The 263,650-nt window shown below is 36.9% G+C and overlaps 1 protein-coding gene and 2 non-coding genes across 13 annotated transcripts; all 3 read right to left on the bottom strand.

Annotated features, from left to right (window-relative positions):
- Nucleotides 1-17,824: 17,824 nt before the first annotated feature.
- On the bottom strand, nt 17,825-17,895 carry TRNAR-UCU (transfer RNA arginine (anticodon UCU)). Its single transcript has one exon. It is a non-coding gene; the product is annotated as a tRNA-Arg (tRNA).
- Nucleotides 17,896-35,576: 17,681 nt separating this feature from the next.
- Nucleotides 35,577-257,166, bottom strand: SPEF2 (sperm flagellar 2). Of its 11 annotated transcripts, none has more exons than XM_077116961.1 (42): nt 256,857-257,166; nt 243,349-243,451; nt 225,134-225,386; nt 222,119-222,289; nt 219,896-220,036; nt 218,271-218,335; nt 214,189-214,375; nt 208,498-208,686; nt 200,598-200,785; nt 193,401-193,569; nt 165,074-165,293; nt 163,325-163,482; nt 161,221-161,281; nt 158,488-158,549; nt 156,060-156,163; nt 153,173-153,429; nt 146,875-146,971; nt 145,705-145,862; nt 140,895-141,044; nt 137,515-137,589; nt 131,774-131,922; nt 113,635-113,762; nt 113,416-113,554; nt 104,146-104,283; nt 93,145-93,296; nt 89,955-90,135; nt 80,760-80,898; nt 78,521-78,649; nt 77,508-77,646; nt 74,528-74,757; nt 65,977-67,142; nt 65,633-65,850; nt 65,309-65,517; nt 65,088-65,211; nt 64,800-64,984; nt 62,663-62,769; nt 61,302-61,484; nt 54,698-54,790; nt 48,765-48,944; nt 42,964-43,020; nt 42,452-42,574; nt 35,577-36,308 (listed from the first exon to the last, which is right to left on the bottom strand). In XM_077116961.1, exons 1-42 carry the CDS (start codon nt 257,041-257,043, stop codon nt 36,219-36,221), a joined length of 7,254 nt encoding a protein of 2,417 aa, XP_076973076.1. In that variant the 5' UTR covers nt 257,044-257,166; the 3' UTR covers nt 35,577-36,218. The 11 variants fall into 11 exon arrangements, 10 of the variants coding, with proteins under 10 accessions (XP_076973076.1, XP_076973073.1, XP_076973075.1 ...); XM_077116958.1 differs by having other exon boundaries at nt 35,578-36,308; nt 42,784-43,020; XM_077116959.1 differs by having other exon boundaries at nt 35,580-36,308; nt 42,784-43,020; nt 256,853-257,020.
- LOC143647420 (U6 spliceosomal RNA) lies at nt 131,033-131,139 on the bottom strand. Its single transcript, XR_013158047.1, has one exon. It is a non-coding gene; the product is annotated as a U6 spliceosomal RNA (small nuclear RNA).
- Nucleotides 257,167-263,650: the final 6,484 nt, after the last annotated feature.

The raw sequence follows: 263,650 nt of genomic DNA, 5'->3' as shown, positions 1-263,650 counted from the left end.
TTGGGTATCTGCTTTTCTCTGAAATGAAAATCTAGGGCTGCTCAGTGGGTGACTAGGGACCTCAAGAGCTATAGAAGAGAAATGAAAAACTCAAGGGTGAAAAATAAGTGAAGGGAACTGTAGGGAAGCCTAATCTTGCTCTTCTAAATGAATTGGCTTTAACATTTTATCAGTCTGCTGAGTCAGTCCCTAGGGTTATAAGGGGGAGTCCCAATATCATGAAGTTTCATTTCCAGGAGCATGACATTTTCCTTTTTGTGGCTCTTCGTTCATTTCCCTTTCCTCCTTACCCCACATTTTCAGCCCCATTTCTTGCTGTCATTCATGCTCTTTCTGGGCAGTGTTCTAAATGTCAATGCTGTTTTGGGTTTACTAGATTTTAGTCTCTGCCTTTGGATGCAACAAAAACAAAATCTTTGAGCATCTTTCAAATTTTTTTTTTTTTTTTTTTTTAAAGGAAAGACAGAGAGAAGGAAGGAAGGATAGAAGGAAGGAAGGAAGGAAGAAAGGGAAACATCTTTAAACATTTTCTTGTTTTATTGTATTTTGTTTTTCCGTTTTTTGTTACATGGGCTGGGGCCGGGAATCGAACCGAGGTCCTCCGGCATAGCAGGCAAGCACTTTGCCCGCTGAGCCACCGCGGCCCGCCCATCTTTCAAATTTTTAAAAAACTCTTTGCTGAAGACATTTCTGCCAGGAGATGGGCATTTGAGCATTTTGATTTCAGGACAAGTTCAAATTTTGATAAAATTGTGAACACGGGGACTGATCCTAAGAAAGCAGTATCATAGGACTTCTGTGGCAGCTGGAGCAGGCTGCTGGCATCTCTGCAGCTTGCAGTCTCCCTCTCAGGCCTTCCCCAGCGACAGTTCACAGCTGGCTCCCTGACTGCTCCTGTATCAGCCATCCCATCCCATTGTTTTTTTTTTGAGGTTAGTCTGAATTAAGTAGCACTCACCTGGGTCCTGGCCTATGCCTCTCCCCAGAGTCCCTGGCCTAAGAATGAGCTCCTGTCCTCTCACGGAACTCTTTCTGAGGGACTTAAGTGCGGCCACACCCTGCCAGCCATATCCAAGCTCCAATAACCGAGAGACTTGGCAGGAGACTTTTGTTTTACTTCATATACTTTCCCTACCTTCTTAGAACCTAGCATTTTTGTGCAAATTGAGTCCCAAGAACAGCTCTGGTATCCCATATTCTCCCAAGCTAAATATGCAAAGTCAATGTTCAAAAGTGACCCTGAGTGATACAATTCATGGAATTACCACAGAGAATCAGCAGGGCTTCTAAAGAAGGAACAAGGGTTTGTCTATTGGTTACCAGACCAGGTGAACCTGGACTGTTTTTAAGAAACAATTTTCACTTTCAGCAACTTTCCAAGAAAATGATAAAGTACTATCTATGTTAATTTCTCCATGTGTAAATGTTTTTGCTTTCACTTTATGATTAGTCTCGGGAGACTTTGCAATTTAATAAAGGATGTTTTTGGTGTATACATTAATTGACCTATGCTGCTGAAACTAAGGGGACCCAGCAGTGGCTCCAATAAATACACAAATTTATTGCTCTCTCACAGGACAGGTAGGAAGATCCATGAGTTTATTCAACTAGGGACTCAGTCTACCTTTTCATTTTCTATGAGGCTGCTCTTGTCTGCATGTTTGAGATTAGTTTACGAGCACCATGATTCCATTCCAACCCTTGGGAAGCTGATAAAAGCAGAAAGTGGAGAGAAACCAGCTTCCTTGTTAAGACTTTGACCTGGAATTTGCACCTATCATTTCCAGAAAGTAGTCTGTAGGGGATGAAGGGAAATGGTTCTAATGCTCAAAGGAGAAGGGGACGATTGATGGTGGGAAAATGAGGAGCCTTCTGAAATGTTGTGTACTCAGAGCTCATGCAGCAGTGTGCATCCTCAGGAAAGTAGGCAGTAGTGACCATCTCCCTCTGTGGCAGGAGAGAGTAGGCATTTGACTTACAGCTTTAAGGGTGGAAAACGAACTAGCAGGTGCATGGACCCAATTTGGTACAGAATGGACTTTGCACTTGGCCAATGAGTAGTAAGGCTTTACATATTTTCATGAGGGCCTTTTTCTATGATCTCAGATTTCTGATTTCAGGAGGCTTAAAGATAATTCTCTAAAAACAGAATTCCAAATCTGGGTACAACAAGAACCTCCCGAAATTCCAAGCAGAAGATGAGGATTTCTTACATCAGATTCACAAAAGGGTCCATGATCCCAAAATTAAAATTCCCATGTATTGATCCACGGATGACATGCTGCTAAAGCAGTTGAATTGTCACGTGGGAATCACTTATTGTAAAGGCCTGTGTAACTGTGTCTGGGGCTCCTGATTTAAGTTTATTTTGGGAAACTGCAGATCTTATCCATTTTTCTCTTCTAGTCTTAGCAGGTAAGGGAAGGGATATTGAATAATGCAACTCCAACATTTGTGTATTTGCGTTGTTCTCTACCGTCCTGATCTAGGAGCAGAGGGGAGAAGGATGTCCTTTCTTGTTCCAGTCTAAGTGACTGGAGGAGGTAGAACTTGCTTCTGGGGAGAATTTCCCACCTTTTTTTTCTCTCCAAGCATTGTCTTTCCCTTTTCCAGAGCACCTCTACTCATCTCTATAAATAGCATAGTCTGTCTCCTACCCCCACCAAGTCTTATGTTTTTCTTAACCAAATTGTCTTCCACTTCTGCAAGCAGAAAAGAGAGGATTGTTTTTGCTAAATGCAAAATATTAAAGGGAAATAGGGAATAGGCAGGGGACCTTGGACTTTGTACCAGTGTTCATCTTTACTTGTTTTTTTAACTCTTAGTTTTTCCAATTCTTATGAGAAACTGAATTTTGTTTTCATTGTTCATTTTACAACGTCCCCCACAAAGGCAAAGTCATATTTTGAAATTGGCCAATGTGTTTTTGAGCAATGTTCATACTGGGTGGTGTTTTTATATATATATATATAATGTATACATATACATATACATAAATATATTCTTTTAAGATATTTTTGTTGTTAAGCCTTAACAAACAAATTTTTTAATTAAAAAAATTTTTAAAACATAGCATTCTTACCATATGATCATTCCATTGTTGGTATATAAACAATAACTCACATTATCATCACATAGCTGTATATTCGTCACCACAATCCCCTCTCAGAACATTTGCATCAATCCAGAAAAAGAAATAAAAAGAAAAAAGAAAAATATTCGTGTATACCATACCTCTCCCCTTCCCCCTCACCGATCAGCAGCATTTCAATCTACTACATTTATTTTAACATTTGTTCCCCTATTATTTATTTATTTTTAATCCATATGTTTTACTCATCTGTTGATAAGGCGGATAAAAGGAGCATCAGATACAAAGTTTTCACAATCACAGTCCCATTGCGAAAGTTATATCGTTATATAATTATCTTCAAGAAACATGGCTACTGGAACACAGCTCTACATTTTTAGGCAGTTCCCTCCAGCCTCTCCATTACACCTTAACTAACAAGGTGATATCTATATAATGTGTAAGAATAACCTCCAGGGTAACCTCTTGTCTCTGTTTGAAATCTCTCAGCTATTGACACTTTATTTTGTCTCATTTCGCTCTTCTCCCTTTTGGTCAAGAAGGTTTTCTCAATGCTGAGTCCCAGCTCATTGTAAGATTTCTGTCCCATGTTGCCAGGAAGGTCCACACCCCTGGGAGTCATGTCCCATGCAGAGAGGGGGAGGGCAGTGAGTTTTCTTGTCATATTGGCTGAGAGAGAGAGAGGCCACATCTGAACAACAAAAGAGTTTCTCTGGGGGTGACTGTTAGGCCTAATTTTAAGTAGGCTTAGCCTCTCCTTTGTTAAGTTTCACATGAACAAATCCCAAGATTGAGGGTTCAGTCTATTGCTTTGGTTGTCCTCACTGCTTGTGAGAATATCAGGAATTCTCCACTTTGGGAAGTTGAATTTTCCCCCTTTCTTGCCATTCCCCAAGGGGACTTTGCAAATTTTTTTTATTCACTGTTCAAATCACTCTGGGTTTTATCGGGACATCACTCTGGACAAACCTACAAAATCTCATGCCCTATCAAGTTTCCATGAACCTATGGTGTGCAATTAAGCTGTCCACATAAGTTATAATAGGAAATGCACGAGTCAAAATAAAAATTTTGTACCAAATAAACATTTTTTGCTTTAGTCTCACACATAAGTTAAAGTTTAAAATGTGAATTACCATATATTTTCAAACATTCTTGACATACAAACATTCTATACATGGTATACAATCCATGGCTCACAATATCATCACATAGTTGTGTATTCATCACTGTGCTGGTTTGAAAGGATATATGGACCCTAGAAAAGCCATGTTTTAATCAAAATCCCATTTTGTAAAGGCAGAGTAATCCCTATTCAATACTGTATGTTTGAAACTGCAATCAGATCATCTCCCTGGAGATGTGATTTAATCAAGAGTGGTTGTTAAACTGGATTAGGTGATGACATGTCTCCACCCATTTGGGTGAGTCTTAATAAGTTTCTGGAGTCCTATAAAAGAGGAAACATTTTGGAGAATGAAGGAGATTCACAGAGAACAGAGCAGAATGACATAGCCATGAGAAGCAGAGTCTGCCAGCCAGTGATCTTTGGCGATGAAGAAGGAAAATGCCTCCCGGGGAGCTTCATGAAACAGAAAGCCAGGAGGGAAGACACTAGCAGATGACGCCATGTTCACCATGTGCCCTTCCAGCTGAGAGAGAAGCCCTGACTGTGTTCGCCATGTACCTTCTCACTTGAGAGAGAAACCCTGAACTTCATCGGCCTTCTTGAACCAAGGTATCTTTCCCTGGATGCCTGTGATTGGACATCTCTATAGACTTGTTGTAATTGAGACATTTTCTTGGCCTTAGAACTGTAAACTAGCAACTTAATAAATTCCCCTTTTTAAAAGCCATTCCGTTTCTGGTATATTGCATTCCAGCAGCTAGCAAACTAGAACAATCACCATGATCATTTTTTTGAACGTTTGCTTTTCTCCAGCAAAAGTAATAAAAAAGAAAGAAGTAAAAACTCATACATATGGTACCCCTCACCCCTCCCTCTCATTGACCACTAGTATTTCAATCTCCTCAATTTATTTTAACTTTTGTTCCCCCATTATTTGTTTATTTCTTTTCCATATTTTTTTTTACTCATCTGTCCATACCTAGATAAAAGGAGCATGAGACACAAGGTTTTCACAATCACACACATTGCAAAAGCTATATCATTATACAATCATCTTCAAGAAAAATGGCTACTGGAACACAGCTCTGCAGCTTCAGAAACTTCTCTCTAGCTACTCCAATGCACTATAAACTGAAAAGGGGATATCTATATAATGCATATGAATAACCTCCGGGATAACCTCTCAACTCTGTCTGAAACCTCTCAGAGACTGACACTTTATTTTGTCTCATTTTTCTCTTCCCCTTTTTGTTTGAGAAGATTATTTCAATCCCTTGATGCTGAGTCTAAGCTCATCCCAGGATTTCTGTCCCACATTGTCAAGGAGGTTTATACCCTTGTGAGTCATGTCCCACATAGAGGGGGAGGGCAGTGAGTTTGCTTACTGTGTTGGCTTAGAGAGAGGCCACATCTGAGCAACAAAAGAGGTTCTTTTGGGGATGACTCTTAGGCCTAATTTAAAGTAGGCTTAGGCTACCCTTTGCAGGGGTAAATTTCATAAGGGCAAACCCCAAGATCAAGGACTCAACCTATTGATTTGGCCTACCCCACTGCTTATAAGAATGTTAGGAATTCTCCAAATGGGGAAGATGAATATTTCCTCCTTTCTCCCCATTTCCACAAAGAAACTTTGTACATACTTCTTTATTCACTGTCCAGACCCCTTTGGGATTTGTCAAGGCATCACGTTAACCTGGATAAATGAACAGAATCTCATGCCCTATTCAAGATTCCATGTACTTATGGTGTTCAATTAAACAGTTAAATTAGGAAATGCAGTAGTCAAAATATAAATTTTGCACCACATAATCATTTCTCCTTTTATTCTCACACAGAAGTTGAAGTTTTAAAATATGGATGACATCTATTTTCAACACCCTGCAATACTGACATTCCTTTATTCTTCCTCATACAAGAACATTTTTAAATTTGTACATTTAATCATCATCATTGTACATTCTGGACATTACTAAATTATACCATCAGTCTTCATCTTCTACCTTTCCTTCTGGTTTCATATGTGCCCCCAGCCCTTCTCCCTCTATCATTCTCATATTCAGCTTCATTCAGTGTACTTACATTATGTGCTACAATCAGGTAGTATTGTGCTATTCATTTCTGAATTTTTACAGTCAGTTCTATTGCACAATCTGTATCCCTCCAACACCAATTACCCAATCTCTACCCTATTTCTATCTCTTGATAACTTGTGTTCTTAACTGAAATTCTCCAAGTTCACTCATTAATGTTAGTTCTTATCAGTGAGGCCATAAAGTATTTATCTTTTTGTTTCTGGCTAATTTCACTCAGCATAATGTCCTCAATCCATCCATGTTGTTACATGCTTCATGACTTTATTCTACCTTACAGCTGCATGATATTCCATTGCATGTACAAACTGCAGCTTGTTTAGCCACTCATCTGTTGATGGACATTTGGACTGTTTCTATCTCTTGGTTGCTGTAAACATTGGTGTGCAAATGTTTGTTTGCTTCCTTGCCCTCATGTCCTTTGAATAGATACCTAGCAATGGAATTGCTGAAGCATATGGCAATTCTATACTTAGCTTCCTGAGGAACCCCAAACTACTTTCCACAGTGGTTATACCATTTTACATTCCCACCAACAGTGGATAAGTGTGCCTCTTTCTCCACATCCTCTCCAGCACTTATCGTTTTTTGTTTTTTCAATAATGGCCACTCTGGTGGGTGTGAGATGGCATCTCATTGTAGTTTTGACTTGCATTTCCCTAATAGCCAGTGAAATTGAGCATCTTTTCATGTGCCTTTTATCCATTTGTACTTCCTCTACTGAGAAGTGTCTGTGCATGTCTTATGCCCATTTTTAAATTGAGTTGTTTGTCTTTTTGTTTTTGAATTGAAGAATCTCTTTATATATTCTGGATACTAAAAGCTTATCTGATATGTGGTTTCCAAATATTGTCTCCCATTGAGTAGGCTGTCTTTTTACTTTATTGTCAAAGTTCTTTGATGTCCAAAAGTGTTTAATTTTGAGGAGCTCCCATTTATCTATTCCTTTCTTTAATGCTCATGCTTTGGATGGAAGATCTGGGAAACTGCCTCCTATTAAAAGTTTTATAAGATATTTTTCAACATTTGCATCTAAAATTTTTATGGTCTTAGCTCTAATGTTTAGGTCTATGATCCATTTGTAGTTCACTTTTGTATAACATGTGAGATATGAATCATTTTTCATTCTTTTGCATATGAATATCCAGTTCTCAAAGCACCATTTAATGAAGAGGTTGTTCTGTCCCAGGTGAATTGGCTTTACCACCTTATCAAAGATCAATTTTCCACAGGTGAGAGAGTCTATATCTGATCAACTTTATTCGATTCCATTGGCCAATATATCTATCTTTACGCCAGTACCATGTTGTTTGGACCCCTGTAGCTTAATAACATGCCTTAAAGTCAGGGAATGTGAGACCTCCCACTTCATTATTCTTTCTCAAGATATTTTTAGCTATTTTGGGGCACACTGCTCTTCCAAATAGATTTGGCTATTGGTTTTTCTATTTCTGCAAACTACATTTTTGGGATTTTAATTAGTATTCCATTGATCCTATAAGTCAATTTTTGTAGAATTGACATCTTAGCTATATTTAGTCTTCTAATATATGAACATGGTATGCCCTTCCATTTATTTAGGTCTTCCATGATTTCTTTTTAGCAATTTCTTGTAGTTTTCTATGTAAAGGTCTTTTGTATCCTTCATTAAATTTATTCCTAAATATTTTATTCTTTTGGTTGCATTTGTAAATAGAATTTTTTTCTTGATTTCCCCCTCAGATTGCTCATTACTAGTGTATAGAAACACTACTGATTTTTGAGTATTGATCTTGTGCCTTGCAATTTTGCTGTATTCATTTATTAGCTCTAGTAGCTTTGCTATGATTCTTGGGGGTTGTCAACATATAGTATCATAATCACCTGCAAACAGTGAGAGTTTCACTTCTTCTTTTTGAATTTGGATGCCTTTTATTTCTTTTTCGTGTCTAATTGCTCTGGATTGAACTTCCAACACAATGTTGAATAACAATGGTGACAGTGGACATCCTTGTCTTGTTCCTGATCTTAGGGAGAAAGCTTTCAGTCTTTTCGTATTGAGGATGATGTTAGTTGTGTGTTTTTCATATATTCCCTTCATCATGTTCAGGAAGTTCCCTTCTCTTCCTATCCTTTGAAGTGTTTTCAGCAAGAAAGGATGTTGAATTTTGTCAAATGCCCTTTTCTGCCTCAATTAAGATGATCATGTGGTGTTTTTGCTTTGATTTGTTGATATGGTGTATTACATTAACTGATTTTCTTATGTTGAACCATCCTTGCATTATCTGGAATCAATCCCACTTTGTCATGGTGTATAATTCTTTTAACGTGCTGCTGGATTTGATTTGCAAGAATTTTGTTGAGGATTTTTGCATCTATATTCATTAGAGAGCTTGGTCTGTAATTTTCTTTTCTTGTAGTATCTTTGCTGGCTTTGGTATGAGAGTGATGTTGGCTTCATAGAATAAGTGAGGTAGCCTTTCCTTCTCTTCAAACTTTTGAAGAGTTTGGCAGGATTGATACTAATTCTTTCTTGAATACTTGATAAAATTCACATGTGAAGCCATCTGGTCCTGGACTTTTCTTTTTGGGAAACTTCTTGATGATTGATTCAATCTCTTTACTCATGATTGGCTTGTTGAAGTGGTCTGTTTCTTTTTGAGTCAATGTTGGTTGTTCATGCCTTTCTAGGAAATTGTACATTTCATTTACATTGTCTAGTTTATTAATATATAGTAACTCATCATATTGTCTCATTACTTCCTTTATTTCTGTGGGGTCAGTGGATATGTCTCCTGTTCCATTTCTGATTTTATTTTCATCCTGTATCTTTTTCTTTTTGTCAACCTTGCTAAGGGTCCATCAATTTTATTGATTTTTCTCAAAGAACCAACTTCCAGTTTTGTTGATTTTCTTGATTGTTTTCATGTTCTCAATTTCATTTATTTGTTCTCTAATCTTCATTACTTCTTTCCTTTTGTTTGCTTTGGGGTTAGTTTGCTGTTCCTTCTCTAGTTCTTTCAAGTGAACTGTAAATTCCTTGATTTTTGCTCTTTTATCTTTTTTGATATAGGCATTTAAAGCAATAAATTTCCTTATTAGCACTGCCTTTGCTGCAGTCCATAAATTTTGATATGTTGTGCTTTCATTTTCATTTGCCTTAAGATATTTACTGATTTCTCTTATAAAGTCATCCTTGACCCACTGGTTGCTTAAGAGTGTGTTATTTAGCCTCCATATGTTTGTAAATTTTCTAGCCCTCTGCCTGTTATTGATCTCCAACTTCATTCCTTTATGATCTGAGAAAGTGTTTTGAATGATTTCAATCTTTTTAAATTTATTGAGGCTTATTTTGTGACCTAGCATATGGTCTACCTTGAGGATGATCCATGAGCACTTGAAGAAAAGGTGCATCTTGCTGTTGTGGGGTGTAACGTTCTTGGCTAAACATTACCATTTCAATAGGGAGCAACTGTAAGGAAAGTAGAGGTCAAAGGTCCAAACAACTCTGAAAACCTTCAGGGCAAATTCCATTAGATTTCAAGTTTTGAGAGACATCTATATATTTATCTTTGGGGCTTGAGAGAATGGTAGTCCCTCTCTTTCCAAGAGATTACCAGTGGCTCTGTTCTCTGCAAATACTGGGGTGAGGATGGCAACTTTGGGGAGCATTGGAGAGACCACTTTGTTCTCAGCCCACCCTTTTCAAGCAACTGGGTGGCACCTGAACTCTCTGCCATCTCTGTGGGACATGCTCAACCCCTACAGGACATTGAGGGTGGTGTATTGTTCCCAATCCCTAAGGAATGTACTCAACTTTCTTTGAGGTCTAAGGTGGCAACACTCTTCCAGAACAATGAGATAGAAGGCCCACCCTCTGCCTCCAGGGCAAATTCATCCTCTCCACATGCATGGGTGGGTCTGTTCTCCTGGCCTGAGAATTCCTGGGTCCAGACTTTAGCTTCCATGGTTGTGCCTTTGAAGTCATTTTTCTTTCAATCTGTCCCTTTTCTGTTCCTTTTAGTCCAGACTGGCAGTGGTTCTGTTCATATAGACCTTGCAAAAAATTTGTTGGTTTGGCATGCAGCATACAGTGGTCACAACCTTCAGACAATAGGACTTTCCACAAACACTTCCTGCATAACTGCATCTCCGATCCTGGCTTTTTCTGAAATGGCTGACTGGTTCCATGTTTGGTTAAATCCTCACCTGGGACACCATTCTCTGGGGTCTCACTTTCTGGAAGCCCATAATTTTCCAGACTATCAATTTCTGGTTTATTTGTGCCCAAGAGTTCAGTTCTCAGCTTATCTCTTTCCTGTCACATTGCTCTATAAGCTGCAAGGAGAAGCCAGACTGCATTTTCCACATTTAGTTTGAATGTGGAACTATCCATATTCATTGCTTTCAAACTACCTTTCATCTAAAACCAGGACTCAATTTTGCCAAATTCTCTGCCACTTTAAAACAAGGATTGCCTTTATTCCAGTTTGCAATAACATACTCTTCATTTCTATCTAAGGCCTCATAAGAGGTATCTTTAGAGTCCATATTTCTACCAATATTCTCTTGAAAGCATTCTAGGCTTTCTCTATCAAGCATCTTCCAATTCTTCCAAAATCCTCTCCTTATCCATTTAAAAAGCCAATCCAACATGTTCGGTATTTGCAAACTCAGCCACACCCCATTTCTCTGGTATCAAAATTTATTCTTGATTGCTAAGGCTGCTGTAATGCTATATAGCAGAAATGGATTGGTTTTTACAAAGGGGGTCTATTAGGTTACAAATTTATAGTTCTAAGGCCATGAAAATCTCTGAATTAAGGCATCAATAAGATGATACTGGACTCTGAAGAAAGGCCACTGGCATCTGGAATACCTCTGTCAGCTGGAAAGGCATGTAGCTGGTATCTGCTGGTCTTTGCTCCCAGTTCATTGCTTTCTGTTTCTGATTCCAGGGTCCTCTCTTAATTTCTATGGGCCAAATTCTGGATTCCATCTCTTAGCTTAGCTTCTCCTGGGGTGTTTTCTGTCTCCAAGTGTCTATGCTTTCTCCAACATGTCTCCCTTTAAAGGACTTCCATAAATTGATTAAGACCCACCTTGAATGGGCAGGGTCACATCTCCACGGAAACAACCTAATCAAAAGTTCTCACCCAACAATAGGCCTGCCCCCACAAGATTGGATTAAAAGAACCTGGCTTTTCTGGAATACGTCACAGTTTCAAACAAACATTCTAAGTACAATATTTATAAAGTTTTAGATAGAGGCCAGGATAGAATTTTGTTCTTAATGTACTCCAATTTATGCTGTTTATTCTTCTGTTGTTTGTGCTTTTGGCATGTATCTAAGAAACCATTGCCTAATTCACAGTTATGAATTTTACTTGTATGTTTATTTCTAAGAATTTAATGGTTTTAGTTCTTACATTTAGATCTAAAAATAATCTTGAATCAATTTTTGTAATGGTTTGAAGCAGAGGTCCAACTTCATCTTTTTTGCATCGTCATGTGGACATCCAGTTATCAAAAAGTCTGTTTGTTGAAAAGATTATCGTTTATCCTTTGAATTGTCTCCTTTGAATGTACTTTTTAGTAGCATTCTCTTTTTTTACATGGGTAGGCACCAGGAGTCAAACCTGGGTCTCTGGCACGGCAGGCGAGAACTTGCTGAGCCACCGTGGGCCGCCTTGTCTTGTACTTTTGACTAAAATCAAGTAACCATATTGTTTTTTTTGGACTCTCAATTCTATTCCATTGATCTATATATCTATTTTTGAGCAGGAATACTGTCTGGATCACTTTTCAATAAGTTTTGAAGTCAGGAAATGTGAATCTTCCATTTTTTTTTCTCATGATTGTTTTGGCAATCTTTGGCTCCTTGTATTTACGTGAATTTCAGGATCATCTTGTCAATTTCTGCCAAAAATGCCAGCTGGGATTTTGATAAGGATTATATTGAATTTATAGACCAGTTTGGGAAGTACTGCTCTCTTAAAGTTGTTCTTCCAATCCATGTAATAGGATTTTTCCCATTTCTTTAGATTTTCTTCAATTTCCTTCAATAATATTTTGTAGTTTTCAGTGTACAATTCTTGCAGTTTTTTTGTTAGATTTATCCTAGCTTTTTCCTTTTTTTAGGTTATTTTAAAAGGAATTGTTTCCTTAAATCCATTTTCATAATTGAACGTGTATAAATTATATACATATACATATATTTTGGCATGGGCAGGCTCTGGGAATTGAACCCATGATCTTTGGCATGGCAGGAGAGAATTCTGTCACTGAGCCACCATTGCACTTAATTCTTCTTCAAATGTTTGGCAGAATTTATCAGTGAAACCATCTGGTTATGGGCTTTTCATTGTGGGAAGTTTTAAAATTAATATTTGAATCTCTTATTATAGGACTATTTGGATTTTTTATTATTTTCTGAGTCGATTTTGGTAGTCAGTGTCTTCCTAGGAATTTTTTCATTTATCTAGGGTTATTTAATTTGTGGCATGCAATTATTCATAGATTTCCCTTATAATCTTTTTTTATTTCTGTAAGGTCAGTAGTAATGTATCTTCTTTCATTCCTGATTTTAATAAGGTGAGTTTCTCTTTTTTTCTTGGTCAGCCTAACCAAAGGCTTGTGTCGATTTTGTTGATCTTTTCATTAGTATCTATGTCTAATTTACTGAAGATATATATATTTTAAAAAATCATAGAGAGAAGAGAAGAGAAGAAGGGAGGGCAATACCTTGGTTAGAAGATCCCTTAAAATCCCATTCTGATATCTGATTAGAGAAATCATTACTAACAAAGGAGGCAAAATTTAGTATTTTATTATGAGTAGCTAGAGTCATGGCACAAATACAGGAAGGAATGAATCACAGTTCAGACAATGTGATTTGAGAAATTATACGTTTCTCATGGGGTTTTAGTGAGATTGCTAGAAATGTCTTATTTCTCATTAAATGATAAGCTCATAGTGGGCACAAGGGACATAGATCAGTGTTCTTTGAATTTGCTCTTATTTCATGGTAGCTAAAGCATGGGTGAAAACATATTTGATTAATAGGATATGGAGGCGTTCTTCTTGGGTCTGAGGGGCTGGACAAAATCAGTATGTGATTGAATGAACGATGGCTCTTCAAGGGCATGGCTAGAGGCAAAGAGTGGTCATGTGAGACTAAAAATCAGATTTTAGTATGGTATTCAGTTGGCTTGCTTTGTTTTATATAAAAAAGGAAGGACTGAAGTGTGTATGCATGTGTAGGGCGGGATATGAACATGGATGCAGAGAGCTTGAGTGGCCAGTAAAAAGAAGGGGTGAGACTTTGAGGAATAGAGAGTCAACACAGATGTGGCATCTGCCATATGGCACAGAATTTGGGAGAAATAATGATTTTAAGAGAGAAAGGAGTGTTAGACTATGTTATTGTGTGTGGTTTGAGATATTAGTTCTATTCCAAATTCCCAAGAAACTTCAGTAAAATATATAGAGTATTAGTTTTCAGTTCCAAAAGAGAGTGAGCATGTGTGTGTGTGTGTGTGTGTGTATGTGTGTGTGTGGGGGTGCACGTGTGTGTGTGTGCACGTGTGTGTGTGTGGTTAAGTGACTAGTTCTAGACTGGCTGTACAGCACAAAGATTATGAAAGTTATTGCTGATTTTTGTAGAGTTTTAGGCCTCTGAAGGAGCCTTAGAGAAAACTGGGAGGGATGGCAAGGGCACAAAGTCCTGCTTTCTCTGCAATTAAAGCAGGTTTTTGTTAATCTTTTAGCATACTGAAACTCCTTTTAAAATTTCACTTTAAAAAGTTCACTCTTAAGAGCTTTTGTCTGAAAAGCATGAACTAGATGATTTCTAAGGTCATTCCTGCAGGACTGTGGAGTAAATGCATAGATGGAATAAACCTGTCAAAAGATATATCTGTCTTTTTGCATTTTCTAAGAGTATTTTGTTATTAGTAAGGAGGAAACAGATGGGGGCAGTGCAAACTCAAGAAGTGACAATGCAGAGTCTTAAAGAGGTAAAGTTTACTTCTGAAATGTATTAAACCTAACCCTCAATTCCTTGGACTTTCTATTCCTTGTCCAACAGAAGCTTGGTACTCCCTTTCTCTTCCTGTTTGCCCTCCTGTGCATTTTCTCTTGTTCTACTAAGTGAAGCTCCAGGAAGGTAAAGCTCAGTGGTCTTATCTTCTTTTGGTTGTGGTATTTAATGTAGTCTGTTTGGCTGTGTGCTAAGTGAGAGAACAAACAATAACAACAGTGCATAGTTGAAGCTCTTTTATCTGATCTTGACATAACTGACTCTTTAAATTGACCAATGGTCTCCTTGTTTCCTCTGTAAACACACTGATATTCAAGGCAGGCTGACAACCCAGACAAATGCCTATACTTCTGCTCTGAATAATGGAGTTATTTATTTACCAAAGACAAATTGTGTTCGTTTGTAAATTATTTTTATACTGGATGTACTGGTTATTTTAGCTATCTCAGTTAAATATTAGATGACCTGATAAACTATCAATACAAAATAAAAAAATTTATTTCTATGGAAAGATAAAGTTGGTTTATTCATTGCACTGAAATGTTGCAGTCAAGTAATATGTGAGGCAATTGTTGAAGATTGTTAAAAAACTAATAAACATCTAAGTGCTTTCTTTATGCAATTTCACAAGTATCCTTGATTTATTACTCCATTTAAAAGAAATAGAAAGTGGAAATTGTTGGAAGAAGCCTTGCAACTGCACACAGAAAACATCACTCCAATAAGAGGTCATATGTTCAAAGAAAAGTCCTTTGTCTTATAATCAAAATACTGATGAATGAACGGACATTAATATGTCTAATGTTAAAATTTTTAGCTTGTAATTTTAAATAATCTACTCTTTATTCTATTATTTTCAGTTAATTGACTAACTCTCATTCTTGATCAGATAGGAAACCTTCTGCAGTAATACTTTCGTCAACTCTTGCTTTGTGCAGACATTTGTTGTTTATTCATGTCTTACCACAACTCTTTAAAATGGTGGCATTATCTCCAGTTTACAGTCAAGTATCTAAAGCTTTGAAGGATTAAATAACCTACTCAAAGGCACACAGCTAGAAAGTGCATGGTAAGAAATAAAACAAGAAATTCAAGGAAAAAACAACTCTCTTCGGGCAAAATTTCTTAAAAGTTCATATTCATTCATTTAAAAAAATCAAGTGAGCAACGTTTAGGAACTAGATCTCAAGGATATGCAAAGAATTTTAAAATATATCTGATGTCATCCTGGGTGGATAAGACAATTAAACAGATAACCAAAATGCAAGATGGAAAAAACTAAGTGCCATTAGAGAGTTACAGACCACATCAGAGAGAAGGTATAGGGTTGTGGAGAGAAACTTGCTGAGCAAATCACTCCTCTGAGTCTCAGTTTTCAAATTTTTAAAATGCATGTAATAGTGTCTTTTGCAAAGGGCAGTACGGACCTTAAAGCACTTAGCAGAAACCTGGTATATAATAGCTATTTAGCAAAGGCTGTTATTGCCGCATCTTTTTTCCCCCTTGTTGTTGCTCTCCGCATTGAAGGATAATTTGCTACATATCTACCTTTGGTTTATTCCTTGCAAACTTGGGTTCTTCTGATTCAACCCCCAAAGTCAGTTACTTCAGTGGAGAAATAAAAGCAGTCAAATTAATCATTGGAGGTCATGCAGTCATCCACTGAAACATTCCTCTTTCAGTCCTTGCTCTGGTACTATATACATCTATATGCAGCCCTTGAACATTGTCCCCCAAGTTACCTGATCCTAGGTGGTTGCAGGCGATGGGCAGCCAAGGAAGAAGGAGCAAAGCTGTCCACTTGTAACTACTCATTGATGGAAAGAGAGTATGAGACAGTCTTCACTGGCGTTTGTATTTATTTTATTGCTCTATGGTAAACAAATGCTCCTTATGTTTTTCCTTCCAATTTTACTTTACATGAGTTTTCATTTGCCTCTGACATGGCAAAGAATGGATGTTTTTCTCTGCTGAATTTCCCGTACACAGATGTGATTTTCCCCCTCTGTTCCCATCAAGTTTTGTTCACTTTGCTCAGAACTTTTTTCACCTTTTTGATCATCAACATGATAATGCTTTTCACATTCACAAATGAATTGACTTATGGGATTCAAAAGCATACTTTCAAGTCATAGTTATTTGGAAATGTAAAATCTCGACACTTGGAAAATTAAATTAAGACAATTCAGTTGATATAATAAAAAAAGGTGCTGGAAGTGCTAACCACTGGCTTCAGATAAAGACTTCATCAACTTGAATAGTCTCATTTCTTCAAAAGTTTAGTCATAAAGCATCACTTTCAGTCTTTCTTCGATTAACACTGAGAACAGAAACCAGTGCCACTAACCTTTTCCCTCAACTTTCTAGGTAGATTTTTTTGCAATTACAAGAAATGTTTGTTTATGAAGCAATTGAAGGAATGACTATTATGTGAACTTAAGAAATGATTACATTTGCCAGCAAACAATCAGGAATTGCTTTGCCCAGAATTGAGGGACAGTCATGAAAACTGATATCAAAAGAAAAATATGCAAGGGCTGAATGATGAATGGAAAGAACCCCAGGCAAGAGAGAGAAATGCAGCTCATGGTGGGAAAGTTATCAGTTATCAGTGAGAAAGCAATCTCCGGAAGAACTCATAATAGGCCTGAAATTGATGCCAGCTCCTAGAAGAGCCAAGTGAGTAAAAGCATATGCGTGTGGCTCACTATCCTTCATCACTGTTTTCTTCATCTTGCTATCATTGCCATCATCATCATCACCCTCCTCCTCATCAGTACCATTGTTGCCACATGTTGAGCATACTGTGTTACTAGTTTACGACCTGCCGGAATGCAATATACCAGAAACGGAATGGCTTTTAAAAAGGGGAATGTATTAAGTTGCTAGTTTACAGTTCTTAGGCTGAGAAAATGTCCCAATTAAAGCAAGTCTATAGAAATGTCCAATCTAAAGCATCCGGGGAAAGACACCTTGGTTCAAGAAGCCGATGACTTTCAACATTTCAACATTTCTCTCTTAGCTGGAAGGGCACATGGTGCACCTGGCGATGTGCTGGCTTTCTCGTGGCTCTACAGAAAGGGACTCTCTCCAAAATGTTTCTTCTTCTAAAGGGTTAATGGGTGGAGTCACACCCCCATCAAAGCTATCTGATCAAAATTACCACCCACGATTGGGTGGGTCACATCTCCATGGGAACAATCAAAATGCTCCCAACCAGCAATATTGAATGAGGATTAAAGGACATGGCTTTTCTGGGGTCCACCACAGATTCAAACTGGCACATACTGCATCCCTCATATTTTCTCATTTAATTATTACAGCAACTCTATTTCACAGGAAAGGAAACCACTGCTTTGAGAGGTTAACAACCTCCCCAAGACCACATGGCTGTTTTAACCAGGGCTGTATGATTCCAATCCCATGCTCTCTCTTTTTTTTAATGCATTTTTTTTTTAATGTAATTTTACTTTTTCTTTGGGAGTGGGGTGGGGTGCATGGTCCAGGAATCGAACCTGGGTATCCCACATAGAAAGTGAACATTCTACCACTGAACCACCCATGCATAAATAAAATGCAATTTTATTGAGATATATAATCACATAATCATCCAAATTTTACAGTGGTTCACAGTATCATCATATACCTGTGCATTCATCATCATAACTGACTTTTGAAAATTTTCATTCTCCAAAAAAAATAAAAATATGAATAAAATTAAAATAAAAGTGAAAAAGAACACCCATAACATCCCATACCCCCTTCCCCCTTCATTTTTTATTTATTAATTTTGTCTTTTTTCCCCTTACTTTTCAGCCCTTACACTGGATAAAAGGAATGCCTGTTATAAGGTTTTCGCAATCACACAATCACACCACAAAAACTACATAGTTATTCAATCATCTTCAAGAATAAAGGCTCTTGGATTACAGTTCAACAGTTTTAGGTATTTCCTTCTAGCTACTTCAATTCACAAAAAACTGAAAAGGAATATCTATGCACTGCACAAGAATAACCTCCAGAATGACTTTCCAACTCTATTTGAAATCTCTCAGCCACTGAAACTTTATTTTATTTCTCTTCCCCCCTTTTGGTCAAGTCGTCTTTCTCAATCCTGTTATGCCTGGGCCAGGCTCATCCCGAGACTCATGTCCCACACTGCCAGGGAGATTTACACCTGGGAGCCACGTTCTATGTAGGGGGGAGGAAAGTGAGCTCACCTGCAGAGTTGGTTTAGGCTGGCCCATCAAAATCAGCAGTCCCCAGTGATGGGTAAGTTTAAAATGTCCACCTTTTCCCCCAGTTCCTCAAGGGGACTTTGCAAATACTTTTTCATCTTCTGTTCCTTTCCCCTTTTTCGTTGCAGATGACACACAGTTGGCTCTGTTCTGGCTAGTTCCAATTATTCCCTTCTTTGTTATTTTGCGGTAGGTTGCTATGTCAATGATGCAGTATTCTAACTTTGCAAGCAACATATTGATGTTTCCTGATGATTGCTGAATAGCCACAACATAAAAAGGTATTCAGGTTGGGAACTTTAGAGAGAACAGGTTTGGCTGGTTACATAGTTTAGATAACAGTTCTAGCTCAACGTACTGACTTTTATTTTTGTAATAAACCAGAAGTCAGTTTTGTTCTTAGCCTCTTTGTAGGAGTGGTGAGCTATGAGATTGAGTTTTCAAGTGTGTAGGCTTTAGTCTTGTTTTCCAGGCAATAAAAACACAGTAAAATCTTGAATCAATTGTGAATTGAAATGAAAAGGAGCCCCTTTTCTCCCATGTCTGCTTTGTTTCCGAAGTCCAGTTAACTTAAGCCCTTTCTTTCTATGCCCCTGTTACTTTTGAATTGTTAGCCAACATAAAGCCTAAGTCAGCACTTTGGCCTAGAAGAGTGTTTGATATCAATTTTTGCTTACGGGCACAAATCTTCTTGAACAAATTGTGGGAGCAAAGAGCTTTGTTTAATGTGACACTCTACGTGTGGTTTATAGGTGTTAAAATATTTTCCCCAAGAAGGGAACACCCAAAATACGTGTCATTAACACTTGGGCAATTGTATAATAAGAACAAATGGATCAGTAGTTTATTTCTGTGATTTTAAAACTTGGAACACTAAGATCTTCTAAAAGCTTAAGTTAATGCCATTTTAGATTTTATTTCCTTATAACCTAGAGAATATCTTATTTGCCACAGTGTTCAGTGTCAAAAACATGATACCAAGGCAATAAATTCTTATGATGAATATCTGAAAAAAAACAAAACAAAACACTGATGATTTGATCAAATCATGCAACCAGCCTTTTAATTCACAGATTAAAAAACATTCATTCAGATATGAGTCATCATTTTAATAAAAATTAAACTGGCCACTTAAAGTTGAATAAAGGAGTAGTTTTGTTCTTAAGGTCAGTAACGAATCATTAAGAACGGTGGAGACCTTGAGGATTAAAAAAAGAGGAACAAGGGAAAGGATGTTGCTGTTTGAATGGCTGTAGTAGCATTTTCTGTTATTTTGCTCCTATTTGATTGAAGTGGCAATTCCATCAAAATTTTCATTCATTTTCCTTCTTGACACATATTTCAGAGAAGACGTATATGATTGAAAATAGGTCAGCTGGTGTTACGTGACTTGCAATTGGGAACCACATTCCCATCAAATTAGGTCGGGTCAGGGTCCTGCTCAGTATAATTTTACTTGCATAAGAAGGAGCGCGGTTCTCACAATAAGAAATCTATGTAACATTCGTAAACAAGAAGGAAAAAATAGAATAGCACAATCCTACCCCCAAAATGATGAAATACAAGTTGCAATCCATTCAAACGGAATTGGGCAAGAATGGCAAGAACAGACTGTCAGGCTTCAAGGGCTGGAAAAGAACAGACAACCACAGAAACAGTAAAAATTTTGCTGTTAGCACCATAATTCAGAAATTCTGTTAAATTGGATAATCTGGAGGGAGATTAATTAGGTAATATCAATAAATGAAGTACTTCCTAGGCCAAGTCTATAGTTAAAAAATGAAACAAAACCAAGTCATAATTGAAAGCAATTTATTTTGCAAGCATCTCCAATAGTTTTGGTACCTCCAGCATTGATATATGAATTTGAGATTATTCTTATTTCCTGCAATTTGCCACACCTAAGATAACATTAATTTTAAGGTTCATTCCAATTTCGGAAATGTTGACTTGTAATAAAAAATTTCCTTTAATGAAAGATGTCCTATGCAAGAAGTACTTTTGTCACCTTTGTTCCTTTAAATGTATGTGACTGCTGTTTCAAAATTATAGAATTGTACTCCTCGAAGAATATTGCATTGCTGATGTTTGCCCTTAATTTGGAAAGCTTCTCTATAAAATCATATGAATTAGTATGTAAGGGTTATAGTATGCCAGATAGACTGTGTTATGAAGTTATGGGAATGGGGACACTCAAGTTGCAAAGCAAATGACTTGTGTATGCCAAGTCTTACGCCTTACCCTGAGGTATCCCTCCCAATCCATGTATCACCTTGCTATCTCCCAACCCTGCAGTACTGTTTGGTTGCATTTCTAGGAACCAGCAATAGATCCAGAACTCTGAGTTTCCACTTGAACTTAATAGTCTTGAAGTAATGGGAAAAAGGCAGAGTGGGACTTAATTTCCCTAGTGCCTTCTTAACCTATAGAAGTTAATGCCTGGGATGTTGGGTTTGGACACTTACTACACATGGCCGGGTCAACATTTAGCTTGGAGGGGACATTATGATAGGCCAGAGGCTCTGGTTTTCCAAAATGCTTTTCATGATGTCCCTCACCAGCTGATCCATACAGGCTTGGGAACTCCCGTCTCCTTGCTGGGTGAACTTTAGTGCCCACAAGATGAAGGTGAAAGGAGCACCAACTTGTTTCCCAAGGGATACTAAATGCTTACACCTGTTTGGCACCAGAAACCCTTAGAATACCGACTTTTGCAGAATATCCTTGTCAAACCATAAGCAACCAGTAAACTATTCATCAACATTTCTATAAGAAAAGTTAATGCAGGTGACAAGACAAATGAGATAAAGATTGTCTTTGTTCTAATCCATGGTTAGACCTGTTCTTTGGGAAGGAAACTTCTCAGATATTTTGACTGTCTGGATGTCTAGCTGCCTTAGTAACTTTCAATTTTCTATGAAAATTAAAATTATGAATGACAGTTTCTGAGCTTATTAGATTATATATTTATTTAGGTCTAGTAGCTTTGCCATTGAAGTCAAGCAAAATCTGTTCTGGATGTTATAAGAAAATAAAACTAGAAACCTATATTCTGATCCATTACTGAAATGGTTCAAGCCTTGCCCTGGTCTGTAAAACCAGGAACGTGGCTTGGAAAGAATCTTTGATACCATTTGAACATCTTCAAAACAAAATGCTAGTTTGACCTTATTTTTTCTAGCTGATCTACGCTATATGTATTTTAAGTGTCTGTCTGATTGTGCTTAGATGTGGGTAAGTGGTGGGGAGGAAAAAAATGTTTCTTAACTCTAAGGGTGAAAAGATTTCAAATCATGTGCATTGCACATACTTTGGTAGCCTTACCATGTTTTGCACCACGGCGTGGAATAGATGCTGCCAAGTTGGTGTTTATTCCTTTGGGGGAAAGCAAGCACTGACGATAAAGGCATCATAGATAGATGGCAATTTCTGAGCAATATGAAGAAGTTAGGCTAGTATCTCCAAACCTAGACCTCAAGGGGATTTACTTAGAGTTATGGTGGCTATTCTTAAGAATAACTGATTTGGGGGGATCCCAAATCATATCCTTCTGGACCATTACTGAGTAATCAGTCTTCATGGTCATTTTTTTTTTTCTGCCAAAAGCCACCCAGTCAGGAGGTACCATGCAGGAAATAATGACCTAAGTGTGTGTTCTCAAACATTCATAATGAAGTCCTTTTAAGAAGTTGCAAAGAAGACTCTGCTCTAAGACTATTGAAATATTATGTTTTAATTTAAGATGTATAAATACTTTATTCTTGGTGTTATCCTTGGTTGTTTGCTTCATTTAAATTAAGGTTTTATGACTTATTTATGCATAGATAAACTCACATCTATCTATCTATATGTATAACTTTACTTGAATGAGAATATCATACATGTTATTTTAATGTGATTTTCCTTTTATCTTTTTTGTTTGTCCTTTTCACCCTCCATCACTTCCTACCTCCTAAATCCAGGCTAGCAACCTAGTGACTACTGTGACTATTCCCAGCAGACCTACCGAATCAAAGTCTGCATTCTAATAAGATACTTGGGTGATTCATACGCACTTTATAGTTTGAAAATCACTGTTCTAAATCACTTGCAATAGGTGTTAAGTTATGCAGGGGTCATGTTTTTGAAACATCTTCTCTGGAAGGGTTTTTATGAAATAGTAACAATGGTTAACTCTTAGGTAGAGTATTGTGGTGTTGCTGGAAAGGGATGGGTTGAAAATTGGTCTTCTAATTTTTCCACGTAAATGGATTCTCTACTTAATGTTTTTTAAAGTAACTCCTTGCAAATACAATTGTTACCTTCTGCCCTCAGATCTTCAGGAAGATGGTAAACCTGTGGCTGCATGTGTACCCCTCCAGTGCTACTGCTGACCTATGTTAAGGTGCTAGGTGATAAGGGACAAGCTCTCCCAGCCACACAGCTTGTTTTTGAGGATATGAAAGTACAGTGATGTCAGTAGGGATTTGTGTGACTGGGAACCTTTGACAGGGCTGACAGAGTGAGTCAGTGTCATGGGGAACCTTCAGATTTTTCTCCACATCAGGCCCACAGTGTGAACTGTGAGCACCACCCCAGGGAAAATAAAATTGTGGTACATAAAATTACCCAACACCAGAAACTGCGTTATAAAATTACAACAGATCCCACTTCTCGAAAGACGAGGATGCTCAGGTTCCCTGTGAATCAGAGACCTGGCAAGCATGTATGGATGTCTCTGGTTGCAGAGTTCGCAACTAGTTTTACTGGTGCCAAGATGGGGTGAGGCTTCAGGGAGTGGGGTCGCAGCCCTGAGGCTCAAGATCAGAAACCGAGCATCCTCACCACCCCTTTGGCTCCTGGAAATCTTTCTAGGAAAAGTTTCCATCTTCTGCCTCAATAATATATTATATGCAACTCATTCTTTTTTATTTTCTATTTTTATTTATTTATTCTTTTGCATGGGCAGGCACTGGGAATCAAACCTTGGTCTCCAGCATGGCAGGTAAGAACCCTGCCACTGGGCCACCATTGCACTGCCCCAACTTATTCTTAAGAAGCATTCCATACTGGTTAAATTGAAAATATGTGAGTTTAGAATGGACTCTGAAGGGTAAAGTATGTGAATCTTTGAAATCTAGTTTTTCTAAGTGTCTTCATTTGACAGGTCTAATGATTATGGTCCATTTGTTAAGAGCAACAACTCAGACTCCTCTGGCCCTTGAACCCATCTATGCTCTTAGGACCATTAGCATCCTGAAAAATGTTGCCTAAGTTTTTGTTTGTTTGTTTGTTTGTTTTTAATATCTTGGCAGGGGCTTCTCATGTGTGCTCACAAACAAATCTGGCTGGGCTGACCACCCAGAAATCTACCATTTCTTACTTTTCACTGACTTTGCCCATTTCCTCTGGTCACTGCCATGGCTTCTAGGACTTTTTTGCTTAAAAAACTTTTTTCTTCTAGTAGGCATCTGTCTCCAGCTGCAGCTGGGAGCCTGGAGTTCTAGTGTATTGAGAAGTGGGTGGAAGTGGGGCAAAGCTGCCTGGCATTCTTCTGGACAGAGGGAAGAACTTTGTCTCCCTTCTTTTGGTGCCACTCCCTTTTAGAGGCACCCTGTCCCAGGGTTTCAGTGACATAGCCCCTTCGGTATGTACGTATATCCTCTTCTCTCCTGAGGCTTTGCGCATGAGATAGCTTTGCTTAGAAGACAAATCTTGTGGCTATTACATATTTACTGAATCTAGGTGTTCATCTCAAGGTTATGCTTTGTATCAGGATTTAACTTCCTGCCTATGGGCTTCTGATTCCTAGCTTAAGCTTTTGCTTGGGTCTCTGCTACACCCCAGCAGAAACTCTAGGTTCATGAGAAATAATGGATTATTGTGTGGCTATCTCTGAGCCCTGGTACTTAAGAGGGTTCTCCAGTTAAGCAGATGTCATCTGCAAAACTATCGTGATGCTTCCAGAAACAGGTGGCTAGCCAGTCATTTTCTCTTTGGCTCTGTGGCAAATTCGGTCCTTTCCAGGCTTCAACCACTTCCTCTTGCTCTATCTAGAGTAGAAATGGAGATCAGTTCCATCCTTTGTGGGAAAGAGCAGCATTCATTGCCTCACAAGGAGGTTGAGGGTGGAGGAGATTGCTCTCCATTCTTAGACCCTGTGAGGATGTTTCATGTTGGTGGTTGAGTGTTGGCACAGAGGTGGGGACTGGAGGATGGCAGGTAAACAAGGGAGGGCCGTCCCCCCAGTGCGCTCCTAAAATTAGTCATTGCATTTACGGGAGACATATTTCATTTTCACAAGGGGATGGGATGGTGGCAGTGAAAGAGGACATGATGATGAGGTGGGCGTGGGGTATGCATCTGCTGACTACGCTCTCCAGTCCCTGGGAATTTCTGCTAGAGGAAGGGAATGACTTATGAAGTGAGTCTGCTGCTGGTTTGGAAATCCATTCACCAGTTAAGGTTTCTAGATCAGCACCTGATCGCAACTGACACATGTAGTTACTAACCATCATTTAGTAGTTAGTAACCACCCTCTCAGTGGTCTTGCTCATTGTTGGAAGAGAAGGAGCAATGGGAAACTCTACTGGCTTTTCCATTTCAATGCAGATTTCAGTGCTGACCTCCTGGTGCAAAGGAACATATGGGCAAATGCATTGAAAGATTGTGCAATGTGTTTGGGTGCTTACTTTTAGGGCCTGTCCTAGTTAACCACTTCCAGGTTTCTTCAAGGTTCAACCTTGTCCCACTCACATGCGCAGTATCTGCTTTCTGCAGTTTATGAGAAAACAGGCCGTAGAGAGGGTTACAGCTCTGATCTTGATCCATGATCTTGCCTCTCAGGGGTCAAATGTCTGGCAGGACGTGAATTAGGGAGCAACAGTTGGAGAACACTGGCCACTGATTGCCTTCCCTCCTCAGATAATTTTATTTCATGACCCCCATGGCTCGAGTATCTGGATATGATGGGTGCAACCTCAAGGCTGCTGTGCGTGGTTGAGCAGTTGGTGCACTGCACAAACGCAGCAAGCTGAGAGGAAGATGGGGGCTGAAATCTGTTAGCCAATCCATTGTATCCTGCTTTGGTGCTTTATCAGTCCAGAGGAAGGGGAGTGTTACATACTTCATCAGCCCACAAGGCTCCTTAGGAAGATTCACACGAAGGCACTGTATGAGTGAGTGGTGACTCTGGGCACATGGCTTTCAATTGTGAAGCCTTGAGTATGTGAGACTCTACTTTCACTACCAAGACCAGCCCTTCTCCTCACTTGTCTGAAGTGGTACCTTTTGAGAAACCTGTCACTTGAAAGTTGATAGAGGACAACACAAGGCCCATGGGATGGATTTGTTTGGCTTAAACAGAGTTGGCCTAGACAGTGTTTCACAGTATTTAAATTAGTTGCCAGTATTACAAATTTAAGACAATTCACATCAAAATCTGAATTTCCCATTTCTCATGATGCTGTCAAGTAACATTTGGAAGCAGCCGATTAGTGGGAGACAGTCCTCCCCATGTACTGCTGCCTCTCTGGCACTGAGGAGGGAGGGGAATTAAATTGCCATTTATCGTTTATGCTCTGTTTTCTCCTAACAGAATTAAGAGAAAAGTAAAACCTTTTTCTGCGTTCTCTTTCAAGAGTAGGAAATTTAAATATAGACTGAGAAGCTATCACTTTTTAAAAAATATGGCCAGCTACATATTTTTGAATTAACTTCCAAGTTTTCCTAGCATTTGTGTTTACAGGTGATGTCAAATAGTCACATAATTGAGTTGAGGAAACCTGAGAAATTCATCTCCAGCACAGGCTTCTTCAGGTAGTTTCTAGATAACATTAAATGAAGCTACCCAGGCTTATAGAAAAATCAGAAAAATCTTAATTTATTATGCTTTCTCTGTGTTAGAGGACTTAGTTTAGGAAATGTGTCATTGGGGCTCGTCAGATGAGCGTGTTTCTGCCAGGGCGAAGGGTTCAGATCTTTCTCTGAGCTGACAGCACCTGGTGCTGCCTCTACCTGGCCGGTAGGTAGTAGAGAAGTAGGCTCATCTAATGGTTAAAGGCAAAGACTCCAGAGGCAGACTTCTTCCTGGGTTCAAATCCTAGCTTCTGACTAGCTGTGGGAGCTAGTATGAGCTCCTTAACCTTCTCATGCCTTAGCTCACATTACTTTATAATGAGGATAGTAACATACTACCTTACAGGGTTACCTATAAATTGGTATTGAATGAGTTAATATTTATAAAGAGGCTGCACAGGTCAAGGACCCAATAAAAGTATTTACTATTACCTCCCTCTGCTTCTCCTACATCCCTCAGGAGATTACAATGGACAGAAACATGATTATCAGCTGAGCACTCTGGAGGAAATAGCAGTGTGTTTTTTACAAGCGGCACCTTTGCATTTTAAAGAAACTTTCCAAACGATGCCCCTGGCACAAAGGGTAAGCCTAATGAAGTGAATACAATTTAGGAAAAAAAACATGGCATGAGAAAGCCTAAGGGGTATCTTCCAGTCAAGGGCTCTGTTCCTTCAGCCACTTTTGGAAGCAGCATGGTGCATGAGGCTCTCCTTGTTTTACAGGGACTTTACAGTGAAATGGCTCAAGCAGTGAACTGGTGGGAGAGGAGTAAGCTCTCATCCTTCGGAGTGCGTAGTGAAGACTTGCCGTAATGTGAGAAGGATGTTGCGGTTTCAGCCTGGTTTGTGGGGGAACAGCAAGGTGAGCTGCTGGAGAGATAGTGCTGTCGCTGTCTCCATGTGGTTAGTGCAAAGTGAGCAAAGACACAACAGCGTTTGTTTGGAGCTCAAGTGCTCAAGGTGCTGCTTTGAGCCCAAAGCGGCCTTTGGGGGCTTTGAACTGCAGCCACAAGACTCCGGTAGCATCTCTTTCCAGATTTGTTTTGAAACAAGCTTGAAAACATAATTTCACTTTGTCCTATGCTAAGAATCTGAGAGTGAATGTGTTTGTAGATTTGCTTGTCACTGGTTCAATAGGTTCGTCGGTAATGCCTCTGGTAACAGAGCATGCCCTGATAGGTCTCAGAGAACATGACAGAAAAGCTATTGGAGACAAAAAGAGCTATCCCAATGGGAATGAATTTGTCATTAAGTCAAATACGCCAGAAAGACATGAGCGGATTAGGAGTTAATTGTAAAGTGTGTTGTAGGCAGACTTAGGTACTTTTTGTTTAGGTAAGAAATGGGTACGATGTTTTGGAGGGGTCTAGAGTGCATAGAGAACCCAGATGGTGGGACTGCTGGGCTGGTTGACTTGTGCAAGGTAAGATTAGGCTCCAGGCCCTAAAAGGGTCTGATTTTAATAGACTTCTTAGTTCTCATTACATTCCATGAATTAATCTGCCTCTAGAAGAGGCTTCTGATTTTTTCCTGCCCCTCCAGAGCTGCAGGGAGCAATTTGGAGAGGAGTAAAATGACTCTTTCATGCCCCCCCCCCCACTCCTTTCCCTCCTTCTCTTCCTTAGGAAAGTATTTAACCAGTTTTCTCTATAGATCTAGCATAAGGGATGCTTAAGATTACAGGAACAACCTTGTTCTAAAAAGTTATTCTCCACACTCTAGAATTTCTGTTCATAGGACAAACCCTTATTAGTTAATTAATTCATTACATATTTATTGAATAACTGAGAAGTGCCAGAAGTTGTATTGGGCAAAGTTGTGTTGGGTTTTGTGCATCCAAAAAAGATCAGTAAGCACAGAAAGATAGAGTCAGATTCTCAATAACATGCTAAGGAATTTGGAATTTATCTTGTAGGTGAAGGGTCAGAGGGAAGGTTTTTAAGCAAAAGTGTGATATGCTTAAAGCAGAGTGCCAAGCAGATTATTTGGGGGAGGAGTGTAGAGGCTGGACCGGAATAGAAAAATGGAGGATTGGGGACGAGATACAAAAAGTAAGTGGGTCATTTGAGGGCTATTGCAAAAGTCTAGATGAGAGCTTTGAGAGCTTTTGAAATGGGTAGTGACTATGGGAATTAAAAGGAAAGGACAAATGTGAGGGACATTCAAAAGGAGTCATCAATAGGACTTGGGTGTGAGGAGAGAGAGAACAACAGACAGAGATGACTCTGAAGTTTGAAGGTGGGAGACCAAGAGATCCAAGGATGTTGCCATTAAAAGAGAGGGAAATTAGCAGGAGGAGCTCTTCCCAGAGAATGTTAATGACGCAAGAGGCCATAAAGCCATGCAGCTGAATGCCCCAACCAATCTGTATCCCATCTGTTCTTATTGTAATCCTCCTTCAGAAAAACACTGAGGCTGGACAGGACAGGGAATGGTTCAGTGTCTGGAGTATTGGGATTCCAATGCAAAGAAATATGGGGTGCAAGGAAATATGTGGAGTGAACCCTGTAAGTATTCTAGAGAAAGGTGAGATCAAAGATGAAGACCAGATTGAGAGGGCCCATTGTGGAGATGGTAGCTGTGATAGTATAGCACAGAGACTAATTCAGTTGAGATGGAATTGCAGCTAGAGAAGGACAAAGGAGTAAAGTACTGGGCTCTTCTCATGGCCAACAACTTCTCTACCACATAGAACTCTGTCTATGTCCGAACACTCTGACAACAAGGAGTTTGTAGTTTCTAACAGTCAGTTAAAACCTGTTAGGGTGCATTTTTCACCAACAGTGTTGGTTCATGCCCGGGACCACAGAAAAGTTGCTTCACCTGGACAGCCTTTCAAATGGTTGACAAAGTCTCCATTGTTCTCTAAGTTGGAAGCCTCTTTACTCAAGGTGAACCATTTATTTGATGGTCCTCACTTCTGAATTTATACATCAGTTCCTTTGCATATATCAAGTGTGCATATATTAAAGTGCATGGCCATGAACTGCACACAACATTGCAGTTGAGGTCTGACCACCATAGGTCAGAGGAAAATCAACATTTCCCTTTTCTGAGCTATTATACTACCCCTAATGCTTCTAAAGGCATTGACTTTTTTATGGACCACATCATAAGCTCATTAGATTTAGTTTACTTTGCACAAAACCTTTTGTTTTTATTTTTAAACACTGCTAAACCATACTTCCTCCATCATATGCTTGTCTGATTATTTATTTGTACCCAAGTTTAGCAAACAGGGGTTTTGGGTTAGCATTGGATTCACAGTCTGCAGCTATAATTCACCAGTTGTGTGACTTTGGGCAAGTTATACAACTTCTCTAAACCTCATTTTTATTACGTAAAATGACAATCTTAATAGCATTTACTTCACAGAGTTGTGAGTAATGCATGTAAACCTCATATCACAGAATCTGCTTCATAGTGAGCTCTCAATAAATATTAGCTACTATTCTCTATTCCTACCTATTATTAGCCTCTTAACCTTATTAAGTGAAATTCATTCTTCAAAGCATTGTAGGGCCCTTTTTCTTTTATTAAACATACTTTAATTCAAATCTCTCCTAACAGTGTCACCCATAATTATAAGTAGTATGGATTCTATACTTCCCTTTGGCTTTCTTTATTGCTATGCTTTTTCACAGTGGAAAATAAGACTGATCTGGTCAGTACCCCCTGAAGCTAACAGTATATTGAGGAAGAAAGATAATGAATAACTTATGTGATGAAACCTTTGTGTTTGTTAAAGTCTACCAGTTACAAATTCACTTTCCTTTTCATCTAGCCCATATTTGTTTATCTTGTTTCCAATGATATCATGAGTATACCATGAATAATCCTGTGAAATGCCTCATATATGCCCAAACGCACTGTAACTGGCAAGGGATGGGAATGACAAATATCCAGGTTTGGAGATATCAGTTGAGGAGCCCATCAGGACTCTCATGTCAGCAGGCAAACAGGTATGAGTTTTTGAGGTCACAGAAATATGAGATGAAGACAAACATTTAAGAATTATCTGCATACCAATGAGAGCAGAGGCTAAGTAGGTAGATGAAATAGCCAAGAAAGAGTGGGCTGAGACAGAGGAAGAGGAAAATAAAACTAAATAAATATATTAGTGAAGGAGTAATCAGTAAGATAAGAGGAAATTTAGTAGAGTTCATTGTCATGGAAGCCAAGGGAGGCAAGAATTTCAAGATCAAGAAATGAGTAATAGTTGCTCCATTTAATTATTGAGATGTTAATTGAGACCTTTGAGTGTCAGTTTCAGTGGAGTAGTAAGAAGAAGGCCAAACATTTTAAGAGGTTTAAAATGATTGGATTCAGACAAGAGAAACAACAGAGAAAAATCAATGAAACCAAAACTGGATCTTTGAAAAGGTAAATAAAGTTGTTAACTCTCCAGCCAGACTAGCCAAGGAAAAAGAGAAAAGACACAAATTGCCAATATCAGGAAAGAATAAGGGATCATCACTACAGATCCTACCAATATTAAAAGGATAATAAAGGAACGTCATAAATTATTTTTTTGCCAATAGACTTATGAACTTAGATGAAACAAAAATTTCTTGAAAAACACCTAAGTTCATTCAAGAAGAAAGAGATAACCTGGATAACCCTGTATCTATTTAAGAACTTGAATTTGTAACTAAAAATCTTCCCCCAAAGAAAACTCCAGGCCCAGGTGGCTTTAAATGCTACCAACTATATAAAGAAGAAATAATGCTATTTCTACACAAACTCTTCCATAAAATAAAAAGAGGAAGGAATACTTACTAAATTATTTATGAGACTACAATTAAGGTGATAAAGTGGAAGTTGAGTGATGGGTCACTATAGACTATTCTTTTGAGAAGTCTGACAGTAAAAAGAAACAGAGGGAGAGAGAGAGAAAGAAGATAGTAACTCCATGACTAAGTAGAGTTGAGTTAAGGGAAGGATTTTTTTTCCCCTTATACCTGAGTCTTGAACAAATCTGTAGGCTGAAGAGAAGTGGTTGGAGGAGAGAGATGGAAAAATTACAAGAAATAATGATGGACTACATTCTCAGAGGTTGAATAGGGAATAGGACCCTACATGCAGTAGAAGCAAATGATTAGATTTCAAAAGTTTCACTACTTTTTGGATTGAAAGGAAGGAGGAGAGAATAATTATGTGTAGAGGTTACATGAGACAGTGAAGAGGGTACACTGTGGGGGGAAAGGGGAAAGAAGAAAAGCCTCACATTGGATAGAGTTCTCAGAGAGCCCTTCTCAAAGGGAGGCAATGTGCCATGAAGGAAAGAGCCTGGGCCTTAGCATCAGTCAGAAACTGGGTTTGAATGATAACTCTGCCACTCTAGAGTTGAGCAACCTGGAGAAAGTCACTTTAACTTCCATGATACTCAGTGCTCTGACATGTAAATTAATACCAGTTCTACAGCATTATTACAATGATGAAGTGAAAATTATGCATAAATTCTATAGTGGTTCATGGCACATACAAGTGCTCAGTACATGCTATTCTCATTCGTTGTGCTCTTTTTTCCTGATTATAAAGAAGAGAAGGGCAGTACCACAGTTTCATGGAATGAAAAAGAGGTAAGCCTAAGGGAAATGCAATGAGAAGTTGATCAAAGATGTGTAAAAATAATAAAGAGTAGTAACAAGGTTAGATAAGACTGAGGTTATGTGTTAAATGGGTCATGCTATAACAACCAAATACTTTGGCAGGAGACAGATATGTAAAGAGTGGACAATGCTGAAGAAGGTAACAGTTTAGTGGTTGAGTTTGATGAGGATGGAGAGAGGTTAGCCATAGGGAGATGGCAGAGACTTTCAATGAGGCCAGTGTTAGGTTGGCAGGAAATGATCATTACCTATTTCAAGCAGATGATGTTGACACTTCCTTGACCTATGCTTTAGGAGAAATAGTGACCTCCCTTGGAGGGATTTCCAAGGAATTGATCCCAAATATGTCTTTACTAAAAAGGAAGTAATGGCTCTTGGAAACAAGTGGACACTGGGAGTTAGGTATGTGAGAGGAAAAGACATGTTCAGGGAAGAAAGGGAAAGAAAGAAAAATCCATGTGTAACAAAAGTGATCCTTGTCAGCTTTACATCTCTATTACTTCTTTTCAAAGCATGCAAGAATCACTGAAAATGGTAGACAAGGCATTTTTGCATGTACCTCACATTTATGGATATTCAGTTATTCTTTATCATCTTTTCCCCAGATAACCCCTTTTATTGAAGCATCATTAGTGCTATATTTATTTTAATAGAAAATAGCATTACTTTTATTTTTATAGAAAATAGTTTAATATTTGTAGGACAGTTTAAAAATGAGTCCTTGGTGATCTCAAAACTCTGTTATCTAACGTAAATATAAATACCATAATGTACGCCAGAACCACTGCCTGTTTGATTGGTTGGCCCAGTTGTTTATGACCCTGTGACATGATGAACTCATGAGGGTGGACTTTTCAAAATTGGCACATGGGCTGAGTGCACAGTCTTGAAATGTACAACCTTCTTTGGGAGACTTAAAATCTGATCATATCTTTAGTTTTAAATCCGGAAACTCCCCAAATTTCCCAAACTGATTTGACTAAACATAGATTGAATGTTACTACAAAAATCCCAGATAGGCCAGGAAACACATCTTTACCTACTGACATGCTCTAAGTTGTAAATTGAGAATAGGTGGCCCCTTCCAGCAGTCTAAGACCATCAATATCCCTCTGTCATGACAGTCACATAGCAAAGGAGATGCAGGAGGTTGAAACAGGAACAAACATCTGCTTCCATTTTCGGATGAGAAGTCATGAAGCAACTGGACTTCAGTGAGATGCTGCCCTTTGGCTTTACCATCCCTGTGGAGTTCAGGTACTGCCTGACATCTGTAGGTGAAGGAGTTCAGCTTTCCTCGTGGTAAGGAGAATAGAGATAAAGAATTGGGGCCAGATCAAACTGGCAAAATGCTGCTACAGGAAAGTGCAAGACAGTCTGAAACCTGCAGTAGGATGGTTGGCTTTCCATCTCTGGGTGGTGCCCAGGTCTGCTGAATTATGATAATGGTTAAGAGACTGTGGCATAGCAAATACCATCCAGCAAGTTTCCTTGCATGGTTGCTTTCCTATACCTTAAAAGAGTTAATGGTCCTCAAGAGGGAGACTCTGAAATTTTCCTATTTAACAACTTTATGCAAGAAAATTATTACAGTGTGGAAAGTTGTTTGCTCTGCTTTTAGCTCTTTTTTTTGTTGTTGTTATAATGTAGAGTGCCTTCATGTGTTTAATTCTCAATAAAATAGATATTAGCTTACTGCCTGTGCCATTATCATGCTGTTTCATTTATCTGAAATCTATTTTAGGATATTTCTTTTCTCCTTTTTCTAGAATAAATACAATTACCCTGTTTGTCCACATGTGAATCAGTTAAAATGAAATCTTGAACTCTGACAGAGAACAAGCTTTGAGACCACACTACACCATTATCTTAGAGACATAGGCTATGGGAAGGAAGCCTCAGGCAAGTCTTAGCTCACAAAAAGCAAAATTAGGAAATCTGTCGCTGTCTAGATATAGAATATAATTTCCACTGACAATAGAAATTGTCTTTTGTCATTGTAGTGAATAATCTAAATGTGATATTTCCATATATTTTGCTCAAATGTTTTCACACAACTGAAAGCTGGATGTGATTTATTCTTTTTACATAGGTCCTGATCTGATGTAGGTACTGACTGCATGTAGTTGTTTCAATTCAGGGCCCTCTGAAAATCCAGGTGCCATAGCAGAAGCAGTGCTATAGTAAGAACAAGTCCTTCTCCTGCTCTCAAAATATTTTTAGAAATTTTATTATTGAATGCAGTAAGGAAAATAAGTAAGTGTTTTCTATATATCTCTCTGAGAGGTCAGTGAAAACTGTCACTAAGGAGAATGCTGTCATCTAAATTCAAAGTTGACACATAAAGAACAGGAGATGAACAAGGCTGCTAAAACCTTATCAAATGAGATTAACCATGGTGAGCGATACCAATAAAGGAGTTTTTCCTCGGTAAAGGTCATTCACTCATTCAACAAATATTTACTAACTAACTACCATATGCCAGTTTTTGCCTTAGTTTCTGGGGCATGACAACAAAAAATATATACTGACTCCATGGAACTTACACTCCAGTGAAATGACAGGCCATAAGCAACTAAAAGTATAAACATGCACTTGTCATTTGTTGATAAGTGTCATGGAGAGAAATGAGAGTTTTGGAGGTTGCTCTGTTTTGTTTCAGGTGGTGAGGGAGGTCCTTATTGATACAGAGAAGTTTGAACATGAGAACAAAAAGCATTCCAGGCAAAAGGTACAGCAAGTGCAAAGGCTCTGAGACCAAGTGTACCTGGTGTGTCTGAGGATCAACAAGGTGGATTTGTGGCTTAAGCAGAGTGGGCCAATAGGGAGAAGAGCAGGTGAGATCAGAGAGGTAGCAGGAGGCTACATCTAGGTGAAGACTTGGGCTGGATTCTGGATGCCACAGGGTACCAAGAAAGGGTTGGAGCAGGTGGGTGGGATGACCTGACCTGCATTATAAAAGTCTCCCTCTGGCTGCTGCGGCAGGAAGAGCCTTAGCGGAAGCAAGAACAGAAGCAGAATGACTGGTTTGGGGTCTACTGCAATAATTGAGGCGAGAGATGGGGGTGGCTTGGACCAGATTCTTGTGGCAGAGGCATGAGGAATAGTGCATTCTGGATACCTTCTGAAGGTACAGCCTACCTGATTTGCTGATGGACTGGGGGTAGGGCATGAGAGAAAGAGGGAAGTCCAAGATGACTCTAACGTCTTTGGCCTGAACAACAGGAAGAATGGAGTTGCCTAAAATGGGGAAGGGTATGGAAGAAGCAGTCTTGGTGGAAAGGAATTAAGAAATTCAGCCTTGGACATGTTGGGTTTTAGGTGACTATTTAGCAATCCACATGGAAATGCAAGCAGGCAGTAAGATAGGCAAGTTTGGAGTTCCGGGGAGGATGGGAAATGGAAATTTCAATGTTGTCAGCATCTATAAAACCTATAAAGCCACAGAAATGGATAAGATCATCCAAGATCGACTGTGGATAGGGAAGGATTGAGACCTGGGCTCTCCAAAATGAGTAGAAGAGGAAGAGCCAGCAAGGGATCCTCGGAAGGAACAGCCAGTTCAGTAGATCTAGAGAGAGGCGTCATGGAAACCAAGCCACTGAGAACAAGTTATTGCTCACATTTTTAAAAAACATTTTCTTGAGGTAAGCATTTGAGTCACTACTTTATGCAAGTAAACAGATACAATTATACAAGCACACCTATATCTAAAGGAAGCATTAGATTCTATTAAGAAGGAATTATGAATGGATGATGGAAGAATTTCAGTACTTCAGGCCTCTTGCTGCTACTGGGGTGAAACTTGGAATTTTACCACATGTGGAACAAAACTATAAAATGTGTCCTGCAGTACTGCCCTGACCTGAAGTTTTTGGGAATTTTCACTTATATTAATCTACTGTGAATACTTCTCCTATGGAATATTCGTGATTTATCTGTATGTTTATTTTTGCATATATTGTTCTGGTCCCTTTTATTTTCAGAGCCACATCAAAATCCATTCCTTCTTACTTTGGATTTTTGCTCTTTTCTTTCATGGTTATAGAATATTCCCTAAGTTATGGAAGATCTTCTTTTCAGTACCCCTCATAACCTGGTAGGTGTGATTTCTACATTTATAACACATATGACAAGCACCATGCCACATTTGATATTTGGAAGATTCATTTCTAAATGTAAAATTACAGTCTTTTGGCTTCATTTCTTTTCCTCTGTAAGTCTTGAAGGTGATCTCTCTCCATCACTTCCTTGTACATGCTCATTCCTTTGGAGAACTACTTTAATATCCTAAGAGAAAAGATTCAAAGAGAAGTTACAAACATTGATAAATGATTTAGGATTAATTTTCACTAATGTATGGCAGTGATTAAACACTCAGTAGTGTGGTCTTTTTTCCTTTCCTTTGAAAGAAAGTGCTTCCCAATTAATTTGCATCCTGTCTTGCAACGTACTAGTTGTACCCTTAGAGCTTCAGTTTCTTCATCTGATTATGGAGTTATTGTCACATTAGATGAAATAAAATTTGTGAAGGCAACTACATAGAGTCTAGCACATAATGGCAAGCTAAAGATTAATTATTATCTTACTGATGAATAAAAACAGCATTCACCTTCTGTTAAAGGAAAATTCTAATGCTAAATTTATCACTTCCATAGGTTTATAGAATTTTAGAACAGCAGTTTATTTTTCTGAGATGTGTATTTCTTCATGTTTAAAAAATATCAGGATAGCATGGTCTGCTTTTCATCTGTTTAAAATACCCAGATAGCTAACATTCTAAATCACAGATACCTTTCAAAATCAATTTTCAAATGATCACAATGTAGAAAGGGAACAAACATGCACAAAAATGTAGAATTACATGTATATGGCATTTACTTCTTTTTTATTTCACAAATTTAGGGGTGCACTTTAAGAATATAAGCTTTTTTTTCCTTCTCTTCAGAGCTGAGTTCAACGGTTTTAATTTGATTGTGATTATTTCACTCATGAAGACATGAGTGAATTTAATCTCTAAAGCAAGTGTTATGTCTATTTCTTATATCAGTCACTGTCAGGAATTAGAGTGAATCATTTTCCAGAAGGACCTTGAGTGAACCAAGCAGAAAAGAGTAGCTGGGAGTGGGCCACAGTGGCTCAGCAGGCAGAGTTCTTGCCTGCCATGCTGGAGACCCGGGTTTGATCCCGTGCCTGCCCATGTGAAAAAAAAAATAGCTGGTCACCACTGATTTTTCTTGCCCCACCCATTACAATTCTTAATAGCATGTCTACTTTGGATACTATAGTCTGATTTTCTTTTTCTTTTTTTTTTTTTGCAAGGGCAGTCACCAGGAATCAAACCCTGGGTTCTATAATTATAATAACATATAATCGAAGCCCTGGATACTATATTTATAATAACAAGTGCTGATCATAGAAAGTTAACTTAGTGATTACAGGATGAATTGACATATGATTATCTAACATTCCATTGCATGGGAAAAATTATTAAGTTCCAGATATAACTAAACTAGCCTTGGCTAAGTCTATAGTTGAAATCAGGGGCCATAATTTTCAGAAACAGTTATTGAAAAAAAGCCTGAGAGAGTGAGAAAGTGTTTGACAAGCTGCTTTGATTTCAAAGCACGGAAGCAACCACCATATTTTGTTATAAAGATAAAGGAGAATGTCAAAGAATATTTATCAGTCAGATGCCCTGAAGACAAAATGAGCTGAGGATCCCTTCAGGCCATATTTAAAACCGTGAGGTATTTTGTCCTTATGTAACTGGGTCCTGGCTCATTTGTTTATAAGAAATTCTCCTATGACATTCTGATTTTAACACTAAAAGATTTATTGCTACTTCTGATTGAATGTAAACCTTAATCCTAAGGATATGTTTGGTTTACAGGTATGCTTAAAGAAATTGACATTTACTCAGCACGTTTATCTTAAGAAACTACATCGGTTAAATTGTTATAGAAAATTGTTTGATCACCTAAAACTGTAAAAACATTTGCCATAGGAAATTGACTACTCACCAACAGCCTACTTGCAATGCCTTGCTAGGTATCACTACATTTAACAAAATGATGTTCTTAATTATTTAGGAACTCAACTTGAAAATAACCTCCCTGTATGAGGTTTATGAAAGTAAAATTTAAATCATTTCATCGTTTTAAGATTTTATGGATTTTATAGTTAACTGAGTAACTATAAAATACAACATAAAATCTGGCTCTTCTGTTTAGATAGTGGCCACATGGGCTTCTCAGAATCCTGGTTTGAACCCAACCAGAGCAGCAGGTTGGAGATTTGTCATCATGGCACATACCAGTAAAAGCCTCTTTCCCTTCCCAAGAGCAGGAGATGAAATGTCAGCCCAGTGATCCATCCACAGAGAACTTCACATGGCTCCGAAGTATTTTTTGCACACTGTAAATACCTATCGCTCAGTAATAACAATGACAATGCCTCACATGTATTGAGTGTTTTCTACCTGCCTAACATTAGGCTAAGCACTTTACATATATTAAGCCTGGTAATCTGCCCCAGAACCCTATAAGGTAGGTATAATCATTATCCCTATTTCACAGATCAGGAAACTGAGGCACAGTGAGGTCGCACAGTTCATAAGTGTGAGCCTAATCAGTGTGACTCCAGAGCCCACTTTTGTGTAACCGCAGAGCCAGGCAGTAGGAGCAGAGCTAAAATATATCATAACATTATGCATATTCATAATTATATTCACTTTCTTCAATATGTATTTTAAAAGGTTGCCTCTTCTAAATACGAATCTTGTAAACATAGAGCTGTTAGGCAACAACCTTCACTTCTCACTGTTTATAATAGCAAACAACATCTTAACCTGAAAAACCACACTCTAGCTTTTGCTCTACTTATCTCGAAAGATCTTCAAATAACATCACTGTGGTTAAAGTTCATTTTGAAATATAGATATATTTACTTGTACATGGATATCTGGAAAAAAAAACTGATGACAGGACGAGTATGGTATTTCCTGAGTCTTCAGGGATTTTTTTTCTTTTTTGGTTAACGAAAATGAGAATAGAGCACTTTACTGGAAAGAGAACCGCTTTCTTTGTAGAATACCAGAATTCAAGCTTTTCAGGTCATAGACACAACTCTCCTTGTATCACAAACAACTAAGTCATGATTGTGATAGTCCACTGTCCTCTCATAGGTTTCTCCGTGGAGAGACAGGGAGGAGAGATGGTCGAGGAGAGCAAGAGTTGGAGCAGCTGACCCGGACATATTTTAAAGAAGCATTGTGGCAAATCAACGCACTCACCCGCTCATTCAGCTGCCCACTCCTCACTCTTTCTACTACAAGAGCATCAAATGATCCTAGCGCTGCGGTGACTGTTTCACTGGTGGCCGGATACCCTCCAGCTTGCAGGGTCTCAGTCAGAGGGGTACTGCCCGCCAGGGCAGATTTGGGAAATGTGCACAGATATATTTCGGTGGGCAAAATGTCAAGGTGCTCCTAGGATGTAATGGGTAATGTAGTGCAATGTTAGAGCTCCTGTCAGATTCGGGATGGTCCTACACAGGAGGCACTGTGCTGCCCCAAATGCCAGGATATCTTGGTTGAAATGCACTGCAAGTTGATAAAACTCCTCCCAAAGGAGGGAAGTTCATAAATTAACAAGAGCCCTGTGGCCTCCAGGTTTCCCTGGGGGTTAGAATATCTTGCAAAGGGTAGGTTCTCAAAGGCAGTCATCTGTTGGCCAAGAGCTTAACAGAATTTTCTCTGTAAACCAATCATATTTAGTTACCCTGGCCAGAGTGATGATAGTACCCAATCATTAGGACTTTGCAGGGATCTTCTCTCTCATTATGTGCTATAATTGTGACATTGTTTTAGGTTCCTACTTGTTGCTAATATAAGAGAAATTGTATAATGCATAACTCCAAGTGATTCAGCAACGTATTTTACTGGTTCAAATTCAGAGAGTTGTTTTCTGGAATGTGGAACAGAGTGTGTAGAAGGAAGTGTAGTGAATGAGATCAGCCTGTGGAATCCACTTTGTAAAAATGGCATTTGCTGAAAGGAAAGCAAAAGGGGAGCAGATCTCTGTAAGTTCCCCATTCCTCATTGTGACTCTGACTCACCCTGCCTCTCTCCAGCCCCTTGTCTAGTTCTGATGTTCTTTGTCCCTACTAACTCTAGGGTCCTATTGACTTACACCTTCCTCATCCTAAATGGGGAAGAAAGTCATCTTTATTATTGAAAGTATGACATACAGGAGACAGAAGGGACATGCAATGTATTCATTTCAATGCAAACAGTAAATGTTTGTTGAATGTATGAAATAATAACTTGGAATAGCTGCCAACAATGTTTTCAAATATATGTGCCTGTTTAAATAAAGAGATGAAAATGATGTTCTTTAAAGTGCCCTGTTAAATGGTAGAGGCATAATGATACGAGACAAAGAAACAGAGATGAAGAAGTCAATATCGTATCTCATTCTTGTGCAGAAGCCTATAAATTATCCATCACTTTTCAAATCAAGCCCACCATTTCCCCACGTGACATCTGGGTTGTCATCTGGCCTGTCGTACTTATTGAAAGGGATGGCTCTGCAAAGACGCTGCTCTTCAACAAGATCCAGCTCAGGTTCTTCCCAAGAAGTCCTGCCTCCAGGCCTCTGCCACACCTCTCTTAGGATCCTGCTGCCAACCCACCCCAACAGCAAAATCAGTGTCAATTTCCTCGCCCTTCCCTTCTCTTTCTAAAACACTGGCCATCCTTCAAGACCCAACTTATTTCTTCTTGGGCAGAATCCCCTCCACACTTTGAGCCCAAAATTGTCATTTATTTTAAATTCCTATAAGCAGTTATAATTTTGCACTTGTTTGGTTTATCTTATATCATACTGTTGTACTTTCTGTGTGTAGGAATTGTCTTGCTAATGGGAATGGCATTTGCTTGAGAATGGTAATTGAGTTTGATATTCCTTTTTTTTTCTCCCACAGAACCTTATATTATTGGTCTCAGTACCAGGTGGTTAGTATTGATTAGTAATCATAAAAGCTACCGTTGCTTAAGTGCTTCCCAGGTACCAGGTACCATGCCAAGTACTTAACATGCACGATCTCATTTAACCCTTAATACAACCCTTTGTATAGGAATGACTTATCCTCATTTCACAGATGGAGGAAGCCAGGATGAGGAGGTAGGTAGTGAGTAGTAGACTTGAGATTCAGCCCATGACTTTCTGATCCCAAAGCCTGCTTCTTAGACACTAGTGTTGCACTTGACTGCTGGAGGTGTCTAGAATACTGACAGCTCTAGCTTGTTAGAAGTGAATTTCCATTATTATTAACACAAATGATGAAATTTATATAAAAATAGATTAGCCATTTAGAACAATAGATTTCAGGCATATAGATAACGTAAGTCTGGATAGCCTCATTACTGGGCATAGGGAGAAATCTGCAAAAGGTAACCACTGGGAAGTCATGAGTAATTGCATCTTCAATCACTTGCTTTTTTTTTGGCGGGGGATGGGGGGGTGCTTGGTCCAGGAATCAAACCCAGTAGGTGAGCATTCTACCACTTATGCACCTCCTGATCACTTGCATTTTATGAAAGCTTTTCTTTTAAATCAGAAATCCTTTGTAGTTCAATAAACAACCGGCAGGAGTCAATTAGGGGGACTCCATGCTATTAAATGGGTACCTGAAGGGTAGCAGCAATTTGCCACTCTCTGAAAGGAGGGTGGAGTCAGCCTCTGCCTTTCTTAGCCCTTCCTGTTGAAGACCTGGGACCTGCCTCTGTGGATGTGCATTAAGCCTGTACAGATAAGGTTTGTAGTGTTCCAGGTGATTTCTGAATTGCAGTTCTTCCTTTCTTCTGATGGATTGGCCCAGCCTCTATGGGTTTCATCTTCAGCTTTCTCATCTTGCACATTGTTTCCCTGATGGAATTGGCACCTAACCTTTTGTGTGCACTGTCACTTTCACTGCATAGACAACGTGTTTCATAATTAGAGCACACTGTCTATGTTAGTACTTGGCTGGGTATCATGGTCTGGGCCTAGCCCTCTTTGGCCAGAGGGACAGACACTATTTTCTATGCTTTTAAACCATAAGCTAGGGTCAGTGGCTGACTGGAATGATCTAGCGCCTCAGTACTGCTACTCACCCAGGTTAATTATCAATTACCTCCAGCCTTCTGATGTAAACTCAATGGATAGTCCCTTAGCAGTCATGGGGCAGGCCCTGACTGTGCCTGAGCTTGCTGCCTTTTAGGTTTTGCAGGCTGTCCTTCCCCATCTGATGTTATGAACAGTTTAGCTTCCCAGATCTTGTTCTGGCCAAGTCCAGCTTCTTTCTCCTTCCTATTAGCCCTTGTTAGAAATGTCCCAGGTTGCCCTGAACCTGAGGCCAGCTGAATTATGACACCTTTGGGTAATACTCACAGGAATTTTATAGTCTGGATAATTTGAAATCAGGTCTTGAATAAAAGGATGCTTCAAGAGAATAGTGACTTCAATTGGCTCCAGATTCTTGGCACCGAGGTCTTGAAATATTTTTATGAAGTACTTTAAAGAAGAAAAAATAAAGTTAACTAATTTTACAAATCCTGCAGACATTAAAAAAAGGTTCTACTTATGTTCCTTAAGTTAAAGGAACTTGCCATAATTTCTATATAATGATAGATTTGAGAGAGATTCCATGAAAATATGCTCAAGATTGAGGGCAATTTTTCTTATGTACAGGATGCCCCTTTTACAAAGATAATCTAACCAACCTCTGAATAAATGTTCTCTATCTTTAGGTAGCTGGCAAATCTGTTAGAGTCCTGGGCTTCGCTTCCTCCTCGGAACACTCTGAGGAGTGTTTCCATGGAAATCTTTTCAGTGTTTGCAAATTCAAGGATTTCTTCTTCCTTTTCCTCCCTTTCCTCTTTTAACTCCCTGTCCTCGCTTACATTTTCTTCAAGTTCAGGAGATTCCCCAATTGGACATGCTTCAGTAGAGGAAGAGGTCTGCAAAATCAAGTACAGAGAAGTTGAAGTCAAGCTGAAATCTTTCCAACATTAGAGAATTGGAAAACACCAGTTTTGTTACACAATTTTCACGCAATGGAATGACAGCACCTACCAAAAACTAGCTAAATGAAGTTTAGAAGAGAATATGCTAGCTGCACTAGAAATTATAATGTCAAAATCATAGGCCAATTCTTCTTGGGTGTACAAAAGACCTCAGTCTTGGTAGTGCCCTATCACTCCTGTGCTTACTCCACTGCCAGGTACATCGTATTCCTAAATAAATGGACCCTATAATGAAGCAGTATAACTGTTGTCAGACTTCTCAGCACGAATGTAGATTTTAATAGGATTTGCTTTTGGAAACTGATTTCAGCCTAGAGGTTATAGCAAATTAATTTTTCAAGCTTGACTGATTCTAAGAGCTTTGGGAACGTTCATTTGGTTATGAGCAGTTAAACCTATGAAAAATCCAGAAGGAAAAATAGAAAACAAATTGAATACAGAAAATTAGATTCAGATTCTTACTGCTACTCTTTGGAGCTTGGCTGCAGAGCCACGAATGCAAAGCATTCACATTTTGAGTATGGTAAAGAGTAAATTCCTTCAAAAACAATTTTCTATGTATTGAAAGCCTGAAAAAATAGGAATAACTGGATGGTTATTTGGTGCTATACAGCAAAATAGAAAACCTATGCTTCTAAAATGGGGAAATGGTGGCAATAAAATATAGTACACTTCTGTGATGGAATAGTATGCAGTCACGAAAATTATGATTTAGAAAAATACCTATTGACATGAGAAAACTGTCACCATATACAAAGTGCAAATAGAAAACAGAACACAAAATAATAATTATAGTAAGTTCCTCATTTTCTTTATATGTGTAAAATAATTCATGTAAACAAAGGAAATAGTTACATTAAAGAGTTAACAGTGGATACCTCTGGATAGTGGAACAGGTGATTTCCTTTTACCCTTTGTTTTGTACTCTCCAAATTCTCTGCAGTAAATTTGTATGTATGTGTGTTGTTTCTGATGAGGTAATCAACATTTGATAATTTGACATAAAAGAATATACATTTTATAATATTGGCTGGCGAAGTGACAGGGAACCCCTGAATGCTGATTTTCCTTTATCCCAAGGGGAGGAAATTCAGTTTTGTTGATGCTAATTAGGCTTAAAACAAGGGGAGGAAAAAGCACAAAACAAACAAACAAAAAAGGAGGGGAGGATTCCAATGGCTGTAGGTATTCAATTAAGTAGAAGCATTAAGCAAATTGGTTGTGTAAACTTCTCCCAGTCATGTAAGTCCCCAAAATGGATTATAGCCCAGCATAAAATCAAGCCTCTGGTAGTTGTGTGTCCTTATTAGGCATTTTGGAGGGGCCAAGGGCATTGGAATGAAGGCAGGTTACATTTGCTCTAGATCTGTGTAGTCACCTTGCTTTACTTGAATTTCTCTATCTTTTGCTAAATTGAGAATTTAATCTAATCTAAAAGGAGAGAGAGTGGGAGCAGGTGCTCTGCTATTTGAAAATTTGTGAACTAAGCATTGATATGTGTGCCTATATTGGTGTGTGTGTATATATATATATATATAGAGAGAGTTATTTGTGTTGCTTCATTTCAATTCTAAAAAATAAGGAAATGCTAAATGGCAGAAATGTGAAACAGGCCTTTTTGTGTATCCTCCCAAGATGCTTGGGGATCACTGCAATTGCTACCTACCAATAATTTCAGGAGCAAAGGGACATTTAGTATAGTGAAATGAACAAAATTAGGATGTAAAACAACTTGATGACTGAATGGAGAATGAATTAATTTCTATTCAGAATGCAACATAGGTGTTGCATGGACAAGATATAGATAGAAACCATGGCCATATGAATGGCTAGTCAATTTAGATGAGCAAGAGATGACAAAATTAAACAAAGAAACCTGATTTCTTTTTTCTGCACTGTTTCCATAATCAGGGAGGAGCTAATTTTTAAAAGGTCTGATATACTCATCATGGGATAATGAAATTTTAAAGCCAAATGGTAACAAATTAAAATGTGAGCAAATAATTCTTAAATTACTAGTGTCATAGGATGTTTTTAAAATTCCTCCTTTTTTTTTTTTTTTTTTACATCTGTAGCTCTCCAGAGTTTTGAGAAAGGGTAGAATTAGTGTCTCAGTAGGGAGAGGAGGATGCCTGAGATTATGACCAAAGGAGCCTGGCTCAGCATCCTAGGTGGACTGCAGAGTGTACCAAAGAAACGGGCTCTTGCCAACAGAAATCCCTGAAAGATGGTGATTCTGAATGTGGATGTACAAACAAAATCAATAAAGCCTATGTGGAGTAAAGCCAGTTCTTCTGGATGAGCAATTATTAGTAGCATCAAAACGGTGTAAGCCACATTATCATCTAAGCAGTACAACAGATTGTGATGCTGTCAAACACTATGTCACATTCAGTAACTCTCAGAGGCAGCTCTCAAGGGCTTCCAACAAATGTTTGCACAGTGATCCCTGTTTGTCTACCTGACTCGGCATTTCTATCATTCAATCAATTCTGTCCCAAATCTCAGAAGGAAGAACAGAAGGTCAGTGTTTGAAATTAGTGTAAGCAAAGCTGTCAACATACAAGAAATGTATGTGTTTTGAATCCCAGTACCTTGAAGACTCCTGCCAAAATGCTTTTCGAAGTCCTGTAAATGGTGAGATTTAAACTCACATTTTATGAATTCCAACTTTGCAGCGCCATACCACACAGAGCGCAGAATGAACCATTTTCCCAAATGTCACTCATGCAAAGATGCACCAGGACTAACATGTTATTGATGAATGCTTTGCTCTTGTTGTCCTCTTAAATTACCCAAGAAGCTATGGATTTAGACAGAAGTTCTACACCACATTGAATGGAACAGGCACGAGTAACAGCAAGCAGTAAGGAAGAATGGAATATTGGGGAGAGTTCCAGTTGACGCAGGAAACAAAAACAAAGATGTGATTGAATATTGTGGGAGTGAAAATGGATCCATAGGAGGTGCTATTTCTGAGCAGGCTCATTATGGTTTCCTGGGATGAGGTTACCCAGGAAACTAGAACACAGTTGGAAAGGGCACAGAATTGGAGCGATGTAATTGGTGGCCAGATGGGGAGGGGAAGGGGTCAGTGAGAATGTAGGAGGTGGGTGGATCCTGTGTTTCAAAAACTACTGAGTTAATGTTGAAACCATACACCGGCCTGAAGTGGGATAGACATGAGGTTCCATTCTCTGTCCCCTGTTGAATTTCTGAGTGCAATGTGCTTGTTTCAGTTTCTGTACAGTGTGCTTGGATTTTAAAGGGACTCTTGAGAGGGGCACTCTAGGGGAGCTGCTTCCTAGATGGGAACACTAGCAGCAAGTGGAGGAGTGGCTCAGGGATGGAAGAGACCCAGAGCCTTCCTCTACTAGCTCCCCTGCTGCTACCCACCCAGACAGCTGTCTGTTGCTCTGGCAACTGCTCTAGCAAATGCTTCCTCTTTCTCGGGCTTTCCAGCTCACTGCAGCCACCTGGGTCCTGCTATTGCTTCTGCCCGGAATACCTGCTTCCTCCTCTCCCTTGGCGACTGGAATCTCTCCTTCCCTTTCTTCCTTCTTCCTTTACCTCTTGGCCATATTCACAAACATCAGTTGAGCACTTGATACGTGGCAGCTACTTTTGGGGTCATGAAGATAGTTAATATGTTGTTCCCAGATTCAAACTATGAACAACTAAGCAGTAGGATTCAATAGATGAACAAAAGCCCTACCTCAATTATTATGTGTCTCCTCAATTATTACATGAGAACAGTCCGTTCTCAACATAGCAGCTAGCGAGATCTGATGACCCCCCTCCTCCGTGACTTCTACATCTCATCAGAGTTAAAGCCAAGGTCTCTGCAGTGGCCCTTGAAACTCCCTTCCCTTCTATCCCTTTCTTTATCACTCTCATCAGCTGGGTCCTTGTCAGGCTACTCTGGCCTACTTGCTGTTCCTGGGAGCACAGGAGGCCAGCTCCATGCCAGAGCCTGTGCACTCAGTGTCCTCCCTTTACGAGCTCTTCCCCCAGACAACTGTATGGCTCCCTCATCACCTTCTCCAGGCCTCTGCTTATGTGTCTCTTCACAGAGGGACCTTCTCTGATCACCCTGTTAAATCACAACCCCTCCACCCCAACTCCTGTATTTTTCCCAGCATGTGCTGTAGTATATATTTTACTGGTTTGTTCATGGTTTGTCTCCCCCAACTAGAATCAATCTATATGATGGCATGGATTTTTATGTTTGTTCACGGCTGTGTTCACAGGTCAGGAGCGGTTCCTAGGCCCCAGAGATGGTCAATAAATATTTGTTGAGTAAGTGACTGTGTGAATAAGTGACTGAGAACCACGGTGCTCAGCCCCGATGGAGAGATTCTGAGTATAAAAAGAGGTGCAGTTGAGGAAGTGCTCAGGGCTGCTCTTGGATGTCAGGGGAAGCTTCAGAAATCACCTGGCAGCTGAAGCAGGCCATGCACCATAGGTCTTGGACATGTGGAGGTGAGATGAAGGGTGTTCCAGGTGGAGGGTTTAGCAAGAGCAAAAGCAATGGGGAGAAAAAAAAGGAGGCATGGATAGCTCTTTTGACTATCAAGGTCCCAGGTTAACCTGCCCTTTATTTCATGTTTCTTCCATGTTTAGTATATAATTCTCTCACTGTTTTGTGCATGGGTGGGGCAATTAGGCACAGTCCCTTTGGAAGAGCTAATTTTGTTTCTTCTGTATCGCCCACAGATTATATAGGACTATGCACAAGGCCTGATTTGCAAAGTCAATCAATTAATTGATTGATCCACTAAACAAAATATTTGTTGAACTCTGTGCCAAGCCCGGCGGTAATTCTGGGATGCAGAACAACTCAGATGTCCCCCTGCCGCATGGTGCTTAGAGTCCAGAGAGGAAGCTGACCCTGAAGAAGTAATTACAAGCATGAGGAGTATCCAGAAGGAACATATAGCAGAGGGTGCCTGGCCTCATTCACAGTCAGGAAAGGCCTCTCTGAGGACAGACATTTAACTGGGCAGACATTTAATTGAGATACAATCACGGCAGGATACAATCCAGGCCAGAGTTAGGTTAAGAATCTAAAGGGAGCTGCAGAAACATCCCTGGGAAAGGAACACATGCAGTCCAGTCTGTACAGACCACACCTAACTCCTTACCAAGCTGGGATAATTTAACTGGTCTTTGACCTTCTAAGAAGGCAGTATATTTGAGTGAAAATAAACATTCCTTGATATACTTTCCACTACTGTGTAAGTGTTGAATCAATTACAACATATTGGCTTGCAGAACCCCACATTGTTAGTTTAGTAGGGAGGAATCTGAGGCCTGAATTTATGTAGAAATTCCACACAGTAAGAAAAATAGATTGGGTTGATACTCAGTTCTTTTTCATTTACCAGAGTCAGGATTTCACGCAAAATAAAGGCTGTCCACTTCAGAGCCAACTTTTATTCTGCTAAGAAACTTTGAGAAAATTGCGAATTTACTACAAAAGTGTTTGTTGGGCAGTGGGTCACCAGTTCTTAACCCAATCCAGAGAGTGTTTATTGAAGTCCTACCACACGCAAAACATTGCGTTAGGCACTTAGGGAAATACAGGGATGGAAAACGCCAGAGGGCTGTTAGAATTTAGGATCTTCTGGCATTGGCCCCCAGCCCCCAGTGCTGGTCCTTTTCTAGAAGGCAGTTACCTTTCCCACATTTAGAGTAGCAGTTTCAGCTCGCCGGAAGACATGAGTCCCAGTGGCCACACTGAGGGCCCTGTACACTCCTTCCACAGCGTCTGGGTGGCAAGCAAAATACAGCAGCATCTGTGTATAGTCAAGCTGGGGTGGGTCCTTTCCATAGTCAGCAAATAGCCTAAAGAAAAACTGCCAGACAAAAAGAATTTCAACTAAAGGTAAAAATCATACACTTTAGTAGTCAGTAAGTAGATTCGGAAATGATGAATCTCTCCAAAAGGTTTGGAATGTGGATTTCCTCCTGAGAATTAAATTTGAAAAACTAGCATAAAATGGATGTTATTAACAGAAGGGTTTGCCCAGTTAAAGCACAAAACACACACACAAAGTAGGGTTTGAAGTTCTTATGTAACAGATTGTGTATTAATCAATGGTATGAACATCTTTGAGGAAGGAATGTGATAATGAAAGGTAGACAGAACTATATGTTAAGTACAAAAAAGAGAACCACATTAGCAGGGACCTGTTTTCCTGTCTTCAGTGCTAACCTGATAAAATTGAGCCCTGAGCCCCAAATGTGATTAGCTGGTATTATCCCTCTCTGCAGGGAAGGGGGAATAGAAAGGAAATGATGCCTGAAGCCATTGGAACTCTACCCATTATGTAATAAACTAACATAAATTTAGTGACACCTCTTGCTCTTAACTTCACACTTAACCTACTGATAGTAATGTGACTTCTTCAAAAGTGGATTCACACCGAGGAAGAGAATGCAGTAACTACAGAGCATGAGTTTCTTTGGCAATTGTATCTCTCGTTCTGAATGAATAAACTGACATTTAGATTTATGCACAGTGTCTTGTGCATTTGGCCAACATGGAGAGCTGGTGCTTGGGAACCTTATATTCTTTGGGGCCCTGCAAAGCTGAGGCCCAAACCCTGGGACAAAAAAGCTGTGTCTAAAACATAATTGCCCATGGCCTTGTTTGGCAAACCAACTAGTGTCATTGACCAGCTCGTCTAAAAAATGTGCACTCAATCACTAGGGGAATCTTTTTAAAATGTGGATTCTGATGCAGTAAATGGTTCCGGTTGTGTCTGAGCTTCCTGCATGTCTAACAATCTCCCAGAAGATTCTAATATTGCTGGTCCTGGACCACATTTTGAGTAGCAGGTTCTTAGATCCAGAAGAATTTCCATTTAGTTAGCCTCTATTACCTATACCTATGAACACGTTTAAGTAGAGACACATGAAGTTGGAAAAATAATTTTTGACATCTGACAAAGTCAGTATATATTTAAACAAAAATAAATTCACAGGAGAATGCATAAAATCTGTTATGCTACAAAGGACATCTCCAATCTCCTAGAGATCATTGGGATCTACAAATGCAATCATTTAGCCAACCTTTTATTAAAGGTTATTTGAGTGTCTGCTGTGAGCCAGGCATAGAACTAGGTTGAGATGCTTAAAAACACTTTCTGACACAAAGATATCCCTTGATTTTTCAGCACTCTTGATCCAGTTGGTGGGTTCCTTAGGGACTTCGTTTTGTCTTCACCTTCCCAGTTGTCTTAGAGCTATTTTGAGGATCCTCAGCAGGACTAAGGATAGCAGGGGGCCTGACACTAACAGATAACCATGATGCTGTCCATGGGCATTTATCCTGTATTTCTGTCACATGAAAATCTCCCCTTAGTATTATTTCCATTGGGTAGCCTCAAGGAATTGAGGACCTCAATCCTGCAACAGCTGAGCATCTGACTTCTGCTAACAGCAAGTGATCTTGAAAGAAAAGTCTGAGTCCCAGATGAGATCACAGCCTCAGCCAACCCCTTAATTTCAGTCTTGTGAGACCCTGAGCAGGGGAGCCATCTAAGCCATGCATGCCCAGAATTTTGACTCACAGAAACTGTGAGATAATAAGTGGGCATTATTCTAAGCCACTGAATTTATGTTAATTTGTTGCATATCATCAAAATGAATGTAGGCTTCCAGGGAAGATGGCAGAGTAGGGAGCTCCAGGACTCACTCTTTCCTCCAAAACAGCAAGTAAACAGTCAGGAACTGCTTGAAACAAGTGTTTTGGGGGCTCTGGAGGCCAGAAGAACACCGGATGGCATCCAGGGAAGAGCAGGAAGAGCCTGATGAGCTGTGATGAAGAACTGTGAATAGCTCTCTCCACGTGGTGGCTGCCACGCCCACCCCCGATTCTCTTAGGGCTGCCTCAGGGACTGGATCCTGCTCTCAGAAAGGGACATAAACATCCTCTTCCCCAAGAACAGAGTGGGTCATGGCTGAGGGCTGGTCGTGGCTTTCTCTTCACAGAATTGGGGAGTAGAATATGGGTTACCGGGGCTGTGTGGGGGGTGGGGGGTGGGGGGTAAGTTTTGGGGAAATAGTGATTAATTGCTACATAGTTTTTGTTCAGGGTGATGGAAAAGTTTTGGTAATGGATAGGGTGATGGTAGCATAAAATTGTGAATATAATTAACACTGCTGAATTGCATGTTTGAATATGATTAAAAGGGGAAATTTTAGGTTGTATATATGTTACGAGAATAAAAAGTTTAAAAATCCCATAGGACGACACAACACAGAGTGAACTCAAATATAAACTATAGAGTATAGCTAATAGTATAATTATAACAATATTATTTCATCAGTTGTAACAAAGATATCACGCTAGGGAAAACTCTGTGTGTGTGTGTAGGGAGGTGGTATGCGTGTACTCTGTGATTTTTCTGTAAAACTGCAATTTGTCTAATAAGAATAAATTAGTTAAAGAATGAAAGCAATAAATAGGTAAAATTTGTAGTGATTAGGGAAACAGAAAAAAAAAAGTAGGTCAATAGCAGGGATACTGGGAATGAAGGGAGGAGGCCAGATTTCAGTACTGAGAAGGTGAAATTTAAACAAAAAGATTTGCTGGAGGGCAGGGAGTTAGCCACACAGGACATCTGGTGTAAGAGCCTTATTGGTAAAAGGAGCTGCTGAGGCAAAACTCCTATGGTGAGCACTTGCCTTGCATGCTTGATGAACAATGAAGAGGCTTGTGTGGCTGAAGCAGAGTCCGCAAGCAGGGAAATGACAGGAGACAAGGTGAGAGAGGTAACATTGTCAGAAAAAGCAAGGCTGGACAGGTGGCTTCAAGACACTGTTTTTTCTTTTGAATAAAACGCAGAGTCATGGGTGGGCCTTAGCAGAGGCTGACATAATCTGACTTAAGGTCTGAACAAAGACAAGCAGTAATCAAGGTGAAGTTGATTGTGGCTTGTTCAACATGGCAGCAATTGGGTTGGAGACTAGTGGTTTGATCCTGGATATATTTTGTAGGTAGGACTAAAAGGATTTCCTAAGTGATTGGATTTGAGATTCGGTAAAAACAGAAGAACTGGGACTGACTCCTAGGTTTTGGCCTAGGAAGGATGGAGTGGCTACTGGCTGAGATGGAGGGGGCTTTAGGCAAAGAGATGTGGGGTGGCCAGCAGGGGGATCATGTGCCCAGTTTTGGACCTGGCAAGTTTCGGATGTCTATTAGATAATTCAGGTAGAGATGTCAAGTTGTATCTAAGAATCTAGAATTTGGGAGAGAAGTCTGGGGTGGAAATAAACATTTGTGATTCATCAGAAAATAGAAAATATTAAAAAAAAAATAGGAGCCAGGCTTTAACAAATACAAACTAGCCTGAGGAAATGGAAGAATGCTCTTTGCTTTCCCCTGGACAGAAACTGTAGAGAAGTGATTAAAACACCTGAGATTATGAGTATGGTCAAATTGAAATCCCTCTTTTTCAGGAAAAAAATTCTTAGGATCTTTAAACACTGGATAAGTTGCTTCTTGGTGCTGTGTAGAACTGGGAAGCCAGGAAAGAGCCTGCGGATCTCCATTAGTCGAAAGGAAGTGTATCATCACCGTCAGGGGAAAATGATGTGATTGCAACACACAGATGTCTCGGGGTTCCTTTTTTGGTTCAGTTGGACTTTTCATCTAGTTCCGCGAACTCTGAAATCATGCAAGCTCTAAGGGCAGTGGTCTTGCTGCCTCTAGGGGCTCATGCAGGGTGTGGTTTAGAGGCAGCATCTGGATCCCAGAAAGTACAGATGACAAAGGAAGGGAGCTGGGGTCCCTACACTATGGCCCAGGCCCCCACTTTAAGAGAGGATGGAGGCTCTGGGAGATGAAGGACCTTCCCAAAGCACGGCAGAACTGGAAGCCAAGCCTTCATCGTGCTGGTGTCATTTTTTCCTGATTAAGTGTTTCTCATCCTAATAATAACAAGAAGAGTGTGCCTTTATTATTTCATATTTTCTCTTTGCACACCTTGCTTTAGCTTGTTTATTCAAATTTCGCTAACATGGTTAGCATCTGTTTGGCTAACATTTACAAAAAGGGCTTACTATGCGCCAGTCACTGTTCTGAAAGTGCCACTCATATGAACTCCTCCTCCAAACTCTGTTAAGGTCTTACAGCTTGTAAGCAGTGGAATCAGGAGGCAGACACTGTGCTTTTAACCCCAATTCAAGAGGATTGAGATTTATGTACTGCTGAGTAGCCAGTCATTGAGGCAGTGAGGGAATGGAAAACACTTCTTTGCTGTCCTCTGTGCATCACGATCATCATTACACATGCACACACACATAAACCTGTTCCCCAATCTTTGCCTCCTAGTGTGCTCCTTTCTTAGGCTCCACAGTTCTGCCTCTGCTCTTTGTTCCTTTCCTTCCACATCATTTCCCAGCTGCTTGGGAAGCAGCAGGTGGAAACCACTCCCTCCTGTTCTAACAAAAGGTCCTTGCTTGTTTTCCAGTCTTCGTGGATGACCAGCACAGTCTGCTTTCTGGCTTTACTGGCCAGGTGGGCAGCTATAAGGTTTTGCCTTCGATGGACATTTCTGAAAACTTCTGGCTGCTAAGGAAAGTACTTTTCGCTTCCCAAATAATGAAGAATCTGTTTATGTTGTTGGAAGATTTGTTCACCAAATCATATAGAGATGGTCTTCCAAGAGTTTTAAAGGACAATTGATTTCAGTCTTCCAGTTTCACATAAAAAATTTAAACAAACAAAAAATGCCACTGCAACTGTCAGCCTCATATTTTGGACTTTTTTTTTGATAACTCCCTGCATCCTTTCTTTGCCCCTCTGATCTGCTAGCATCTAGCTCAAAAATATATGCCCAATTGCACAGAACTGCTCTCTTAAAGGTTAAAATTGGAGTCATGCTCAAGTTTTTACCACAATTTTGAACAGCTGGCTGGAAACTGAACAATCGATACAGTATTATACATAGGTGGTTATGATGTCTAAATCTATGACTCAATTTTCCTAACGTCTTACTGAATTTGGCTGTGCTAGATATATTTTTATGTTTTAAACATTCACATTGAAGTCAGAGTCATTTTAATATTTTAAGGTCATGTTGTTCACGGAAGCCTCAGGGATAGAGGCTATAATAATATTGCCGATAAGAATAATATTGAGAGCAGTAAACGCTAATGGGCCATGAGCAATACTGTATATAAACTCTTGGCATGTTGCACAGTATAGTCAAAATCAAAAGAAATGGAAAAAATATAAATTGGTAAAACGACAAATCTTATCCTAAGCTTTTAGAATCAGAAGGACTATTAGATACAATGAGTTGAAAACTATCTTCTTTGAAAGATGGGAAAAATTATGGAAATTATACAAGCTCACATAGACATCCAACAGTGGGACGCTAAGATTTGAGCCTTGGCTGCTCACCCAGGGCTTCTCTGTTCCCTCCGTAGTGACTACTAAATCTGAGCTTTGGGAATACAGCAAAGGAACTAAGGGTGGGGAGGGGGAGGGGGAGAGATTCCAAAACCAATTACATAAGTAGACATAAAGAGAAGAAAAGTCAAAGAAAATGATCAGGAATATTATAATTCTAAAATTTTTAAAGTTCTCAGTAATTACCTCTATAAGATGCTCCTGTCTATTAAATGGCAAGGGTTCCAGGGGATTTTCTGGAATTTTTATATCTTCATCTCCTGTAAACCACAGACCAGCCTATGCAAAAAGTAAAAATGCAAAACAGTTAAAATATTAAGATGAAAAGCAATTTTTTCTGGTTCAAGCCATAGAAGTTGAACCAATCTTTTTCAATTCTGTAGAGCAGTGGCCCCAAAGAAGGGCAACTAAACCATGGAGATGTAGAAGAAAAATTAAAACACCCATTTACATTTGTTTCTGTCCCATGAAAATTTATTTAAAATGCTAAATATATTGCATATTTTATATAATGTATTAATACAGTAGTAAGCATATATAATTTATAAATGAAAATCCATGTATTAGGGGTGCTAGCTAGGTTTTAACTGTTGGAGCCTGTGATGTAGCTTGGAGAGCAGTACCCTAGATTATGCCTACATACTGATACTTTGGAGGGGTCTGTGCCCCCATAACAATAGCCAACATTCTCCATGTCTTCTTCAAGTAGCTATCTGTTCTCGGAGCCTCACATAATACAATGGGTGTTGCTGGTATTAGAAAATCCTTGTTGAATGACAGACTGACTCTAGATTGTTGTGACCTCTTTTTCATGACATCTTTCTCTCTAAGCCCATATTTATACCAGTTACTAAAACCTCCAGATGTTCATTTGTCAATGCTTCTCTCATCTCTTCTTACCGTCCATTCCTACTGCTAGCAACCAAAAAGCTTCATTACCTCCATCCTGGGCTACTCCGGTAACCAAAGAGCTGTTTAAGCTTCCAGTCCTCCTATTTGTTTCAGCTTGAACCAGGAAGTCATATCAATTTTAGCAAAACTTCTAATGCTGCCATATCATTCCTTGCTTAGAACCATTTCCTACTCTTCCTCCCTCTTTTGCTCATATCATCCCTCCTTTTAGAGGTACCCTCCATTCTCCTTTCCACCCAGGGCAAGCCTACACATTCTACCAGATCTGGCTCATCTCACATCTGTTCAGTGAGGCCCTCCCTGATCGCTCCTCTGAGTTCCAATTTTACCTCTTATTTGTACTATACATTGGCATTTAGTCCACTCCCTTGGGTGTTGTCATTATGTCTGCTGCTGAACATATAATGTTTGGGTTAAAAAATGTTTGCATACAAAGAATATATTTTGCCAAGCTTATTTTTCTACACATGGCAAGCAGTTCATTTACATGAGCATATTTCCCTACATCTTGCTCCCTTTACTCCCTTCCTCAGTCCTGCCTACTGCCAAGAGCTTGCCTATGCTCTCTGTCTTACTTCCATTCTAGCCAAGAATTACGTGTGCTTTGGGAAAGGCTGGAAAGGCATTGGGTAACTGGTAAGGGAATGCAGCCCCAAGAGGTGAGGGCTGGGTTTTCTTTCATTTGGAACAAAGGAGTCTCAAAATGGGAAATGCTACCTATGTGGAAGCCTGTGAGAGAGAAGAGCGAGAAAGAACTAACAGCTCCAGCTGTGAAGGCTAGTGATTCTGCATTGACTAGGAGGAGAACCCTGCCCAATGGCTAATCTGTGGAAGGTAAGATTCTTATGACTCACTGAATGGGAGAATAGAAACATGAGGAACAGAGATAAGAGTCCTGTTTCTGGTCATGATGGAGTAACAAGGTTCATATGTGCCCTCTTGTCTTGAACAATTAGAAAATTGGAAAAAAAAATGAAATAATGGTTTTTTTAGACATCGAACAACACAATGCTGGACAGTGAGAATTTCTCGGCGAATTTGCCTGGGGAGAGTTTCCTGCAGTGCTAGGAGGATAATCTGTATAGGGCCTGGCAATCATGCTGAGTTAGGGAGGCAGATTTGGAATTGATTGAGGCCAAGATGGCTAGAATTTGAAGGGAACACTACCAGATAGGTGAGAGTTGTACGGGGAAGGCTCTGTAGATCAGCAGAGAAGTCTCCTTGAAATCTGACCGAGAGTCAGTCTGTGGATGTGTGGATGTACGTGTGGGAAACACCAGAAGCTGCAGAAAGAACCAGTGGAGAGTAGCAAGCTGAAAACTTTCTATGACTCATCCAGGGCTGGGAATAGTTTGCCAGAGTGGAAGGACCTCATACACGGGTCATTGGGTAGAGATTCTAGGATATTGTTTTAATGGGAGGCCAAATGAGCCCTAAACTAAAGGCTGGTCTGGACTTGCTCTTCTGAAGCTTAATGTAAGCCTTGACAGGATCAATCTGATTCCAAGTGATGTCACAGGTTTCCAAGAAATGTCACAGGCAATGCCCAACAATCTTTAAATGTATACAACAAAAGCCAGCACCCAGCAATATAAAATTCATAATGTCTTGCATCTAATATAAAATTATTAGAAGTGCAAAAAAGCCAGATAACGTGACTTGCCACCAGGAGAAAATTCAATCAATAGAAACAAACACAGAAATGACACAGATGATACATGGACATTAAAGTAGCTATTCTAAATATATTGCATTAGTTCAAGGATGTAAAGAAAAATTTGAATATAATGAATATAATGAGGAGAGAAATGAAACCTATACAAAGACTCAAATTAAACTTTTAGAGATGAAAAATGCAATATCTGATACAAAAATATACTGTATGGAAAAGATCTGCAGAGGAAAAGATCAGTGAACTTCTAAGACAGCAATAAAAGCATCAAAATGAAGTACAGAGAGAAAAAAGAATGGAAAAAAATGAACCAAGTATCAGTGATCTGTGGAACAATAGCAAGCGTTCTAATATGCATGTAATTGGCTTCCAAGAAGGGGAGACACAGAAAAAAGTGGGAAAAATCATGCTGAAAATTTTTCAAGTTTGACAAAAACTAGAAACCCACAGATCCGAGAAGCTTAACGAACCCTAATCGAAGAAACATAAAGAAAATGACGCATAGGGACATCATAATCAAATTGCTGAAAGCCAGTAATAAAGAGGAAACATTGAAAGAACCCAGAGAAAAAAGAAAACAGAGATAAGATCCCTGCTCTTCTCATTTCTCAACTATCAATTCCATTTCTAATTGTTTCAATGCACAGGGATTTTCCCCTGATTCTTAAAATGAAGTTTTCATGTGTATTAGTTTTCTAAAATACATGATGTTTCCCAAACTGAAACACTTGTTTCAAAGTGTTTCGTACACAAGAAGGCCATGTTAGAAAGGAAAAAAACACAATCTAACAAGGAAGTAACATATATTTTTGAGGATTGTCCATGAAAATTTCAGCAGTGTGAACTGTTGTATGCAAACCTATACAGGAGAAGTTTAAATTGATAAAGGAGGTTCAGTCAACCACATCCTGCTTCGCAGGATTATTAAGTGCTTTCTCTTTAAAATAAGGAAATGCCTTTTGTGCTCTCTTACTAAAACATGGCCAAAAATTTTTAGGGTTTTTTAACCTTTCTGTAGAGAATAAGTGCTGTACTGTTTGGGTCCTACAACATACGATTCACTAAGTCTATATGAACATGCATTGTCATGAACAGAGACGAGTCAATAGTTCACCATCAAAGAATTCTACATAAGTGACTAAACATCTACATACACACACACACACACACACACACACACACACACACGACAGAGGGAAGCATGTGACAGCTGCAGTAAGGCTGGGAGCAAGGGTACATAGGCTTTTATTGCCTCCCGCAGCCTTATTTCGCAAACACAATATCTTTTTTTCTGTCATTATCTTTATTCCTTTTATTTTTTTTAATTTTTAATTTTTAAAAAATGTATCAACAAACTCAAACATTCTTAACAAATGATCATTCCATTCTACATATATAATCAATAATTCACAATATCATCACATAGTTGCGTATTCATCATTATGATAATTTCTTAGAACATTTGCATCAATTCAGAAAACGAAATAAAAAGACAACAGGAGAAAACTCATACATACCATACCCCTTACCCCTCCCTTTCATTGATCACTAACACTTCAATCTACTAAACTTATTTTAACATTTATTCCCACTATTATTTCTAAGATGTGTGTTTTACTCATCTGTTGATAAGGTAGATGAAAGGAGCACCAGACACAAGGTTTTCACAACCATACAGTCACATTGTGAAAGCTATATCATTATACAATCATCTTCAAGAAACATGACTGCTGGAACACAGCTCCACATTTTCAGGCAGTTCCCTCCAGCCTCTCCATTACATCTTGACTAACAAGGTGATATCTATTTAATGCGAAGAAGAACCTTCAGAATAACCTCTCGACTCTGTTTGGAATCTCTCAGTCATTGACACTTTATTTTGTCTCATTTCACTCTTCCCCCTTTTGGTTGAGAAGGTTTTCTCAATCCCTTGATGCTGAGTCCCAGCTTATTCTAGGATTTCTGTCCCATGTTGCCAGGAAGGTCCACACCCCTGGGAGTCATGTTCCGCATAGACAGGGGGAGGGCAGTGAGTTTGCTTGTTGTGTTGGCTGGAGAGAGGGCACATCTGAGCAACAAAAGAGATTCTTTTGGGGGTGACTCTTAAGCCTAATTTTAAGTAGACTTGACCTATCCTTTGTGGGGTCAAGCTTCACATGAACAAACCCCAGGATTGGGCCTATTGCCTATTGCCTATTGCCTCACTGCTTGTGAGGATATCAAGAATTACAAACACAATATCTTAATCTATTTGAGAAGTTGGGAAAATCAGTCTTAAGTGGTTGCTGTGGTTGAATCTTCAATTACTAAAAAAAATTCAAGACAAAAAAATAAAAAGCATAGCACAGAGCCCTTTTGCCAGGGAGAACTTCACTTCAGCAATAGACTATTTTACTAGCCTAATGTGGCATGAATCTTATAAACATTTTACCCTAGAAGCTTTTCCGACTTTTTTAATTACATAACTTTTTGTATGACTGTGAGCGATCTGGTAAGCATTGGAAACCTGTAAAACGTATATAGGATGGTCAAGCGGGCAGCTTCAATGCCTTCTTGGCCTGGGGCTACTGAAGAGTAAGAACTGGCTGAGCAAAGGGAGAGGGCAGAGCCCAGAAATCAACTGCTCCCAAACAGAGTATGTGTTCAAGTTAGTATTTCTGTTTCTATAAATGCAGCATCCAACTTTCTCTAAGAAATTCACATCTTTGGAGAAGGAACTTTCTGGTTTTGACTTAGCACTTTGATAAAAATTGCCAACACCGTTTGTTCTCATGTTTGTGCAAAAGTATGTTCAAATTGCTATCCTGTGTTACTTGTCACATATTGTAAATAGTGAACCCTGATAATTTCACAAGTGCCAATTTTTTAAAACCTTAAGCCATCTATTCTATCTAATCTATGGAAATAGATTAAGCTTTACACTTCTTTTATTGTTTTTAAACAAAATCACCTGTATAAATTGTAAGAATATGTCACGAAAGCATTCATAAGTTGGGTCCACATGGGAAAAATATATATCGGTGCCCAATCAGCCAAGAACCTGTCTTGATCAGACCTGAAAGAACCTTCTCAGTTCAAGCGGCATTTCCCATGGCTCGAACATATGAGCATGGAAATCTCAAGGCTCTCTAGAATTACTTCACTGATTAATTGTGAAAGAAAAGAGAAGAAGGAAAGGCTGTGCATCCTTAAAGGATGAAATACATGTGGGATATAGGCATTTATAGCCTATCTCCCTGCTTTTAGCACCTTGCCAAAGTTTCCATCTTTTGTGTCTGTACACCAACCTGAAATGGTGGAGCAACACAATGAATTCAATTACTAAAGGAAAAATAATTAATTTAGGCCCCTCTTAACTATAGAATTTCATCTCCAATCATTTCTTACTCAAGCGTCTCAAAAATGTGTTGTAATTCCTGTGTTCAGTTTTTAACAATCTATGAATTTGCTTAACCCTCTGTAGTCTAGCTTCAGTACCCATCAGTCCACCAAAATTGCTCTGGCAAAGGTCACCAGTTATATTCTACCTGCCGAATCTAATCCAATGGCTGGTTCTTATATTACGGGGTCCATCACTTTACACATACTTTCCTTGGGTGATCTCTTCCATTCATAAATTCAGCTACCACCTACAAGCAGTGACTTGCAATCCTTTCTGTAGGTGCCGTAATAGAGTGGTCATTTTTATTTGCATCTGCATTTCCGATTGACATTTCAAACTCAACTTGTCAGAAATGGTCTCATTATTCATCACCCTTCATCCAAAAGAAAGAACCTGCTTCTGTCCCTGCATTCTCTATCACTGCTTTGCTACTTTCAGAGATTCTGATTTAATACATCTGTGTTGAAGCCTGGACATAATTATTTTTAAAAGCTCTTCAGGTGATTCTAATTCTAATATCCAACCAGGTTAAAGAATCACTGGCTAGGAGTTTAGGAGAAGGACCATAAAGTTCATATCACTTCTTCAGGATGCTTAGTTTTCTGGAAGAACCCAGAAATGAGGAGTTCTGACATTTTTAAAACCTTTCCCTGGGGTTGAAAGTCAGACATCTGCCTGGGGCTTTGACACTGCCTGGACACCTCTGGATAGACCTGAGTAGCTGAGTGGCAGAACACTGGCCTGAGACCCAGTGTATAGGTAATATACTTCTTGAGGTCAAAAGTATGCTGCTGTTATTAGTGCCACCACATGCTCATATCAACCTGCATATACTGCTCAAGAGTGGCTGTGCCCAGCTGCTCTTCATCCACAGCCTTGAACCTCTGCAGAGTCTCCAGGAGCTCCTCTTCTAGGGGCAGAGGCCATGGCATTGAGGTTACTAAAAGGAATTTCCGCCAGTCCACGAATTCTGAGTTTACTATTAATAAAGATGTCAACTCCTGTAACTAGAAGAAAAGTGGAAATGTCATTAGAATATTTGTATGACTCTCTTGAAGCTATCCTTGCTCAGAGTTTCAAAGAAAGAGTTTTAGATGAAGGAAAAATAATTTTATATTGGTGAATGTAATCAGTTCTGACTTCTGTGACCTTGAGTTCTACCAACCAATCCATACCGATCCTAGAAATGTTTTGATTTTTGCTTCCTTGAAATTTATGGTTTTACTTACTGTCATACAACCAATTTACTTATGTGAATCCAGTTAACTTTATATCTTTTTAACATAGGAGGGGCAAAGATGATAGCTGTCAGTAGTGCAAGAGGTCTACAGCACATAAGGGAAATGATTTTTCACCACAGCATTTTCTATGTTCTCCAGTCACACATGATAATGAAAAGAAAGAACAACCAGAATCATCTATTATTACCAGTCAGGATATTTCGATCTGGTATTAATAGAAACAAACTCATTGATTAAGACTCCTGGTCCTGGTCTCTATGTTTCATTTGCTGTTAGTGGCATCCTTCTTTAAAGGGTGTGCATGTACACACATGTATCTTCATCTGAAGTTCATTCATTCAATCATTAACTCAAGTTTTATCAACTGCCTGCTATACTGGGTTGAATAGTGTACCCCCCCAATTCATGCCCACCCGGACCTTAGAATGTTACCCTATTTGGAAATAAGTTCTTTGAAGATGAAATACATTAATTTAAGATGAGGTCATATTGGACTAGGGTAGGTCCTAAATCCAACAACTGGTGTCTTTATAAGAAGAAAAACACAGACACAGACACAGACACCCACAGAACATCATGTGATGACAGAGGCAGAAATTAGAGGCATCTACAAGCCAAGGAATGCCAGGATTGCTGGCAACCAACAGAAACTAGAAGAAACAAGGAAGAACTCTTTTCTAGACACTTCAGAGGGAGCGTGGCCATGCTGACACCTTGTTTTCAGGCTTCTAGCCTCCAGATCTGTGAGAGAATAAATTTCTGCTGTTCAGTCACCTATGTTGTGGTAATTTGTTATGGCAGACCTAGGAAACTAATAGGCCTATTAAATGTCAGATTCTGTGCAATTACTGATTATTTTAGAACTATTACTCATTGATCAAGTAAGAAGAATGCTCAAAGCTTTGAAACCCAATGACAGGGCTTAAAACAAACTGGAAGCTTACATCAGGTTGGGTGAGGTGCATCCAGCTACGAGGAAAGTTGTTTGTGCCAAAGTTCAGGGTCACCAAGTCAAGCAGAACGTCAGTAAATGCTTTATTTCCTATTAAGCCTAATAAAAGAAGAAAAAAATTTTGTTATTTATTTTATGTGATATTCTTTTTCTTTTGCTAAAATAGTAGAAATTAGCATTTGTAAAATTGTCCTGTTCATATAATTAAAAAATGTAACCTTTAGACAAATAGAAGACTTTTGAAAACCTCAAAATAAAAACCAATTTCCTGATGTTTCCCCACTATTGTTTCCCAGTTAAGTGAAAGTGTCTGTTTGGCCTAGTAATAATTCACTCCAGATTGAGAAAAATACTGAGACTTTATATTTTAGGCTGGAGTTTCCTTTGGAAGAAGTTTCATATAAGCTGTAGGGCACAAGAGTAAAAAAATTGGGGAAATATAGGATAAAGATATTTCAAACGATTGTGTATCACCACTATGATTGTAACACATTTAACCTCTCTTGTCTTTTAGATCAGAATATATATTTGTTTTGAATATGTAGGGAGATTTGAATTGTAATACTGGATTGAATGATAATTTAATCATCCAACTAGTTCAATATTCCCAAGTATACCATAAAATATCACTAACTTTTAAAATATTTGTTCTTGTCCACTAACCTACTTAATTCTGCCCAAAAGAGAGGTCTGTTTTTGTCTATTTCTAATTTCAAATTAAATGCACATGCATTACAAAAGAAAAAGGCAAACAAAAGAAATCAATCTGCAAAAAGAAAAAAAAAAATGTCCAGCTAATTCCAAGTAACAGAGATACCTTATGGGGCCAGGAAGGAGTGCTACATGCATTCAGGTATCTTTCAGTTCCAGAGAACACAGCTGCTCATCTTTGTGTAGGAATAAGAAGAATGAAATACAGATGCAGAATCTCACCTTTTTTCTTTTTACATTGAAGTTTTTAGAATTTAAAAGACCTCACTTGAACATTATCATTTCCTCTAACCTTTAGGAAAATCCAACAATCTTTTTAAAATTTCAGTGGTTCATACCACATCTATAATTTTGAGATTTGGAAGGTGAGCAGAACCTTTCTTTCTTTGATACTATTGGCCATCTAGTATTGTTCAGAAATAAATTCTGTATCCTTTTTGATCAAACCTGGATGCAAACTTACAGAGATGAGAATATTTTTTCAAGTATTTTCGATTTTCAGTAAAACGAGCTTTATATGATACCATATTGGTTTTCTGATAAATTAGAAATAAGTCATTCATGTTTCAGAGGTTAAAATCATAAATACAAGCTTCTGGAGTCAGGAAGAGTCTCAAAGTATTTAAAAATTATGAGCAGGCAATACAGTTCAGCTGTCTCTAATGGCTATGGAGGAAGACAAAGTATTATAAAACAAGCTTGTTAATCTGAGGATCTTAGTGTGAAATATGAAGACAATTTTAATATTTGATGATGTCACTTAAATGGTCAACGCATGTGGCGACGTGGTTTCCATATATAATGTAGTAATGCAAACAGATGCACTTACAAATCTTGTTCATGTATACAAAAGAAACTCTTTTCAGTTGGACTCTAAATTAGCTGTATAATGTAAGTATCATTTAGAGTTAACCAAGAAAAACAGGCAACTGCAGATCAGGCCCGGGTGAACTCAGAATCGCAATCTGGTCACCCTTACCAATAGTTCTCAAAGATCACATGAACATAACACCACTGAGGAGGAACTCACATCTCCACCCAAAGAATGAGAAAGAAGTGTGGGTACAGAAGAAGTAGAGCTAGAAAGTTACAGGACAACCAATCTTTGGATTTTTTTTTTTTTTTTTTGCTTTGAATGTTTGGAAGATGCCAGGTGCCTTTTCTGTTTGTCGAAGACTGGCTACTATTTTATTTTCATATTTCAGTTTTTTGAAAATATTTTCAATGAAAAAGTCAACATTTTTCACATTGCTAATCACTTTCATAATGGCTTTCTGAGTTGGATGAGCAATCTGAATTAGATCTTGTATCACCAGTTAAAGATGGTGTTCTTGTATTCCATAAACGGATAGCTTTCCTAGGGTCAAAGCTATTAATATCTGGAGAATTCAACTGAATTATCAGGAGATCTGTCATACTTTCAGCCTTGATTTTAACATGCATGCGTGACTTCGTGCGTTTCATCTGACTAAAGCCACGTTCTGCTTCAGCTGAGCTTGCAGGGAGGCTTAGCACAAGGTCGACTAGCGTCAGGATATTCGGAAACTTGTGTAAATAAACAGAATTCACAAAATCCCAGGTCAATTTGTGAATGTTCTGAAATCTAGACGGGAGAATGGAAAAATGCAAAAGATTGAGAGACTCCCAAGTTTTACACAGGTATTTACAAATATCAACTAGTATATTCAGCACACTCTCTTTCTTACCTGGCATAAATCTCCAATTTCAGCATGCTCCATTCAGTGTCCACTTCATCAATTTTCACATTGGCAGCTTCCAATATGGACTCATAATGCGCAATCAGTATGGATATTTCTTTTTCTCCAAATTCTAAAATCAAGATGTAAAAGAAAAAATTTACATGTATCAAAGAAACTCACACAAATAGTCAAAGAACAATAGATTCAATGTCAGCACATATAGTTACCTTGATTTATCTTTCCAGGCCACAACTTAAAGCTTCCAATCATGGTTGCCTTCACCACATCTTGGCTGGCATCTCTGAAACAGCCTTGCAGCCTCTTGATAAGATGTGCTAATACCGTGTTTCTTGTGACAGAAATGTTTCCCTCGCCACTGAGGCAGTTACCATGAAAGTGGGTGAGTGAATCCACTATGCGTTCTTGTGGCCCTGGTCTGGGAGAGAAATCCACCCCCCCAAAAAAAATTACATGAAAAAGCACCTGAAGAATAATTTCTCAGGTTGAACTGTCTGGTATGACAAACCCTCAAATCATTCCCATCCCCTCACCTAGTTTGGTATATTCTGAGCATTTCCAGCGTTGACTCTAAGGTGGCAAATATGTCAGCAATTGAAGAATTTCTGCTCTGAGTGACATGGGATAGAATGCTGAGGACCTTAATGACATCTACCAAGAAGTGGGCAAATTTAACAGTGTTGGCGTGGAGAAGTAACTTTAGAAGTTCTTTGGCTTTCTGTTCATTGGCGTCACTTCTGCCTTCACCTGCCTATAATACAGATTGATAACAAAACAGTGGTTTACCTTTCTCCAACCTATTACTTCAAAGAGCATGATAAAAATATTTTGTTATTTTGAAAAAGGCAACATAAGATGTTATTCCAAAATTACTTACCAAATGCAGTTGCTGGACGATTGCAGGGTATCCCTTAAGAAATTTCTGGAGAGCTGTCTGTAATCCATGAAGCCACCTCCTCCCAACTACTTGAGAAGGCATCACAGGTCGAAGGTGAAGGTCTTTGAAAGCTGCTATCAGGGAACTTTTACGAAGCGGAGACTTGTGATAGAACTGATAAATGCCATGAAGAAGGTCTCTGACAGTGTTGTACAGGGGAATGCTCTGGAACACTGCCTTATAAGATAATTCAAGGCGATGTGCAAAGCAATGTACAGTTTGCACACATGGCTGGATTTCTCTTAAAAGCAGGGCCACCCCGTTGTTCTCACCTTCCATGTCAGGGGCTCCATCACTTCCAAAACCCACCAGTTTCTTGGCCCAGTCATGGCTCGAAAGGCTAAGATGAAGATTTATCTCTAGAGTTCTCTCTATGGCATTCTTAATTGCCAGAGGATCTTTCTTTTCTACTGTCTGTATCCCAACAATTTGACAGTGCATTTTCCCTGCATGTGCAAACTGCACATAGACAAGTTCGGCTTCCTTGATTGATCTGTCTGCAACTCCATCACTGATGACAGAGAAAAATTTACATTTTTCTAGTTTCTCCCTTAGATTTCTCCGTTCCACTTCAGCAATAAAATATGCAAATGTCCTTGCTGATTTGTTAGTTCTAAATACTGGGCCAATGTCAACACCCTTCATGTCATCCAACGTGCACATCCAAGTAAAATCTTTGAGGGGACGTCCCGTCTTGGCGATTGCGTGGCACGATCTGAATAAATTCTCTACCCTGCCAAGAGTCACTTTGCTCATGGTTCTCACCATCAGCTCCCTGGTGGCTCTGTTCACTGTAGAACCACTTGTTGCTTCCATTAAGGAAGCCTTAGCATGAGCCTCGCTGAGATGATGTGCGTTGAGAAATTCAGTCCTAAAGTTATCAGTGCCACTTACAAAACTCACTTGACTTCCCCTCGACTTCACTCCATGCTTATGACACAGGCCACAGAACATAAGATTTAATATCTCATCATACACAAGCCATGGGTACTTTTTTAGCCAAATTTTCAAAAATTGATCGTTCCTCTTCGGAAGGTAATAGTCAAGCTTCCGTGACCTTTTCTGCTCCTTGGTGACTCGACGCACTTCATCTGGCGCATCTCTGCCTTTAAAATAACTTCACCTTGTTATTTTAATCAATCATCAAATGTCAACCCTTGGTTTCACTTATTCCCTGTCCCCCTTGTATGATTATTATTTCTGGAACAATTTTATGGGCACTTACTACTTATCAGGCATTCTAGTAAGTTTTTAAAGTGGTTTATTTAATTTAATTCTCACAATTATTTATCGCCACTTTTATAGTTAATAAAATGAACCAGGTACTATTATCATCATTTTAGGGATAAGAAAATCAGGGCACAGAGAGGTTAATTAGTGCAATGTCACAATGCTCTTACGCGGGGGAGCTGGGATTCACTCACACACAGTCTTACTCCACAGACCCCACGTTCACACATTTTTCTCTTAAAGATTCATTGTGTGAGCAAAGAGTGCTATGGTCTTCTAAACTCTAAAATCCATGCATAAGAGGGACACTGCTTTCTGTGGCTATTTTCCTGCCAGGGTCAGAAAACATAACAATAAATTCTGGCAGAGTGACTGCAAGGTTTGCCTTGGATTCTGCACCCCTTCTCTCCTGCCCCAGTGCCTCCTTCTCTGGCAATGATAAGGAGAGTTTATTTATTTACATGAAAGACTTCATGCTTCAAGACCCTTTTCAGTTGGTTTGTAAAGGAGCTGTGCCTTACCTCATCTTATTCTTTAACCCAAAGATCTAACTTTTTACACACATTTGACCATTTACCAGGGAGGGGAATATTTATTTATCTGGAAATAGAGCAGAAATATCAAAATAAAACAATACCTTAGATACCATTTCTCCCTGAAGTTTCACTAAGAACCCCAAGGCAACCCCCACACACATATATGTCTTCCATGCACAAACTCTTTGTCACCACAGTCATCAGATAATTTTGCCCTATTTTATAATATTATGAAAAAAATGGAAGCTGTGTGTGTGTGTGTGTGTGTGTGTGTGTGTGTGTGTATAATATTATTTTAAAACATCTCATGCTAACAGACATACATATTCAAAGTTTTTTTCTGGCTGCTGCTTTCTGATCCTCAACCACATTCTAAGCTTCTTTTAACCTTACTTACTTTTTTCATGCTTTATAATGTTTGCTGAGTGCTAAGCACTTAATAGATGTTGGAAGAAAGAAATCTTCCTTAACTAATTTTCATGCTCTCTTTTCAGTTGGAAACCATTCACATTAGTTTATTTATCTCTATCCTTTCGTTCCTGATGATGTCTAACTCCTATTTTGTCCTTTAGTCAGTCTTTCTGGAGTTTTTTTTTAAAACAGGTCCCTGTGTTTTTTTTCAAGTTCTAAATATTGTTGTATTTCATTTAAAATTAGTCTCCCGTTGTTGAAAAAACATAGTCTACACCTGCAGCCTTCATTTTCTCATCTAAACATTGGATTACTTTCAGTCTCCTGTACCGAGCCCTTAGCACCAGACCAGAAGCCTGCTCTGCAAATATGTTGTTGATTATGTGAATGAATGTAAGAAGAAAATAAGTCTAAAGTAAAGGACCTGGGTGGGCCAGGGCGGCTCAGCAGACAGAGTTCGCACCTGCCATGCTGGAGACCCAGGTTCCATTCCCGGTGCCTGCCCATGCAAAAAAAGAAAAGCACTTAAAGTAAAGGGCCTTAGCTTTTACTACTAATTTAGCTAGTTCTTATGTTTTAGTTGTAAGGACAGATTTTTTTTTTTTTTTGGCTGTTATCTTGAATATGCACTTTCATTTGCATAATTATTTTCTTGTGCAAGTTCTTGTGCTTCAAGAGAACATGCTTCATCCTGAAGAAACACCTGAAACTCTGCCCACAGATGGTTGTAATAGGGTCTGAGGCTTCTAGAGTCACTAGTGCATTTCTGTGGTCTGAATCTATCTAGCGGAAGGCGTTTACCCACTGAGAGAACTGTCCAGCACACAGGGCCATACTCTTCTTTGCTGGAAACACTACATTTTGTCACTGGGATAGATACTTCTGTTAATAGTATTGAACAATCCATATCATTCCTTTTATAGGAAAACTTTCTATATTTCTTCATTTGTGTAAATGTTTGACTAATTTCACTAAAGCAATTGATATCAAAATATGGGGCTTACCTGCAAATAGCCATTATTCACATTTTTATAATTTCCTCAGAGATACTAAGGCTAGAAAAAGTCACAGGATTTTCTAGTTTCCCCTTTCAGGAGACAACCCAGGTGCCATTTCTCCTGTCTCCCAGTTACTTGAGTCTACGTAGAGGAGACTGGATGGTGTCTGCTCATCTGTCTGACATGGTCTCTCCCCCCTCCAACCCATTCTCCACATCCCTTGACATTGAATGCCTTTGATAATCCTCTCCTGCATGTTCTTTGCATGCCACTTGTGATTTCACAACTTAACCACAAGCTGTCTTTGTGGTCCCACTCCTGACTGCTAGCTTCCAGTTAGTCTGTTAGCTATTCCCTAAATATGTCATGCAACCTCACAAAGCTTTACATTGGTTCCATCTTCCCCTTTGCCTGTAAAGTCCTTTCTCTTCCTGGAAGATTCATTTCAGAGTCTCCTCTGGATTAACCCCTATGCTGACCCATATGAGAGGAAATAACTACTTCCTTCTCTGAACTGCAAAAATTGGGTGGCTGAATGAACCAGTTTAGCGCTTACAACCTAGAATTCTTGGCCTCAGTCAATCACTAAAAATCAGGATCTCAAGGGCTCAAAAGATGACTCCTTGTCACTTTATTAGAACAAGGTTTTAGTCCTTGACAACTAAATGCTGCCTCTCTTGAAGAAGGAGCAAGGATACAGAGTGGGATGGTCTGTGTTCTCTCCAGATAACCTCTCAGCAGAAGCCAAAATAGCTGTGGACCAAATCTTTTGGGCATTACTTGGAGGACTTAAGGGACCATAAGGAAATGGGGTTCTTATGGTTTAAGTGGGGACAGAAGAACATGGTTAAAGTGTTCCAGTTTCAACAGACTCCGAATTGCTTCTTTTGGAGAAAGGCCATCTTCCTGATGTATTTAGCACTTGATGTTTGGAGACAAGCTGTACCTGTTCAGAGCTGACTGTGGTACACAAAATAAGTGTTTTTATTTCAGAGGCTTTCAGTCCCTGCAGAAGCACATAGCCCATCCTTTAATTCTACCACGTAGTATAATTTTTTCTGGAAGTATTGTGGGGATGATTCTGCATGTGCCTACTAGGGTACGTGCACTTCCAGGGTACTGAGGACACTAATAAGAATAATTTCCAGCAATATTGTATAATGTTATATGCTATGCAATAATATGATATTACTATAATTATATAATAATGGTTTATATTATACTTAAATTGAATATTCTACATGCCGGGCACTTTCGGAGCACTTTACAAATATATATTGATTACTTTAATCCTCATAATAGTCCCATGATCATACAAAGACTTTGCCAAGATCTGCAAGGCAATGGCAGATGTGAATTTCAAAAAAGCTGTCTGATTCCAGCCATCTCAGCACAGGGTTGGGGTGGGTAAGAAGGGAATTAACATGTCAAATGCTAGCACAGACCTGGTCCGACATATAGTAAGCACCAGGACAATACTGGTTATTGTTATAATTCAGAAAACATTCACTAAATCTCACTTTTGCTGGGAGTCTGCTCCTGGCTACAATTTCTGAGAAAGACAGCGGAAAGAGTATCTCACTAATACACTGGTTGTTTCTTATTCAAACTGCACCAAAGACTCTAAATTCTGGCTTTTTCTAGGTGGCAAGAAACATGCAACCATGACCAAATTGTGCCATTGCATTTTGCTTGATTTTGTATGATTATTAATCACAAAATCAGTTTTTCTTCTGGCATCTTTGTGGCACTCATAATGAGTGGTATTTTATGCCTAGTTGCCATCTTTACCAAAGGAAATTTAGAATCATGATGAGTGGCAAAATGTGACCAGAAAAGGAGAGCTGAAGATAAGCTTTACACTATTTGATGCATTTTCAATTTTATGTTAGTTTTTGTAAGGGCTATTTTAATGACTGCTTTTAATTTTCAAGTGGGTTAACCAATACTCAGCAGAAAACTCCTGAAGTTTTAGTTATTCCTATTTATATACTGGGATTAGCTACTCACAGGTGTTTAGAGTATTCAGTTATTTGTTTTCATCAGAATGTATCCATTTCCCTTAATAATTTTATTTATGTAGTATAATTAAGAATTGCAAAATGTATTTTAATGATATCAACACACCTTGTAAATTTACTCAAAACTGTTACTGGGAGCCCAATAACCTAATGACTGCTCTATGTACATATGTATGCTTTTTCCTAGAAAAATCTATCTGTTAATATATTTCAGTGAGCTTGAAAGTTACTTCATAGGTATCATGGGTTGCATGGGAATATATGAAATATCAGAAGGAAATGTCCATATTTCTGGCTTATACCAGAAATAACAGCAACTTTCAAGTTCAAGCAGGAAGTTCTGTAGAACCACACATTTAGAAAGGTGCCAATTTCAGCCAATTGCTCTGTACTTTCAAAACAGATATCACTCAAACTAAGATGATCTTTTGTAAATGGATTAATAAAATGGAAGACATCATAAGATTGTTTTTCAGTTTTTGGAAGGAATATTTCTAAAGACTTCATTTAAAAGATGGATGAGTGTAAATCATTTAAGATAGTGAACCATGATTTCAGAATTGAGGGAGACAGACTAAAGCCAGAAGATGCTTTGTGGGCCAGGTGAGAGGGATGAGGGGATGAGTGGTAATTACTGGACTTTCTTGGGGGCAATGCCAGCATTTGAAGCTTGACTTTCAGGGCTCAACAGAGAGTCTCCAGTTCTCTGACTCTGGGCTGGAGAAAATGGAATGATTGCTAACTCTCCCCTTCCCTTTATAACTAACAATGAAAGCAGTACCATAATCTCAGAAACAATGACAATGAATACTAGTTCTATCGATACAGTGCTGGATACCGTGTTAAGTATTTTACCTATATTTCAAAAGCAACATATGCAATATATATTTTTCAAATGTTGTAACTAAGCTAATAAAGAAAAGAGTTTAAAATGTTTGTTCACAAACTATAACACACTTTGAACCATCACAAGCCCCTAATCCCACATATTATATAGCTTTTTACTTTCTGGGGTGATTACAACTGTCATTCTTAATTCTGGATTAATTCTCCAGCTTGGGTGTATGGAGCTGTTCTCCAGACAGAGAAAGCTGTCCCTTCCATTTGCTTCAGTTCATGCAACCAGAGAAGGAAAAGCAGAACAGTTTCCTTACCAGTCTCTGAACCTTCAACTCATGCCAATATCTACATGTTGACTAGTGGTGGTTCCCCTAACTTTAAATACCTTTGTATTCTCTTCATTAAATCACAATACCCTCCAAGGTATTCCTTCAAAAGTTTGTCCTGAGAGACTTTACTGGACACTAATTTTCCTTTGCTTTGCATTTATGAAGAATTATATAAAGTTTACACTATAATCTAGAGAGAATTTAAACATTGTTTATATTTTCTTTATTTTTGCCTTTTCAAATTATACTGTTAGCTTTCTAGGACAAGTGATTTGCCTTTCACGTTTACTTTTTTAAAAATATAACTCTCCATTTTCTTTCTTGTCACTCTCTTTTCCTCCCTTTTCATATTTTCTTCCTCTTTCTTCCTACCATACTCTGACATCAGTTGTACTGATATATAAATGTATGTGTTGACATTTTTGAGACCAAACAGTTTCTAGAGTTAATCTTCTAAGACATACATATTTCAAGTTATAGCTGCTCTTTGTTATTTATTTTTAAATTTTAATTGAAATGCAATTTCTGGTTTTAAGGTTGTATCCAACAATTATCATGAATATTAGGAGCTCCTCTGAAAGGGATTATAAATTTCTGATAATTTTCAAAATCTACTTCTACTTGTTCCACTGCCCCCTAAAGTTTTTAGTTTTGTCCTGCTAACTGGGTGATTTCTTCCCAGCCACCTTACTGTAGAATTAAAACAAATCATATTTCATGTATAAAATCTTTTACACATAACTTTTAATTTTATATGTAAAAAATAGCATGGCTAAATGAAGAGTAAAAGCAACTTTGAGCAGGAAATATGTAATAAAAGGGCATTGTGAAGCCCACATAATTGGGAAGAAGAAAGAATATGCCTGACTGAAGGGTTTCAGAAACTTCATGGGCTGGCTTAATAGATTTATTATTATTATTTTAACTCATTGGTACATTTTCTTCCTGTCCAAAAGCTTCCAACCTGTATTGGCGCCTATCTACAGCTGTAGTGAATTTTACACCTTGGAGGATAAAAAGCCTGATTAAGCTGATCAAACGAACTGACATATGTTAGGGTAGGGGTTTACCCAGGGTCACACATATACACCTATTTTGCCCATTGGGCTTAGCAAGGACATTTTCAAACTTAGAGCAAGGTGGAGCTCTTTTTACTAATGAGATTTGATGTGAGTTTCTGGTAATCCTGGACTTTCTAGAGTTAAATGAAGTACAATCATTGTGAGAGCAGAATTAGATTCATACTAGACTAAAGTCAGTTGAATATTTTCTAGGAAAAAGTAATGATTTTCCAATAAGTAAGATATGTAAGACTATAAAATAGACCTATCTGCGAAAGACAACTTGGTTTTGTGAGAAGGGGCAGGGACTTTGAATCTCCAGGGTCTTGACTGATATGTGACCATAGGCAATTTGCTCAACTGCTGTGTGACTCTGTCCAAGCCTATACAAAGGAGATGATAACCCTATGCAATCTGAATTAATTGTGCTATTGAATGATGGAATGCATCAAGAATATCTGGATGTAGAAGGGCCTGAGTAAACAAAGCCTATGCAGATTCTATAGCAACAATAATAACACGTGAAAGACATAAAGATTTGTGTGCAGAAAATAAGCACACACATATACGAACAAATTAATATCTGTTAGTAGCCTAGTTTGTTCTGATCATTTTCTACTGAGCATTGAGGGAAAAGGTACATATAGAAAGGGAAGTTCTCTACCCTCTGGTCTCATTCACAGACTAGTGGGGAAGGCAGAAACACAAATTCACAATCCCAAAATAAAACCTAGACTAGAAGTATGCACAAAGGATGTCTCTCAATTACCAGATAGAGTAATACTCAATTTTACCATCTTGCCATGCAGGGGATGGAGGAGGGCAGGAGTGGATTACCAGGAGTGGGGATCACAATGGCGTTCAACGTCTAGTCACTGCGGTTCTTCCACACATAAATACATATATTCAATTCAGATCTATGTTGCATGAAGCAAACATATGATAAACTAGAAAACAGGAAAGACCCACTTTAGCACCACACTGATTTCACTTTGGGGCAAGACATTGTCATCCTTGTTATTCTTAACCTTTTTGTGCTCCTTTCATTATATTCTTTTTTCCTACCTTTTGGTGCCATATCTAAGAATTGATTTCGAAGATTGTCAAGCTGTTCGATGGTCAGCGTGCCATTTTCTTCCTTTTCTACAGGTGGAGGACGTGTCGGTGGGGGAGGATCTGGGAAGACTTTTATATCACCATTAATGAAGAACTCTTCTTGGCTTAAATAAAGTTCATTCTGAATTTTGGTAGAGGTTTCAATGTGATAGCGAGCTACTTCAGTTAATTTTTCAACACTGAAAGTGGAAAAATGATCAATTATCCCCACTAAAGATCTGAAGATACTTATTAGATTAATATTATTTGTTTATAAGATATATGCACAAAAGTGAATGTATTATATAGTTAAGTTAGGCAGTTTGATCTGCATGTTCATTCTGCTCAAGTTTATTTTGGGAAAAAAGCAGCATATAATTAAGTTAATGCAAATTAATAATAAAATACATATCTATTACAAAGTTTAACAGTCAGACTTTTACAGAAAGTTGAACAAAAAGAGAAGACATTAAATATGGTTTTATTATTATTAGAAAATATTTTACTTTATATTCAAGATTATGCTAAGGGATATATTTCATTCTAAGTATGAGCCAGAATAAGGTTAGGTGGCAGAGTAAGTCATATCTTATGACTGTTAGAATATACACTTATTTAGAATCAGTATAAATTAAAGAGTGTATCAAATGGTATAATGCATTTCTAGAAGAGTGACTTTTCTCTAACTGTATCAAGGAAGTTGATGTTATCTAAGAAGGATGGACAACTGCATAAAACCATCGAAATTGCTTTGCTCTCTTCACAAAGTATAACAAATCCCAGCTAGGTCACATGGTTATAAACAGTACTGTAGTTACGAATAGCAGGAACCACTATGGTGAAGTGGAAAGAGCACTGGCAGCTGAGTTCTCATTCTAGGATGCTCTCTGACTAAGCCGACTTCAGCTGTCTGCATTTCCTTACCTATACAATGGAGCCAATAACACATTACTCTCCTATTGTAGGGTTGTTAATGTGACATCATGTACGGCAAGGATTTAAACTGTGTCATATAGTTATGACGATACTTTAAAGGTCAGAGAAGTTTTGTGCATGAATAAGTACAATTATTACCATGTTGAAGAAAAGATCTTGTTTACATGAAAGCTTTTTAAGTTACAGGAAAACACATTTATTTGTTTTTATACAACTCAGGAACACCATAAAATTTATATACTGAAAATAGAAAACAGTATTAGTTGCATTTTTTGAAAAGCTTTCCTGAATTAACTCCAGCATGTTGATTTTGTGAGTGTCCATACGGTATGGATGATCTAATTAGGTTATTCTTGAGGGCACTGTGTGCTGGTGGGGTTGGTGATAGGGAGGTGATAGGTGGAGGTGGTGTAAGGAGTAGGCAGAGGAGAAGGGCTTTGGATAGCTCCTGAGTTTCAAATGTAAAGGAGGAGGGACCCCTAGAGTAGACAGACCCAACCACAGCCAGGGCATCAAACCATGTGTGCGCCACCTAGTGGAGGCTTACTAAGAGTAACTGCCCGAAGTGGAAAGAGAGAGAAAAAACACTGGGTAAACAAAAAGCAGGATTCGAAGTTTAAAGACATCTGATAGCTCTTTTTTTTCTTCTTCTTCTTGATTCACTGAAGAGTTTTTGTGATAAAACAGAAAGCATAGCTGAACATTCCCAGGTTTTGACTTCTGTGGTCACAATATAGCATCGGCAGATTCAGAAGTAGAGATATATATGACATAAATCTAAGAAATAGGAATGCAACTGAGAAAAACAAGAAAGCATTTTCACTTGACAGAGAAGTAGATGTTAGCCATCCATTCTAAGAATGAAGAAGATATGTTTTTACTTGTAAGTGGCAGATGGAAAATGGAGCAGAACTTCATTGCTCTTTGTTAATGAGTGACTGATATAGTGAATTATTTTAAGCATTACTGTGATATATAATCACCATATTAACATATATATACCTATAACACACATAGCTATAGGTATATATATATACTGACATAAATATGACATACATACAATATGCCAACTTATCTATACCAATTTTTCTTTTTTTCTTATAGATTCAATAATTATAAACAATTAGCCTGAAGATTTTACAGCAGGACTTTCGTAATGAGACAAGCACTGGAGAAAACAAATCGTAACAACTGATTTTTAGACAACAATTGCTGTCTCTGAGAATACTCACCATGGGAATCTTATGTATGCGGCAACTTAATAAATTTTCAGTACATGTTCACTGCAAACCGTAGTGTATCATAGAATCTAGGTCTAGCAGAAATCTCTGAGATAGCCTGATTAGAGTGTTTCCTTTTATAGCTTAAGCTGATGAGGCCCAAAGTGATTAGGTATGCTTCAAATTTGTAGACTATGTAGGACTAGAAATTAGGTCTCCTGTTTCTCAGATGACAGCTATTTCCATTCTGTTGAGCTGCTTCCTTTTTCTTTAAGGGGAGATGTAAGAAGATGAACCTTATTGTATCTCACTAGCAATGAGAGTCTGGAAAGCCTTTGAAGAAGTGGGTGCTACCCGTACAAGAGGATCAGCCTAACGGGTGAAACATTCCCATGAACGGTTTTGTAGCTTCCCTTTGTTGGTGTCAACTTATAATAAGCCTGGTTTTAGAAAAGTAAGCAATACTATTCTACATCAAAACTATTTAAAAATTGCCCTATATAATCTTACCTTGTAAACCAAGGTTCTCATTGGGCACTGTGAAAACCAAACTCATCAATAACATATAAAAATGGATATTGCAATAAAACCTGTTGATTCATTATTTATAGTTTGACAACACAAATGTGATAGTAAATGCTCAATGCAAGTGTTTATATATGTAATTTCCTAAAAGATAAAGATTTATATTTGTAAGCGAAATTTACATTTGCAAATACCTTAATTTTTTAAAATCAATTTTGGCATTAAGGAATTAATAAAGTGAATTTCTAAAAAGCCATGCAGTACTGTACCTGGCCATTTCATTCAAGTACCTTTCACCAAGCCACTTTTCCAAAAGTTTATATACATCTACTACCTTTGTTACTATATCTTCAAGGAAAGTCAATGCTTTTGTCTTTATCAGTTCAAGTCGAAATTGCGTGGCTATCTCTATTTAAACAGAGAAACAAGGATTTTTAAGATTATAGGTACATACATTTTCTGATGAACTGTATTTAATTTTATACTAATCATGTTTCAATTTGTGAAGCTTTAGACACATATTAATATGCCAATATAGATAATACCATTTTGCCATACCATTCCAAAGCAAAATGTAATGTATGGTAGTGTCAGTTAAGAGATCATTTGCACCAAAACTATAAATGGACTGTATAATGTACTGCATTTCATGGCAAGAAACTTTTGAAAAACTTAGAATGGGAAAAAAAAAACCTCCTTGATGATTTTTGCATTTTAAAAAGGCGGGAGACGGAATAAAGTCTCTTATCACACTATTTTAACATTTTACTTTTTAGTCTTTTTAGACTAAAAAAGTAAAATTAGACTTTTTAGACTAAAGACTTTTAGACTAAAAATCTTTTTAGTCTTTTACTTTTTAGTCTGGATTTATTTTCTTAATGAGAGGTCTCATTAAGAGGTACAAAACCAAGCCTTCTTTCAATATGTAAAATCACACCAATTCTCTAACATTTTCTTTTTGTTTCTATTCTTTGAGATTTTAAGTACTGCTATTCCTTTCCTAAACCTTACTGGAATTCTCTTGGTGATTTCTGGAGATCTTGGCAGCCAGTCAAGCCTGTGATAAGTGGATGCCAAAACATCAAACTTATATGTCAGTGAAATCTGTGACTAGAACTCATATAGTCAGATGAAAACAACCAACTGAATGTTAAGTTTCCATTGGTTTGCTTTGTGGTCTCATAGACATGGTCTAAGGCAACTGATGAGCTACATGTGGGCCATTTGCCAACAGGTCTATTTTCTCCTCCAAAGCATTGTCTTAATTCTTTTGAATTGCTACCTTCAAATTGCAGGGCGGCAAGATGTTCTTCCTTTATTTTGAGCCTCAATTCTTTTTTCATTTCCATTTCGGTGATTTCCTCTGCTGTTACCATTACAGGAGAGGCTTCTGCCATAGGTGGTGATAAACCTGAGAGGGCAATGAACATGCAGAGTGAACTGACAACATTTAAGCATGTGTTTGGTACTTGCATAAACCTCCAGGGATTTGGAAACTATAAACCTCCAGGGATTTGGAAACTACAAGCCCTGGTCCCCAGAGCGTAGAGTGGTAAAACATTGATAGCTCTTCTTTGAGAATCCACCACGTAGTATCTGGGCTGAGCTCAGCTAAAAGCATCCCATTTGAATAGCATCATTGGAAAATAAGGTGTGCAGCAAGGCCAGAAAGAGTTACAGATTCCAGATTCCCCAGAGTTTGGGGACTGCAGTTAGTAAAATCCAACATAATATATATATGTATACATTAGCCTCCTGCAGAAATAACACTTCATAAGGAATAGCTTGTAATTGCAAAGTGTTTCTCATGTCTTCATCAAGAAAGGCCAGAGAGGGCCGCGGTGGCTCAGCGGGCAAAGTGCTTGCCTGCTATGCCGGAGGACCTCGGTTCGATTCCCGGCCCCAGCCCATGTAACAAAAAACGGAAAAACAAAATACAATAAAACAAGAAAATGTTTAAAAAGATGTTTCCCTTTCTTCCTTCCTTCCTTCCTTCTATCCTTCCTTCCTTCTCTCTGTCTTTCCTTTAAAAAAAAAAAAAAAAAGAAAGGCCAGAGAATTACCTCAGAAAGGTATGGTCTAAGTGCAACTGATATTCAAAAATCTGCAATCTACTTAATTATCTTTTTTAACCAGTATTTAATTATAAGTACTTTAGTGGTAACATAAAAGAATCAGAAATTAAGAATTTGTCATTATTTGTCTTATTTGGGATATGGCAATGTAATTCTAGTCGTTTTTCTTGAGGCTCTGGACCACTAGGGGTTCCTAATTTGTGAAGAAGATATAAATACAAAGAAATTATAATAAAACGTGTTAATTGCAGTAATAAGCCTATGCACAATTTATAGATGAAAGAGAGATTAATTTCTCTGGACTTTTGTTTCAGCATCTGTAAAATTAAAGGATTGACTTGATCACTTATTCCATTAAATTAAACAGGATGCTGTTTTTAATTTTATTTTTAGCACCTGGGATGCTAAAATAAACCTCAAATGCTGTTTATTTTATTTTCACATCTAAGATGGGTTCTTTACTGCTGTCTACTTTCGTCTTGTTAATTCCTACTTATCTCTGCTTAAATGTCTTCTGTCCCCACAGAGGGAGGTGAACTTGTCCCCAAGTTACCTGTACCTACTTTATCAAAAGGACAGTGATCTGTCAAATGTTTATTTCTGCAGCTGCTAAGCTTCAGCTCTAAAAGGCAAGGGCCATATTTTGTTCTCCTTAATTCACTATTATGTCCTAGCATCCATTGTAGTGTGTTTCACACAGCAGGCGCCTCATAAACAGTGCGTGAGCAATCAATTGATGGAGTGACCTCTCCTCTGTCCCTCTCTTGCCTCAGGTCACTTCAAAATAAATAAATAAATAAATAAAAGAGGAAAAATTCAGAAGCGAGAGTAATGTTTGTTCCAGAGGTATCTCTAAGGTTAATTGGGTGTCTCCCCCAACCTGAGTTTTCTTTACTCTTTAGTTTCCGTTTTGCCTCTGAGGTAGAGATATAGGCAGGAGGCCTCTAGTAGAGGAGTGTGAGCTGGAATTAAAGTACCCCTGAGACTTTCACACACAATTCACTTAAAAAATTTTTTTTTGGCGTGGGCAGGCTCTGGGAATCGAACCCGGGTCTCTGGCCTGGCAGGCGAGAGTTCTGCCACTGAGCCACTGTTGCACCGCCCATACAACTTGCTTTAAAACTTCTGTTGGTCACTGCAGCAAGGGTCAGCCCCTTTGTACATGCTCTTGAGATGACATAGTGTTATCCTGGAGTCCCTTGAACATATTCAAAACTACCTTTGAGGTTTGTTTACACAAGATACACTCAGATATTTGGATAAGCAAGTTGGGTGGCACTGGCATGCAATATGATTTGCCAAATAACACACAGCTCTCAGAAACTTAGGTCCCTAATATAAATGTGATGGACAGTATTCTAGAGCTTTGTGGCTGGTTAAAATGCTTGGTTTTCACCAAAGAGAGGTTTAGGCGTTCAGGGTTCAGTGTGCTGACACCATGAATACCTTTTGTTTTTTTGTTTGTCTTTTGTTTCTTGGGTTCCTTTTTAACTTTTTTATTTACACCTGTCTGAGGAGATTTTTCTTTCGGATCTGCTGGCTGGTTTTCTTCTTCCATGAGCCTCTGATGAATTTCAGCAGCCACCTAGTTGCATAAGAGAAGTATTTCAGTTAATGCAACATTTATGAAGTATAATAACCATTTGGATTTGGTTATCACTAGATTCCTTTGAAATATCATTCCACTGTAAATAACCAGGTCTTATGTACTCAGTCTCTAGCAGAGTCCACACTGAGATTTTTTTTTTTTGTGCCTGGTCTGGGACTTGAACCTGGGTCTCACGCATGGAAGGTGAGCATTCTACCACTGAACCATCCATGCACCCCACAGTCCGATTTTTTACTTCAGTGGTAATCTTGCTCTGTCTCAAGATGCAGCTTCCCTGCAGTCATCTGCTTACTTTCTCAAGCATTCACTGCAATATGTTCTTATAGTTTTTACTCATTGCCACCTTTAGACTATCACTGCTCCATGTTTATGCAAACAGTACTCTCTTTTTAAAATCTCAGACTTTATGAACTTAATGCCCTCTATTCTTCCAATATCTTGTTATCTGTTGACCTCCAAGATTGGGCATACCTCTATACCAGTGTTTCTCTACCTTTTTTCATTATTAACCCCCCGTGGAGCTTTTAGACATTTTTTTCCTAATTGCTCCCCTCACAATGAAATTTTAAAACCATAGATACATTGTATAAACTGTTTATGTACTTTATGTATTTATATACTTTATACATAAAAAGAGTAAGGCCCACCCATCACCCTATTGGGGATTGAATCACGTCCCCTGCAATAGGCGTGTTCAAGCACCTAATCTCTGGTCCTGCTTCGGTGTGAACCCATTGCAGATAAGATGTCTTCAAGACATTACTTCATTGAAAGTGTGCCCCAACTGAATCAGGTTGAGACTTACCAGATCACTGGAGTCCTATAGAAGAAGAGTGAGAGTCAGAGGGAGAGAAAGTCATGAGGAGCAGCCTGAAGCAGAAAGTCAACAGAACCCAGAAGTGAAAGAGAAGATGCTGCCATGTCATTGCCATGTGATAGAGAAGCTGAGGACCAAGGTTCATGGGAAGCCAACCCTGGAATGCCACAACCTTCAGGGAGAAAGCATTGTTTTGCTGATGCCTTGATTTTGGACTTCTCCTACCTTCAAAATCGTGAGCCAAAAATTTCCATTGTTTAAGCCAACCAATTACATGGTATTCGTTTTAACAAGTGGGTTACTAAAACACCTCCAAACCAATTTTTGAGAGTGTATGCAGGATATTCATTGGGATCATGGACTCTTGACTCCCGGGCTTCCTTTCTACCCTAAAACTTGACATCATTCTAAGAAGACAAAATACATATGAGGATGATCTGTCCCATAGGCTAACATCATGGTGTTGGTTTTCTCTACCCCTCCATTCCAACACTCCCTTTCTTTTACTTTCCTGATTGTCCCTAAGATTAATCATATGGTCCCTCATAATGGCTGAGGATTTGGGAAACACTGCCCATGCCCACAAGGGCAGGGAGGGGCACTGTGGGGATTCTCTTCCCCTCTCCTCTAAGGCTGGCTCTGTCTTTGAGTCAATAGAAAATCTTGTCTTAGGGCATATGCAGTTGAGGTCCTACCTGAAGTAGAAGAGAGGGTGGACCTTATGAAATAACTTCAACTGCTGTGGAGAGGTGATGGGTGTTTATTAGTGTAGTCCTAAGAACTGAGAACTGAGAAGAGAAACCCAAAACTTATGCACATACTGTGGAGGCAGTAGCAATGTAAAACTGAAAACTTTAAAATCTACATAAAGAAATTGATGAAGAAAGAAGGGTCCTTGGGGGCTTTTTTTTAAAAATTAATGTGCTTACTGTATCCAAGTCTGATGCTATTTCTGAGGAGAATGGGATGAGGGGATGGTAGGACATAGGAAAACACTGATGGAATGACTAGAAAGGTGAATAAGACACCATCTTTTTCTGCAAAGAAATTTATAGCTTTGTGGGTGAGAAAGACCAGTCACTTTCTGCCATCTCCACTTCCTCTCACACTTCATGTCACATGGCTTAACAACCATCCCCAGCTGTTCTACGAGTATTAAGTCGCATTCTATTCTCCAAATGGGCTTCAATTCTCCCCAGAGTTGAATCAGTCCTTCCTTGAATTTTTCATAAATTTGAACACCTATGCTGTGCTCACTAGGGGATCCCCAGGAAATGCTTTTTAATTGGTTGAATTTCTTAAAAAATAATCATATACCACAGAATGCACCCACAGTCACTTCAATCTTGCAGAACCTTGAAGGGACACAGAAAAGTTATAGGGATTGAACCAGTCTATTTATTTATTTAATTTAGTCTGGTGCCCCTTTGATAAAAATGGATTTCATGCTATGTGCTGTCTTTTCAATTTCTTGGTAACGCTGAAAGCAGACTTGTTAACATTCCCCCCTCAATTACTAGCAATTCATTTTCAAATCTCTTCTTGTGAAGCACGACAGGTTAGCAATTTCCTTTAAGATTGGATTTTCTACTTTGTAAACAACCTTGTGATGATGAGGATGATAATAATTATCATCATCTTTACCTTTCTGGGTCACTTCCCTCAAAGCCCTTGGGTCTTTTTCAAAAATCAACATAATTCACAAAACATACAGTAATCTAACTTGTAAGGCTGGAAAAAGGTTTTCAAATAATGCTGTGACATTGTGGGTGTTAAATATGACTTGTTTCTTTGAAATCACTCCACACCTGCCAATTAGAAGAAAGTTTTGCTGAAAATTAAAATAGAATACTAAATGAATAGCTCCTGGTAAAACTGCTGTGTAGAAAAAGAACTTTCACTTGTATTGTGCTGATTTCAGGTGGTGCTGTTTCTCTGCAACAATTTACTCTCATCTGGAACTCCAAAGTCTATTAGGGTCATGTGATGTTAAAGTCATAAAAGTTTATTAGAAACACATAAAATAAAGACTCACATACAATTATTAGCAATATTAACTACTTACTGAAAATCCCCCTCCCCTCCTTTTTATGTGATTTTTTTAAATCCATAGGAAAAATGGTACAATTTGAAATATATTTCTTAACATAATGCGCTATAATATTTAAAGCTTCTGAAGCCCTTTCACATATACCATTTCATTGGATCATTTCAACCAAACAAGAAAGGAAAGACAGGGTGGGATGTCCCCCATGTTACAGATAAGGAAATGAAAACTCAGAGAGGTTAAGTGATTTGTCTAAAATCATGCAGCTATACCAAGAAGTGTAGCCAGTGCCCTTTGTGTTGTCGGATCCTTTATTTCTGATAAGGTAGTTTTTTAAACTGTCATTTTTCCCAGATAACTCTAGTGAGATTCATAAAACTTGTAAATTATATCTTCATGGCTCAATTAATAATAAGAGTACTAACTCATGTTTTTCTCAGAGCTCCTATACCATTGAGGTCTCAAAGGAGATTGACAACAGAAAGATGAGGTTACCCACTCTCTGGCTCTTGGTAGTTGTGGTCTCTGTGAGGACTAGCAGTGTTATTACCATCATCCTCAACATGACAGGGCCCAGCAGCAGCAGTAGCAGTGACACCTGAAGACTGTCTTGAGGGCTTTGCATTATTACGTTAGATGCGGGCATTGTCCAGGGTACCTTTGATAAGAGCCCTGCCCTTAGAGGTAGAGAATCTAGTTGGGTATCATAGTGGGTTGAATGTTGGCCCCCCAGTCGATACATCCATGTTCAAATCCCTAGCCCTTGTGCATATGACTTATTTGGACAAAAAACCTTTGCAGATTTAATGAAATTAAACATCTTGATATGAGGTCATTCTGGATTACCTGGGTGGACAATAAAACCAGACCTAATGTAATTTCAAGAGAACTGCAGAGTGACACAGACATGGAAGAGGACAAGGTCAGGCAAAGACAGAGCAGAGATTGGAGTTATGCAGTCACAAGCTCAAGAACACCTGTAGCCATCAGAAACTGGAAGAGGCCCAGAAGAATTATTTTCTTGAGAGCCTTTTGAAGGAATATGCCCTGAAGATATTTTTATTTTGAATTTCTAGCCCCAGAACTGTGAAAGGATAAATTTCTATTGTGTTAAACCATGAAATTCGTGGTAGCAGCTTTAGGAAACTAATACTGGAATCTTGTTGAAAACAATTAACAAGCTAAACATTACGGAGGTTCAGAGTCTCTACGTCAAGGGTTTGGGATTTATGATGGCTACTGGAGGTCATTGCATTAGCCCATTCCTTCTCTGGTTAATGAAGGAATATCATTTTTTTATCCTTGTCAGCATCGTATATTTTGCTTTTTTCTGTGGTTGTTTTTAATAATCTAACAATCTGTTTTAATTGAATCACTCTGCTCATTTTCCTTTAATGTGATTATTGCTATATTTGGGATATAAGCTTGCCATCTTACTATATGCTTTCTATTTGTCCTGCTTACTTTGTTTCTTTTCTTTTAAATTGAATACTTATGAATTATACCATTTTCTCCCCCATATTAATTTGGAAATAATACACTGTACTACTATTCACTTAGTGTTTATACTATAAATTACAACATGAATTATTGACTAAATAACAATTAGACTTTGATCAGGCAATATTCATAGTGTAATTCCTAGATAATCACGAAGAGATAGCACTACTTCCACATTAACAGAGGGGGAAAAGAAAGAAAAGATACAGAAATGACAAACATAAGTGGATGAAAAATGATTTGACATGTAAACAATATCTGAAAGTATAATTTAAGAAAAAAATATTTTAAAAAGGCTGCCTCCTAATATGAAAAGGTTCAAGTCATCAGAAAGATTTAACAGTTTAAAATCTGTATGCACTTAAAATTTTATGGCCTCAGATATAAATGAAGCAAGAATGGACAAAACTATAAAAAAAAGTGAATAAAATACACACAGTGGTTGATTTTATCACGTCTTGTGATAATTCAAAGAACAATTGGACAACAAATTTAATGAAGACAAAGGAAAAGTGTATACATAAACACACATATACATACATATACTTCTAAGAACACACAAAACATTTCTAAAATTGAGCATAAAGTAAATTTCAAATAGTATCAATAGATTTATATCAAAGAGAGTACATTTGTGCAAAATGTAATTCTAGACATTTATAGTAAAAAGAAAATTCAATATACCTTCAAAATTAAAAATATACTTGCAAAATGCTTTGAAATGGAAGACAAAAATAACATGTTCAAACTTGTGAGATATAGTTAATTAGGTCACAGAGGGAATTTTATAACTGAAAATGTATATATTAGAAAAGAATAAACACTGAAAATTAATAAAGTAGGATCCAGATTAAAAGCCTAGAGAAAGGACGTGGAGGCTCGGAGCTCCATATCCAGCCCAGTACCTTCTTGCTTGGCCCTCTGGCAAAGAGGCCACACATTGTTTATTACATATTTCATATTATAGTATAAACACTACATGAATAGTAATACAGTGTATTATTTCCAAATTAATAGAGGGAAGAAAATGGAATAATTCATAAATATTTGATCCAAAAGAAAAAAAAAAGAAACAAAGTAAGTAGGACAAATAGAAAGCATATAGTGAGATGGTAGACTTATACCCCCAATATATCAACAATCATATTAAATGAAAATGAGCAAAATGATTAAATTAAAAGGGATTGTTAGATTATTTAAAAACAATAACCAAAAAGGGAGGAAAAATTAAAATGAAGAAAAAAACAAAAACACACAGTAAAGCAAATCAATAAACTTAAAAGTTAGTCCTTTCAAAAGACTAACAAAATTCATGACCTTTTGTCTAATCTGACCAAAGAGGAGGAAAAACACAAATAATTAACATCAGAATCGTAAAGGAAAATGGAATAGATACCATAGATATTAATATAAACATAAGAGGATACTTCAGGCCAATAAATTTGAAAATGTAGAAATGGAAAATTCCTAGCAAAATGCAAATTTATTTTATTTTATTTTTTTAGCTAGCAAAACACAATTTAACAAAACTAATCAGTTTTTTTTTTAAAGAAACAAAAAACACAAAGTATCCTGTATCTATTAAAGTAAATTAATCTTTAGGAAACCTAAACAACAGCAAAATAACAAAGACACTTTCTACAAACTTCCTACAAAACTATAGCCTAGATGGCTTCCAGTGAATGTTATCAAACATTTCAAGAAGAAATAATTCCACAAACTCTTTGAAAGTATAGAAAGAGAGGAAACGTAACCCACCTTGATTTATGAGGTTAGTTTTACCTTGGTTCTAAAAGCTGACAGTATGAGAGAGGAAAATGATAGAATTCTCTCATTCATAAAAGTAGATTCAAAAATCCTAAAGAAATTATTAGCAAAACAAGTCCAGCAATATATAGGAAGGAAAATGTTTCATTACAATGTTGAATTTATTCCAGAAATGCAAGTATGTAAGTTTAACATTAGAACATCAATCAGTAGAACTTTCCACATTAACAGAAATGGAGAAATAAACATAAAGTCATCTTAATAGATGCAGTAGGAAACATCTGATAGTCCCATTCATGGGGGGAAATACTCAAAGCAATCTAGAAATGGAAGGGAACTTCCAAAATCTGGTAAATAATATCTGAAAAAATTCAACAGCCAATATTTTTTGACTTGATAAGTTGATTGTAAAACCTATATAGGAAGGCAAAGAAACATGAAAGGGCTTAGTATGACCTATGAATGCTCAAGTATTATGCACAAATTTATCTACTAAAGTTAAGAAAATCTCATATTCCTAGTTCTCTACCGAACAGGTATGTGTGTACTTGTATGTGCTAGTTTGAAAGGATGTATGTCCTCTAGGAAAGCCATGTTTTAATCTAAATCCCATCTCATAAAGGCAGATTAATCCCTATTCAATACTGTATGTTTGAATCTGTAATTAGATCATCTCCTTGGAGACGTAACCCAATCAAGAGTGGTTGTTAGGATGAATTAGAGGAGATGTGTTTCCACTCATTTGGGTGGGTCTTGATTGGTTTACTGTAGTCTTATAAAAGAGGAAACATTTTGGAGAGTGAGAGAGATCCAGAGAGAACAGAGAAGAACGACATAGCCATGAGAAGCAGAGAACCCATTAGCCAGCGATCCTTGGAGATGAAGAGGGAAAATACCTCCTGGGGAGCTTCATGAAACAGAAAGCCAGGAGAGAAAGCTAGCAGATGATGCCTTGCTTGCCATGTGCCCTTCCAGCCAAGAGAGAAACTGTGACTGTGCTTGCCATGTGCCCTTCCACTTGAGAAAGAAGCCCTGAACTTCATCAGCCTTCTTGAACCAAGGTATCTTTCCCTGGATGCCTTAGATTGGACATTTCTATAGACTTGCTTTAATCGGGACATTTTCTCAGCCTTAGAAATGTAAACTAGCAACTTATTAAATTTCCCTTTTTAAAAGCCATTCCATTTCTAGTATATTGCATTCTGGCAGCTAGCAAACTAGAACACTGTAAAACTGTGGATGCATAAGAATGTTCATAACAGCAATTTCCATATGGCCCCAAACTGTATACTCGAATGCATATCAATAGCAGATTGACTAAACACTGTGATATATTCATACAATGGAATACTAAAAAGCAATGAAAATGAACAAACTACAGCTACACTCAACAACATGGGATGAATCTTACACACAATGTTGAGTAAAACCAGGGAGACAAAATGTAGGGCTCCATTTATCTAAGGGTTAAAACTAAGCCAAGCTAAAGTATACTGTTTAGGGCTACAAAGTTGAGCAATAAAACTCTTAAGAAAATCAAGGACATGATCACTAAAAAGGCATGTTGCTACCCTTCAGTGGGCATGAGGGGAGCATAATTTGGAAGGGGTACCAGAAGGACCTGGGAGGTGTTGACCTTGTTCCACCTTTCCCCCAGGATAGTTACATGAGTGTTTATGGGGGTCATTAAGCTACACAATTATGTTTCATGCATTTCCTTATGTGTATGAAAATCTGCAATAAAAGTTTAGAAAAGAAGACAGTGAGAAGAGTTTACAATTGCTTCTGGGAGGGAGGAAAAAACGGGAGTGTAAAGAACAAAAGAAGGGAGGGGAGAGGGTAGGGGAACACTGGGGCTACTGTGTGAGAAGGTCTATGAACAACACTGGAGACAGGTGACTCCAAAAGGATTTTGAAAATTCTACATTGGGTATTTTAATTGTTTGCTGTGAGATTTGCGACGTAAGCTCCTCCACTACCTCTTTTATAAGATTTTGGCAAGTTGATGCTGCTTTCTGTTTGGATGGGATATTTGGGGGAAACTCAAAGAAGGCTTCGTACAGAACAAAAATAGGAAGCAGGTGGGTGCACCCAGGAGGATGAGGGGACTGCGGTTATCCAAGTTTAAACTTTGAGTGCATCTTCTGGCTTTATGTGTATGCATTTCTTTTCCTTTTTGATTTGCTACAAGCAACTTGCAGGCAGGGATACAGTACCTTCACCTCCCAGGTGTGTGTGGTACATGGAAGGACATGAACTTTGAAATCATCTAGACCTGGGTTCAAGTTCCATTTCTGACACATCTGTTGGATGACTTTGGGCAAGTTTCTTAATCTCTCTGAACCAAAGTTTTTCCACTGTAAAGAGGTTATTCATACTTACCTTATAGGCGACCTATGTAAAAATGACCAGCAGAGAAGTTACAAACTAGAAGCAGAGTATTTTCCAAAGTTTATTTCATGTTTAACATTTTAACATTGGCAGATTTCACACACAAATCTGAATTTCTGGCCTTTCTTGAAAAAATTGGAAAATCTGGCCATACTGGGCCTCATTCTTAAACAGCAAAATTGGCCAGGAAGGAGTACTACTTGTCCCTTTGATTTCCACTTGGCTTTACACTTGGCTTGACTTGTTCATATCCTCTAACTGGCCCTTCCAGCCTCTGCACTGGGAATCCTGGTTCAGCATAGAAAATAACATAAGTATTGACTCACTCCTCTCTTAAATTCAAATTGCTTCACTTCTTATTTATTTCAGAAAATAAATTTCTTGGAAGTATACATTTGTACAATGCTTGAAGGCATTGTGTAAATTTCCTATTTATAGAATATTACCAAAACCTTGGTACTTAATGAATGGGTATTACCAAAAGGAAATGTAATAACAAGCACTGCTTACCATGTGAGATATCATTAAAGAAGCCTGCTGCCAGGTGTCCGTTACCAACTTCTCATCTGCCTCAAAGTTTAACTCTACGTTTTCTAGGGAGTAATCGATTTTGCCCTTCAGTATTGCTTTTACTTTTGGTTTGGACATAACTGTATCCGGAGAAATGGATATTCGAGGAACTAGAGGAATTCTTTGGGAAACAAACAAACAGAAATACAAAGGTTTTATTCAACAGAATTCTATTTTTGTGACCAGGTTACTTTGTGAATTTTATTTTCTTGCTTTAATTTTGGTTTCCAAAGTTTTCTTGGGAGAATTATTTAAATGGAGAAAAGATTATAGACTATATTCACATTTTTATGATTTAGAAATTCTTATTAACAAGAGGAAGTTAAAAAAAAACAAAAAAATGTAATCTCCAGTTTCAATTTTTAGAAATTATATGGGAGGAAGATTAAACAATGCTATTTAGGAAGGAATGCAATTTTGAAATTTATCCAGGACTTAAACTTCTTAACCAGGATTAAATCAGTCATGAAAAACCAAATCACATGAGTTTGGGTGTCACATTTAACAATAGCTAGTATCATATAGTATCCCGAAGTGGATATTTAAAAAGTAGGATATGATAGACATGGGGTCTGAAAAAGGGACAATAAAGTTTTGGGTGATGGGTGGGGGAAGTTCTCCTGCAGCCCTCTCCATTCTTGAATGTAGATGATGAAGTCTCTCTTTTTGTTTTGTAAAGTGCTAAGTGAACAGAGTTAAGCCCTCACTTCTCCTTCTCCCAAGCACAGTGCTGCCCCCTCCCCCCACCCCTGTGGACATTTTGGAGCTGCTCCTCAGAACATTCAATCCCAGAAGGATCCCGAGGATGGAAAGGACTAATAAAAGGAGACAGAGAGCCAGAGGGTGGAATGCTTATGTGATTGAAGTCCACTTTGGTGACAGAATATGCAAAGGACTCTCAGCTTAGGGTACTGGTGGGGAGAGGGGATCTCCGAAAGGATGCCTTTGTTGACAACTGAGAAGGAGAGGCAGGAGTAATAGTAGGTACCAGCCTTTGGTCTGCAGTTGCAAAATGGAATAAGGGATCATACAAATAAGATGATCTCATATGATCATGATCATAATACCTTCTGGGGAAGAATAAAGTAGCTAAGAGATATGAAAATGCTGAGCATAGTGCTTGCTTCTTTATATATATTGAAGAGACTGTGGTTAATTGGTTAGTTGATTGATACATTGAGTGGCTGATCTTTCCAGTAGATACCTACGGCAGTGATTTGAGGTTGAGATTGGTGCAGAGTTGTTTTTGCAGAAAATAAGAGCTGGGTTTTTTTTTTTTTTTTTTTTTTGCTCATTTCATTCTACTAACCAACATTACTAGCTTCTCAATTATGCCTGACATGCTATTTTATGCTAAGAACAGCATGCACTGCTACTCCAGACATTTCAGCTTGGCCTCTTTCTGATGGTTCACAATGCATTTATTTTTTGTTGTGGTTGTTTTAATTTCAAAGTTCTCTTTAAGAAACTTGTTGGGTTAAACACTTATCTTGTGTTCCCATCAAGAAGAGGGTACACTCTTTCCTTGTGTATTCTCATGTGCACGTGGGCTTGGTAGGGATATGATGGGACTAGATGGAAGAAGACTACAGAGAAAAGAAATGGGCCTTCAACCATATGTTTAACCCTACCACATTCAGGTCATCTCAAAGCCTTTTTGGAACAAGGTGGGTAAAATAAGCAAATCAAGAGCAAGCAATGATTGCAATTAAAATACTGTATGAAAATAAGAATAATTTATTGTCATATTGTACTATAATAACTATTAGTTATCATTCATTGAGATCTAGGACTAGAACTTATTTTTTTTCTGATTCTAAGACATGGTGCTAAATGCTTGTGAATTTTATGTTTTGTAATCGTCACAATAATTCTCCTCACAGATAAGGAAACCAAGGTTTAAGAGTTTAAGTGACTTACCCAAACAGGTAAATTCACTTAATTTAATATAATTGACTATGTATAGCCAGTTAGTGACAGAAACAGGATTCAAACTAAGTTGGTATGACTCTAAAATATAATCATTACCCCCACAATTCATGCCCCTGCTTGCAAAAAGAGTGTACTGTTTCCAATATATAAAATATATAGTTAATCTCCTTGGAGAGTTAAACATTTAGTGCTTGTATATTATTTTTAAAATTTAGCTTTTTCCCCTTCTCCATCTTTACATCTACAGTTTCCTATTTTCTCATGAGAAAATATTATTTTAATTCTTAATAATATAATTAATTGCTTTATTTTTAAGTTTCAGTTCATTTAATTTAATTATTTTGGATTTTACTTTTTATTGTATTAATGTATTTTAACTTATATTTTTAGCTCTGTTTTAATGCTTTGCAGTTGAAAGGCACACCACAGGAATCACTGCCACCGCCATTCCAACACCACTCACCCCTCACCCAATTTCTCAAAAGCATTTTTTAATCTGTTCATGGCTTTCCAGGTTTTACCTCGCCCTTCCCCCCCCCACCCATTGTGTCTATAAAAGCAATTACTTACAAACTTTCATGTTGCACAGACTCTTTATCTGAAAATACGCTCCCTCCTCCCCGCTTACCACCAATTTCATTTTCTTGCTGGCAGGAATCTGAGGTTAGACTATTACTAACCCTTTCATTCTCATGAGGTCGCAATCACACATGACTCAGTCTTTACTGCTTCTCAATAATCTTATCTGTAAAAGAAGACTCATGACTCCTTCCATTTTCAATTACCATATGTCACCACATACACACATACGCACACCTACACAATAAGAGCTGCTTGGGACCATTCTTAAAAATGGCAGAGGTTCACAATCCCTTACTGGAAAATCTTGGGAATAAAGTTCTTTCAGAATTCATAATCTGCCTATTATCAGATGTTATCTAATACCCTCAGCATTGTCTGCGGAAGTGCGCCGTAATAAAACATTGTATCTCTGCAGCAAAATGAGTCAATAGTACAAGTGCACTAAAGAAAGCCTATCAATAATTTCTAGTCAATTCTTTAAAACAAATTTAGAAATAAAAGTTCAGCTTTTAGACCTTTTTTGAATTTTGAAGTCAAAATATTGTGAATTTTATTAATGACGTTTTAAAATTGTAAAGCTTTATGTTCAAAACAATTACAGCGCAACAGTGCTCACCGAAGTTGATTTTCTGAAACATCTTTGTTATCCAGCTGGACCAATGGAATACGAATAAATCCCTTATTGCTGTCCATTGGGATTCTGCATTCCATTCCCCTGTAATAATCTTGAAGGAGCTGCTTTGTATCTTGGAAACGGTTCAGTTCTGCCTTTAAGAGCAAACATGAGTGTTAATACCCCAAAGAGAGCAATATAATGTATATTATTTCCCATACAGGACTCTGTAAGTACTCTTCTAAAAGCTTTTAGGTTGAAATAAATGTTCTGGAAGTTAAAAAGAATTGGCCACTAGTGTTACTCTAATATTCCATAAAGATTACAATCACTTAAATCAACTTTGTACGCCTTGATTTAGTACACATGCTTTCACTTCTCAGGTAGCATATCTGCTGCTTGTGATAGCATGACAAACGTTATAGTGTGATGAAGTCCAATGCAGCGCATATGATTCATTATATTTGACATTTTTCTTGTGTCCTATATCCAACAACCAGCACATTAAACATTTGAATGTCTTCTAGTCATAGGTAACATGTTAATTGATCTGGGAGATATGGAAAATACTAGGTTTAGGTCCTGGTCCTTTAGGACTTTTTAACCTAGTTGTAGAGAATGATCAACCATAACATAAAGTGATAACAAACAGTTCTCTTTCCACAGTTTTCTTTTTGCTGGATATGTATGGTGGAAGATCATTCCTCTGTTGCTTATGGCTAACCCCCTCTGTTGGCATTGCCGGGGGGTGCCTGGAGGGACATGGAGCAGCACCAAGGAGCTAAGGACAAGGGGAGCATTGTCATTAGCAGATAGTGACTCCCCCATCAGCGCAAATCATTTTCCTTTGCGGTAATGCTGTGAAATGCATGCATACTGAGACTCTGCTCAGTGCTCCAAACCACACATGAAGACCTGGAGTCTTCCAACCCTTTCTCTCATTAGGTGCCAGATCATTTGGCATATCTTGTGTTTTTCTTTGGTAGTATAAACATGACCTCTGGACTTAAGTTTGTGGGGCTACTTTAACCAGTATCTGTGGATCTAAAGACATAATCCACCATATCTAGTTAATTATAGAAAACATCTTTTCTAAAGAACAAAAAGAAAAAACTGACCAAATAATTAAAGTAACCCAAGGATATTTATGAAGGGATCCCCACATTTATCAAGCAGTTAATCTACCACTTATATCATAAAACATCAAGAGATAGTCTTGTACTGTCATATTCACAGTTCAGGACAAATAAAAGTTGGCTTTTACATTATCATCTACAAAAAAAGACAAGAATAGTATCAATAATTTTTTTTTTACATTATAATCTACAAGAAATGACAAGGGCAGTATTAATAAGTCTGTTTGTGAGTAATCCAAATCACACCTGAAATACTGTTCTCTACATTATTAAACTTTTCTGGCTAACTAATTGGAACTAGAAGAAATTCATTTGCTTAATTTGAATTCATGTGACAAAACCAAATTACCATTCATATATTGTTTTAAATTATAGAATATGGTTTAGATAGTCTGCTTGCATTTTTTTTTTTTTTAAAAAAGAAATTAACACAACATTTAGAAATCATACCATTCTACATATGCACTCAGTAATTCTTAACATCATCACATAGATGCATGATCATTGTTTCTTAGTACATTTGCATCGGTTTAGAGGAACTAGCAACACAACAGAAAAAGATATAAAATGTTAATATAAAGAAAAGAAATAAAAGTAGTAGTAATAGTAAAAAACAACAACAACAAACAAACCAACAAGCAAACAAAAACAAAAAAAACCCTATAGCTCAGATGCAGCTTCATTCAGTATTTTAACATGATTACTTTACAATTAGGTATTATTGTGCTGTCCATTTTTGAGTTTTTGTATCTAGTCCTGTTGCACAGTCTGTATCCCTTCAGCTTCAATTACCCATTGTCTTACCCTGTTTCTAACTCCTGCTGAACTCTGTTACCAATGACATATTTCAAGTTTATTCTCGAATGTCTGTTCACATCAGTGGGACCATACAGTATTTGTCCTTTAGTTTTTGGCTGGATTCACTCAGCATAATATTCTCTAGGTCCATCCATGTTATTACATGGTTCATAAGTTTATCTTGTCTTAAAGCTGCATAATATTCCATCGTATGTATATACCACAGTTTGTTTAGCCACTCTTCTGTTGATGGAGATTTTGGCTGTTTCCATCTCTTTGCAATTGCAAACAACGCTGCTATAAACATTGGTGTGCAAATGTCCGTTTGTGTCTTTGCCCTTAAGTCCTTTGAGTAGATACCTAGCAATGGTATTGCTGGGTCGTATGGCAATTCTATATTCAGCTTTTTGAGGAACTGCCAAACTGCCTTCCACAGTGGTTGCACCCTTTGACATTCCCACCAACAGTGGATAAGTGTGCCTCTTTCTCCGCATCCTCTCCAGCACTTGTCATTTTCTGTTTTGTTGATAATGGCCATTCTGGTGGGTGTGAGATGATATCTCATTGTGGTTTTGATTTGCATTTCTCTAATGGCCAGGGACATTGAGCATCTCTTCATGTGCCTCTTGGCCATCCGTATTTCTTCTTCTGGTAGGTGTCTGTTTAAGTCTTTTTCCCATTTTGTAATTGGGTTGGCTGTCTTTTTGTTGTTGAGTTGAATAATCTCTTTATAAATTCTGGATACTAGACCTTTATCTGATATGTCGTTTCCAAATATTGTCTCCCATTGTGTAGGCTGTCTTTCTACTTTCTTGATGAAGTTCTCTGATGCACAAAAGTGTTTAATTTTGAGGAGCTCCCATTTATTTATTTCCTTCTTCAGTGTTCTTGCTTTAGGTTTAAGGTCCATAAAACCACCTCCAGTTGTAAGATCCATAAGATATCTCCCAACATTTTCCTCTATCTGTTTTATGGTCTTAGACCTAATGTTTAGATCTTTGATCCATTTTGAGTTAACTTTTGTATAGGGTGTGAGAGATGGGTCTTCTTTCATTCTTTTGCATATGGATATCCAGTTCTCTAGGCACCATTTATTGAAGAGACTGCTCTGTCCCAGGTGAGTTGGCTTGACTGCCTTATCAAAGATCAAATGTCCATAGATGAGAGGGTCTATATCTGAGCACTCTATTCGATTCCATTGGTCGATATATCTATCTTTATGCCAATACCATGCTGTTTTGACCACTGTGGCTTCATAGTATGCCTTAAAGTCAGGCAGCGCGAGACCTCCAGCTTCGTTTTTTTTCCTCAAGATGTTTTTAGCAATTCGGGGCACCCTGCCCTTCCAGATAAATTTGCTTATTGGTTTTTCTATTTCTGAAAAATAAGTTGTTGGGATTTTGATTGGTATTGCATTGAATCTGTAAATCAATTTAGGTAGGATTGACATCTTAACTATATTTAGTCTTCCAATCCATGAACACGGTATGCCCTTCCATCTATTTAGGTCTTCTGTGATTTCTTTTAACAGTTTTTTGTAGTTTTCTTTATATAGGTTTTTTGTCTCTTTGGTTAAATTTATTCCTAGGTATTTTATTCTTTTAGTTGCGATTGTAAATGGGATTCGTTTCTTGATTTCCGCCTCAGCTTGCTCATTACTAGTGTATAGAAAAGCTACAGATTTTTGAATGTTGATCTTGTAGCCTGCTACTTTGCTGTACTCATTTATTAGCTCTAGTAATTTTGTTGTGGATTTTTCTGGGTTTTCTACATATAGTATCATATCGTCTGCAAACAGTGATAGTTTTACTTCTTCCTTTCCTATTTTGATGCCTTGTATTTCTTTTTCTTGCCTAATTGCTCTGGCTAGAACCTCCAACACAATGTTGAATAATAGTGGTGATAGTGGACATCCTTGTCTTGTTCCTGATCTTAGGGGGAAAGTTTTCAATTTTTCCCCATTGAGGATGATATTAGCTGTGGGTTTTTCATATATTCCCTCTATCATTTTAAGGAAGTTCCCTTGTATTCCTATCTTTTGAAGTGTTTTCAGCAGGAAAGGATGTTGAATCTTGTCAAATGCCTTCTCTGCATCAATTGAGATGATCATGTGATTTTTCTGCTTTGATTTGTTGATATGGTGTATTACATTAATTGATTTTCTTATGTTGAACCATCCTTGCATACCTGGGATGAATCCTACTTGGTCATGATGTATAATTCTTTTAATGTGTTGTTGGATACGATTTGCTAGAATTTTATTGAGGATTTTTGCATCTGTATTCATTAGAGAGATTGGTCTGTAGTTTTCTTTTTTTGTAATATCTTTGCCTGGTTTTGGTATGAGGGTGATGTTGGCTTCATAGAATGAATTAGGTAGTTTTCCCTCCACTTCGATTATGTTGAAGAGTTTGAGGAGAGTAGGTACTAATTCTTTCTGGAATGTTTGATAGAATTCACATGTGAAGCCGTCTGGTCCTGGACTTTTCTTTTTAGGGAGCTTTTGAATAACTAATTCAATCTCTTTACTTGTGATTGGTTTGTTGAGGTCGTCTATTTCTTCTTGAGTCAAAGTTGGTTGTTCATGTCTTTCCAGGAACCTGTCCATTTCTTCTAAATTGTTGTATTTCTTAGCGTAAAGTTGTTCATAGTATCCTGTTATTACCTCCTTTATTTCTGTGAGGTCAGTAGTTATGTCTCCTCTTTCATTTCTAATCTTATTTATTTGCATCCTCTCTCTTCTTCTTTTTGTCAATCTTGCTAAGGGCCCATCAATCTTGTTGATTTTCTCATAGAACCAACTTCTGGTCTTATTGATTTTCTCTATTGTTTTCATGTTTTCAATTTCATTTATTTCTGCTCTAACCTTTGTTATTTCTTTCCTTTTGCTTGCTTTGGGATTAGTTTGCTGTTCTTTCTCCAGTTCTTCCAAGTGGACAGTTAATTCCTGCATTTTTGCCTTTTCTTCTTTTCTGATAAAGGCATTTAGGGCAATAAATTTCCCTCTTAGCACTGCCTTTACTGCGTCCCATAAGTTTTGATATGTTGTATCTTCATTTTCATTTGCCTCTAGGTATTTACTAATTTCTCTTGCAATTTCTTCTTTGACCCACTTGTTGTTTAAGAGTGTGTTGTTGAGCCTCCATGTATTTATGAATTTTCTGGCCCTCCGCCTATTATTGATTTCCAACTTCATTCCTTTATGATCCGAGAAAGTGTTGTGTATGATTTCAATATTTTTAAATTTGTTAAGACTTGCTTTGTGACCCAGCATATGGTCTATCTTTGAGAATGATCCATGAGCACTTGAAAAAAAGGTGTATCCTGCTGTTGTGGGATGTAATGTCCTATAAATGTCTGTTAAGTCAAGTTCATTTATAGTAATATTCAGGTTCTCTATTTCTTTATTGATCCTCTGTGTAGATGTTCTGTCCATTGATGAGAGTGGTGAATTGAAGTCTCCAACTATTATGGTATATGTGTCTATTTCCCTCTTCAGTGTTTGCAGTGTATTCCTCACGTATTTTGGGGCATTCTGGTTCGGTGCGTAAATATTTATGATTGTTATGTCTTCTTGCTTAATTGTTCCTTTTAATAGTATATAGTGTCCTTCTTTGTCTCTTTTAACTGTTTTACATTTGAAGTCTAATTTGTTGGATATTAGTATAGCCACTCCTGCTCTTTTCTGGTTGTTGTTTGCATGAAATATCTTTTCCCAACCTTTCACTTTCAACCTATATTTATCTTTGGGTCTAAGATGTGTTTCCTGTAGACAGCATATAGAAGGATCCTGTTTTTTAATCCATTCTGCCAGTCTATGTCTTTTAATTGGGGAATTCAGTCCATTGACATTTAGAGTTATTACTGTTTGGATAATATTTTCCTCTACCATTTTGCCTTTTGTATTATATATATCATATCTGACTTTCCTTCTTTCTACACTTTTCTCCATGTCTCTCTCTTCTGTCTTTTTGTATCTGACTCTAGTGCTTCCTTTAGTATTTCTTGCAGAGCTGGTCTCTTGGTCACAAATTCTCTTAGTGACTTTTTGTCTGAGAATGTTTTAATTTCTCCCTCATTTTTGAAGGACAATTTTGCTGGATATAGGAGTCTTGGCTGGCAGTTTTTCTCTTTTAGTAACTTAAATATATCATCCCACTGTCTTCTAGCTTCCATGGTTTCTGCTGAGAAATCTACACATAGTCTTATTGGGTTTCCCTTGTATGTGACGGATTGTTTTTCTCTCGCTGCCTTCAAGATCCTCTCTTTCTCTTTGACCTCTGACATTCTAACTAGTAAGTGTCTTGGGGAACGCCTATTTGTGTCTAATCTCTTTGGGGTGCGCTGCACTTCTTGGATCTGTAATTTTAGGTCTTTCATAAGAGTTGGGAAATTTTCAGTGATAATTTCTTCCATTAGTTTTTCTCCTCCTTTTCCCTTCTCTTCTCCTTCTGGGATACCCACTACACGTATATTTGTACGGTTCACATTGTCCTTGAGTTCCCTGATACCTTGTTCAAATTTTTCCATTCTTTTCCGGATAGTTTCTGTTTCTTTTTGGAATTCAGATGTTTCATCCTCCAAATCACTAATTCTATCTTCTGTTTCTTTAAATCTGTCATTGTAGGTATCCATTGTTTTTTCCATCTTTTCTACTTTATCTTTCACTTCCATAAGTTCTGTGATTTGTTTTTTCAGTTTTTCTATTTCTTCTTTATGTTCAGCCCATGTCTTCTTCATGTCCTCCCTCAATTTATCGATTTCGTTTTTGAAGAGGTTTTCCATTTCTGTTCGTATATTCAGCATTAGTTGTTTCAGCTCCTGTATCTCATTTGAACTATTGGTTTCTTCGTTTGACTGGGCCATATGTTCAATTTTCTGAGCGTGATCCGTTATCTTCTGCTGGCGTCTGGGCATTTAGTCAGATTTCCCCGGGTGTTCGACCCCACAGCTTGAAAGATTTTTCTGCGCAATCTCTGGGTTCTGTTCTTCCTATCCTGCCCAGTAGGTGGCGCTCGTGGCACACGCCTGTCTGTGGGTTCCACCAGCGAAAGTTGCTGTGGGTCCCTCAACTCTGGAAAACTCTCGCCGTAGGGGAGGTTCGGCAACCTAAGCGTCTTGGAAGAATGCCAGCCGGCCCGGGGTTCCAAACGTGGGGAGGGTCGCCGGCCGTCGCAGCACAGGAGAGCGTCCGGCCAAATTAGCCAGTCGGCGCGGGGCACCAAGCGTGGTGGGAGGGCGCCAGCTGTCGCAGCCCGGGAGAGTACACTGTTCCCAGCCGACGGGGGAGTCACGTGTTTGGAAGGGATCCCCCGGTCACTGTTCTCCGCAGTCTGGGGGTTTCCGACCCAACTATCTCAGTTGTTCCGGGGGGCCTCGTGTGGTGGGGGCACCAGCCGCCGCGGCCTAAGGAGACCGCCTGTCCAATTCTACCAGCTGGCCCAGGAAGGTGGAAGGGAGGGACTCCGGTCGCTTGTCGTCCCACCCAGGAAAGCCCGTGCCCCTTGGTGATCTCACCGGAGCTGGTTCTCCCAGATAGTCAGCCGTTCCAGGATGGGGTCCGCTGTCCCTTTGATCTCCGTCGTGGCTCCGGGAGCTGCTCTGTATTATCTCCACTCCCCCAGTAGCTGTTCTGGAGGAGGAAAGGTGAGGGCGGCAAGGCTGTCGAGGCTGGTGGCGGAGGAGCACGGTGAAGGCGGGGGAAGAGGGCACCGTGGTGGTTGGAGAGCAGCCGGAGCAGGAGGGGGAAGAGAGGGGAGAAGGAGGTCGGGCGGCTCGGCTGCAGCGGGGCTTGGGCGCCGCGCGGCGGGCCGGCGGAGAAAGAGAGGGGAGAAGGAGGTCGGGCGGCTCGGCTGCAGCGGGGCTTGGGCGCCGCGCGGCGGGCCGGCGGAGAAAGAGAGGGGAGAAGGAGGTCGGGCGGCTCGGCTGCTGCGGGGCTTGGGCGCCGCGCGGCGGGCCGGCGGAGAAAGAGAGGGGAGAAGGAGGTCGGGCGGCTCGGCTGCTGCGGGGCTTGGGCGCCGCGCGGCGGGCCGGCGGAGAAAGTCTGCTTGCATTTTAAACCACAAATATATAGTTACATAACCTTTCAAACTAGTATTTCAAAATGGCTAGGAAAATTAAACATTTTTGTCATTCCTTGCAGATAAACTGAATAGAGTTTTAAAATATTCATATGTAGACTAATTTCACAATTTGATAATAAACATTTGCAATTGTCACACCATTTGGTAAAACAGTAGAGATGAAATGAGTTTTCTAAATTATATTAATTAGAACATGCACAATGCCACATTTACAACGAGTAGGATGCAAATATAAACTCAATAAGCAAAGATTGGAAGTTGACAGATAAGTTTGAGAATTGAATAAAAGTGTTGAAAGGTTATAAAAATTATTAATCACTAAATCATAGCATTATATTATTTGTTAATAAAAGAAGCCTTAGAATTCATCTAGCATGTAATATTCTAAAATATTGAATACTGGTTTTCTACCCAATATTCTTATTGGGTATAAAACTTGTCCTATATGCTATTATAATGAAAACCTAACTGGAAATAAAACAAACAAACAAAAACTCTCCAAGGCCAACTAATTTCAGAAATGACAGGTTAACATACTGTGGTAGGTAGATTCAGTTGTTAACATGGTCAGGTGAAGGCACCTAGTTCTGTTGCTATGGACATGAGCCACTGGTATGTGAACCTCACCTGTTGCTGATTACATCTGCAGTTGGCTAAGAGGTGTGCCTGCTACAATGAATGATGTTTGACTTAATTGGCTGGTGCTTAAATGAGAGAGTGCAACGTAGCACAGCCCAAGCAGCTCAGCATATCTCATCTCAGCACTCGCAGCTCAGCCCAAGCCTTTGGAGATGCAGAAAGAAATCACCCCGGAGAAAGTTGTTGGAACCCAAAAGGCCTGGAGAGGTCAGCAGAAATCACCCTGTGCCTTCCCATGTAAGAAAGAACCTCAGTGGAAAGTTAGCTGCCTTTCCTCTGAAGAACTAACAAAATAAATCCCCTTTTATTAAAAGCCAGTCCGTCTCTGGTGTGTTGCATCCTGGCGGCTAGCAAACTAGAACACATACCAAAGGGGTTTCTTTATTGCAGGACACCTTAATGCCTTAATATGCCAATATGTACTGGCACTTCTCCAGTGAGTGAGAAGAGTAGAATATGTAGCATTTCCCAAAGTCATTTGATCCAGGCGTCCTTTGTGTGTCAAACGTCTTTGAGGGCTAGTGTTCCATGAAAACCACTTTGGGGAACACTTGTCTAACTGTCTTTTATCCAATTTTAAGAGGCTTCTTTACCCTAGCCCTAAAATGTTCAAGTCTACTTACGAGCTTTCAGGACAAGAAACCTTATTGCCTTGAAAGCCTGTTATTTGATAGGGAGTACTAAACATTTGCAGTTTTCTTCATATATTCAACTGGAACTTACCCTCATGTAATTTCCATTATTGGTTCTTATGGGTCAGAGTTGGATAAAGCTCTTTTCTGTTCTATGTGACAAGGCTTCAACTATGTGAACAATGTTGATGATAAAGCAGTGAGTAGTAGTACCAGCTGGAGCTGGGCTTCCTCAGCCTAAACCCCAGTTCTGCTTCTTACTGGCTGCGTGACATTGAACAAGTAATTTTATCTACACTTGCTTTAATTCCCTTTTCTGAAAAATGAGTGTAGTATAATAAATTATGACATGGGGTTGTTGTCATATGTTCAATGTGTCCATACCTGCAAAGCCTCTAGACTAGTACATGGTAGGTACATAGAAATAACTTAATAGATGTTAGTGTTTACTCTCTGCCAATCTCTTTAATCTTCTCTTCCCCAGTTGATGTTAGATCCCAGTGCAGTTTTTCAAGTCAGAACTCAAATCTAGGTATTGCTAAGATGTAAGAACCATACCATTCCCAAAACAGGCAAATACTACTCAGACTCTTGAGAATGATTCACCAAAATTCTCTGTTTCCTGTGCCTTCACTACCGGATTTCAGCTATTTTTGCCATAAGCTTTTAACACAGATGTTACCAACATCCTATCTCTGCCTGCCCAAATAGGTGCCCTGGGAATGCTCCCCACACTGGCTTAGGCTGCTTGGGTGACTTTAATCCTTTGCACAATCCATGCTTTGTGGATCTGGTTGTTCTCCTGGTTATGACCCAGCTCCGTCTTTTCTTTAGGTGACTATTTCTAATTCTATTTTCTCTTCCCAATCCAGACTCCTCTAACATTCCTGAATAGGTCTTTCTTGTCCTTGTAACCTGACTTCTGTAAAACTCCCAACTGGATGTTAGAGCTCGTGATCAGTGGCCTGCTCCTGCCACCCAGGTTTTCTGATTTTGAGGTCTCCTGCGGTCCAATCTGCCCCACTCAATACCCCTTTGTACATGGAAACACTAGCATTCACTGGTCATTTGTGGAACAAGCATTTATTAAACACCTACTATGTGTTAGCTCTTGGGATTGTCAGCGAAATATTCTCATTTCCTACAGTTTCTCTTCATGTAAATTAATCAAATGAAGACTAGAATTGTACCCCTTTCCATTCTCCATCTTCATTGTTGTTTTCATAGGGAAAAGTACCCATGTAGACATGGCTGCAAATGTTAGTCAATCAGGTTGTTCTGATAAATGGTCTGTTTCTCCAATCAAAGAGCAAACTTTTGTTTTCAGGAATTAAATGCTTGCTGGGTCTGATCTATCTCATGTCTTTGTGGAAAGGCTGCTCTGCTGGGCTTTGGCTGGCCACATTTAGGTGTCTTCTTTGAGAGGCTGGCAAGGTAACCAACCCAGTTGGAGACACCATCTCTGCTGTTCTCCATATCTATGGGCCTTGTGGAAACAAAGCTGGTGAACAGTTACTTGGGATGCTCCCACTCTGATGCTTGTTTGGCAACAAATTATTTCAGCTAACTTTCTTGGCAAATTGGAGCTTATGTCAGGCAGACTGCTATGAGAAAAATGAGTCCTGAAGAAACCCTCAACATTCCCAAAGGAGATGTTACATGAGGAATGTGGCTGTGGAAGGAAGAGTCTGTGTCATCGTGACTGGCTGGTTTTACCTGCATCAGTGAAAAGAAATGGTTCATTGTGATTCCAAGGGAGTCCTGTAACCAGCTTTCATTAATGATATCAAAACGCTCCTGCTCTGCCTCTTCTTTCCGGGTATCACAAATGTCCCATAGGCGGTCTCGTAAATCCTGAACAGAAAAGAAACATCACTATTATGCTTTTGAATCAAATTACCTTTGTGGAATAAAACTGTAATACTTTGCCTGCCTTTAAAAATTCCCTAAAGGAAATGTAGACCTAACGTACTCATGTGTTTCTTTTATCTGTTCATTCCACAAATATTTGTTGTGCTTGCATTCTATGTCAGGTTTTCATTCTCTAAAACTATCTCTTCATATATCCATATCTACTGCAAATCCACTACAGCTCCCTTCATTTATGGATGAGGGTCTATGTTTTATATGTTTTAATCCTTCCTCAAAAAATTTGGTTCGAAAAGTCTTTTCAGTGAGTTATAGGGGAAATGGTATATTGGTGGAAGAGGTAGGTAGCGCTGTTGAAACCAGAAACATAGGCTTATTAATTAGTATAAAGTATGGCATGATGAGTCACACAACATTTACCAAGGAATGTTGAGTGAGATGGGATTATCCAAAAATAAGCTTCACATTAAAAAGATAGCAATTACAAAAAGTCTTTTCAGGATCGCAGCTCTGCTACTTACAGATCTTAAGCAAAAATGATGATGAAGTAAACAACAATAATAGCTGACATGTACTGACATCTTAGTGTCAGCGCTCTGAGAGCTATACTTATATTGGACTCATTTAGTGCCTCAAAACAACCTTATGAGTTTTAGGTACTATTATTGTTTCACTTTGCAGATAAGGAAATGGAGCCACAGAAAGGTTTTTTTCCTTAGAGTCAGGATATGAGTCAGTGGTCTTGATTAATATGAACCACTACATCAGGTCCCAGTTACTATAAAATGGGGGTAATAGTATTTACTCTTCTGATTTCTTACGTAGATTAAGTTAACTAAAGTATGCAGGGCACTTAGCATGGAATTTCACACAGAAGTCCCCAATTAATGAAAAGTATTATTATAATTGTATTGACAGCAGTAAAATAATTCCTATTTTTTAATTGACAAATTTTCACACATGTATAGTCCATACATGGTATACAATTAATATAGTCCATACATGGTATACAATTAATGGCTCACAATATCATCAGGAATTTGTGTATTCCTCACCATGATCATTTATAGAACATTAGCATCATTCCAGAAAAAGAAATAAAAAGAAGAAAAACCATACATCTCTTATCCCTTACCATCCCTGCTTAGTGATCATTACTATTTTAATCTACCCAATTTATTTTACCCCTTACCCCCCTCTATTCTTTCTCTATTTTTCATCCATAAATATATATACATATTTGTATACTGTGTGGCAGGGTGACATTTCATTATTTTTCAATGTGCATATTCCTTTATTGCAGCACCATTTGTTGAATTTTTGTTTGTTTGTTTTTTGGGAAGTGTGTGGACCAAGAGTCAAAACTGGGTCTCCTGAATGGCAAGCGAGAATTCTACTACTGAACTACTTTTGCAACCCCATATATTTTTTTAAACTCATCTGTCTATACCCTGGATATAAGGACCATCAGACACAAGGTTTTCACAATCACATGGTCACATTGTAAAAGTTATATCGTTATACAATCATCTTCAAGAATCAAGGCTACTGGAACACAGCTCAGCCATTTCAGGTGCATCCCTCCAGCCACTCCAATATACCATAAACTGAAAAAAGATATCTATGTAATGTATAAGAATAACCTCCAGGATAATCTCTCAACTCTATCTGAAATCTCTCATCCACTGAAACATTTTGTCTCATTTTTCTCTTCCCCTTTGGGGTCAAGAAGCCTTTCCCAATCCATGATGCTGGGTCTCGCCTCATCCCAGGAGTTCTGTCCAATGTTGCCAGGGAGATTACACCGCTAGGAGTCATGTCCCATATAGGGCAGTGAGACCACATCTGAGCAGCAGAAGAGCTTCTCTGGGGATGACTCAGGCACAATTATAAGTAGGCTTAGCCTATTCTTTGCAGGAATAACTTTCATAGGGGCAAACCCCAAGATTGAGGGATCAGCCTATTGAGCTAACCCCACCGCTTGGGAGAAAATCAGGAATTCTCCAAATGGGGAAGTTGAATATTTCCTCCTTTCTCCCCAGTCCACCAAAGGGATTTTGCAAATACTTCTTTATTCATTACCCAAATTACTCTGGGATGTATCAGGGCATCACACTAACCTGGACAAACCAATAAGACCTCACACCGATGTATTTATGATGTTCAAGTAAATTGACTATACAAGTTTAATCAGGTAATGCACTACCCAAAATATACATTTTGCACCAAATAAACATCTCTCACTTTGATCTTGTACAGAGGTCGAAGTTTTAAAATATGGACAATATCATCCTTTACCCTATATTCTATTCTACCTTAGTCCTGTCTAGATCCGCTTCATTCATATCTCTAGTTGGAGTCTGATCCTTTTTTCAACTTTTTAAACAGTTCTTGTATGGGATACTGCTGACTATCACAGCTTCAGAGCTCTAACTCTGAGTCTCAGGTGTCACATAAATACCCAAAATTTCTGGGGAAGACCAGGTTATATACAAACAGCTCAATATCTCAGAATTTAGAATTAACAGTTACAACTCCTGAATATATGCAACGCTATAAGAGCTTACAATCTAGGACTCTTTACAATAGGCCCCAACCTGATAATACATGCTCTTGACTTCATTTCACCAAGTTTTTATATTATAATTAGTTTATATGAAAGAGGCATGATGATATTTGTCTTCTTGTTCCTGACATTTCATTCAACATACAGCCCTCAAGAATCCTTCACCTAGTTGCATGTCTCACTTCATTCCTTCTTGCAGCTGCTCAGTAGCCCATTGCATGTATATAACAGTTTCCCCTTCCATTCTTCAGTTGTCATACCCTTTGGACACCTCTGTTCATTTTGAATCACAAACACTGTCACCATAAACATCACTGTGCAAATGTCCATTTGTGTCCCCGCATTCAGTTCCTCCAAGGATATACTGAGCAATAGGGTTGTAGGATCATATGGCAACCTCACCCCTAGCCTCCTGTGGAACCACCACACCAGTTTAATGAAAACTATTGCTATAATTGTACTGATAGCAACAAAATAATTACTATTTAATAAGATCTCATGAATGAAATATGTATAGTCCAAAACTGTATAGCCCCCACAATAATAATTTATTGAATGCTCCCTATATGTTGCACATTGCGTTAAGTGCTTTACCTTCATAATCCTTACATCAACAACCAAGAATTAGGTTTCTGATGGAAAAACTGAGGCACAGAGAGGTTAAGTCACTTGCCTATTGTTTCAGTGGGTGGTGTGATTCCAGTGCCTATAGTGAATTTTATTTCTCCAATGCTGTTTATGGAATACTTTGTGCTTGAATTCTTACCTTAGCAATTTGGTTTGTTACCTCACAGAGGGTGCACATAAAATGAAAATATTACAAGTCATTTTTATAGCAATATAATACAGACCAGAATGATACATCCTCTTTTTAGTGCTGCTGCTACTAGCTTCATAGCCTTCCACAAATGCTCTGTTAGGCATTCAATAACTACTGCCTTGTGTTTATCAAATATTTATATAGTTTAAAAGATGGGAGAGGATGTAGTAGGGGGAAAAGTATGAAAGCAGGAGTCTGGAAACCTTGCTTCTGAGCTTCTTATTTGGCTTCTGATACTGACTCACTGAGAAACTTTCGTAAGTAACAGGACCTCTGTAGCTTAGTTTTCTAATGGGCCAAATGATGAAAATGCAATAGAAGAACCTCTCCATTAAGTTCACTGATTGGAATGAAATAATCCAATAATGAGGATGTTACCAGGGATAAAAAAGGATGAAATAATAATGCTCATTATCAGCTTACCCAGAGGCAGTGATAGTTTCCAGCCAGTATGGCTTTTATGGTCATAGCTTTCATAATCAGAGTCCTTTCTGATTGGTCCATGTCAGATTGTTGGTGCCATCTCTACCACTTGCTAAATAACACTGCTGCACAGAGGAATATGTACACTGTTTCTGACTTGAAAGATATCCATAACTTTATACTGTATTTGATGGGGCCTGAAGCAAGGGGACAAACTCTAGGTAACTGCAGAAGAGGCAGCGTAGAGGAAGAAAGGCAAAATGCTGTGTATGCAGACAACTCGAGAACGAGGAAGAGTATACTGGGTGCCATAAGAGAGTAGAAGAGAGTTTCTTCAGGATCAAGAGGAAGGAGGTATCTTTTTAGGCTTTGGGATGGGAGTTGGGGAAGTTTGTGTGCAGGAGAAAGTATTTGAATCAGGCCTTGGAGGACGGCTGAGCACCACTGATACAGTATTCTAGGAGAAGGGAAGACTGTGGGCAAAGTGTAGGGCAGTAGAAGAGCAACGTTCCAACAGAAAGATGGGTGGGCATCATAAACAGGCTTCAGGAGGAAGGAGAAATAAATGGCCAACCAACTTAAGGAAAAACATTCTACCTCACAGATAAAAACTGAAATCAAAATTAAATGAAGAGAACCAATATCCCACCCAATCAAACTGGCATTTTTAAAAGAGAGAATTTAAAGGCAGTAAATCATAGGATGTGACCTGAAAATAGGGAGAGTGTCAGTAGGTTGGAGTATATTCATCATATGGCTATTGGGACTTTGAACCAGGTTTTGGGACACAGGATAGTGGATTCATATTTTATTTGGCAAGAAATGGGGAATTACTAAATATTCATGAATAATTAGAGGTTGGGTGGTATTTAAGAAAAACTCAAAACTATTGATCTAATGTTTGTTCAGACAAAATCATTTAAAAATATTCTTTTGTAAAGTTGTAAAGATTTTCTGTTGAGTCCAAAAAGACAAATTCAACTTATATGGTGCTTACCAGAGTACATATAAAATGAAATGACACAAAAGGTCAAATGTAAAAGCATATAAAATTTATATAAGAAAAATACAAAAAAAAGCAACGTTCATAGTGTTGATATAAGATAAAGTAACATTAAAGAAAAAAGTAGTTTTGGGTCAAAGTAGTTTTGGGTCAAAGATGATTATTTTATATTATAAAAGGGGATAAGACCACATACATCTATAGCCAGATGATTTTAAACAAGGGCACTCAATGGGGGAAGAATAGCTTCATCAATAAATGGTGCTATTAAAACCATACATGCAAATGCAAAAGAATGAAATTGGCCCTACCTCACACCATATACAGAAATTAACTCAAAAAAGAACAATTATCTAAATATAAAATCTAAAACCATAAAAATCATGGAAGAAAACATAGGAGGAAATCCTCATGACCTTGTATTTGGCAATGACTTCTTAGATATGACACCCAAAGCACAAGCAACAAAGTAAAAAAAAATAGATGAATTTGATTTCATCAGAATTAAAAACTTCTGTGCAACAAGGACATTAACATAAGAATGTGAAAAGACAACTATAGTATGGAGAAAACAGTTGTAAATTGTACATCTGATAGGAGTTTAATATCTAGACTATATATAAAGAACTTCTACAACTCCAAAGAAGATACAAAAATGGCCATTAAGCCCGTGAAAAGATGGTCAACATTATTAGCCATTAGGGTAATGCAAATCAAAACCACAATGAAATACCTCTTTATACCTGCTGGATGTCTATTAATATGAAACTGGAAAAACAACAAGTGTTGATGACAATATGGAGAAATTAGAGCCCTCATATATTGCTGGTGCAAATGTGAAACGAAGCAGCTACTGTGGAGAACAGTTTGGTAAGTCCTCAAAAAGTTAAACATAGAATTTCCATGTGATCTGGCATTTCCACTTTGAGGTATATACTTCCCAAAATTAAAAGCAGGGATTCAAATAGATATTTATACACTAATACTTATAGCAGCATTATTCACTCAAAAAGATGGAAATGAACCAAGTGTGTAATCTCGGATGAATGGAGAAACAAATGTGGCATATCCATACGATGGAATAACATTCAGCCATAAAAAGGAATGAAGTTCTCATAAGTATGGATGAAACCTTAAAACCCTACGCTGAGTGAAATAAGTCAGAACAAAAGGACAAATATTATATGAAATTACTGTTATGAAATATCTAAAATAAACACATTCATAGCGACAGAAAGTAGATTAGCGGTTATCAGGGGCTGGGGGAAGGAGGTATGGGGAGTTATTGCTCCATGAGTACACAGTTTCTATTTTGGGTGATGAAAAAGTTTTAGTAATGGATGGTGGTGATGGTAGCACACTGTAAGTGTAGCTAATGAAACTGAATTGTATCCTTAAAAAATAAACTAAGAAATTTTAAATGCCATTTAATATGGTTAAAATGGTAAGCACACATACACATATACACACATACGTATATATATGTCACTAAAATAAAAAATAATTACAAAAACAGGTGTAAGAGACTATGAAAAAATATCTTACCGTGTCCCTTTATTTGGCTGATAATGCTGCACTAGAGAGGCAGCTGAAAGTAGGGGGTTAAAGGCATGGGATGGAGAGCAAGGTAGCTTGGGCTCATATGTCAGCACTGACAGTTACTATGTTGACCTCTTCACAGTATTTCCTCATCTATAAAATGGGAATATTAATCGTTCCTACTTCAGAGGGTTTTGAAGAGATTAAATAAAACAGTCAGCACACAGTACATACCCAATGTTTAACTATTCCTGCTGTTGCATTAAAGACTAGAATTAAAAAACTGTCAAGGAAAATGGATGGAAAAAATAATAGTTACAGGTGTTTTTTCACACACTTTCTCAGTTTTTCAAAGATGATGTAGGTATAAAGATGTAAGAAACAATAGAGCAGTTGTTTCAATCAGAATTACCTATAATACTAAAATGAAAATATGGACCTTATCCTATACCTAATGAGTTCAGTTACAGATCATAGAGCAAGGGTGGTATTTTTTTTTTTAAACTTCACAAGTTTCTCTACTAACTCATGCTGAAGGTCATTGCTAAAGAGAGTTATAAAATCATTAACCAGGTTATTGTTTTGGCCACAATTTCTTGAACTTTCCAAAAAGAAAGCATATATTTTATCTTCTGATACCCACTGAACATTTATAAAGCCTTTCATATTTAAGGAAACAGAAAAACTAAAATAAATTAAAAATGAGAAAACTGAAATGCCTAATGCTTTGACTACAATGCAACAGAATTAGAAACAAGGAACAAAATGTTAAAGAAATAACAAAGTTGTCACAGGGAAATGCAGCAACACATTGTTTTAAATAATTGTATGGCCAAAAAGGATATCAAAATTATAATTACACACTGTTGATAATTAATTATAATGAAAAACTACAATAAAAGTCCCTATTCAGAGGAAAGTTTAATTTTTTTCTTGATTATGCTTGCCAGAAGTTTCTTTGCTTTTTTACTTGGATCGATATTTTAAATTTCATGTTTTTAATTTGTCAGGTTGTTGATTTCTGCTTTTATCCTTGTTAATTCCTTTCTTCCTTCCTTAGGTTTATTTCTAGTTTCTTTTTGGAGTTTTATTTTTTCTTTCATATCTTATAGTAAGTCAAGAATAAAAAGATAAATAGGAATATGTATGCATATCTCTACACATAAATATCAATATATCAGGTCCTGTATCTATGCTAATAGATGTGGGTTTTCTCACACCATTTGATTAACATCTTGGAAAAGATATAATGAGAGTTTATCAATTTAAAATAACAAAATGACAAATGTTTGAAAGTAAAACATAAAACTGTGAGAGTACTAAAAATAGTGGTACTTTTAAAGTAATTTTGGGGTACAGAAGTATTTTTGAAGTACTGATCACAAAGACAAAAAGTATAAAGGTAAATGTTTATATTTATCTACTTAAGTGTTAAAAATTTCCTGCACATTAAAACTTATTTAAATAATATAAGGCAAATATCAAATTGAGAATATACTTGTAACATATGACCAACAGATGGTTCATAACTTTGATATTTAAAGAGGCCTTGGAAATTTACAAGGAAAAGAGTATATTCCAAATGGAAAACGAGCATAAATCATAAACAGAGTTCAGAAAGATGAAGAATAAATGACCATTAAACTGAGGAAAAAACAGCCAACTTCAGTTATAGAAGAAGAAATGCAAATTACAAGAAGCCATCTTTTTTTTTGCCCATTAAATTGACAAAGATGAACAAACATAGGAGAAGTAAATAATTTATGCCCTTTCATAATCTGCTGCTGGCAGTGAAAATTTGCTGCTTGCAGTGAAAATTTGCATGTATTTGCATGTAAGTAAAAAATTTGCATGTGCAAAATTTTTTTTTAAAGTTTGCAAATTTTTGAAATTTGCAAGTTTCCAATGTGTTTAAAAAAATGTAAAAAAAATAAGCAAAACCTTATTCCCAGCAATTGCTACTTTTTAAAAGAAGTTTGCCCAAGGAAATAATTGACATGGTGATATTTAGCTGCACAACACTTTGCTATCTATAAAAAAAGTTGTATAAATATTAGTCAATGAATGATAACTCTCATATATGTTGTTATATAAAATATAGTGTAATCATCATAAAAATGATGTAGATTAACTCTTATTGAAAAGGAAATGTGTCTGATTGAAAAAGTCAGCTACAAAACAATATGTATATTGTGGTCACAATTTTATAAAAAGAATTGGAAAAATAGACAGTAGCAAGGTAGTAGCAATGGTAAACTATGAGTAGTAGGATTATGGATTTAAAATTTTGCTTCTCTTTGTTACCTAATTTATCATTTTAATCTAATCTATTTATTGTGTCAATTAACATATGGTACATTTGAAATTAGAAAAATATCCCAAATAATGATATTTTAAATTTAAAAATCTTCCCACTTGCTACCAACAATTACCTGAATAAAATGGGGTGGAAGTACAAAGGAAGTTGGCTGGGGCTGGCTTTCTGGTCTTGAATAGGATAGAGGTAGGGGAGGCAGCTATGTTTTAGGATTTGCATAGCTATTAATGATTGCTTAAGGAACTTTTGAAAACCAGGTAAAATACTTCAGGTTAACTGGTACATTTGTTAATTCAGTACGTTTGAGATAAGCCATCCAGTACTCCATATCTGTGATCCAAACCACCATCATCCAAAAGTGCCAATAGTTTCCTAACTGGTTTCCCTGATGCTTTATTCTACTATAGACTCTTTTAAGCTGGAAGCCAAGGCTTTCCCAGACCTCTTACATTCACTCTCTGGTGTAGCTCAGCCTTCGTTTCCTCATCATCCCACAAGTCATCAGGAAAAGAGTTGAAATCAGCTTGCCATTGGGTTACAAAATCTTGCTTGTGATCTGGACGCCTTAGAAACTGTTGGAAACTTGTTCTGTAAAGCATTAAAAGAAGCTGGATCTTACACATTATACCTGTAAAATGTAAAATTCTAACTTCAGTAACTTTACTTACCTAACCTCATACAAGTAATACAGCACAAAATGTTGGTGTTCCCTCAGATGCCTGAGTACTGTTTTGATGGTATTTATATAGGAACTTTCTATTAGTTTCCAGTAAGGTATTAAAAATGAAGGTATTTCCTGTTAAATGATAATGCACAAAAAACATTATTTCAAATGGAAAATTCTCCCAAAATTGAGTCACAAAAACAATACGAAGTAATAAGATCAAGATGCAACTGAAACTACTTAAAGCATTTGCCCTCTCCCCAGCTAAATTCCTTTTCCAACTAATTCTTCATGTCTCAGCTTGGACATGATTTCTTCTAGGAATCCTTTTCTGATCCTTGAACTCTACAGGGTCACATTGAAATGTTTTAATGTTCTTTATTGGCATACTGTACTTCTCCTATTAAAACATTCATCACACTTATTATAACTGCTTATTTATTTATCTATATTTGATTCCAGAATATCATTCCCATAAAACCAGGAATTATTACCTTATTTATCACTATCTAGTTTTTACTGTAATAGCACAATTTCTGTGACACAGTAGATGTCCAGAATGAATGAATCAAAGCAGCACAGAAGGCATAATTTTCCTAACTGGAGAAAATCTAATGTTCATGCCAATAGGTATGATGAATTATTTCTCTGATTTTACTTAGGAGATTATATCCTTCTGTGTATATCATAAAAATTAGAAAGTTGCTTTTACGTTATCTTTAATAATGCAAATAAACAATAAGAAACAAGAAACAATACAAATGAAATAAAATTGAAGAGACATAATACACTAAACTTTGTTATACTTGTAATTCTGCTATTGGTTATGCATTATTTTACTCAGGGAATCTCACATAAGGACTTCAGAAGTCATCTGGGCTAATCTCCTCTTCAATTAGGAAATGACAGTCTCGTCATGGACTTTACCAACGTATTAAACATTATATCACAAGGCAGACCCCTCAAGTATTGGATAACTCTTATCACTAAAAAATTCTTTCTTGTCGTCAGTGGACATTTTCTTTCTTATAGCTTCTACTTATCCTAGCTATACCCTTTGGAGAAGGACAGTCTACATCCTGCAGTTTCCTTTATGACAGCCTGTCAAATATTTGAAGACAGGTATCATTAGTGAGTAATGAAGTAGACCGGGATTCAGCATGCATGAGTTCAGGTCCAACCCGTTCAGTCATCACCCAAGTATTGTACTTTGTGAAAGTCAATGAGAAAACCAGCTAAGGATAATTCACTGAATGGTCACAATATCCAGGCACTATCCTAAGGACTAGGAGTTTTTGGTGAATGAGACAGAATTCCTGACTTTAGAAGCTTATATTCTGATTGGAGAGGGGAAACAGTGAACAAGTAATAAGTAATTAAGCAAATCAGTAAGGAGGTAAGTAAAGACCTAAGTAAGTTAGCAAAATAATGAATAAAAACACTAATTCAGCTGCTAAAGGGTACAGGTGTTGCCTCTTCCTGAGTACTGGGCCTGTCTTGTTTGGGAAAATCTGACTGGGATCATTCCTATCTGGCAGGGCAAGTACCAGGAAAAAAAAGCTGAAAAATTCTGATTAGTTAAACAGAAGCTAAGCTAAAGGTCTAAAATAAGTTGAACTGAATGTCAAAGAACAGATAGAGAACAAAGTCACCCATCAAGGAAACCCTAGTTAAAAGAGAGAAAAATGATTTTCAGAATAAAACTAATCAAGGAAATCAGACCCCTGGACAGCAAAAAAATCATGAGTCACACCAGGAAGAATGAAGATGCGGCCCAGTGAGGGGAACAAATTAACAACTTGAATGAGACACAGGAGTTGAAACAACTAATTAAAGATGTTCAAACTAATCTTCTTAATCAAATAAAAATCAATCAATGAAGTGAAGGAAAATATGGCAAAAGAGATGAAGGATATAAAGAAGGCACTGTGTGACTGTACAGAAGAACTCGAAAGCTTCAAAAACAAGTGGCAGAAATCACAGGCATTTAAGGCACAATAGGAGAGATGAAAAACACAACGGAGACATACAACAGCAGATTTGGAGAGGCAGAAGAAATGATTAGTGAACCATAGGACATGTCATCTGAAATCCTACATACAAAAAAAAAAAAAAAACAGATAGGGTTAAGAATAGAAAATATGAGCAGGGTCTCGGGAAATTAAATTACAACATGAAGCACATGAATATACGTGTTATGGGTGTCCCAGAAGGAGAAGAGAAGAGAAAAGGGGCAGAAAGAATAATGTAGAAAATAATCACTGAAAATTTCCCAACTCTTATGAAAGACATAAAAAAAAAATAGATCCAAGTAGTTCAGTGTACCCCAAACTGAACAGACCTGAATAGTCCTACTCCGGACTACATGTGACAATCAGATTGTCGCGTGTCAAAGACAAAGAGAGAATTCTCAAAGGGGCAAGAGAAAAACAATTCATCACTGACAAAGGAAGCTTGGTAAGGCTAAGGTGTGGATTTCTCAGCAGAAACCATGGAGGCAAGAAGACAGTGGTATGATATATTTAAGATACTGAAGGCAAAAAAACTGCCAACCAAGAATTCTGTAATTGGTAAAACTGTCCTTCAAAAAATGAAGAAGACTTTAATATATTTTTGGACAGACACTAAGAGAGTTTATGAACAAGAGATCTGCTCTACAAGAAATACTAAAGGGAGTGCTACAGGCTGCATAGCTTATCAAAACCTAGAGTAGACAATGATACTGATTAAGTGTACAAATACACGAAATTTTTTAAATGAGGGAGAACAAATGGATGTAGCTACAGCAATGTGTTGAAAATGGGATAGTATATGGGAAAAATGGAGTCAAGGCAAACTTGGGTCTATAGTTAGCAGTAACATTGTAATATTCTTACATAATCATAACAAAGGCATTATATCAAAGCTAAATGTCAATAAGTGGGGGATATAAGGAAGCGATATGGGATTTTTGTTACTGTTTCTCCTTTTACTTTGCTTTTTCTTTTTATTATTATTTTAAAATTTATTTTTGTTTTCCTCGCCTTCTTTTTTTTGTGTAAGAAATGGATATGTTCTCATATAGATTGTAGTAATGAATGCATAACTATGTAATTAGACCATGACCCACTGACTGTTCACTTCGGATGGATTGTATGGTGTGTGGATAAAACTGCTTAAAAAACAAACAGAACAAGGGTGTATGGGTGGTTCAGTGGTAGAATGCTTGCCTTACATGTGGGAAACACAGGTTCGATTCCCGGACCATGCACCAAAAATAAATAAATAAATAAACGAACAAACATATAAATAAACAGAAAGATACAAGTTCTGGAGAAGATGTGGAGAGAGCATTATAGCTATTCAATGTTTGTATGGAACCTTCAGAGGAGGCTAAGTATAGAGTTGCCACATGATCCTGCAACCCCATTATTTGGTATATACTTGGAAGAACTGAAAGCATGGGCATGAATAGACATTTGAACACTAGTGTTTATGGCAGCAGTACTTAAATTCGCAATGGATAGGGTAGCCTAAGGGTACATCAAGGTATGAATGGAAGGGCGAATTGAGGTAAACATACAAAGGAATGTAAGAAGGATGAAGTTGTGAAGCATGCAACTATGTGACTGAGCCTTAAGGACACTATATGGAGTGAAATATGCCAAAAATGAAAGGACACATATTGTAAGCCTTCACTAATATAAACTTATCATAATGAGTAAACACTGAGAATTAAAGTTGAGAATACAGGTTGTCAGATTGAGCAAGTGATGATTAAGGAGCACAGAATGTTCAGTAAGGTTTATCATAAAGGTTCCTAGATTGTAACTCTTAAAGCAGTCACATCTATTTCTGAATTTCAGCTTTCATTTCCAAATTCTGAGATGCTGAACTCTAGGTATAATCTGGTAGTTGCCTGGAACTTTGGGTCTCTGTGTGACACATAAGACTCAGAGTTAGAGTTCTGCAGCTCTGAAAGTCAGCATTACCCCATGGAGCAACTGTTAAAGAAGTTGAAAAAGAGATCAGATTTCAATTAGAGATATGAATGAACCTGACCTCGTTAGGACTAAAGTAAATTAGAATACATAGTAAAAGATGATATTGATTTTATTTTGAAACATCAAGTTTTGTGTGAGACAAAAGGAATGGATGTCTATTTGGTACAAAATTTATATTTTCTGTAACATACTATCTAATTTAACCTGTATGGGCAATTTATTCAAGGAACATAAGTACATGGAACTCTAAATAAGGAGTGAGATCTTGTTATTTTGTACAGATCAATGTAATACCCTGATACCTCCCAGGGTAATTTGGGCAGAAAATAAAGAAATATTTACAAAGTCGCTTTGAGGGACTGGGGGAAACTGTAGAAATACTAAATTTCCCCATCTGGGGAATTCCTGATATTCTCCAAGAATTAGGGACCCAAAATTTAATAGACCACACCCTTGATCTTGGGGTTTGCCCTTTTGAAACTTATTCCTCCAAAGGAGAAGCTGAGCCAACTTACTATTATGCCTAAGAGTCATTCCTACAGAACCTCTTTTGTTGCTCAGAGGTGGCCTCTCTCTCTAAGTCAACTCTGGAAATAAACTCACTACTTTCCCCACTGTGTGGGATGTGACTCCCAGAAGTGTAAATCTCTCTGGCAATATGGGGTATGACTCCTAGGGATGAGCCTGGCCCTGACATCATGGGATTGAGAAAGCTTTCTTGACCAAAAAGAGGAAAAGAAATGAAACACAATAAAGTTTCAGTGGCTAAGAGATTTCAATAGAGTCGAGAGGTCATTCTGGATGTTATTCTTATGTATTATATAGATATTCCTTTTTGGTTTCTGGTGTTTTGGGGTAGCTAGAAGGAAATACCCAAAATTTGAACTATAATCCAGTAGAGTTGATTCTTAATGATGATTGCATAGGTTTTACAGTGTGACCATGTGATTGTGAAAACATTGTGACTGACACACACTTTATTCAGTGTATGTGCAGATGTGTATGAAAATAAAGACAAACAAACAAATAAATAAATAAATAATGAAAACAGTGGGGCAATATGGGGCTTGGAATGTTTTGGTTGTTCTTTTTCCTTTTCTTTTGTTTTGGAGTATTGAAAATACTCTAAAATTGATTGTGGTGATGAATGCACAACTATTTGGGGATACTGTGAGCCACTCACTGATTGTATATTTTGGATAATTATATGGTATGTGAATATATCTCAATAAAGGAGGGCAAGGAGACAGATAGTAGGACATACTACAAATAAAAGCATGTCAAAATAAACCAAATATACATAAAAATCAATTGGCCATAGATTGTCCTTGTGCTAGTACCATACTTTTTTGTATTACTGTGGATTTGTAATAAATTTAAAAATTGAAAGTATGAGTCCCTCCAACTTTGTTCTTATTTTCAAGGAGGTTTTGGTTTTTTAGGGCCCCTTATCCTTGCATGTAAACTTGATGGTAGCCTTTTCCATTTCTGAAAAGAAGGCTGTTGGAATTGTGATAGGGCTTGCTTTGAATCTGTAAACCACTTAAGGTAGAATTGATATCTAAACAATATTTAGTTTTCCAATCCATTAACATGAATGTCCTTACATTTATTAAGTTTTCTTAAAATTTCTTTCAGAAATGTTCTGTAGATTTTTGTGTATAGCTTGTTTACATTTGGTTAAATTTATTCCTAGTATTTGAGTCTTTTAGTTGCCATTGTAAATGGAATTTTTCTTCATTTCCTCTTCATATTCATTTTTGTGTTGATCTTGTATCCCACTACTTTGCTGAATTGATTTATTAGCTCCAATAGCTTTGTTGGATTTTTCAGGATTTTCTATATATAGGATCTATTTCACTTATTTCCACTCTAATCTTTATTTCCTTCCTTCTTCTCATCAAAGTCGTAACTCATCCTTTCCAATTTGGACTAATTTTATTTCTATTTCTTGCCTAATTTCTCTGGCTAGAACTTCCAGGACCTTGTTGAGTAACAGTAGTGACAGTGGTCAATTTGTCTTCTGCTCTTAGAGGGGAAAATTTCAGTCTTTCACCACTGAGCATGATCTTAGCTGTGGGTTTTTATATATGCCTTCTATCATGTTGAGGAGGTTTCCTTCTATTTCTAGTGTTCTAAGTGTTTTTTATCAAGAAGTGGGGTGGATTTTATCAAATGACTTTCTGTGTCAATTGAGGTAATCATGTTTTTTTCTTTCTTCCTTCTAATATTATGGTGTATTAAATTGATTTACTTACATTGAACCATGCGTGCATACCTGGGATAAAACCAGATTGATGATGGTGCACAATTATGTCAATATGCTGTTGGATTTCATTTGCTAGTATTTTGTTGAGGATCTTTGCATCCGTATTTATGATGGACATTGGTCTGCAATTTTCATTTCTTATGGTTATCTTTAACTGCCTTGGGTATTAGATTGGTAATGGCTTCAAAAGGTGAGTTGGGAAGTGTTTTTAAGTATCCTCTTAAAATCCTTTTTATATCTGTGTGGTTAGTTGTAATGTCCTACTATTCACTTCTGATTCTACTTATTTGCATCCTTTCCCTCTTTTTCCTATATCAGCCCAGCTAAAAAAAATGTTGATTTTATTGTTTTTCAAAGAACTGAATCTTTCTTGTAAATTCTTTCTTTTTTTTTTTTTTTGATGCTCTATTTCACTTATTTCCACTCTAATCTTTATTTCCTTCCTTCTTCCCACTTTGGGTTTAATTTGCTCTTATTTTCTAAATTCTCCAGTTGTGAGGTTAGGTCTCTGATTTTATAGCTTTCTTCTTTTCTAATGAAGAACGTATAGGTATAAATTTCCCTCTCAGCACTCTTTTAGCTGCAACCAGAAGTTTTGGTATATTGTATTTTCATTTTCATTCACCTTGAGAAAATTTCCTGATTTCCCTGGCAATTTCTTCTTTAACTCATTGGTTGTTCAAGAGTGTGTTGATTAATTTACACATATTTTTGAATTTTCTGGTTCTGCTGGTCCTATTGATTTCTAGCTTCATCCCATTTTGATTGGAGATACACATTTATTATTACACTATTAAAAAAGTATTGAGACATTTAAGTGCTAACATATCATATATCCTGGAAAATGACCAATGTATGCTAGAGAAGAATGTGTGTTCTCGTGCTGTTGGTAAAATACTCTGTATATATGTTAGGTCTAATTGGTTTATAGCATCACTCAAATCTATTTCCTTACTGATTGTCTGTCTAGATGTTCTATCCATTTTTGAAAGTAGTGTCTTGAATTCTCCTACCATTAATGTAGAACCTTCTTTTTCTCTCTTCAATTTTTTTTTCAATATTTGCTGCATTATTTTGGGTCTGTGCTATTAGGTGCATATATATTCATAAAATTATTTGTCCTCTTGATAAATTGAGCCCTTTATCAGTATATGGTGTCCTTCTTTGTCCCTCATAGCAGTTTTTGACTTAAAGCCTATTTTATCTGCTATTAGTATAGCTACTCTCAGCTCTCTTTTGGTCACTATTTGCATGGTATATATTTTTTTGTTCTTTCATGTTCAACTTAGTTGTGTCTTTGAATTTAAGGTGAGTCTGTTGTAAACATCACATAGTAGGGTCATTTTTAAAATCCATTCTGTCAATCTCTGCCTTTTGATTGGAGAGTTTAATCTATTCACATTTATAATAAAAATACTGATAATGCAGGACTTTCTTTTGCCATTTTTCTATTTGGTCTATGCAAGTTTCATAGAGTTTTTTCCCCCACAGTTCTTCATTCATGCCTACTTTAATATTCATTTGATTTTGTAGTGTACCATTTTGAGTCCCTTTCCTTCTGTATATATTTTTCAAATGTTTTCTGTCTGGTTATCATGGGGCTTAAATTTAACAGTTAAATCTATAACAGTCATGCTTGATTTGATACTAACTTAATGTCAATAGCATTTATGAACATGTTTCCTACCCTTGTTCATCCTCCTACCTTTTGTTTTGTTACAAATTATATTTTTATATATTTTATGTTTCAAACCACAGATTTATCTACACTTTAAGCATTTGCATGCTAGAATATTTAAGTGGTAAAAATTGGAGTTAGAAACTAAAAAAATTAATACAGTATTACAAGCAGTTAGATTTAGCCATATGGTTACTTTAATCAGAAGTTATTTCTTTATGCCACTTGAATCCACTGTCTGGTGTCTTTCGTTTAAGACAGAAGAACTTCCTTTAGCATTTCTTACAGGGCAAGTCTAGTGATGATGAACTTCTTTAGCTTTTGTTCATCTGGGAATGTCTAAATTTCTCCCTCATTATTGAATGAAAATCTCACCAGATACAAAATTCTTGGTGGGCAATTGTTTTCTTTCAGTATTTTAATATTTATTCCCACTGTTTCCTTGCTCCTGTGGTTTCTGTGGGAAATTGGAACTTAACTTATTGGGGATTACACGTACATGACACACTGTTTTTCTTTTCTAACTTTCAGAACACTCTCCTTCTTGGCATTCATCAGTTTGACTATTAAGTGTCTATGTGTGGTTCTTTTCTTGTTTATTCTATTTGGGGTTTGCTGGGATTTTTGAATGTATATATTAATGCCTTTTTTTTTAATGTAAGAAGTTTTCTGCCATTATTTCTTTAAATACTTCTGGTCCTTTCTCTCTTTTCTTTTTGGGACTCCCATGGCATGTTTATTGGTACACCTGATGGTGTCTCATAGATGTCTTAGGCTCTGTTCATTTCTTAAAAATTCTCTTTTCTTTTCTTCCCCTCAGCCTGAATCATTTCAATTGACTTGTCTTAAGTTCACTGATTCTTTCTATCGCCAATTCTATACTTCTGTTGATACCTACTAGAGAATTTTTCATTTAGTTATTGTGTTCTTCAACTTCATTATTTCTTTTGGTTTCTTTTTAAAATTTCTATCTCTTTATTGCAATTCTTTGTTATTTCTTTCGTTTTGCTTGCTTTGGGATTAGTTTGCTGTTCTTTCTCCAGTTCTTCCAAGTGAACAGTTAATTTCTGCATTTTTGCCTTTTCTACTTTTCTGATATAGGCATTTAGGGCAATAAGTTTCCCTTTTAGCACTGCCTTTGCTGCATCCCATAAGTTTTGATATGTTGTGTTTTCATTTTCATTCGCCTTGAGGTATTTACTAATTTCTCTTGCAATTTCTTCTTTGACCCACTCGTTGTTTAAGAGTGTGTTGTTGAGCCTCCATGTATTTGTGAATTTTCTGGCATTCTGCCTATTATTGATTTCCAACTTCATTCCTTTACGATCCAAGAAAGTGTTGTGTATGATTTCAATCTTTTTAAATTTGTTAAGACTTGCTTTGTGACCCAGCATATGGTCTATCTTTGAGAATGACCCATGAGCACTTGAGAAAATGGTGTATCCTGCTGTTGTGGGATGTAATGTCCTATAAATGTCTGTTAAGTCTAGCTCCTTTATAGTAATATTCAGATTCTCTATTTCTTTATTGATCCTCTGTCTAGATGTTCTGTCCATTGATGAGAGTGGGGAATTGAAGTCTCCAACTATTATGGTATTTGTGTCTATTTCCCTTTTCAGTGTTTGCAGTGTATTCCTCACGTATTTTGGGGCATTCTGGTTCGGTGCATAAATATTTATGATTGTTATGTCTTCTTGTTTAATTGTTCCTTTTATTAGTATATAGTGTCCTTCTTTGTCTCTTTTAACTGTTTTACATTTAAAGTCTAACTTGTTGGATATTAGTATAGCCACTCCTGCTATTTTCTGGTTGTTATTTGCATGAAATATCTTTTCCCAACCTTTCACTTTCAACCTATGTTTATCTTTGGGTCTAAGATGTGTTTCCTGTAGACAGCATATAGAAGGATCCTATTTTTTAATCCATTCTGCCAGTCTATGTCTTTTGATTGGGGAATTCAGTCCATTAACATTTAGTGTTATTACTGTTTGGATAATATTTTCCTCTACCATTTTTCCTTTTGTATTATATATATCATATCTGACTTTCCTTCTTTCTACACTCTTCTCCATACCTCTCTCTTCTGTCTTTTCGTTTCTGACTCTAGTGCTCCCTTTAGTATTTCTTGCAGAGCTGGTCTCTTGGTCACAAATTCTCTCAGTGACTTTTTGTCTGAGAATGTTTTAATTTCTCCCTCATTTTTGAAGGACAATTTTGCTGGATATAGGAGTCTTGGTTGGCAGTTTTTCTCTATTAGTAATTTAAATATATCATCCCACTGTCTTCTAGCCTCCATGGTTTCTGCTGAGAAATCTACACATAGTCTTATTGGGTTTCCCTTGTATGTGATGGATTGTTTTTCTCTTGCTGCTTTCAAGATCCTCTCTTTCTCTTTGACCTCTGACATTCTAACTAGTAAGTGTCTTGGAGAATGCCTATTTGGTACTAATCTCTTTGGGGTGTGCTGCACTTCTTGGATCTGTAATTTTAGGTCTTTCATAAGAGTTGGGAAATTTTCAGTGATAATATCTTCCATTAGTTTTTCTCCTCCTTTTCCCTTCTCTTCTCCTTCTGGGACACCCAAAACACGTATATTTGTGTGGTTCATATTGTCCTTGAGTTCCCTGATACCTTGCTCAAATCTTTCCATTCTTTTCCCAATAGTTTCTGTTTGTTTTCAGAAGTCAGATGATCCATCCTCCAAATCACTAATTCTATCTTCTGTCTCTTTGAATCTATCATTGTAGGTATCCATGGTTTTTTCCATCTTTTCTACTTTGTCCTTCACTTCCATAAGCTCTGTGATTTGTTTTTTCAGTTTTTCTATTTCTTCTTTATGTTCACCCCATGTCTTCTTCATGTCCTCCCTCAATTTATCGATTTCGTTTTTGAAGAGGTTTTCCATTTCTGTTCGTATATTCAGCATTAGTTGTCTCAGCTCCTGTATCTCATTTGAACTATTGGTTTGTTCCTTTGACTGGGCCATATTTTCAATTTTTTGAGCATGATCTGTTATCTTCTGCTGGCATCTGCGCATTTAGACAGATTTCCCTGGGTGTTGGATCCAAAAGTTTGGAGGATTTTTCTGTGAAATCTCTGGGTTCTGTTTTTCTTCTCCTGCCCAGTAGGTGGCGCTCGTGGCACACGTTTGTCTGCGGGTCCCACCAGTAAAAGGTGCTGTGGGTCCTTTAACTTTGGAAAACTCTCGCTGTCTGGGAGGTTCGCTAGCCGAAGAGGCTTGGAAGAGTGCCAGCCGGCCCAGGGTCCGAACGCGGGGAGGGTCGCTGGTCGCCGCAGCCCGGGAAAGCGCCCGTCCGAATTTCCTAGTCGGCCTGGGGCACCAAGCGTGGCAGAAGGGCGCCAGCCGCAGCGGCCCGCCCGGGAGAGTGCATCGTTCCCGGGGAGTCACGGGTTTGGAAGGGGCCCCCCCCCGTCACCGTTCTCCGCGGCATGGGAATTTCCGATCCAATTCTCTCAGTTGGTCTGGGGGGCCGTGCGTCTTGTGGGCGCCCGCTGCTGCGGTTTGAGGGGACCGCCTGCCCAATTCTCCCAGCCGGCCCGGGAAGGGGGAGGGGAGTGACTCCGGTCGCTTGCCGCCCCGCCCGGTGAAGCCCGCGCCCCTCGGCGATCTCACCAGGGAGGGTTCTCTCAGCCAGCCAGCCATTCCAGGATGGGGTACACTGTCTTTTTTATCTGTGTCGTGGCTTTGGGAGCTGTTCTGTATCGTTTCTACTCCCTTAGTAGCTTTTCTGGAGGAGAAACTAAGCTCCGCGTGTCTTACTAAGCCGCCATCTTCTCCGGAAGTCCTCCTGTGCCTCTTTATTGCAATTCTTATATTTTCAATTCACTATTTTCCTGGTATTCTTTAGTTCTTTCTCTGTGTTTTTCTTTATCTCTTTGAGCATATTGAAGATTCTTTTTTAAAAGCCTTGTCTAGTATGTCCATACTGTAGTCTTGTTTTTTGAGGGTTTCTGCATCTATATCTTGTTCCTTTGGTGAGACAGCATTTCTTGTTTTGTTTCTATGTCTTATAACCTTTTTTTGCACGTTGCACACTTTAATATTTTAATATACTAACTCTGGGATTTGATCCTTGGGTTTTCTGTTCCTTAATTTGTGTCTAGCTAGCGATATATCAGATATTTTCTTGAGAGTCAGGAGCTAACAAAAACCAACCAACCAATTCATAAAACATCTTTCACAGTCTTTGCAAGCTGTCTCCGGCTTTCCCGGGGCTCTCCTTTAGAATTTAGCCCTCCTATGCAGATCAATACAAGGTGGATGTAAAGTACAGGGTTATATTCTGAGCCTTTGTCTTGTCCTGGGCTTGAGCTAGTGACCTTAAGAATCTCCCCATACATATCAATCTGATTGTCCCTTCTATTCACTATGAAATAAGCTTTTCACTCCATTCTGGTACCTTTGGGAAAAGGACTCAGAGCCAGCAATGTTTTAATCTAGGCTGCTTTGATTTTACTGTTTCTTACACTTCTTCAGCCATTAGTAAGCTTCTGTCTGCAGCGCAAGTTCTGGGAGGATGAACCAGGGAGGATTTTCTTAGCTCAGTCTTTTAAGCTGCCACCCTATAGATAGGTATTGATCTACAGACATTCCAGCATGCACACAGTATTTACTCTGTTTTTTCCAAAACAGGGTCAAGATACCACAATTGGTGCTCAGGCTGGCTCCATGCTACCCCAAGGAGGAGGTGGGGGAGGGGCTGGCAGATGCCAAGAGCTTCTCCTACTGTTTTTGTTTGCAAAAGATTTACAATTCCTGCTGTTTTTACAGCTGTGTTTTCTTGATTTAGCACTTGCCTAGTTACTGCAGTCTTTTATTTTCCTTAGTATAGAGGAAGATGGATTTGCCAATTTTTGCTATTTGTTCAAAGATTCCGGGGGGAAATTTCACCATGGAGTGTCTTATGCCATCATCTTTGTTGATAAGAATTCCTGAATTATTCTTTTGAAAAAAAGATCCGAACATATAGCTTCCTAGCTAGAAATGGTTCTATAGCATCCTACTCCCTTGAGGATAAAGTCCAAAATCTTTAGTATTTGCCTCTGCCTTTCTGTCTCAATGTGCGTCTTGAACCTCTGTCCTCAAATCTTTTATTTCTGAATATACAGAGCTATTCTTTGTGGCTATTCTTTGTGTCTGAGATTCCTACATTCTTACCCAATAAACAGATTTAGAAATACCTTACAGTGAAGCTTTTTAAAATGCTCTAAAAAAAATGTATCTTTCCCCTCTCTAATTTGTAACATTCTATATTTCTGTTACAAATGCAATTACAAACTGTTACAATTATTTGTTTCTGTGTCTGTGTCTCCAAGCAGCAAATTGCAATTTGCCAGTTTTTATATTCTCAGCACCTACTACAGCATATGTACATAATATGTGCTCAACAAATGTAACTATGGATATGTATTTTTAGATTCACAAGACCCCAATATTATCATCAGTTAAAATTTTAGGAGACTCACCCAGTTCTAAAGTCTGTGATTCTATGTCCTACAGTACCTGAAGTATTCATTTACCTAAATTAAATATTTTCAGTTCTTTCAATTTTCCTGTGACGTTATTTTAACATTTTTCCTCACCTAATACCTGCCTCTGGGTTCTCATTTGTCATCTCTCTCTTGAAGTATGTGATATCCAGAATCTCACTAAACACCACATTAAATAGGCCAACCACTAAAGCTCCTTCTTGGTTGACTTCAATTAATTAATAAACACTCTGTGTATGGATTGTGATCACTTCCTAATTGGACTAACCTAATTGGACTAACATCTTTTTTACATTTCTTATTCATGTACAAGAGTAATGAGAATATTGCCTAATATTATTTGGAACTCAAGAGATACCATTTCTATAGTGCTTCCCTGATCCACCTAGTCAATCTTGCCTTAAGGAATGGGTCAGTTTAGCAGTAGTTATTCTTAGTGAAACAGGTTCTGAGTGATCAATTTCAGACTTTATAAGTGCTCAGAAAGCAGGTGTTTAAATCTGTAAAATTTTGCTCAGATATTAATGCGTAGATTATTGGTCTGTATTCTACTAAATCTGATGTCTTTTCTTAAATATTGAGGCAATTACCAACAACTGGTCTTCCAGAATCTCCTGTATCCTCTGTGAGTTCTACAAGTAACTTTGCTGGGTCTCGGAGTTTGAACTTACGTCATGCAACTAAGTGTTTAGATCCATTCTTCCCAATTAAAGGTCTTCACGTGATTGCATATTTCATAAAAATTTCAAAGTAAGATTCATTTTTAAGTGCAACTAAGTCAGCTGTCTTCTTTCAATCTGACCTCCTCTCATTATGACTTCATAATGAAGTCTCATTATGAAGTCATAATGAGTTGTAAAGCTAAAAGAAAATCTTATCAGTTATCAATAAAAATAATGAAAACAAATTTTGATCAATTATGCTAAAGGGAATTTTGGATTATCTTCCTATTGACTGTACTCAAAAATACATTAAAGGGAGGGCCACAGTGGTTCACTGGCAGAGTTCTTGCCTGCCATGCGGACCCGGATTCGCATCCTGGTGCCTGCCCATGTTAAAAAAGACACATTAAAACTTTTTGTTACATGTAAAGATAATTGAAGAATATACATACAAAGATTAGGAAAAATAAAATAATAAAGATGTGTCAGGCAGCTAAAAATAAAAAGTATAATGTTACTTGTCTTTTGTGTTGTTTGTGCTACTTATCTGTTTTTTAATTTATAAAAAATTTTCAGTAGGTATTAATTCTAAATGAATAATACTTAGTCTAAATAAATATTCATTTTCACATCTAATTTTGTATTTGTAATTGTATGTTCTTTTTCTTTTAGAAGCCTGCCAATTCTTCAGGCCTCACTAAATCTGGGTCTTAACCTTCAATAATTCCACTTTATTTTTCTTCTCAAACTAAATACAGGCTACCAAAGTTTGGTTTTCCTATTTTGATTTTTGTTTTACTTTCTTAGACAATTTTGCTACAAAATCTTTTCCTTTTTTTTTAATGGACAGGCACCAGGAATTGAATCCATGTCTCCAGCATGGGAGGTGAGAACTCTGCCTGCTGAGCCACTGCGGCCTGCCCACTTTTGCTTTAAAATCTTTACCATCACCGGCAGTTTGCGAAGGACTTTAAAAAATGTTCTTGATTATATTCTTTCAACATTTGAGTACTTAGGGTGGGCAAGATACTCTGGTGCATCCTTCCACTATTTATCCCTAATTCTTTTCAGACTTTAGCTCCCCTGATTTCACTGGGTTCACATTAATTTCTTTACATCTTAATTGAGATTATTAGGTCAGATTTTTTCTAAGCCCATCCATTCATTCATTCCTCCCTAGAGTCATCTTACTCTTTACAGAATCCAAATTATAATTTGATTATACTTTTGAAAGCTGCATTCCTGATAACTAAGAATATCTATGCTGTGTTCTGCTAGACACTCCCTTATTAGAAAACCTGCTTTATTATTACTCGCTCTTAAATTATTAGTTTGTATTTGCTGATCAGTAGTAAATCCAAAGTAGATGCCCCCATAACTTCCTTTGTATTTTGAGTGTTGAAACTGTTAGCAAACTAAAGATGTATCAGAAGCTCTGATTTAAACTAAGTTATAGATTTTGTTTATATTTTTGGCAGTGGACTCTCATTGTCAGCTTCCCAAAGAAGGAAGTGGGAGGTTTCTAAATCAGCTCTTGCAACCCCATGGCCTCAGGGTCCAGCTTCAGCTCCTAGAAAGACCACTGCTTTAAGATAATCAAGTGTGAGGTCACTGATTGGGCTTCGGAACTGAGACATGGCTGCCCCTTTCCTGGAATGCTGCTTCTAGGTCCTCTCTCTTGCTGCCACAGGCTGGAAAGCAACAGCTTCTCACTCTGACTGCTTCTCTGGTTTTCTTCTGAGGCTTGCAAAGAGAGAAGGACCCAGGCTCCCTCACACTTGGTTGCTGCCTCCCCCTGTGAAAGCCAGATATACTTTCTCTCTTCCTCTCTCTCATTCTTTTTCCCTCTGTGTCTGTTTGGGTAAGGTAGGCCTGAAACTAGTGTTACCAAGTAAAACACAAGACACCCAGTTAAATTCATTGTTTATCTGAAATTCAAATATGACTGGGTATCCTGTATTTTTATTTGCTCAACCTGGCAACCCTACTTGGAGCCCATAGTTACTGAGACAGTTTCCCCTTTGTGCCTATTCTTTCTTCCTACATGCCAGGGTTTTCTGGAGCAGTCTTTCCTCTTCCTGTGTAGGTATGCTTTGCAACTGAAGTGTGGGGAGTTTAGAGTTGGAAAGTAGTAGAGTGGATCACATGGCCTGCTTTGTTTCCAGGCTCTAGGCCACTTCAAGCTGCAGTGAAAGGAGTTTTCCACATGTTCTTGCTTAGGTAACTAGGCCAATTTTTGATCCTTCACCCTGTTCAGGCTGATATACACAAACTAATTTGGGGAATTCCCTTGCTCTCCATCTTTTGGGCAGGTTATGCGAAGGCAGGAAGAAAATGAGTTTGGATTATATATTTCTCTGGTGCTCTCTGCTGGGTCACAGTGGGTGGCTGCCTTCCTCTATGCAAGACACAGCTCCCTTTAGATGGTCTTCTCCCTGGAGAAGACCCTTCCTGGTCCCAGAGGCTGCCACCTCCTCACTTCTGCAGGCCAAGAAGGCATAATGTCTCCCAGCTATCCCTAGCCCTGGGTAATAATCTACTCCTTGTAGGTTTCCTTAACTATTGCCCACACATTTGTAAATAGTCCTTTATTCAACTCTCCTCCATTTACTATCTGCTTCCCACCAGGATCTTGACTTCTAGACCTACATGGGGACCTGCTGCCAGATCTCAGTGGTAATTTTTTTTCTCTCATTTCCCTCTATTAATTTATTTCCCTCAAAGGCCTCAAGGGGTGGAGTTGAAGATTACATTTTTGTATTTTTGAGCCTTACCCACAATCCCTGCCAAAGAATGACATTTTAATTTCGTCTCATTCCAAACAACCACTCCTGCTTCTGTGACAATTTTTTAATATATCTACTTGAAAAAAAAAAAGTCTCTGATTGGTCGAGTGATGTCAGTTATACCCCTCCACCATTATACCATTTAACTTCTTCAAATAGTTTCTATTTTAATTTTGCAATCAAGGATAATAAAATTAAATCCATAGGAAGCCCTGCAAAATCTGTTACATGCTCTGCACTGTTTGATTCCATGCTGAAAAATAAATAATTATTCCATATGGATCCTACCCTACTTAAAGAGTTTATAATGTAGTTGGGAGAAAGACACATGCTCTTGGAAAGTTCAATAATAACAGTCACATCATAATTGCTACAATTCATGATCCGTCTCAAATGCCTGACCCAGATGGTCAGTATTAAGAGTATATTTCATATGAGTAAGATCATTTGGAGCTGGAATAGAGAAGGTACACTTCTAGCCTTTTAAAAAGCCTTTTGTCATTTCTTATTTTTTTAATTATGGAATACTTCACGAATTTTCTTGTCATCCTTGCACAGGGGCTATGCTAATCTTCTCTGTATCATTCCAATTTTAGTACATGTGCTGCCGAAGGGAGCACAAAGCTTTTTCCTTTTAAGTAGCTTTGAAGGAATGAACATTCTGTGTGATTTTTCTATGACCTACTATCTGTTAAAACAATCGTATGTGCCTACATGGAGACTGGACTTTGCACAAAGAAATGGATGGAGCCTCAAGAACTCACCTGGGGCAGCTCCTTGCCTTACCCTAGAGTTACCATTAAAGTTCTCAGTCCAGACAGCTGTCTTTTATGGGCTTAGCTTTAAAAACAAACAAACAAAATTCTTATTTATAAAAAGTCAGAGGTTAAACTTCATTTAAAAGCGTTATGATGTGGGCATGAGAACATTGATAGAGGGTTATAATTTGCTGGATATGCGTTTTGGGCAAGTCATTCTTCCAGGAAACTGAATCTCTGCTTGTCCTTGGGGGAGAAAACTGGTCCTCATAGAACCCATTTCTCCCAGTTTTAACACTCAGCAGCAGTCTGAAGTATGACTCAGAAACTCAAGTGAGTAGGAGAAAGGATGAGATGTGGTTCAACTAGTAATCTCTAAAAATTATTTCAGCTATAATGATAAGGCTTTCTGGTGGCTGCAAATAACAGCGCGAATCTTACCAAGAACAGGAGAAAAGATTGGTTTCTATAAGTGCTTGTTTCTAAGCTGTCATACCTCAGGTACTGGTTCATTCACATAGACCCATTCTTCCGATCCTGGCTTAGGTGGTGGTGGCAGTATCGGAGCAGGTGACGTATCAGCAGAGCCAACAGGTGATTTCTTTACTGGTGCTTTTCCTCCTTGAGATTTCCCTTTAGGAGAACCTTAAACATGCATATTAAATCATTCTACTACAATTAGATATACAGGCCAGATTCTCATGGGTAAATAAATCTATGATTACAATAAACTTCAGGCAATAGATTAATTACTGTCCATGTTCCTTGGACAGTCTTACCAAATAAAAAATTAAAAAATCTCGTCCTCCCACAGCCACCAAATGAACCATTTATAGGCTGTTTTTCTCTATAAGCAATTCAACTTTTCTTGCCCAACTGGCTCTGAAAAGCAACTATCATTTTCATCTCTGTTCTTGCTTCTACAATTGAACACATTGCTCATATAAAGTCTAGCCTCTAGAGTAAAAAGTATTTCATTTACTGTTGCAAAAGCTGACAAACTCCCAATCTGTACGAGAAAAAGTGAATATTTATAACCTGAATGATATTCTTGGTATCCCTTGGAGCCCAGGTGAAGAGGTAGGGAGGGGGAGGTTATTTTAAGAGTTGGCCAGAGTAGGTGAGAGATGTGGGGAAGGAAGAAAATTGGACATTGTAGTTCCAGAACATTCCCACATTCCCTGTAGTTGACACAGGATTTCTAAGTAGGAAACTGATTCTTGCTATAGTCAGGATGTAGAGATGAAGCTAATTGTTGTGTCTTAAGCTTGGCTGATTTAAGGCAAAATAGAGAGAGGGAGATGGGAGAGAGAGAGGGGAAGAGAGGGAAATGGAGAGAAGGAAGGATAGAGATAGAGGGAAAGGGAGAAAAAGAAGGGTAGAGGGAGAGAAAAAGGCCTAATTTTCAATTCAAAATTGAGAAAGGACATAAAAACTTTAATTTCCCTGGTAACTTTAACAAGGCAATTTAGACCAAACTTATTGAAGAAGTGGCACCCTTATCATGGTATGAAAGACCCTGTGCAAATATTTCCTGAAAGGATCAAGGTTATCATAATTTAGAAATTAATTCAGTTTAAGTTCCACTTATCTTCAGATTAATTATTTAGATTTCAGATGCAGTTTACAGATACCTCTAAAACCCAGAGCACTTTCTTTCCCCCAAACTATATTTCTTTCGTGAATATTATTTGATGATAATGCTCCTTAGAAAAGTAAATACATCTTCCACTTTTATGCTAGTTAAAAATACATGGCTTATAAAAAGTACATGGCTTATAAGCAGAGGAGAAAGAGTTCACTACATTTCATGGGCAGTTTAGGTTACTCTTACTCCTACTTAAACATTTAAAAACAGTATCCATTATCCATGTATCTTTAATTGTAGCTAAATCTTTGAAAATTTAGAAAACCTGAAGAATATTTTTGTTCATGCAGTAACCAAAAATGCTAATAATTTGACGTATATTTCTGTATGATACATTTTCATCCATTGACTCAAATTTTGGTGAAGTAAAGTGGTGACAAAATAGCCGCTCAACTGATTTTTTTTTTAAGGATAGTTCCTAAGACTTCCTAATAATAAATGTGAGACTGGAATGAGTTTTTCTTCTCTTAAATCTCATAATCATTCAGTGAAAAGTAAGAGAGCTGGGAAATCTTCTTGAACTATTGTGCTTTGATTCCAAGCAACTTTTATTTATTTTTTAACACTGAAAATGCTGAATGGCAATAGATTTTAATGAATAAAATGTATCTATATTATAGCAGGTAAAAAATTAATATTATTTTTGAAAAAAACCTTTACCATCATCTAAATTCAAAAGGGGGCATTCTTTTTAAGTATCACCCATCTGAGTATATGGAGGCTTCAGTTTCCAAGATATTTGATTTCTCTTTTGAATTTGGACCCTAAGTCCCTGGGGAAGTGAATCATCATGGATGAAAGGTTTGAAGAGTAATCTATGTTTGACACATAGTAAAAGGCAAAGTGTAGCAATCTTTTTTCCAGTTATGAGAAACTGATGGTATTACACAAAAGCCCATGGAGCTAGAAATAAAAATAAAATCAGGAATTAGAAAAACCAAATTTAGGACATGAGTAATTTAATTAATGCTATCAGTAAAGAAATGTTCAATCAAAGATGAAAAATAGAGATATAAATTTGAGCAAAGAAAATAATTAATATATTAGTAACTCAATAAAGGTCTACATAATTAAAAGTCAAAATCTGTAACCAAACTGTAAAAGTAAAAAAGTAAATAGTTAATTCAAAAATAAGAGTAAGCAATGTCAATTGATGGGAGGACATTAAGAAAACCAGAACACTACCAGGCACACACCCCAAAGAATTGAAAGCAGGGACTCAAACAGATACTTATACACCAAAATCAACAGCAGCTTAATTCACAATGGTCAAGAAGTGGAACAACAGAAGTGTCCACTGACAGAAGAATGGATAAACAAAATGTGATATATCCATACAATGGAATATTACTCAGCCATAAAAAGGGATAACGTTTTTGATACCTTTCAACATGGATGAACCTTGAAAACATTATTCTAAGTGAGTAAGCCAGACATAAAAGGACAATGTATGATTCCACCTATATGAAATATTCCAGAATAAGCAAATTCATAGAGACAGAAACTAGTTTATAGATTCCCAGGGAGTTGGGTGGGAGAGCCAATGGGGAGTTACTGCCTAATGCATATAGAGTTAATGTTTCAGGTGCTGAAAAAGTTTTGGTAACAGATGGTGTTAATGGTAGTACAACCCTGTGGATATAATTAATACCATTGAACTGTACACTTGAAATGGTTAAATGGCAAATGTTATGTTTTATATATGTTAGAATAATAAAATATCTTCTAAAAATATTCATTCGTACGTCATGATTGACAGCCGTTAAGAGTAAGCTGGGAAAGTCCTGGTCTTCTCATTCATAAAGGGTTAAAAAGTAAAGCTATAGTATTTAAAAGAGCTAACAATTATCCCATAAAAATGTGTTTGGGCAGGAGCTTGAATACTCCTACTGAAGCACAGCAAGAAGCACGTTCATTGATTTGTGCTCTGCTGAATATGAAAATTGTCCTTAGCAGATATGTGGGAGGTACAACCCAAACCTACAGGCATAGTCCCACATGACAGAAGCTTTCAACACAAAATTTTATAATCCATAAAAGAAAAGAAAACTAGAACAGTTTCAAATTAAATTGACAATACTCAGGGAGGCGGGGGATTACAGGCAGGAGGAAAAGTTAAGTTTAAATAAGTAGAAAGCCAGATTTATTGCTGTTCTTTTAAAAGAAAGGCATGATTACTACTTTGCAATCCCACATGATTTCTTAGTAGTGACCAGCTTTAATTTTAACAGCTTCATTATGGAGTAGCAGAAGATCAATTAACATTGGTTATTTTCTTATAGCCTAGGGGCCAACCATGTTGGGCAAAAATCAACTTTTTTTGTGAACAGATAGTGCTAATGGCAGCCTGGGCTGCAAACAGCAGGAACCAGAGTTGAAACTCAGAATAAGATGGATAAGATGAAATTTTTAGTTAAGAAATGGAATAGTCTGAAATAAAATGCCCAGGAAGAGAAGGGGGCCAGTGTAAGTAGGAGCTAGAGATGGACTATAAGCTAGCTTGTTCCCTAAACCACTATTGAGAAGCCATTTTGGCAAAGCTCAGGGTAGACTAGTTATCTAGGATCATTTATGGTATCTAGTTTTAGTATAATTATAGTTATTGTAGATGACTTAGTATAGATAAATGATGGAAACTGCCTAACACAACTTCGCGAAGTATTCCTCTTTGAGCCCACATCTGAAGGACTACTTGGTCTGAGGCCAATAATAATAGTCTATCTTTATTTAGTATTTACTTTTACCCTGACTCTCTTCTGCCTAGTTGTTGCATATTTACTTATCTCTTACAATTGCCACATGAGCATGTATATAACCCCATGTTACAGATGAGATGTGGCAAACCAAGATAATGTTGCTCAAGGCCACCTATTTGGTAAATGGCAGAGCTAGAATTTCAACTTAGGCCCATGCCTAAGTTACATTTCATTGCCTTTTAGCATTTATTGATGCATGTCATATTCATAAGTGTTTGTCAGATTGATATTTAGAATTCTGTAAACTTTATGGCAGTTCTTTTGACACTATTCTCTTGGCTTATAAGTAGATTTTAAGATTGCTTTCTATTTACCTTGATGCCAATTTTCTTTTTCTACTTCCAGTAAAAGAAAAAAATTAAATGCTGAGAAATAGATTAATTATAAACTCATATTTAAAAACATAATAGTATTATTCAATTCACTTAAACTATTATAGTTAATTCAATTAAACTATTTAATTTCACTTAAACTTGAAACTATATGCTTGTTTCAGATAGTATTTTGAAAAATACTATTTCAGTAAAAGACTTTTGAAAATCCTTGGAATTAGTTAAATTGAGCTATGTTGCTTTTGATCACAGTAAGAAATCAAGAGATGAAAACTGTAAATCACAAACATTATTTTTATATTAGTAAAGAGGTGAAAGCTGAATATTAATTGTAGCCCTTAAATTTTTACTTAAATTTTCCTTATCTCAGTGTTAACTCACCAAATGGTTCTGGTTCTATAAGCTCATTATGTCCATACGATTGGAGAAGGATAGGGTGAGATTCCCTTTGAGAATCATGGTTTATATCTTTAAATGCTAAAATAAAGAGATCCTTCTCCACTTAATTTTGTGAATATTGTACACTCTTGGACTGCAACTGCATTGGCAATTTGTGATGAAAAGCTAAAGAAAGGAATACCCTTCACGGGCTGCATAATTTAAATGCACTCTGGGAAAAGTCAGCTCTATGTATCTATAATTGTATGCTAATCTTTAATTAAGTGGTTGCTATAGCAGTTTCAACATAAAAATAAAAATTAATAACATTAGAATGATATAGTCTGGGATTTTCTTTTACCTCCTATCAAAAATTATATCATTTCACAGAAACAGTCAAAATTTAAATATGTTATGTTATATATAGATCAAATTAAAATAGGGTCTGGAACAATATAAATTAAACTAGAAGATCAAATCTCGAAAAGGAATTAGAAGGCAGATATTGAGGTCATAGGCCCTTGCACCATGGATTTGGTTCTGAATTTTCAGACAACCAAAACAGAAAGGTAAACGTGACCACATAGAGATGTTCATATTTTAATCCCTCAGAAGAAGAAAGATTTTCCGTCCCTTGATCCTAAATGAATTTTCTCACCTGGGATTTCATAAAGTAGGCACCAGTGAATGATGTAGTGGGCATACTACTTTCATTATCCTCATAATAAGTGGTATTGTTTCACCTCCATTGCTATGTTATGTTGTGAAGGAAGCTGAAGACCTTATATCAAAATACTTAGTTTAAGAAATTCCACTGCGGCCCAAGAAAATACACTCCAGTAAGCAGCTTCCTGATGGTACAGCTTAGCCTAAGGATAAGACCTATAATATCTGTGGTGAGTGGGAGCCCTGCAGATTCTCTAAATTATTTCCCAGAAGCATCACTTTTCTCATTAGGGCTTTTGTGAAGAGCCAGGCAATCAAATGTTTGAGCTTATATTCTTTGACAAGGGGTTATGATTTACAAAAGCTTGAGAGAAGTACTCACTGAATACTGCAATAAAAATGTTTTCACTGAGATAAAATGCAGAATTATATTTAATCATATCTTTATCTGCTGTACCTTTTCTTTTGAGTGAAGTTTCACTTTTCTTTCCTTTTCCTTCGTGGAGAGGTTCTTGCTTACCATGTGGGGACTCTAAACAAAATTTAATACGCAAATATCATTTATGATTTTCTTCAGTACCGTAGGCTATATGATTTGTAAGAAATCTAATGTTAAATCTCACAAATAGTTACATAATATGGTTCAGGACTGAACTGAGAGTTAAAAGTAATCTGAAGACACAAGAGGCACCGAAACTTATTGCATGAGAGATCTGACTGATTGTACGGTACTGTTTTGTCACACTAAGAAGTTCAGTTCTACATTTAGTGTTAAAAAACATTTGGTAGTGGATTTGATCATAAACTCTTTAATGGAGCATAGCTGTGGTGTTTTCCAAATGTAGTCACAAGTCCATTTGAAGCACATGGCTCTATTTGGATCTATTTCAACTAAACAGTCCTTAAGTAGGACAACTGGATGTGTAATGGGAATGGTGTCACCACAATTTGAAGAAGTGTTAAATAACTACATTCGTTTTGATATGATGGCTCCTTTAACTTCTCTTGACCATACATGAAAACCTTATATGAGGCTTACACGTTGTAACTTGCATCTACTGCAACTTGTAATGCAAAAGATGATTTGAGTTATATTCATCTTGGATTCCCTAGAATCTAGTTCAAAACTATACTGAAAGGGGAAAAATTAGAAATGGATTATCTGGAGGTCAAAAAATTTTTCCAGATAATATATTGGTTCCTTGAAAAATTTGCTAAATCCCTCATTATTCACCAAACAAGTTCAAGAACTTTCCACACTATGTCCTGGGCTAGGTTTTTCCTTCATGGAAGGGTGGACAAGTACAGCTAATTAAATGCCATTGACAGAGCAATCCCATCTGACCTATTCTTTGTATTCAGCAGTGATAGCTGAGTATGTGTAAATGCATTATACCTTTCACTTACATTTAAGTATCTGACCCAACTACCAAGAATCCATAGGAATAATGTATTTAGATGGCACAATGATGGATCTACCTTCGACACTTCTAATAACCTCTGTAAAAGCACTTTTAAACTATTAAAATAGTTAAACCACAAAACTCAAAAACCAGTATGAGCCAAATGTTTGAATTAGTTGTTTTTTTGTAGATAAATGTCAGTCATCAAAATCGTAGATAAGCTTCCAGATGGGATTGCTTCAATAAACACACACTGAGCAATGAAATATTTAGCCAGTTCTAAATTCTAACACAAGGTGACAGAAAAGAAGGCAAGAAGAGAAATACATAGGACACAACCTGTAAGGTATTGTGGGCAAGTCTACTTTCAGCTGGGAGAAGCATACACTCTGTACATGCAAAAAATTTTCTTAAATAGCAGGAGTGATGGATAGTACTGTTATATTTTGTCACATTGAGAACTTTCTTCCTACATTCAATGCTGACACTTGTGTTGTGGATTTTATAATAAACCCTTTAATGGAACATAACTATGGAGTTTTTCAAATTTCATCCCAAGTGCATTTGTAGCAGATAGCTATGAAATATAGAACTATATCTGGATAAAATGACTATTAGTATTTGGTATACTATGTCTCTTTCTTTACCCCATTATAACTCTGATTTTGTGTTAGCAAATAATTCCTCTTTTCTTTTCATCTCGACTTCTGAAGAAGATTAAAATTGGATGTTTGTGTTGGACTTGTTTAGGAGTGTCAGGCTTTAACTTATCACAATTTTCTCTTTTGAAGACATTAAAAAAATTATATAAAAAACAAACTTGTTGGAAACTTCTTTCCCCGGAATCACTTAATGAAGCTTCCCTGAGCTGCAGGGTCAAAGCTGTCACTCTACTGACCATCAGTGCCCATGCACGCTGAACTTTTCCTGCCAACAACATGATGTTGTAGGAAGGCAGCAATGAGGCACATTTCCAAAGAGCAGGCACTAGCCCTGCCCTTGGTAGAATAAAGAGACAGGTACAACCACTCTTTGAAGCAACAATAGATTTATTATTTCTCCAATGCACAGTATTCAAGAATACAATTTTAAAATGGGAAACAAACTTTGGAACCTTAAAGACTGAAACGTGTCATAAACAGAAACAATTAGAGATTGGTTTCAGAGAATGGCTCTAATAAAGAGATACTCCGGATCGTGAGCAAGCCAAGTCAGAGGAGGGGCAGGTGGGAGGAAGCAGAACCACCTCCATGAGATAAAGGCTGTACTGGACAATACAGCCTCTGTGGAACTCTGTGTCCCCTACTAAGTGGCATTTTCAAGGTTCCCTTTTTTTCTCAAGACTGCTAAATTGTTTTTCATTTCCAATAAGGTAGTGGGAAAAGGGTATATATTTAATTCACAGCTTTGCGTTTTATTGTTCATATGATGGAGACGTGTTTGGGAGTTGGTACATTTTGACCTTAGTTAAGCCCTCGAGAAAATGGTCTTTAATATATCATAATATACATCACTAAATTTGTCAAATGTAATGTTTTGAAAAACTGAGACCCATCTCAAATCTTGATAAGGCAAAAAGATCATGGAGTTTAAAAACTGAGGCCATCTCAAATCTCCATGAGGCAGAAAGATTATGGAGTTTAGAAATACAGCTATGACATAATAACTAGAATGTCCAGGTAGCTTGGGTAACTGGATAGCCAGTCACTTATAAAGCTGAAGCCAGGAACAAGAGACACATTTATTTCATATACACAGCATCAAACTGATACTGACATTCTATTAGTATCATCCATTATGACAATTGAGCACTTTATTTTTGTCAAGCAATTCTATTCATTTTCTACTCCTTAAAGCTAAGTTCATGGTTCTTGGTGGTTAAGGACCACTAAGAATAAAATATATTCTCCATACAGAATCTCTATCTATAAATCTGTAAATGTATAACCTTACTCAGATGTCAGGTGCCTGTTTCTTTCTTTTCATAATGACATGGCATTGAAGATTTATAGTTACATACAAATTCTAGCTTCTGGCAATGCTGTTGATTTATTCTCTTATTTTGTGGACAACCAGCTGTACTAATTCTTGTTTTATTACAATGTTCTCACTTGTGACATAAACAAAACTCTACAGTGCAGCAAACAGATGTCTATGCCCTTGATTTGCTCTAAATTACATCTTGCAGCCCTTAGTACGCTTCCACTTTTCATCTGTATTCTTACTCTAATCAGTACATGTGCACATGGAACTTTCATGTTCCCTCCTACAAGTACCTGGACTATGTGACAACCAAAAGGCCTTCTCTGCTTTGTTTCATATGACTGGAGGTGCTTAAAGTAGGTAAGTAGATGGGTGCTATAATTTATAACTCTTCTCTAAGTGAAAATAAAAAAAATGGGCAAACAGAACTATAAATCATTCGGTCAATCACCTGATTGTGGTTTTCCTTTTGTAGGCTCTTTATGAGCAGGAATTTCCTTCTCTTTTTCTAATTCAGGAGGAGGAGGGGGTAGAGGTGGTGGAGGTTCAGCCAGGGATGCTTCTTTTTTCTCGGCTTCCTTTTCTCCTAATTTCTGTTTAACTTCAAAAAGATAATAACAATAGAACTTTTTTAGGGAGATCAGACTGCTACTATTTCATTTGAATTAAGACATACCTAAATCAACATGAAATCGCTCTTGCTCATTTAAGACTAAATTCAGTCCTTAAAGCTGTGATTTTAAGGCTTTTCAGCCTGATCAGAAAAAGAATTTTCCTTGCCTTGTGTGGTTGTTGTTGTTGTTGGTGGTGGTGGTGTGTGTCTGTGTGTGTGTGTGTGAGAGAGACACAGACAGACAGACAGAGAGACAGAGAGAGACAGAGAGAGAGTATATATGTTTATGGAGAAGGCAGATAAAGTTTGGGAGGAGACACCAAATGTAAAAGTAATGATCTTGAAATAGCTTATAAAGAGAAATAAGAAAATAAAGGATAATTTCAAAATGTCCAGTGGAGAAATAAGATGGAAAAAGCTTATACAGAAGTGAAGAGCAGAGTAAGAGAAGAGGTGTGGATGGGAGGAAATGGAAGGGGAAAGAAACATGCAGTGGTAAGTTAAATGAGTAAGTGCATATAAGGCTCTTAAAACAGCACGGAGTATGTAAGTTCTCAATAACTGTTGGCAATTTAGTCATTCATACGACAAATATACATTGAACTGGAACTGTGCTTTGAAGGAAAGAAAGGGCCTTAATAATATGGTAAAAGCTCTACTGCTGCTAGTTGCCACTACAATAAATACCACTAGGCACAGTTCTAGACTCTGGGGACGCAATAGGAAAACCAAACAGAGAAGAGCTCATTGATCTGATGAAGCTTGCATTCTAGTGGTGAGAGACAAATGATAATGATGGTGAATAAATGAATTTCCAAAAGATATTGGAAGGTGGCATGGTAAATGCCATGGAGAAAAGAAATAGAACAGATAAGGGAGTATCAGGAGTGCCGTGGGCAAATTTTTTTTTAAAAAACTTTTTAATTGTATCGTATAACATATATACAATGCAAAGAAATAAAAAAGCAATAGTTTTCAAAGTACTCTTCGACAAGTAGCTACAGGACAAATCCCAGAGTTTTTCATGGGCTACCATGAAATGATCCTCTCAGATTTTTTTCCTTCTAGCTGCTCCAGAATATAAGAGGATAGAAGGCTTAAATATATATATTTTTTATCATCACAATTGACTTTTTTCCTTCTTTTTTTATGTGAAAAATAATATATATGCAAAAAAAGCAATAAATTTCCAAGCACAGCACCACAGTTAGTTGTAGAACATATTTCAGAGTTTGACATTGGTTACAACTCCACAATTTCAGGTTTTTACTTCTAGCTGCTCTAAGATACTGGAGACTAAAAGAGATATCAATTTAATGATTCAGTACTCATAGTCATTTGTTAAGTCCTATTTTCACTGTATCACTCCACCATCACCTTTGATCTTTCCATCCTTCTCTTTAGGGGTGTTTGGGCTATGACCATTCTAACTTTTTTTCTATTGGAAGGGTCTGTCACTAATATGGTGTAGGGAGATGGAACTATCTGATGTTCTAGATAGGCTGGGCCTTCTAGGTTTCAGGACCTATCTGGACCAGGGATTCATCTGGAGGTTGTAGGTTTCTGTCAAGTTACTCTACTGCATGGAACCCTTGTGGAATCTTATATACTGCCCTAGGTGTTCTTTAGGATTGGCTGGAATGTGTCCTGGTTAGGGGTTGGCAGGTTAGGATAGGTAGCAAAGTCTAACTGAGGCTTGTATAACAGCAACCTCCAGAGTAGATTCACAACTCTATTTGAAGTCTCTCAGCCACTGATACTTTATTAGTTACATTTCTTTTCCCCCTTTTGGTCAGGATGGAATTGTTGATCTGTGGGCAACTTTCTAAGTTTCACATACAGTGCTTAGCAGAGTAGGCCCACTGAGGCAGCATATGAGCAAAGACTTGAAAAAGGTGAGCCCTGTGGATATTCCAAACAAGAGCTCCAGGCAGAGGAAACAGGACATGGCTTGAGGAACAGGACATGGCTGGTTTGCATGTTTTATTTTAGTCTACTATTGTTGTTATAAACCTTTCCCTTCCTTCAAAGCACAATTCAGGTTCAAGTTCATGTTTCTGACCACCCCAGGCTTTTCCAACTCTCCGCACTGCAAATGCCCACAGCTTTCCTGACTACCACTGGCATCGAACACTTGCTTTCTTGAACATCTATTCCATTTCATATATGCTTCTTTTGCCCTTATATTATTGTTTTTAATTCAGCAAGAACTGAGGATTCATTATATTTGATATTTATTCAAAGTGAAAATTAGTCTTTTTCTATTATAAAAATAAATAATAATTTATTAAAAAAATTCAAGAATTTAGACAAATAAATATAAAAATTGTCTGTTAAGCATCATATATATGCTGTCAGACTCTTTTCTGTGCATACATACTTAATACACTGTGCCGGTTTGAAAGGATGTATGTCCCTTAGAAAAGTTATGTTTTAATCTAAATTCCATTTTGTAAAGGCAGAATAATCCCTATTCAATACTACATGTTTGAAGATGTAATTGGATCATCTCCCTGGAGGTGTAACCCAATCAAGAGTGGTTGTTAAACTGGATTATGTGATGACATGTCTCCACCCATTTGGGTGGGTCTTGATCATTTTTGAAGTCCTATAAAAGAGGTAACATTTTGGAGAATGAAGAAGAGATTCAGAGAGAGCAGAGCAGAATGACATAGCCACGAGAAACAGAGTCCACCAGCCAGCGACTTTTGGAGATGAAGAAGGAAAACCCCTCTCAGGGAGCTTCATGAATCAGGGAGCCAGGAGAAGAAGCTAGCAGATGATGCCGTGTTTACCATGTGCCCTTCCAGATGAGAGAGGATCCCTGTCTTTGTTCACCATGTGCCTTTCCAGATGAGAGGGAAACTCTGACTGTGTTCACCATGTGCCTTCTCACTTGAGAAAGAAACCCTGAACTTCATCGGCCTTCTTGAACCAAGGTATCTTTCCCTGGATCCTTTGATTGGACATTTCTATAGACTTGTTGTAACTGGTACATTTCTCAGTCTTAGAACTATAAACTAGCAACTTATTAAATTTCCCTTTTTAAAAACCATTCGGTTTCTGGTATATTGCATTCCAGCAGCTAGCAAACTAGAACATATACATTCATACTTTATAAAATAGAAGTGAGTGTATTTTATACATATTATTCTCTAACCTGTTTTCCCTACTTAATGGTATGTTCTGGGCAATTTTTCAATGTCAGAATATACAGAGAAGTTTCTCATCCTTTCACTTATTTTTTAGGTTTCATCTAGATGTTTAATACAGAGCACTGGGCTAAGCAAATGTTTATTGTTTTAATGATAAAATATTAGTTAAATTAATTAAATGATTGGAAAATAAATCTTAAATAAGTGGCAGTTGTTTGCTAATGTAATTGTGATTTGAATGTAAAATTTTATAAGAAATCAAAATCAGTTTTGATAACTAGAAAACTGATTCTAACTTGTAGTTTCAAGTGGATTTCAGAATGTCTTAGGAATCAAGAAGTGGAACGCAATCAACTGAGCGTCCCAACCAACAGTCCTTAATATGATTATGGTGGCAGCTTCCTCACTCCTCTCTGTCTAGTTTCTGACTGTTAATTAATATATTAAGCCTCTTAAAATAATATATGAATTGGTTTTTGTTTTGTCTGAAAACTTTATCTGGGTGGTTTGGGAAGCAGACATTCAGATGTAGGAGTCTGTCTGAGCTTCTGGATCCCCTGGTGATTGTGACTTATATTTTGGGCTGTTTGGGTGTCAACTAACTGATACTTTTGGTAGTTATGTCATCAGTCTAGTGACAGGAGACAGTAAGTATGCCACCAAGGCAATTTTAGATTCCTTGTGCTATTGTTAACTTTGACCCTTTTTACATAGCAAGAGACCACAGTTGTCAATATAATTAGGAATGATTGATAAATAAAAGGGAAATGTTTCTTTCCTAAATCATTTCTCAAAGACAAAATACCAATGGAGGTCTGGTATTTGCAGTTTATAAACTTAAGAGCCCTTTCAATTATAAGTTTCAAAATTATTATGACAAGTCAACGGGTAATTATTATTTGGTCGAATGAAAGAAGAAGACAGTTGGGATGGTTTAATGTGAATGTCCAAAACAGGCTAATAAATAAATAATTCATATTTAACAATTTAACATCTATACAGGTAGATCTGGGGGGGTATTACATTGCCTCGAGTTCCATCCCAAAAAGAGAATTCACTTAATATTTAATTATAATGTTAAAGTTAATGCATTGAAATCTTTACTCTTCTCTATAACATCCTTAATATTAAATCTGACATTCCTTGTTTTTTAATTAAATTAGTTTAAAAGGAAGAAATAATTTTTTTTGGTTCAGAAAGGTATGCATCAGAAAGTAAAATCAAAGGTAGAACACACTTGTAGATAGTATGGTCTGAATAAGAGTTTTGCAATCACATTACTAGTTCCTCCTAACCTCATTAAAATCACACATTTTAGGTGGGCCACGGTGGCTCAGTGGCAAGTATGCTTGCCTGCCATGCCAGAGGACCCGGGTTTGATTCCTGGTGCCTACTCATGTAAAAAAAAATTTTTTTAAATAATAAAAAATAATTTAAAAAATCACACATTTTAGTTACATAAATCCAAAATTAAAAAGAAATTAATAAATTACCTTTATTCTTCTTTTTCATTATTTCAGCCATAAAAATTTCTTTTATTTTTTGGCTTAAAGACTCTTTATCTACTTCAGCATTGACTTTTATCAAAATATTCTGTGGCTCTGAAAACCATTGCTCCAACAAAGGCCAGTTGTCCAAGAAGCCTATGATTCTGAAAAATAAAAATAGTTTGTTAATATCACATATTGATTGAAATATTGTAGTGACATTCAAAACGGTTTATCTGACATACATCATGAAAAACTAGGCTGCGAAAATAATTGAATCTGTAAAAGCAACTGTAAGAAATCTAGAGGCAACAGAATACGGTTCACTTTATACTAAAAAAGAAATTATTTTAAAGCCACTAAGACATGATTTTGGGGAAATATGAAAGAACATAAGAACATTTGGAAAGTCACCATTTCAGGCAACTTTTAGTGCAAGTTCAGACTTTCTAAGTGAAAATATAAGCAGATGCCAAAGACTGATGGCCACCTATGCCTGCAGCGGAGTAACTAGGTATTCTTCTGACACTCACTGTAGTCCCTATTCTCTTACAGGTAGAAATTGAGGAGATCATTGAGTACTGGTTCCCACTCAGCAGCTTGACTCAAGAGTATTCTTGAGACTTTTTTTTACTCCTTGGAAGTAGGCAGCCTTAATGTAGCTCAAATTATTCTTCCTTTGCTCATTTCACATTTTTAGACTTCTCAGGGTTTTATGAAATTATCTAATTTTGTCTAAATTTTCTTTTCCTAACAGACAAGTTGCACATAACCAAAAAACACTGCACAACTTTGTTACAGCAAAAACAGAGGTGATTTTAGAACTGAACTCCATAGCTGATGCCTAACTTTTTGAAATTTCATGAGCTTCACTGGTATTGGCTTGATGAAGGCTGACTTAGGAGTCTGCACAATGAACTTGTTAAATTCATTTAATCTTGGGGGGATATGTCACCTGATTTAATTTTCTTGAGTAGTACAGCTTGTGCTTTGAATATGAAAGTTAACACATAAATATTTCAATCAATGTCAAATGTACTAAATTTTGCCTTATTTATGAAAGATTGGATGATAGGAACTATATCTTTTTTTTAGTTCTGATGATTCTAAAGTGGCTAACTGCCACTCTGTTTAAAGGGTGAGAAACAAGAAGCAGAACATTTAGTTTGAACTAACCTGTGTTGTATCTGATCTCGTAAAGTCTGGTTCTCATCCATATCTTGGTCTGTGGCAGCTACATGTTGACTGATATCTTCCTGTGAAATTGCTTCAGCTATGGTATGAAAATTCCTTAGTCAGATAATTTGTGAAAGCAGTCAAAGTTGCTACAAACTGCTAAATGTCCTGAAGCAAGAATGCCAAATATCATCCTGTCCTTGGTTCAATATTATTTAAAACTCATTAAGAAGATGATGATAGGGATCAGAATTCAATATTTCCTTGAAAATTATGAAAAATGGGAAAAATTATAACATTAAAAAGAACTTTAGTTTCAATGTAGAGCATCTTAAATTTGACTATAAGCAGATGAGAATGAAAAATGACAGGTCATCAGGAAAAATGAATTTGGAAAGAATTAGCAAAATCAACATGTAGTATAAAAATAAAGAATAAAATAATGTGGAGGCCACAGAGTCTGTAAAAATAGTCAAGTATACATAATAATTATTTGCTGGTATTACTTCACAATAAAATTTTAAAAAATTATCTTTGTTTTCTGACTTTAAGATCTCTTTACAGAAGATACAGAAAGAAGTAGAACACAAAAGAACAAAACAAAAATGAAATGCATCTCAACAGCTCTAATTGAGTCCTATTCCAGGTACAAAGTACAGAATACTCATGAACTTAGAATAAATGGAAAGTAATAAAGAGGGAAAAAAAAGCCTTGAATTAGATTAAAAGGAGTTAGAATTACTCAGTGAATGTAAGAGAACGTTGAAGAGTGAATTAATAGTGTTCAAGAAAATGAAGGACGCTTACAGGATAGAGCAATCAGTTGTTCTCCATCTACATTCATTATAGAACAAGAGAAAATGGATTTAGAATACAGAATAATGTTTTTAGGTTATTTATAAAACCCAAAGATTACTGAATCAGAATGGGTTATTAAAGAAGATTGTGGGGGCCCTTCTCAGAGATATCATGTACTATCTCATGGTCATATTTGTCATGACTTGAGCATATGAATCAGCATTCCTCTCTCCCCAAAACCTACCCATGCATTCCCTCCTTTTTCTTTTCTCCACTTCCAACACTTGTTCCCATGGACACAGTGGATTTTGTGAACACTCTGAATGGCTCTATATCTGAAACCCTAATGACCTGTATTCCTGCTACAAACATTCGTCCTTGCAGAAATGCCTTATAGGCAGATGAATCTCCTCATTGCCAACCAGTCCCTAAATTCCTACATTTTTTTTCCAAATTTACCATTACCCTGACTTCACTTTATTTTCTAGAAAACCCAAATTGCAGGAATGAGACCTTGAATTTCTCTCTCCCTACCCAACAACTTCAATTTGTGTTCTTGCCCTTCTGCTACAAACCTGAAAAACCCTCATCTTATATGAACTTACACATCTCTCTAATCATAGACTACATTTTTACTGGTAGACATCTTTTGAAGAAAAACACACAATTTTGCAATTTATAACTTGACTAATTCCCTGGATTAAACATCAGCTGAGCTCTTAACTCCATGTAGTTCCCTTTCTTAACACAAAGAAAGTAAGAAGGTTTCAAGAAAGGAAGGAAAAGAGGAAAGAAAGAAGGAAGGAAGAAAGCAAAAAAATTAAAAAGCAAAATAATAAATACTCTGTTTTGTCATGATTCTCTCCTTTTTCAGAGCGAAGCTTCTTGTGAGTTATCTTCATTCCCTCCTTCACCTTCTCATCTGCCATTCGTGCTTCAACCCACTGCCATCCATCTTTCTCCCTACCACTCCATTGAAACTTCTCATTCTGTTCACCAAATCTTCAAAGCTACTGGACATATTTCAGTTCCTATCTTTCTTTAGTCCTCTGTAGCATTTAAAGCTAACATGTAGCCTACAATTCTCAAACGCTTTTACACATATGCTATTTTGTATTCACAGCAAAAGAAGGATTTTTTTTGTGAAGAAGGATTGAGCTTCTGTAACTTGCCCCAAAGTACACAGTTCATAAATGGTAAAGAAGGGGTTTTAGTCTAGTCAATCCTATGCCATACTATGCCCTTCCTTTTAAGATTTTAATTGCATATAATCACTACCAAAAAGTATACATGCACGAACATTCAGCTTAATGAGTTTACAAACTAAAAACATCCAGCAGACTGATCAAGAAATGAGGATTATCAACCCCAGAAGTCCCTCTTCAGGTGCTTCCTTAGTCACTATAAACCACCACGGGGAATCACCACAGTCTGCACTCTAAACTTCTCTTTACTTCTCACCATATTATAACCACTAGTCCTCCCTCTCAGGCTGACCAATGGCCTAGGGCACTGGCTAAAAAGCAGTAGAGTAGTCAGATGTGCCAGATTTCAGAATCATCTTTTCTGAAGTTTCCAGCTTGCAGCCTACCCTACAAAATTGGAATTTCCAATTCCTATGAACATGTGAATCAATTCCTATAATAAATATCTTAGTATACAAATTATATTTAAATTTATATAATTTATAAATTATAAAAAGTATTTATCTCCTATTGATGCTATTTCTCTGGAGAACACTGTGAATCAATTCCTATAATAAATATTTTAGTATACAAACAATATATAAATTTATAAATTATAAAAAAATATTTATCTCCTATTGGTGCTATTTCTCTGGAGAACACTGACTAAGACACACCACATAAACAGAATGAAGGGAGCAAAAAACACATGATTATCTCATAAATACAGAAAAGGCATTTTAAAAATCCAGCACCTTTCTTGATAAAACACTCAGAAATATAGGAATAGAAGGGAACTTTCCCAATGTAATAAAACTATTCATCAAAAACCCACAACTAGCATTGTACTCAATGATGAAAGATTGTAAGCATTCTCCCATGTTCAGCCAACATCCATGGAATTGAAAGACTTAGTATTGTTAAGATAGCAATACTACTCAAAGCAATCTAAAGATTCAATGCAATTCTTATGAAAATTCCCGAAATCTTTTTTGACAAAAATGGAAAAGCCAGTTCAAAAATTTGTATGGAACTGTTAAGGAACCTGAAGAGCCAAAACAATTTTGAAGAAGGTGAACAAAGTTGTAGGAATCACACATCCCCATTTCAGAATGTACCAAAAGGCTACAGTAAACAAAACAGTATGGCAGGTTTAAGGATAGACAAATAAAAACCAATGGAATGGAACTGAAAGTCCAAGATGAACACACCTACGGGCAGTTGATTTTTACAGTCTCTTCAATAAATGATTTTGGGAAAACTGAATATTCACAAGGAAAACATGAAATCGTACTTCTGTCTTACACTATATACAAAAATCAACTCAAAATGGATCAAAGACCCAAATATAACAACTAAAACTATAAAACTCTTTTAAGATAACATAGGGAAAATTTTCATGACCTTGGATATGTAAATAGATTCTTAGATATGATACCAAAAGCAAAAGCAACAAAAGAAAAAATAGTTAAATGGGGCTGCATCAAAACTAAAAACTTCTGTGCATCAAAGTAAAAATAAAAGTGCTTGAAAGTAAAAATATAACCTGCAGAATGGGAGAATATATTTGGAAACCATAATCTGATAAGGGTTTAATATATAAAGAAATATATAAAGAAATCCTACAAATATATAAAGAAATACTACAAATCAACAGCAAAAAGACAAACAGTTCAATTTAAAGATGGGCAAAAGACATGAATAGACACTTTTTTCCAAAGAAGCTATACAAATGACCAATAAACACACAAAAAGACACTCAATATCGTTAGCCACTAGGGAATGCAAATCAAAACCACAATGAGGTACCACAGCCATAGGATGGCTATTACTTAAAAAGTAAAAAAATGGAAAACAACAAATGTTAGAGAGAACATGGAGAAATTGGAAATCTAGTGCTTTGTTGGTGGTAATATAAAATGGGATGGTCAGTGTGGAAAGCAATATGGTGGTTCCTCAAACAGTTAAATATAGAATTGCCAGGAATCCACTCATAAATATATACTTGCAAAAAGTTGAAAAGAGGGTCTCAAACAGATACTTGTACATCAATGTAAATAGGAACATTATTCACAGTAGCCAAAAGGTAGAATCAATCCAAGTGTCCATCAACAAATGAATAAACAAAATGTTGTACATATACACATACAATAAATATTACTCAGGCATAAAGAACAATGAAGTTCTGAGACATGCTTCAACATAGATTAAGCTTAAAAACATCATGCTTTCATTTCCTGATGCCTGCCCATGCAAAACAACAACAACAAAAAAACATTGTGCTGAGTAAAATAAGCAAGGCATATAAGGCCAAATATTATATGAAGCCCCTTATACGAGTTATCTAGAAATGGCCAATTTGAAAGACAGAAAGTAAAACAGAGATTATCAGGGAATGAAGGAGAAGGGAGGGTTTTCCTTGCTTGATACAGAGTTTAAAAAAATAATTAATTAATTGGAAAATACTTAAATACAACAGCTGTATTTTCATTTTCAAAGTTGTGGACATATTTAGTATTTAGTTCTAACCAAAACAATTAAGAACCTTAAAATTAATGATTTCATACTACCTTTCATGGCTTAGATGTCCCTAATACAGCATTTGTTTCAGTATGTCTCAAACACAGAAAAGCGCAGTCAGAAATATATGACAAAAAGTTATGTCACGTTGTGCTTTAAGACTAATATGAGGGGTGCAGAATAAGACTACTTATGTATATATGTACATAAAATCTGACAAAAAAGAAAACCTCTCTTGACTAGTAGAGAAAGGGGAATTTCCAAATTCAAGGGTCTGTTCTGCCCCCGATGGCCATGGACTGGCAGCGTGCTCAGCTGGTGCTCAGCTAGATCTTGGGTAGTAATGAGAGGTTGGCTGAACAAGCAGAACCACCATCGCAGTCAGTATGGTTCCTAGTATGGACAGAAATATATTCTTCCTTTTGAGATTTGAAGGACAGCATCCAATTTAAGCAACCTCAACAGCTGACATAGCTCTGATTGCTACCGTATTAATAGTAGTAGTAATGGTAGTAACAAAGGGTTATAAAATGTTGCCATTTGTTCAGAGGTGTTTGTTTTAAAGGTGAAATAACTCTTATACAAATATAAAATGAATACATGTCAAAGACATCATTCAAACCTTTGATAAATGAGGGAACCGGTGAGTTGTTACAACCAGTTCAGATGAGACTGAGTCATAGACATTTTTACAGCAATCAAGAATGCTGAAATGAATTTGTTAATATATGAAAAACTAATTAGCATTTGTAGAGCATATAATAATTGGAATCATAGCTTCTACAGGGTGGAAATAAATTGAATTTCAACTAAAAATTCATTTGCACTTCTATAGACAAGACTCGTTTGCATTGCTATCAGTTACCTACAATTTACAGAGCTATAGAAGCGCCAAATCAAAGCCAATGAAAGGCACAGAATCTTATAAGATCAATAACCAGAAAGGGTCCAAAAGATAATACCCAGCCTTCTATGAAAGAATATCCAGTAACCTTTTCATTTCAAAATCTTTCACAATTTTTCCTGATGTATTACCTGCTTGCTTATATCATGTGCTAGGCTCTATCTTAAGTGTTCAACATTTATTTAATCCTCAAAAATAATACAAGGAGGCATCTACTACATTGACTGTGAAACTGAAGTGTTGAATAATGAGGCACTTTTCTCAAAATCAAATACCTTCCAAGTTCAATGGCAAAGTCAGATTTCAATAATATGTGCTTTACTCCATATGTATTTAATTTTTGGAATAAAGTAATACTTTCATTTCAAAGATGAAAAATAGTTAAATAGATGATGTATTTAGGAGGTTTGCAAGAACATTCAGCCCCCAAGATGAGTCACAAACTTATTTATAGCTGATTCTCCGAATTAATACACAATGTAGCATATTCAGTGGAAGAATGTTACCAGATCCTTGCTTGCAACACAGATTGTTTTTTATGTCCTTTACTAGAGTGATCCACCAAGATGAGCCAGATAGCTATAAAAAACTCGACCAGGTTTTTTGCAGGCTTCACAAAGGGCACCTCTATGCCAGTGGAGGTGCTTAGTTGATGGAAGGGTTGAGAGAGATATTTGTAGTTAGCAAAGAATTCTCTGCTCCTGCAATGCTGAACACTGACAGTCAAAGCAAGACAGAAATGTGCTCAGCTACATAATTCTTTGAAAGGCCGAAATGAATTCTTTCCACTTTTATTTGTAAATGGGCATATTCACTGATTCAAAGAACAAATGAAACAAAGAGCTTTGAATTGTATGTAAAAGAGTGTTTTAAAAAAAGGTGTCCAACTTACCCATCATGTCATGTATACGATTCAGTGCTGAAGTATCTGAAATATCTAATAACATGACAAAATCAAATGCAGAAGGTAGGGTGGGTATTTCTTTGGAAGTTGCATGATCAACAACCAATGTGGATATTTCTGTTCCCTTTGCCTCCAGTTCTATTTGATCTTTGTTGTACCCTGTGAGGGCTTCCTCAAGTAGTTTTGCTTGGTTTAACGTCATTGGAAAACCATCAAGGATCCAGCCATGATCAACAGGTACCTGACTTAATAAGAAAAAAAAAAGAGAAAATCATTAATATTTTGATAGGCACAAGCACTTTGGAAACAATAATAAAATCTTGCCTTTTCTTTTAATTCCATAAAACCTTTTAATGCATGAATATTATTAATTTATAGCTAAAAGATTAGGTTTACTAATGCAACATAAACACTCTCCTGTTTAAAATCCTTCAGTGTACTCTTTCTGCCCACCAAATCTATCCCAGAGCCCTAATGTGATATTTAAACTAACTGGCCACAACTTCTTCACGATTTCTTATCTCTTATAATTTTGAAACATTTGATTCAAACAAACCAATCAACTCACTGTTAATATGAAAATGCATTGCACTGTACTGCTTTTGTTCATAGGCTTTTCAGTTTTCTCATCTGTACAACAAGATAACAAGGTAGTTGTGAGGATGACCTGAGATGATGCTTTTGAAAAAGTATCACATATGGTGGATACATATTGTGGAAGTTGAGAGTTCTTTCTAACCTACCTCCATCCAGTCTGGAGTCAAAACAGCCTGATATGAAAGCCCCTGACTCTCACTCACTCCACCATACAATTGATAGCTATTATATTTCCGGACTTTCAAAAATTCAAGTGAGTCTTCTTTATCTCAATTAGGTTGTAAGTTGTTGAAGGGTAATGTCCCTTTTTGGGCTTTTGCACTCAGCACCTTTACAGAGAATGGGTTCTCCAAGAATTATTTTTATCTCATTAAATTGTAAAACAATGTGAAAAGGGCATAAACTTCAACTTTGATCATCTAAGCCCTTAAAATATGCAAACAAGATTTTTGCCATTTAAGAGTTATGATCTCATTTCTTTCTCTGTTAGAACTCATATTAAACAATGGGATCTTTCAAAGTCTTAAGCATTTGCTTGTGCTTATGTGATCTTTCTGTCAGAGTGGTGAGAAAGGCAGGGGTCTGTTATTTCCCTCATTTTAGAGGAACCTAAAGTTTAGAAAGGTTAGGTTATTTGTTGAAAGTTACAACACTGGCATATGATTCCAAATCCAGTGATTTTTTGACTGCATCAAGTTGCCTTCAGGCCACTGCCTATATTTTCCCTATTAGATTATAAAGAACAAAACGATCATATTTTCCTTTTATAACTTGTCCAGAGTTTGGTAAGGCATCCTGTATAGTATAGACTTGTTGACTCCCCAACCTAAGATGGAGAACAGACATTCTTTGAGTACTTGCCCTGTCTGGGTGACCTCTTCTCCTCCCCACAGTCCCAGGGGAGGAAGTTGAGCTGTAGTTTGAGCACACTAGACTGGGAGTCAGGAGACCTGGGCTTTGGTTCTGATTCTGACACTAAACAGCTATGTAAGTTGGAGCACCTCCCTGAGCTGCCATGCACCTTTATTTTCCCATGGAAAAATGATGAAGTTGGGCTGGATCAAACAAAGGATTTCAAATGATACCAATCCCCTGGAGGTGCCCACGGGGGCAATGGGAATGGTGTGTGTCTGTGTGGGGGCTGATAATGGAGTTCTGAGGGTGGGATTCTAGACACATTACCTTTGCTGAAATCAAAACTAAAATCTGTTACATATATTATATATAAAATGCTTTTCATATATATATATATTTTGAGGAAAAATTTCATAGCTAAAAAGTGCTTTAAGCCAGTTCTGAGAAATGTTAGGCTACAGGAATAAAGTCCTAGAATAAAGTTACTAGAATGAGTTCCCTTCCAGCTCTGTGGGCAGCAACCCTGTGGCCTGATCTCAGAAGACTACATTCAAAGAGCAACTGGCCCATGATAAATCACAACTGAGAAGCAATTTAAAAGTTTAACGTGGTCTCTTAAGAAAATACCAAAAGGGGAATCCATTCTAGATACATGGTTAAACTTCTTTAGAACCTTCCTTCCTCATCTCTCTGAGTCTTAATGCTTACCACACACCACAGCTACCCGGATTCTATTTCCTCATTCTGTGAGCTTTCCAAAACTCTTTTACAGTAGGCTTTTTAATTATTTTTTTTCCATGCGTCTTGGCCTTATTTCTTTATTATAGAGATCAATTGAGTCTCTACGGCTTCTTTTAATTTCTCTATTCCTTCGCTACCTGAGTTCAGTATTATAAAGGAGGACTGAGGAGGACCCATTCTCCTTAGAAGAGTGGAGGGCAAAGGCTATGAAATCATAGCATTAATTTTTGCTTCTTTATCTCCTATCACAGATCATTTATGTGCTATATACTTAGATGCAGATAGATGCTGGTACAGCCTCTACTTTCTCATTGTCTTCCTTTCCTGGCAATGCTCAGACTTTGGATTCCTGGGGTAAGCCCTTGACCCCCACTTTCAGAAATCCAGACATAATCTGTCCCTTTGCTTTTCCAAGTACCTGATTTCTCCTTGAGTTCCAGTGGCCTGCCCTATATTTTCATCTGGGTGAAAGCAGTCAAGACTGGTAAATGAGGGAAATGAAACATAAATCTCAAAGATTTCATTACCTTGCTATATGTCTTCTTATATAGATGAGTAGTATTCATTAGATATTAAAAATACAATATTTCTCTATATTATATTTCCACGTTATCCTTACTATAACACTGTATGATAAAGAATATATTAAATAGATTCCAAAAGGGAAAGGTACAATACATACTTAATTGCATTTACCATGATGCTAACCAGCAACATGTCAGGAATGCTTTTCCCTTTCTTTAGCAACTTTTCCGATTTTGCACCAAGCTGAGCACGCACAGTGAACTGTGAAAATAAACAATTAAAGGCATAATGCAGCTAACTTAAGAGTCAGATTGCAAATGTTTGGAGGGAAAAAAAATAAAAATGATCATGTTCTATAATGAAGACATTGATCATTTAGCACAATTCTGGAGCCAGTCATGCATTTGAGGAAAACCTGTATACTGACTTAAGTTCCCTCTTTGTGTCTCCCTCCTTTTCAAGATCTTCTTCCTTAATTTTCAGTTGCATCTCTGAACTCCACCCTCTGATATTTCAACCAAAAATAACTAAGGCTTTCTGCTTTAATTCTAGCCACAACTTGGCAGATTGAGGTGTGAGCTCTGGGGAAAATCTGTGTAAACATGGATCTCACCCAGTGAAGTTCTCTTCTTTCAAGGACTGAATTCCATACATTTTCTGCCTGCCTCCAGCTCTTAAATAATAATAATTAGCATTCACATTTTTCCCTCATTTCTAATCATTATTTGTAGAAGGGCTAGTTAGTCCAATACAAGCTACTTAATGTCACTAGAACAGGAACTTCCCTAGAGTTTATGTTTAATTTGGCCACCAGATTGAGCATTTTACAGATTTATCTCTTTCTCAAATCCTGCAAAGCCTCCCCAATTTAAACAAAAGTCAGCATCCTAATCATTGCCTATAAAGCCTCCTCCCTTCACCCTCATCTCTGGAAATTCATCTCTTACCACCCTCCCACCTGCTGGTCCATGGCTTTCTTCAGCTAGTCTTGTTGCCTGAAATGTTTTGCCCAGACCCAGCTGCTGATTCTCTGACCTCTTTCAAACTGCTGACATCTATCTCGCTTTCCACCCCATTTAAGACAGTGACTTTCTCTCTTTACCCTACTCCCATGGGCTGCACTCCTGATCCTTCTTTCTCGTTTTCTTTTCTCATGACACTCATCACCTTCTAATATACCATATAATTTATTTATGTGTATTTGGTTTATTAATTGTCTCTCCCCATGAAAGCAGGGAACCCTGTCTTTGTTTCTTCATTGAAAAATCTACATTTTTAAAACAGTGCACTGAACAGAAATGAATTGAATTGAATATGGTATTTGAGGGGTAATAAATCAATTAATGTAAATATAAAATTATGCTTAGCCTTTTTGCTAATTTAAACTTTAAATACATGGAGTAAAAAGTACACGTTCCCCTTTATAGACTTCTCAAAACCCATCTCCCTCAACATTAGTCATCATGTCTACATTTTGGTGTATATACTTCCCCAATTTTTTCTGGGTTTGTTGTTTAAAACATTACAAAATTTGTGACCAAGAAACCAGCTCTGCAAGAAATACTAAAGGGAGCACTAGAGACAGATATGAAAACACAAAAGTAAGAGGTGTGGAGAAGAGTGTAGAAAGAAGGAAAATTAGATATGACATATAAAATCCAAAAGGCAAAATGGTAGAAGAAAGTACTATCCGTACAGTAATAACACTAAATGTTAATGGATTGAACTCTGCAATCAAAAGACATAGACTGGCAGAATGGATTAAAAAACAGGATCCTTCTATATGCTGTCTACAGGAAACACATCTTAGACCCAAAGATAAACATAGGTTGAAAGTGAAAAGTTGGGAAAAGATATTTCATGCAAATAATAACCAGAAAAGAGCAGGAGTAGCTATACTGATATTCAACAAATTAGACTTCAAATGTAAAACAGTTAAAAGAGACAAAGAAGGATACTATGTACTAATAAAAGGAACAATTCAACATGAAGACAAAAAACAATTACAAAATAGTTTTCTATGATGAAATGGATAACAAAAATAATCAAATGTAATAAAATTAAATGAAATCCACTTGGTTAATCTGATCATTCTATTTGATAACTCAAGAAATGTTTCCATACATAGCAAGTAATTGCAAGAGAACTGCTGTAAACATTTTTCAGGGATGAATAAGAAATGCTCTATAGTCACTGATAAGGCTAAGGATAAATTCTGGAAAAATTCTTTAAAGGTAAAGAGAATGTGGAAGGAAATAAAAATAATAAATAAGTGGTAAAGGAAAGCATACAAAAGCATATAAATTTGGCATAAGTCTAAAATAATAAAAGCATGTGCTTACTTTCTCACCTGGCAAAACTGAATCACAATTTCTACTGCCTTTTAGACATAATGAATATTAAGAAACTCACTTTACTAACTTTATAGACTAGAAAGGAGAGGATTTACCTAATATTTTACCATCATATTTACTTTAAAACCCAAGAGAAATAACACTGTTATTTCCATTTGAAGACACACCAAAAGGACACAAATCATAATATGTTTCAATATGTTAGTATCCAAAATTGATTATAGTACTTACATTGGAGAAACTTTCATCTGATTCAACTTCTGCTGGTTTTGGTGTTTTATTAGTATCAGCATCTAGTAAGAGGAAAAGAGGTAAAAACAAAATTCCAGTATTGCATGCCATCAGACATTTCAATATTTGACCCTCTGTGGTTTTCTGACAGATGGATTATTGGATTCAGCTCTGCCTGAGATACTTAGAGGAACAAAACAATGAAATTTTCACAGGGTGACTTTTGCCTTCATTCCACACTGTTAAGATCCTGGCTTGTGTCCTTGACTTCATTTTTTCTGGTATAGCATGAGCTTATAACATTATCATTAGGAACATGTTAACATAGTTTGGGCTCTCTCTTTGGAAAAAAAGCCAAATTTCCCAGAAAAGTTGCTAAATGTTAACCTGTCACAGTTTTATTTTCCTAAACTAGCAAGTTATAGATAATAAACATGCTTAAAAGATAATTCTGGAGGTTAGAGAGGTTTTAGTTAAATGCTATGGAAAAAATAAGTTTTCAGAATTCATTTATAAATAATTGAACTTATGTAATAAATGTTACACATACTTATAATAGTTTAAGAAATCAATTAAATGATCTCTTTAAGAACAAATACTGGAAGAAGGAACAGATAATGTCCCTTTCAATGATAGAAAACCAACCCTTCTGGGAGAGCTGCAAACTCGCCCCAAGTCTATCCATGGGGGGCAACAATGATGATGACAGAGGAGGATCTAAGCTCATGCTAGAATGTGAGGATCCTAATAATGCAAAACCTTCCCTACCCCAAGTAGAAAAGATATTTAAGGCTTAAAATTGTTTTCCTTCTATAGTTCTACAAAAGATTTGAAGGCTTAAAGCCCAGATCCCAAGGGAGATAACTGGATTTTATTTGCCTTGCCCAAGGTTGAGAGCAAACTTAGCTTTATCTAAGGAGCCACTGTTGAAGAGACCAGATCCTGCAGCTTCCCTCAATATAGTGAGCAAAGCAACAGTACACAGAGAGCTCTGATTGTAATCTTAAGAACTCCACTCCCAAAGATGAGAATAAGCAACAAAATACGATATTCTCGGGAAGACAAGAAGAGTGAGAGTGATTTATCCAGGTTGTTTTCATACCAACAACAAAAAGGGCAATTGCTTAAAGCAGCGTGAAAAGATTCCTTCGTAATTTTTCTCTCTTACTCCCCAGCTGAAAACAAGGATTAAGGACCTCTATATTGACCTTGTTTCTCTGCTAAAGGACAATGTGAACAACCATATAATACTTCTGTACCCCTGGATAAAAGGAACATCAGACACAAGGTTTTCACAATCACATGGTTACACTGTAAAAGCTCTACTGTTGTAACAATTGTCTTCAAGTAGCAAGGCTACTAGAACACAGCTTAACAGTTTCAGGTACTTCCCTTCAGCCATGCCAATACACCATAAACTAAAAAGGGATATCTATATAATGTATAAAAATAACCTCCAGGATAACCTCTTGACTGTCTGAAATCTCTCAGCCACTGAAACTTTGTCTCATTTTTCTCTTCCCCCTTTTGGTCAAGAGGGCTTTCTCAATTCCAAGCTACCAGTCCTGGCTAATTTCAGGATTTCTGTCCCACGTTGCCAGAGAGATTTACACCTCTGAGAGTCATATCCCATGTTGTGGGGAAGGCAGTGAGTTCCCCTGCTGAGTTGGCCTAGAGAGGCCACATCTGAGCAACAAAAGAGGTTCTCTGGGGTTACTCTTAGGAATAATTATTAGTCGGCTTAGCTTCTCCCTTACAGAAATAAGTTTCATAAGGGTGAATCCCACATTGAGAACTCAGACTATTAAATTATTTATCCTCAATGCATGAAAGACTATAAAGAGTTCCCCAAGTGAGGAATTTTAATATTTCCACATTTTCCTTCAAACACTCACGGGCACTTCACAAATACTTTTCTATTCTCTGCCCAAATTATTCTGGGATGTATCAGGCATCACACTAACTTGTACAAACCAACAAGATCTCATGCTCTATTCATGATTCCACATACTTAAGGTGTTCAAATAAACTGACCACAAAAGTTACAGTAGCTAATGTGCTTACCCAAAATATAAATTCTGCACCAAAATAAACATCTCTCCCTTTGGTCTCATATAGAAGTTGAAGTTTTATAATATGGACCATATCATCCTTTATCCTGTACTCTGATTTACCTTAGTCCTATCCAGATGAGCTTCATTCATACCTTTAGTTGAAGTCTGATTACTTTTTCAACATTTTTAACAGCTGAAAAGCCACATTCTTTTAATTCATTCTTGTGGGTACAGACCCATTGTGGGTGGGACCTTTTGATTAGGTTATTTCCATGGAAATGTGACCCACCCAATTTAAGGTAGGTCTTAAATTCCCTTGCTGGAGTCCTTTATGAGAGGATAAAAGACAGATGAAACTCAAACAGCTTAAAAAAGCTAATAGACAAAAGAATGCCTGGAGATGCTTTGAAGACAGCCATTGAAACAAGAACCAGGAGAGAAGGACCAGCAGACATCCTCAGGTGTGTTTCCCATGTGACAGAGGACTCTTGGATGCCAGCAGCCTTTCCTCCAAGAAGGTATCTTTCTCTTGCTGCCTTAATTTGGACATTTTTATGGCCTTGAAGTATAAATTTGTAATCTAATAAATCTCCATTGAAAAATCCAATCCATTTCTGGTACGCTGTACTCCAGCAGCTTCAGCAAACCAAAACAACTTGCTAAATAAATACAGCTTTACCTTCTATTTCTGGCAATGCTTCACCTGGAACAGGACCAGATGACAATAAATTTTTCAGATCCTTTGGGGAGAAAACACAGAAACACAACAGGAAGCGATTTTAATATTGTTATATTTCAATAGTATTTCTAATTCTATAAGTAAGGTTTTGAAAATAAATGCCCTATTATATCTATAAGATTAGTGATAATAAAGGGGACTGAAGTTTATGTCCTAAGTGATTCTGGGAAAGAGACAAAATTTGATGATAATTGCAATTATAGAAATACACAATGACCTATGTTGTCATTTGTCTTTCAAATGGTCTTCAATTACTATGTACAATACAGTGGCTGCCATTTTAAAAATGCAGTGGATCCTGAGAAAGATGTAGAGTTTATGGAAAACCATCTTAAACCAGAAACAACATGTAGAGCTGTTGGTCAAAGCCATAGGGAAATAAAGAAAAAGCCTGTACATAATCTGTCATTCTGTTGATTAAAATCGAAAGAGTACAACAGGGAAGAAGGAAAATATCATGATGAAGAAAACTTCCCCTAGTTATGTTCAGAATTCATTTTTACATTTAATAGTCCATGCAAAGGATCTAGATTAGATTCTCTGCTAATTTTTTCAGCAGCATAAAATAGGGATAAAAGTAATAGATGCTACCTTAAAGTTAGAATAACTTGCATTATAGCTGGAATAACCTTTAAATTATTGTTCTTTTTTTGATTTTCTTATCTGGCTGCTTTCCTATCAGACTTCATCTTCGTAATTTTATTATTTTTTTGCCTCCCTCCATTCATTTACCTGCTCATCTGAGAGGACTTACGTTTTTGCAGCTTTGGATACTAACTGCTTTTAGAAACTGTAAAGTATTTACAAGAGAAGAGTTACCCAAGATTGATATTCTTTTTAAATGGAGCATGCGCATTATGTCGCTAATGTGTTCACTCTAACTTGGTTGTGAGACTAAAACCACTCCTCACTGCTCTGACATGCTGAAGAAGTCATCTGAGGGGAAGGGTGATGGATGTTCAGTCATATCAATGAAAGCAGCATTACTCTATAGCAGCATCCATTCTTGTTTAAGCCTTATACTGTTAGAGATTTGAGATTATGTGATTTCATTATGTTCATAACTGATGTGACTGGAGAATTAGTATTGAATTTATAGCACCAGCAGAACAGAAAATGTCATGTTTTCTATGCATGCCATTAATGGAATGACCTGTTCTTGTTCTACGGAGAATGGAAATTGGAAGTCAAACACTCATTGCATTCCAAAATAGGGTCTCAAACATTTTACAATTTTCATTTAAATTCTTATGAAGTTTGGAGTGATTAGTTAATCTATCTTCCAATACACTGTTTCATGTAGCATTGAATAAATGTTTCAAGCTGTCAAGGGATGAGTGATCAACTAGTAGCTCTGCTAGTAATTGATTTTTGTTCAACAAGGTTGCATTAACCAATGAGTTAGCTGCGTGGATTAATCAGTATTGGGAACAATCTTGTAAATGCAAAGCTGTTTGTTTTTTTTTTTTTTTTTGTATATACTGTTGGGATTTGCTTCATTGTTTGACCTCAAATGATGATGAAAGTTCAAAAGAGTGAATATTTTGCTGTGTTCAGTTAAAGTGCAGAATCTGTTAAAGGTGGACATATTGATAGGCCCAATTTATGCAGAATTAATAAGCTAACTGGATAATGCAGCTTTAGTAGCTGCACATGATACTGGCAGCTCTAGAGTTCAAAGCTGGACTTGAGACCCAGCAGATCTGAAACACATATATGGAGTTTAAGAAATTTATTTTCTGGATGCAACCCTTGTTTAACTAAAATTTTTCTTCACCTTGTACACTTGACAGATGATGCAAACATAACATGGAAGTAGTAATGGATCAAAATTTACAAAAAATGTACTGTTTTAGTGTGGGAGTTGTCACGAGGCTGTGTTGAAGTGATTCACTATGTGGGATACTGAGTATCCCTTGAAATGGGTTTGTTCAGCCACTTACACTAATTAGCATTTAAATGCACCAGATACAATTTCACATTAAAACATGAATGAATGAAAGTCAAAGCCATTGGAAAATTATAAAACTAAAATCACACTTGCCTGGTTTTCTTCCTTTTTATCGCCTTGCAGAATGGGTGGGGCATTTTCTTTAGCCTCTTGATGAACTGGCAGGTCCTCACTGACTTTTTCACCATCATGAAATGCTTGGATAGCTTCTTGAACAAGAGTGTCAATAGAAAGTATCTGAATAGACAAATCTAAATTACAAAAGATAACTTTATTAATAGCATTTCATTTGGGAAATTGACATCATTGTCATTATGTGCTATCTGAATAGACAAATTTAGATTACAAAAGATAACTTTATTAATAGCATTTCATTTGAGAAATTGACATCATTGTCATTATGTGCTGCACTCACCCTAGAATACTGTCTTGAGGCCTCCTGAAACTGTACTTTGAGTCAAGATGCTTTTTTTAATTATTGAGGTAAAGCTTGAATAACATAAAATTTTTCATTGTAATCATTTTTAAAGTTCACAATTCAGTAGCATTTAATATTTTATAATGTTGTGCCACCATCACCACTATGTAGTTCCAGAACATTTTTATCACCCCAGAAGGAAACCCCGTACCCATCAGGTATTCATTTCCTATTCCCTTCCCCACAATCCTTTGTAATCACTAATTCTTTTCCTATGGATTTGTCTACTCCGGATATTTCATATAAAAGGAATCATACAATGTGTGACCTTTTGTGTCTGGCTTCTTTCACTTAGCATAACGTTTTTCAGGTCCACCTATGCTGTAGCATGTATCAGTACTTCATCCCTTTTAATGGCTGATTGATATTCATTGTATGGATACACCACTTTGTTTACCCATTTATCAATCAGTTGATGAGCATTTAGTTGTTTCCAGCTTTTGGCTATTATGAATAGTGTTGCTACGAACATTAATGGATAAATTCTTGCTTGATCATCTTATTTCAATTTGGTGGTGGATGTATGTGGAAGTGGAATTGCTGGGTCACACGGTACTTCTATGTCTAACTTTCTGGGGAACCACCAAACTCTTTTCTGCAGTTACTACACCATTTTACGTTCTCATCTGCAATACACAAGGGTCCTAATTTCTTCTTATCAAGTATCATTATTTTTTCTTTTTATTATAGTCATCTCAGGGGGTACAAAGTGGTATCTTGATGTGATTTTGTTAAGTTGCTTTTTAAGGAGGCCTTTTTAGTATCTCAAATGACTTACTCCTTCCCTGCTTTGGAATGGGTACACTATAATCTGGACTCAGTGCAAATTTTGAGTTTTCCAATGAAAACAATAATAGGTAAATACTATTGTATAAAAGCTGATGAGACAGATGGAAACCTATGATTTTGCATCTGACTGAAAGAGTTCCCATAAAAGAAGTCAGAGGTCATCAAAGAAGTAACCAAAAATCAGTAGGTGTGAAGAACTGCAGCATTTACAATTTAAGTGGATTTCTTTTGTATTCATTCCAAACTATTAATATTCTACAACATCCATTGTTAAAGTAAGTAAACCTGGAGGAAAAGTTTAAGATTTTTACTTCTCTTTATACTGTATAGCATCATTTTGTAAGGTGATCATATATCCAGGTCTGGCCAGGACAGTCCCAGTTTATGACTCTATACCCCCAGAATATCTTGGTTTGGACAATAAATTATATGATTCTCATATATAATATATTTGATAACAGAGATTTTCCCAATATTTCAGCAGATCCTCATTTGTGTTTTCTATAGACACAGCCATCTGCAGCTATAACCAATATAAATAGAATCCAATAATGATAAATAGAAAGAAATTTTACCTTTTTGTAGAGACTTTAGGATGGTAGTTTTCCCACTAAATGTTTTCCCCAGTAAGCAACCTTTAATAGCAAATGGAGGCAGTTCAGATATTGGTGGTTCAATTTGAGGTGGAAGAGATTTTTCAAGTAGTCTGTGAAGAACATGGCCCAAAATGCCATTATTGGAGGGTGGTAAATTATCAGCCATTTCTTCTGGTAAGGCCCACTCTCCAACCATGTTCTGCAAAAAAATAAAAATAAAAAGCAAACAAATAAAACAGAAATATTCTTAAAAGGGAGATTTAGACCCATAAGAAATTTGAATGCTGAAAGTAAATTCTAATTATGCAAATATAAGCTAATCAATACTTTAAATAATTAATTATATTACATAAATAAATAATGGTATGAATAATACTTTCATATAAGAGAGCAGAAAATGAGTTTCCTACATAAAAGTAAGCAAAAAGAAACAACTATTAATAACAGTGTACAGGAGTAGGCATATTGATTTTTTTTTTAGATAAATCAAATTTGGGATAAATTTAATTTGAGATACACTGCAATATAGGTTGAACATTAAGACATTAAATTGAAGTTCTCATCAGTAAAGATAAAAGAAAGTAATCGTTTATCTGCGTTATATAAGTACTAAATTAAGATTAAAATACTTTAAAGTAACAAAGATAAATGAGAATTTTCATGCCCAAAATGATATTTTAAGTCTACCATGTTTGACTTCCACTTTCTTCAAATTTCTTGCTGAAATGACCAGACAATTAGAAGGCAAGAAAAAAGAAAAAGCTTTACAGATCATATTCTTTGATCTCAGTGTAATAAAGATAGAAATAAATTTTAGAGAGACAATAAAAATATAAGTACTTAAAAATTAAAAGTCATTTTTTTGAATTAAGAGGTATTTGAAACTATACATCTAAAGGGTCTTAAAAATATTATGTATTTAAAATGTGGGATGGTTTCAAACTGTATCAGAGGAAAATTTACAGCTGTTAGACTAAAGTGTCATGATTTACTTTCTTTTTCTTTTTAGGGAGGTAGGGCATGGTCTGGGAATCAAACCAGAGCCTCCTGCATGGAAGGTGAGCATTCTATCACCGAACCACCCGTGCACCCCACCAAAATGCCTTGGTTTAAAGTGAAAAATAACAAAAATAAAATAACTAGGTATTAAAAATGGAAAAAATAATTTTAAAACAAAATAAGAGTAAAAACTAACAAGATAAAAGTTAAAAAACTATTGAGATACTCTTATTGGTAATTTTCTAGTACTTATCCAAAATAATCATGATAAAGAAATTAACACTACTTTTGCACAAAGTGAGGAATAGCAAGCATTAATGGTGCGACATAATAGGAAAAAGGATCAATAGATTTTAAGGAGATGTAAGTCTTTATGAGAATATTATGCACGGCTCTATTTTAATAAATTTGTAACAGTGGATGGTAATAAACAATATTTTAATAAAATGAAAATGATCAAAAACATAAATGGAAAATTTGGAAAGATTAATGACAATGAAAGAAATGGAAAAGCTGTCAAAGAAATAACCATAGGAAAATTGAAGACACTGATGTTAAATAGATGAATTTTCATTCCTTTGTTTAGACAGAAATTTAAATGCTGGTTAAAGCCTTCTAGAGTGCAAAAGATGATAGAAGCTTTCCAGTTCACTTGACAAAACAAATTTAGCTCTGATGCCAAAAAGGTGTTAAAGATACTGACAAGGGCAACAGTCTAAAGGAAAACTACAGGTCAGTCTTAATGGGAAATATTTTGTAAGAATTATGCTTACAATGTTAAGAACATCAGCATTATATTAAAAGACAATAAAGACACTAATTGACATTTGCTGCACATTCACTATAAGCCATATTCTGTTGTTCTCATGAATTATTTCAAATGATTCTTACACAGTTCTGACATAGGAATTATTATCTTCTCAATTCCAAGGAAGAAAACCAGAATATTTCAGATGTGAGGACTGTTGTCCATGGTCACCAGTAGTAATGACAGAGCTAAGATTGATATGGAAGCTCTCAGATTCCAGAACATGTGTTTAAACCCATGTACTACATTGAAGTTATTTTATTATGACTGAATAAAAGTCATTTCATGAATAGTGAATGGTTTAATTTTAGAAAATCTATTACACCAACTTCTGGGGAAGATGCGAATGAAAGAACCATAAGACTAAATATTTCCAACAAACAAGTCCTAAACAGGCAGGAACTATTTTTAAACCCCAGAGGACATAAGAATACTGCACAGCATCCAGGGAAGAACAGGATGAAGAGACTGATAAATCACAATAATGAACTGTAAACTGCTCTCCCTGTGCAGTGGTTACTGTTGCCCACCCCTCACCCTCATGACAGGCTGCCCTGGGATCCAGTCCCTGGCTAGCTGCTGATAACAGCATTAAAGATCCATTTCCTGAAAATCTGTTGAGTACAGCTGATCATTGATTGCGGCTTTTGATTAGCTGGGTCCCTGCTCTGAGGACAGCTATTATTTCAACCCACCCTGGACAAAGGCAGCAGCAACCATTGTTTCCACCCCACCTAGACAGTGGCAGCAGCAGCCATTGCTTCAATGCCCTCCTCTGCCCCTCCACAGGAGTGGGGAGAGTGGAGATTTAAAGATGCAGCACTTCCTCAGGGCTGCAGGGGACAGTTAACTGAAAGGCTGTATTTTCTGGGCAGGTCAGGAAAACTCAGCTTAGGGCAGCCGTCGGAGAAGATTCTGGTACCCTTCCAGTTCAGGATGCCCCTGTGGAGTTAGTCTGCGAACTCTTCATGGGCCCCTGACTCTGTGTTAGTTAGGAAAGAATGGCCTTCTTGGGATAACCTTTCTCCCAGAATTTGCACTCCAGGCTAAAGCAGCAGTAAGACAGGAAAAGGAATGTATAAAATTCCTTCAAATACCTGCTGGCTTCAAATACCTGGGAGAGCCAGGCCTGTCTCCTGGGAAGCAGAGGGGACAGTAAACTCCTATAAACGGGGCAACTCCAAAACAACTAACATGCAGAAGTCTAGGACAAGACGGAAGTACAGAAAGACAGAGAACACTGTCTTTCACCTTAGGCCCAGTGCAGTCACCTTAGACAGACCTTGACAGAAAGGCTGAAGCTCAAGAAAATCTCTTGTCTTATCACCAGTAGTTACAAAACCAAGAAACAGACATCCCCAGGAGTAAATCTCAGAGTTAACATTTTACAGTGTGCAACAAGAGTACTAAACAAACTAAGAAACGGGAAACGATGGCCCATCCAAGGGAAGAGGATAAAAATCCAGAAAACACCATGAAGACAAGGAGAATGTGGGCATATTGAACAAAGCCTTTAAAAAGGGATCTGAAAAATGCCCAAGGGAAAAAAATGCCCGAGGAAAGTATAGAGAAAGAACTAAAGGATATCAGGAAAATAAAGAATGAGCAATATGAGAAACTTAGTAAAGAGATAGAAATTTTAAAAAGGAACCAAACAGAAATACTGAAGTTAAAGACCATAATAATTGAAATGAAAAATGCCCAGGAGTGTTTCAAGGGCAGATTGGAATTAAAAACAGAAGAATCAGTGAATGTGAAAACAAGGAACTTTAAATGAGGAGCAGAAAGAAAAATAAAAATTAAAAGTTAAAATAGCCTAATACAGCTATGCAACACCATCAAGTTCACCAATAGATGCATTATGGGTATCCCAGAAAGAAAAAAAGTGAGAAAGTGGCAGAAGGAATAGTCAAAGAAATAATGACAGGGAATTTCCCAAATTTTGCAAAAGATGTGAATATACACATCCAAGAAGCTCAGAGAATTTAAAAAAGAAAAATATACCCCATTATATATTGATCACACTATCAAATACAAAGGACAAGGAGAGAGTTCTGAAAGCTGTAAGAGAAAAGCAACGTGTTATATAAGACAGACCAAATGTTGGGTCAAAAACCAAGTCTCAATAAATTAAAAAATACTGCAATCATAAAACATATGCTCTGTGGACATATCAGAATGAAGTTAGAAATCAATATCAGAGGGAGAAAGGGAAAAATTCACAAATATGTGGAAATTAAGCAACTTAATCTTAAACAGCCAGTGGATTAAAGAGGAAATCAGAAGTGAAATTAGGAGAACCTTCAGGCAAATGAAAATGAAAATACAATATGTCAAAACTTATGGGATGCAGTGAAGACACTGCTGAGAGGGAAATTTATGGCTCTAAATGCTTATATTTAAAAAGAAGAAAGACTTCAAATAAGAAGCCTAACCTTAAAACTGGAAGAACTAGAAAAAAAAGAGCAAACTAACAATGAAGGATATATCAAAGATGGGGTTAGAGATAAAGGAAATAGAAAACAAACAACAAACAAAAAAAATAGAGAGAAGCAACGAAACTAAATATTGATTCTATGAAAAGATCAATAAAATAAACAAACCTTTAGTTAGACTGACAAAGAAAAAAGAGAAGATATAAATAATGAAAATCAAAAATTTAGAGGGTTATTACTACTGACTACAAGGGGGTCTATGAACAACTGTATTGCTAATAAATTAGATAACCTAAACGAAATGGACCAATTCTTAGAAACATACAAACTATCTACATTGACTTAGAAGAAATAGAGGATCTCAACAAACCAATTATTAGTAAAGAGATTGAATCAGCCATCAAAAGCCTCCCAACAAATAAAAGTCCAGGACAAGGGATGGCTTCACATGAGAATTCTACCAAACATTCCAGGAAGCCTTAAGTCCAATTCTGCTCAAATTCTTCCAAAAACCTGCAGAGCAGGGAACACTCCATAACTCATTCTACAAGGCCAGCAGCACCAACACACCAAAGCTGGATAAAGATATCACAAGAGAAAAAAACTGCAAACCAATATCTCTTAGTTCTATAGATGCAAAAATCTTAAGTAGTAGCAAACCAAATATAATAGCATATTAAATGAATTATACACCACGATCAAGTGGGATTTATCTCTAGTGCAAGATGAGATAAAGATGCAAGGTTGGTTTATCATAAGAAAACCAAATAATGTAACACATCATATTAAAGAAGTGAAGGGAAAAAAACATGATAATCTCAATTGATACAGAATATGCATTTGACAAAATACAGCATCCTTTTTTTGATAAAAACACTTAAAAATCTAGAACTAGAAGGAAACCTTCTCAATATGTTGAAGGGGCATATGTGAAAAGCCCACAGCTAACTTCTGACTTAATGGTGAAAGACTGAAAGTTTTCCCTCCAAGATCAGGAACAAGACAAGGATGTCCATTGTCACCACTGTTATTCAACATTGTACTGGAAGTTCTTGCCAGGTAAGAAAAAGAAATCAAAGTATCCAAATTTGAAAGGAAGAAGTAAAACTTTCCCTATTTGTAGATTACATGGATCCTACATAGAGAAAATCTGAAAGATCCACAAGCCTCCTTGAGCTAATAAATAAACTCAGCAAAATGTCTGGGTACAAGATCAACACCCAAAAAAACAAAAAAACAGTAGTGTTTCTATACATAAGAAATGAACAATCAGAAGAAGAAATCAAGAGAAAATTTTGATTCACAATAGCAATTAATAGAATCAAATATCTAGGAATAAATCTAAAGATATAAAGGAATTGTACATAGAAAAAAATTGCTGAAAGAAATCAAGGAAGACCTACATAAATGGAGGAACATTTCATGTTCATGAACTGGAAGCCTACATATAGTTAAGATGTCAGTACTACCCAAGGAAATGTATAGATTCAATGCAATCCCAATCTAAATTTCAACAATATTCTATGTAGAAATGGAAAAGCCAATAATCACATTTATATGGAAGGGCAAGGGGGTCCTAAATAGCTAAAACCACTTTGAAAAAGAAGAATGATTTTTGAGGACTCACATTTCCTTGTCTCAAAACTTTTTTTACAAAGCCACTGTAATAAAACAGCACAGTACTGGCACAAGGACAGATGTATAACCAGAGCACAGAAGTCAACCCTCACATTTACAGCCGACTTATTTTTGACAAGGTGGCAAATACCACTCAATTGGGAAAGAACAGTCTCTTCTACAAATAGTTCTGGGAAAACTGAAGATAGTTCTGGGAAAACTGGATCTTCAATTGCAAAATAAAAAAAAAAAAGAAAGAAAAAGGTGGATCCTACCTCACACTACATAGAAAAATCAACTCAAAAAGGATTAAAGACATTAATATGAGAGCTGATACTATAAAACTCCCAGAAGAAAATATAGGAAATCATCTAAAGAACCTTGTGTAGGAAATGGTTTCTTTGATTTTATAACCAAGGTATAAGCAACAACATCAACAAAAATAGAAAAATGGGACCTCATCAAAATTAAAAACTTTTGTTCTCAAACGATGCTATTATCAAAGTAAAATGACAACCTACACAATGGGAGAAAATCTTCGGAAACAAAATATCTGATAAAGGGTTAATACCAAGAATAAATAAAGAAATTATTCAACTTAATTACAGAAAGATAAACAAGAACAGATTTTTCTCCAAAGAAGATATGCAAATAGTTAAAAGTACATGAAAAAATGCTCAACATCATTAGCCATCAGGGAAATGAAAATCAAAATTATGAGATACCAATTCATACCCATTAGAATGACTGCTATTTTTTAAAACACACAACAGAAAATAAATGTTGGAGAGGATGCAGAGAAACAGGAACATTCATTCATTGCTGGTGGGAATGTAAAATGGTACAGCTACTCTGGAAGACACCCCGGAATGGAAAGCAGGGACTTGAAGAGATATTTGCAAACTGATATTCATAGCAGCATTATTTACAATTATCAAAAGGTGGAAGGAACCCAAGTGTCCATAAACCAATGAATGGATAAAGAAAATGTGGTATATACATACAATGGAATATTATTCAGGTGTAAATAAGAATGAAGTCCTGATACATGAGATAACGTGGATGAACCTTGAAGATTTCATACTGAGTGAAATATATCTCACTGATTTGAAACAATTAGAATAAGCAAACTCATAGATTCAGAATTCAGAATACAGATTAATATGATATGGGATGGGGATAGGGAATGAGAAGCTAAGGTTTAAAAATGCTCAGGGTTCCTGTTTGGAATGATGGAAATGTTTTGATAATGGATGGTTGTGAAGGTAGCACAACATTTTGACTATAATTAACTGCACCGAAATGTATATCTGAATATGATTAAAAGAGGAAATGTTAGATGATGTATATACTAACTAGTAATAACTATAAGACCCATGGAACTACATTACACAGTGAGCCCTAAGTTAAACCATTTAATAGCACAGTTGTAGAAATGTGTTATCTTCAACTGTAACAAATGACCCACACAAATTCAGGATGTTGGTGGTGGGTTGGTGTGTGGAATCCTGTATTTTATGCATGACTGTTCTGTGAACCCACAACTTCTTTAAGAGGAAAATGTATTATTATTATTATAGCACAGTCATAGGTTAAAAAGAAAAGGATAGGATCATCTTGATCAAATTTTTAAAGGTAAAATATAAAATTCATATCCAATTAAAATACATATGAATAAAATTCAAAAACACAGCAAAAGGAAACAAAACAAAAATTCTTAATAAACTATGAATTGAAGATGACTTCTTTATATACAGATTTTTAGCCTTATAGCTTCTGGACCAATATATAATTGTGGACCCCCACACATTTTTTTTCATTAAAGTCAGGACAAAGAAAAAAGATGCCCATCTTTACCACCATTAGTCACATTTTTCTGGACTTTCTAGCCAATGTAACATGATAAGAAAAAGAAAGAGGCAGCAGTGGCCCTGGAAGTAGTGGTAGTTGATGTAAAATTGAGTTCCTGGTGTAGAAGTAGCAGCCACAATCTGAACTTCTAGTGCCCATGGTGGTGGCGGCCGTGATGGTTTTCTCACTGAATCTTGCTTTGATGGTTCATGTCATTTTCCTTGGAAGTTTCATCTTGAGACGGGTTCTTGAGGTCATCTACAGATTCTCTGAACTATCCAATGCAATTTGAATACATTTGTCTCCACTTTCATCAGAAAGAGTTTACTTTGTTGCTTGTGATTAAAAACTTTGACAAAATCACTTTCAATTAACTTACTGAAAAATTTATTTTTAGGGACTATATAGAGAAAACACCAAAATTCTACTGAGGAATATAAGAAAAATGATTTAAATGAAGGGTAAGACGAAAGCTTCAAAATGATAAACTATTTAATTCCCCCTCAAATTTATCTACAGATTTAATGTAATGACAACAAATGTCCTAGTGTCATTTTTATGGGAGGGAGGGTTAAATGAGAAATTATTCAAAAGTTAAAGTGGAAAAAAATAACAGATAAAAATATCCATTAAAAAACCTTAGGAATGAAAGTAATGAGTAAGTGTTGTCTTGCTAGTTATTAAGACATATAAAAATGGAAAGAATACGGTGAAATAACAATGTTCAGTGACAAAATATAAATTCTCAGACAGATCTAATTATATATAAGGATTTACTAGATAATAAGGGCAACATTTCACATTAGCAGTGGAAGCATAGTTTATTTTATGACTGGCATTAGAATAACCAGTCATATACTTGGAACAGAGTAAGGCTAGATTTATGTATACTTTTCACTGAAAATAGATTCCAAAAGAACAATAAATATAAGCAAGAAACCATAAAGGTACCAAAATCTGGGTGAACTATAAATTTATATGTTGCAGAATGGTCTAAGCATGGCACCAAATCTGAAAACCACAAAGGAAAAGGCTGATGAATTTTATCACATAAAATAAAGCCCTCTGCACACTTCCAAACATACACCCACACAAACAATATCAAAATAAAGAAAAAAAGGGAAAGCATTTGCAATATATATATGCTCGATAAAGGGCTAAGATTCTTGGTAGACAGAAAGCTGCTAATAATATTAAAAAGACAAATACTCTATTCAGAAAAAAAAATCACAAAGGCAATTCCCACACACGCACACACACAAAAAATAATAAAATGGCAAATGAGTTTATGAAGAAACAGTTAAGTTCACAGTAATCAAGGATATCCAAATAAAACAATAATATATCATATTTTGCCTAACACAAAGATTAAGAGGCATACTTTTCGAATTTACTACTGATGCATTATTAGATTTTCAAAAGTGTCTAAAGTTGCCATGTTTTTTATTGTCATAATAAAAAAAAATCGACCCACAAAACAGATTAGAATTTGGATTTTTAAATTTATATTCAAACAGCAGATTGAAAACATTAGGTAAGATTATATTTTTCTGAAGTTACTTGAAAATCTTCAAAAATTCCCTTACGAGTGATACAGATGTTCTAAGAAATGATCATGGTGATGAATATACAAATATGTGATGATATTGTGAGCCATTGATTATACACAAAGTATGGAATGTTCATATGTTAACAATGTTTGTGCTTGTATGTTATTTTGTCAATAAAAATATCTTTAAAAATTCCCTTAGGCTCATATAAAAAAAGTGTAGTAACTATGATTAGGTGACAATATCATTATACAAATATATCCTTCCACAAAATTATACAAAGAATTGAAATGCATGCCATTTATGATACATTTTAAGATTATTTACAATTTGTTCATATAAGTTGTTTATCAAACCATCTGAACTTTAAAAACAAAACAAAACATTGTATTGTTTCAGTGGGGTAGAGTTGTCGAAACACCACAACACTTGGAAATTAAAATTTATGAATCATAAGAAATATTCGTTTTTTTAGTCATTTAAATCTCCTCTACATCTTGTCAGAGATTATCAGTTCTAGTACCATTTCCTCTATTCTATCACTTGCTCCCAATCATTTTAACTGAGTTTTCTTAGTCCCAATCATTGAGATAGGAAAATATGAGCAATGTCCATTGGGAGGAAATAAATGAAGGCTCTCATCAGCATATGCTCTTCTGAGAATTGAAGAGGGAACAAAAATGAAAGGCAGAGTACATTACCTTTAAGAAACACTGTCCAACTTCCTCTGATTTCAATTGCCTGCATTGCCTTAATTCAGTATTGCATAATTGTCTATTTTTTTTAGGAGAAGTATGTATCTTTGTCTTGACTATGTGTGCATGATTTAGCTCCAAACCATTTGCTCGGGGCTACTTCTTTTGAAAAGATCCACTTTTTTAAAAAAATTATAGGTCAAATTGTATATTAACCAAATAGATATATGGCTTATAAATACTACTACATTATCATTAAGTAATTAAATCACATTTCTGGCTTATAAATGAGTCTTCACATTACAGTTTTAATCCTTGCTACTTGACCAATATAGTAAAGTAGTTCATTTTGATAGCTTTGGTCTGTACACTGAGGTATCTTTCTAAACGTCTTGGAATAATACTAACTTACATTAATCACTGATCACTTTATCCTCTTTAGGCTATTTTTTGCAATTAATATTCTTCTAATATGCTATGTTATGGATAAATTAATACATGCCCATGTTCTTGCCTTTCCTTTTATTAGTATTCTTTTCATACCCAGTATCTGAGAAAAATTATTTGCTCACAAAATGAGTGCCATATTTGCTAAGTACTAAAGATGGCTTGTCTGGTATTGTGCCAGAATTTCTGATATGACAAGACTGGCGATAAGGAAACAATTTTGAAATAAAAACATAAGCAAAGTATTCATAAAAAGTTGTTCTTCAAAATTGGCAGAATTTATTAGAATGTAAATATAATTTTACTTGACCGTCACTTTTGGACAAACTACCGTTTATTTAAAAATGTAATATGTTTTAGTTTAATGCCCTTGATTTTTTTACCAGTTTCGTGAATAATAAATATCCGTATTGTTCAAATTAGCTAAATACTGAATGGATCTGCATAATTATTGCTTATATTATGATTACTTGCTTTTGCTTTCATTCTTTGGAATTATTTATACTTCCAATTAAAAAGAGTAAAACTCATTTAACATAACCAGTGGGAAACTAACCAAATACAAAAACAGAAAACAGTAAAAATTAGGTTTCTTTGTAGTAAAAAATGCTATAAATCCAAGTTCAAGTTGAAGCAGAAAGTTGTGACGTTCTAACGATTTGGGCTCTGCAGACAGTCATTTAACCTATTCTAAAGAAAGCAACTTGGGCTTAAATCAGAAGATCTGGGTTCCTGTAATAGTTCTGCTACTTCCTTGCTTTGTGCTCTAGTCAGTTTCCTCATCTTTAAAGCTGGGATAATGATAACTAGCTCACTGGGTTGTGGGTTGCTGTAAAGATAGAATGATATAATGCTTATAAGAAGAATGCACGTGACCTCTAGCTTTTACTAAGTTCCCAGGCTGCTACTGGAAGGAACATGTAATGGTGCCAGGTAGGAGGGGTGACAGCAATGCGTGTCTGCCCAATGGGAGAAACCAATTCAGCTTGCACAATAATAAAGGTATGCTTCCTCACAAAGGAATCAGAGTAAAGCCCTCTTCCATCATAGAATTGGCTGAAGAATGTTGCCAAACACAATGGGACAGAATGTTGACTGTGAAGAGAAGAGAATGCTCAGGTTAGGAGATGAACTGAAGTCTGACCTGTGGAGATTAAGGACTTGTGGAGCACACATTTTCCAGAATCTCTTCAGAAAGAGTTTCAATCGTATCCTTAAGCAAAGACCAAGGAAAAAGGCTTAGTCAGGGTAAACATCTCTGAATAGGATGGGACAAGAACATGATGAGTACAAAGGAAGTCAGAACATCAAAAAGGAGGGAAATTCAGACCAGAATGAAGATTATTATTTTATCTATATTGTGCTTACAAGATTTTATGGGTTAACGAATGAAGGGGTGGTAGAAATTTTAAATCAGATCCCCATTTTCATGGTTTGTTATATAGGTAGATATGATTGAATGTATTGTGTGATAAAACATTTAAATCTTTATTTCTTCAGGTATTGTCATCTGAATATTAGTTTTATGATGCTGATGATCAAAGTGGGTAATACCAGGTAAGTGTCATCTGGTACAGACAATTGCTTTAACAAGACACTTCTGTGTAAAATATACTCCATGTTGCAAAAGCATATTGATTAAAATGAATTGTCATGCACATATAAGTGATAATTATTAAGATGTCTATGTATTTGAATATTGATATATTTATTGTGCCTGCATCAGCATTACTGGTACACATTTTTGAGAAGGTGTTAGTGCAAGCCTCAAGATTTACCAACACCTCTCATGCTGATCTGCCAACACTTCTTGACTATATTCTCCCTGTGAATTCGTGTCTATCTGCAAAGATCATAAAATTATAATGGAAAGTACAGAACCTCTGTCCTTGGTCAAGAGTCACAAACCGTTTACAACTGTTCTTGTTGACTTACACTGTCCTTTCCAGAAACTGGATTCTGAATCCTCAGGCCCATGGTATGTATCCACCTATTCTTCCCGTTTTCACAGACTACATGGACTTAACATTCTGCTCGTTTGGCCTGGAACAATGTGAATGTCTCCTTATATCTTGCCATAGGCATCTAATGGCTATCTAAACTTTTGATTCTGGCTGCTGGCAGTCTGTCATACTGCTCTTATTTCCTCTGGCTTGATGAATCAGTATCCTTGGTGCACTTGCTATGAATAATGGCTTAAAGCACCAGGAACATTTCTAGAAGAGCATCGTCTTGGGAACAAACATGCCCCCGTGTGGGCTAAAGTGCTTCTCTCACTAACATTGTCAAAGTGGGTATTTTCCTTGAGTCTCCTAAACTAGGTTGACCTAACTCCACCATAAGACTCGCAGTTAATAAAAATAAGCTGCAGCTTGTTTCCAGCTCTGTTTGAGGCAATAGCCTAGGGTCACCTCACTTTTCTTCCAAGCCCGTAATCTCTGTCCTGTTCTGTTTCAGTTCTACCTAGCGTCTAACCCATGGGCTTCATTTTCATTTCCTAGTCTGATTTTCAACAAATCTCAGCTTTGATCTTTGGCATGCTCAAAGGACTGGGCTTGGACCTACCTCTGGCTCTTCCTGTGTCTGGCCACTTTAGGTAAATATCCTAACCATCTTGGTCCCAGCTCTGATAGTCCAACTCTTGGCATCAGATCACCTAGCTGATCTTCAGACCAGGTCTTTCCTGGTCTCCCACAAGCGGGAAACTGTTATTAGAGAAGCATGGCTATCGCTATGGCAACATGGAAAGTCTAGTTGGCTATGTCATACTTACTGTGATTGGGGAATTTGGTACTTAGAAAAAAAGCCAAACTCTACAAGGAAATAATAAGGTAAGATTTGTAGCTTTTCAGAGTCTCTGTTCTCTGTGTTCCCTTGCTGGGCTTTCTCTCTTCTAATTACCCCAAGCCCCTGAGAGAATCTGGAGGAACTGCCTGAACTCATAGTTTTGATTTTAAAATTCATGGCAACTACCCAGGATTCTCAGAAGCTGAAAGGGGTATTGTAAAGCTCGTCTGATAGACAGATCTGTTCATGTAAGCTGGCAGTCCCATAGGAGTAAACAAATGATTCCAGACCACTCTATGGAATCTATTTGATAGCATGTTCCAGTGGAAAGGACTGATACTTCCAAAGGCAGCACTTACTGCCTTTGACAAAGAAGCAGGGAGGAGACGGTAATTAGTCGATGTGCAACTGAATTCTGACTTCTCATCCAGGTGCTGTTATGGATTGGGCCCAGTTTCAAGGTCTCAGAATAATAAGAAAAGGTGAACTGGCTCTGCTGAGTGTTCCTGGCAGTTTTGCTAAGTTAACTGATATCCAGTTGTGTCACAACTTCTTGCCAAATAGTCTGGCTAACAGATTTCCAGAGGTACCAAGGGTGAGAGGAGTGGTAAGGGATGTGAGGCTGGGAGGTGGGGAGGTGTCCACTACTCACTGATATTGGCGGGGTGGGTGTACCTCTGTATAGAAGGTATGCCTTCATTGTGGCTCCTCCCTCCCTGTCAGAGTGCTCAGCTGAGCCATACCACATCTACTATGAAATGCAAATACAGTTAATTGCAATGAGGGGAAGGTGAGGTTAGCTCTATTTCACTTGTCATCTGGAGTCTGAGGTTGAGCTGAAGTGTGTGCTGGCTATAAGTAGAATTGTGGGTAGCCAATGCTTGCAATGATTGCAACCTGATAAATAATTCTGGTTTATCAGGAAATCTGAAGAACTGGTCTTGCCACATTAATGACTTTTACTTGAAGATTTGATCACTCTGTCCAAGCAATAACCTCCCCCAATCTGCCCTGATTTTATATTGTGGAACATGTTCAGATCTACCCTGTCACAAAAGAAGACCCAGAGCACTCCATTTATCTTGTGCTTATTTTTGGAGAGAAATTTGAATTGCTCATAGCCAATCACCCAGAATGGGATGAAGATCATCGTCAGTGCCTGTCGGCCACAGGCCCACACATTAGGGAGCCTGGACCGCACTATGCAATCAATCTGCTTGTAACAAGCTCAGAAGTTGAGAATTTCAAGACTTACAGGCAGAGTCAGGGTTTCCTCTTCTAAAACTTTGAGTTCCAAATTACTTATACAACAGGAAGTCAAAATCACTGTGCTGATATTTTGTCTTACAAGTCTGATTACCATAGGTTAGCTGAAATTAGGCCATCTTGAGAGATCTTGAAAACTTATATCAACTGCTGTTCAAATCCAGTGACATATCAAATGTAAACAATGGTCAGAGGCTTTTGTTAGCATTCTGATTCTAGACATGCCCAAAAATAACTAGCTTAGGTACTCAGAGGAGGAGTCATCCACCACAAAATGACTGTATCCTACTCTCAGGTCCATTCTTTGCCCTGCAAGTCACTGTGACTCTTCTAAGGTGTTGAATGTGGCACACTGGAAATTATAACAGCTGTGAGGTTAGCCCAATACTTCTCAAAACACAATTGCCTGTGTCAAATACAAATTTAGACTCAAAGGCGACTATTTCATTTCTCTTGGTATCCAAGTGCCCTTGGTGGAGCATCACACTAGACTTTGTATCAGATCTCTTCCTGTGCTGTGGACAACAAACAATTCTGACAATGGTGGGTATCCTTATAAAAATAGCAATCCTCATTCCTTAGCTACTCAAACCATGCTCTGTTCATCAGGGAGGTGGTGGGCTCCCTCAAGATCATCTGCACACAAATTTCTATGATTTTTATTCTAGAAGAATTTTTTCAGAAGCCTCTATACCTGAATTCAACTGTCTGTTGCCATTGCTCAATCAGAGACAGACAGAGAACATTGATCAGACTTGCATGGAATTTATCTGACATCATAAAACATGTAGACACTATGATTTGATCTACCTATATTGTCACTATTTAATTCACATAGGAGTTTTCCACACAGAACACCTATTCCATAGTAATGAACACTGCCATCTTCTCTAATTTACTTGTTTCATTGCTTGAGGCTGATGCCTCAAACAGTGCTAGAGATAGCATTAGATGTGGCACTGACTAAGGTATGAAAGACTATTATAGGTCCAATAGGTACCAAAACTATTATAGGTACCAAACAGTATGTCTGATAGGTACTAGGAAATGGACAGGAGCTGGGGAGGGGGTGTCTTTCAGGTAGAAGAGCTTTTCTGGCTCTCAGCCAAACATATTTGCACTACATTGAAATTCCAAAACTTTCTTGGATTTTAGACTTTCAAGTTCCTTGAGATTGTCATATATTCTTGCTATATTTATCTATCAAGACATAGCTAGCTTTAAAGTTCAGACTCTCATAGCCTTTCTCCGAAATACAAAGTGGGACATCTGAGCAAAGGATTGAATAGAAGTTGGTCTTGATGCACAGAAGCTGGATCCTGTACCTGGCTAAGTAAGTAGAAGATGAGTCAGAAAATTAGTGGTAAGAAGCCCAGAGGAGCCTTGACCATTCTCTGACTTTCGTGGCCCCAGATGACAGAGAATTTGGAGGAGGGTTGGCTTCTTCATAACCCAAGTGATCAAGAGCAAACAAAACAAGTGGTAGGCATTCACTCTAGTCTTATTTATATCAGTCACCCAAGACTCTCTTTGGCTCTACACTTCTCATACCTCATTTCATTCCCTTCTATCTGGGTGCCACTGCTTTGGCTTTATAAACCGTTCCTCAGTTCTGGTCTAGTGACTTGAACTTTATACCTTAATTCAACAATTCCTGCCATGGTTCTCTAATGGACTCAGCTTAGAGTCTATTCCAGTAATTGGAAGCCATATACCTATCCTATAACCTAAGCTCTCTTTCCATACTCTCTGGCCCACAGACTAACAAGCTCTAGACTTCTGCCAAACCCAATCCAGTACTCTGAGATCCCTGTTCCATAACAGTTATAAGATAGTTTTTTTCTTGGCAGTCAAGGGCCTATGGCCACTATAATTCTCTTTCAAAACTAAAACACTGCTATACCATTCTGTAAGTATCACTAAGCACAGTTACCATGAATGACTATTCTAGGGTGTATTGGTGACCCCACCACGACACAGCCATGCAAAGTTTAGCCTGAAAAGATAGCCAGACAGCCTTTCTAGAACTAAAAGAATTTGGGGAGATGAAAACAAAACTCTAAGAAAATGGAAAGTAGAAACTGATGCTATGAAACACACAACTGAGAAACAAAACTGGAATAATAGTGGTGATGTTCTTTTAAGAATCTCACTTCTTTCCTAGCTCCTTTTATTGGGGGGGCTCATTATAATTTTGCTACCTATCTTGGGAAATGTTTGTATTTTAGCAGTTATCTCTGAAGACTTACACCAAAGGGTGATAATGCAGGCCATCAAGTATAATGACAGGTAGAATTTTTATCTGTAGAATATTTCAGTTCCCATCATGCAAGCAACCAGTTACTCTATAAATTTTTTAAAAGTCAGTTGTAGTACTGTGCTTGGTATATGCTGCCAGAACGCAATATACCAGAAATGGGTGGGTTTTTATAAAGGGGGTTTATTAAGTTACAAGTTTATAGTTCTAAAGTCATAAACATGTTCAACTAAGGCATTCTGAGAAAGATAACCTTGATTCAAGAAAGGCTGATCTAGGAAGGCACATGGCTGGCTTCTGTTGGTCCTTTGGCTTCTGGTTTCAAACAGCTTCCCCAGGTGCATTTTCTTTCTGCATTTCCAAATATCTCTGTTTGTGTCAGCTCTGAAGTTTTTCCCCCAAATAGTTCCCTGTTAAAGGACACCAGTGAGCAACTCACCTTGAATGGGTGGAGATACATCTTCATGGAAACCACCTAATCAAAAGGTCCCATCCACAACTGAGTGGGTCAATCACCATTGAAAAAATCTAATCAAAGTTTCCACCCTTCAATATTAAACAGGATTAAAGAACATGGCTTTTCTGGGCTACACAATAGTTTTACACTAGTACATACTGCATATCTTAAAAATAAAAAATATAAACATCATATCTTTAAGGATTCTCCACAACTTCATAGTGACATTTTTTATATTTAAAATTAAAATTGATAATTAAAGTAGAATAAATGTTCAACAATAAAGTCATCTCCATAGTTAAATTAGAGCACTAATTAAGCCTCTTTCTTATCAGGAGACAAGAGAGTCCTGGGCCATGCCTGTTTTTCTTCATATCAATGGTTTCTATACTTGTTCTAAGTTTTCACATGAGAGTTATTCAAATATATCTTTTAGTTGAAAAAAAAAAAGCTGATCTACTCACACAACCTTAAAATATCTTCTAAAATCTATCCCTGTACTTGGATGAGTAGGCCAGTGATATCACTTGAGTGATACAGGCCTCAACTTGGTATTCTGCTTGTAAGAAAACAGATTAAATAATAAACTATGAAGTCTAGATCAGTCACTGAGAAACCAGAAAATAAGGCAAGAGCCAAGCTGAAGAGTCCATTGTCAGAAGTCACATTACATCAAAGATTAGAATACTATATAAGTAAGGGTGGTGTCTGGAACCTGCTAAGTATGTCTAATTTGACATACTTAGGAGGAGTAAACAACTCTGGAGTTCACTTATTCCCACATTCTTATTCTCCCCTGGAAAATGATCTGGTAAGAATAAATGTCATTATACAAACAAAATTGCAGATGGGTATGTATGTATCTGCTATAAGTGACAGGATAAAAATGTTGGGCCATAACACATGCAAATATATATAAAAGTCTACTTATTTAGTGAAAAATCACATTCCAAAATTCTGTAGAAACAAATACGTATTACAACACATACTGTAGGGTTAACCCAACAACCGTCACAAACTCAACTGACCATGATGAATTCAGAAAAACAAAAGAAAAAAAGCAAATTTTCATTAAAAACAAGAATAGCAGCAATGAAAAAACATGACCACACTTCTGGGATGACAGACTTGATTTCACCCCTGGGCCATAGGACAATATAGGGGATGGGGAAAGAATGACTGGGACTGTGGTCCTGGAAGATGAGTGATCTAAGAAGTTCTCCAGGATTTCTTGGGGAGGAGAGAGTTGGGGGATCAGAATGAGAAGAGCAGAGTGGGTTGGATTGGCTGTGATCCCTACTGCAGGTGGACTGCAGCGTGCAGGGAAGGGCAGATCAAGGGAACTAATCACCTGCCCCTGCCACTCCTACCTGCCCCAGCTACTGCCTGGGGAAACCTCCCCCAAGAGGCTCAGTGGCCAGCAGTGTTCATGGGGAGTCTGTAGGTGGGCCTGGCTGTGTACTGTGAAGAGCTGCGCCTCTAGGAACTGGGGGCAGTTGCCTAGCTGGACGCTGCAAATCTCCTTCCCATCTAGTGAGGCGGATCTGGCAGGCACCAGGCACTGTAGATCAGCTGTTCCCCTAGGCACTGCTGTAGACTCGCCATCCTGCCCACCAGGGCCAGCTGTACCACTGCCACTCACTGGGAGCAAAGTATGTCATCTTACCAGCCACTGCTGCAGTCAAACAGGGAGGGGCACACCTGAGAGGAGGAGGTATCTCAGGAGCATCACCTGCTAGAAAGAGCCTTAAGTGCAGTCTGTGTTCAGGAGTGCTACCTGCTGGGAAGAAGCAGTAAGTACAGTCTGGTAAACTTTCTATCTGCCTAGGTTTTTAAACAATTTTTTCTACATATTATTATTTGCTTATTTTTATATACTTATACTTTAATTTTTTATTAATTAATTTTTTGTTTTAATTTTCTCTTCTTTCTGTGGGTACCAGTCTGAGTTCATTTCCAATTTATCTTGGGGTATCTCCTTCTGACTTTGGGGCCTACTACTGTTGAAGCGTGCTTATTTATTTATTTTTCATTTTTTTTAATTATTATTTTGGGGGGGTGGTGGTGCATGGGCTAGAAATTGAGTCGGGACCTCCCTCATTGTGGGTGGGCCTTCTGGCACTGAACTATCCGTGCAGCACTGCCTAGCTTTTTAGATCAAGTAGAACTGTGCCCCTTACATGAGATCCAGGCCTTGGTTTGGCAGGGAATTACTGACAAACCACGTGCAAAAGGGAATATCCAACGCAAAACCAAGTAAATACAAAACTTTAGACGAGTGAAGGAAACCAACTTGCAAAATAACCTTAAGATAATCAAATAGCCAGAATACAATAGAAAATCGCAAAGTACATGAAGATCCAAGCAGAAATGCCCTAGTCAAATGACCAAATTAAAACACCAGAGGGGACACAAAATATGGAACTATTTAAGGGTATTTATGAAGAAGTAAAGGATATCAGGAAGACACTAAAAGAGCATAAAGAAGAATTAAAAAGATTAAATAGAAAAATGAAAGATTTTTCACAGAGATGAAAGATACAGTAGACCAAATTAGAAATAAACTGGAGACACGTGATAACAGATTTGAAGGAGCAGAAGGAAGAAAAAGTGAGCTAGAAGAGAAAACAATTGAACTAGAGCACACGAAAGAACAAATGGCAAGGAAGATGTAAAAAAGGGAATTATATCTTAGGGAAATGATGGACAAATAAAAGGCATACAAATACAAGAACCATTGGGGTCTCAGAAGGAGAAGAGAAAAGTAAAGGGGCTGGGAAAGTTAAAAGATGCAATCAGAGAAAACTTCCCAATCCTTATAAAAGACATAAATATGCAAACCAAAGAGACCTGATGAACCCCAAAAGAGGATAAATCTAAATAGGCCTACTCTAAAACACATATAATCAAACTATTAAATGTTGAAGAGAAGCAGAAAGTCCCAAAAGCAGCACAAGGAAAGTGATCTACTATAGACAAGGGAAATCACATTAAGACTGAGTTTGGACTATTCAACAGGCGTCATCAAAAAATCTTCCCACAAAGAAAAGCCCAGGACCAGAGGGCTTCAAAGGGGAATTTTTTCAAACCTTCCAAAAAGAACTAAACTAATCCTGTTCAAACTCTTCCAGCAAATTGAGGATGAAGGAATGCTACCTAACCCATTTTATGAAGTTAACATCACTCTAATACCAGAACTGGATAAAGATAATACAAGAAAGGAAAACTACAGACCAAATCTCCCTAGTGAACCTAGATGAAAAAATTCTCAACAAAATGCTAGCAAACAGAATCCAATGACACATTAAAATAATTATACATCACAACCAAGCAGACTTTGTACCAAGAATGCAAGGGTGGTTTAACACAAGAAAATCAATCACTGTAAAACAGGACATTAACAAATCAAAGGGGAAAAATCACATGATCATATCAATTGATGCTGTAAAAGCATTTGACAAAATTCAGCATCCATTACTGAAAAAAACACTTCAGAATGTAGAAATCAAAGGAAACATTATCAAAATCAAAAAAGGTATATATGAAAAACACATAGTCAGCATCACACTTAATGGTGAGAAACTGAGAGCATTTCCCTTAAGATCAGGAACAAGACAAGATGCCCACTGTCACCATTATTATACAACATTTTACTAGAAGTCTAGCTGGAGTGATTGGACAGGAGAAAGAAATGAAAGGCATCCAAATAGGAAAGGAAGAAGTAAAGCTTTCATGATTTGGGGATCACATGATTAATTAAAAAGCCCTGAGAAATTTATGACAAAGCTAACTGGTCTAACAAATTTCAAATGTGGCAGGATATAAGAGTAATGTATAAAAATCAGTGATGTTTCTATATACAAATAATGAATGAAAAGACTGCTAAGGAAAAAAAAAATCCATTCAAAATAGCAACCAAACAAATCAGGTATCCAGGAGTAAACTTCACCAGAAATGTCAAGGACTTGTGCACAGAAAACTATAAAACATTGCTAAAATAAATTTAAAATGACCTACATAGATGGAAAGACATTCCATGTTCATGGATAGAAAGGTTAATGTTGTTAAGATGTCAGTTCTTCCCAAACTGATCTACAGATTCAATGCAATATCAATCAAAATCCAAACAACCTACTTAGAAGTCTTGGAAAAACTACTGATTGAATTTATGTGGAAGGGAAAGAGACCCCAAATAGCTAAGGATGTCCTAAAAAAAATTTAGACTGAAGTGGGAGGACTAACAGTTCTGACTTTAAAGCTTACTGTATAGCCACAATGGTCAAAACAGTTTGGTACTGACAGAGAGATACAAGTATCGACCAGTAGAATTGAATTGAGAGTGCAGAGAAAGACCACCAAATCTATGAACGACTGATATTTGATAAGGCCCCCAAATCCATTGAATTGGGACAGAATAGCCTTCTGAATAAATGGGCATGGGAGAATTGGATATCAATAGCTCAGAGAATAAAAGAAGAACTCTACCTCACATTCTAAACAAAAATTTATTAAAAATGAATTAAAGAGTTAAATGTAAGAGCCAGTACCATAAAACTTCTAGAAGAAAATGCAGGGGAACATCTTCAAGATCTAATAATAGGACGTAGCTTCTTAAACTTTATACCTAAAGTCCAAGTAGTGAAAGAAAAAAATAGATAAATGGGAACTCCTCAAAATCAAGAGCTTCTGTGCCTTGAAGGACTTTGTCAAAAAGGTGAATAGGCAGCCAACTCATTGGGAGAAAATATTTGGAAACCACATACTGAATAAAGGCTTACATATGCTGTATATATGAAGAAATTATACAGCTCAACCACAGAAGAACAAATAAGTCAGTTATAAAATGGGAGAGAATATGAATAGACACTTTTCCAGAGAGAAAATACAAATGCTAAAAAGCACATGAAGAGATGCTTATCTTCAATAGCTATGAAGGAAGTGCAAATCAAGATAACAATGAGATATCACTTCATACCTATAAGAATGGCTGCTATTAAACAGAAAACTACAAACGGTGAGGATGTGGAGAAACTGGAACACTTATTCACTGTTGGTGGGAATGTATAATGGTACAACCACTGTGGAAAACAGTTTGGCAATTCCTCATAAAACTAAATATTGAGTTGCCATATGACTCAGCAATACCAGTACTTGGTATTGAGCAGAAAGTAGTGACATGAACAGACATTTGCACACTATGTTCATAGCGGCACTATTCACAAATGCCAAAAGGTGAAAACAATCCAAGTGCCTATCAACAGATGAGTGGATAAGCAAAATGTGATAAATACATATGATGGACTACCAAGCAGCAGTTAAGAAGAAATGAGGTCCCGAAGCATATGACAATGTGAATAAACCTTGAAGACATAATGCTGAATGAAATAAGTCGACACAAAAGGACAGATATGTATGATTTTGCTATTATACCCATGGTAAAGGTAATCTCAGAGGTTACACTACAGAATATAGCAGACTTAGAGGTACACAAAAGCTAGAGATGGGAGAAAGGTTAAACTAAATGAAAGGGAATGGATAGAAGTGATAGTAAGTAATTAACAGGGTTATAAACAACATTGCCATATTGCGGTGACTATGATTAAAAGGGAATGTATAGTGCCATGAATCCCACTGATTAAATCTATAATTATAAATAAGTTCTTGCATGAACTATTTCAAAGGTTTGATATTGGATAAAAAAGATCAATAGTAGAAGAGTATAGGGGAAAACCAAACATGCATGCTATGGCAACAGTTAATAGGAAGACATCAACAGTAGCACAGTACTACCATGGGCAAGTAATTGGGTAGGAGGCACAAGTGACAAGGGGTAGTTTTGATTTGATAATTGGTGACACTGTGTTTCTCAGTTCTTTGTTGCTATGAACCAATGAAGATTGTCTAAAATTCGGAGTGCTGCTGATTATACAACCAAGTGAGGACACTGTAACACATGATTTATTTATTTTGGACATTATCCATTATGCTCAATAGATGAAGGGGAACCAAAGGGTACAATGACTGAGAAGTTGAACGGTGAACTGAGATATGTTTGAATGATGGAATATAGTACAGTTACAAAAAGGAAGGAAGTTGAGAGGCATGAAATGAACTGAATAAACCCTGGGAGTAATGGGTTGTGCAAAATAAGCCAGAAACAAAAGAACAAATATGCTAAGGTCTTGTTCAGAAAATATTTAAAAGAAAATTGGAACCTAGATTGTAAGTCTTTATAGCACCCATACTTAGTCTGAAGTTGTAAGTGTATTTCTAGATTCTGAGAAACTGAGCTATATGTGCATCAGCTGGTATTTTCTTGGAACTCTGAGTAACTCTGTGATACCTGAGACCCAGAAATGAAGTACTGCAGCCTTGGAAGATAGCACAGCTATGTACAATAACAAAGTAACTCAACGAGAGACCAGGCCTCAAGTAAGAGATAAAATGAGATCGATCTGGCTGGGACTAAGGCAAATCAGAATACAGAGTAAAAGATGATGCTGCATGTACTTAGACACTGTATGAGACAACAGCAAAGAGGTTTGTTATGCTTAGAACCTAAATTTTATGTAACACATGATCTAAATCAACCTGTCCAGATAACTCATTTAAACAACTCAAACTGTGGGAGGAACTAAGACTACTTATAGTGAAGCCTGAGAGTTGCTTCCAGGAAGACTTTTTTGTTGCTCAGATGTGGCAACTCTGCAAGGAAAATTATTGTCCTACTCCTATTATTTCAGGGGTGAAAATCTCCCTGTCAACGTGGGGCATGGCTTCAAAGGATGAATCTGGCCCTAGCACTGTGGGATTGGCAACACCTTCCTGAAAAAAAGGGGGAAAAGATGTGTAATAAAATAAGGCATCAGTGGCTAAGTAAAATCAGAGTCAAGAGGCTATTTTGGAGGCTACTATGCAGGTTTCAGTTGGATAGTGCTAATTGCCATGGTATGCTAAATACCAACCAACTCACTCCGTTAACTCTTAAGAACACCTAAGGCTCAAACTGAGACTCTATAAAGGTTTCATGTACTGTTTGCTTTCCTAGAACCTATAATTTCGATAGGGTTATTAGACCAGATAATCCTGAAACTCAGAGGGATCAGTCACTCCAAGATTAATAACAACTAATAACATCCTCCCAGCCTTTAGTGTTGACACCTCTTCTCAACATCAAAAAGTTAGAACTGGCATTGCCTAAAGATCCCTACAGATTGGGAGAAGGATGAAAGGAGAAGGAGGAGTTATAAGAGAGAAAATAGGATTTAACAAACGAGTATGACTGTTGAAGCATTATATTGATATTTCTTCTAGCCTCCAGCATTTTGGAGTAGCTAGAAGGAAAAATCTGAAATACTAGAATGATAATCCATAACAAACTCTGAAATCTGTTCTGTTCCTACTTGTTGAAGTGTACTTTGAAAACTATTATTTTTTCTTTGTATATATGCTATATTTCACAATAAAAAGCATTAAAAAAATATGGCCAACTTACAACATCGATAACATTCCAGGAACAAAACATCTTCTCCTAAATTGTTGGAATTCCAACTACAGCTTGGTTGTGGTCGAGATTTGTGGCAGACTCAGAAAAATCTGTGTCTTTAGGAAACCATGGTCATGAGCTCATTTTAGTTTATGAAAACTAAATTTTAAGTAACTTTCAACTCATCTGGTAGGTCATTGCTAGTTAGTAGCTTATATAAAAACACCTTCCCCCTTTTTTTCAGGAAGGTGTTGCCAATCCCACAGTGCTAGGGCCAGATTCATCCTTTGAAGCCATGCCCCACGTTGACAGGGAGATTTTCACCCCTGAAATAATAGGAGTAGGACAATAATTTTCCTTGCAGAGTTGCCACATCTGAGCAACAAAAAAGTCTTCCTGGAAGCAACTCTCAGGCTTCACTATAAGTAGTCATTTGCCAATATAAGCCCAGAAAGGACTTGCATTAAGAGCTTTGGGATTCAGCAAAGGAATCCACTGCATAACTGAGAACCACTGGCTGCTGCTTGGGGGTGTAGCTGCCAAATAAGCTAGAATAGCTGGGCTTCCTGACTTAGTCTGGCTGCCCATGGTCCATGGAATATTAAGGGATCCTCCTTACTCTCCCATTAAATAATTCATTGTTGCTATCTTGTGGCAGGTGCCTGGGAAGCCAAAGAGGAGCCTGGCTATCCTGTGATGCAGTCACTGCCACTTTGGAGGAGTGATGTTATTTCTGACCACATTCCGGGACTAGAGTTCCCTCGCATTTAGTCATTCTATCAAAAGATGTGATGATTTAAGAAATAATGTTAAAAAATAAATGTCAAATTTTAGAATCTATGCATGACATAACAAGAAGAAAAATGTGTTTTTAGGTATAATGTTTAAAATTACCAAAAGACTTTACTCTGATAGATCTTTACAAGTTGGAGGTCAAAATTGGAAGCTGTCAAGTCTTAGGGACGGTGGAGATGGGCATCAGGTATGCTAAGAATGTAACCTTTTAGAAGATTAGTTTATAAATTACAGCTTTACTTGAGACATTAAAAACTCTGAGTAAATTTATTAATAACAAATGTGGACAACTCTTTTTATTCTTAGCTAAGCCAAGACGCTTTGTCCCTCTGCCTGTTGTGAAAGAAACAGCCTGATAACATACTTTACAATTTAACTTTCACTTGAATGCAGGAATACTTAGGACAAGTTCCTAAAGAGATGAAAGCTCTAAAAATAAGAATGATAATAGAAAAGTTTATTCACAATATATCCTAACACCTATATATGGCATATTTTCCATGAGGTAGTCAAAAGAAACAGAGAATGTAAACATATATCAGAAATCCTAAGATAATTTTCATTTCTAGAAAAAAACAGCAAAGGCTACAAGCAAAATAAACTTCATTGCCAGACGTTCAAAAACTCCTAACAAAAGTTTACAATTTCCTGCGAAAGAAAATGTACCAGCTGCTTCAGGATGTGGGTGAGACAAGCATGTTCCTGTGGTAACCATTTCCCAAACAAGAAAAAAGTTAGAGAGACAAACCTCTGCTAAGCTGCAGCCTACGAGAGCAATGAGAATATAGTACATTAAGCTCTTAAAGAAGTAACGCAGAAGTAAACGTTTCATGAACCAGCAGATCTTTCAAATTAAAAAAAAACCCTTTTAATTTACAATGGAAAGAAATCCCTTCACATAGTTTAATATTGTCAAAGCATGTTATGAGTCATTCATTATACTTTAGGCTGATTTACTATGCCTCATATTATGCCAGTTTGAAAGGATGTATGTCACCTAGAAAAGCCATGTTTTAATCTAAATCCCATTTCATAAAGGCAGAATAATCCTTATTCAACACTGTATGTTTGAAGCTGTAATCAGATCATTTCCCTAGAAATGTGATTTAATCAAGAGTGTTTGTTAAACTGGATTAGGTGATGACATGTCTCCACCCATTTGGGTGGGTCTTGATAAGTTTCTTGAGTCCTATAAAAGAGGAAACATTTTGGAAAGTGAAGGAGATTCGGAGAGAGCAGAGAATGCTGCAGCATCATGAAGCAGAGTCCCCGAGCCAGCGACCTTTAGAGATGAAGTAGGAAAACACCTCCCGGGGAGCTTCATGAAACCGGAAGCCAGGAGAGAAAGCTAGCAGATGACACCATGTTCACCATGTGCCCTTCCAGATGAGAGAGAAGCCCTGACTGTGTTCGCCATGTGCCTTCTCACTTGAGAGAGAGACCTTGAACTTCATTGGCCTTCTTGAATCAAGGTGTCCTTCCCTGGATGCCTGTGATTGGACATTTCTATAGACTTGCTTTAATTGGGACATTTTCTCAGCCTTAGAACTGTAAACTAGCAACTTATTAAATTCCCCTTTTTAAAAGCCATTCTGTTACTGGTATATTGCATTCCGGCAGCTAGCAAACTAGAATACATATGTCTAACAACTACACAAAATAGATGTAGAATATCAATACTTTAAAGTATAGTCAATTCTTAATAAATAACTATCCTTTAGTGATATAAATTTAGATTAATTCAACTAAAATATGGTACAGATTTATCTTTTCATGTTTTTCCTTTTCTTTTTCACCACCAACTTCTCTTAATATTTACATGTTAGGGCTCTTTTACTTTGACCTGTTCATTGTCATTCATTCTATTCATCTATATTTTCAACAAACTTTTGAGTATTTACTAAATATCAGGAAATGATTGAGTCCAATTATCTTTCTTTCTCCTTTTTCCATTTTGTACTTACGACCTTTCAGGAATGCATTTAATAACAATTTCTAGTAATATAAAGCCTCAATTTTCATTCCATTGCTGTTGATGTACCCAGTACTTCTATCTGGTAGTTATTAGTTTTACATCTTTTCTCCTAAAAGTTAGTGGAGTGGGGGTAGGGAGGGTGAGGAAAAAAATCAATTTGTATAACTTGCATACAACCTCCAACACACTTGGCTAAGTGTTTAACACATTACCTTAATTTTCACAACAAAATTATGAGATAGACATATCTCCATCTTATAAATAATTGATAAAATTATTGTCATAGCATTTAAGGGATTGGCCACTTGAGGTCAGACAATTTACAGGTGACAATGCTAGTACTGGAATTCTGGTGTGTATAATCCCCAGAGCCCAGGTTCCTCAGCAGCTCTTCTAAGACAAACAATTGGCACCCCAAATTTTTTAAAGTGCTGAATAAAATAGCATTTGAATCTAAGCCAAACATAAAACTTGTACCCCTCTTTTTACATGTATTTGCAAAAACAATTTTATATTGCTTAGATTAATTAATAAAGAAATGTCTTTTAACCAGTTTTTGAAGCAAAGTTAGACAACACAAAGAAAAATGCAAATAATGAAATTAAAACACTTTTTAAATTCTGAAATATGTCTGCCTAGACAATGTATAATTGTTAATTATTTTAGGCCACTTTTCTAATATTACTAGAATAATAAATTATAACAGATAGCAGATTGTAAATAATTTAGGCATTTAAAAATTAGTACTAGTGTTAAAAATATACCAAGGGAAAATAGAAACACAAAATCTCTATTTTCATTAATAGGAATTAACACAAAATTAATGTTAAAGGAAAACCATTTATATTGCATTCTCTCTAATTATTTGTTCTAGTTTTTACCTTATACTCTTCATAATCATTGTTATCTAGCAAGTCCCTTTTCTCCAGTTCAATAAGTTGTTCTGCAGAGGGCTTTGCTGGTAGATGTTTAATAGAGGCTTGTTCATATATGGGTTTTCCATTAAAAAACAGTTCCTTCCAATCATGCATCATCTTATATGGAATCAGGCTACAGCAAGGAAAAAGGTGGAAAAAAGTTAGAAATGAATCAATGATTAGTCAAATATACACCTTAAACCTTAGTCATTTTATTATCATAGGTATGTAATTATCTCACTTTTACTAGATAAGAAGAAAATTTTGAGAAATAATTTTAAAGTTTTATTAAATATGCAGCGACAGTAAGAGTAGCATGCATTAAATTTCTCTGTGTTACATATTACTAACACACTTATAAGCCAAATTTTCATCTGCAAAAGTCTTTGGAAAACATTGTCTCTTCATTTTTCATAGGAGGATACTGAGACCTAGAACATTTAAATGATTCTCTAAGGTTGCACAGCCATTTCATATTAAAGTTCAGAAATATACAACCTACATTTTCTGATGATGATCATTATTTTTATATCTAATAGCATATTGCTCAGTTAGTACTAAGACAATAAACAAGTTGGAAGAACCAGTGGCTTTAAGAAATATTCACTTATTCAAACATAGTGAGTTCCAGGCATTTTACTAGGTCCTAGGGATCTAAGGGATTTACTAGGCCTAGGCAAATAGGATCCCTGACCTCAAACAGCAGACACTGGAAGACTAGACAAAAGATAATTACAGAAATACATGAGTTTTGAATAGGAATTATAGGGTACAGTGGGTATGCACAACAGTATAATCCAATTCAAATTAGTGGGACATGGACGACCTCTGAGGAGATGACTGCAAAGCTGAGGCCTGAAGAAAGCCAAGGATGTAACTAAGACAGAATGACAGAAAGATACTTCTAAGAGAGACAATATATGCAAAAGAAGAGTCTAGAATGACTAAGATGCATTTCTCTAAAAACAGTTCAGCTTGAGTTTTTTACAACTTAAACGTATTTCAATCAAATGTAAAAATTGAAATGTAGTCATATTATGTTTTCTATTGATAAAGTATTAATAATTGCTAAGGCTTACTTTACAGAGATACGTTGATTTAGAAATGAATGAGCTCAGTCATGGATATATAATAACATAGAATTATTAAAATGGATTGGCTTCTATAATGAAACAAAAGATTAACAACCAATATCCAATAAAAAACACCACTTAATGCTTACAGTTACTGAATTAATTTCTCATTGTCTGAGTATTAAGAATGTTAAGAAACACAGCTTAATAAAAGTTAGTTCGCATAGGTCATCTGATACCAAAAATATACCTCTGCTTTAGAAAAAAAAAGTATATCACATTGTGTTCAGTGAAATACACAAAGAGACCAACATGAGTTTATTTTGACTTTAGTAGCATAGTTAATACAATCTTAATATATATTCATGGCTATTTTATTCAGTTACACTTAAAAGTCACCTAAAGTTTTAAAAATTCCCTTAAAAGTTGCATGATAACAATATTTCTAGAACTTTAAATCTGTATAATTTTTTCATTAAATGAAAATGGTTTCATACAACTAATACATTATTTACATTAATTTTTATGAAATAGCATTTATTAAATTATAGAAGGCAGACTAGCATATGCTTATGTGAAATAATACATTAGTCAAACTAAATACATATGGGAAGGGAAACCTACAACCTCCAGATGGGTCCCTGGACCAGATAAGTCCTGAAACCTAGCCCAGCCTCTCCAGAACATTAGATAGTTCCATCTCCCTACACCATATTAGTGACAGACCCTTCCAATACCAAATGTTTAGAATTGCCATAGCCCAAACAACCCCAATGGAAAGATCAAAGGTGATGGTGGAATTAAACATAGAAGATAGGATTTAACAAATGAAGAGAATGCTGAATCATTAAATTGATATCTTTTAGTCCCCAGTATCTTAGAGCAGCTAGTAATAAAAACCTAAAATTGTGGAATTGTAACCCATGTCAAACTCTGAGATATGTTCTACAACTAATTGTGGTGCTGTGCTTTGAAATTTATTGATTTTTTTTGTATATATGTTATTTTTTACAAAAAAAGAAAGAAAAAAAGTCAATTGTGGTGATAAAAGAATATTTAAGTCCTCTAGCCTCCTATATTCTAGAGTAGCTAGAAGGAAAAATCTGAGAGGGTCGTAGCCCATGGCAAAGTGTGGGATCTGTCCTCTAACTACTTGTTGAAGAGTGTTTTGAAAACTATTGCTTTTTTATTTTTTTGCTTTGTATATATGCTATGCTATACAATAAAAAAGTTAAAAAAATACATGTAGGAAGGCCCCAACTGAATATGCTTTGCTCTGGAAGTTGATTTGTTTTGGTTTTTTTGCATGGACAAGCTCCAGGAAGGAAGTTGATTTTCAGGTTAGCTATTTGACACAGAAATAATACATACATGGGCTGAAAAGAAGGACCTAAGTTGCCCCAAGGACAGTTGGTTACTATCCCATATTGATCATGCTGGCCCCCAGCCTTGCTATTGTGACTTTCTCCACGACCTCTCCTGATAGAAGTCATAAAGCTGAGATCCGAGGAATCCGTTCCCCAAAGTCCTCTTTCCAGTGTCTTCCAGGCAGATAGACGTCATGGGGAAAAGAGAATGCAATAACTGTTTTTCTTTCTCTTTGATATCTGAGCATGGAAAACTGGAAGCTGATATTTTGTTTAAACTGTTTGGATATTTGGATATTTCCTCATCAGCAAAGAACTTCCATTTACTACAGTCTTTATCCAGAATTTTTCGCAATGCCATTCCTAATTCTTCAGAGTTCATCTTCTAGAGGAGTTTTACAGTGGGAGACTTTGAAAAGAGCAAGTTTCATGTTTGTAAGATTCAAATCCATCTCCCCGCGCAATCCAAGACCTAAAGCCATTTCCTGTCTAAACGGCTATGAGGAATGGGGTCCTGAAGGACTCCTGAACATCCTCATATTTAGGTATTTTCTCCCCCTTTCCCTTTCTCTCTGTCACTTACCAGGGCTTCTACACACTCAAATGACCTGTGTTCCCCCTTTATAATATTTTAATAATCTTTTTCAATGATAATTCAACTATGGCATTTCTAGAGGCTCTATGGCTTCCTGATTGCAATCTTTTTCCATATTTAAAGATGTGAGGATGGGAACAGACAACATGGCAAAAGTAAAAACACTTTTTTAAAAAAGTTCCTCTAGTTTTAAAGAATATTAGTCTCTTTGTTATTTGTCTAAGCTTCTCCTTTCCCTCAAGATGCTGACCTCACCGCTCCCCACCTGATGTACTGAGGCTCCTGGTTTAAAAAAAAAAAAATTCACCTGTGATGGCTTCTGGGACCCTGAATGCTCTCTTTTTTGCTAACTGAAGTTCCTCGGATTCTATGCATCCATCTGAGATAGCTATTCCATTTTCTCTAATGATCCAAACTCCATCAGCTACCCTCAGCTGAGCCTTGTCTGGTGAAGCAATTATCAATTCAAAATAAAAGAAGTAAGTAGGAAACACTATCGTATCAAACAGGGGTGCTCATGAACTAGTACTGTACTTTTCCATCTTAGAATGAGCTTTTCTGACTTTAAATAACTTGGTCTGAAAAAGGGAGCTATGAAGTCTGTTTTGACCCAATAGTTTTTATTGTATGCTATTTATATGTTATTCTATTGTTATTTAATGTTACCTGGGACTTTTTTAAATTAAACTTTTTATTTTGAGAGAACTGCAGATTCACATGCAGCTGCAAGAAACAATTCAGAGAGATTCATATAACCTTTACCTAGTTTCCCCCAATGGCGGCATCTTGCAAAACTACAGTGCAACATCATAACCAGGATATTGGCATTGATACAGTCAAGACACAGAGCATTTTATCATCACAGGATGCTTTATGTTGTCCGTTTATAGTCATCCCCACTTCCCTTACACGTACTCCTCCTCCCTAATGCCTGGCAAACACTAATCTGATCTCTAGTTCTACAATTTTGTCATTTAAAGAAAGCCTTAGAAATGGAAGCACCTGTAGGGATTGGTTTTAATTTTTTCCCAGCATAATTCTCTGGTGGATGCATCCAAGTCGGTGTGCATATCACAGTTTGTTGCTTTTTATTGTTGAGTAGGATTTCATGGTATGGATGCACCTCAGTTTGTTTAACCATTCATCCACTGAAAGGCTTATGGTTTGTTTCCAATTTTAACTACTGTGAATACAGCTGATATAAGCATTCATGTACAGGTTTTTATGTGACCATAATTCTTAATTTATGTAGGATAAACGCCCAGGAGTTTCATTTTTTAAGAAATGGCCAACCTGTGCAGTACAATGGTGGTTCAGTGGCAGAATTCTCACCTGCCATGCTGGAGACCAGGTTTGATTCCCGGTGCCTGCCCATGCAAAAAAAAATAGAATGAATGGCCAAACTTTTCCAGAGGGGCTGTACCATTTTATCATCTTATCAGCAATGTATAATTGGTTTTCTCCACATCCTTACCAGAATTTGGTGTTATAATCATTTTTTTCCTAATTTTAGCCATGCTGACAGACGTGTAGTGATATTTCATTGCAGTTTTAATCTGATTTCCTTAATGGCTAATGATGGTGAACATCTTTTCATAAGCTTATTTGACATCTGTATACTCTTTTCAGTGACATGACTCTTCATTTCTTTTGTTCATTTTCTAATAGGACTGTTTGCCTTTTTACTATTGCATCTTGAGAGTTCTTTATGTATGTACTAGATATTAGTCTTTTGTTGGATAGATGGTTTAAAAATATTTTCTCTCAATCGGTATGTTTCTTCATCCTTTGCAGAGCAAAGTTTTTAATTTTAATGAAATCCAATTTATCAATTTTTCCTTTTATGGATTATGCTGTTTATGTCATGTCTAAGAACTCTTTGTCTAATCATAGATTCCAAAGATTTTCTCCCATGTTTTTTACAAAAGTTTTACAGTTATTCATTTTACATTTAATTGCATGCTTTATTTTGAATAATTTTTTGTTAAGGCGTAAGTATTAGATCAAGGTTCTCCCTGCCCCCCATATGGATGCCCAATTCTGCTGGCACCATTTGTTGAAAAAACCATCTATCCTTCATTCAATTGTTTTTGTGCCTTTGTCAAAAATCAGTTGGGCATATTTGTGTTGGTCTGTTTCTGGGTTTTCTATTCTGTTACATTGATATATGTGTCTATCTTTCTGCCACTACCACGTAATCTTGATTATTATAATATATAATAAGTCTTGAAATCAAGTAGATTGATTACTCCTATATATTCTTTTTCGAAGTTGTTTTAGCTTTTTTAGCTTTATTTTTGCCGTTACATGTAAATTTTAGAATAATCTTATCTATCTCTATAAAAAGTCTTGGGTTTTTGAAAGGAATTGTATTACACCTGAATATCAATCTGGGGAGAACTGACATCTTAATTATGTTGAGTCTATTAAACCATGAATATAGAATGTCTACCTTTTTTAGGGCTTTTTAGATTTCTTTTATCAGTGTTGTATAAATTTCAGCATACACTACCTATTTGTTAGATTTTACAAGTTTATTAGCTTTACACCTATTTCATTTGTTTTTGAGCAATAGTAAGTACTACTGTATTTTTAATATTGGTGTCCATATGTTCTTTGCTTACATACATACAATTGATTTTTGTATGTTTATCTTGTCTCTTGCCATCTTGCTGAAGTCACTTTATTAGTTTCAGGAATTTTATGTGGATTCTTTAATATTTGTATATAGAGAATCATTCCATCTGCAAATAGGAACAGTTCTATTTCTTCTTTTTCTATCTGCATGCCTATTATTTTCCTTTCTTACTTTATTGCACTGGCTAGAACTTCCAGCATTATTTAAATAAGACTAATAAAAATGAAGACTCTTTCCTTGTTCCCAATTTTAGGGAGAAAGCATTCAGTGTGTCAACATTAAATATAATGTTAGTTGTAGGATTTTTCTGCATGTTCTTTATCAAGTTGAGGAAGTTCCTTCTCCACTCCTATTTTTCTGGGATTTTTTTCAACATGAATGAGTGCCGATCTTTGTTAAATGCTCTATCTGCATTATTGCTATGACAAAATGGTTTTTCTTCCTTAGTCTGTTGATATGGTGAACTCCATTGATTTTCAAATATTGAACCAGCCACTTATTCATGGTGTATAATTCTTCTCATATATTGCTTAATTCTATTTGCCAGTTTTTGTTAAGGATTTCACAACTGAATTCATAAGGGATATTGGTCTGTAGCTTTCTTATTTTGTACTGTTTTGCCTAGTTCTACTAACTTTGCAAAATTAATTAGAAAGTGTTCCCACTTTCTATTTTTCAGAAGAGAGTGCAGAAAATTGGTATTAATATTTCTTTAAATCTTTGGAATAATTCTCCAGTGAAAAACATCTAGACTAGAGATTTTCCTGTTGGAGAGTTTTTAAATTACAAGTTCAATTTTCTTAATAACTATAGGCCTGTCCAAATTATCTACTTAATACAAATTAGTTACAGTGTTTTGGGTTTGTCAAGGAATTAGCCCATTTCTTCTAAGTTTTCAAGTTTATGTGTATTGAATTGTTAGTAGTATTTCTGCATTCCTTTGGATATCTGCATGTTCTATAGTGATATCCCGTTTCATTTCTGATATTGGTAGATCATGTCATCTTAATTTTTTTGTCAGTTCTGCTGGGGGGTTATAAATTGTTTTGATTATTTCAATAAACCAGCTCTTTTTATTTCATTGGTTTTCTCTACTATTTTTATTTTTCTGTTTTCAATGTCATTGATTTCTGCTCTAATTTTAATTTTTTTTTTTAAAAAAATATTTTCTGTTTTTTTCAACTTCTTCTCCTCAGTGGGGGCTTAGATAACTGAGTAGAGACCTTTCCTTTTTCTAATCTATGTATTTAGTGCCAAATTTTCCTCTCAGCACTGTTTTAGCTGTGTCTCACAAATTTTGATATGTTATATTTTAGTTTTCATTCAGTTAAATGTATTTTTTAATCTCCCTTGAGACTTCCTCTTTGACCCATAGATTATTTTATATGCAACATATTTGTCTCTCTTATTAATCTACTGCCTACTTTAGAATTTATTATTTCTTATTCTCCTTTGTGTCTCTATAGCAATTATAAAAATGATGCTTACTTATTTGTCAACATTCGATAGTCTGCCACTTTAGTGGACAAATCAAGTATGTGGTCCAAAATTTCTGCACATATTGAATAATGTTTTTCATAACGAGCTTGTGCTCTTTCCACAGCAATCTTTTCATGAACTTCCTTCTCTCTTAAGGCTTGTTCTTCAAAATCAATCTTAGCTTGTTTTGCCAAAGCCTGAGAAAGGAAAGAGATATTTTAAAGTCACTATAATTGTACAATGATTCAAATAAAAGTAACGTCAAAATTTTCATAGCTTAACAAAGCATTCTTTTAGAATGAAGCATCCTTTTACACCAGAAGTATTCAATCACGAATGAACACTTTCTCCTTCATATACTTAAGTACCGAGTATGATGGCAAAGACAATATTGGGAATATTTCCCCCGTAACTCATTTTTATCAATAAAACAAAGAATGGGGAAAAGCGGTCTAACTGGCGAAAGCCCCATGTGGATGAAACATTAATGGGATCTGATACACTTGAAAAGCAGCGCTGACTTCATAGGTAGCAAATAGCCAGAGTCAGGAATCACGGAAACAAGCAAGTTTGTGCTAGACCCCAAGCACAGCTGGCCCCTCACATCCATCTCAGGAGCCTCGGCCTTGACACATCTGCTATGGCCAATACCCTTTGTTTTTTAGTGGGAGGGTTCTAGGATATTGAATTTTACTTAGCAAATATTTTGGAAATTCCCTGACTATACTGGTTTGAGAATATCACACAATTGCTAACAAATGTTTCCAATTAAGACAATCATATAACAACAAGAAATGCTCTACTGTTACAGTTTTAATAAATTGATAAAATTCATTTGTAGAAACATCTGCTTCTGTAGAAAATAATGAAATACTTAAACAGCCTGTTACCGCCCTCTACTTGGTTGGCATTGTTATTTCGTTTAGGAAACCCTCTCTTCATACAAAGTGCAAAGGTCAAACGCAACTCAAGCAATCTGAGAATAACACAATCCCAATTAATATTGTGTTCAAATGATCAAATTTTTCCTTTTCAAATAGCAATGCCATCAACTTGGGAAATTTCGTCATGTGCTAACAGGCCCCAGAAATCAGACTTGCCTCCTGTAAAATAACCCAATGAGTGTGAAATGGGAATAAACTTAGGCTTTGAAGGAGCTGGGCTTGAATTTAAGCTTCAGCTTGTATGCAGAATTCAAGTACTAACTGTGATGGCTTTATTTCCTTAAGAGAAAGTGAGGTTATTAATAATATTGGCATACTAATTTGGCATAAGTAACCAACCTATCTTGTGACAGCAAGTATTTCTCTATCATGATGCTATTCATAGGTGACGATGCATGACAATGGACTACGATGGAAGGACTACTACTACCTTTCATTTTGCTATGGTTTTAGGGTGCTTGCTTGCTTTTTTTTTTTTTTTTTTCAGTTGGGAAAGTGGCTGGGCTAAGCGACCTCTAAGGTCAACTCTGCATGTTCTGTATCTTCAGAATTCACACCAGAATTTGATAATATATTGTTTTATAGGCCCTTTTCCCTCTCCCCTCATTTCCTCTATTCCTTCCTCCCCTCCTTTCCTCCTTCCTTCCCTCTCTTCCTTCCTACCTTCCTTGTTATCTAATCTTCTCTTGCTGCCTTATTTTCTACCTCTACTCCTCACACTCCTTGATAAACCCACTATGATCTCCTGTCCCATTACAGCAAAATAGGTTATAGTACTAAAAGAGAAAGAAGAAAAAGGAAAAAAGGATGTAAGAGGTAGTTAATCTCATGGGTTATAAGCAAAGGCCTAGAGTCTGAGGAGCTGGGTTTGCTTTCTGCTAGGCTGGCTGGCAAGCTGTGTGACCACCAGCCCTCTAAATTTCATTTTCCTTACTTGTAAAATGTTGATGAGGATAGTGTCCGCCCCCCCAAGGGAAAGATTTACAAGATAAATGTGAACAATGCAGTTAGCACTGTGCCCAACTCAGTAAATGCTGAAAAATGTCAACTATTACTGTAGTTAATTAAAAATGACAATAGCAGGTAGGGGAGAAAATGGAAACCAGGGGCAATATTGTTTAATATATTATAGATGCACAATCACCTTAAAGGAAGAGATTAGCAGATTGAAACTTAAAAAAAAAAGGGGGCGGTGGGGAGAGGGGGGAGTCGTGATGGTGAAAAAACACAAAGCTCAAAGATAATCAGACTAGGAGAAATATTTTTATGATATACAATAAAGTTTTCACTACCAACACAGGTTAAAATCTTTTATAAAGCCCAAATTCTTAAGCATCAATTTTAAAAGAAAAACTTAGTAGAAAAATGTAGTGAGTGTTATTAATAAGTAAAACAGGAAAAAATTTGAGCAATTTATAAAAACATAGAAAGTTACATATAAAATGAAAATTAAACACAAGAGGGACACATGTTATCTCTCAGATCAGCACAAATCTGTGTTCCCATTAGGGGAATGGGATTGAAGCTGTGCTGTGAGATCCAGTGCTAATTTACAAACCAACTCCATTATTACCAGCTGTGTGACGTTGCACCGGCTATTTTAACTTAGTCTCAGTCTTTTGAATTGGTAAAATACATGTAATAAAGCTTCACAGATTGGTTGTGAAAGTCAAATGAAAGGATGCATGTATGAGAGTTCTTAGCACAGGGTCTGTTGTGCGCAACTCAGCCAAGAAAGACTTACTATGCATTTTATAGTACTATGAGATAGCTACTATAGTACTCCATTATGTAGATGAGAAAGGGAAGCCCAGAAAAGTTAAATAACTCATATGAGTTCATACAGCAAGTAAATGAGGAAGTTAGGTTTTACACTTGGGTAATCTGGCTGCGGAGTCTGCATTCTTAATTGTAAGGCAATGCTGCCCCTTGATATATCTTCATATATCATTCAGTAAGTAAATGCCTTTTCTTTTTTTTGTATTTTAATGTGCCAGACACAGGGAATGTGCTAAGCCGTGGGGAAATAGAAGTCATCCAAAAGTAGACAGTGATCCCTGCCTACAGGGAGCTAATATGCTAGTGGGAGAGGCAAAAAGTCAAATAGTGTCAGAGCCCAGAGTCCAGGTATTTATCTAAGGTTCTGTGAAACTAGAGCTCACAGCAGCCTGTGTGACCTTGGGCAGTTAGTCAAAATTTAGGCAGCCTCCCTAGGGAGGAAAGAATGTGCAGGTGGTCAGTGTGCACGCTGCATATTCCTGGGTACCTTGAAGGTTCCTACCAAGCAAGCCTCTTGCTTTATCCAGATTCTCATACTCAATGGCATATCTTTGCTTGGGGCCATATAAATTGCTCTCTCCTGATTTTTGCTCAATTGTGGGGCATTGTTTCCACATTCCTGACAGCTACCTTTGCAGCTGCTTGATTCCTTCCATATGTAAATTTCTTTAATAAATAAAGTTCATGTCTCAGTCTGTGCTGGCATTTTCTTTGGTCTTTTGGCTGAAAAAGCCAAGACAAATAGCCAAACAAATAAATCTGTAACTACAAACTATGACAAGTGCTGCTAGGGAAAAACTATGCTTTGAAGGAGTACACAACAAAATTGCCATGTGCATGGAGCACGGAATGAGGAATATTATGGGTGACAGCAAATGAGAAGAGGGTGAAAGATAGAAACAATCTGTTCTAGGATGTGAGAGCAGGCTAGTGTGGCTGGAACCCAGAGGACAAAGGGGATCAGGTCAGGAGCAGGAATGACGTCAATGGAAGTCAGGGAGGAACTTTTGAGTCTGAAGGCAAAAGGGTCAAATCTGAGAGTCAGAAAGATCCTTCCTGTAGAATGGAGAATGGGTTGGCGGAAATGAGAGTGTATGGTAGGCAATTTGCATATGGTTTCTCTAATTTTTCCCCATTCTTCATTTAAAGTGGGTAGATAGATATCTTTCAATTCCTGCTTTAGGGAATTTCTGCAGGAAGAAAAGCAGAAACTGTGGAGGCTCCTCCTGACTTTAGAAAAAGACTAAATTCAAAGGAAAACTCATTTACTTTTCCTAAAGGGAGAGGAGAGAGTGGAGGGTTTGAGGGCAAAGGGAAAGGGTGAAAGAAAAGTGCCCTGCTGCTGAGCTATGTGGTCCCTGGCCAGCAGCAAAGTCTTTGACAGATAACTTGGACAATGGGAAAAGCTAGAATGGCCTCACCAAAGATTTAAGTGGGCTGGGAGTGCCAGGGGCTCAAAAGCAGCAGCAGGACTTGTGCCTGATGACTGAAGGGTTTCCCCAGTGACTTGGCCCTTGCAACCTGGGACCTTGTGCATCCCTGGGCACAAGGGTAGGATGTAGGAGTCCATTTTAGGGTGCTTAAAGAATATAAAGAATGTTTTGTCCTTCCACTCCCTAAATTCATGGTTGTCAGTTCCTATCCAATAAAAATGGATGAAGAAGACCATTGCAGTTGTGGCAGCAGGGGCTAGGGATGGTATAAACATGGGGGAGAAAGGACAAATTGAAGAGATACTGAGTATATGAAATTGATGGACTTAGTGAAAACGGAGGGAGGGTGGAGCAAGTTTAAAGTGGGCCCTGAGGTTTTGGACTTGAACAACTGAATAACAGTGATACCATATGTTGAGATACGGAACACCTGGGGAAAAAAAAAGCTTAATAGGAAGGGACATAAATTTGGCTTCGGACATGTTGAATTGCTATATATGAGTAGAGATATCAAGGAAGTAGTTGAACACATGGATCTATTCCTCAGAGGACAAAGATATAAATGCCCGAGTTATCTATTATAGTAATTATATCTCCATGGCTGTGGATGAGTTTGCCTGAAGAAATAACAGAGGAGAAAAGAAGGAGGCTTCAGGCTGAGCTTGGAAGAACCTTAATGTTTCATATTTTGGTATCAGAGAAGTATAAACCTACAAAGAAAGCTGAGAAAGATCAGGCAAAGAGACAGGAGGAAATGTAGGAGAGTGTTTATCATAGCAGTGTTCAAGAGAAAGTGATCACGTAATAGCAAATAAATATTAGTATTAAAAATACCAAATATTACTAATAGTCTGTGTGCATTAATGAATTTTAAAAATCTTGTTAAAATCAAAAGTACTCCTAGAATTCTCCTCTTCCCACCCATAAACAAGAATAGCAACTGAAACAACACCACCAAATTAAAAACATCTCTTTTTCATAAAAAGTACTGAAATAATCATTCTGTGGGGGCAATAAACATTATTTTGTTTACTTAGCAAAATATACTGAAGAAGAGGTGACAATGTTTATTTGACAAGTTGACATTTATTTGACTCCTACATATGGACCAGCCATCACTGATGTAGTTGTTAAGTCACTGTTTGTGAATACAAACTGTAAAAACAAGTCACCTCAAAGAGAGAGTGCCAGAGAAGCAGAAACCTTAGCTTTAAATAAAGACAATCCTGGGAAGGGAAGGGATTTAATTTTTTTTGGGGGGGGGGGAGAGTGGATTTAATTTTTTAAAGATGCTTCAGAATTGCATAATTTTGGTCTCTGAAGCTCTAGCTGGTCTAAGTAGCTCAACCCTATGATGCCAGTTCCAATCCAGTTAAAGAAAGAACAGGTAATGTTTCTCATCATGCGGAGACCAGTCTAGCTAAATATACCTTGTTCTTCTGCACTTAAATTAACTGAGTTTGTAAAGAAAACATATTTTTCAAGTAGGCTTGAAAAGCTGAACACATGATTTCTAATGTAAGCAAATGTCACCACAATCCACTAAAGTCTGCTCTCAGTAATAAAGGTTTGTGAAACAATTATCCAAAGAATTCAGTTCTTGAGGGCAAAGACGACCCTTGACTTCAATTTTCTTGCAGCTCAATATCACGGGGTTTGGCTCTCCCACCCCCATTTAGGCTACATCTGTTCTACAAAGGCAAAAGCATTGGTTTTTTTTTTTTTCTAATTCTGGAGAGTATGCTTCTTTCCAAATGAAATTTCTAAAATTGAGTAATCTTGGCAAATGCTATATTGTATTTTTATGAAATATCACAGTGAAAGGCATGAAGTTGATGAAAAAAGCACTACCTCCCTATTTTCTTCTCCCAGGACTGGTTTTATGAAGATTTCATGATGGTAAAGACAAATACTGAAAATGCCACTCACATATGTTCTATCTCTTCAATTAAATCTGGACTGACGGATTGAACAAATCTGAAACATCTCCAATAAGAATTAGAGAATAAGTGATTCATATAATCTATTAGTAAAATAAATCTAGTTGGATTAAGGAAAACCAGCAACGTATTAAATAACTAAAATATTGGATATTTTGATTCTCAGAACTATAAAAGGGACTAGACTTAATGGCAAATGACTATCAGAGAGCACATCTAGTGCCCAGATCTTGGTTTCCAACTATAGGGAACCAAAGTCTCTTGGACAAATGGCTTAATCTAGTTCTGATGAAGGAACAATACAATATGGGCCCAGAAAATCTTGTTTATGAGAGAGAGAGGAACTATTTATTAAAGACCAATGGTATCTTGTTGAAAGGAAGTAGTTTAAAAGTGCCCTCATTGGGTGAGAATATTCACCTAGAATCACCAATACCAAGACTTACTCCCGTTAATGTAGTGCATCTTTAAACAAAAAGTTCTTAAGGGTTCTAGACAAAAAGAGTAATGACTCAAGAAAATGGAAACTAGATTATATCAGGATTTTCACTGCAACATTTTATACCTGAAAAAAATAAGAGTGAGCAGGCCACGGTGGCTCAGCAGGCAAGAATGCTTGCCTGCCATTCCAGAGGACCCGGGTTCAATTCCCAGTGCCTACCCATGTTAAAAAAAAAAGAGAGAGAGTAAAATATTTAAGATATTTAAGGAAAGGAAATGTGAATCAAGGATTTTATATCCAGCAAAACTGTCAATCAAGAATAAAAGCACATATTGCTATCAATATATAAGAACTCAGGAAATATTGTTCCCATTAGCCCTTCCTGAGGAATCTATGGGAGAACAAGCTTCAGACAACCAAATGACTAGGGAGACACTGATACAATGACTGGTGGTGAGCATTAAATATTTGGTTACTTATAGAACCAAGACTAAAGGGAGAAGTTATAGTATTTATTGGCTATATCCTTTGTCAATGTAGCTATACAACTATCAAAGTGGGAAGAGAATAGGGATATCAGATTTTTTAAAATTAACTGTTAATAAGTGTGTGCTGGATTGAAATGATGTACGTACCCTAGAAAAGCCATGTTTTAGTTCTAATCCCATTTTGTAAAGGCAGCTGTATTTTCTAATCCCTATTCAGTACTGTATGTTTGAAACTGTAATTAGATCATCTCCCTGGAGAGATGTAACCCAATCAAGAGTGGTTGTTAAACTGGATTAGGAGAGATGTGTCTCTACCCATTTGGGTGGGTCTTGATTGGTTTACTGGAGTCCTATAAGGGGAAACATTTTAGAGAATGAGAGATTCGGAGACAGCAGAGAATGCTGTAGTACCACAAAGCAGAGAGTCCACGAGCCAGTGTCCTTTGGAGATGAAGAAGGAAAATGCCTCCCAGGGAGCTTCATGAAACTGGAAGCCAGGAGAGAAAGTAGCAGATGATACCGTGTTTGCCATGCGCCTTTCCAGCTGAGAGAGAAGCCCTGACTGTTCGTCATGTGCCTTCTCACTTGAGAGAGAAACCCTGAACTTCATCAGCCTTTTTGAACCAAGGTATCTGTTCCTGGATGCCTTAGATTGCACATTTCTATAGACTTGCTTTAACTGGGACATTTTCTCAGCCTTAGAACTGTAAACTAGCAACTTATTAAATTCCCCTTTTTATAAGCCATTCCATTTCTGGTATATTGCATTCTGCAGCTAGCAAACTAGAACAAAGTGATGGGCAATAACACACAGCTTTGTTTAGCAGGACTTTGTAGAAAGGATCAAAGGTAACCTGAGAAATAATTTTAAGGAGATACTTACCGCTTCTCGATCAAGAGCATCCTGGAAATCTTTAAGTCGTCTTTCTTCATACTGCTTTTCTCTGAAAATTCTGTTTTGCCATAAAACTTCCTTTTCGTGCCGAACATGCATGAGCTGCACAGCAATCCTGCGCTCCTGCTGGGACTGCCTCATTAGGCGGTTAATCAGCTGCTCCTCCCGGTACGCCTCCTGAAAACACGATTTGAACAGCCATTCATTTGTCAAGGAGATTCCCCAAATTGCCATTGGGCTAAAAAAAACTATACATAGATAGTTCATAAAAGGCATAATAATCTCTAAATAAATTTCTGCCATTTAATTTACAATCATAAACTGGCAAAAATCAAGTTATAAAAATGATAATTTCCAATAGTAGGCTGTATAATCTGGATATTTAGAAATGATATGGTTTTACAACTCATAATTATTTTAAATGAATTACCACTTTCTTTAAAATCTGATCAGAAAACAAATTAGGTGATTGCTCTCAGAGTTTTATAAACTAAGGAAATAATTCTCAATTTATAAGCATATTTTAAGGTGTTTAGAATTATATTAAATGTACTCAAATATAATTACTAGTTGTAAAATATATGCAGACATCATCTAGCTGGAGATATTAGATCTGATTAGTTCCCAATGAGGATATCACAGTATCTGTGTGAGGAAAAGCTAAAAAATGATAGAATGTTAAGACGGAGGAAGAGGCTAAAAGGAAATGACCTATTGCTTATCTGAGAAGGTCAGAGTGGTAATAATCTGGGGGAGAAACTATATGTATTCTTAGCTGTTTTAAATACTCCAGAGAACAGCAGGGGAGGGGTTAGTAAACGAACACTGAAAAAAGCATCAAACGGGGAGTCAGAGGAAATGGCCATGCAGTTCTACCATTAATCAGCTGCGGGACCTTGAGTAACTCAATTCTTCAAGACCTACACCTTGGAAGATGGGTTTAGACGGAAGATCTAAAACGAAGGGTTTAGATGGAAGATTTTCAAGGTTCCTTTGAGCTCTCACCCTGAATAAACAGAGACATCATGTGGAACGAGGTGGTAATTATAGTGTCAGTGGGGGAAGACATAGAAAGAAACGTACATGCTGGAGTTTTCTGTTTGATACTCAACTCTCCAATAATTTAAAACAAAAATCTGGCATCATTAGTGACACTGATTCAAATAATCTCACTCACTATAAGATTAAGGAAGAAATACTGCATAGTTGAAAAAAACAAGACACAAATACTTTGTTGTAAATGCCAAAACTAAACTGGGGAGTAATTGTAAAATGTAAATTAGATAAAATTTCAAGTTAAATATGAAATTGTTTCTGTTAATAAGATAAAAATAAAATCCTGAAAACTTTAAAAACATATGTCTTTTCTAGTTACAAAAGTCTAGAGGTTTTAATGTTAATTATTTCTTTCTTTTTGGGATCCAATAATGGAGGTGAGGCCAAATGTAAAAATGGCCATAAATTCTTCTCCTTTCTTTATTCACAGTCTGATTAAATTATCCCACAGAATATTCCCATCAATAGATGCAATCTATTTCTTCACCCCTTAAATATGCATTGGCCACATGACTTGAAAAAAAAATACACTTGGGCTCTGAATTTTTATTGTTCTTGGGACCTCTCCAGTATCACCACAATCCTAGGCCCAACCTGGGCTGCTGGAAAATGAGAGATTGCATAGAGAGAGCCCCAGTTACCCTAGCCAGCCCTGATGAGGCCATCATAAGCCAGCCAGCTCTAGCCACTCCACCAGCTGATCAAGGAAGTATGCGTGAGCCTGGCCTAGAGGAAAACAAGGACGGCAGAGTCAAGCTCAGCCCAAACTGCTGAACAGGCTTTGGACTGGTTTGTTACATAGCAAAAGATAAATGAAAAAGGCACGCTCACAGCCCTATTTAAAAAAAAATAAAACTATGCTTTATTATTCCAAGTGAATGCTAGAAGATTTGGCTGTGTTTATACGGCAAAGCAAGTTAGCTGTCAAGGCAAGAGCTGGTTATTCTGATTTTTACAAAGAACAAACTAAATTGATAAGGTTTGTTCTGATTATTGCCTAGAGGACATATTATGATTTAAAAGGAGAGGTGGTTGAAAAGTAACTATGGAATGACCAAATCAATGCTATGTATATGAAGCTTCAATATGAAGAATGAGTAAATAATTAGGGTATGCCCCCAAATGTTGAATAGGAAAAATATTTTTTCTTGCTCTATTAAGTATTTCACATTTTAGAAATAGATTGTTTCCCGAAATTCCATTGGAAAATGGGATACATTTTCTCATAGAAACAAAGATCAAAGTTGCAGTTAGGTGCTCAGGGCAACCTACAGGCATCTGTTTAACCCAGAAAAAAGTTGGAGTATTATGTATCAACAATGAATAAACTGGAAATAATAAATAAGTCACATTTTCTCTTTTGATTATATTTAACTGCATGTGGGGGGAATTTAGATAGATATATAATCCAGAACATCTTCCATATGATTGCCAAGTCATCTGTCTCCTCCAAGATTTGAAGTTGAGAATTAACACTGAGTCATAACCATTGCCTTATTTTCCAAGATGCTAGAGAAGCTCTAGTTAAGGATCAGGGAAAGACCTACAGGAAAGACCTGGAGCTAACTATTTAAGCATCTTTTAGTTTAAGAAGATGGGGGCAGGGCTGGTGTTCAAATGTCATTTCCAAGGAAATAACAGAGGAGGTTCTGGGAAAAAAGAGTTAGTTGGGCTCGAGTGAACTCCAAGAATTATTCAAAATGCTAAAGAGGCCATAGAGCTGGTTGGGAGCCAAATCAAATTCTCAGCCTGTCTATTTCCACTTAAATGACTAGAAGGTTACTTCAAATTCAGGAAGCTTCAAATTGAACTCTAACTTTCCATCAGACCTGGTTCTCTCCCAGCTTTTCCCCATATCAGCTGATGATCCTACGATCCTATGATACTGTGGCCTAAGACATTAAGGCCATCCTAAGTTCCTCCCTCTCTAACACTTCTCATGCCCCATTCTTCAAAAAGTATTCTGTTGACCTCCTATACTAACTTTTAAATCATCTCCCTACTCTACTCTGTTTCTAATGACACCACCTCTACCTTGGCCAACATCAGCCTACTATGCTTTTTCAACCACCCTACTTCCAACATTCATCCTCCAAAAGGTCAAAGTGATTTTTCTAAACTCAAATCTCATACACTCATTAACATAACTACATTTCTTAAATGAACCACTAGGTGAGATACCAACTTGTACTGAGGTCTATGGCTCTCTCTTAATAATCCCAACTAAAATAAGAACATATAAAACCCAGAGGAAAAAGCAAGAACTTTGGAAGTGAGGGAAGAAATTTTGAGGCATTTCTGATAGATGCTGTACAAATGGAAGGAAAGGGTCCAAAACTGATATCAGATTCACCTTCTCGAAAAGCAGCAGATACTGGTGGGAAGCAGAGGAAATCCTAATGCAGACAAATGCCATTTTCATTTTGGAGGAGAAAGATGGATAGGAAAACAGGTCATGTTAGATAGAGGTACAGTGCCAAGTAGCAGGGTGAACCAGTGCACTTCTGCACAGGGAGTCTGGAAACACTAAATAGAAAGGAGCAAGTGGGAGTACGGGACGCACGCAACAAGTCCCAGGCCTGGTTCCAGGAATAACAGCTTCCCCAAACATAGAGAAGAGACAGCACAGAGACAGAATTTCCTTGAAGGTAATATCCAGAGTCCTGACTCCCTTCCAGATCCCTGCGGTTTCTAGATCTCTGAATTAGTAAACAAATCTCTCACTAGAGTCTTGAAAAATCAACACTAAAAGCATTCAGGAGGAAGGTGAGGAAGCCATACAGAATTCATTCACTTAATTTCCCAATTAAATACTAGGCCCAGATTTTAAGCAAAAAACAAGAATAAGAAAAAACTTTACAGCCAGCATCCAAGCATTTGGTAACATAAATGGAGTATCTTCAAAATTTCACTGTTAGTCAGTGAAACTTGCAATGGATACTTATTCTAAAATCTACTTTCAAATTACATGATTTTCATAATTTACAAGACTATTGAGCTGATTGAGTAAAGCGATGTGAATCTGAAATATGAAATGATCTTCAAGGGTAAAGAGATGTACAGAGTCATTCTTTAAATTTTAAACTGAGTGGAATCCATGGCTAAATTGCTTCACTACTTCATACTTAAACAAAATATACAATTTTCCTTTAGTTAACAGAACTATTGAGCAGATGTAGTTAGGTGGATAAAAGCACCTTCAAATGGTCTTTCATACTCTAGAAATACAAATTTGTCCTATTAGCTTAATGTTCACTATTTAAATCACCTTCCTCTTCAAGCCTGTTCTTCCCAGCATCTTCTTTTTCTCAGCAAATGACACCCTTATCTACCCAGCTACCCAAGTCAGAAATCTGGTCTTTCACCCAACTTTTCATTCCTTTGCATCTAATGAATCATTAAGTCTTATTGACTTTACTTCTAAGACAGTTCATGAAGCCACTTCTCTCTATCCCCATTGTAGAGACTCTAAATTTAAACTGGTATCATATCTCACCTGGATTATAGCAACAGCTATGTGTTTTTCCCTGCTGTAATCTATTCTACAAACCAAAGCCAGATCTTTCTAAAGGCAAATCTGACTTTGTCACTCTTGTTCCCTTTCGCAATCAGGATAAAACCTAGAATTTCCCTCTACATAACTTACAAGGCTCATAATGATTTGGCTACTGGTGATCCATTAAGTCCTACCAACTACCCATGCCAGATGACATGATTTTTAGTTTACTAAAGGCACCGAATCTTTCCATATGATATTCTCCCCTCTGGAAACATGCTTCGCCTTCCAGCACTTCTGCCTCACTGGATACTGTCCCTCCCACAACACCCCACAACACCTTGTCTTTCATTAGCTAATTATTGACCATTGTTCATCAATTCCTGACCCATTTCATGTTTGTGCTACCGTCCTCCAGAATGCTTCCCTGAACCAACCCAGGGCAGAGGGTGACAATGGTAGTGCTCCCACCTATGGGCCACCCTCCACCACCTTTATAACAGTTTCGCACTCTGCTGTAATTGCTTATTTATATAGATCCTCCTCTAGACCTCAACTCTGTTAAGAGCAGGCTCCACGTCTTTCTTATTTATTGTTGTATCACTGAGTCTAGCACAAGAACTGAGAGCACAGAAGAGGTTCAGTGAGTATTTGCTCAATGACAAGTCACTGGGCCCCATACCAAGAGTTTCTGGTTAAATAGTTTTGGTTTGGAGCTCAATAATGTGTATTTTCAACAAGTTTTCAGGAGATTATGGTCCATTGACCATAGCTTGAGAACCACTGGAGTAGACCAATAAACAAAGTGAGAGTACAAGCAACTTTTCCATGCCATTTTCATAAAATTTTTTTCTACCTCTATAAGTAGACATATATGGTTGACATAGATTTTAGATTCTTTAGTAAATATTTTATATAGATTTATTTTTTCTGAGTATATTTCCTGTTAAAAAATGGGAGGATATGCAATTGACATTTGATTCAAAGTGGCAGACAGCTAAATATTAAAAATTTGAGTATATGTGCATATCTTTATACACATATATATTCACTATCACATGTGTATCAGTGTATAAAAGACCCCATTTTGCAAAATTCCCCATACTATTATGTAATCAACCTCTTACCTCTTGTGCTTCATGGGCTATTAATTGGTCCATTAACAATCTCCGCCGTCTTTTCTCTCTTTGCTCTCGTGCAAAACCATCTTCTTCCAGGCGTTTCTGAATCTTTTTAATGTAGTCATCATCTGAGTAAGTGTTCAACAAATCGGTAGTTGTCTGGCCTGCTGTATCTAAAGAAGTCTTGGCTGCACTGAGAACAATAGCTTTTATTTTAGATTTAAAAAAATAATGTGCTAACATACCACTACTTATGATTATGGAGGAATATATGAGAAGCCTCCCAGAGTGCTTTGCTAAATCATTAAAACAAACATTAAAGCAAATATTAGAAACTACTGTCTGACAAATATTAGAAAAATACCTTCTCAATAGATTTCATTTGTTTCCCCCCATTTCTGAGCTCTCATCTCTGTGAAGTCCTTAACATAACCTTCTTTCTAGGCCTAATGCATTCTTGTTCTTTTACTTCTCATGATCCTTGACCAGAGATTCTTTCCTTTGAATCTATTTATTCCCTCCTCTCCCTCATCATCTCTCTCTTCTTTCTTCCTGCTGGCTCTGGACTTCTTGCTTCCCCTGTTTTTAAGTGAACACTAAGCAAATATATTGATAAGCTAAGTGCCATGGAAGGCTGACACCTCAGCAAAAGTATGACAGGTATACCAACGTCAAGATACTAGAGAGTGTCTCGATGGATTGTTCTATCCACAACCATTCTCTTCTCACCATGAAAACACAAGTTACTCTATGAGTTCCCAGCTGAAATTCCAATCGCTTAGAGCAATGGCCGAGCTCTTATTGGAAGCTCAGCAGTACTGAAAGTTCACCCTTGATCATATATCAGACTTGCAGCCACACACCTTATCTGGCCCCTGGCTAAAGTTCTGAAGACTCAAGTGAGAAGACCTTCCTCAGGGCTTTTGTCCTATCACACATCCCCAAACCTAAAGTGTCAGGAGGAGCCTGTTAGTCTTCCCATCAAAAATGAAACACTTAAGATACTGAGGCAAACAATGGCTTCATGAACAATTTATAGATTCATTCAAAATGCATCACTGAAAGTAAAAGATATTTGTATGTACATAATGATCAAATACTCATCAATTTTTATCTGCACAGTTCCTTAAAAAGTAAACAGAATACATCAGTGTGATAGTAAAAAAAAACCCAGAAAGTTATCAAATTTACTTGCCAAGAAATAATGTTTAATATTCAGCATAATTTTTATTGCTTTTAATGCCATGATTAATTAAGATATTTGGAGAAGATAAATTATACTTTAATTCAAAAGACAGAGATACATTATTAAGGTGTGGAGGGACCAAAAAGTCATTAGTTCTCATAAACTGCGAAGTACTCTTGGAAAAGCACAGTTAATGTGTTTAATGAAGAAGTACTTGCACATATATTGTAAAGATCATGTTGTATTATAGTTCATTACTTGTAACATAGTTGCTCCAAACTCTAAACTCCTAAGAGAAGTTTCCTATTTTACTCCTCTTTGTATGTATGCCTAGCAGGCTGGCATGTAGTTGATGCCTGATAAATTTCTAATAATATGTTAATATAGAATATAGCTATAGAATCACATACAACTATACTATTATACGAAATTTTACTAAAATTGTGATAATTTTATCTGCAGGAGCTTACCTTAATAGCATTTTGTCACTGAGAACAGCTGAGCACAAATTGGGTAGCTACCTAACCCTCAGTAAGGTCAAATTCATTTATCGAGATTTAGTACATTAAGTGTTTGTGACTACTGTGTCACATAACTCCTTCAGATTATTTATCAAAATTCTTATTATACTTTAAATATATTGTTTAAAATATTTTGCCCTGGATAGAGCATGGGTTAATACTTCTCTCAACACTGGAGTTATGCTGCCAATAATATATTTAACACACTGTTTCTCCCTTATCAAATTCATCCATCCACCCAATTCATGCCTTTCAAATAAGGGATGAAGAGGACTATATTATAGCTGTTTGAATAAATATTCATTTTACTAAATGTTCTTTTTTGAGGCCAGTGATGATGTTTCTTTATGTCTGTTTGCTTGCCAGGCTTTCGTACAATTTAATAAGTATACATAGAATGAATGAATATTTATAATAGAAATTTATAATAGAAACTGATCAAATTTGTAAAAAAAAAAAGATAAACGCAGTTGCTAGAAAGGAGCTGAAGGTAAATCCTTGAATACAAATGTCCAGTTATAACAGCCAACAACCCTAACTAAAGAAACAAATAGTAGATTACTATTGTGTTTTTGCTTTTTTAAAAATTAAGGGACTGAAAAATCATTACATTTGGAAAAAAAGTACTTGGGGTGCTCCTGTACTGCTAGGATAGAGGCATCACTTCATCTTTCCACAAAAAGAAAAAGATGCACTTCAAGGTGAAATTCCTGAGGAATTGTTTTAGGAGCAGACTGTGAAGGAGGCAGCTGTAGAGATTGTTCCTTACCTTCAAATTGTAAGATTTAAATGTCCTTTTTTGACATCAAGTTAGTGTGAAGTTTCTGAACCAGCCCAGAGCATGTCTGATTCTAAACTAAGAATTCAGAATGAACTAAAAAGCAGTGACTTAGAAGTTTAAGAAGAGACATATGGTACCATAGCCTTTGATTTCTTTAGAAGTTTGCTCTAGACCAATATTTCCCAACATTTTTCATTTTGGGGCTATTACAGAAAAAGACATTTGTACAGCACACTGGAGAGGATTTAGTCTCAGATCAGGGTGCTCACAGCCAGAGGGTGCTTAACCCAGGGATTCTGGTTGCCTCAGGTTCTACTGCGCTGCTCTGAGAATTAATGGTATTAATGTCTCATGATCCGTCATTTGGAAATGTCTGGCAGGAACTGAGTAGAGGCTTTAAGGGAGAATGCTGTGGTAGACACCACAATTGCCCTCACTTCTTTCTCAAATCAGAGTCCCAATTTTATTCAGGAGAGCAATATACCAGCTAATGACTACAACTCCCAGCCTCCCATGCTGCTGGGTATGGCCATGTGACTGAATTCTGGCCAATAAGATTCAAGCAGAAACATTGTACGGGACTTCGGGAAAGGGTATTAAGTGGAGATGACTCAAACGGTAAATAAAGACCTTGTCTACCCTCCTTCCTGATGCCTGGAACATGGGCCAAATGGCCAGAGCCTGAGCAGCCATCTTGTCCATGAATAGAACCTTGAGGATGAAAACCATATACAAGATGGGTGGAGCAAAAAAGGAAGGAAGACCTTAGTCCTTGAGGACCTTGCAGGTGCAACACAAGCCCTGGACTGCTTACCTTCAGATTTCTATTATGTGAGAGACAGGTAAACTTCTAACTAATTGAATCCACTTGTTTTAAGGTTCCTAAAGCTAAATAATAGAAAGATATAGGGTCAAGTTGGATTGGCAAAGGCAAAAAGGAAGCAGGGTGGGTAGAATTGTGATGAATGTTTGTAGCTGCATTATGTCGGGATTATCTTAAAAACATTTAATAACTGAAACGGCAAATATCTAATGGATGTTGGCATCTATGCCAGTGTAGGACTTGGAGAACCACTGTTGTGTTGCTATTAACTCTTTGATTGCTAAATTGTGTGGAAATTGAGGGGGTTGTTATGTAAAGAAAGTCCATTCACCAGGAGCTTTTTGCAATGAACCGACTGAAAAATTGTCTTAGGGGCATTCAATCAATAAACTCATCCAGCAACTCTTTATTGCTGGTCCCTTTGGTTAATGCTGAGGATAAAACCATGAAAGAGACCAAACTAGAGTCTAACAAAGGCTTTACTGTGACAAATTTAAACTAGTAGCAACTTGAAAGAGTTTTAGTGAATATTTTTAAAATGTGTGAACTTAGAAGAGTTTGAATAGCACAAGAAAAATAAATTAACTTATCTCATAATAGCCACTTCCCCTCGACCTTTAAAAAGCTGTTAATGAACAATTAATTTTAATTTTACCTCATTTATCTTACCTCATATACCCTCTAAATTAAGATTCTCCAATGTGAAAAGATCCTTTGAATAGCTATTCAAAATAAATTACATCTAAATTTCAAAAGTTATGTTAGAAAAGAACGCACCTTTCTTTTGCCTGGAGATCCTTTTTTATTAATGCTTCAAACTTCTTAATCTCATTGGCCACATCCTTTAAAGAAAATTCATTATCAGTTCTTTGCCTCTAAAAACCACTGAAAATCTCCATCTACTATGTTCATTCAAATTTATAAAGTGACATGCATTACCAATTTAAGCTAATAAAGATGCAGGATATGAAAAGTCTACATTCTAGAATATTTTTAAAATTTGAATTTACTTTTAGACTAGGCTAAATAAACCTTAAAGAATGGGAAAATTGTCTAACCTGAATAATTTCGTTCAGGATTCTAGCTCTGACAGTGCATCAAAGGGCATTTAATGAGGATGGAGATAATCATGAGTCAGGACATACATTATTATTACTATTTTTTAAACATGGGCAGGCACCAGGAATCGAACCCAGGTCTCTGGCATGGCAGGCAAGAACTCTGCACTGAGCCACCATTGCCCACCGAGGACATATATTTTTAATCACAATTCTTTTAAACTAGAGAAGTATTATTTGTATATAGATGAGTAATTCTGAAGCAATTGTGGTCTTAGTTGTTTTAAATATTCCTTGTGGTTAATTCTTTATACTATTTGCTTGTTTTTTGCACATTAATTTTTAGTCTGACCTCTGTTTACTGCAAATCCATGAATCAACCCTGGGAAATATTAAATTAATGAATTTATAAAATTAATTATTTTACTGAAACAAGGTCAGAAAAAAACCTAGTGGGTATTTTTTTAAACCCCAGATACAGGACATTTGGTTAATATTTTTAAAAGCAAAGAAATGTAAATTAACATAAAATGCAGTGGATTTAGGAATCACAGAGACCCATCAATCTGCTTTACAAGCACTATGAACTTGGGTAAAGCGTGTCATCTTCCAAGTCTCATTTTTCCTTATCTACAAAATGGGAAAATAATATCCTACTTGGAGAGGTATTTAAGGATCAAAGATAATGTGAAGTGCCCAATACAGAGACTGGCATATAGCAGATGTTCAATAAATGATAGCTACTATTATGCTTCTTAGGTCAGTACATCCCATCCAAGAGAATATCATTATCAGTCATTGTGCATAGTCATTGCACTATGCAGTGCAGACTGCTCCCCTATGAAATATAATCAGACTGCATTCTATTGGAATGACTGAAAGTTTGGTATGGTAGAATATCACTATTGTAGGTATCTTAAATTCAAATACATTGATAGAAAACAAGTCACTTGACATTTCTGGAATTCATAGAAAAACAGGGTGGTGTGGTGAGGAGGAATTGAGTAAACATACATAACAGCAATGATGCATGCATGCTGTATGTACCATAACTGTCCCCTGTTGTGCCCATGGGTGTTACCACCCGTTGATACCAGTCCCCATTCTGATCTAGTTTGGTAGTGACTTCAGAATTCTCAACAAAGAAGTCCAGAAAGGCACTCTATTTAATAGGATTGCCATCCTGACCTGAGGCTTGGTTTTTGAACAAATACCAGTATGCAGGAGAATGACATGCATACAGTGAAGGAATTTTGAATGAGAATGGTCTAGGCCAGGGATAATCTGATGAGAGGAGAAATTTATTCCTTCAAGATGTCACATTAATATAGCAATAACGCTTACCTCTGCCTCTTTTTTCTTTTTCATCATTTTTTGGGCCTCAAGTGCTTTCATAGTACGATTTGATGCGGGTTTAGGAATCTGGATGATAGCTGCTTGGATTTTTGCCATTATTTCATTTTGCCGTCTTCTGCTCAAGCGTTGCTGCATATCCCACATATATTAACTTAGTTATTTGGCATATCAGGGTAATAGGTAATGCTATTCCCTCACAAACACACACACACACACACACATATATACATGCAATTTATCCATTGAAAATTTAAGAACCCAGGATTAACCAATGGACTAGGCATAAGATTAATATTATGAAACAGGTGTCAATATGTTTTGTTATGATAAGTAAAATGGTAAAACACAATATTGGAATTCCAAAATTAGGCCTATCAAATGTGTACATTTTCATTCTGGTTGAAAATACTAAATGGATAATAAGGATGCTCCAAATGATAGGAAGGTATAATTCTTTCTCAGCCCAGGCTCATGATCTGCTCAATCAGTAAATCTGAAGATAGCAAGCAGTCCAACTGATGTTTTCTATGAGGGCTCCTGAGGTACCCAAAAGAAACGATAAGCTTCAAAACCCAGTCATTCCTAAACCCGAGTTCAAGGATTACCCAAACACTAAACTAACACTAAATTGTGTGATATCATTATTAGATCATTTCTCCTGTATATAGTACAGTAAGGAGTAACTATTTTAAGAAGAATGTAAGCAAAAAGAGCCAAGTGAAAGAAAAGAAACTGGAAATCAGGTAAAATATTTAAAAATAAATGATTAAGAAGTAAAAACTAATCATGATTTTTACTGGTAACACATTGAACTAAAACTAATAAGATCCTGTGTTCTTATATCAAAGATAAATTTGTCATGAAAAAGGCATCAATTGTTAATAATTTTCACACGTGAAACTACATAAAGTTATTTTTAACATGTTAATAAATTTACGATTTGATTTATACTTCCTCATTTTATTTTCCAAAATGTGAATTTTTATTTATTACAGTATGTTTACCATATTTCTCTAGAAAACCAGAAAGACACAGGCTCTGCCTTTTGCTCCACTTGCTTCTAATGATCATTTTTAACATAATTTATTTTAGAAATATTAATGGTGCCATGTTTCCTGTTTCCCAACTTTCTTTGGAGATCTTCTACATTAAATTTGGCATTTTAAGAATTGAACAGGCTGGTTCCATACAAATTAGAATGGAATTAAGTAACTTATTCCTTAATTAGTAATAAGTAACTTATTACTTAATTCATAAATTAATTAAAATTTAAAATTACTTTAAAAGGGTTTTGTCTTCTTAATACACAATGCCAGGGGAAGCCCAATCTTTTTTCCACTCCAGCAAATACTGAGTCATACGCTCCTCCAGAGTTTATCTCTCATCTTTCCCTCCCTCCTCTCCAGGAATGGGCGTTATCTTTCCTCCTTCATCCAGTTAAGCTCTTATTTAGATTACTACATTCAGGATATATTAATTACTTAGCACTCTAAATATATGACTTTTAAAAGTGATTTATAGTGCAATGAGAAGAACTACAGTTCTTTTACTTATGGTTTACACATTTCAAAAACACAGACAACTGAAATTCCCTTCAAGGTCTTTAATGATTCCAAACATGGCTTTCTTATCATGTCCTTAAAAGCTTAGGAGATCACTAAAGATTTTTTGAAGAGGTGTGAAATGTGGCCAGGAGTTGGTCAAAGCAAGGCACAGAGGCCAGAAAGAAGCTAAGTTCAAGGTGGCTAAAGAGAAGTGAGCACAGACTCAACCAACATTGCCAGGAAGAGAGAAATGGGGCAAATTAGAAAGATCAAGGGCATGGAAAGGAGGGAAAATGTCCACTCTGTCTCTCTCAAGGTGACACATGGTCATAAGCCTTTTCTGGCATAGCTTGTGACCTTCTCCTGTCACCAAATAAGCATCTGAAGCAGAATTTCTATCAGTGAAAAGAGATCAAGTTGTCTTGTTACTCTTGAGAATGGCAGTTCTAGTTCTTAGCCACAAGTAGAAGTATTATTCAACAGGAAAGGAGACAGAGAGAAGGGCAAAGGGAGAGAAAGAGGGTGTGAGCAGGGGCAGGGCACGAGCCATCCATCAGGAAAACTTAATTTGTGCTACTTCAATATTTATGCAATGTGTACTATAGGTATAAATTGCAAACAGTATACTATGCAGTAAGGAACTTCAAGAAAAATTGTTCTATAGAACCTTTTCAATATTAAAACATCTCTGTTCTTCCTTGAGTTTTTGAAATCTTTCAAGTTTCTCAAAATTCACACAGACAAGTTCTTCTTCCATGTGTTTATATTTTTCTTGAAACCTGTGTGTAACTTGCATCAGATTGAAATCTGTTTGACGTGGTATCAGGTTTTTAAGTCTCTAAATGAAGAAAAAGCAGTTCAAAAGGTTCTGGTATTAGAAAATAGAGAGTATACTGTTGTTATAAGTTCACATAAATTTTGTCTTCATAGTAAAGTTTCTATGAATTATCATTATTGATGGCAAAATAATCTTTAATTGATGCAAGTAAAATGAAAAACATTAATCAAATTCTTTCTGACAAAAAGCCTCATATATTCTTTTGTTTTTAAATCTTTTGCCCTGAGTTTAATTTTCAATGGATGCTATTTGCATTCTCGGAAATATATTGTACAAAAGTAATGAGAAGGGTGGGCCATGGTGGCTCAGCAGGCAGAGTTCTCGCCTGCCATGCCGCACACCCGGGTTCCATGCAAAAGAAAAAAAAAAAAAGTAATGAGTATACCAAAGTACAAGAAAATGGACTCTCAAAGATGATTATAAAATGAGATTACGGAGTTATGTGGCTAATGTTTTGAACTAAAACTTTTATATACAAAAATAATCACTTTAGAAGTTAAAGACTACGAAAAAGAAAAATGGTTGCACAAATCATGTTTGGCCCTTCTCTTTTAAAACTGGCTCAAAAAAATACTGGCACTTAGTCAAAAGAACACATGGAAACCTTTGAGTTGGCCTTAAGTCCTTACAAACCCAGGCACTCTTCTCACTCTTAAAAATATCCTTGTCTCCATCTTGACAGAGGCCGTGTAGGTAAGAAACCCCCTTAACTTCCTACTTCTTGACTTCAACACATATCTATATCTTCAGCTCAATTTGTATTTGTTTTTTTTTCCAATTCAGCAAATACTTATTGGGATATCACATAGCCTAATGAGTAAGCGGGGTGGCTTCTAGAATCAGACAGTCTAGGTTTGAATTCCAGCTCTGCCACCTACCAGCTGCATGAAGTTGGGCAATTCACTTAACCCCTCTGTGTCTCAGTTACATCATTTGTAAAATGGCAAAGATAAAAGTACCCATATCTTAGGGCTGTTGTGAAAATTAAGTGAGATAATATATATAAAACACCTGGGGCAGGTCTGGCACAACACTAAATACTTTTAATAAATTTTAGCCATTATTAATATTACTATGTAATAGACACCCACATTTCCACCACCAGTAACAAAGAAAGAGGCATTTGTACTTCTTTCCTAAGGTAACCCTGCATCCACCTTAACCAATGATAGAGCATGTTCCTCTTTTCTTTCCCAGAGGACTTCTTCCCACTTGTTTCTCACACCAGTCTTTCTCATCCCTCCTGCACTGCTGCTTTTTCTCAATTGGCGAGTTAGCCCACTCTCTACGTCCATAAAACAAACAAAATCACGCACTTCCCTTGAGCTTCTGTCCCTCTAGCTACTGTTCTTATTTTCTCTTCCCCTTTACTTCAACATTGCTTGAAAGTATAATTTATGCTCCCCTTTTTCTCATCTCCAATTCACTCCTCAGCTCATTGCAGTCTGGCTTTTACCTATCCACTCTGAAACATATTTCTCTCCCAAAAACGTAAGCTCTAAGAGAGCTGGGCTTTTCCTGTGTTGTTGACTGTGTAGCATCTGACATTAAGTAGGAACTCAATAAACATTTCATATTTGTTAAAGGAATGCAAGATTGAATCTGAAAGGTCACCCATAACCAACATTTAGCCCAATGGCCTCTTGTCAGTCCTCATCTATATCCCTCTTGTAGCATTTTTCACTGCTGACCGTTTTATAGTTTAGAAAGCTTTTTTTTTTTTTGATATAAGAAAATATAGCCCAAAGCCCAACTCTGAAGCAGGAAGAAATAATTATCTGTTATGTCACCATTGCTTCTTAGATTAAATTTAAAATATATATATATATATATATTTCTTTTTAGTGCTTTGCATCAGTGCAGCATTCAACATTAACTTAGGTGCCTGGAAAAGTTAATGCACTTCATTTACCATAAGGAAATAGCACAGGAACTAGAGAGAATTACTACTAAAAAGTTGTACCAATATATCAAAACACATTTAATGGTAGTTACATTGTTTAAAGCATTGAACTAGAAATATGCCTTGAGTGTGAGGTACTAAAAATCTTGTGAGGCCATATGACAAAAAAATAATGAATTGTTAACCAGCAATATTAGCAGCAGGGAGTTAACGCTTAGTGAGTGAGAATTACCTGTCCCTTAAGAGTTCCAAAGGAGGAATCTATGTGTACTGGGAAGGCTGCACAGAAGGAGATGGAGAAGAAAAGTTTTGGGAGAGATTGGAAGGGTATGTTTTGGTAGGAAGGATGGAAAAGCAGGAATACACAAATCATATTAAAGGATAGGCTGTCAATCAACATTGAAGAAAGAAAGACATTGAGTTGAGGACTATGAAGGAATATAGATAGAAGGATAAGCTGCAACCATTAGCAAATGACTTAGAATGTCAGTCTAGATTAGAGTCAGTTTTGTGTAAAACAGAAGATTTTCGAGTAGAAGGAAAACCCAAATGAAAATGGAATTAAGGGAAGATTATTCTAGCAGAATGCCTGAAAATCAGGAGTCATGTCAGTAAGTTGCTGCAGTAGTTCATGAGGTAGTCTGAGCAGACCAAGATAATAGTGGAAATGGAAAGAGAGTAGCAAACATAAAAAACACTGGGAATTATGAACAAACAGAATTTGAAATGCTATTGGTAATGGTGATAGGATGGAGGAAGACAGCAGAAAGGGATAAATTAAATCAAACTATTAGTATAAAATGAAACCCAAGCATGACCAATAACATAGGCAAATGATATAAAAACAAAATGAGGCCTCTTTCAGAATATAAGCAATGTCACTGTCATTTATCTTCCCCAAGAGTTACAAGTGACATACTTGTGTTTTTTTACGTACTTACATCTCGAAAAGCCTCACTTTTCATGTTTTGAAGTTTTACATTTGTCAGGGGTTGCATGACTTGGATTTCCACTTCAGTTAGTCCACTTGTCTTCTTCTTCTGAAGAGCAATGTACAATTGGTACAGCAGTTTTGTTGCTGCGCCTGGCTGTTCTGTCATGATGCTCTGGGCCACGTTCTGATCAAACTGCACACCCAGAAGGCGAAGTGTTGGCTCCAAGCGGGAAAAATTATTAAGTTTGGCACTTGAAATCCTAGTGTTAAAAATGTTTTACGTAATTAGATACTTGCACTGAATTAAAAACCCACAAACAACAAATATCACAGGTATTATCATGATCCATTATAATGAATTATCCCAATTCTTCTAAATATATTATTACTCCCTGAAACCATTCAGTAAATACATTTGGGGTTTTTCATTGTCCGTGGCTATCTGAACCCTATGCATTTATTTCTCTTGAATGTCTAAACCAAAGTTTGCAAATTTTATATATTTTTCTGCTCTAAATTGTAGAATTTCTATAGAAAGTCAACACAAAAGAGATAACTAAATACATTCTTCTAAAGGGAAAAAGCTTAACTATGGTTTGAAAAACAAATATTCACAAAGCAAAACTGCAACCTAAGTATACACTTTCTTAGATGATAAAATTGTCAGAATTTAAAAACGGCCCTTAATGTTTCATTGACAACTCTAACAATGATCCTTGCAGGCACAGTCTTGAAATATTTAATTAAGTAATGCTAACTATGTGATCAAATTAATTATATAATCTTCACTGTACAGTGTTCATCATAACCTCAAACATCAATAAAAACTTTATAATTAGAAGTTTTCTTTATTTTCAAATGATATATTATCAAATAGCCTCCAATTTTAGAAAGAATTCATCAAAACATTAATTTATTAATTTACTCTTTCAGTTAAGAATGAGTATTAATTACCCATTATGGACCAAAGATTTGTTACAGTGTCAGGGTTACAAAGCTGAATAAGACACAGTCCTTGTGCTTGAATGGGAAAAATTAATGAGTAAACAAATAATAATAAATTGAGGTAGGAAGTGTGTTGCAATAGTTGTCCCAAATGATGTGAAGCTTGTTAATGAGTCTTACGAATGCAATGACAGATGGAAGGCAAACATAATGGATATATTTTCAACTTTTGCACCTTTCTGATCAAATGAGATAAAGATATCTTAGACATGACACTGGCCTATTTTATACTTATTTTAATTTCCTATATTCAGTGACATTCTTTAATGGAAAAAAATATACTGTATATGCTTGAATATGAGTCAAGTTCCACCCTTTGTCTTCTACCAAAAATGATACCACAGAACTGAGGGAGTTACCAGATATTTGAGTCGTTATTGACTCTTTAAGTGACTTTCAATGAACTCAAAAGTTTGGAAGCTTAAAGAAATCACTTAATAGGTAAACAGAGGAAGTTTAAACAAAAGGATATTTAATAGAAAGGGTGGTTCTTTGCTTTTTATTATTGAATTCTGAGAGTTCTTTATATATTTTAGACACAAGTCCTCTGTAATATTTATATATTTTAAAACATTTTCTCATAGTCGGTGGTTGCTGTTTTTATTTTCTTAATGTCTCTGGATAAGCAGAATTTTCAAAAAATTTCAATGTCAAGTTATTAATTTTTAAATTTTATGATTATTGTTTTCTATGGTTTACCTTTTACATTTAGATCTATGATTCATTAAAATTAATTTTAGCATATGGTATGAGATGCAGGTCAAGGTTCATTTTTTTTCTTTATGGATATCCAAGTAACCCAGAATTATTTGCTAAAGATTTTTCTCTTCCCAATGAAATGCTGTTATGCACCACAGAAAAGGCCATGCTCTTTTAGTTCATTCCTGAATTAGGAATTCAACTGAAGAAGGAAGCCACAGATGGAGAGGCCAGAAGTTGAAAGCAACAAAACTAGGAGAGAGAAACAACAGGTATTGCCATATGCCTTGACATGTCATAGTGAAGCCCCAGATTCTGGCAGCCAGTCTTCAAAGCCCACATATCACCCTGTTGATGCCTTGAGTTGGACATTTCCATGGCCTAAGAACTGTAAACTGTAAGGTAATAAGTCCCATTGTAAAAGCCAATCCATTTCTGGTATATCGCATTTCAGCAGCTTTAGCAACCTGAACAGTACTATAGTTGAAAAATCAATTGACTGTATAAGTGTGAGTCAGTACTCCACTGACATATTTGTCTTATCTTTATACTAATAATACATAGTTATGATTACCATGGCTTTAGAGCAAGTCATAAAGCTGGGTAGTGTGAAACGTCTTTTTTTCTTTATCAAGATTATTTTAGATATTCTAGACCCTTTCCAATTCCATATAAATTTTAGAATTAGTATGTCAGTTTCCACAATTAAATAAAACATGCTGGATTTGATTGTTTTGAATTGAGAGATTAATCTGGAGAGAATTGACTTTCAGATATTGAATATTACAATAAATAGACATTGAGCATCTCTTCATTGATTTGCCTTCTTTAATTTCTCTAAGCAATGTTCTGTAGTTTTCAGTGTAGGGGTAGTGTTAAATTTATTCGTCAGTGTTTAATTTTTTAATGCCATGAAAGTGAAAATTTTTAATTGTTCTTTTTCCAGCTGTTAGATGCTGCGATATAGAAATACAATTGATTCTCATATATTGATTTTGTATTCTGGAAACTTTTGTAAACTCAAAAAATGAATCTTTAGTATTTTCTACACAAACAGTCATGTTCTCTGTGAACAAAAGGAGTTATAAGTCTTTCTTTCTGATCTGTATGCCTTTTATTTCTTTTTCTTACTTTATTGCACCAGAAAGGATCTTCAGTACAATGCTGAATAAAGTGGAAAAGTGGACATGCTTCCCTAGGGAAGCATTTCAGGGAAAGCATTCAGTCTTTCACCAGTAAGTATGATTTTTGCTGTAGGCTTTTCTCAGATTCAGATCAAAGAATTTAACTTTAAATAACTTCCTCTAATGTTAGAAAAAGTCTGTGTAAGATTTGTAAAATTTCTTCAATAATGTTTGATAGAATATACTAAGCTGAAAATATTTGTGACAGGAGTTTTCTTTTGAGGGGAAGTTTTTAATAATAATTTCAATTTTTAAATAGATATAGAATTATTCACATTTTCTATTTCATTTGTCAGTTTGAATGAGTTGTGTTTTTCTTTTTTTTTTTTTTCCTTTTTTTTTTTATTAATTAAAAAAAGAATTAACAAAACAATTAGAAATCATTCCAATCTACATGTACAATCAGTAATTCTTAATAACATCACATAGTTGCATATTCATCATTTCTTAGTACATTTGCATCGATTTAGAAAAAGAAATAAAAAGACAACAGAATAAGAATTAAAACAATAATAGAAAGAAAAAAAAACAAAAAAAACAAAAACAAAAAACCTATACCTCACATGCAGCTTCATTCAGTGTTTTAACATAATTGCATTACAATTGGGTAGTATTGTGCTGTCCATTTCTGAGTTTTTATATCCAGTCCCGTTGTACAGTCTGTATCCCTTCATCTCCAATTATCCCTTCTCTTTTTTTTTTTTTTTTTAATTAACGGAAAAAAAGAAATTAACCCAACATTTAGAGATCATACCATTCTACACATGCAATCATTAATTCTTAACATCATCACATAGATGCATGATCATCATTTCTTAGTACATTTGCATTGGTTTAGAAGAACTAGCAACATAACCGAAAAAGATATAGAATGTTAATATAGAGAAAAAAATAAAAGTAATAATAGTAAAATCAAAACAAAACAAAACAAAACAAAACAAAAACCTATAGCTCAGATGCAGCTTCATTCAGTGTTTTAACATGATTACTTTACAATTAGGTATTATTGTGCTGTCCATTTTTGAGTTTTTGTATCTAGTCCTGTTGCACAGTCTGTATCCCTTCAGCTTCAATTACCCATTGTCTTACCCTGTTTCTAACTCCTGCTGAACTCTGTTACCAATGACATATTTCAAGTTTATTCTCGAATGTCCATTCACATCAGTGGGACCATACAGTATTTGTCCTTTAGTTTTTGGCTGGATTCACTCAGCATAATATTCTCTAGGTCCATCCATGTTATTACATGGTTCATAAGTTTATCTTGTCTTAAAACTGCATAATATTCCATCGTATGTATATACCACAGTTTGTTTAGCCACTCTTCTGTTGATGGAGATTTTGGCTGTTTCCATCTCTTTGCAATTGTAAATAATGCTGCTATAAACATTGGTGTGCAAATGTCCGTTTGTGTCTTTGCCCTTAAGTCCTTTGAGTAGATACCTAGCAATGGTATTGCTGGGTCGTATGGCAATTCTATATTCAGCTTTTTGAGGAACCGCCAAACTGCCTTCCACAGTGGTTGCACCCTTTGACATTCCCACCAACAGTGGATAAGTGTGCCTCTTTCTCCGCATCCTCTCCAGCACTTGTCATTTTCTGTTTTGTTGATAATGGCCATTCTGGTGGGTGTGAGATGATATCTCATTGTGGTTTTGATTTGCATTTCTCTAATGGCCAGGGACATTGAACATCTCTTCATGTGCCTCTTGGCCATCCGTATTTCCTCTTCTGAGAGGTGTCTGTTCAAGTCTTTTTCCCATTTTGTAATTGGGTTGGCTGTCTTTTTGTTGTTGAGATGAACAATCTCTTTATAAATTCTGGATACTAGACCTTTATCTGATATATCATTTCCAAATATTGTCTCCCATTGTGAAGGCTGTCTTTCTACTTTCTTGATGAAGTTCTTTGATGCACAAAAGTGTTTAATTTTGAGGAGTTCCCATTTATTTATTTCCTTCTTCAGTGCTCTTGCTTTAGGTTTAAGGTCCATAAAACTGCCTCCAGTTGTAAGATCCATAAGATATCTCCCAACATTTTCCTCTAACTGTTTTATGGTCTTAGACCGAATGTTTAGATCTTTGATCCATTTTGAGTTAACTTTTGTATAGGGTGTGAGAGATGGGTCTTCTTTCATTCTTTTGCATATGGATATCCAGTTCTCTAGGCACCATTTATAGAAGAGACTGCTCTGTCCCAGGTGAGTTGGCTTGACTGCCTTATCAAAGATCAAATGTCCATAGATGAGAGGGTCTATATCTGAGCACTCTATTCGATTCCATTGGTCGATATATCTATCTTTATGCCAATACCATGCTGTTTTGACCACTGTGGCTTCATAATATGCCTTAAAGTCAGGCAGCGCGAGACCTCCAGCTTCGTTTTTTTTCCTCAAGATGTTTTTAGCAATTCGGGGCACCCTGCCCTTCCAGATAAATTTGCTTATTGGTTTTTCTATTTCTGAAAAATAAGTTGTTGGGATTTTGATTGGTATTGCATTGAATCTGTAAATCAATTTAGGTAGGATTGACATCTTAACTATATTTAGTCTTCCAATCCATGAACACGGTATGCCCTTCCATCTATTTAGGTCTTCTGTGATTTCTTTTAGCAGTTTTTTGTAGTTTTCTTTATATAGGTTTTTTGTCTCTTTAGTTAAATTTATTCCTAGGTATTTTATTCTTTTAGTTGCAATTGTAAATGGGATTCGTTTCTTGATTTCCCCCTCAGCTTGTTCATTACTAGTGTATAGAAATGCTACAGATTTTTGAATGTTGATCTTGTAACCTGCTACTTTGCTGTACTCATTTATTAGCTCTAGTAGTTTTGTTGTGGATTTTTCCGGGTTTTCGACGTATAGTATCATATCGTCTGCAAACAGTGATAGTTTTACTTCTTCCTTTCCAATTTTGATGCCTTGTATTTCTTTTTCTTGTCTAATTGCTCTGGCTAGAACCTCCAACACAATGTTGAATAATAGTGGTGATAGTGGACATCCTTGTCTTGTTCCTGATCTTAGGGGGAAAGTTTTCAATTTTTCCCCATTGAGGATGATATTAGCTGTGGGTTTTTCATATATTCCCTCTATCATTTTAAGGAAGTTCCCTTGTATTCCTATCTTTTGAAGTGTTTTCAACAGGAAAGGATGTTGAATCTTGTCGAATGCCTTCTCTGCATCAATTGAGATGATCATGTGATTTTTCTGCTTTGATTTGTTGATATGGTGTATTACATTAATTGATTTTCTTATGTTGAACCATCCTTGCATACCTGGGATGAATCCTACTTGGTCATGATGTATAATTCTTTTAATGTGTTGTTGGATACGATTTGCTAGAATTTTATTGAGGATTTTTGCATTTGTATTCATTAGAGAGATTGGTCTGTAGTTTTCTTTTTTTGTAATATCTTTGCCTGGTTTTGGTATGAGGGTGATGTTGGCTTCATAGAATGAATTAGGTAGTTTTCCCTCCACTTCGATTTTTTTGAAGAGTTTGAAGAGAATTGATACTAATTCTTTCTGGAACGTTTGGTAGAATTCACATGTGAAGCCATCTGGTCCTGGACTTTTCTTTTTAGGAAGCTTTTGAATGACTAATTCAATTTCTTTACTTGTGATTGGTTTGTTGAGGTCATCTATGTCTTCTTGAGTCAAAGTTGGTTGTTCATGTCTTTCCAGGAACCCGTCCATTTCCTCTAAATTGTTGTATTTATTAGCGTAAAGTTGTTCATAGTATCCTGTTATTACCTCCTTTATTTCTGTGAGGTCAGTAGTTATGTCTCCTCTTCCATTTCTGATCTTATTTATTTGCATCCTCTCTCTTCTTCTTTTTGTCAATCTTGCTAAGGGCCCATCAATCTTATTGATTTTCTCATAGAACCAACTTCTGGCCTTATTGATTTTCTCTATTGTTTTCATGTTTTCAATTTCATTTATTTGTGCTCTAATCTTTGTTATTTCTTTCCTTTTGCTTGCTTTGGGGTTAGCTTGCTGTTCTTTCTCCAGTTCTTCCAAATGGATAGTTAATTCCTGAGTTTTTGCCTTTTCTTCTTTTCTGATATAGGCATTTAGAGCAATAAATTTCCCTCTTAGCACTGCCTTTGCTGTGTCCCATAAGTTTTGATATGTTGTGTTTTCATTTTCATTCGCCTCGAGGTATTTGCTAATTTCTCTTGCAATTTCTTCTTTGACCCAGTCGTTGTTTAGGAGTGTGTTGTTGAGCCTCCACGTATTTGTGAATTTTCTGGCACTCTGCCTATTATTGATTTCCAACATCATTCCTTTATGGTCCGAGAAAGTGTTGTGTAAGATTTCAATCTTTTTAAATTTGTTAAGACTTGCTTTGTGACCCAGCATATGGTCTATCTTTGAGAATGATCCATGAGCACTTGAGAAAAAGGTGTATCCTGCTGTTGTGGGATGTAATGTCCTATAAATGTCTGTTAAGTCTAGCTCATTTATAGTAATATTCAGATTCTCTATTTCTTTGTTGATCCTCTGTCTAGATGTTCTGTCCCTTGATGAGAGTGGTGAGTTGAAGTCTCCAACTATTATGGTATATGAGTCTATTTCCCTTTTCAGTGTTTGCAGTATATTCCTCACGTATTTTGGGGCATTCTGATTCGGTGCGTAAATATTTATGATTGTTATGTCTTCTTGTTTAATTGTTCCTTTTATTAGTATATAGTGTCCTTCTTTGTCTCTTTTAACTGTTTTACATTTGAAGTCTAATTTGTTGGATATTAGTATAGCCACTCCTGCTCTTTTCTGGTTGTTATTTGCATGAAATATCTTTTCCCAACCTTTCACTTTCAACCTATGTTTATCTTTGGGTCTAAGATGTGTTTCCTGTAGACAGCATATCGAAGGATCCTGTTTTTTAATCCATTCTGCCAATCTATGTCTTTTGATTGGGGAATTCAGTCCATTGACATTTAGTGTTATTACTGTTTGGATAATATTTTCCTCCAACATTTTGCCTTTTGTATTATATATATCATATCTGATTTTCCTTCTTTCTACACTCTTTTCCATATCTCTCTCTTCTGTCTTTTTGTATCTGACTCTAGTGCTCCCTTTAGTATTTCTTGCAGAGCTGGTCTCTTGGTCACAAATTCTTTCAGTGACTTTTTGTCTGAGAATGTTTTAATTTCTCCCTCATTTTTGAAGGATAATTTTGCTGGATATAGGAGTCTTGGTTGGCAGTTTTTCTCTTTTAGTATTTTAAATATATCATCCCACTGTCTTCTAGCTTCCATGGTTTCTGCTGAGAAATCTACACAAAGTCTTATTGGGTTTCCCTTGTATGTAATGGATTGTTTTTCTCTTGCTGCTTTCAAGATCTTCTCTTTCTCTTTGACCTCTGACATTCTAACTAGTAAGTGTCTTGGAGAACGCCTTATTTGGGTCTAATCTCTTTGGGGTGCGCTGCACTTCTTGGATCTGTAATTTTAGGTCTTTCATAAGAGTTGGGAAATTTTCAGTGATAATTTCTTCCATTAGTTTTTATCCTCCTTTTCCCTTCTCTTCTCCTTCTGGGACACCCACAACACGTATATTTGTGCGGTTCATATTGTCCTTGAGTTCCCTGATACCCTGTTCAAATTTTTCCATTCTTTTCCCTATAGTTTCTGTTTCTTTTTGGAATTCAGATGTTCCATCCTCCAAATCACTAATTCTATCTTCTGTCTCTTTAAATCTATCATTGTAGCTATCCATTATTTTTTCTATGTTTGCTACTTTATCCTTCACTTCCATAAGTTCTGCGATTTGTTTTTTCAGTTTTTCTATTTCTTCTTTATGTTCAGCCCATGTCCTCTTCATGTCCTCCCTCAATTTATCGATTTCATTTTTGAAGAGGTTTTCCATTTCTGTTCGTATATTCAGCATTAGTTGTCTCAGCTCTTGTGTCTCATTTGAGCTATTGGTTTGTTCCTTTGACTGAGCCATATTCTCAATCTTTTGAGCGTGGACAGTTATCTTCTGCTGCTGGCGTCTGGGCATTTATTCAGATTTCTCTTGGTGTTGGACCCAGCAAGGTTGTAATATTTTTCTGTGAAATCTCTGGGTTCTGTTTTTCTTATCCTGCCCAGTAGGTGGCGCTCGTGGCACACGTTTGTCTGCGGGTCCCACCAGTAAAAGGTGCTGTGGGACCTTTAACTTTGGAAAACTCTCGCCGTCCTGGGGGTTCGCTAGCCGTAGCGGCTTGAGCCGGCCCGGGGTCCGAACGCAGGGAGGGTGTCCGAACGCAGGGAGGGTTGCTGGTCGCCGCAGCCAGGGAAAGAGCCCGTCCGAATTTCCTAGTTGGCCCTGGGCAACAAGCGTGGCGGGAGGGTGCCAGCGGCAGCGGCCCGCCCGAGAGAGTGCACGTTCCCCAGGAGTCACGGGGTCACCGTTCTCCGCGGCCTGGGGGTTTCCGATCCAATTCTCTCAGTTGGTCCGGGGGCTGCGCGTGGTGTGGGCGCCAGTCGCCTTGGTTTCAGGGGACCACCTCTCCAATTCTCCCAGCCGGCCCGGGAAGGGGGAAGGGAGTAACTCCGGCCGCTTGCCACCCCGCCCGGTAAGGCCCGCGCGCCTCGGCGATCTCACCCGAGCTGCTTCTCTCAGCCAGCCAGCCGTTCCAGGATGGGGTACGCTGTCTTTTTTTATCTCTGTTGTGGCTTTGGGCGCTTTCTGTATCGTTTCTACTCCCCTAGTAGGTGTCCTGGAGAAGAAACTAAGATCCGCGCGTCTTACTAAGCCGCCATCTTCCAGGAAGTCCTGAGTTGTGTTTTTCAAGGAATTTGTCCATTTTATCTGTTATCCAATTATTAACATAAAGTTTTTTATAGTATCTTCTTATTATCCTTTTAATACCTGTAAGTTCTCTAGTGATAGCCTCTCTTTCATTCCATAAATCAGTAATTTTATTTTCTTCTTTGTTTTAAACAGCCTGGCTAGAGGCTTATCAATTTTATTAGCCTTTTCAAAAAACCAACTACTGGCTATGGTAATTATATTTACTGTACCTTTCTCCTATTCATTCATTTCTTTCTTTTATTATGCCCTTTTTTCTACTTAATTTAGGATTAATTTGCTCATCAACTTAGATAATTGATTGTAAGCCTTTTCTTTTCTATTGTAAGCACTTAACACTATGAATGTCCCTTTAAGCACACTTTAGTGATATTCCACAATTTTTATATCTTATATTTACATTATCGTTCAGTTTAAATATTTTCTAAAGTCCCTTATGATTTCTTCTATGACCCATAGTTTATTTAGAAAAATACTATTTAATTCCAATTATTTGGGACTTCATTGATATCTTATCAGTGATATCTAATTTAAATCCATTGTTATCAGAAAATATACTCTGAATATTTTTAAATTTATTGAGACTTGTTTTATAGCCCAGCACTTAATCATCTATCTTGGTGAAAGTTCCATAAATGGTTGAAAAATAAGTACTGTTTTTTTTTTTTTTTACCATTTCAACTATATTATTATAAGTTTCAATTTTATCCCTAATTAAAAAAAACAGTTTTTAATCTTCTCTTCATTGGTAACTAGAAGAGTTCACCTTGTATTTCAATATCTATAGAATCAGGAATATCTTGTGCAAATCTGGTCCCTATGTTCTAATGTTCATTTGGTTAAATAAATATGAACCTACTAAGAAAATCCTCAGAAATAAAAATGAAACTGGGAGAGTAGCAATTAAATAATGTTATCAAAATAGATCAGTTAAGGAATAGAATAGGGGACCCAGAAATATATCTAGGTATATATAATGACATTCTTCTCTGATACTTGGGCATACAAATCACAGAGTCAGAAGGTACCTATGGGTTATCTAAGGAAATCTGCCCCACACAAGAATCCTTGTTCCAAGTCTATCACTTCTAAAGTGAGAGTCAACTTGCTGTACCTGGTACCACTTGGAAAGGCTCTTTAGATTTTAGAGGCAACTCATACCTAATTAGGCAGATCTCTCCAACCCACTTACATAGTAACTTATAAAACTGTTATTTTTGAGAGGGGCTCAGAGCAAACGAATCTTCTGCAGTAGGTCTGGGTTGCAATATGAGCTGCCCTGTTACTTATGCTATATGATCTAAACTACTTAACGTACACAGCAGGCAAGAGATATGGAATAGAATCCCTAGCTAGTTTTAATAGAAGGATTACAGCACAAAATTCCAGGTCTGCGAATAAGGCTATGCCCTCCTCTGCAGAGAAGGAGTCACCATTTGAAAGGCAGTTCCTGGTTTTGCTATTAGATCATGGTAGAGACTTAACGCCTGATCATAGGATAATAAGTGTGTGTGACCCAAAGTACCCATCAGCAACTATTTTATAATCCAGGTTTCAGTAAATTATGGCCTTTGAACCAAATCTGATTTACTGACTGTATATTTATTGGAACATAAAAGCAATTAACTTCAAGAAAAAAAAAAAAGAAAGAAATCCTCCCCCCCCCCCAGCCTTCCTGACAGTGTCAAAATGTGGAAACAAGTTTGCCACTTACTACATAAACTGGAAAGGTTGGTGGTGGCTTTAAATACCTTTGACCTCTCTTATAATTAATAAACTTTATTGAATTATCTCTTATCTGTATGTATCCCATATGCAGAGGTGACAAAATAAAATATTTCAGCAAGCACACACAAATCAATATACATTGTACAATACACTACATAATCCAATATATTTTTATCTTCTGCAATAATGAAGGTGTCTCTCTCAACTTTAACATCCTTCCAGGCTCAATGTTATCTTAATTAAGATAACTTTGCTCAGACTTGTTGGCCTCTTGCCTTGCACTGGGCATTAGCATTACACAGGGCTTTTTCCTCCCGCAAAAGGTCACACTGCATTTTTCCAGATTGTTTTGTCAGTCGCAGACCACATTGAAAAATACAGGCCAGATGGCTCCTCACAAATAAATCAATTTCTTGACAAGAATTCTCAAGGTTATCAGAATTTGTGGTATGTCAACATCTATGAATCAGATATGCTAAGAATATATATGTAGGAGCACCACTGGTTTAACAAATCTCTGAAGCACAAAAGAACCAGGAAGGCATAATTAGAGCAGCTCTTTAAAAGTTATAAGTAATAGCACAAAGTCAAGGTCTGAATTTCATACAGGACTTGGAATCTACCATGTTGCTTTCTTGTCACACAGTCTTTCAACTTAGGCAGAGAGAAGTACATAGGAGTGCCAACTGATACTTAACTGCCAGTTATTTTGTGCTAGTGCATAATTGAAGAAAAGATCTAAAGATATTTAACTTATATTGTACACCAAAAATTATATTGTTATTGACTAGTTCTATATCTAAGACTAAAATAATAGCATATTATCACAGCATCATTCACTTAGCTGGGTTTTTTTTTAAATTAAAGTTGGTTTGTGCAAAATGATAATGCAGTTTAAGCTGGGAAATATTTAGGAAGGGAGTTTAGCACAGGGTCTAGGGCCACACCCAAACTCTCTAACATGAATGGGCTGAGGGTGTTACTGGCTCTGGGTGGCAGATATTACACCAACTACTGTGTGACCCTGGGTGTGCCTAGGTGGATGAAGCAAAGTGCCCAGGTAGATGAAGCAAGGGGAGTAGCAGTGACTCGGGGTCCCCCACCCCCTCATTTCAACTACAAAGGCTCTGCCTCTTGCTCTTTTCTTCTTTATTTTAATTGGAATTCTGGATAACATTTCTTTTGAAGAAAAGTTCTGTTGCTATGAAAGACTTCAGAATGACTTAGGACAAAGTCACACTATTGAAGAAAAACTTTCCTAGGCCTTGCAATATTCACCTTTGCTCATTCAGACATCTACATGGTCCCTAGTACACTATTTCTTGAGAGAGTATGTTTAAGCAGTGGTTTTAAACCTTTTTTACATCATAAGCAACCTTTGAAAATATGACGAGATACAAGGAAACTCTTCCACAAAAGACTTAAATGCACATCCACACCTTTATATCAAATGCATTATACTATCTCACAGTGCTTGTGAATCTCCTAAAATCTAACCTTAAAGAGTCCCTGAACTTCAAGTTATAAACTCAGGCTCTAAAGGAATTGTGTCTGGGGAAATATAGGAGTAATTCTTAAGTATGAATAAGGGGCCACTATCATGAAAAGCCAATGTCAAGAAAAATAGTCACATAATACCTTGACTTTCTAGTCATGTGATGTAACTTACTGCCCTATTTCCTCTGTTTACTAATACCCTTATGGAAATAGTAAACTAAACTACATTAACCAAACTTTGAATAATAGCTTTTAAATTAATGAAACAAAACAGGCCTTAGGAAGAAAGAGAGGAAAAATGGACAATTCAGCAAACAATTTTTATTTTAGTTTTTTTCATGTCCAGTTTTACAGTTAATTCCCTCAAAAACGACCTCACAGTTTGAGGTAGCAAACACTGGCCTAAAGTGACCAGGGCAAAGTAGACCATGTTTGAAGATTACGCTTATGAAAGAGAATAGTCAGATCAACAGCATCCTTGGATAGGCATCTTGCACCCCCTTTTGATCTTCCAATAATAGTTGTCCTTTCATACCTTCCCCCTCTGAGGGATTCAGGTGCTTTGCCCACATACACATTTTTTGGAAAGATAAAAACTGAGAGCCCTTGTCAGAGCTTTGGCTTGGGAAACATGCCTGGGCTACAGAGGTTAAGGGCATGATAATTCAAGAAGGGAAAATCCAAAATCAAATACTATTCATATCCAAATTTGACAAAGCATAGCCTTGCACCCAAGAAAAGCAGAGAACATTTGCCCCCTTCCTCTCATATGTATGTACCACATGACCCTCAGAACGCAGTGAAGATCTATTAATAGTATGGCTTAGTTATCTACTAGGCTTTAAATGGATTTCGTTGGCTGGCCAAAAAATCTAGATGTAACTACTTCTCTCTGGAAGGTGTATATATGTATATTCTTAATTCCCAACCAATCAGAATTTTGGGAAGATAATTGGTGCACAAATTGGTGGAAACCCACCCTTGTTATAGCATATGCTCAACCAACGTGATAATCAACACTTGTTTTTTTTTTTCTCTTTTCATAGTTTAATGAGGTGGTTTGCATTCTTTTTTTTTTAATACCAGAATAAAACACCAAATGCAAACATTCTAACTTTTGATCATTCTGTTCTACATATGTAATCAGTAATTCACAATATAATCACATAGTTGCATATTCATCATCATGATCATTTCTTGGAACATTTGCATCTATTTAGAAAAAGAAATAAAAAGAAAACAGAAAAAATTCATACATACCATACCCCCACCCCTCCCCCTCACCGATTAACAGCATTTCAATCTAAATTTATTTTAACATTTGTTCCCCCTATTATTTATCTTTATTCCAAATGTTTTACTCATCGTCAATACTTGTTTTTGAACAAGGAGGAGCCTCTGGGATATCTTTGCTCTGGAGACAGTGCATATGATGTAAATGATGGCCTCGGAGGGAATAAAGAATGTATTCTGGGAAAAGCCTTCTCATTCTCTACTTGCAGTCATCTGCCAAGGGATTGCCTTTCTCCTCTCCTGCTTACCACCTGTTGAGGGAATATATCTTCTTGCATCGTAAGTTGATGTTGCCCTCCCAGGGATACCCATGCTTGTTGTATTTGTTTTGTTTTGTTTTGAACTATTCTGCTCATTTTTCACCCTTTGAAAACGTCTAAAGATATTCTAAAACAAATAATTCTTTCATAGTTAGATGAGCTCTTCTTAGAATTATCTTTCCAAAAATAAATAACTTGAAGTTATTAATAATAGATACTTAGTTTATAGTTTACATGTTAGACTAAAGAAACAAAACTATTAGACAAGATCCCCAAATCATGAGCTCTGGTTTTTTTTTGTTCACCTGTTTTTGTTTTATTTTTTATTTTTCTGGTATGGTGTATGATGGGGTCACATTTCATTATTTTTCCATATGACTTTCCTGTTATTGCAGCACCATTTGTTGGATTTTTCTTTGTTTGTTTGCTTTTTGTTTGTTTTGCTTGTTTGTTTTTTGGGGGAGTGCATGGACCAGGAATCAAAATGAGCCTTAGTTTTGAAGGTTATGATTGTAAAAGAGTATAGTCAGATCAATGGCATGCTTATGTTTCTAAAAAAGGGGTCTGACAATATCAACAGAATGATATTCCCACTATTTGACCTGTCTGGTCATTCCACAGAAAAGCCCTATTTGCAGGCCCTGATTTATTTAACCAGACCCAGAGCTTGCCAACTGGGAAAAGTCCCATTTTCAGGGTGTTCATCAAAAACAATCAGTGGAAATTGCTTAACATTGAACCTGACTGAGGAAGTAACACCAACTGGAGCAAACAAAAGCTTGGCAAAAAATTAAAGGAAAATCTTAAGAATGAGATGTTCAGAGGGTGTGTGGTGATTTGGTCCTGTATGTACCCCAGAAAAACATGTTTTGAAACTTAATCCATTCCTGTGAGTGTGACCCATTGTAAGCAGGACCTTTTGATGAAATTGTTTCAGTTAAGGGATGGCCCAACTCAATCAAGATGGATTTTAATTCTATAACTGTTGTACCTTATAAGCAGGATGAAATGCAGACACAGAGAGAAAGCCATGGGAAGCAAGAGGTTGAAAGTCAACAGAATCTAGAAAAGAAAGGAGACCAAGAGAGGCTGCCATGGCATTGCTGTGACAGAAGCCCAGGACCAAAGCTCACCGGCCGCCGGCCCCAGAATGCCAGTCTTTAGGAATAAGACATTGCTTTGATCCTAGCCTCAAAATCATGAGCTAATAATTTCTATTGCTTAAGCCATCCTATTGCATGGTATTTGCTTGGGTAGCTCAGGAAACCAAAACAGGGATTTGAAAAGTTCTGACATTTTCCTGGAGATCTAGAAGGTCACACATATGTGCAGGAATATTCTATGTGCAAGGGTATACATGTGACCAGGGATATAATGAGGAGCAAAAATCTCTCACCGCTGGCTGAACTTGATACTCTGGGTGAACTGGAGTTGAAGATCAAGGCAGAATTATAAACTACTAGAGCACTGAAAGCATATCTTAACACACACAGAGCCCCATGGCAAAGAACCCTTACTGGTTCAAGGCATTTAAGAAACTTTCAATCCAATCATTTGCTAACCACTAAGTTAACCAAGCATGGACTTCAGTGGCCATGCATAGTAAAAAATACAGACTATAAAATCTCAGTCCAGGAAAAGTCTCTATACAAACAAAAGGCAGCAACAGAAATAACAACAAACATCACGAGCAAAAAACCCTCAGGAGGGGAGAACTTCATTTCCAGAGTTGCCTTATTCTATTATGTAGAATGTCCAGTATTGAACTAACAATTTACAAGACAAACAAAGAACACCCAATCCAGTCTGGTCTCATCTTAATTAATAATATCTCCAAGATCCCATTTAGAAAGAAGTTCACATTTACAGGACCTGGGGTTTGGACTTGAACGTATCCTTCTGGGGATACAATTCAATCCATAACAACAACAAAGCACAACATTGATGAAGAAGAACAAAACTGGATGACTCACATGTTCCAATTTCAAAACAAACTACAATGATACAGTAATCTAGATAGTGTAGTATTGCCATAAGGATAAATATAAATCAATGGAATAGAAGGAAGATTCCGGAAATAAATTCCTCTATTTATGGTCAATTGATTTTTGACAAGGCTGCCAAGATAATTTAATGGGGGAAAGAACAGTCTTTTCAACAAATAGCTCTGGATATCCACATGCAAACGCATTAAGTCAGACTTCTACTTCATAAAAGAAACAAACTTTGACGCAAAATGAATCATAGACCTAAATTTAAGGATTAAACTAAAACACTCTTAAAGAACATACAGGAGTATATCTTTGTGAACTTCGGTTAGGCAATGGATTCTTAGATACAACATTAAAAGCACAAATGAACAAAATTGAAAAATTGAAAAATTAAACCTGATAAAAATGAAAAAATGTTTGTGTTTTAAAGGACACTACCAAGAAATTGAATAGACAACTCACAGAGTGGGGAAAATATTTGCAAATAATATATATTTTAAGAGTTTTGTACCCGGGATATATAACTAGCACTTACAGTGCAACAGTACAAAGAAAAATAAACAATTTAAAATAATAGACAAAGGACTTGAATTGACATTTCACCAAAGAAGAAATGTCAATTGGCCTATCAGCAGAAGAAAAGATGCAAATCAAAACCACAGTGAGTTAACACTTCACAGCCACTAAAGATGGCCATACTAAAAAACAAAACAGAATAATAACGAGTGTCAATGAGGATATGGAGAAATTGGAACCCTCATAAATTGTCAGTAGGCACATAAAATGGTACAGCCACTTTGGAAAACAGTTTGGCAATTTCTCATAGAGTTTAATTTCCCTACTAGGTATATACCCAAGAAAACAGACAGCATGTGTGTACACAAAAACTTGGAACTTTCATGTTCATAGCAGTATTATTCATAATGACCAAAAAGTAGGAACAATTCAAACAACCATAAACTGATGGGTGAATAAAAGAAAATGAGGTATGTTCATATAATTTTATATTGTTTGGTTGAAAAGAAATGAAGTACTGATAAATTCTAGAACATGGATGAAACTTGAAAACTTTATGGTAAGTTCAAGAATCCATTCACAAAATAGTACATATTGTACAATTCCAGTTTTATGGAAAAGACAAATCAATAGAGACAGAAAATAGATTAGTGGTTTTCCAGAGGTGTAGCAAGGGGAAGGGAGATGGAGAATAACTGCTAATGGGTATGAGGTTTATTTTAAGGATGAGGAAAATGGTTTAAAACTAGATATGGTGATCGTTGCACAATACTATGAATATACTGAAAACCACTGAATTGTACACTTCTAACGATAAACTTCATTATATGTGAGCTATATCTTAGTTAAGCTGCTTTTTAAAAACATTGTTTTGTAAATTACTAGTTAAACTTTACCTTCTATATTTAAACAGCAAAGAAAAATACGAACTGGCCACCCAGGATATGTTACTTCACTTTTAAAAACAAGGAAGAATCAATTAGTGAAAGAGGAAGGAATCAGGCCTAAGGTTGCGGGAATATAGAAGACATGAAAATGGACCCAACCTGGAGATGAGATCTTGCTTCTAATAAACAATGGTTCTTTCTTTTGTACTCCTGGGAAAGCAGAGCAGTATAATTGAGGAAGCAACAACTTTTATATCTTGGCCTGTTTGGCTGGTTTAGGTTTTGGAAGGGACCTTATGAATGATGACTCTTTGAAGTTAAAAGTAAGGAATAATCTTTTTAAAAGTAAGGAATAATCTCACCAACCTGCTTTCTGAAAATTGTGAAAAATCTTCCTGAAGTTCAAACTTGTGCAGAACTTCTCCAATTAGATAGCCACTGGAAAATGTCTTAGCAAATGTCTTCGGACCTGATTTGTAAACATTAAGATAAAAAAGTGAATATAATGTTACACATAAAGTTAATATATTCTATGAGGTACCTATGGAATCAAACCTCTATAACTTAACTTACATTCTAAATGTCATGAAAATATTCTAGAAATATCTTATCTTTTGGTAACTAAAAGGAAAATATTGAAGTTAAACAATAGATCTCTTATAAAGACCCCAAGTAAATATAAATCAAACTTGGTGATGTAAGAAAATATGAAGGAAAGGAGAGAACACCTCTGATCAAAGTGAACAAAAAACAACTAATAAAACTGGTAAACAACTTTAGATTAAAAACAAACTTTCCAGAGAATTTACAAAATTATTCTCTAATTGCTTAGTCATCTATACAAATTATAGGCAAGCATATTCTGGCTCAATGAGATACAACCAAGCTTTTTATACCTTATGTCTTAATTTTAACATTCTACAGTGGAAATTTTACTAAAATAATTTGCATCTTGTTAAACAAATATACTTAACATAATCAAATTTCCCTTGCAACTGTGGTCCAATTGTCCCCAGTGGGCCAGAGGAACTGGGTTGGAATCCTGACTCTATCCCTTACTAACTGTGAGACCTGGGGCAAGCTGCTTCACCATAAGTTTCAGTTTTCCTCATCTGTTAGAACATAGGTAATATGTATCTTGGAGAGCTCTTTTAAAGGTTAGCTGTAACATATGAAAATTGCTTGGTAGCACATATGCCACACAGTAAGCACATAATGGTAGGTAAAGAAAATACTTTTTAAGTGTTAAATTTGTTTCTATTTTAAAAAGTCCTTAGTTTGGGGTCATTTAGGTTTTTCTTACACAGTGAAGAATACAGAGTTATATAATACCCAAGGACAACATAATTATGACTTTACACAAAATAAATTAGATAATCATACACCAAAGCCATCATCTGTCAGATGATATCAAAATCCTTCAGAGGGGTACAAGGGTAACTCAGAGGTAGAATTCTTGCCTGTCATGTGGGAAATCAGGGATCTCATTCCTAGCCGATGCACTTCCCTCACAAAACACAAACAAACAAGCAGACAAAAAAAGAAAAAACAAACAAAATTCAACAAATGATGCTGCAATAATGGGATACACACATGGAGAAAGAATGAAATGTGACTCCCTTCATATAGTATACACACAAAAAAAAATCTTTCAGAAATCTTCAGCACACTTCTATCACAGTCCTTTAAGAAACAGCAGTCAAAACTCTATATAATGTTGCAGTATTATAAACAGAATTGCATCAGATTTTCCTATTTGACTATTATAACATGGCTAATTGAATATGAAGAAATAAAATGTTTTCATGATTTTTTGTGTGGTTGCAAGGGGTAGGGTGGGTTGATATGGAGGCCACTGCATGGTGGGCTCACTTAGATCACATCATACATTATCAGAAGAGTAAGACTCCTTTGCATATCTGACACCAGTACACCATTTTATCCAAGGCCTTCTTAATATTTGCTCTCAAATGTTTATATTCTGAACAATACTCAACTCTTAGGCTGAATCAATCCAATAATATAGGTAGTTAAAAGATGTCAACTGTTCCCACTAACCCTACTTCATCTTAGAGTGAGCGCGTGAATTGTCTAGCTTTAGAATATATTAACTTTGGATATGCAATTTTTATTTACAATATAAAAAATAAAGAGATGGAAACTTTCAGAGGAAAAAATATTTTTTGCCCATAGATCACACTAACAATAAATAAAGAAGTGAAACGTTTGAAAGCCCTGCAAATATGAAAGTTTCCAATCACCTAAACTTTTATTAGACTGTTCAGGTATAGCCTGCGTGAGACTAGAAACCCTGCACTTATTCTGGTTCAAAAGCTAAAAATTTTAAAAAGTTACAGTGAAAACTTTTCCTCCTATCTGTCTCTACCTACACTGCTTCCTACTTGCAAGAAACTACTGCCATTGCTCTCATGTATCTATCCAGAATTTATTTGCACATATCAGCAAATACAAATTTCAACTCTCATCTTATTTTACACAATTCTGCACCCTGAACATATTTTTATTTATTTTCCTTATTTACTAATATAACATGGAGATCATTCCATATCAGTACATAAGCGCGTCTTTGTTCTTAATTTCCAGCCACATAGCACTGCATTATTAGGGTGTAACATACTTTATTTAACCAGTCTACTGTAGATGGAAGCTAGATGGTTTCTAGCTGCTTGTTAATTCAAATACACCACAACAAATAACAGTGTACTTGCACAATTTTGCATATAGTTAAGATATACATTTCTACAAGTGGAATTTCTAGGTCAAAGTGTACATGCATTTGTGATTCTGATAGATGTTGCCAAATTGTCCTCCATTGTGACGGTGGCCATTTGTGCTCCCATCAGCTATGGATGAGAGCATCTGCTTCCCCAGAGCTAGCTCACAATTGAAATAACTGCATACGTGAGGACTCCTGCTCAGATCCAACTTTGTAATGGACAATGGCGCAATTTTACTCATTCTCCCATCACCCTGCCTGCACTTATTCTTGAAATCTAGAGTCCAGCACCTATTAGTGTAGATTTTTGCAAGCTTCTTTTCAGGCAGACCACTTTTATCATTGTAAAACTATTGGGAGCAGAATGATCTCACTTGAAAAACATGACATACTTTCAGAGTTGATGGTTTGATGATCTTTTTTTATCAGTTACATCTGTTCTTCCACAGTGTGTCTTAATTTGAAACCACAATCTCACTCTTCTGAAGATACTTAAAGAACAAATATTAATTAACTTCCTGAAGCTTCAATTCAGAAAATGTGGAATTCATGGCACATACTATCTCTATAATCCTGCTAGCTGAATTATAATTCTGTTGTACTGTTTGAGTACACTTTGCAACACAAGCTAAGCTTGCCCTTCACTGCCAAGTCAGTGTGCTGTCCTGACTTCAACATGGCACAACTTGAATATCATAACGCCTTGTAAAATTACTAAAGCGAGAAGAATTTGGCTTAATCTTATGCTAATTACCATCCTTTACATACCATATATGTCTCTGGAATCATACTAGTCTTGAATTGTTGCTTCCTCCTCTCCAGTGCAGAGGAGGGCCATCTCCTGTGTCACTGCTGTTTACTCCTTCCCTCGCAGACCTGCCATTGTTCACCACCACTGCTGCTCCCTGGTCTCAGCTACCACCACTGCCCTAACCAAGTTATCTGGCTGCTCTGGCTCTGCCTTTCGCCACTACTGTCTGTTGCTTCCTTCTTTTGAGCTTTTCCCTTCTCTCTTGCCTAGATCATCCCTACTCTCTTAGCTTTCTGAGGATCCATCCAACAGAAAGCTATTGTCAGACTATGGATTTCTTTCTTTCTGAGCATAGATTACTAGGCATTTGGCCCAGGCTTTAGCTAACTGCTTTCTGTTCAGAAGCTCTTGCTATGTCACCAAATCTCTGGATTTTGCACTGTACCTGGTTTTTTTATGTTGACTGAATATTTGAAATCTAGCCCAGGAATAACTGGAAAACAATTATATCCTATTCCTTCACCCTCAGTGTAGCAGATAAACTGTATCAAACTGTTGACCATAAAAGGAAAGTCACTAGAAAAATAAAATCATATCTACTTCCTTTAAAATGGCTTCAATATAATAATGCAATTCTGATATGAATGAAGTAGAGGTATTTATGGATATAAAGGTCAAAGAAGGACAGTAAACACGTACGTTTTCAGTGTCTAAAGTATTTTACAACAAATAAACAAATATGAAACATCTGTCCGCAGTTTTTTTATGTATAAGGTGCTTCAAATTTGCTGTATGTTACAGCAGCAAAAAAAAAGAAAGCAATGAGGGAAGAACTACATAAAATGACAAAGGCAGGAAAGGGGAAACATGGAAAAACAAAAAGAAAAAAACAAGAGAACAATGCAAGAAGCCAGAAAAGGGAAAAAAGACAAAGTGAATAAACTCAGAATATATAAGGGAAAAAATATAAAATGAGAAGATAAGAAAGAAAGAAAGAGAAAGAGGTGAGGAGAGAGAGAAACAGTAAGGAAAAAAGTAAGGAAACCACTAAATGTTGCTGAATGCCATGACTAATTTCATGACTGCCAATTCTAAATTACTTTGCACTAACAATTGGAATTTCCTATGGTGAAGAAGCAGTGAGTTGATTCAAGGACAAGAAACAATGAATGAATCTAAGAAACTAAGAACCTTGGGAAAACCTACAATCTCCAAATGGGGCCCTGGTCCAGATAAGTCCTGAAACCTAGAGGGCCCAGCCTCTCCAGAACACAAATAGGTCCATCTCCCTGCCCCATATTAGGGGCAGACCCTTCCAATATCAAATATTTAGAATTGCCATAGTGCAAACAACCCTAAAGAGAGGTACAGAAAGATCAAAGGTGATGGTGGAGTTATACATAGAAGACAGGATTTAACACATGAATATGAATGCTGAATCATTAAAGTGATATCTCTTTTAGTCTCCAGTGTTTTAGAGCAGCTAGAAGTAAAACTTAAAATTGTGAAATTATAACCCATGTCAAAATCTGAAATATGTCTACAACTAATTGTGGTTCTGTGCTTTGAAATTTATAGCTTTTTTGTATATATGCTATTTTTCCCCAAAAAAGAAGGAAAAAAGTCGATTGTGATGACAAAAAAAGTATTTAAGCCCTCTAGTCTCCTATATTCTGAAGCAGCTAGAAGGAAAAATATGAGAGGATCATATGGTAGCCCATGACAAACTCTGGGATCTGTCCTATAACCACTTGTTGAAGAGTGCTTTGAAAACTATTGCTTTTTCATTTCTTTGCTTTGTATATATGTGTCATGGTCAGGTTCATGTGTCAACTTGTCCAGGTGGTGGTACCTGTTTGTCTGGTTGGACAAGTGCTGGCCTGTCTGTTGCTATGAGGACATTTCATAGAATTAAATCATGATCATGTCGGCTGCATCCACAGCTGACTGCATTTGTAATCAGCCAAGGGGTGATGTTTAATCTAATGAGTGATGTTTAATCTAATCAATGGAAGGCTTTTAAGGAGGATTCGGAAAAGACAGTCTCTCTCTTTCTGCTTCAGCCGGCAAGCCTCTCCTGTGGAGTTCATCCAGACCCTCCATCAGAGTCATCAGCTTTACAGCTTGCCCTGCGGATTTTGGACTCTACATTTCCATGATTACGTGAGACACTTTTATAAATTTTACATTTAGATATACGGACATAAAAATTTTACATTTATGGACATTACGGACCTATTGATTCTGTTTCTCTAGAGAACCCTAACTAATACAATATGTTATGGTACACAATAAAAAAAGTTAAAAAAAAAAAACCTTGGGAGGCCAGCGACATCTTCACCCTGAGCCCTGGGATTGAGGTTGTCCAGCAACAACACAACTCTGCCTTTTCAAGCCACATTTCCGGTCCCCATTGCTAAAATTTTCCTTTGATGTTGGCCTTCCGAAGGGTCTGTCCTAGGCTGGGAATGAACCGGCCAAGGTGCTTCTCCAACAAAATGGCCTTGAGAAAGCACATATAAGGAGAAAAGCTCCCTACCTCCCAAAACCGTAATGAGAGCACAGGCTCTGGAGAAAGATTCTCTGGATTTGATTCTTTGCTCATTTATAAGACACTGGACTTTAGGCAATTATACAACCTTAGTGTCTCATTGTAAAAGAGGAAGCATGATGGGTTCTATCTCTGAAGAGTTGCTTTGAAAAGTAAATGAGATTTTGCAAGTAAAGTGCTTAGCATAATGCCTGGGATATAGAAAATGCTCTGCTATGTTATTATTATTACTGCCTACTAATTTAAGGCCGTAGGTCATATTAATTGGGCAATCCATAAGCTCAATAAAAGATCCTCAATGACTAAAATACAAGCATCCTTGTCTAATAGGTAGTTATTTGAAATGTCTTTAAATTTAAATGGAGGCCCACACTTGGGGCTAGATAGGTTATAACACACCCACCAGTCTGGGGAAGCACCTTGTGATCAAACACAGTTATATTTCTACCAAAAAAAAACATTTAAATATGAATAGGATAAATAAAGATTAAATACATGCTCACAGCAGTTCTGCTTAGGGCTTGCTGTGAAATGAATGAAGGACAAACTTTTGGTTTTCAGATTGTTTGGGATTTTGTAATTGCAGATAAGGGATGGTAGAATAATATCACTCTCTGACCCAATGGTCTTTGTTCCTCTTTTACTAGAGAGCAGAGACCTAGCCTGCATTATCAACCACATTTGAAAAATCAAACGAATTTACTTTCATTTAAGAGAGAGAACAGTAGCCACTGACAGCTGCAAACTGGCTTGGCACTATAAGGCTCAGTGTTCCAAGCAGCTGACCCGGCACTCACAACCAGGCCTTGACATTTTCAGGTGGATCAAAAACAACAACAGTGACAAAAAACCACTTTGTAATCATGTCAAACTCACACAAAAACAAGAATACTGTCCAAATAAAAAAAATGACCAAACATCCTCATCCTGGCTAATATAAATGATTATGGCTTTTTTAAAACAATCACAGCTTTGCTTCACTTCTCCCCACCTTCTAGATAAGATTTAAGCTACCCAACCATAGAATTGCCCATGTTTCTTGACAGGACTCAATTCAGAGCAAAGCCCCACTTCCTTGAACACTTCCCTCAAATCACTTAATATAAACCCAAAAGCTCTAAGTCCTTTCCAACACCCTCTTTCTGAGATACCTCACAGTTCCCCATGGGATAATTTCCCTTCAGTGCAAGAAGTCAATAAAACCAACTGTGTTCATCTGCAGTACCTGTGGCCTTTAGCTGGAGGACATCATTAATTTCTTTCCCTCCAATGTAATAATACGGTGATCAGCCTTGACAATCTTCTACTTTGAAGGCTTTAATTAATTCTTTAAAATATTTATTGTATAAAACTAAAGCTCAATGACTATAGTATTTATTTTCTAAATGGTTAAATTACTGGATATCATTCTGTTCCTGGGACTTCGTAACTGAAAACTTTGGCCTTTACGTACAACAGCCTTCTGCTATTAGTCTCAATTTCTAGTCATCAGAAGCCAAGTTTTAATCAGGAACAATGCTGCTACGCTAGCCAGAAATTATAAAATTCTATTGTGTTACATCAGAAGGAAGAAATCTGAGAAAATATATGATTTAATGACACCAGTTAAAAGAGCAAGAAACTAGAAGTCTGGAGACCCAGAATCTACTGCTTATTTGCTACTAACTAGCTGCCTAGCCTTGAACAGACATCTAAACGTGTCTCGTTTAATTTCCTCATCAAGATTCCTCTTTCAGATCTAAACTTATATGATTCTATGAGATGAGAAAGCCATGGAGCAATAAAAAGTTACCAAAATACATTAAAAAATACTGTATATAAATAAATATACAATAGGATATTTGATATTCTATTCCCTTCTCAAAATACAATTAGACATTTTGGAAAGGGCAAAGACCCCTAAAGAAAACACACACACACATATACACAATTATCTATTTAAATTTTTAAAATATTATGTAAACTATAATCTTGGGATATAGTAATCAACATTATTCAGAATAGAGGTACACTGCAACGAAAGAAGCACTCACAAACACTGCAATTTCAGAAGTTTTTGGTAGAAAAGATAACAATGGAAAATGTCACTGATCAGTGTGGCTTCTCCAAGCACTGTCTAAAGGGTAACAGGGACTCTGATTCTAATAACCTACCACCACTTTCTAGACAAAATATCTCTAGAACAAAAAAGTTAAAACTATAAATATTAGCTTGATTTGAGGATTCTTTTGGTAATATCTAATTTCTGATTGTCTATAGGCTATAGGTTGTCCATAGTCTGATCTACAAATTTGGTTTTCTTCTGAGTATACCAGCCCACCAAGACAGTGGATCATGTTCAATTGCCAGTCTAGGCTACTCTGCTATCCTTCTCCTTGTGATAAATTGGTACTCTGGCTTATAAAATCTGCACATTTTCATTTCAGATAGTGTGAAACAATTCCTAAGAACTTGCTTAAAGTAATCAAGCAGAGCTTCTGAAATCATAAAGCTAAGAATCAGAGTACCTAGAATGACCTTCTGAAGACAAACAAATCCATAGACTCAGCCTGAAACAATACATCTAAAGTTTACTTTTGCCTCACTCATATGGTGGTACTTTTCCACTGCTCTCTCATTTGATAACTTCCTTCAAATAGAGCAATTACTATTCTAACTTTGCAAGGTATTAAATGGGGACCTAGAGATTATTATTCCTACTTTGTACACTACAAAGTTGAGATTTAGAATACTGAACTTTCTAAACACTAGCTTTCTTTTTATTGCACCTTTACAATTGATAATAAAATCTGATAACCCTGAATCAACTAAAATGTGCACAATAAAGTATTTACAATTTTCTCTATAGTCACACCCCAAATCCAAAAGAATGTGGACTTCCCCCTACATCCATCTTTACAAAGGACCTGAATTTTACTGAATTATGGAATCTGAAGGAGTCTACTCACTTATGGAGAACGTTCAGTTTTGAAAGTCTGATGTTAGCTTTCTCTTATGGTGAATACATAAGAGTTTTGGGAAACAAGGAAATGCTTACTTTTGAAAATAACTGAGAATTATTAAAGCATTTTATGGCAAATTGTTTAATGACATTACTCTACATTGCTTTTTTTTGGTCTTTTTTTTATTAGAGAAGTTGTAGTTTTATAGAAAGATCATACAGAAAATAGTTACTATATATATATTGCTTATTTTTCATTATTATAAATAATTGCTTGAATTCCAGGCTTACTTTTATGATGAACAACTTTTTGTATCCAAAACTTTTCATTAAGATATATATTTATGTATTATTTTCCAGAATAAGCAGTCTAGCTTAACATAACTCACTAAAGAGCCTTAGCTTTGGGGACATAGGGTGAGATTAATTGAGACCCAGGAATCACCCCTACCACCTCAATAAGTGGAAGAAGACTATTCACAGTTGAAGATCATCAGAATTCATTTTCTCTCCTTCCAGATATCAAGAGTAGCCCAAGCAAAACAAAATTCAATATGTTCCATACAAATTGGCTTCTACCTTTCAGAATAGGCCAGAAATCATTCGGCTTTGGCTGCCTCCCCAACCAGGGAACCACAATTCAGCCTTATCAAGGAAGCAAGTGCATTCACTTTGCCATCTCACTCTGTTTTCTTTGTCCCAGCAAGGGCCTGTGGACTGAAACCCTTTTTAACAAACACTAAGAATTCTACATGTGGTACTTAACCACCTAGGAATTAGGTTCTGACGGTAGAAGTTATAACATGCCTTCAATACTATGTAGTTGAATCTCTGTACTTATTGTGACTTCAAATTAAAGAAAAATTCTTTATAAAAGGGGTACAGATGGATATTTTGGGGGGAGTTTTTGCTTTTAAATAGATTCCCTGGATGTAAATACTAATAAATAAAACAGTGCCGAACAGCACAAGTCAAAGATCTTGGTTCAAATCCTAGCTCTACCATCTGCAAGCTGTGAGTCCCTGAACCAAGTACCAACTTCCCTCAGCCTTGTCTCCTGAACTGTACGTTTGGGCAGTGCCTTGTAGGGTTGTTTTTTGGATTAAATAAGAAAAACAGTGTAAAGGGAAAACCCAGCACAGGGCCTTCCATAAGTGCATAAGTGCTCAATAAACGATGATTTTCATTTGAGAAAATAACTGTCACACAAGCTACCTTTTTAAAAATTATATTATTTTATATTTATTGTAAAATATTCACTTTATTTAAAATGTAGAACTTCTTTGTTATTTCTTCATGTAAAATTTGACCTCCTCTTGATATATATATATATATATTTTAACATGGGCAGGCACCGGGAATTGAACCCGGGTCCTCTGGCATCGCAGGCAAGCATTCCTACCTGCTGAGCCACTGTGGCCCCCTCTTGATATTTTTAAATACCTTTAATGCTATATTGAATTTTCCTTTCAAACTACAAAAGCAGTATGAGCAATGAGCCAAATAACACAGATATATAGAGAAGGAACAGCAATCTCTGTCTTCCCCAGAGTAACCAAAGTCAACAGACTGATTTATATCCTTCTACACTTTTCTCCAGGTTCACACAAACCACAATATTCACATTCATGTGTATCTCAACCGTCCAGTGTATATCTTTCCACACTTTTTCCTATGCCCATATAAACATAAATATCAGTATAAATGTGCATGCATATGTACATGTTTTCCCTAATCTATACAAAAATGGAATAATATATTGTGCTGGTTTGAAATGATGTATGTCCCCTAGAAAAGCCATGTTTTAATCTAAATCCCATTTTGTAAAGGCAGAATAATTCCTATTCAATACTGTATGTTTGAAACTGTTTTCAGATCATCTCCCTGGAGATGTGATTTAATCAAGAGTGATTGTTAAACTGGATTAGGTGACGACATGTCTCCACCCACTTGGGTGGGTCTTGATAAGTTTCCGGAGTCCTATAAAAGAAGAAACACTTTAGAGAATGAGAGATTCATAGAGAGCAGAGAATGCTGCAGTATCACGAAGCAGAGAGTCCATCAGCCAGTGGTTTGGAGATGAATAAGGAAAATGCCTCCCAGGGAGCTTCATGAAACAGGAAGCCAGGAGAGAAAGCTAGCAGATGACCCCGTGCTCACCATGTACCCTTCCAGTTGAGGGAGAAACCATGACTGTGTTCACCATGTGCCTTCTTGGATGAGAGAGAAACCTGAACTTCATCGGCCTTCTTGAATCAAAGTATCTTTCCCTGGATGCCTTAGATTGGACATTTCTATAGACTTGCTTTAATTGGGACATTTTCTTGGCCGTAGAACTGTAAACTAGCAACTCATTAAATTCCTCTTTTTAAAAGCCATTCTGTTTCTGGTATATTGCATTCTGGCAGCTAGCAAACTAGAACATATGTTTACAACTTTTGTTATTTACTTGAAAAAATACATATATTTCCCTTAAAGTCAAAAGATATAGCAGCTAGCACATTCTAATATCTGCTTTACAATTCACAGTATTACGCCATCATTTATTCAAACATTCCACTATTGAAGGATATTTTGATCACTTCCAATTTTTGTTTTTGCCACTATAATCCATGTGACAATAAACATCCCTGTTCAAATATCCTTATGTTTGTGCTTTTACTTTGTATGACAGATTCTGAAAAGTGAGATACAGCATATACTATGCACTTTTCTAAATGATTTCTATTTATTATGTCATTTAATATTAACACAATCCTATGAGATGGCATCAGAACTGATAGTTTAAGAATGACAAAATTGTGGTAAATAGCTTGCCAAAGGTCAAGGTATTGAGTTATCAGTAGTGGACAAGAGATTTGAGTGTTTAAATAACTTGCCCAAAGTCACTAGGTAGTAAGTGGCAGGTAAGAAATTTGAACCTAGGCTGTCTGGTCTCCAAGTCCATGCCCTTAAAGTGACTCTTCTCCAGGTATTGCCAAATTACTACCCTCAATGGTTGTAGCCATTTACAGTTCCTTCATGATGGTTTCTAAAAATGATGGAAGACTTCTACTGTGCACCACAGAATGGCTTATCTAATAATGGATATCAATAGCAGGCAGTATGCCTCCTCAGGAGCACAGATGTTTCCAAACAAGCAAGTATTTGGAGGTGCATTCCCTACAGTCTGAAAAGCCTTTTACAAAGTGGAGTTTGGTTACCTTGTGGATCATTCTCTCTTTCAACACCTTCTAGCAGTTGGGCTCAAGAAATGAGTATGTATTACTACTGAATAGGATACAGAACTCTGCCTTAGGACAGGATGTCTTTGTTAGCCCCTTCCAAATTCACACTTTGGGGAAGCAGAGGCCAAGGCCAGGAATTTTCCATTCATAGCTTATGGTGTTAAAATTCTGAGTTTAAAAAGTCTCCAATCTTTTGATCTTCTCAGAATGAAGTAATTTCTTCCCCTCTCTCAAGACCAAAATTCCCAAAACAGATTAAAATTATAATGGTATACTATATTGCTTTTATGTTTCTTATTAATTTTATAGTCTTTTCCCAAAAGTGTTTTAATTTGCAATGGAACCCTGGGGACTTGAGTAAAAGGTATGGTTTTTACTAATACATGAACCACATTAAACCAAGGAATCTGGAACTGCTTTCCCTTTGGAGGAATAAAAATTTAGGGCATGATATTGCATTTGGGCTTCTATAATGACAAAGGAGTGAGAAAAGCAAAGTACTAAATATTGTCCTGAGGTCAGCATCATATTTTAGGAGATACAGGGCACAACGGGTGATTATAGAGTCCTAGGAAAGAATTTACTGCAGCTAACATCAAGTGTATGGTGGGTGCTTGTTTTGGCAAAGAAACACCCTAGGTTTGTCCTTCAAGAAATACAACCCCAGAGGCTGAAGGTTAAAAGTCCTCCTGCTGAAATAAACATTTGCCACTGCAGAAATGTTACTGATCTTGTGATTTCTCTGGAATGACCTAAGGTCATTGCCCCCCTAGTCGCAAGTCACATTTGAGCAAGTGTGCTTTGGGAATATTGAATGAAAAAATTTGTGCTGAAAAACCCTTATCCTGAGCAAAAACTATACCAGCTGAAAAATGGACTACAATACTGAAGAAACAAGGGAGAAAAATCAAGATGGAATGTAGTACTGTGCTGTAATGACTTGGCTGTCTTGGAAGCTGCCAACATGTAAAAATGCCTCTATGACTGTGAACTTTAGAAACTCTGGGTGGCAACTTTAGTTAGGATGGAATCAGGTCCATGAATAAGGACGGTCATCTTTGGGCAAGAGCGAATTGTAGCCAGGAAATATCTAAACTTTGTAAGTTTTAATTTAAAAATATCTAAAATTTGTAAATGTTAGCATATGCTGCATTAACTCATTTAACACACCTCTTCTTCTTCAGGAGTTAGGTATGACAAGTATGATTATAGAGAAGTTATAGTAACTTCCCAGGAGCACACATCTAGTAGAATGGCATCTGGCTTTCATTGGCTTTCCAGCATACAACTTCTGATGATGGGACTGGGGCAATGTCAGGGCCAGATTAAAATGTCCAGCAAACACCTCTCTCCCTAGGAGCAAGGGAGGTCTCCTTAAATCAGTTTATTGCTTTCAACCATAGTAGGTCAGAAACCCTATGTGGTTGGGCCCACGGGTTTGGGTAATTCAGGAACTGCAGAGTGGGGAGGTCAGAAGGCCTGTGGTGGCTGGGATGAGCTCTGGGGCCAACCGCGGGACTCAACTAGGGCGGTGCAGAGCAGAGCTCTGGCTCTCAGAGCCGCCTCACACCTTCGCTCCAGCCACTTTCCATCGGGGAGCCACTCTCGGGGTTCGACGCCCCACCCTCCCATCTCCCGCTCGCCCCCAACCGTGGTCACTCACTCACGGTCCGGGACAGCTTCACCTCCTGGTTGAGCCACTGGCACAGGATCTCCGACATGGCTCCACCCGCACCTGGGACCGCTAGCCGGTTCTAAAGAAGGAGCAGGAACCAAGCCCTCTGGTCCGCGTCCCCCCGTTGCCAAGAGCAACCCGTTGCTAAGGAAGCGTATCCTGCCTGGAGTGAGGCTCATAGAAGAGCGGACACCCGAGCCCAACCGCGGAAGAGGGGGAGATCGTGGCTGCCCTCTGGTGGTGGGTAAGCCCGGGAGGTGCGCAAGCGCAGAGGGCTTTGAGGGCCGAGAGAAGGGGCTTGAAAGAGGTAAGCCTGGGACCGGTAGGAAAGGAGGGACGAAGCAGGGAAATGTAAGAAGGGAGAAAGGAGTTCTTGAGAAGAGTAGAAAGAAAAAGGAAAAATCTTTTGATTGAAGGGGACGGTTTGTGTTTTGTTTTGTCTTTTAAAGAAATTTGTATCAAAGTTATTCGTTAATTTGCCAATTGCCTGTTTTAATCCCTAATTATATGATTACACTGGTCAGGACAGAATCTGTCTTATTCACCTTTTTATTCCCAGACCTAGTATAGGACCTGACACGCAGCAAGCATTCTCTAATTTGCCCTTGCTGTTAGCAGAACTAACAATTAGGATACTAATTAATATCCCACATTGTTTTAAGAGGTGAGTGTTTAATAAACTTCATAAAACTTTTCTGGTCAGTTTCCCCCACATGTTAATTATTTTAAATTGTATTCCTAAAAGTTGAGATGAATAATAATATTTTTAAAAAGCATATACAATTGTGAAAGAGAAATCAGAGTCGAGTAGGCATACTATGGCATTTTATTTGGGACACCAAAGTTTTGTTGCCTCAAAAGAAGCCAAAAGAGATGTAGTTTGGGGTTCTAGAGATGGCAAAGGGTTTTTATAGACATAGAAAGGAAATACTCCTGCTGATTGGACCAGGGTTTATCCATCTTATTGGGCATGTTTAAGACCTATAGGCTTTATTTTATATTGGGTCAAAGGTAATGAACTAGGGGTTTGGTTGGCTATCTGGGTCAACTGCTCTGATGGTAATTTCAAGTTTCAACAGATAAAGAGGAAATTTAAGAAAGCATGCTTGTAGGTTGGTTTTTGTTCTTGTTTTTTCTCTGAAAAAGGCTGAAGGGCCCCTAGAGCTTTCTCTATACAATTTGATCATTGTGTAATTGTATGTATAATATATGTGCTATTACATTCCCCCCAAGCAAGTGTTGGGTACACCTAATTATTCTTAGTTTAAAACTCAGGGAACAATAGCAGTAATGAGCTCCCAGAACAAACTCCCTGCTCAGTAAATTGAAATAGATCTGTGTATTCAGATTAGATAAAAGTTTTAGTACCATTTCAATGTTGGCTTCACTTAACTCTTAAATACCCCATCAGTTGAGGGTTTTGTTTGTTTGTTTTTTCTTACATGGGTAGGCACCAGGAATCGAACCTGAGTCTCTGGCATGGCAGGCGAGAACTCTGCCTGCTGAGCCACTGTGGCCCACCCCAGTTGAGTTTTATAAATACCTGTAGTAACTACACATTTCAGTTTGCTTTTATTGTCCTGTTTGAGATATGTCCTTACAGTATACCCCAAATTACTTCCCAAGATAGCAATCTGCTTTGCTACCTCTGTTTCACAGGGCAAACTCCGGTATTAGTAACAACATCTCAGGAAGTGGGAAGTCAGAGAAGGATATGATCCCATTCAGAGCTAGTATTTTAATATTGTTCCAGCCAGAGACATGTATTCCAGTGAGTATGAGAACATGGCTACAATGAGGATTCTTGTACATGGGGCAGATTGATTATTGTCAAAAGTGTGTAGGGGACAAAGTATAGGTTACTTTGTAGATACCAGTAAACATGATAATGTCTCAAGGATAGATCAAAATCCTACGCAGAGAGGGTCTGGTTTCTTGTATACATTGATCATAACTGACTCAGGTCATGCAGGCAGCTGAGTTGTTCTTTTTTCTTTGCATTTCACAGGGTTTAGGGAACTGCTCAGGCCCTAGGCACCAACAAATGTCTTGTGCAAAGTGCATTATTTTGATTATGATGGGACTGTCTGAGGCTGTCAACCCTGCAGACATGGCTGCAACTGGAATTCAGAGAGAGATTTATTGCCGGTGGAATCGAGACATGATACATCGATATGGCTTACCAAGTTATACATATCCGAATGATTGGAAGATCCAAAGAAAACCTCTATAGCTGGAGAATATATTACATAAAGCTGTATCCATTGCAAAGAATCCCTGTGTTAAATTTGCTAGCTGCCAGAATGTAGTGTACCAGAACTGGAATGACTTTTTAACAGGAGAGTTTAATAAATTGCAAGTTTACAGTTCTAAGGAAATGGAAGTGCCCAAATTAAGCCACTAACAAGAGGATACCTTCACTTGCTAAGTAAGGCCAATGGATCAGAAACACCTCTGTGAGCTGGATAGTCATATGGCTGGCATCTGCTTGGTATCTAGCTCCTGGCTCCGTTGCTTTCAGCCTCTGTTCCTGGGGAGTTCTTAACTTTACTTCCACAGGGCTGACTTTCATCTCTTGGCTTCCCTTGGCTCTCTCCGGGTTCTGTTTTCTTAACATTTCATGGCAATGACTGCTGGGCCCCAAGCATCTCCAAACATCCATGTGTTTGTTCTCCACATGTCCACATCTGTGTCGGCTCTGCTGGGAAGTTTCTGTTGGCTCTGAGGTTTCTGTTGTTTCTCTTGTTTCTCCAAACAACCTGTGAAACAGAGAAAGCAGATTGCTATCTTGGGAAGTAATTTGGGGTATACTGTAATTAGGTGTGTCCTGAATTTCTCCAAAATCCCTTTTAAAGACTCTCTAGTAATCTAATCAAGACCCACCTGGAATGGGTGGAGCCCCATTTCATCTAATCAAAAGTTATTAACCACAATTGGGTGTGTCACATCTCCATGGGATAATCTAATCAACCTACATTAGTGAGTCAGGATTAAAAGAAATGGCTGCTCCCATAAGATTGGATCAGGATAAAAACATGGCTTTTCTAGGGTACGTACTTTCAAACCAGCCCAATTCCTGAAAATGCTTCTAAGGGACGAATAGGTGCCTAGAAATGATCTCTGAAGTATTCCTCTTATTGTCATCTTGGCAGTAAATGTTGTGCTACATTTAGTGAGAAGTTTTGAGCCAGTAAAACCAATGGTACTGAAATCAGTGTTTTCCAGATGGCTGAGAAAATTGCTTTTCAGGAAGGGCATAAATGATGAAGGACAAAACTGCACAGCAGCACTGGAACAAAGTTTCTGTGATCATAAACCACCTGTAGGTATGGGCTGTGCTTTTTTTTTTTTTTTCAGTTCCCAAAGCACCAAACTTGAAAATGATTTAACATTAAAATATTAAAGTGTTGAGTAATTATTAAAATGCATGCATTTTACTGTGTTTTTTCTCTTGAAATTATTAATACAGTTATTACTCCAAGTTTAAGATGAAATTTATTCTCTTTCCATTGAAATCCCTGCTCTGGCTGAGGTTTAGAGCATAGCTTGTGTTGGTATTTTGCATTAATATAATATATGACCTGTTGTTCCCCCATGTGGAATCAGTTGGAATAAAGACAGACAGCTTCCCATCTCAGTAGGCACAGGGAATCAAACTTGGGTATCTGGCATGGTAGGCGAGAACTCTGCCACTGAGCCACTGTGGCCCACCCTTATTGCTTTCAAAGAATGTTTTTGTTCATTTTTTTTCTTGCCTTTTTTCTTTTTTAGAATTACCTGCCTCCTACATACAATTGTAACAGCCATAACAATTATAAAACTTAATAAAATGTTTTCTTTTTAAAGCACTTTCTGTCATTTTGTATTAAATATCATTACTTCTCTTCCATAAATAATCAAGAATGAAATATAAAAAATTATCTTGAGCCTACAAGGTGATTTGAAAGGTCATACTCTGTACTCAAATGCAATCCATTAAAAGTACAACTTATTCCTATATAGATTAATTATAACATTTTTCAAAATTGAAATTTCTCACTCTCAATAAAGCCCAATCTTTGGAACCAAATACACCTGGTGCTGAATTGGTGCTTTTGATATGGCTATTTGTTTGACCCTAGGAAAATGATTAACTTCTCTGAGCTGTAGGTCCCTGATCTGTAGAATAAGGACATCCATATTTGTTTCAAATAGCTCTGTGGATTAAATGAGTGTGCCAGTTTGAAAATGTTGTATACCCCAGAAAAGGCATATTCTAATCCTGATCCAACCTTATGGGGCCAGACCTATTGCCTGGGGCTTAAACTTTGATTAGATTACTTCCATGGAGATGTGACACACCCAATTGTGCGTGTGACCTTTTGATTAGATGGAGATGTGACTACACCCATTCGGGGTGGGTCTTTTTAGTTTACTAGAGTCCCTTTAAAAGTGGAAATATTTTGAAGAAACCTCAGATGCAGACACAGACTTTTGGAAATGTAGATGCAGATGCTTGGAGAACAGTTGCTTCAGAGTCAACATGAGGCCCAGATGTTTGGACAGACAGAGCCAACATAAGGCCCAGATGTTTGGAGATGCGAGGCCCAACAGACATCACCATGAGCCTTCCCTTCAGATGTTAAGCAAGCCAGAACCCATAGTTGTGTTCTGAAGGAGCTAAGTGAAGGCCCACAAATGCCTAGTGAGGAACCCCCACTGGAAACAGAGGCTGAAAGCAAAGGAGCCCAGGGCAAGGAACCAGAAGATGCCAGCCACATGTTTTCTCAGCTGACAGAGATGTTCTGGACAGCATCAACCTTTCTTGAGTTGATGCCTTAGTTTGGGCATTTTCTCAGCACTAGAATTGCAAGTTTGTAACTTATTAAATTCCTTTTTGAAAAGCTGTTCCATTTCTGGTATATTGCTTTCTGGCAGTATTAGCAGACTAATACAACGAGCAAACTCATATAATAAAACCTGTCCTGTAGTAGATGCTAAATGGATGTTTCTATTCTTTTCATCTGTTCCTATATCCACAAAGGCTATAAAAATTTTAGCATTGCATTATTGGTTGGAGTAATTTTGAATAGCTTAGATTTGCTTATAGTATTATAAAATTTTTTGAGGCAATTATTTCATATAGCTGCATTGATATTTTTATGATGAGTTACATATATACACACACACACACACACACACACACATATAGATAGAGTTTTAAAAATATCCTACTTGGTCCTCCATGTATCTTGAACATATGTTTTCATAAACATTTCCTTTCTTATTGCCTTACAGCATTCTCTCATTGCTTCTCTTCAACATATTTTGCAGGGACCTAGCTTACTTTATATTAATTGAAACAACAAATGTTTGCTCTAGTGCCCACTATAACCCTTCAAGTTGGTTTTCCCTCTCTCTTCCCTGCTAGCCCATCCTATGCATTCCATGAGGCTGACATTCCTAAACCTCTGCTCTTTCACTGACTCCAGTAGAAGAGTGTTTTACAAAGCCTGGGACTTAACATCTTAACAATGTAACATTTATTTAATGGGCCATGACCAGAATTCTTCACAAACAAAAAAGTGTAGAATAAAATGGAATAGGATATATCTAAGGACATTGCATTAGTGAGGGTAAATTGATTTTTTAAATGTTTTTGTCTTAGTTACTTGTGTGTGTATTCGTATAAGTATACAATTACATGTGAATGCATGTGTAAGTGTATATATAAGTGTATCTCATATGTATTTTATTTTATACACACATATATATATATATACATATAAATTTAAAATAATTTCTTACTGTGGGAAATTATTAATAAAATCTGAAAGCCACTGCCTTGTCCTGGAAGTTAAAGATCCTATTGAAGTTTCTTTATGGTATAGCCTCAATCCAACCTTGACTGTAAGCTACAAATTCCCTTTTCACATCCTACTCACAGTTCTTTACCAGGTTCCAACTTTCTCACCTCTACACCTGTCTTCCATCGTACCTCTGCAATAAAAAAGCAACTTGCCCTTTGTCAGCCAATCTCACATATCCTTTAGGGTCCGGCTAATCAAACTACCATCTTCAGAAAGCCCCTTCCTACTCTCCATCCTCCTGATCTCATTTTTCTTCTTAGAGTCCAAAGTACTTTATTTTTAACTTTTATTCCAGCCCCCTAGCTCTTACCAACTTCCCATAGCTTGGCCAGCAACTCAGTTTGCAATCTTCATATCTTTTTCTCAACAATTTTTCAGATGAGTGCTCATTTAGGATCTCAGGAGAGAAGGTAACATCAGCTCTTGTTATGACCGACTAATAACACTGTGGAAGTGTAATTCTATTTCACACTTCTTGAAATCTTCTAGACATATGTTGAGCTATCCTGTGTGCCTGATTTTACAGGTCCACGTGGTTTGTCTTCTGTATTTATTGCTTCTTTTTACAGATTATATTTAAATTCCCAATCTTTGAAAGCAATCGAATTTGAAACAAAATGAAGTAAGAGAAAGTACCATATGAGAAAGTTTAAATAATGTATTCTGTAACTGAGATGAACAAACCAAAGATCTCTTATCAACATATTTGCTCTAGTTAATTCTAAAACATATTATATATATTTATTTTTCCCCACCCTTAATTTTTCTGAGAAGCCAAACCACACTTGAGTATCTGTTAGATTTACAGCCCAAAAGTCATGTCTTACTTTTACTTTCCCCAGCAAAATATAAGACCTTACCAGGAAGCTTTCTCAGTTTTGCTGACTGTGATCAAATCGTTCTTTTAGCGAAACTGAATTTATGCAGATAGAGCTCA

This window comes from Tamandua tetradactyla, chromosome 9, assembly GCF_023851605.1.
Source record: "Tamandua tetradactyla isolate mTamTet1 chromosome 9, mTamTet1.pri, whole genome shotgun sequence".
NCBI lineage: Eukaryota > Metazoa > Chordata > Mammalia > Pilosa > Myrmecophagidae > Tamandua > Tamandua tetradactyla.
Note: the sequence above shows the minus strand (reverse complement) of the source record. Positions and strands in the feature narration are given on the sequence as shown.

Bases quoted from the DNA above. Each gene is read 5' to 3' on its own strand.
- SPEF2 (XM_077116958.1), bottom strand. From the start codon at position 257,043: ATGAGCCTCACTCCAGGCAGGATACGCTTCCTTAGCAACGGGTTGCTC. The intron at 64,985-65,087 runs GTAAGAAAGAGA...TCTCCCGTCTAG, and splicing joins AAATTGGAGATTTATGCCAG to ATTTCAGAACATTCACAAAT. The intron at 42,575-42,783 runs GTTGGTTAGATT...TCTTCTTTAAAG, and splicing joins TAGAGAACATTTATTCAGAG to TACTTCATAAAAATATTTCA.